The 238,509-nt window shown below is 38.2% G+C and overlaps 7 protein-coding genes and 2 long non-coding RNA genes across 28 annotated transcripts; 4 read left to right on the forward strand and 5 right to left on the reverse strand.

Moving 5' to 3' along the window:
- The first annotated feature begins 7,420 nt into the window (after positions 1-7,420).
- On the forward strand, positions 7,421-8,359 carry LOC103542068 (olfactory receptor 2T27-like). Its single transcript, XM_008508976.1, has one exon. It carries the CDS (start codon positions 7,421-7,423, stop codon positions 8,357-8,359), a length of 939 nt encoding a protein of 312 aa, XP_008507198.1.
- A 22,635-nt stretch (positions 8,360-30,994) lies between these two features.
- On the reverse strand, positions 30,995-88,299 carry TRIM58 (tripartite motif containing 58). Its single transcript, XM_070586836.1, has 10 exons — positions 87,021-88,299; positions 50,524-50,578; positions 46,865-47,016; positions 45,355-45,592; positions 42,729-43,352; positions 40,251-40,346; positions 37,270-37,500; positions 34,787-34,809; positions 34,590-34,690; positions 30,995-32,163 (listed from the first exon to the last, which is right to left on the reverse strand). Exons 5-10 carry the CDS (start codon positions 43,149-43,151, stop codon positions 31,574-31,576), a joined length of 1,464 nt encoding a protein of 487 aa, XP_070442937.1. The 5' UTR covers positions 43,152-43,352; positions 45,355-45,592; positions 46,865-47,016; positions 50,524-50,578; positions 87,021-88,299; the 3' UTR covers positions 30,995-31,573.
- GARIN6 (golgi associated RAB2 interactor family member 6) lies at positions 88,293-131,912 on the reverse strand. 12 transcript variants are annotated; one of them, XR_011530300.1, is made up of 8 exons: positions 97,744-98,097; positions 96,853-97,019; positions 94,720-94,922; positions 93,935-94,196; positions 92,826-93,167; positions 92,582-92,715; positions 90,967-91,157; positions 89,418-89,784 (listed from the first exon to the last, which is right to left on the reverse strand). XR_011530300.1 is itself a non-coding variant. In XM_070586834.1 (6 exons), exons 1-6 carry the CDS (start codon positions 97,982-97,984, stop codon positions 91,119-91,121), a joined length of 780 nt encoding a protein of 259 aa, XP_070442935.1. In that variant the 5' UTR covers positions 97,985-98,163; the 3' UTR covers positions 88,293-91,118. The 12 variants fall into 12 exon arrangements, 6 of the variants coding, with proteins under 6 accessions (XP_070442935.1, XP_070442932.1, XP_008508373.2 ...); XR_011530299.1 differs by having other exon boundaries at positions 89,418-91,157; XR_011530302.1 differs by having other exon boundaries at positions 89,418-91,157; positions 97,912-98,095.
- Positions 129,796-156,186, forward strand: CCDC125 (coiled-coil domain containing 125). 8 transcript variants are annotated; one of them, XM_008509031.2, is made up of 13 exons: positions 130,975-131,244; positions 131,530-131,627; positions 135,625-135,974; positions 138,659-138,717; positions 139,940-140,026; positions 140,858-140,935; positions 141,699-141,784; positions 146,000-146,082; positions 147,577-147,692; positions 148,480-148,587; positions 149,656-149,830; positions 153,455-153,585; positions 154,415-156,186. In XM_008509031.2, exons 2-13 carry the CDS (start codon positions 131,587-131,589, stop codon positions 154,736-154,738), a joined length of 1,638 nt encoding a protein of 545 aa, XP_008507253.1. In that variant the 5' UTR covers positions 130,975-131,244; positions 131,530-131,586; the 3' UTR covers positions 154,739-156,186. The 8 variants fall into 8 exon arrangements, with proteins under 8 accessions (XP_070442927.1, XP_008507253.1, XP_070442928.1 ...); XM_070586826.1 differs by lacking the exon at positions 131,530-131,627 and having other exon boundaries at positions 129,796-131,244; XM_070586827.1 differs by lacking the exon at positions 148,480-148,587.
- Positions 156,187-158,738: 2,552 nt separating this feature from the next.
- On the reverse strand, positions 158,739-198,286 carry CDK7 (cyclin dependent kinase 7). 2 transcript variants are annotated; one of them, XM_070586838.1, is made up of 12 exons: positions 197,956-198,286; positions 197,541-197,600; positions 189,929-189,962; positions 188,717-188,784; positions 187,877-187,945; positions 185,767-185,877; positions 184,581-184,699; positions 173,496-173,595; positions 165,419-165,505; positions 162,126-162,275; positions 159,356-159,503; positions 158,739-158,935 (listed from the first exon to the last, which is right to left on the reverse strand). In XM_070586838.1, exons 1-12 carry the CDS (start codon positions 198,019-198,021, stop codon positions 158,907-158,909), a joined length of 1,041 nt encoding a protein of 346 aa, XP_070442939.1. In that variant the 5' UTR covers positions 198,022-198,286; the 3' UTR covers positions 158,739-158,906. The 2 variants fall into 2 exon arrangements, with proteins under 2 accessions (XP_070442939.1, XP_070442940.1); XM_070586839.1 differs by lacking the exons at positions 197,541-197,600; positions 197,956-198,286 and having other exon boundaries at positions 188,719-188,784; positions 189,929-189,944.
- A 3,146-nt stretch (positions 198,287-201,432) lies between these two features.
- Positions 201,433-212,681, reverse strand: KGD4 (alpha-ketoglutarate dehydrogenase subunit 4). The gene is made up of 4 exons (XM_008543813.2): positions 212,407-212,681; positions 204,589-204,652; positions 203,204-203,391; positions 201,433-202,411 (listed from the first exon to the last, which is right to left on the reverse strand). Exons 1-4 carry the CDS (start codon positions 212,446-212,448, stop codon positions 202,394-202,396), a joined length of 312 nt encoding a protein of 103 aa, XP_008542035.1. The 5' UTR covers positions 212,449-212,681; the 3' UTR covers positions 201,433-202,393.
- Positions 203,386-207,082, forward strand: LOC139077792 (uncharacterized). Its single transcript, XR_011530305.1, has 3 exons — positions 203,386-203,512; positions 204,814-204,989; positions 206,948-207,082. It is a non-coding gene; the product is annotated as an uncharacterized lncRNA (long non-coding RNA).
- LOC139077791 (uncharacterized) lies at positions 212,547-226,849 on the forward strand. Its single transcript, XR_011530304.1, has 3 exons — positions 212,547-212,747; positions 216,459-216,573; positions 226,649-226,849. It is a non-coding gene; the product is annotated as an uncharacterized lncRNA (long non-coding RNA).
- CENPH (centromere protein H) lies at positions 217,948-233,913 on the reverse strand. The gene is made up of 9 exons (XM_008543812.2): positions 233,622-233,913; positions 231,594-231,649; positions 226,335-226,383; positions 225,866-225,940; positions 224,598-224,654; positions 222,530-222,593; positions 222,132-222,183; positions 220,686-220,849; positions 217,948-218,475 (listed from the first exon to the last, which is right to left on the reverse strand). Exons 1-9 carry the CDS (start codon positions 233,753-233,755, stop codon positions 218,383-218,385), a joined length of 744 nt encoding a protein of 247 aa, XP_008542034.1. The 5' UTR covers positions 233,756-233,913; the 3' UTR covers positions 217,948-218,382.
- Between the last annotated feature and the right edge of the window lie 4,596 nt (positions 233,914-238,509).

Here is a 238,509-nt window from a genome sequence, read left to right on the forward strand (position 1 = left end):
TGGTGGATACTTTAGGGTTTTCTTCATAGTATCATGTCATCTGTAAATAGTGACAGTTTTACTTCATCCTTTTAAATTTGGATGCTTTTTATCTCTTTTTCTTGTCTGATTGCTGTGGCTAGGACTTCCAATACCATGTTGAATAAAAATGGTAAGAGTGAGCATCCTTGTCTTGTTCCTGAACTTAGGGGCTATGCTTTCAGCTTTTCACCATTGAGTATGACGTTAGCTGTGGGTTTGTCATACAGAGCCTTTATTATGTTGAGGTATGTTTCCTCTATACCCATTTTGTTGAGAGTTTTTTTAAATAAATGGATGTTGAATTTTGTCAAATGCTTTTGCTTCATCTATTGAGATAATCGCATGATTTTTATCCTTTATTTTGTTAATGTGGTGTATCATATTGATCGATTTGTAGGTATTAAACCATCCTTTCATCCTTGGGATAAATCCTACTTGATCATTATTCTTGTAATGTATTGTTGAATTCAGTTTGCTAATATTTTATTGAGGATTTTTGCATCTATGTTCATCAGATATGTTGACCTGTAATTGTCTTTTCTTGCACTGTCCTTTTCTGGTTTTGGTATCAGGGTAATGCTGGCCTCATAAAATAAGTTTTTGAAATGCTCCCTCCTTTTCTGTTTTTTGGAAGAGTTTGAGAAGAATTGATATTAATTCTTCTTTGAATGTTTGGTAGGATTCACCATTGTAGCTGTCTGTCACTGAACTTTTTTATTTAGGAGGTTTTTGATTACTAATTCAATCTCCTTACTAGGAATCTGTCTATTCTGGTTTTCTGTTTCTTCATAATTCTATCTTGGAAGGTTGTATGTTTCTAGGAATTTATCCATTTCTTCTAGATTGTCTAATTTTTTGGTGTATAATTATTCATAGTAGTCATTTATGATTCTTTGTATTTCTGTGATATGAGTTGTAATGTCTTCTCTTTCATTTCTGATTTTATTTATTTAAGACTTCTCTCTTTTTCTTGGTGAGTCTAGCAAAAGGTTTGTCATTTTTTTTTATCCTTTAAAGAATGAGCTATTAGTTTCATTTATCTTTTCTGTTGTCTTTTTAGCATCTGTATCATTTATTTCTGCTCTGATCTTTGTTATTTACTTCCTTCTACAAACTTTGAGCTTCATTTATTCTTCTTTATCTAGTTCCTTGAGGTGTGAAGTTAGGTTTTTTATTTCTCCTGTTTTTTGAGGTAGGCATTTATAGCTGTGAACTTCCATCTTAAAACTGCTTTTGCTGCATCTATAAATTTTGGTATGTTGTATTGCCATTTTCATTTGTATCAAAGTGTTTTTTGGTTTCCCTATTGATTTCTTCATTGTTCCACTGGTTTTTCAGTAGTATGCTGTGTACTCTCCACATATTTGTGAATTTTTCATTTTTTTCTTGCTACTGTTTCATACATTGTCAAAAAATATGCTTGATATGATTTCAATCTTCTTAAATTTATTAATACTTATTGTGGCCCAACATATGATCTTTCCTGGAGAATGTTCCGTGTGTACTTAATAAAATGTGTATTTTGCTGCTTTTGGATGGAATGTTCTGTTTATAGCTGTTAAGTTCATCTGGTCTAATGTGTTGTTTAAAGCTGATGTTTCTTTATTTTCTTTCTGGGTGATCTATCCAGTGATGTAAGTCAGGTGTTAAATCTCCTACTATTATTGTATTACTATCTAATTTTTCCTTTAGGTCTGTTAATATTTACTTTATACATCAGGTGATCATATGTTAACAACATAAATATTTACAATTGTCATCTCTTTTTGTTGGATTGACCCCTTTATCATTATGTAACACCCTTTTTTTGTCTCTTATCACAGTCTTTGTTTTAACATGTATTTTTTTCTGATATAACTGTAGCTACCCCAGCTTTCTTTTGGTTTCCATTTGCATGGAATGTCTTTTTCTAGCACTTCACTCTCATTCTGTGTGTGTCCTTATATTTAAAGTGAGTCTCTTGTAGGCAGTACATATATCGGTCTTTTTTTTTTAACATCTATTCAGCCACTTTATGTCTTTTGATTGGAGGAGTTAGTTCACTTACATTTAGAATAATTATTGATAGGTATGTACTTACTGTTATTTTATTTGTTTTCTGGCTTTTTTGTAGTTCCTCTCTGTTCCTTTCTCCTTTTTCTCTCTTCCTTTGTGGTTTGATGATTTCCTTTATTGGTGTGCTTAAATTCCTTTCTCATTATCTTTTGTGTATCTATTACAGGTTTTTGCTTTGTCATTTCCATGTGGCTTGCATATAACCATATTTATAATAATCTATTTTAAGTTTATAACAACTACATTAGAATGCATTGAAAAGCTCTACAATTTTACTCTCCTTCCCTCCACATTTTATGTTTTTGATGTTACATTTTACATCTTTTTATTTCATGTATCCCTTAACTAATTATTATTGTTTTAGTTATTTTACCACTTTTGCCTTTTAGCCTTATAATAGCTTTAGAAGTGATTAATCCAATATCTTTACTATATATTTACTTTTACCTGTGAAATTTATATTGCATATATTTTCTTGTTACTAATTAGCCTCCTTTATTCTCAGCTTAAAGAAGTCCACTTAATATTTCTCATAAGGTTGGTTAAGTGGTGATGAACTCCTATAGCATTTACTTGTCTGAAAAACTCTTTATCTCTCCTTCAGTTCTAAATAACTTTGCCAAGTAGAGTAGTCTTGGTTGGAAGTTTTTTATTTCATCACTTTGAATATATCATGCCAGTCTCTTCTGGCTTACACAATTTCTGCTGAGAAAAATGCTGATAATCTTATGGAGATTGTATGCATGTAACAAATTGTTTTTCACTTGCTGCTTTTAAGATTCTCTCTTTGTCTTTAACTTTTGACATTTTAATTATAAGGCATCTTGGTGTTTGTCTCCTTGGGTTTTTCTTATTTCGATCTCTCTTTGCTTCCTAAATCTGGATGTCTATTTTCTTCCTCAGGTTAGGGAAGTTTTCAGCAATTATTTCTTCAAGTACGTTTCTGCACTTTGGTCTCTCACTCCTCCCTGTGGACCTCTATAATGTGAATGTTAGTCTGCGTGATATTGTCTCATAAATTCCTTAGGCTATCTTCACTTTTTAATTTTTTTTTTTTTTTTTTTTTGCTGTTCTGATTAGTTAGTTTACTGCCTTGTTTTTGAGTTCATTGATCCTTTCTTCTGCTTCATTTCTTCTACTGTTGAACCTCTCTGGGGTGTTTTTTAGTTCAGTTATTGTATTCTTTGGCTCTGTGACTTCTATTTGGTACTTTCTTGCATTTTCTGTCTCTCTGTTGAAATTATTACTGTGTTCATCCATACTTCATCTCAGTTTGGTGAGCATCTTTATAACCTTTTCTTTGATCTCTTTATCAGGTGGATTACTTATATCCATTTCACAAAGGTTTTTTTCTGAAGTTTTCTTTTGTTTGAAACTTATTCCTCTGTTTCCTCATTTTGCTTGACTCTGTGTTTGTTTCTGTGTATTAGGTAAAATAGCTACCTCTCCTAGTTTTTAAGGAGTGACCTCATGTAGGAGATAAGCTTTATATTTCAACCTTGTCCTAGTTCTTGATTGTCTCTCAAACCATTGTGATTGTCCACACAGGCTATTTTATTTTAATAGTTCCCAGCTGTTGAGGGTGTGATAAGACCTGTCAATGTCTCAAAGCAGGGATCTCAGTCAGAACCTGGATTCTGGCTGATTGGAAGCCAGACCCTCAAGCATCAGCTTTTAAAGTATGTAAATATATACAGTCCTGTAGGACCACAAGCATAAGTCCTGCTGGCCACCAGACTAGCAATCTGGAAGTGTCCCCTGGTGGCATTTGAAAAAATTGGGGCTCCAGAATAGCATCTAAGCTACTTTCTGTGAGATACTCATGAGCTGTAGTGAGGCTGAGGGAGAGCATCAAGATGGCATCTCCCAGACTATATTCCCTAAGACTGCCTCCATAGGCCTCTAGATATGTGTTAAACCTGAATATTGCTCCTCAGCCCAAAGCTCCAGGATAAGCAAATAATCCTCTTTCACAGAAAGACTATGGGTATGTTTCATTCTGCTGTCTGTGCAGTGCCCTGGGCATGATGGCCTGCCAAGAATTGTCTCTCTGATTGTTATAATCCCATGGAACCCAGGAAAACAAGCCCCCCCCCCCAGCCACCAGAGCTAGGCAATCAAAGGGTATCTCCTGGGCAAGAGCCACTGCAAAAGTTGGGGCACCAGACACGTTTAAGAGTTTCCCTCTGAGATATGCTGGTGCTCTGGAGTATGAGAGAGAGAGATTGTGAAGATAGTACCTACCTTCCAAAGTCCCTGGAAAGGTTTATAGTCCGTCTTTAGATGTGCATTTAAGTAGAATCCTCCTCCCATGCTACAGCTATGATGATAAGCTTATACTCCTCTTTCATGGAAAGACTGAGCTCCTGGGTCTGTTGTCTTTTGCTGTGCTCTGAGGATGGTAGCTGTTTAATTTTTTTTTCTCCATTGGTTATAGTCCTATGGAACTCGCTAGTGTAAGCCCACTGGCCACCAGAGCCAGGCAATGTAGAGCTACCCCCTGGCAGCAGCTGTAAAAATTGAGGTGCTAGAAAAGGATATAAACTCCTTTCTGGGAGATACCAGTGAGCTGTAGCAAGGCAGAGGTTAAGTGCAAAGATTGTATCCACTGGCTTTCATTCCCTGAGAGCACCTCTCTCTATATGTGTGTTCTTCATATCCAAAATTTCTGGGGTTTTCTTTATAGTTTCAATCTCTTTGATGAAGTATTCCTTCTGCTCATTAATTTTATTCCTGAGCTCATTGAATTGTCTTTCTGAGTTTTCTTGTAACTCATTGAGTTTCTTTATGACTGCTGTTTTGAATTCCATGTCATTTAGACTTTAAATTTATGTGACATCAGGGTTGGTTCCTGGAGACTTGTCATTTTACTTCTGCTTTGAATTGTTTCTGAAGTGTTTCAAGGTGTTTGATGAACTAATCATTTGCTGGCACATTTGTGGTAGTATCAGATCTTAGATTCCACCTGTTACTGCTGGGGCAAACAGAATGTGTATTTATGATACCATTCCATCTGCTGGAAGTTGTGTGAGTATGGTGGACCCCCCACAGGGTGGGAAAGTGTTCACATGTATGTTCATGGCTGCTGCCACCTCTTCTTACAGTCACACCAAGTTGTGTTCCCTCTAGTGGGGCTGCAGTGGCATGATGGGTGCTCCCACAGTTCAGGGAAGTGTTCGCATGTACACACAGGGCTTCTGCTGCCTCTTCTTAAGTCATGTCGAGGTGCATTCCCTCTGGTGGGGCCACAATGGCAGGGTGTGCACTCTCATGTTCCAGGATAGCATTCTCCCACCATCTGGACTGTCCCTGCCTCCTCTTAGAATACCGCCAGCTACTGTGAGAGGACCCACAGCCTGGTTTGCTGCTGTCAAGAAGGGATAGGGGAGTGTTCATCTATCTCCTATTTCCTGGGGACCCAGTCCATCTGCCTTTGGATGTATAGGTGAGGGTCTCTCAGCTGTCCTATTGTGCTGTGGAGGTATCCTCCTTTGGTCAGTGAATGTCTGTTTAGTTGTACTTTAGAGGGGAAGAGACAAAGGAAACAGTTTACTCTGCCATGTTGCTGATGTCCCCAACACTTTTTAACACAGTCACCTATTTTATGATTCACTTTATAAAATTGTATTCATGGGGTACTACATACAGATTATAAAATACATTTATCAAAGTTGCTTCTTGATTACAAGTGTTGCAGTTCAAGAGGAACCAAACATTTAGAAGAGAAGGTAAAATCTGTTGTGTGCAACTGGTAGAAAAGGGTAACATACGCTGTCAGAATTTAGAGGAAAAAGAGATAACTTTTTGATATCACAGGGAATGGAGAGAATTTTGAGAAGGGTTCAGAAAGATGCTGACATATGATCAGGAAGTTAAATGGTGGGAAGGATTTCATATAGGTTGTATTGGAGGAAGTTTGGCTTAAATGGAAGAAAAACTGCGTAAGTAAATGCATGGAGGTGGAACAGCATGATGAACTCTCTGAAGTCTGTGGTTTGTTATAAGAAAAAAGTTTATTATAATGCAAAAAATCAGCCAGTTAAATTAGTGATGAACTTGTTGAGTACAAAATCCCATTATAAGCAGTCGAGATTTATTAGGTAATTTAGAAAGGACACTTCAAATGTTGCCATGGTGAGTGACTTGATCATAATTATGTTTTAAGATGATTGTGGTTTGAAGGAGAAGGAGACAGAACAGTTAGAAGAAGGGGCATTGGAGACACAGAATTGAGTGAAATAATATGTTTGGAAAGGAAGGACATGTCTGAGAGATACTGATAGTTTAATATGGCTGGGCCAAATAACTAATTAAATATAAAAGAAAAAAAATTAAAGGTGGCCTCCAGGTTATAAGCCTAGATGTTTGTGGTAATGGAGTGGTGATGGTAGAAATAATCAAACAGTAAGAGATGGGAATTGAGTTCAGTTTTGGCATGATGGATTGGAAGTGTTGGCAGGATATCTGATAAGGGAATTTAAGAAGCTGTTGGGAATACAGAAATCATCTCAGAGGAGGCCAGACAGATCAATATGTTGTTTTGAAAGCTTGAACCCATAAGATGAGGACCAGTTCCATTCATGCAGTCATATAGGATTCTGTGTTCAGAAAAGCCCAAGCTTGGTTAAATGATCTGATGTTGCTATCTTGAAATTATTACTGATTTTAAACAAAGGGCCCTATATTTTAATTTTTCCATGCAAAATATATAGTTGGTCCAGCAGGGGCTATACAAGATTGACAAAGGAGATAATATAGACAGAGGAGAATAGGGTCTGCATGAGACACCTGGGGCGATGGTTCCATTGACGAGTCAAACACCAAAATGAAACCAAATAATCTGGAGACTCATGGTCCCAGGAAATTCCAAATAATAGGTTTTAAATTCTTGGGTGAATACTATAATTGTGTAGACATGAAGCCGTTTTTAAATAGTGGAATAAAATGGTCAGTACACAGTATTTATCAAATAATAAGTTTAAGACTTGAAAACCTTAAGATGTATTTTTTTACTGCATTATTTGTTTATTATAAAAAGATATGATAAAGGATATAGATGAACATTCAGGTGGAAGGGATATGTAAGGCAAGGTATGTGGGAAGGGGTATGGAGCTTCCATGCCCTCTCTGAATGAAGCCTTCTCCCCAAATCTCCATGTGTTCATTAACCTGGAAGCTCCACAAGATGTTTTAAATGCCATTTGTGTTGTCTAAGATGTAGACAGAAGAATGGATAGGAGAAAAGCAAGTCTAAAATAAAAGGCTCATAACTGGGCATAAGATTTAACAGACGGCCTATGTTTTCTTCCCACCACACATCAGCTGCCACAGATGAGGCTGAGATATGGCAAAAAGAAATGGCACAGCCACTACAGATTTCATTCTTTTAGGCCTCTTCCCTGAGTTTCAATATGCCAGCTTCCTGGTCTACCTCATCCTTCTGGTCTACCTCATTGCGCTCATAGGGAACTCCATCCTCATCTTCCTGATCTGGATGAACTCCTACCTCCACACCCCCATGTACTTCTTGCTCAGCCAGCTCTCCCTCATTGACTTGTTCTACATCTCCAGCTCAGTTCCTAATATGGTCATCAACCATTTCTTAGGAAAGCACAGTATTTCTCGCATTGGCTGTGGTGTCCAGATGTTCTTCTGCCTGACTCTAGGTGGTGCCGAGTGTCTACTCCTAACCCTTATGTCTTATGACCGATTTGTGGCTGTTTGTAACCCCCTGCACTACGCAATCATCGTGAACCCTAAGGTTTGCTTGCTAATGACCGTGGCATCATGGACTGGAGGTGCTCTGAATTCACTCATTCAAACCATCTACACCATGCATTTCCCTGTCTGTGGTCTGAAGGAGATAAATCACTTCTTCTGTGAGATGCCTGCCATCCTGAAGCTATCCTGTGAGGACACATCAGATTATGAGATGGTAGTGTTTGTGGTAAGTATAGTATTTATTCTTATCCCCTTTACCCTCATAATGGCCTCCTACATTCACATCTTCCTCACTGTTCTCAGAATGAACTCTCCTGAGGGGAGAAACAAAGCCCTGGCCACATGCTCTGCTCACCTGACTGTGGTGAGTTTCTACTTGGGGCCAGGCATAGTGGTGTATATGACACCTGGCTCCTCCCACACCACAACACTGGATCAAGGTCTCTCCATGTTCTATACCATCCTCACCCCAACGCTGAACCCCCTCATCTATAGCCTGAGGAACAAGGAGGTGGTGCGGGCTCTGAAGAAGGTCCTGAGGAAAAATCTCATATCAAAATAGTCTGGGAAATATCACTGCAAAAACTTTACATCTAAAACTAATTGCAGTGTGGAAGTCAAGTCTCTGGCTTGTATCTTTCTTTAGCTATACAGAATTCCTTTTTGGGCACATAGATTATTTTAGGAATGGGTCATTGAATCTCCAATCACCTTATTGTCTTTGAGACAAAATGACTTGGTTCGGTAAAGAGTTGCTTTCATTGAGACATTTGGGGAAAAGTCTTTGGTAGCAAATAGGTGAAAGCAAATATACTCTTTTTCTGAATCCACCCACAAGAGTGGATGAGGACTCCTGTCATTCTTTTTTTATCATCATAGAGACAGATAGAGCTGTGACTGCTTATTCTGATTTTTGACTGAGTGTCAGCCTAGTCCCAGAGTAGAACGGAGGAAGAGACAGGGTCATTCATTTTCTCCAGGAAAGACTGTTTCCTCCAGGTTGATGATGTTTCTTTTGATTGAGTGGGACATAAACTGAAGTTCAAAACACATTTATTTCTTTGACAAATATTAAGAGGCAAATTATCTATTGACTTTATTTTATATTTTTGTTCAATCTAATAAAAATTTGTTCTGACCTCGTAGTTACGCTGGAATTTTTCACTGATTTGTTAGCATCCCATCTACAGTTTGGCTCCTCTGTTAGTCCTATGGCTCATCTCCCATCATTCTTCTTCCCTTCACTCCGTTCCAGCCACAGTGAGCACAGGATGTGTTAAGTATATAACACCAATCCATTTCTTCCTTCATTTTTCCTATAGCCTAGAATCACTTCCCTTCTCTTCCTTTGGGTCTTTATTAAAAAGTCCGGGCCGACATATCTAAAATTTTAATCTTTTAATACTTTATATCTCTCTTCCTTGACATTTTTTTCATCTAATTGATTATGTCTCTTTATTTATTATGTTCATCTGTCTCTCCTGAACAAAGTAAGTTACTTGAGGGCAGGGATTTTCCCTTTTTTGTTCACTGCTGTATCCTCAATGCTAGCAGAGTTTGACACATGGTATGCAGTGTATAAATATTTATCAAATGAATAAATAAGTATCTATTATAGATTCAACTGCTTCCAGATATACTGAAACTTGGCTTTAAAAGGTTGGATTGTTTTCTTCTTCAGTGTTAAGTTGATACTATATCAGACAAGAGATTCATATGACAATTTTCAAACTGAACATGAACTGAAGAAAGCTCTTCTTCTTTCTGAGTAGACTGTACACATTTCTCTTCCCACATTGGTACAGCACAGCATGATGGATGCATAAATTGTCCAAAAACATGCAAGTAATCCTGAGGCAAAGGATAAACATAGCCAAGATATTTTTGAGAAAGAAGTTCTGAGGAGAGATGGATTATGCGTCCCACCCCACTTCCTGTGACGAAAGATGGTGAAGGTGAAGGAAAGCTAGGAGACAGATGAGGAGAGTATAGTGTTTTGTTAGTAGATTCTACCTCAATACCATAGTAGTATCTTGTGAAGGTGACAATATTTTGGCAAACAAATGAACTATGTCTTGCTTTGCAGGGTAAAAATTCCCATTATTCTTTGAAGACCTCAGAAAGAATTAGTATTAGTAAAAGTATTGCTAGCTGATGTAACAGATACCACTCCCAAATCTCAGTGTCTTAATACAATAAAAGTTTGTATTTTTTCATAGAAGTCCAATCTGTATGGATGTGGTGGGGTGCATGGTTCTATTCCTTGCAGGTACTCAGTGATCCAGGCTGACAGAGGCTCTGCCATCTTTAACATGTGACTACTGAGCTTAACTGGGCCTTGATGTACATCTAGCAAAAGAGAGTGAAGGACTGTGCGAGAGGTTCTTATGAGCCAAGTGTGAAAGTGGTGAACATCACATCCAGCCATAACCCATTTATCAGCACCTAGTCCAATGCCATATCTTACTGAAAAAGAGGCCAAGAAATATCTAGCTGCATCGACAAAGGGAGAGAAAATGGATTTGGTGAACACTTAGCCAAATGGTTTGTAGTGTGTCTTGTCACATGGAACCAGTGACACAGTCACTGGCCCCAGCAGAACAGTAAAGCAACAGAATAGAAGGCACACTCTTGAGTATTGAATAGCAGCAGCTCCTAAAAGGACCATGTCCACAGGAACAAGGTACAATGAGAGGGTAATTACATAAATTACTAAAAATAGTGTTTCATATCCAGCCAGCAACCAGATTGAGTGTCAACCAATTTATTCATTTTCCATGGGAAAAAAATTAAAGCTTTTTTCTTACTGTTTGCTACTCCTCAATTCTGTTATTGTATCATAAAAATAGTTTAAAAAATTATTTTGTGTTGACAGCATCCCAGTAATACTTTGTCATATCCATGATGTATTTATTAGCTGCAAAAGTTGCAAACCTGTTCTAATTAGAACCCAAATAACATTTATTATGTGGTTCTCTAGAATAGTTACTCTTTAGCACATCCTAACTATGTTAAATACCAGCCTTAAATAAAGACAATGAGAGCTAAGATATATTTATATTCCAGTCATTGTGTCACAGCACCATGTAGCAACCTTTGATTCAATACGTAGATCACATCCTAGAGGACTACACCCCACCCTGTTGTCCTTGAGCTAGTATCTCAGATGAAACTTCAATGGACATTTCATTGTTCTATCAGGTAGACAGATTCCAGGTGAAATCTCATATGATGGGATGAGTGAATCACATGGTCATGCGTGTATTACCGCATGTCCATCACTATAAAATAGATACCTTTGCCTAAGGCAATGTTAATGCAGGATTCACTGTTTCTAAATCAAGTATTTTGCAAACTTTCGAAGGCTGGCAGTGGAAGAGGTGCCACAGAAAGGAAAAAAGCCACAACCATATATGCCAATTCCATAAAAGAGACATCATTGTCCTCTCTGAGGCAGTATGATCTGATGTATCAGTTTACCACAAAGTGGCTGATTGGTCATGTTGAGGATTCAGCACTGCTTTTTACTGCTGACAGCATAAATAGTCAGCAGTAGATCAGTTTTGATTCAAGGGAATGCACGCTTTTGGGCCCACACATAGCCTATTTCTTTGCATTCATAATCATTCCATTCGTGGTCCCATTACACAAGCACTGGGTTGGCCACTGACGAAGTCTACCTGACCTCTACTGGATTAGTCATCCTATTCATATTTTTGTTCAGTGTCCATTCAATGGTATGTGATCTATGGTGACGATGATATGCAATATATGAATATGCCCACTTTATTCTCATCCTATGGGTCAGTCTATCCATGCCTCATGCCCCTTCCATAGACTTCCTTGGTTCTGATCTTCCAATTATGCTTCTCCAGGCCACTAAACAACTAGCCGCGCCATTAATCACTGCTCGTGAGTCCATGCATGTCCTTACCTCAGTCCTCTTCTCCCAATATACAGAATAAATAATCAAATCTCTGCCCTCAGGAAAAATTTTCCATACCGCTTTCCTTCAGAGTCTCCTAAGAATGGGGTCATAGTTTAGAAACAGTCCCATTTTGGGGGCTTAAATCAACATATTGAACCAACCCGTCAATGAAGTATGTTCACACGTTTGCGTCTTTCATAATTTAATCTTAGATGAGGGACAGGTTTGAGCTTAGGAAGAGGCATTTGTTCAACAAACGTAGATGTCTTTGAAGACTTACTGGGCTGCTGTTTATGGACATTACTTATGATCTCTGAATCTGCTTAAGTCAATTTCCAAATCTATCATTTCCATTATATGTTGGATTGCTTCTGCACCTGGTTGACCTCATGATTTGATAAATCTGAAAAAAACAGCTCATGACAGGCAGCTCCTGTTGCAAAATCACTTGATGTTCCATAGGCAACTTCTCAGGTTTTACCAGGGGCTGTTTTTCAAATGATAAGCCATTCTCTGCTGTCGAAGACCTGGACCACTTAAAAATCCTAGGGGTCTGAATTGTGAGTCTCCTTTAGGTTTGTCTGAGAGTACACACAGCATTCTTATTTACTTCTGTGAAAATGAATGCACATAACATAAATGAGGGCAGCAAAGCATATTTATTCAGAGCTTATATAGTAAGAGAGTCAGCTACCATCACCTGTGTTTGGCAGAGACAAAGGCAGGCAGAGAAGTGGGAAAGCTTTACAGTGGAAAAAGAAAAGGCTTCAGGTGTGCTCTGATTGGCGGTTGTTGACTTAGGGAAGCTGTAGGTGGGATAACTAGAAAAATGTCATCCTATGTGATTGCTTAGGGGAGGATATTTGGCTTTCTCCAGTTGATCCAAAGATGGACATGAGGACAAAAACTAAGGAAACTGACAATTATTAATCAAGCATTGACCGGTTTGGGCCAAGTTTAGCATACTGACATAATAGAAATAAAATTAACTTTGAGCCAATTGATATAGGGTAATTGTTTGATTTCCTGGACTGGTTACCAGAGAGAGTAGGCTGGCTTTCTGGGTTGGCTGCTGCAGGTTGTGGGTAAAAGTTCTAATTTTATACATTTTCTGGTTCTTATTCATTTGTATATTTATCTCTCACCTCTAGCACCATTTGAATATCTGGTGGGTTATAACATTGGCCTACAACAAGGCTGTGAATACGTACTTCTATGTACATCCCACATAATAGTTGAACAGTTTTTGATTCTATTTATTGATGGGGATTAAAAAGAACACTTTTACCAGCTTAATGGCCACATACCAATACTAGAGGTTGTGGTTCTTTCTTTCACCAAAATATATCACATTTGGAACAAGGACATGCCAGGCAATATCACTACCCACTTATCCCTTCATCCCTGAGAGGACAAAATTAAATACAATGTTGCCTTATCTTTCATATTCAGAAAACAGTTATTTAAAACTTATGAAGTGCAAATTAATGAAGACTAGAAGTTGTCAAACTTTTTTAAAGGGCCAGATATTAAATATTTTAGGCTTTGTGGCTCATAATCAACTCTGTCACAACTAATCAACTCTGTAGGTATAGAAGCAGCTGTAGCTAATGTGTAAATTAACGAACATGGCTGTTTTCTAATAAACCTTATTTATGGACACTGAAATTTGAATTTCACATAATTTTCTTAGCTCATAGGCCATAGAAATATAGGCAGCAGGCCAGATTTGGTGGTAGTTTTCTCACTCCAAAAGTATATGATATACTGATAAATTAGTATTCTCTTTGTCCTCAAGAAGCTGCATTCTAACTTGAAACATAAGCACATATACAAGTAAGTAATACAATGTAACAAAGCAGAGATTTTGCTCAAAACTCCAGTAAACAGTATGTGGTATGTTTGTTCACAAAGGTTGTACAAATTAAACACTTGTTGATTTATACATCTATATACAAACAGTTGATATTGCCTAAATGCTGCATATTGCTTTCTTACTGCATTTTTATTAATAAACCAAAAATTCTGCTATTACTTACAACTCTTTTCAGAATCTCACGTGTTATGAAAGAACTGGAAAATGTTTAGAACAAGCTTACTTTTTTACTAAGGTACTTTATTTCTCCAAATTTTTTCTAAAATATATTTGTCTACTTTTTGATTTACCTTGATAATTCTCTGTTGTTTTTTTTAAGAAATTCAACTGAAAATTTTTATTTTCAAAATAATTGTTTTCATGCTAATTATTTTACAAAATGGTTTTTATGTGTCCATGAGCAAATATTCAGTCATGGTCATCAGGTTGCTTTTAAAGAAAGAAAATGTTGGTTCTTCAGATGCTGTGTGTTGGTCTAAAGGTATACAAAAGAAAAACTACCCTTAGAACCAGGTAATAATTAACCAAACAGTACATCATGCTGACTTGCTGAGCAGCAAAAAAGACAAAGGACTCCATGCTTTTTTAAATTCAAATTTATCATATAAAGCACAACCTAGTGAGACAGATATTACTATGCCCACACTAACAGACAACATCAATGAAACTGAGATTTAAGTTACTTGAATAAAATTGTAATTGGCAAGTTGGAGAGCTTAGATTTTGGTTTAGGTATGTCAGAGCTCAATGTTTATTTTATTTATATTATGTCAGTATGCTAAAATAAAGGTATATAATTATCAAGCTGCTACAAAAGGAAATCTTTTATAAGACATATTTGCAAAAAAGAATCATACACAAATTGGGGCAAGTACTTTTGGGGGGAGTTAAATATGGAGATACTGCATACTGACCATCCTTCTACTTTTGAAGTTCAGCACAGGGAAGGTTGCATGTCCCTGATGGCATTTGGTCATTTACCCTATGGTTTGTCATCTGAAAACATTTGAATATTTTCCATGGTGAGGAATATTTGTTTCACACAATTTTACCTAATTTCTAAGATTCGCTTATGTTCTGAGATCAAAGTTAATTAAAGCCTGGGCACTGTGTTCCCCTAGGACATTCACTACAAAGGTCTCTAGACCCTTGATGACAAATTACTAAGCAGTCTACCAAGTTAGATCTTGGCTGATATGCCAACCAGTACTCAATATACATAGTATTGCAGAATCACAGTCACTGGGCTCATGCCCAACATGTATGATTCTCTATCAACATCAAGCCAATTACATTCATTTTTCAACGCAAGAAAATGCCTAAGCCTGCATAGTGGGAAGGTACATCTGGTCACTGACAATCTAGAAGTTGCCAGCAATTCCAAGAGGCAGAGGTGACTGGAGATAAATAGAATTTAAGGTAGATACCACACTGGTTGAAAAAAGTATCTTGAACCTTGACTGGTAATAGAAATTCTGTAGAGAATCTGTATGCTTATTGTTGTCTCACAGATGACAGACTTTGGTGATTGTACTTGTAAAAGAAAAAAAAAATCTGTGACAGTCTTAGATGTGTATTTTGTAGACTTCCCAGGATTCAGGTCTAGGGCGAAGCTTCTGTTCTGTCAGAGGATCATTACTATGGGGGTTCCTGAGTGTAAAAACCCCTGAGAACTGTTTAGTGGTTCCTAGAGGGGAGGGGGTTTGGGAGGTGGGCACAAGGGATGAAGGGGCACATTTATATGATGAATGACAAAAATTAATGTACAACTGAAATTTCTCAATGTTGTAAACTATTATGACCTCAATAAAATAAAAAAAAATCACTTATAAAGCGGCATACTCTACAAATTGTAAAAAAAAAAAAAAAAGCAGTTCAATTCTATTGCTGTGGTCTTCCTTCTCTTTTTATATGAATAGTTACAATTCTCTACATTCATATTGTATTCCTCTCCTTTCATTTTAGACCAGATCCTATCTAGCGTCTTCTTTTTTTGAGCTCCTATTACCTATTTATTCCTAGACTGTAAAAGAGTGAGTTTAACATAGAAGTAGAACATTGTAGAACAAAGAGATAGCCTGCTTTGCTGTGGGGTATGCCAGTATTGAGGTATCAAATAAACGAACATGCCTGGACCCATGTAGAGACTCACCGCCATTAGGTGGGTAGAGCCAGTGACCAGGGCTTTGTTCTTCACTGAAGAAGATGAGGAAACAAGAGGCCATGATACAACCAAAAAGGAGGAGAAGAAATACAATTACTGCTACTAAAGTAACCAGTTCATAGTCTATAGTGTTTTCACAGGGGAAATATCCAAAATAATAATTGTATGAAGCAATAAAATGACTTGTTTTTCTCCATTACTGTTACCCAAGAATTGCAGTTTATATTATACATTATTGTTTGTAACAAGCTTCCTAAGCACCTTCTTCATCAAAAATACACACACACACAGGGGCCAGCCCCATGGCCGAGTGGTTAAAATTCCACAAATCCCGCTTCAGCAGCCCTGGGTTCGTGGGTTCAGATCCTGGGTTTGGACATAATCCGTTCATCCGATGTGCTGTGGAGGCATCCCACATACAAAGTAGAGGAATATCGGCACAGATGTTAGCTCAGGGCTAATCTTCTTCAAGCAAAAAGAGAGAAGGGTTGGCAACAGATGTTAGCTCAGGGCAAATCTTCCTCACACACACACACACAAATAACACACACACACGCATCTGACATATATTTGTAAACACAAATATATACACATATGTGTGTACCTATATTATGAATATACATTTTACCTGTGTGTGTGGAGCATGTATGCAGAGTCACAGATCAAATAAATATGTAGTATGTACAAATTTTTTAGATAGAGAAGATTTAAAGTAATTCTATGGAAAATATTCCTTGTGAGATTAATTGAGGTTGAGTATAACATTGGAGAGTCTTCCTATGGCTTGGATAGGGGTACAATCAGTGAAAACTTTCAGTGAGAATGATGCACACACTCATGCATGGGAAAGAAAGTGAGACAAACATCAGAGGTGACAAAAATTTTCATAAAGCTTTATCTGCCTAGCAGACACAGATTTTCTGCCAGAACTTATATAATTAGTAAAATCACCCCAAAGGGGCAAAAATTGTTCTAGAAGTTGAGAAATATCTCAGCTATTGCAATAGTGTTTGGCCCTCCAAAGGGCTATAGTACATTGACAGAGACAGGATATTATATCTGTGGCCTTAAAATTTCAGGGGGGGTAGTGTGCTCAGAACAAAAATATTTAAAAAATATTTTTGAGGACAGTGATAATTAAAAATAGTTGAGAAATACTAATTAGACAATGGAGCAACAAAGGAAAGTATAAAATATTGTACATGGCAAAGTTTTATTCATTCCCACTGATGGATTTCGGGATGCGCTACCCCAAAATATGGCCCCTTGGCATATTGAACATCTTAAGTTGAAGAAGTTTGAAAGAACAGCAGAAATAGGAAGGTCACTCTGACCTCCCACCCACCCCCCCCATCTTGCCTTTTTTCCCTGAAATCAGGAACTAAATCTCCCATATGAAGGAAACTTCCCTGTCCCGGGAGGAAGGGAGACATAGACATTCTTATAATCTGTTAAAAACAAGATGACAGACCCAAAATGGAGTCTCTTATACTAAGCTCCAAGTCACCAAACCAAGAATTAACTTAATTACGGTTTCAGCTCTCCCGGAAATGGAATCTTAAACTCGTCAATCAGGAATTGCGTGACCAGCGCTAGATAGATAATCCGCATGACAGACCCCTACCATCCCCTGAAGAAAAGTAGCGTTGCAGTAACTCACCCACTTTTTTGCCAGTATAATTTCCTTGTTCCTGCTTCCTTCTGCCTTTAAGTCCTTTCATTTTGTACAGCTCTGTGGAGCTCCTTTCTGTTTGCTAGATTGGATGCTGCCCAATGTGAATTGGTTTTTGCTTAAATAAACTCTTAAAATTTTTAATATGCCTCAGTTTATCTTTTAACATGCCAGAGACAGGGAATTTAAGGTTGAGAAGCCTGTATAAACAAATCTTGCTGCTTCTTTACCATTTCACCACCCCTACCTGAAACCCCTTTGACTTGTCAATTCTTCACAAATTTATTATTTCTTTGTCTAAAATATATAAAAAGCTTCCTTCTCTAGTCACTTCTTTGGGTTTTCATTCTCTTGTGAAGGCTCCTGTATACATGGAAAAATTCAATAAAATTGACATGTTTTCCTCCTGTTAATCTGTCTTTGTCAGTTTAATTTTCATACCCAGTAAGGGACTCAGAGAAAGTCAACAAAAACTTTTTTCTCCCCTACGCCACAAATTTCCATATATTGAGAAATATTTAGAGGATTCAGTAGAGAGTATTGAAGGTGGGAGGAGGGAACATTATTCTGGTTAAAAACGAAACTACTACCTTCCTAGGTGAGGAAACACTACAGTTCTTTCATATTCTGGACCCTGCAGAAGTTACTAGGACTTGGCCTTGTAGGAGAGGAAAAAGTTTTCCTGGACCCTCTTAGAGTCCCTAGCTGGGTCTGGTAATGAAACTGACAAAGACAGATTAACAGGAAAAAGGCACACAAATTTATTTCAATTTTACACAAAGACCTAAAGAAACAGACCTGTGTATTTTTACGCTAGGTTTGAAGAAGGTTGGAAAGTCATGAGGAATAGGATAGGTTAAGGAGTATAGAGTAATTGTGGTAAACTAGGGAAAACTTAGTAGGTCCTGTTTGTTAGGATTCTTCTTCGTGTCCCTTTGTCTTTGGAGGTAAGGATGCTCCTTTCCTCCAGATATGGGGAGGGCACCTCTCACATGGGGGCTTTGTCACCTGACCTTCCTGCTTCTGCCATTCTCTCAAACACCTTCAGCTTAAAATATTAAATATGCCAGTGCCATATTGTGGGGTAGCATTTCCTGAACCCAATCAGCCTGCTCAGGGCTTCATATAAGTAGGATAGCCAAGTGGCTACACTAATGCATTCCCACTCTCCCGCTGATGAATAAACGAAAAGCAATAAGAAAAGCTGATATATTGAGGTACATGAGGAAGCCATTTGGTTTAAAACTAATTCGGCCTGACCTTGTTTTTCAGAATGGCCTGACGTGGCCTGTCCAGCATGTATAGGACATCTGCCTTAAACATTTACAATATCCCAAAGTTAAGAATGATACCTTTAAAGATAGGGATGTCTACCTCCCACCCATATCAGCATTTCTTTAAAGATAAGCATTTCTCCCCAGAAACTAAGAGTCAAACTGACCCAGTGTGTACATCATGTGACCGCTAACCTACTGTGCTCGTCTTGTGAATACTGACCCGCTGTGCTGGCAAAGCATCTTGTGACTATGGTAAAAAGAGACATTTCTATCATATCTGATGTATGTTCCTTGTTCCTGAACAGTACATAACCATGCTGTACACCTCGCTTCTTTGGAGCACTTCCTTCCTTGGTGAAGATCATTCTCCCAGGCTACATAGTCCTCAGAGTGGCGCATACAATAAACTCATCCTAATTTTGATTTATAGATTGATGATTGATTATTGATTATTTGTGTTGACACCAGAAACTGGATCTTAAAATCTCTGAGCCTTAACTTTCTCACTTGTAAAATGGGTATAATATTTCCCACCTTGCTATCCTTCTTGAGGATTCTGTGAGTAAATACAGGTAAAACCCTAAGAGAGGCAGCCACATACCAAGCACCCCAAAAGTGCTATTACTAGTAATGTAAAATAAAAAGTTGTGTTTCAATGGAAAACTATGCATTATTGATGGCACACCCTTCTGGCTATTAGATTCTAGCCCCCTTTCCTTGGGTTTGAGCTATTTTGCAATTTTTGTGAGTTGTAGACTATTAATAGGTATGCAAATCATGCCGTGTCTAGTAGAGATTTAATTGGCTTTCTTTCTCCCTTGGAAAAACCAGTTTTGCTTCATTTACAATTCAGCTCAATATTCCTCCTTTATTCAGTAAATTTATACCGGCTTGACTTGTCCATTGAGCTGGTTATAGCACCTGCCTGATTGCCTCAGATCCTATGAGTTAAAACAAATTCTTGAACATGAGTTCATATTTATATTGTATGAGTCACGATTTTACTTTTTTTTGAAAATTATCTGTTAATGGCATACATGTAGAACTGGTCTTAGCAGAAGAGGAAGCCATGGCTGTAAAAAAAGAAATAGAGTTGAGTAGGCAGTAATATCAAGAGGGATTTAAAAAAAAGTAGAGAAAAGAGAGATGAGGCAAAAAATAAAACTCAGTGGCTATTCAAGGAAGAGGAACACAGAGGATTAAGAGAGGAACAGAGCACCTGAAGAAAGAGCAGTAGTCATCAAGCAATGATTGGAACAGAAAATCACTTACCTAAAGGAGAGGACAATTCTCTTCCTTCTGTTCTGCCTCAGATTTTGACACAGTTTTAATCTTAATGTTTTAACATGGCGTAGGAAAAAGTAGTGTGACACAAAATGCACTGGACAACTAAGGAGATGACTTTACCTGGGCTATCACAGTAGAGAGAACATTCCTTAATGAGTGTCAAAAGACAAAAGTAAAACAATTTGGTAATGAGTTTAATGCCCTTTACTCAAGAGCAAACAATGCATGGATTGGGGGAGTACAGTGCCTCACAAGCAGTGGAGCGTTCTTCCCGGGTCTTTTGGACAAGAGCAAGTTTTATAGAGCATTAGATGTTGCAAGGTGGAAACAGGGCATGATTGGCTGGGGTTGCATATCTGACCTTATCTAGAAAGATCAAGGAACAAGGAAATAAGTATAGAGCCCAAAGCTGGGCTGACGTTTGGGGATTGGCTGACTGGATAAACTGCATTTCTGGTCAAGCAGAAGAATTTACAGGAACACGAAAGTTCGGTTTACCGATGTGGCATGCCAGGCAAAAGCGGCTCCTTCTTGGGCCTAGAAATGTATTTCAATATGAGAAATATCTCTAGAAAAGGAAGGGGCCTGGGGACTTACAGAGCAACTAAACAAGGGAGTCGTGAGTCTGAGGAAGTGGAGAGAAGGGACTTATTTGAGCCATGTGAGGAAGAGCCATTCTTCAAAGTTAGCTCTTTCCTGGGGCACAAGAGCAGGAGGAGAGTCTTTACCTGCTGCTGTTTTCTTGGAGCATAGCGCTCAGTTAAAATCAACTTTGCTCTGGCTTAGACCCATTAAGTTGAGTCTCTTACACAATTCCACAGTGACTATCTTTATTGGTGACCCCGTGGCATAAGATGATCAGAAGTGTTAAAGACAAGACAACAGGCCCAAAATGAAGTCACTTATGCTAAGTCCTAGGTCACCAAATCAAGACTCAATGTAGTCACAATTTCAACTTGCCCAGAAACGGAATCTCCTACCAGCTAACCAGGAATCACCTAATTAGCATTAGCAAGGTAATCTGCCTGAGAAACCCTGACATCTCCTGCAGTGAAAGCAACCTTGCAATAACTAATGCACTTTTGCCTAGTATGACTTCCCTGTTCCTGCTCCCTTCTGCTTATAAGTCTTTCATTTTGTACACCTCCTGGGAGCTCCTTTCAATCTGCTAAATCAGATGTTGCCCAATTCATGAATTTCTGAATAAAGCCAATACAATCTTTAAAATTTATTCTTTTGAATTTTGTTCTTTAGCGGAGTAAACACAACAAAAATCACTCACCATTGTGCACATCAACCACTTTCATTTCTTAGAGATATGTAAACCTTCTCTGCTCTCTCTGGGGCATTTTTCCAGAGGTAGGAACACCAGCAACTTCAGAGCCCATGAGGCTGCTCTGCCAATGCACTCAGGGTGTCCAGCAAGTTCTTTCCAAGAAGAAGATAAATTCAGAGAAGCCCTAACTTACAGAAAAAAATTAGGCAGATGTGTATTAAGCAAATTATCGTATTCTAGAAAGATGATTTAGAGCTGATTCTGAACCCAGGATATGAGGATTAGAGTGTTTATCCTTCACTGCTAGTACTGCCTTTAATTCCAATGACAGGGAAGATAAATCCTGCCACAGCCCATTTATTCTTCTTGAGACACAAGCTCCTAAACTCCTGCTAAACCCTCAGAGGCCCAAAATGGAGGCACAGAATAATCGATTAATAGTATTTAGGAAATAGCCATTATATGCAAAATAATTTATCTACTCTTTATCTCAAAGATACATCTCATTCTTCTATTTTTTTTTAAAGATTGGCACCTGAACTAACAACTGTTGTCAATCTTTTTTTTTTTTTTCCTGCTTTATGTCACCAAATCCCCCTGGCACATAGCTGTATATCTTAGTTGTGGGCCCTTCTAGTTGTGGCATGTGGGACGCCGCCTCAACGTGGCTTGATGAGCGGTGCCATGTCCGGGCCCAGGATCCCAACCCGCGAAACCCTGGGCCCCCAGAGCGGAGCGCATGAACTTAATCACTCGGCCACTGGGCCCACTGCACATCTCATTATTCTTAAAGCACTTGTAAAGTACCTAAGAAGATAAATAATATACGAGACAATAGAATATTACTAAAGCAGCATACGCAGAAAGTTAATCACTCTCTCTCTCTCTATTGGGTCTGGTATTGAAGAAATAGAGTATCTTTTTTCTTCTGAGGTACTATATACTTCTCAAGGAAAAAAAATCATAAAATTTTGTAACAGATAATACTTTAATGCAGTAATTCACATATATATGCAGAAACGGCTAGCAAATTGCAATTCCAAGAATGCATTACATTCAAAGCAAAGTATGTTTGAGGCTATAAACCATACGTCTTACAGACTGATATAGAGGAATAGATTTAAAATACCTTGGGCTACAGCCCCAAGCTCCCCTGTTACAATCCCTTAGCCACCAAGGTACCGCTATGGGATCTTGGAAAGCTCATTTACATTTTCATAGTTTTCTCATCTAAAATGGTAATAATCAAACTACGTTATTTATTTTACAGATATGTTTTGAGATCTTTATAATATGAAAGACAATTGGTAAATATGAAAGTTTATATGTATGTTACATAAAGCTTACGTGTCATAAACAGGGAATGGGAAAACAAGCCCATGAGACTAGGCAGGGAAATTTGAAGGACAAAAAAAATATCTAATGAGGAGAAACTATACTTAACATATATGCAAACATACTTTAAAATATAATAATTAAAACATAATCATTGACAAGGTGTTTGGGGCAGGGAGAGTGTGGGCCCCTAATTCACTCTTCTCACCCAAACTAATTACAAATTGAATATTTAAACATTAAAAAATACAACTACTGTAAGAAAGTATGATAGCTGTTCTCACTCTCTTTTTTTTTTTTTTCCTGATCATCTTGGAGTTAGGTAGATCTCACTAAGCAAGTGGAATTCTTAAAAGCTATGAAGCAAAATACAAATAATTTTGATTGCATATTTTAAAAAAATTCTATACTATAAGAAATACTACTAAAAAAGTCTAAAGAATAATGTAAATACTAGAGAAATTCAACCTGACAATTGAAAGGCTATCTTGTTTAATGATTTTTTCGAGAAATTGGCAAGAAAATATGTAACAAAAATAGGTAATGACTTGAAGAAGCAATTCACAGGTAAGCAAATGATTTACAAAAACATGACTTACAAACATTAAAGTGTCTCCGCTGATGATTAAGGATATAAATTTAGAATATAGATAATAAAGATATTTGCTTTTTAGAAAGGTCAGTATTTAAAAATGTGGTATATACAGAACTGGGAAAAATGTGGGGAAATGAGCCCATTAACTCTTGACAGGAATTTAAATTGGAATAGTATCTTTCGAAGAATGTTTAAAAAGGTCGTTCACTAAAAATACACATATATCTTGACATTGTGCATGTTATTTTAACAAAAGGAACATCTGTCTTGCATAAAATTTAAAATTACATGGGTTTTTTGATCTATTAATTCTGCACCTAGGAATCTGTATTGCGTTTATTAACCCAAATCATGTATATATACAACCTCAAGAATCTTCATTAAAGCATTGATTGAAATGGATAATACTCAGAAACAATGTATATGTTTAAAGTTATTGAAATGATAATAAATAACGACAACTTTATGAACTGGAAACAAACTACCACTAAATGGAAATAAGTATACATTTGGGTTCACTTGGAATTTTTCCCAAAAATTATATTAATTTCAAACAAGTGGAAAGTAAAATATAATGTATAGTGAGATTATATGTAGTGTGAACCCATTTTTTTGTTACAAACCCTCTCTATATATGTATATTTATATTAAAATAGAAACTATCTGGAAGTATACACTGAATTGTTAAAAAGATTCACTTCTAGAGAGTGAGATGGGATTTAAGGAAGATTTTCATTTTTACGTGATCCCTTCCTTATTTAATAATAATTAATATTCTGAATTATGAAATTTTACAAATACATACATATCTATGTATATAGCATTATATAATATTTAGGAGATTTCCCTATGAACAATTTTGTTTTTTCTGAATCTGTTGCTAGATCCTTTTAACTTTGTCACTCCTCTTTTACAGAGATAATTACCACATCCTCGTTAATAAATCTTTTTTTTAAATTAACAAACTAAAAAAGGAATAAAAGTAGGAAAAAAGGAAGTCAGGAAGGAAACAAGACTGAAACAAATTTTTAATCACCATAATAAAGTCAGTGTTTTACAACAAACTGCACATGGTCCTAATTTTGTGGACCAAATTTCATGGTCCTAAAATTGTGAACCCTGTGAAATAAGAGAAAAGTGTGAACGAGTTGCTGAAAATAAGTCAAATGAGGTAAAAGGACTTGAGTTTGGTTTTCAAGATAACTTGAGTTCCAACTTCCATCTGAATTGGTTTTCTCAACTTTGATGTGGAGGTAACAACAGTTTCTTCATTGGAAAATTTGCAACTATTAAATGTTCTTGTTATTACCTCATATCCTGCCAGCTCTTAACCAAGATGCTGCCTGCCTCTTTTCTCCTCTTAGAACAAGGTAAGAGCGCTTGTCTTGCCACTGGGGCTCTGAGAGGGCGTGTCCACAAGCCCAGCTACTAGTACACGCCTCTCTCTATGGAAGAAAGGGGTCTCTCAGATGTAATACACATTACCTTCACTTTCTGAATGGTTCAGGGAAGGGACAAATATTTTCTCCCCTTAAATTCAAATTTTGTCATTAATATAATCAGGTTTTTTTCCTCTGTGTAGAGGTCTTTCTCAGCATACAGGTCCAGTATTAACAGCCTCTCCATCCTCACCATCTTCCCACCAGCAGTTTAGAAGTATCTTCGACAGCCGCTGTGAATATCTTCATATTTAACCTAATTGTCCACCTGTTCTTGCACATAGCAAATTTTACCGTATGTCATGTAAGTTTGTCACCACTTTCCTGGTAAGGGGAGATACTGGGCAATATCCATCCTTTTATCTCTTATACATGGACACAGTATAGGAGCTCAAGGAATGAGCAATTAATTGCTTAATGTGGCAGTTCAAGTCTCCCCTACTTTGAGGAAGAATTTCCTCTTCATTACCCAAAGCAGAAAAACTAAAGGCAGCATCAAGCACTAAACTGGAGAGATCTGAGCTCTGCCTACACAAATGTGTGGTGACACATGGGAAGGTCAGGAAATGAACCCAATGACTAACAACTCATGGTTTTTCAGGCAGGATTGTGCATGGAGTTGAAGCTAGCAGAGCAGCTCACCTGCACAAAGGGGACTAATGCTTTGTCAAACGTTTGTTCAACCTGTGTGTTTGGGAGTGTGTGTGCTGAAAATGCACCACAAGATAAAATATAATTCTTCCTGTAGGTGCTGGTCAAACAGTGTGAACACTATTGTCCCTAAGTGCACCTGCCACCTCAGAAATCCCCACGCTCAAGTCAAAGTGTACCTTTTCCAGTTCCTGGAGGGCAGGCGGTCATATGATTAAAGATTTTAGTTTATCTTCAAAGTATTTCTAATCTTAAAGATTAAAGAATTTTAAATTCATAAAAAGTGTGGCTACAATGACAGATGATAGGAAATGGGATCGATGTTTTCAGAGCAGGGGGCAGGCCCGGATTGTCCCAGTCATGAGCTGATGTTTTCCCTTCTTCCCCCATGAGGCTGATAATATCCTTTTCAATGATATTTTTTTTCAAAAATGAAACTCATATCTCAGACCTCCTTTTCTTATTTCTGCTTTACAAATTTCCCGGTTTTTCTTAGCAAATTCCAGTCTCAACATAAAAAAAACACTTTTGTTTCCTCATATTTTGTCTCCTTAGCACTTTTATATTTCATCCTTAAACATCATTTTGCTTTGGTAAATTTATTGTTTTGCTATGATTAAATAACATGAGTTGTGACGTATTCATTTGTGTATAGATTTGTGTCTTGATGTGTCTGTCATCATCCACAAACTTTTCAAGATCGAGGAGGAATTTCCTTATTTTCTGTTTTTCTATTCCTTTGAGGAACTCCCTATGGCTTTTTGTATTTAAAAAACCAACAGAAAAAAATGAAGACTTCTGAGTTGAGCTCCTAAATCCAGAAGTCTACTCATCATTTTTACTTGTATGCTGCCAGGGGCCATTAAAGGACAGAAGACAGAAGACGCAGATCTAGCTGGAAGACCTTGATGGGAACATGCAATGTTTCTCTCCTCCTGGGTCACACAGACGCTCCAGCCAGGTACAATTCCAGATGCGGGAGGAAATGAGCCCCTGGGCTTGGCCCATCCCTCTATAAATGCAATGGATCATAATATTTGTACAGCGGTGTTTATGGCAATAACAGTATGATGCAGCTCTCCTGAGGAAAGACAGGAGAGGGACTCTGAGGGTGATCTGGGTTCATCAAGAGCCCCAAGTTCTGTGGACCCACAAGGACCATGAATACACACACTGAGGTGTGCTGTAGGCATGAATCACGTCACACTCTCCACACTCCTGTAAGGGCCAGACAGAAAATGAGGACCGTGAGAATTTGTTCCTTGATATAAAAAGGATTTATTGCCTCATATTAGCAAAAATTGGGGACTCAATCCATTGTTGTTCTAAAAACATAAATACTGATGGCCATGTGCCCCCTTCTCCTGTTTCCGAGAATTATTTTGTCTAAGAAACAACTGAAGCATAATCAGTCCCACTCTACCAAGATAGGATCCTGCTTTGTTTTTCTGCCTTAGATCCATTGAAAATAGGGCAAAAAGTATTTTGACACATTCTTTTTGCTAAGAATTTTATGTATGAAAAAGAAACCCGTTGTTCTAGATAGTGGAAGAATTTCATAGGTGCATAAATTAATAGAAAGTGTATTATTATCTTAAGGAGCTAACAGCGCGAACTATTTTGTTTCGTTTGTTTTTATTTTTTGATTTGGAAGGATGATGTCAGCGTACACGGATTTATATTTTAGTTTCAAAAGCCAAACAGAGGGAAATTGAGCAAGCATCATGAACCACTGATTTATTAGCTTGTGTATATATGACCCCATTTCTAATGCTCTGGTAGAGGCAAAAATGACACCAAAAGACTGAAAATTTTAAAAATAATAATCAAACAAATAAATAAATAGCAATTGAGTCCCTGCAATCAGCCAGGCAATATCAGAGAAAAATCAGACTATTTTGAGTCAATCGAATAAGGAATTTGTCAAAATGATTATCTGGGTACTTTTGAGTAGACATAGTTACAGAATCAGGGAGTAAAGAGAATATTCCATACAGGTGAATGTGCAGAACTTGCAGATTTGTAGACTATGTATTCTATTCATATGCAGACCACCCCCATCCTTCCCTCTTTCCTGTATAATGAAAGAGCAGATCCACAGCGGGCCCCAGAAGCACGCAGAAAACGTGCACGAAGGGGGCAGTGCTTGGAGAGCAGATGGGCTTAACAAATCCCAGTGTTCCCAATATCTCTGCCCTTTGGGACATCAAGAATTGAAATCATCAATCTAAATTTGCTTAGCTCCTTCTGCCTGCTAACAAAACTCTTTTACTTCCTGCTCGCTCACAGGCCCATCTATCACCCTCTTCCCAGCTTCCTTCATTCAGGCCTTCCCAACATGCTAGAATAATTAGCTTCTTTACTTAGTTTACTTGACAAACTGGTCACCTGATTGGGAGGGTGGTGAGCAAAATGATTAAATTAGTTATTTGAATAAATCATCCAGTATTCTGCTAAACTGTAGAAATAGCCCTGGAGAGTTACAGCTTCAGAAAAACTAGAATCTAATGTTGAGGGCTGATTTTTTAATCATTCTTTATTATTTTAGTTACTACAATTATTTGGCCTAGAAAAAAGTCCAATGTATAGTAACACAAGGATGCATGGTAATAAGGAAGTGATGGGGAAGAGAGAAGACCCAAGACCCCAGGGAGAAAAAGCGGCTCTACTGTGCAGCTCAGATGCAGAGGAGCACATAAGGCAGGAAAGTCAATTTTTTAAAAAAAGCTTTTAGTCCATATAATTTTGTATAACATTCCCTATATTCCTGGCGAGCATAACATTTTGAGAGGTGGTATATGGAATGCATATGAGGCAACACGTGATTCAAAGATGTTATTGTGATGTCACAGGGAAGCTACAGAAGGATCAATGAGACTACACCTGGGCACAAGAAGTCATCGTGTCACTGGAATCCATCACCTCTACAAACTTAACCTTCTATTCAAATTTTCTCTATATCTAAAAATTGATGTTATTCTTTTAGCACTTGATGTTAACTTTATTGGTCAGTGATTGTCTATTTATAAATAATGATAACACCACGACTGTAATATATTATATTTCACAAAACACTTTCACATCCATCATTTAATTCTTCCCCCAGAAAGTCAGTCATTTATTCATTCAACAAATATGGACTGAGTGATAACCATGTACAAACCAGTGTTTGAGGTGCTTGGTATATGTCAAACATATTGTTATCGATAGACAAAGATCCCTCCCAACAGAGTGTTTACATTATTCCAAGAAAAGGCAAAAGCAAACCAACAAAATAAATAATAAATAACAATGTAACACATTATATTTCTTATTAACTAATACATTATAGTTGATAAATACTATATTGGAAAAAAAGAGCCACCACTGGCCTTGTGAAGGGGACTGGGAGGGTGGGTTCTGAGTGGAATCTGGGATAGGTAGGGCTGTACAGTCCTCACTGAGAAGCTGGATTTGAACAGGCTTAAAGGTGGAAAGAGAATGAGGAAAGGTGACATCTAGGGAAGAATTGCAGGCAGAGGGCAGAGCTGAAAGGACAGATGGAGTGAAGGACCCAGCTGGGAGCCCAGTGTAGAGGGAGAAAGATGAAAAGGCAAGTAAAAAAAGGGAGATGGAAGCAGAGAAGGAATTGGTGTTCACACCCTCTGGAGTCTGAGGGTTAATTGTAAAGATTTTGGCTTCAACCTTAGGTCGAATGAGAGGTCATTGCAATGGTATTACCATCTTGGGCACTAAAAGGATCGGTCCAGCTGCTGCATTGAGAATGAACATGGGAGGGGCTGGAGTACAGTGAAGATTATTATACTCCATAATTCTCCTCCAAATGCAAAGTCTAGAAAGAAAAATGTTTAAAAATCTAGAAAGAAAGCTCCACCGGTAATATTATTCAAAAGTAAGTGAAAGATTTCAGTCAAAGAAATCTCCCTGGAAGAGAAAAACACCTTAAAATTAAGGTAGAGTTAAAGAGGAGGATCAAAAGTTTGGCAGATTATTAGCAGCATAATGTTAACTAAATTTGCAATTAATTAATAGTTGGTTAGCATTTAAAAGTTTTAGCATTTGGTTAGCAATTATTTATTACACACAGATACGGAGAAAGACAGCAGTGAAGTTAGCTTTCAATGACAAGAATTTTGTTGGGAAGGTACAGAATATACTTTAAAAATAAGCCAAATATTATTATGTTTCATCATCATCATATTTAAGTAGCAAAGTTGAATTTAAACCAATAATATCAATCATGACCTTAAACATTTACCATCACATTTACAACATTTGTGAGGTCAATATCATTGTTCCGTGTACAGGAACCATATTAAGTAGCTGAGACTGACACAGAGAGAGTTGTTTGTTTGAAGTCTTACAACCAGTAAGTGGCTAGGTCAAAGAACTAGTTGAACCAGAATTCTGAGAAATTTCTACTCTAAAAATTATATCCAAAGATAAAGGAAAAGTTGCAATCCCAGAGGGGTATGGTGTAGAAATCAATGATATTACATTCAGGGGAATGAACCTCATAATCCTCAAAAATCGGTCCCAGAATAAAAAGGGTTTAAAAAGTAATTGAATATAGTCATAGGAATTGGGAATATATACAGGAATGATTCTGAATACAGTCTCACATCACTTAGCGATGAGGATATGTTCTAAGAAATGCGTTGTTAGGCAATTTCATTATTGTGTAAATATCATAGAGTGCACCTACACAAATCTAGATGGTATAGCCTACTACACATCCAGGCTATATAGAACTAATCTTATGGGATAACCATTGTATATGCAGTCCGCCATTGACCGAAACATCATTATGTGATGCATGACTGTATATTAATCTAGAAGAAAATAGAAGGTTACAATAAAAGGTATAAAGCAAAAAAAAAAAAAGTAAGGATCAATAAAGAGAGAAAGGGAGAAACAAACAGAAACAAAGCAAAAGACACAGAGGCAGAGAGAGAGAGAGAATGAGAGAGAAGGAAAATGAGGAGGAGAAACAGAATTATGGATCTGATGCTGGAATGATATCGGACTCTTCTGAACCAATTTAAGAATTGCCATTTCGAATTCTTAATATATGGAAGACTTGCCATGAAAGGATATTAAAAGGAGTGAAAAATTATAATGAATGTATAAAAGTCTTTGTTTAATATAAAGTCTATTCATTTGAAGAAAGACTCATCAAGAAAGCGTATGGAGAGGTTATCTGGTGAAGTGTGTGCCCTGCAGGGGAAAGTGCCAGTGCAAAGGCCCTGAGGAAGGTGCTTGTTTCAGCTATGCAAGGCTCAAAATGTAGCCAGTGTGGTGAAAGGAAGGAGATAGAGGGAGTATAATGAGAGACAGTGTCAGAGACTATTAATAAAAGAGGTGGCCCCCCTGCTACAGCTGAAACTTTAAGACACAGGGAATCCCTCATTCACATGTTGTTCCTTGCACTTTACTAATTTTCATTTCAAGGAGCCCTGTGAATAGAAATGAATCTCCTCCTTATTTCCATGTGTTGGTTAACATTCTGGCATCTGTCTTGTAAAGGTCACATTTTAGGATATATGAGCTCAGGTACCTCTGCTCTGAGAACTGCTCATTCTCCAAAACAAACACACACACACACGGTACACTTTGGCCTCCTGAGGCCATGTTACTACTAGATTCTTCTCACTCTCAGCCACAATAATTAGGAAAGAAATGATGCAAATCAAGCCATCAACATCAAATTATCTTTACTCTACAGAATAAAGAAATGGTATCCAAATTCCAGCTGGTAAGCTGCCCGTGTACATGTGAAACTTGGTGCTCCATTTTAATACGATCAGTTTCTGTCCTGTGTTCAAAGAAGTCTAATAAAAGACTCAGTTCAAAAAATAGAGATGGGGGAAAGAAATGGACATGGGAGATTTAATGATCTCAGGTGGTCCCTGAGAGACTGTGATGGAGAGAAAGCGTCCTTGGTTTTGGTGGCATTCCAACCTCAGTTCTATCCCCTTGATGCCCAGAATAACTAATAAAGCAGCAAAAAACAATAATAATAAAAAAAAGAATGTATGGAGCCATTTGGAAAAAGAGTGATGAGAGTGCCCCATTTCTAAAATTATTATGTTCTACAACGCTCCTCCAAATGCAAATATTTCATATTTTCTGTTTTGTCCCTATGGGAAAATTTCCACAGCAATAAAGATTACAGTCATGATCTAAATGGGGGTATTTGTTGAAGCTTAGCATATTTGTATCCCCCACTCCACTCCAGGAAACTTTGCTAGGCTTAAAATTGTCAAGAACAGAATTTTAGGAATGATCGTCTCTAACACTAGAGGCAGAGTCAAGAAGACACCTGGATGCCCAGTCTCCTGACTCCGCTTCTGTTATAGGTGGCAAGATAAGAGGCGTCGTGTCACAGATGAAAAAATAAGGTCTGAGGAGACCAGAGAACAGTTGGCTGAATGAGTAGATGTAAGACCCATTTGTGACATTGTAAAAGGAGATTTCGCCTGCTTCGTAGTCCAAGAAAATCCCAATTCGGCGAGGCCGTTCCAGGTGGAGGAGAGGCACTGACGGTGAGGCAAGGACCATATATTCATTCCCTTTCAGCAGCCACATGGCCCAGACCCCGTTCTCCGGAGACGGTGTGGCCTCCCCTTTTCTTGGCATGGTGTCTTGACAGACACCTAAACCCCACTCTGCTCTTTCTCCCACGACAACTTCCCAGTAATGCCTCCCTGATGAGAAGTTCTGCAAACCTAGGATACAAGGCCATGTGTCAAATCGCTCGGGGTTGTTGGGGACAACCTTCCACAGTTCTCCTTCCTGCACACTGCGCAGGTCAGCAGTCAAGAGGAGACTAGGGTGGGCCGTGGCAGGGTCCAGCTTTACATCGACTGCGGAAAGAATTTTGTGGGACATGTGAAAGGACAGAAAAGACTGGTAAAAACTTAGAAAGCCATGATATTGAGAATAGTCACACTCTTCCTCACTTTCCTCTCTCTAATAATTCCTGGAGAAAACAAAATAAGTATTTCACCTTGCAGGTCACTAAGGATATTCTTCATTACCTTCGGGTGTATTCCACTGCTGCCTCTTCTTAATTCAGGGCTCCTTATTGCTCCAGTAAAAACATAATGTTGATAATATGACAAACCAAGTGCATGATCATTTAGAACCCTTTCATCTACATCCAGAGCACTTGGGTACTCTTGGGAAGATCTTCCGCATTTAAAAATAAAATTTGCAGGGGCTGGCCCAGGGCAAGTGGTTAAAGACACCTCATATCTAATCCAACAGCAAGTTTTGCCAGCTCTACCTTCAAAATACACCAAGATTCTGTCCATTTCTCAGCACCTCCAGCACTACTACCATCATCTGATTGAATTATTGCAAAGGCTCCTAACTTCACACTTCAAACCTTGCCCATCTGTACATTGTTTTCAATAAAGCATGCAGAGTGATCCCCACAGAACATTAATCCACTCGTGCTATTCCTCTGTATACAACTTTTCATTACTTTCCTATTTGACTCAGAGGTAAAGCATCCTGTTCGCAGTGGCCTGCCTGGAGGGTCCTGCACTGTTGACTCTCCTCTCACTCTGCTGCAGCTGCACAGCCTCCTCATAGCTCCCGGAACACATCTTCCACACTTCCATCTCAGGCCTTGACACTCCTTCTTCCTGCTACTGGAATGCTCTCCTCCAGACAAGCTGTTTGCTAAGTTATCCTTTACTGGATGAGGTCTTCCTTGATCACCAAATTCAAAATTAGATGCTTTATCCCCAGAATTTCTGGTCACCCTTACCATATTTTGTTTTTTCAATATTCTGTATCATCTGACATTCTGTGTATTTTGAATAATTTAAATAACCATTTGTAACATGAAGCTGCAGATTTGTAGGATTTTTGTCGCCGTTGTTCAAAGATATATTCGAATGACTAGAAAAGTGGCTGGCATAAAATAGACAATTTTGTTGAATTGATTAATTACTCAATTCAGTAAAAAGAAACAGGAAAATGAGGACACAGATTCTGAGAGTGTAATGACCTGCAACGATTCATGCAGTTAGTGTACATTCATCTGCCCATCAGAATGTGGATTAAATCACTGAATAGGACTGCTAATGTGGGTTTTCTCACTATGGGACGAGGTTGGTTCCCTGTAAGTAGTGAAACCACTATTTAGCCACTATTAGCCACTGTTTTCATTACTTGGTATAACTGGATTAAAAAAAGAAATTTTAATAATATTGAATATATACTGTTTTAAAGAATAACATAATCAAACCAAACAAATTAATTTATGACATTACAGTAATTCCTATATAAAAATAATTGATTGAATATTTTTGGCTTTATTGACTCTCTAATTTAAGCAACTTATCAAATTAGATAATAAAATAAATCGAACTTCTTATTTGATACCCCACAATGTTTTCTTATTGATGATTTTTTACCCTTTTTTAAATATGTTTCATTTAGTCCTCCAAACAATAATTTTTTTCACATTTTATAAACAAGAAAATGGAGATTTATTGGAACTAATCTTACTCATATCACAGCTAATAAGAGATGAACTACACTTTCAAGCCCATTGTTCTAACCAAATGCAGCTTATGTGGATGTCAGTGACTCAGATATTCTTTAGGACTGATCACAAATATCCCAGTCCTCTTTCTTTTGGGCACAGAGCTCTCTCTTATGTCCCTTTATAGTTATTTTTTTGTTTTTTTTGAGGAAGATCAGCCCTGAGCTAACATCCATTGCCAATCCTCTACTTTTTTCCTGAGGAAGATTGGCCCTGAGCTAACATCTGTGCCCATCTTCCGCTACTTTACATGTGGGGTGCCTGCCACAGCATGGCTTGATAAGCAGAGTATAGGTCTGCGCCTGGCATCCGAACCGGTGAACCATGGGCCGCCAAAGCAGAGTGCACAAACTCAACCACTACACCATCAGGCCGGCCCCTACCCTTATAGTTTTTTATGGCCGTGCAACTCACTTCTATCAATAAAATCTTGAGGGAAGCCACATGGGCCACTTCAGTGTGGATGCCTTTAGGAGCAGTGCGTGATTCACCGTAACCTTCCCTTTCCTATGGCTACCAGCAACAGGAAGGATGTGGATCTCTATCTGCACAGGTCCCACAGTGAGACACAATCCAATAATGAACCAATAACATGATCTCAGAATAAACCTTTGCTGATTTTAGCCCCTAAACTTTGGGTTCTGTTTGTTGATCTAGCCTGTAAGGTAACAAACTGCAATAACAGCCAATTTCCAGGCACTATAGTTCCCCAAGCTCTACGATGCAACCTACCTTGGAACTTCCTCAACATTTCCCTCATGCCAGGGATACGACACATTGTCTTCAGCTCCATGGGGATGGTCTCTGGTTCCAGCCTTGTAACACTCTCACTTCTGAGAAGAGCACAGAATCAATAGTTCTCAGTGAGGTAATCCACCAACCTCCTTGGACTATCCCAACCCCCTCTGTGATTCTGAAAGCGAACGTACCGGTTCAAGGCTCCTCTCACACCCTGAAAGCGAAAGAAAAACACAAGCAGGTGTGAGTTAAGTTCTCTAAACTGCTTTTGACACATTGGGGACAAACCACGACCATCTGTTGAGGAATTAGTAGAAATTGTTAACTATTAAGATAAAACTATAGGAGACGTGAATCTCTCTTAAGAAAAGCCAAAAATAGGCTGTCGTTGAATTTTCCTGTGAATTTAAAATGCTAGAATCAGTTTTCCTCTATTAGAATCGAATCAGATTACACAAGGTTTAGGTTAGTTCCTAGGATATCTACCAATTTAACTATTTTCTGAATTGATAATTCTGACATTTGGATATATTAACAAAGAGTTACCTTCTGCACCAAATAGATGCACCAGGTAGATGGAATTAGGGTAAAAACAGATCCTAAACATCTGCATAATTTGAGAAACAGTGAAAGGTATAGACACAAAACATTACTCTCAATGTCTCTGTAAGAAAACCCCAAATTCCTCATTCTCTGAACCAACACACCATAGCTGTGGACTCATATGTGAGTGTTACTTAAGTGGATAAAATTAGAAGTCATCAATATCTGGCAGCAGTTTATCTCAAAGTAGATTATTAAATAAATCACCTGCATTATATTTCCCCTCTCCCTCTAAAAATAACCACTTGTCAGATTAATTTTTAAAAACAAGGAAATGATTAGTTTTACTTTTTATGGGAATGGCAGGCCTTGGTCTTGGCCACTGGGGGTAAAGTGTAGCTCATGATACTGGGGAAGAAAGGAAAAGGTAGGTATAAAAATGGAAGTAAATTATTTAAGAATATATTCTCCCTAAGATTTGCATTATAAATCATTTTAACATTTATTTGGTGCTAATAAATGCTCGTTTTAAATGTTGTGTTTTGAGATACAGTAAGATAAGATAATGAATGTTATTATTGAAAATGCTGAAGTTCCTCTGTGTATTTACTGTCTGGAATTTGGAAAATTAATTCCTTTCTGACTCTTAGTTTGCTCACAAGGAAACTGGCATAACAATAACAATAATAATGATAATAATAATTTTTTACTTATATATAGCTATATTGAAGATAAAATTGGACAAATGAAATACAAATGCTTTGTAAATTCCTTCATTTAATGACCCTCACTATGTGCCCAGTGCTGATTAGTCACTGTACTTGTATGAGGATATGAATTGTTTTTTTTAAAGATAATCTAATTTTTTATTTATTTATTTATTTTTTAAAGATTTTATTTTTTTCCTTTTTCTCCCCAAAGCCCCCCGGTACATAGTTGTATATTCTTTGTTGTGGGTCCTTCTAGTTGTGGCATGTGGGACACTGCCTCAGCGTGGTTTGATGAGCAGTGCCATGTTCGCGCCCAGGATTCGAACCAACGAAACACTGGGCCACCTGCAGCGGAGAGCGCGAACTTAACCACTCTGGCCATGGGGCCAGCCCTGAATTTTTTTTTTTTTTTTGAGGAAGGTTAGCCCTGAGCTAACATCTGCTGCCAATCCTCCTCTTTTTGCTGAGGAAGACAGGCTTTGAGCTAACATCCATGACCATCTTCCTCTACTTTATATGTGGGACGCCTACCACAGCATGGCTTTTGCCAAGAGGTGCCATGTCCACACCTGGGATCCGAACTAGCGAACCCCTGGCCACCAAGAAGTGGAATGTGCGAATTTAACCGCTGCGCCAGTAGGCCAACCCTGAGGATATGAATTATTTAGTTCAGAAACCCCTGAATAGGTGATTGAGGATGAGATAGAATGAAGTGTGCCCAGAAAATTTTTATTGTAGTGGGTTCTATCATGATAACATACATCCATCAATGACAACTCTTCCAATTCACTTGGGATCTTAATGCCTTAATGGAGAATTAAAAACAAATATTTCCTTTTCCCTGTTATTTGTCTGCTCTAGAATCTCAAACAGATTGTGAGCAAGCTGCATGGAGCCCATGTAATTCCTTCCCATTGTGCCTGGAATAGGCATGCAATAGGGGCAAGGAAATTAGCATGTACCTTAAAATTTAACATTAAAATTTCAAGCTAGACAATTTAAAACATTATTCATATGCTTGGCTATTGACTGAAACAGGTTACCAAAGACTTTTTGGATTGGCCGTCACTGAATATAGCACTCGAGTTATTTACAGATTGACTGTGAGGTTTTAAGAAGTGTTTTTCAGCCAACATAGTGCATGTTGTCCTTTTCCTCTTTAGTCTTACGTAAATCATCAAATTAATTTTAATTTTTAAAAATATTTAGGTTTTTGTCTTCAATACGAACTATTTTATATGATTCTCCAGGGTTCCTTCTGATTCTGATGGTAGGATTTAGAATTAAGATGCCTTCCAAGAAAGTTCTAGGATGCCCTTTTCCTAAAGAGCATAAATGCCTAAACGGTTTTTCTCTGAAAGGTGCTGTCTGCCCCATTGGTCTCACATCCACCCTCGCTTCCCCCAGGCACCCAGCCTCACCTCCAGCAGACCCAGGGCTGGGCGCTGGCACCTCTCCTCCAGCTCCTCAGCCAGCTCCTTCAGGGCCCTGCTCTGCTGGACTAGCCGGCTCTTGCTCTCCCGCAGCTTCTGCAGAGTGGCTCGCTCCTCCTCCTCCAGCCGCCTCAGTTGCAGTAGCTCCTCCTGGGCCAGGAAGCCTCGATACTTCTCAAACTCCAACCTGAAGCGCTGCCTCCGCATTTCCACTTTCTCCTGGAGTGACACAGTGGATCAAATCATCAGTGACGGGGGCACAGCGTCTGGCTTCCACCTTTGTGTATGGAAGGGTGAAGCTGGGGAAGGCAATGTCCCGAGTGATCTCAGCTCCATAACTCTGCAAACTGACTGGGTGCCTTTTAACAACATGCAGAAACCAGAGGCCACTCATATGAGAAGCAGCCTGGTAGAGTTCTCAAACTCAGAACTTGAGAAAGACTGTTGGGTTTGGGTTCCCATTTTGCCATGGACTTGGGGGCAAGGCACTTTTATATTCAAGTTTCAGTACCATACATAAAATGTGAGAAAGAAGAGCATGGGAATTAGAATTAAATGTCTATTAAACTCTTGAGCAAAGTGAGCAGCATAGAGTACTTGTACAATAGCAATTAAAATTTACTATTAGAATAGTCATTGAAATGAGCATTGTGTAGGTACAATTGAATTACGAAAAAAGATTAGAGAGACGTGGATTTAGAAATGTGAATAAGAAAAGGCTTCGAGATTAGAAAATGTGAACATTCCTTAGTAATACAGTAATCTTAAAACCATAAGGCTAATCTTTTCTGCAGAGCCAAGAAAGAACTAAGTGATCCTCAGGCCACTTACTGCAGAGTTAACTTCAGGGAATTAATTCTGATTTCTACCCAAATCTCACATCTACAATTTTTGGATAGGCCTAAGGAAGATATTTTGCTACAGCGTTATTATATATAAATTTTATCCTCTTGAGACTGGTATCCAGAAAACTAGCTTTCAACTGAGTATAAGAGGCAAATTATTCTCTCACAGTCTCTCTACATTTTGGATTCCCTGGTCCATTATTAAACATTATAACATCTTGGTTTGATTAAACAGCATAAGCTACCACCTTAAAAAAATTTTAAGGGGCTGGTCTGGTGGTGTAGTGGTTAAGTTTGCACACTCTGCTTCAGCAGCCCAGGGTTCACAGGTTCAGATCCCAGGCATAGACCTACACGCTGCTCATCAAGCTATGCTGTGGTGGTGTCCACATACAAAATACAGGAAGACTGATGCATATTTTAGCTCAGGGCCAGTCTTCCTCACCAAAAAAAAAAAAAAAAAAAAATTAATGATGGTTTATGAATCCCAAGAGATTCATCTCCTTCCTCCAATTACCTGCCTCTACCTCTTTCTACCACTTTCTAAACCACTAGATTCATAGAATTCTGACTTCGTTAAAAACAAACAGCTCTGAATTCCATATTCAGATCTGAAAGGTACAACTCATGTAGTTTCTCCCCCATGTTGGAGGCTGGGCTATTGAGGAGTGAGGCCAATAACTCAGTCATTGAAAAAGAGTGCAGTTATCTTTGGGGCATGACGGATAGTGTGGTAAGAAGGGGTTTGGGTGCACTTCTTCTTTCTCTTACATCATCCTTTTGAGTACTACAATTATATCTGCAGATAGAGAAAGGAGAAGGGATTTTGTAGAATTTAGAGTTCATTTTATTAAACCCATGCCTATCGCATATGGCTCACACGAATACATTCTCAATGGTAAAGATCACGCAAGTTTATTTGGCTTAGCACAGGAATTTAGCATCATCTCTACTTTAGAGTAATCAGTGGAAGTTTTAAAAAAATGCGAGAACCAAGACCTTGGACATGGAGTTTCTGATTTTGTAAATCAAGTAAGAATTAAAAACAATTGACTTGGATTATTAGCCTAAAAAGAACAAAAATTATCAATAAATGTTTAGCTTTACATATAAATATATAGCTGTGGCAAAAGATAAGACTTATGTCAGAAGACAAATGTAGCAAAAATGGTCCCTATGGAAATAACTGTCTGAGGATAGAGTGTAAGACAAAATTTTCAAGGAAAAAATTAGGAAAGAATTAGGAAAATGTAAAAAATTATCAGAGAAGAAGGGTTGTTTGGAGCAGAATAAAGAATAGAAATATTTTATAAAATAAATTCTCTCTCTTATATAAGTATAGTATGTTTTACATATAATTTCTATATATAGTTTCTCAGTCTAGACCCTACTGATATTGGCCAGGTTATTCTTTGTTGTGAGTTTTGGGGGGCTGTCCTGTGCACTGTAGGGTATTAGCAGCATTCCTTGCCTCGCTGTACCCATTAGATGCCAGTAGCACGCCCACCCACCTCCAGTTGTGACAACTAAAAATATCGACAGATATTGCAAAATGTCCCTTCGAAGGCAAAACCTCCCAGACTGAGAACCATACTGTGTGTGTGTGTGTGTGTGTGTGTGTGTGTGTCTGTGTAAATGGGTAAGAGAAAAAAGGGGCTGATGAAGTATAGAAGAGAGATTATATACATGGATGGCTGAAAATGCCGATTATCCTCCTCTATGTAAGATGACCACTATTAGCTGTATTTCATCAACATCAATGCTATGAAATATTTCTTATTTCATTCACCCAACATACATATTTTTGAAACTCATATTGGCAGTAGGAGACTTTGCTCGAGGTACCAGGAATGCAACAGTGAGTTTCAGTGAGATCAAGATTAGCAAAGCTATTAATAATTTGGGTCGGGGTAGTGCTGGTAGTGTTAGAGATAAAAAGAACACAGATCCACAATTTAATTTGAGGGGATGGGCTATCCAGGATGACACTGAGAAGTTTTCCTTGAGCGCCTACGTAGATAGAACAAAAGTTTGGAGCAGGCAAGATGGCTGAAGAATGATTTAATGACTCAAATTTTTATTCTTCAGACAGGCAAGCCTCCTGAAGCCCCAATATGCTCTTACCTTCCAAATTACAGTTTTCTTCCCCACATTGGCCTCCTGAGTCAAGGCCTCCTCCATCTCTTCCTTCACATGTTCCAGGGCCATCTGGAGCTTTACCTGTTTGGGAAGATATGCTGAAACACTATGGATGCCTCATCCAGTACCGAACCAACCAGGTGTGTCAGGAAATATAAGGATCAACTAAAACAGGCCCCAGCAAGCACATAAAAACATTCAACTTTATTCATAACTAAATTAAGCATAAATATATTTTTAAATGTCAATAGTAGATACAATCAAAGATTTATTTAAAATTATGTTCATTGCAGAATTAAAATAGTAAAACTATAAACTAACCAAAATGGTAAAAATAGGTAAGAAAAATTTATTTTATATTAACAGGATGGAATTAAAATAAAGTATTGCAGAATACTTAACAAGAAATGCTCACAATTATAAAGTCAATTAAAATAAGTACATTTTATGTAATGTGACCCAAATTTTGAAAAAAAAGTGCTTGTAATGAATATAAAAAAACTAGGCACAGATCAACGAAAATGTTCAGTAGATGAAACCTCATCTACCAATGCTTGGTTGAAAAGTGATGTTATCCCTTGTATCTATGTATTTCAACTTTCTAAAATTATTTATTACTTTATAATCGGAAAAGTGTTTATTATTACTTGGCCAGAAGAAACCTTGTTAGTATTTATTAAATGAAAAAGAAATATAGAACATTGTAAATCTCACAAGGAGTAAAAAAAATAATTTAATGGAAATTAAATCTCCTTTCAACCCTATGACCCCTGCTAGAGGTAAACACATATATTTTATTTACAAAGAACACATGCAAAGATAGACACATACACACATTTTTAAACTCTAGTCAAAGTCATTCAATAAGTCTCAGAAAGAGTAGAAAAAAAACCCAAAAACTGTTATCAAAATCATTCAATAAGTCCTACATACCAATTATTTTTAAAAAGAGATATTGTAATGTAATGCATATAAAAAGCAGTATAATTCATGGGAGCATTTAACACGACAAGGGAAGTGGTATTTGCTTTAGCATTTGCAAGGAATAAAACACGTTGACATTTATAGATGGAGAAAAACTCCCTCAGAGAAAAGAAACTGTGAGCAAAGGGAGGAGGTGAGAGCAGTGTGTCCTGTTTGGGGACAACAGTGATTAGGCTACTTTTACTTGGTCTCATGGTTGGTTAAGACAAGAGCTGTGGAATCAGAACATAGGGCCTCAGAAAATCTTGACTGACAGGCTAAGGAGTTTGGAAGATACTTCTTTGGTATTTAATTGAAGGGCTACTGAAATACAGAGAAATTCTCTAAAAATATTACACTAGCCATGCTAGTGTATCTATATGGTACTTCCTGGATAAAAAGAAGGCAGGAGCATACTGCAAAAGTCTAGCTAGAATATCGCTAGCAGCTGAGTTTTGTAGATGACAACCAAAACCACGAAGTAAAACTAAAAGAGATATTTTCAGGTAGATCCAGAGGGAAGTTGAGGGGGAGAAATATCCCAAACCTTGATTTAAAACAATCAAAGTTAAAAAATAAAAATAAAAATTTTAAGAAAGTTAATATGTATTTGCAATTAATTTCACTGTGATAGCACTTTAAACATGTCAGTAGCTTAAACATGACTTTGGCCTTCTTTGTGTTACCAGCGGTTCCAGGTGTTGGGAATCTAAACGTGTTCAGAACATGCCCCAAACTTTTGAAGACCACAAGTAGGGAGAATTCTATTTACAGAGTTTCACCAACGTTACTTTTGGGGGCCAAATACTCCAGGATGAGGCACCTCTTCATTGAATATGCTCACATTATAAGTTCCCAGATATTCGTTGAATATAGAACTGGCCTGTGCACTTAGCTGCTGGATTCCCACTTCAGGGTACACACGCACTGAAAGGCTTTAAATGTGAACATAGCCGTGTGCCCACTCAGAAGCTATTCTTAACAAATGCTCAAACCCAGAGTTATTTTGGTAACAATTTTAACGTAAGATGAACACCATGAAAAAGCAAGCTATTATACAAATGATAGTTATTAGTTTACTGTAAAAAATGTACACCTGAACCAAGAACCAATTGGACAACACAGCCCTCCATACCAGAGCTCCAGCCGTAGCATCCAGACCATCAGCATCAGGATAAATGAGACCAGCATAAAATTAAGGACCAGGGAAGGCTTCGTGGGAGAGGGGGCCAGTCTAAAACAATGAGTGAGTCTGGGCTTCTGAACAGGAGTTCTAAAAAGGGGGTTACCGCGGAGCAAAGTCAAGCAGACCTCAACTTGAATGTGAGCTGAGGGAGGCGGGCGCAGAGCTATTCAGATCAGGTGACATCATTTGGTTCTGTCTCTGGGCAAGGCACTTAACACCTCTGGCTCAGCTGCTCCTCTGTTAAAGTAGCATTTCCGGACCCCGAATCAGGGACCTCCACCCCTGCCCTGCGGAGCGCTCGCAGCGGCTCTCACCTGGTAGCACCTGGCGGCCTCCTGCAGCGGCTTGGTGTGGTGGCTCCTGTGCTCAGGGGTGGTGTCACAGATCCAGCACAGCGCCACCTGGTCCTCCTCGCAGAAGCAGCTCAGCTCCTCGCCATGCCGGGGGCAATGGCGCACCCCGGCGAGCCCGGCGCCCAGCCCCAGCTGCCGCACGCTGTCCACCAAGCTGGCCAGTTGCCTGTTGGGCCTGAAGCTGTCCATCCCAAAGGGACCCCGGCATTGCGGACAGGCATACAGGCCACCCTGCGTGCTGTCCGACTTCTCGCAGAACTCGGAGATGCACCTGAGACAGAAGCTGTGGCCACAGTCCACGCTGACCGGGTCCTGCAGGAAATCCAGGCACACAGGGCACCTGGCCTCCTCGCGCAGCCGCTCGCCGGGCGCCTCCGAGGCCATGGCCAGCAGGGCCTCGCCTGGCCCAGCCGATAGCTGCTCTGCCTTCCCCAGCTACCCACGCTATCTCTCCTCGTGGTCTGGCACAGAAGGGAGGAACCCCAGAGCCTCAGGAGAAGCAGGCACAGGACGGGTTTTATCCTCTGGCTCGGCTTCAAGAGTCCAAATGAGCCACTCCCGGTGAAAAGTTACAACTCAGACACCCTAAACCACAAGGATAAAATTAACATTCTCGGAACCCTGGCCTCCCAGGAAACAACATTTCTAACGAAATCTTTCATAGTGCACCTTAACGGAGCCTCTACTCTCTTATTTTCACTGTTACTAAATTTGGAGAATTGCTGAGCTCCTTCCCTCCATAATTTTCTGAATTCCCCTCCCCCCCAGCCCGTGGCCTTCTCCTCCTCATACAGCATGATGATTTCTTAAGATCTTTTTCCAAACTTCAGTTTTTCTACCTCCTGTTAATTAGCTCATGACAAAGAAATGAGTAGATGAGTTGATAAGGAGCTGCCTGAATAGATGAGTGCATAATAATGATAAGTCTGTAGGCAAGCAACAATTCAGAACATTTAAATAAACATCTGGCCCTGTTCCGTGAGGGCCTTAGAATGACTGCATACGTGTTATGATTGTTGTAGAGCGTATCTGGCAGCTGACAAAGCTGTAAGCTAAAACACTTGTTAGATGGAATAATTCAAGCATAGCCCATCAGTGCAGCTGCGCCTTTTGAAATGGGAGAGGCTGAGAGAGACATAGGAGGGAGCAAGGTGATTTGACAGAGAGGATGTGATTCCTTCTCAGGATGAGTATGATGAGGTCACTAGGTCCTCCGGAAGGTAGACAAGTGCCGGGAGAATCTGTCATCAAGCAAAATGTAATTTCCATTTTGCTGAATTTGAGGTGGTGATGGGCATGCCTGTGGCAAAGCGTTCAGTCTGTCCCTTGGCACGTTTGTTAGTAGCTGGAGTCTCAGACACAAGAGTGAGCAAGAGACATAGGACCCAGCTCTCAAGGAGCCTTAAGATCCATCAGGAGAACTCATACAATTACAAACTAACTGGGAGAAAGGGCACTCACCCATGCTGCAAGATTGTAATAGAGGACTCTGAACTAGCCCATGGGGTCAGGGTTGGGCCCTTGGAGGTCTCCCAGCTAACAACTGAAAGGTGAGTACAAGCTGCAAGCAGGAAGATGACATCTAGCAGGTGGGACAGCCAGAGGGCACAGAGAACACAAAATGAATTGTGGCAAGAGGGAGCAGGATGTGCCTCAATGAGTGAGGCTGGCCAGGCAAGCTGGTGTACGGGGCCAGATGAGGACGAGTGGCAGCAGATAAGAAAGGCGAGGACAGATGACTCAGATCCTGGTGGCTCATGTGAGGTTTGTGGGTCCTTATTCTAAGGACAAGGGTTTGGCCTGGAGCTTTGTAGGAAGGCAGGGTCTAAAGGGTTTTGAGGCCATCTGATGAAAGGTTAGGTGGATAATTAAGATGGATTCTTTGAGACGAAACAGAGACAGGTATGAGCAAAACATCAAAGACGTGAAGCTAGAAAAGCAAGCAAAAGGGCAGAGGGCTCCTCAACAGAAAAGGAGACCCTGGCCTCAGGCTGAAGACTGTGCCACTTGCTAGCTAAGGGGCTTTAGATGAGTCTGTGTCACCTTTCTGTGCCAAATTTCCTCTAAAACACAGAGATCTTGTTAGTGCCACTCAAACAGGGCCATTCGGAGGATTACATGAGCTAACAGATATCACATATTTGATACAGGTCCAGGTATGTAGTGAGTGTATTTAATTGAAGAAAAAGAGAAGAAATAGCAAAATGAATGGAAGAATAGTGAGACAGAATGTAAGCTACATTAGGACAAGAAGACTTTCTTTCTATTTTGTTCAATGCTGTATGCCCAGTACCTTGAAGAGTGACTGGCGCATATGGGCATGCAATAAATACTACTTGAATAAATAAGTGAATAAATAAACAGAATCAGTATAGTTTATCCTAGAAGCTAGAAAGGAAAGAATTTCAAAGATGACCATATTATGTCAAATGTGAAATTAATATTTTTCTACATTTTACATATATAATTTTGCTTGTTTATATCACTGCGACTCTCAAAGAAGCTAGAACACATTTTTGTTTTATTTGGAGACACAATAAAGCAATATATTTGCTCAAATGTATGGACAAATTGATAGACAGCTCACCTGAATGTGGATTTCCTAGTATCTAGGAGGTTAAGAGGAGGTTACTGGCTTCTGGTGTAGGGGTCACAGTGTTTTCAGGAAAGTGAGTTGAAGTGGGTGAGCTGACATCAGATGACACTTCTTCCCCGACTGGTTCTGGGATCACTGAGCTTAAGCTCTGTTTTGTCTCCAGCGTTGGTAGGCTAGGAATGAGGTCGGTGCCACCGTTCTTAGAAAACAGATTTTCCTTACAGCCCATCTGTGCAAGTAAGTAGTGGCCTGGGTTATAACTGGATGTTGTTCTATTTACAAAAACTTTGTGAAGTGGCTCCCGGGGCAATTTCTTGTTTAACAGGGGTGGTCTAACTTAAATTTGTATTTTCTCATGATCTTTATTTTGAGGTGAATAAAACACCTCTGTGTTTGTGCTGATAAACCACTTTTTGACGTACCTCCTCCTGATCTTACCCCGACTCCATCGTCTGACTCATTTGCAGGTTGCAAAGTTGCAGATCTTTTAGCTAATCCCCTCGTCCCCCACGACCCTCCTCCTCTAATATTCGTCTCCATGTGTGTCTTGTCTTCCCTGACAATATGGGATTCTCCATCCTCTGACCATTCCTCCCCGCTCACCTTCCCTAACTTCTTTGGCATCGTGGCTTTGGGCTCTTGAAGCTGTTTCTTCACGGCATCTATACTTCCTTTCCTAGCCTGAGCCCTTTTTACCAAGGCTCTAGCTCTCTACAGCCACATCCTTTGCCTCAGCTTTGGGGATTCACCATCTCCCATCCCCCAGCTCAGCACACTCCACAATGAAAATAAAAACAGCCAGCACAAAACTCAAAAGCAACAACCACTGACGCAGCACTTTCCTTCCTATCTGTGGTTTTTAAAAGGCTCTCTGTTGGTTCTCATATCAGCAGTTGAACCCTGCATTTTTATTTTTTCTTTTTCCCCAGAGACTATATTGGTGGTTCATTGAGCAAAGGCTGTCTCAAGTTCTCTGTGGGCACAGTCTCAGCTTTCCCTGGCTGGATATGGGGCGCCCACACAGCAGCAAACCTCTGTGCTTCCGTGGAAAGGGTTCAGAGAGAAAGCTTGAAGCAGGGAGGACCCGTTGTGACTGTGAGGGAGAACCAACGGTCTCCAAGAGACTGATTGGTCCAGTGGGACCAATGCTGGCCTTTGGCTTCCTTTCCACGCACAAGAGCATGTGCATGTTAACAAAGGTAGATTTATGTAGCAATGTTACATTTTGGGTGATTTACATTAAAGTTTTCCTTTAAGTAATTTGAAAGATTCAAGAACAAGAATGCATCCTGTTCATATTTTTATTCCAAAGTCCCTTCACTCTGGGCCTGCACAGAGTAAGGACGCAGTATAACTTCTAGAATAAATTAAGAAATACAATTTCCCAAGTGAAATTTGCAATCACTCTCTGAAGGAGGAGTTATAAGCCCCATTCGTATATCAGACAAGAGACATTCAAGAGTTGACCAAATGCAGTGAGCAAAAATGAACTTTGCCTTACATTTCAAGGTGTAGTGTTCCATGATGCTCCTGGTGTGATCTGCAGACCAGCACAGGAATCTAATTCTTCCTTCAATAGACCATTTTAGGAGTCAGGCACCAGACGTCAGACTCAAAATGCAGAGCTAATTAAGAGCCAAGAGCTCACTCCAGCTGCAGGGAAGAACTGGCATGTGGACAAAATAATGGCACAGAGGAAGCACATATTACTGGGTACGCTCACAAGGATGGACAATGGGGACAACCAGAATGAAGATATCGTGTGAGAATGTGCAGAAGAAGGGGTCTGAGAAGGTTCTCAAAAGAACTGCTATTGGAATACAGTGTCCAGGGAGGCCTGGAATTGCCAGTTTGCTTCCGGAGTTCTAGCAGAATTCAGTCAAAGCAGATAGCACGTGCAAAATCCAGCAGGGGACAAAAGAATGCTGTGTCTTGGAACCTCCCGAAGTTTGGTATGGCTCCTGCTCAGATTGTAAGTGGGGAAAGACTAGATAATTATCAATTTTACATGCTATGCAAAAATGTTTAGATTTTTAGTGGCAGGTAATGGGTACCAATGACAGATTTTCAATGATCTTCACTGGATGTGATTTCCAGGCCCTGCTGTTGTCTTTCCCGGTGGTTTGGGTATTGAAGCCCTATGGGTCACTGGTAGTAGAGGCTTTGGCCATCCTTAGGGATGCTGTAATCTGACTGGGGGAATGGGAGGAAATGGAACAGCAAAGTTGTGGGGTTTTCTGCCAACTTCTAAAGGCAGCCCAAACTTAACTGCTTTTGCATAGATCCCATTGTTCTCTCTGATAAATAGAAAAAGAAAACATTCTAGGCCTCTCTGGCCACTCGTCCAAGCAAAGCCTATGAAGGGTTCTCCAATGAGTTTGCGGTGATATCTCAACTTCCTGTTCTGTCTCTATTGTATGTATAATACATGGGAGAAAGGCACAGAGGCATTTCTCCATGTATATAGACTTTCACGCATCCACAATGAATGGTCTAGTATGGAATCCAGTGTTTCATATCGTGCTATTGTTATAAATCAGTTTGATAGGAAATATGGATTGGCACTCAGTGCTAATATGCATACCCATGCTAAGAATGTCTGTGAATTCAAGGGTCTCCTACAAACACACCACTACAGCATGAGGTAAAAAACATGTCATAAGAGAGGATTTTTTTCTGCCTTCTATAAGACTTACAGGATGGGCAGGCACATATTTATTATACTGATTGGTGGCAGGGTAGGAGGGAAATCAGTAACAATTCATGATGATATTTGAAGAGGGTTTCCTCGGAGAGCAAACAGCAGGAGGCAAAGCACTCCATAAAAAAATTTACAAAGGTTAGTCTTATTTTCTTTGTAGAAATGAATGCATTTTTAAAGTTTTAAGTAAAGAAGGTATATGATAAGAACTTGGCCCTCTGTAAGTAAAATTTCAAAAAAATTTTTTAAAAAGGTAAGGTAAAACTCGTTTGAAAAGAGATCTCCCTACATGAACAGGGTGGTATCAGTCTCAGCTGCTACACCCAACACTCTCCCCAGCCTTGCTGAGCTGGGCCCTCCTTGCCCGCATCATCACTTCTGTGGGGGGAATTCTCTTCAGGGCAGGTGTTAGATCTCTTCCTCGTTTGTCTCTCTTGCTAGCTGCTGAATCACCAGCAGGATCAGAAACCTGACATCACTCATAAAAACATTTGCTCATTGCTTTTGATGCCCCTTTGAGCTTGATTCCACTACCATAGCAACTGCAATTCCCAGAATTGCCCTGAAGACAGTGCACTATGGTGGAAGACAAATGGATTTGAAGCAGAAATCAAACACCTGTTTGAACTTCATTCAAACACCAGTTTGATATGAAATATGGCGACTTCCTCTCCATTAAGTCTTATAGAAAGCAGAAAAAAATCCTCTTTTATGACTTTCTTTTTTCTCATGCTGTAGTGGTGTGTTGGTAGAAGAGCCTTGAATTCACAGACACTCTTAGCATGGGAATCCATATTAGCACTGAGTGCCAATGCATATTTCCTATCAAACTGATAGGTTATTTATACCATATATACTCCTTATGTGACCTTGGTGAATTTTGTAAGCCTCTCTGCCTATGTTCTCATGGGTAAAATGGATCCTTTTATAAGGCTTATATAGGATATTGTGCATGGAGAGTCTGGCAACTAATTTGTATTCAACAAATGCTTGCCCAAACCCCTCACTCCTCAATCACATAATGCCCCTGAGAGAAAGGGTGTCAATCTTTGTTCAGTTGTGTGCAGGGGCTAATTGTTCTGAAGTTTCCTTATCTCCATTGTGTACTCCACATACAGATGTTCAGAAATGAAGATTTTCTTCCTAATTATATATCAGGATGCTTATTAAGGTAATAACAAATTATCTGCTAATTTCAAGATGCAGGTGTTTTGAAAAAATAATCAGTGATTCCTGGATTGGTTATTTATTTTCTGTGGCTGGTTGTTTCAGTTACTTCACAAGCTTTAGTCAGTTACTTGATTGTAGACAGCAGTTTTAAATTATAAAGAACCATCTTGCTCAAGTTTGCCCTTGGATATTAAGGAATTCTAAAATTACAATATCATCAATCACTCATGCCTTATACTCATAATGGCCCCACCACATCATATAAATACATAGAAAATGCAGCAAGCAATGGGATGTAATGTTTAAATAGTCCTCATTCTTACTTTATAAGAAAATTAAAATAAAGATAAAATATTTGAAAATTACCAGAAATCAGTTAGATTGCTGAAATTAGAATTCTGCCTCTATGCATCGTATATCAAGTCTCCACCAGTGATAAGCAATGATAAGGCATTAGAATGGGTTTTGAGAGAGATGATGACTCGTCTTTGAAAATAAAACCCTATGATTAATGCATCCTGGAAAATCCCCTTCTCGCTGTCCCTCTACAGAAGTAATATCTATGCTGACAGAGTTGAATTTAGATTTTGTCAAAAAACTATGCCCCTAAGTTAATTCAAAGTAACTTCTGTCTATGAAATCATAGACTTAAATTTTTTAAAATACTTGGATGTCTATCCTATCTATTGAATAATTATTTCCTTATTTAATACCTAACAAAGTGATCATTTTCCTTGTGTTTGAACAACATAAAAAATGAGTTTTAGAATTTCCTTCTTTTCATTGAACCAAAATATCTTCTCCTAAAAACGCTGCCTATTAATGGCATTTCTACTTTTACGGTGAAATAGAGCAATTTTAATTTCTCTTGTGAAATTATTTAATACCTCCTGTATAATCGTCCATATTTATCTTCTCCAAATCCAGTGAAATACCTCCACTTCTTTTTCATTACTTTTCTCTTGGCATGATTCTAAAACCTCACAACATTCTCCACTGAGCATGCGCCACGTTATCTAGGAGCTTCTCAAGCACAGCCCTCAAAAGCAAAGGCAGTATGCTGTAGGAAGGCTGCAGATAAAGTAGTCTGTTCCCATACTTACTGTGTGAGACTTCTATCAGTTTAAATACACTTCCTTCCCCTTCATTATTTTGTAAACAAGTATATTTGGTAAGGCAGTGCTCTACCACTCTCTGCCTAGAGAAGCAAGAAAAAGCTGTGTATACAAAGATGGCCTCTATGGTGTCACAGTTACCTTGAGCTGGGTGAACTTGAGTGAATCACTTACTTTCTAGGCTTCGATTTTCACTTTTGTAGATTGACACTCAACATGTAGAGCTATTCTGAAGGTGAAATAAAGGAATTCATGTAAAACACAAAGCATGTGATTCCAACTAAATAAATGTTCAAGAATTCAGGGCTATATTATTATAATAAAACCACCATTACTTTGCACTTACAATGAAGTTAAATTGTTATTACAATGAAATACTATCACTTCTCTTTAATTGAAATGACTTTTAGTAATATTTTGTTAGACTTAAAGTTACTGGTAAACATCTGGATTTTTCAAATAACCGATAAAATCACAATGATAAATAATAAAGGAACTTAGAATTTCTCTGTGCACCGGTAAATGAATTAATCATATGCCTCTGAAAAAAACTTAAAAGCCAACTCTACTGGGAAATACAAAAGAGAAATTTAAAAATATTATTTCTAGATGAAAATTTGAATATTTAAAAATATCTGTAAATTTGGTTTGATATGATACACATAAATGGATGTTTATTTTTTATGCATCAGCATAATTCTTAATTAATATGCAATAAACTATACTAAAAATAAGTTTATAATGCTTGAAATGAAAAATCAATAACAGGATTCTTGCTGAACTATAAAATAAAATACTCAGCAAATGCCCTAACTGAACATTCCTTAGGATATATTGTATATTGCATTATTAGAAGCCAGGGTGCTCGTGGGAAATAAAGGCTACTGGAAAAAATACCCAAGTGAAGGTATCCATTTGTAGGTTTCTAAGAGTCTGTATTATTAATACTGTTTGAAACTTACAAATGTATACCATGGCTTGTAATTTACATATTTGATGATATATGTTTTTAATCATCATTAGGCACCTCACTCTTAGAGGCAATATTTATCCACCTTTCCTATAATATCTTCTTGCCACAGAGAAGAGACACCCATCCCTGTCACCACATGAATGAGTATTAGAGGAATGCTTCCTGGCGCGCCCTAGTGACCATAGCTTGCTCTTGCTGGGTTGCTTAGCTGACTTGTGAAGCTTGATGCTTTCTGGTTGTGGCTATGTATATTGTTCATGCTCCCTGTGCTCTCTTGCTGGCTCTTCCTCATGTGTAGGCAGTGATGGTCTTGGTAGCCTGGGCACCCTCTCATCTCTATGTATCCAGCTGTGGCTGATGTGTACAGATTTTCCGTTATTTCTGAAGCCGTCAGAGAATGTGGATGCATAATCTGCTTTGCAGGCCTTATCATGCCTCTTGTTTTCTTTCTGAAAACAAGCAGGAATTACAAGATCTAGATTTCAGATCAAAGATGAAGAGCCCACTCCAAACTATGGACTATTACACAGTCCATAAACAGTGTTTAATTATTTTTTTCAAAATTTAATAGGATGAGAAAAGATCTATGATGGAATTAGCTGTAAAAATAACTGCTAAAAAAAGCTAAGATTCAGGCTATGTAAAATGAGCTGCAAAAAAAAAAAAGGAGTTATAGGCTATCCAGTATTAATCCAATTACACTACCCCATACGTGGGACACACAAAAAAAGTTTGTAAGGCAAGATATCAGGTGTCAAACTCTGAGAGACAGTACTGTAGTTCCCACCCCCAAGTAACTTGGATATCCTTTTTTCAGTTTCTTTTTGCTGAGGAAGATTTGCCTTGAACTAACATCTGTTGCTAATCTTCCTCTATTTTGTTTGTGGGTCACTGCCACAGCATGGCCGCCAACAAGCGGTATAGGTCTGCCCTGGGAACGAACCCAGGCCACTGAATCAGAGCACACTGAACTTAACCACTAGGCCAATGGGTTGGCCCCTCTATAGCCACTTATTTTCTATAAGCACTATGGCTTCTGATAGTACAAAATGCAATGTACCCCAAGGAACACTCAATTATGGCTATTTACTGTGTATATTATGTCATAGTGGTTTCTCACTTAAAACACTACAAACTAATTTTTGACTATACTTTATTGCATGTTAATTAAGAATTACATTGGTGAATTAAAAGTAAACATCCGGAGTGACGTTGGTGACATGGTGGGGTGAGCTCACCCGGGACTCTCTCCCCTCCAGAGTACAACCAAGAGGAACAACTGAATTCCAACCAAAAATTCCTAGTGGCACAGAGATCGTCGGAGACCCACAGCAGCCAGATGATGGAGGGCGGAGAGGCTGGAGCCGCCCTCGGAGGAGCTGGAAGGGGATAAGAGAGAGCTTCGCTCCCTCCCCTAGAGACTGGGATCGCTGCCATGGTTGAGGGAAGGTGTGGGTGAGGGGCCGCATGTCCACAGGATCGTCCAGGACTCCCACCACCTGTGCAGTGGAAACCCTCTAATGGGGGAAAGCTTTCACGTGGGGGGACCCCATCAAGCCAGGGCCCTGGGAAACCAGAGAGCGAGTGCTGAACAGAATCTGGGTCTGCGCACGAGAGAAAGTGTCCCTCCTTCCCCAACCTGCTCTGCATGCCGCCATAGCAACTGAAGGCCACGGGCTCAGAAAACGAAGCTCTCAACCCCCATCTAGTGGAGACAGGCTGTACCTGCAATTGAATAATAGCATCATGTGCAAAAACCACTCCTCTACCATCCAGCAATTTATAAAAGCTCCAGACCAAAAGGAAAACAATAAAAACACAGAATTATGTCCTGAGGACTTGGAAATAGGTAAACTAAGTGAAAATGAATTCAGAATAGCTATCATCAAAAAACTCAATGAGGTAAAGGGAAATATAGAGAAACAAGTCATTGAGTTCTGGAGTTACTTCACAAAAGAGATTGAAAATATAAAGAAGAATCAATCAGAAATACTAGAGATGAAAAATACAATGGATCAGATAAAACAGAATACGGATTCCCTGAATGCCTGTGTAGACACCATAGAGGAGCAAATTAGCATAATCGAAGATAGACAGGCTGAATGGCTCCAGACAGAGGAAGAAAGAGAACTAAGAATTAAAAAAACTGAAGAAAATTTCAGAGAACAGCTGACTCAATGAGAAAATGCAACTTAAGAATCATCAGAATTCCTGAGGGCGTGGGAAAGGAAAATGGACCAGAAAGTGTGCTCAACGAAATAATAGAAGAGAACTTCCAAAATCTAGGGATTGAGGGAGAAATGTGTGTGGAGGAAGCTTTCAGATCTCCTAGATTTGTCAAGGTAAAAAGACCTACTGCAAAGCATATAGTAGTAAAAATGGCAAAAATGAATGACAAAGAAAGAATACTCAGGGCAGCAAGGCAGAAGAAAACAACCTACAAAGGAACCCCTATCAGACTCAGCAGATTTCTCTACAGAAACCTTACAAGGTAGTAGAGAATGGAATGACATATTAAAAACTTTAAAGGATAAAAATATTCAGCCTAGAATACTCTATCCAGCAAAAATATCCTTCAGATATGAGGGAGAAATTAAATCTTTTCCAGACAAACAAAAGCTACGGGACTTTGCAGCCAAAAGACCTCCACTACAAGAAATCCTCAAGAAGGCTCTCATACCTGAAAAAGAAGAAACAAAGCCCTAAATCAGCTTAAAGAAGGAAATAATAAAAATCAGAGCAGAAATAAATGACATAGAGTCTAAAAAGACAATAGAAAGAAATCAATGAAATCAAGAGCTGGTTCTTTGAAAAGATAAACAAAATTGGCAAATGTTAGGTACACTCACCAGGAAAAAAGGAGATAAAGCTTATAAAATCAGAAATGAAAGAGGAAAAATGACAACAGGCACTTCAGAAATACAAAGGACTATAAGAGAATACTATGAAAAGCTATACACAAAGAAATTGGATAATCTAGAAGAAATGGATAAATTCTTAGAATCATACAATCTTCCAAAATTGAATCAAGAAGAAATAGAGATTTTGAATAAATCAATCACCACTAAGGAGATTGAAACAGTAATCAAAAACCTCCAAAAAATAAAAGTCCAGGATCACATGGCTTCCCTGGTAAATTCTACCAAATATTCAAGGAAAACATAATGCATATCCTTCTCAAACTCTTCCAAAGATTGAAGAGGAGGGAAGCTTCCTAGATCAAGCTAGGAAGCCCCAACATTACTCTGAGACCGAAACAAGAGAAAGAAAAAAGAAAGTTGCAGGCCAATTTCATTGATGGAAATTACTGTGAAAATCCTCAACAAAATACTAGCAAATCTAATACAAAAATATATTAAAAAGATCATACACCATGATCATGTGGGATTTATTCCAGGGATGCAGGGATGGTTCAACATTCACAAATGAATCAATGTGATACACCACATTAACAAAATGAAGAATAAAAATCACATGATCTTTTCAATCAATGCAGAGCAAGCATTTGGCAAAATACAGCATATATTTATGATAAAAACTGAATAAAATGGGTATAAAAGGAAAGTACCTCAACATCATAAAGGCCATATATGACAAACCTACAGCTAATATCATACTCAATGGAGAAAAACTGAAAGCTATCTCTTTAAGAATAGGAAGAATACAAGCATGCCCACTTTCACCACTCCTAATTAACATAGCATTGGAAGTGCTAGCCTGAACAATCAGGCAAGAAAAAGAAATTAAAGGGATGAAAATTGGAAAAGAAATGAAACTGTCACTATTTGTAGATGACATGATTTTATATAAAGAAAATCCTAAAATATCCACCAAAAAAACTTTAGAAATAATAAATGAATACACTAAAGTTGCAAGATAAAAAATTAATGTACAAAAATCAGTTGCATTTCTACACACTAACAACAAAGTAGCATAAAGAGAAATTAAGAACACCATCCCATTTACAATTGCAACAGAAAGAATAAAATACATAGGAATAAGCTTAACCAAAGAAGTGAAAGATCTGTACACCAAAAACTATAAAACATTGTTGAAAGAAATTGAGGAAGACACAAAGAAATGGGAAGATATTCTGCGCTCTTGGATTGGAAGAATTAACATAGTTAAAATGACATTTCTCCAAAGAATAATATACAGGTGGCCAAGGGGTACATGAAAAAATATTCAACATCATTAACTATCAGGAAAACGCAAATCAAAACTACAATGACCAACAACGAAAAAACCAATAATCCAATTAAAAAATGGGTAAAAGTTCTGAACAGAGGTCTCACCAAAGAAGATATATGGATGGCCAACAGGCATACGAAAAGGTGCTCAATATCACTAGCTATCAGGGAAATGCAAATCAAAACTACAATGAAATATCACCTCACTCTGGTCAGAATGGCTATAATTAACAAGACAGGAAACAAAAAGTGTTGGAGAGGATGTGGAGAGAAGGGAACCCTGGTACACTGCTGGTGGGAGTGCAAACTGGTGCAGCCACTATGGAAAGCAGTAGGGAGAATCCTCAGAAAGTTAAGAATAGATCCACCATATGATCCAGCTAGTCCACTGCTGAATATTTATCCAAAGAACTTAAAAACACAAATGCATAAAGATACATGCACCCCTATGTTCATTGCAGCATTATTGACAATAGCCAAGACTTGGAAGCAACCTAGGTGGCCACCAAAGGACGAATGGATAAAGAAGATGTGGTATATATACACAATGGAATACTACTCAGCCGTAAGAAATGATGAAATCCAGCCACTTGTGATAACATGGATGGACCTTGAAGGTATTATGCTGAGTGAAATAAGTCAGAGGGAGAAAGTCAAATACCATATGATTTCACTCCTAAGTAGAAGATAAAAACAATGACAAACAAACACATAGCAAAGGAGATTGCATTGGTGGTTACCATAGGGGAAGGGGGTAGGGGAGAGGGCAAAAGGGGTGATTAGCCTCACATGTGAGGTGATGGACTATAATTAGTTTTTGGGTGGTGAACATGATGTAATCTACACAGAATTAGAAATATACTATGATGTACATCTGGGGAAAAAAAACTACCATAAGATATTACCTCAATCCCGTCAGAATAGCTATAATTAACAAGACAGGAAACAAGTGTTGGAGAGGATGTGGAGAGAAGGGAAATCTCATACACTGTTTATGGGAGTACAAAGTGATGAAGCCACTATAGAAAACAGTATGGAGATTCCTCAAGAAATTAAGAATAGAACTACCACATGATCCAGCTCTTCCACTGTGTGGTATTTATCCAAAGAACATGAAAACATGAATTCATAAAGATATATGCATCCCTATGTTCACTGCAGCATTATTGACAATAGCCAAGACTTGGAAGCAACCTAGATGCCCAACAAAGGATGAATGAATAAAGAAGATGTGGTGTATATACACAATGGAATACTATTCAGCCATAAAAAATGATGAAATCTGGCCATTTGTGACACCATGGATGGACCTTGAGTGTATTATGCTAAGTGAAATAAGTCAGAGGGAGAAAGTCAAATATAGTATGATCTCCCTCATAAATAGAAGACAACAACAACAACAAACAAAGACATTGAGACAAATATTGGTTTGTTGATTACCAGAGGGGAAGTGGGGCAGGAGGTGGGTGAAAAGGGTTGACCAGGCACATGTGTATGGTGATGGCTTGTAATTAGTTTGGGTGGTGAACATGATGTAACCTACACAGAAATCAAAATATAATGATGTACACCTGAAATTTACATAATGTTATAAACCAATTTTTCTGCAATAAAAAAAGTAGCAAGGCACCAGCAATCTCAGAGTTGCAAGCAAGACAAGGAGGGCACTGATGATGCCTCTGGCAAAAGCAGTTGTGTGAAAAGCTCAGGCTCTCAGATGCAACCAGAAGCAGCTCAGAACCAAAGTGAACAATTCCTTACCCAAATAAGAAATGTGTTTTTTACTACAAATGTGCCATCAAAGGAACAATTCATCAAGCACCATGAAGAACTGCAGTAACACAGCAGCACAGAAAGGAAATGACAACTTTCCAGAAACCAAGCTTAAAGTTATGGAAGACTGTGATCTGACAGAATAATTGAAAATAGCTGTCATAAAGAAACTCAGTGAATTACTAGAAAACTCAGAAAGACAGTTCAATGAGCTCCAGAATTAAATTAATGACAAGAAGGAATACTTCAACAAAGAGATTGATGCTCTAAAACAAACACCAAACTGATATTCTGGAACTGAAGAGCACAATTAATAAGAGTGAAAAACAAGTAGAAAGTATTGGAAAAAGAACAGACCCTATGGAAGAGAGAATTAGTGAGCTCAAAGATGGAAATCTAGAAATGATTCAAGTGGAAGAAGGGAAAGAACTACGATTTTTCAAAAATGGAGAAATTCTATAAGAAATATCTGACTCAACTAGGAAAGCAACATAAGGATAAAATGTACCCCAAAAGGAGAAGAGAGGGAGAAAGGAGCAGAGAATTTATTCAAAGAAATAATAGTTGAGAACTTCCCAATTCTGGGAAAGAAAAGGATATACAAGCACATGAAGTTAATATAACACCTAAGTATCTCAACACAAAAGACCTTATCCAAGGCATATTAAATTAAAACTGTCAAAAGTCAATGACAAAGAAAGAACATTAACAGTGGCAAGAGAGAAGAAAATACAAAGGAACCCCTACTAAGCTATCAGCAGATTTCTCAGCAGAAATTCTACAGGCTAGGAGACAGTGAAATGATATATTCAAAATATGGAAAGATAATAGCTACCAGTCAAGAATACTCTATCCCAAAAAAGTTACCCTTCAGATACAAAGGAGTAATAAAGCCTTTCTCAGACAAATAAAAGCTGGCGGAGTTTGTCGTCACTTGACTTATCTTCCAAGAAATGATGAAAGGAGACCTCTTACCTGAAACAAAACAGCAAAGGTATACAAAGCTTTGAGCAAGTAGATAAATAGACGGGCAGAATCAGAAAACTGCAACTCCATATCAGAATAGGTTAGAGAAACTTAATTATAAGGTTTAAAGGGAGATAAAGCATCAAAAATAACTATAACCACTTCAATTTGATAACAAACTAACAATTAAAAAAGGACAATTTACAATGATAAAAACATAGAAGAGAAACCTACATAGGCTAATGGAGTAAAGACACTTCAGCAGGAAAAGGACTCTCTCATCTATGAGATCTTTTATACAAACCTAATGGTAACCACAAAACAAAAATTCAGAGTAGAGTCACAAAACATTAAAAAAAGAGAAAACTGAGAAAAACTTCACAGAAAACCACCAAACTGAAATGCCAGACAGAGATACAAGGAAAAGGAAACAATGGAAATATAGAACCAGTAAAAAAAGAGAAATGGCAGTATTCAGCTCTCATATATCAATAATCATTCTATATATAAATGAATTGAATTCATCAATCAAAAGACACAGTGTGACTGGATGGATTAAAAAGATTCAAGAATTTGCTCCCTCCTGGAGACCCACTCAGCTCTAAAGATAAACACAGGCCCAAAGTGAAGGATTGAAGATGATGCTTCAAGCAAACGGCAATCAAAAGAAAGTGGGTGTATCTATATTTACATCAGAGAAAATTGTCTTAAAGCCAAAAAATATAGTAAGAGACAAAGAAGGACATTATATAATGAAAAAAGGGACTTTCCACCAAGAAGACATAACACTTATTAATATATGTGCACCCAACATAGGAGCACCAAAGTATATAAAGCAACTATTAACAGACCTAAAGGGGGAAATTGACAGCAATACAATAATAGTATGGGATTTTAACACCCCACTTACTTTAAGGGATATGTCATCCAGACAGAAAGTCAACAAGGAAACATTGGCCTTACAAGAAACACTAGGCCAGATGGACTTTATATATATATAAAACATTTCATCCAAAAGCAGTGGAATACACATTCTACTCAAAGTGCACATTCTACTCAAGTGGAACATTCTCAAACATAGACTATATGTTGGGAAAGAAAATAAGCCTTAAAAAATTTAAGAAGGTTGAAATTATATCAAGCATCTTTTTAACAACAATGGTATGAAACTAGAAATCAACTACAAGAAGAAAGCTGGAAATCAAAAATATGTGGAGACTAAACAAGCTACTAAACAACTATTAGATCAATGAAAAAAATCAAAGGAGAAATAAAAAAATAGCTGGAGATAAGTGAAAATGAAAACACAACATACAAAACATTAAGGCAGTACTAAGATGAGAGTATAGCAATGCAGGCCTACCTCAAGAAAAAAACAGCCCAACAACAAAAAAAACAACAATCCAATAAGAAAATGGGCAAAGAATCTGAACAGAGATTTCTTCAAAGAAGATATTCAGATCGCCAACAGGCATATGAAAAGATGCTCAACATCATTAGCTATCAGGGAAATGCAAATCAAAACTACAATGACGTATCACCTCACTCTGGTCAGAATGGCTATAATTAACAAGACAGGAAACAACAAATGTTGGAGAGGGTGTGGAGAGAAGGGAACCCTTGTTCACTGCTGGTGGCAGTGCAAACTGGTGCAGCCACTATGGAAAGCAGTTTGGAGTATCCTCAGAAAATTAAGGATAGATCTACCATATGATCCAGCTATTCCACTGCTGGGTATTTATCCAAAGAACTTGAAAACACAAAGGCATAAAGATACTTGCACCCCTATGTTCATTGCGGCATTATACACAATAGCCAAGACTTGGAAGCAACCTAGGTGCCCATCAAGGGACGAATGGATAAAGAAGATGTGGTATTTATACACGACGGACTACTACTCAGCCATAAGAAATGATGAAATCCAGCCATTTGTGACAACATGGATGGACCTTGAAGGTATTATGCTGAGTGAAATAAGTCAGAGGGAGAAAGTCAAATACCATATGATCTCACTCATAAGTAGAAGATAAAAAAACAACAACAACAACAACAAAACACATAGCATTGGAGATTGGACTGGTGGTTACCATTGGGGAAGGGGGGATGGGGGAGGGCAAAAAGGGGTGATTAGGGTCACATGTGAGGGGATGCACTACAATTAGTGTTCGGGTGGTGAACATGATGTAATGTATACAGAATTTGAAATATGATGTACATCCGAAAAAAATAAAAATTAAAAAAAAAGAAAAGAGAAAAACACTCTCAACTAAACAATCAAACACTATACCTAAAAGAACTAAAAATGAAGAAAAAAAATGCAAAGTCAGTAGAAGTAAGGAAATAATAAAACACAGAGCAGAAATAAAAGAAATAGAGACTAACAAGACAATAGAAAGGATCAGTGAAACTAAGAGCTGATTCTTTGAAAAGATAAATAAAATTGACAAACCCTTACCTAGACTTACTAAGAAAAAAGAAAGAAGGTTCAAATAAGTAAAATCAGAAATGAAAGAAGATAAATTAAAACAGATGCCACAGAAATATAAAGGATTAGAGAATATTATGAAAATCTACACACCAACAAATTGGATAGCTTAGAAGAAATGGATACATTCTTAGAACCACACGACCTTCCAAAACTGAATCAAGAAAAAAATAGAGAATCTGAATAGACCAACCACAAGTAAAGAGATTGAAATAGTGATCAAAAACCTCCCATAAAACAAAAGTCCTGGACAAGGCAGCTTCTCTAGTGAATTCTCTGAATAATCAAAGAAGATTTAATACCTATTCTTCTCAAACTCTTCCAAAAAATTGAAGAGGACAAGATGCTTTGTAACTGATTTTATGGGCCAACATCACATTGATAGCAAAACCAGACAAGGACAACACAAAGAAGGAAAATTACAGGCCTACATGGCTGATGAACATCAATGCAAAACTCCTCAACAAAATATTAACAAATCAAATACAACAATACATTAAAAGGATCATACAACATGATCAAGTGGGGTTTATTCCAGGGATGCAGGGATGATTCAACATCCACAAATCAATCAATGTGATACATCGCATTAACAAAATGAAGAATAACAAATACATAATCATCTCAATAGATGCATAAAAAGCACTTGACAAGATACAGTATCCATTTACGATAAAAACTCTGAATAGGAGAGTATGAAGGAATGTACCTCAACATAATAAAGGCTATATACGACAAACCTTCAGCCAACATCAGACTCAATGATGAAAAACTGAAAGCTATTCCTCTAAAAACAGGAACAAGACAAGAATGCCCAATCTCACCACTCTTATTCAACATAGTATTGGAAGTCCTAGCCAGAGTAAGTTGGCAAGAAAAAGAAATAAAGTTATCCAAGTTGGAAAAGAAGAAGCAAAACTGTCACTATTTGTAAATTACATGATTCTATATGTAGAAAACCCTAAAGAATCCACCAAAAAAAACTATTAGAAATAATTAACAAATTCAAAAAGTTACCTTTCAGAAAGCATACAAAATCAACACACAAAAGTCAGTTGCTTGGGGCTGGCCTGGTGGTGCAGTGGTTAGGTGAGCACATTCTGCTTCAGCAGCCCAGGGTTCACTGGTTCGGATCCTGGGTGTGGACATGGCACCGCTTGGGACGCCATGCTGTGGTAAGCATCCCACATATAAAGTAGACGAAGATGGGCACAGATGTTAGCTCAGGGCCAGTCTTCCTCAGAAAAAAGAGGAGGATTGGCAGTAGTTAGATAAAGGCTAATCGTCCTCAAAAAAAAAAAAAGGTCAGTTGCCTTTCTATACACCAAGAACAGAACAGCAGAAAGAGAAATCAGGAATACAATCCCATTTACAATTGTAACAAAAAGAATAGAATACCTAGAAATAAATTTAACCAAGGAGGTGAAAGACTTGTACACTGAAAACTACAAGACACTGTTGAAAGAAATCAAAGAAGCATAAAGAAATGGAAAGATATTTTATGCTCATAAGTTAAAAGAATTACTATAGTTAAAATGTCCATTTTACCTAAAGCAAGCTACAGATTCAATGCAATCCAAATCAAAATCCCTATGACATTTTTTACAGAAATAAAATAAAGAATCCTAAAATTTATATGGAACAACAAAAGAACTTGAATAGCCAAAACAATCCTGAGAAAAAAGAACAGAGCTGGAGGTATTACCCTCCCTGATTTCAAAATATACTACAAAGCTGTAGTAACCAAAACAGCATGGTACTGGCACAAAAACAGACACAAAGATCAATGGAACAGATTGAGAGCCCAGACATAAAAGCATATATTGATGGACAGCCAATTTTTGACAAAGGAGCCAAGAATATATAATAGAGAAAGGAAAGTCTCTTCAATAAATGGTGTTGGGAAAACTGGGAAGCCACATGCAAAAGAATAAAAGTAGACCATTATCTTATACCATGCACAAAAATTAACTCAAAGTGGATCAAAGACTTGAATGTAAGACCTTAACAGGTAAAACTTGTAGAATAAAACATAGGCAGTAAGCTCTTTGACATCTGCCTTGGCACTATGTTTTTGAATACCATGTCTCCTCAGGCAAGTGAGACAAAAGAAAAAATAAACAAATGGGACTACATCAAACTAAAAAGCTCCTGCACAGCAAAGGAAATTATCAACAAAACAAAAAGACAACCCACCAACTGGGAGAAAATACTTGCAAATCAAATATCTAATAAGAGATTAATATCCAAAATATATAAAGAACTCATTCAACTCAACAACCAAAAAATGAACAACTCAAACAAAAACTGGGCTGAGGATATGAACAGACATTTTTTCCAAAGAAGATACATAGATGGCCAACAGTCACGTGAAATGATGGTCAACATCACTAATTATTAGGGAAGTACAAATCACCTCACACCCATTGGAATGGTGATTATTAAAAACACAAGAAATAACAAGTGTTGGAGTGGATGTGGAGAAAAAGGAACACTAGTACCCTGCTGGTGGGAATGTAAATTGGTGCAGCCAATATGGAAAACCATATGGAGACGTCTTAAGAAATTAAAAATAGAAATGCCATATGATCCAGCTATTTCACTATTAGGTGTTTATCCAAAGAATCCAAAAACACTATTTTGAAAAGATAATATGCACCCTTATGTCGTTGGAGAATTATTCACAATAGCCAAGACTTGGAAGCAACCTAAATACCCAGCCATGGATGGATAAAGAAGATGTGAGATATATAATATACATGTATACATAATGGAATACTACTTGGCCATGAAAAAGACAAAATTTTGCCATTTTTTACAACATGGATGGACCTTGAGGGTATTATGCCAAGCAAAATAAGTCAGACTAAGAAAAAGAATAAGTCAGATGGAGAACAACAATAATCATATGACTTCACACATATATGGAAGATAAACAAACAAGCAAACACAGAGAACAGATAGGTGGTTACCAGAGGGGAGGTGGGCGTGGGGCAAGCAAAAGGGGTAAATGGGCTTATGTGTATAGTTATGGATGGCAACTAGTCTTTTGGTGGTGAATATGATGTGGTCTATACAGAAGTCAAAATATAATGATGTACACCTGAAATTTATATAATGTTCTACACCAATGTGACCTCAACAAAAACAAATGGATCATGGACTGCAATATAAAATATGACTATAAACCATTTGAAAAAAAAATAGAAATCTTCAGGACCTAAGGCTAGGCAGAGTTCTTAAACAAGACACCAAAAGGGAAAATGTATAAATTGGATCTAATCAAAAGTAAAAATGTTTTTAAGTAAAATACCCTATGATGAGAATAAAATGACAAAGTATAGCTTGGGGAAAATATTTGCAAACAATGTATCTGACAAACAACCATACAACTAGAAAATAGGCAAAAATGAACAGACATTCCAAAGGAGTCATGATGGCCACAGTGGCTAGGTGGTAGTGGTGGCAGCAGCACCAGCAGTGGCAGTGGCAGTGACAGCAGCAGTGGCACTGGTGATAACTAGAAGAAAAGATGGAAAGTTCAAGTGGTGAGTGAAAGTCTGCCCAGCTGCATGAGCTGCAGCTGCAGGGTCCCTTTGCTCTTCAGTAACACCTGGATTTCTAAGAAGAGACCTCTGTAAAAAGGGGAAGGGAAAGAAAAGGAAAGAAGGTGGACAAAGAGAACTAAAGGGGCACATTTCCTGCCGTCTGCTGCAGAATTTCAGCAAGAGGTCTGCCCATGGACTTCTGGAATTCCTCCACTCAAGGATCCCACTACAGGGCTCTTGGCACATCCAAAACCCCAAGTGCTAAGCACACACCTCCCCCAAGTCTGCCACCATGATGTTTTTAAGGGCGAGTCAGTTTCAGTAAGAGAAATAAAAAAAAACTTGTGCTTATTGTCACCTTCTGTAAAATAAAAGGCCTCTAATTTCCAATCTGTTGAACTGTTAGATTCAAAGTAAACAAAGCTTTAACTAAATAAGAAAGGTGTTCACTACTCCAAATGTGACAGCAGAGGCACATTTCATCCAACACTATGAAAAATCATGGTAATATGGTATCAGAAAAGGAAAATGACAATTCTCCAGAAACTGAACTCAAAGATACAGAATATTGCAATCTAACTAATAAAGAGTTCAAAATAGCTGTTATGAAGAAATTCAATGAGCTACAAGGAAACTGAAACAGACAATTCAATAAACTCAGGAGTAAATTTAATGAACAGAAGTACTTTACCAGAGAGATTGAAATTCTAAAGAGAACACAACAGAAATTCTGGAGCTGAAGAACTCAGTATATTAGATTTTTAAAAAGCATTAGAAAGCATTGGAAATAGAGTAGATCAGATAGAAGAGAACATAAGTGATCTGGAAACAGAAATTTAGAAATGATTCAGGTAGAAGAGGAGAAAGAAGTAAAATTTTTAAAAACTGAAGAAATCCTACAAGAGTTATCAGACTCATAGAAAAGCCAATATAAAAATAATGGGTATCCAAGAAGAAGAGAGAGAGAAGAGGGAGAGTTTATTTAAAGAAATAATAGCTGACAACTTCCCAAATCTGGGGAAAGAATTGGATATTTAAATCCATAAAACTAATAGAACACTTTATTATTTCAATGCCAAAAGACCTTTTCCAAAACACATTATATTAAAACTGTCAAAAGTCAATGATAAAGAAAGAATTTCAAAGGCAGCAAGGGAAAGAGGAAATTAAGCTACAGAGTCTGGGAAGATGGCAGTGTGGGAGGATTCTGAACTCACCTCTTCCCACAGATACAAGAAATCTACAACTACACATGGAAAAATTACCTCTCAGAGAGATCTGGAAACTGGGAAAAAAGAACCCCCACAACATGGGACAACAGTGACAGGGGTGGAAGAGGCAGAAATAACCTCTGCTGAGGAAAAAAACACATCCTAGCAGTTCCACTTCAATTTTCAAGGTTCAAAGCTTTTCCCCAAGGCGTTGGGGGATGTGAGTTGGGGATCTATGCCACAATCGACATCCCAGCCTTTGGATTCAACACAATTAAGACAAGATCCTGTAATACCTGGCTTGGCTGGCTTTAAAATCCAACAGCAAACATCCCCAGAAAAACTATCAAACTTTACAGAAAGAAAAGCCTGCTCTTAAAGGGCCCACATACAGATTCACCTGTTCCAGGAACCAACACAAACATACCAGAAAATAAAGGTGTATAGTCCATTGGTAAAAGAGACTAACTTAAGCTCTGAATGCATTTAAGAGAGGCAGCAGGCAACTGGGCCAAGCTCCCCAAGGACTGAGACACTGGCAACAGCCATTTTTGTGACCTAGCAGTCTTGCTCTCATGGATGCTGGCAGATGCCATTGTATTTCTTCTTCTGGCCTATCAGTGCAGGGGTTTGTCCTGTCCTCTAGAGCACTGATTTAATTCAGTGAAGCTAGGGCAGGCAGCCCACCCCAGGGACTGGCCCTGCCAAGCAGCAAGCCCACAGCAAAATTGTGGGCCCATGTTGCCAAGGAGTGTGGGATATCTTCAGTGGGGCAAGTGAGTCTGCCTCAGCAAGGCAGGCCTGTGTTGGAAGGGTGTGTGGTTCTGTGGGCAAAGGGGAGTGTCAGTTGCAGCAGACTCATGCCCCTAGCTATCCCAGGCAGACACACAGGGGATCTGCCCCACCTCCCAACACCTGAAATGACTGCGTACTCCTACATCTAGGGTCAGTAGTCCATTTGCACTCCTGAAAGAGCCAAAAAAAGCTATGTACTGCAGAAAGCCACACCAGAGGCCTGAGAAACTGTGAACCCCTGAGCATAGCAACAAACCACACTGGGGGCTTGAATTCCTTAACAGCAAAACATCAGTCCTGTGATATTAGACCTCCCAGCAAGCCATGTAGGGGCTTTCCCTGCCCAATAAAGCAACCATAGCGGCCACACAAGACTGAGACTTTTAACCAGCCAGCCCTGGGACCAGCCTAGCTTATCTGTGTGCCCATAGCAAGAGTAACCCTGCCAAAACAGAAGTGTTCACATAATCCACACAGGGGACACTCCCGGAATATTTTGGATCAGGTGATGAGAGGGAAGCACAATGTCGGGCCCCATAAGGCATCTCCTACATAAGACCACATTTCCAAGATTGGGAGATATAGCTGATCTAAATAATACATAGATATAAACACAGCAAAGTAAGTAAAATGAAGAGACAAAGGAATATGTTCCAAATAAGAGAACAGCACAAATCCTCAGAAAAATAACTAAATAAAACAGAAATAAACACTCTACCTGATAAAGGGTACAAACTAATTATCATAAAGATGCTTAGTGACGTTGGGAGAAGAATAGATGAACACAGTGAGAACTTCAACAAAGAACTTGAAAATATGAAAAAGAATCAATCAGAAATGAAGAATACAATAATGGAAAAGAAAAATTCACCAGAGGGAATCAACAGCAGAGTAGATAACACAGTAGAATGGTTCACTTATTTGGAAGAAAAAGTAGGGGAAATCTCCAAAGTTGAACACAAAAAACAAAAAAGAATTTCAAGTATCGAGGACAGTCTAAAGGACCTCTTGGAGCATATCAAGCAACCTAACATCCATATTCTAAGTGTCCCATAAAAAGAGAGAGACAAAAGGACAGAGACACATTTGAAGAAATAGTAGCTGAAAACTTCCCTGACCTAAGGAAGGAAAAAAACATGCAAGTACAGGAAGCACAGAGAAAACAAACAAGATGAAACAAAAGACGCCCACACCAAGACACACTATAATTTAACTGTCAAGAATTAAAGATAAAGAGAGAATCCTAAAACCTGCAAGAGAAAGGCAAAAAGTTACATACAAAGAAAATCCCATAAGACTATCAGCTGACTTTTCAGCAGAAACCTTACAGACTATAAGGCAGTGGCATGATATTTTCAAAGTGTCAAAAGGAAAAAAATTACACCCAAGAATGATCTAGCCAACAAGATTATCATTTAGAATGGAAAGACTGATAAAAGAGTTTTCCAGACAAGCAAAAACTACAGGAGTTTATCATCACTAAATCAGGCTTACAAGAAATGTTAAAGGGACTTATTTAAGTGGAAAAGAATAGATGACAAATCAGATTAACAAAATTATCAAAGGAAAAAAATCACTGGTAAAGGCAAATATACAGTAAAGGGAGTGGATCGATCACCTATAAAGCTAGTATGAAAGTCAAAAGACAAAAGTACTAAAAATATCTATCTACATGATAAGAGGTTAAAGGATACACAAAAATAAAAGGTAAAATATGGGAGGAGGAAATGTATAGGATTTATAGTAAGAGGTAAACTTAAGCGACCTTACTTATATAGATTCCTATTTACACAGGTTATTATATATGAACCTTGTGGTAATCACACGCCAGAAACCTATCATAAATACACAAAAAATAAAGAGGAAAGAATCCAAACAGAATAATAAAGAAAGCCATAAAGTCACAAAGAAGGAGAGCAAGAGAAGAAGAAAGGAACATAGAAAAACTACTAAAACAACCAGAAAAAAAGTAACAAAATGGAAATAAGTACATTCTTATCAATAGCTACTCTAAGTGTCAATGGATGAAACGCTCCAATTAGAAGACATAGTGTGGCTTATTGGAAGAAAAACAAGACCCATACGGATGCTGCATACAAGAGAAACACTTCAGACCTAAAGACACTCACAAACTGAAAGTGAAGGGGATGGAAACAGATAACTTATGAAAATGGAAACAAAAAGAAAATGGGGTAGCGATATTTACCTCAGACAAAATAGACTTTAAAACAAAAACTGTAATAAGAGACAAAGAAGGGCACTACATAACGCTAACAGGAACAATACGACAGGAGGACATAACAATTATAAATATCTATGCACTCACGTAGGAGCACCTAAATATATAAAGCAATTATTAATAAACATAAAAGGAGAAATAGACAGTAACACAATAATAGTAGGGGACTTTTACACTCCACTTACACCAGTGGATAGATTATCCAAACAGAAGATCAATAAGGAAACATTGGCCTTAAATGACACATTAAACCAGATGGACTTAGAAGATATAGACAGAACATTCCATCCAAAACCACAGAATACAGATACTTTGCAAATTCACATGGAAAATACTCCAGGATAGATTACCCATTAGGCCACAAAACAAGTCTCGATAAATTTAAGAAGATTGAAACAATACAAAGCATCTTTTCTGAGCACATTGGTATGAAACTAGAAATCAACTACAAGAAGAAAATTGGAAAAGCCACAAACATGTGGCGATTAAACAAAATGCTACTGAACAACGATTGGATCAAAGGAAAAATTTAAAAATGCCTGGAGACAAATGAAAATAAAAAATATGACAAACCAAAATTTATGGGATACAGAAAAAGTGGTTCTAAAAGGGAAGTTCATAGTAATACAGGCTACCTCAACAGAGAAGAAAAATCTCAAATAAACAGTCTAACAGTGCATCTACAGGAACAGGAAAAGGAAGAGTAAACAAGGCCCAAAATCAGCACAAGGAAGAAAATAATAAAAATCAGAGCACAAAGAAATGAAATAGAGACTAAAAAAAAATAGCAAAAATCAATGAAACAGTTGATTTTTTCAAAACATAAACAAACGTTTAGATAGACTTACCAAGAAAAAAAGTGAGAATAATCAAGTAAATAAAATCATAAACTTAAGAGGAGAAATTACAATGGACACCACAGAAATATGAATTTTTATAAGAGAATACTAAGAAAAGCTGTACAAGAAATTGGATAATCTAGAAGAAATGGATAAATTCTTAGAATCATACACCTTCCAAAACCGAATCTAGAAGAAATAGAATATTACTAGGCCAATTACTAGTAAGGAGATCAAAACAGTAATCAAAATCCTCCCAAAAAACAAAAGTCCAGGACAAGACAGCTTCCCTGGGGAATTCCACCTAACAGTCAAGAAGATATCACATCTATCCTTCTCAAACTCTTCCAAAGACTCGAAGAGGAAGGGAGGCTTCCTGACTCATTCTATGAGGTCAATATTATGCTGATACCAAAACAAGGACAACATAAAAGAAAATTCCAGGCCAATATAATTGATTAACATAGATGGAAAAATCCTCAATGAAATACTAGCAAATGAAATATAACAATACATTAAAAGGATCATACACCATGATCAAATGGGATTTATTCCAGGGTTGCGGGTATGGTTCAACATATGCAAATCAATTAATGTGATACACTGCATTAACAAAATGAAGAATAAAAATCACATGATCATCTCAACAGATGTATAGAAAGCATTTGACAAGATATAGCATCCATTTATGATAAAAACGTTCAATAAAATGGGTATAGAAGGAAAGGACCTCAACATAATAAAGGCCATATATGACAAGCCCACAGCTAACATCATACTAAATGGTGAAAAACTGAAAGCTATCCCTTTAAAAAATAGGAAGAAGACAAGAACGTCCATTTTTGTCACTCTTTTTTTTCATTTCAGTAACACTGGTTTATACCATTATATAAATTTCAGGTGTACATCACCATACATTCCAAATTCTGTGTAGATTACATCATGTTCACCACTCAAAGACTAACTACAATCCATCACCACACATATGTGCCTAATCACTCCTTCTCCCTCTGACTTATATCGTTTAGCATAACACCCTGAAGGTCCGTCCATGTTGTCACAATTGGCCAGATTTCATCATTTCTTATGGCTGAGTAGTATTCCATTGTGTACATATACCACATCTGCATCCATCCATCCCTAGTTGGGAACCTAGGTTGCTTCCAAGTCTTGACTATTGTGAATAATGCTGCGACAATAATAAATGCAACTTGGTTATTGTGAATAATGCAACTTAGGGGTACATGTATCTTTATGTATTTGCATTTTCAAGTTCTTTGGATAAATACCCAGCAGTGGAATAGATCAATCGTACAGTAGATCTATTCTTAATTTTCTGAGGAAACTCCATACTATTTTCCATAGTGCCTTCACCAGTTTGCACTCCCACCAGCAGTGTACGAGGGTTGCCTACTCTCCACATCCTCTCCAACACTCATTATTTCCTGTCTTGTTAATTACAGCCATTCTGATGGGTGTGAGGTGATACCTCATTGTAATTTTGATTTGTATTTCCCTGATAGATAATGATGTTGAACATCTTTTCATGTGCCTGTCAGCCATCTGTATATCTTCTTTGGAGAAATGTCTGTTCAGGTCTTTTGCCGATGTTTTAATTGGGTTAGGTTTTTTTGTTGTTAAGCTGTATGAGTTCTTTGTATATTAACCCCTTATCAGATAGATGGTTTGCAAATATCTTCTCCCAATTGCTAGGTTGTCTTTCTGGGGTTTTTTGATGGTTTCCTTTGCTGTGCAGAAGTTTTTAGTTTGATGTAGTCCTGTTTGTTTATTTTTTCTATTGTTTCAATTGACCGGCCAGACGTGGTATTTGAAAAAAATGCTGCTAAGATTGACGTCGAAAAGCATCCTGCATATATTTTCTTCTAGATGTTTCATGGTCCCAGGTCTTACATTCAAGTCTTTCATCCATTTTGTGTTAATTTTTGTGCATGGTGTAAGATATTGGTCCGCTTTCATTCTTTTGCATCTGGCTGTCCAGTTTTCCCAACACCATTTATTGAAGAGAGTTTCCTTTCTCTATTGTATGTTCTTGGCTCCCTTGTCAAAAATTAATTGTCCATATGTGTGTGGGTTTATATCTGGGTTCTCAATTCTGTTCCAATGATCTCTGTGTCTGTTTTGTGTCAGTACCATGCTGTTTTGGTTGCTATAGCTTTGTAGTAGATTTTGAAATTAGGGATTGTGATACATCCAGGTTTGTTCTTTTTTCTGAGGACTCCTTTGTCTATTCGGGGTCTTTTGTTGTTCCATGTAAATCATAGGATTCTTTGTTCAATTTCTGTGAAAACAATCATTGGAACTTTGATAGGAATTTCAATGAATCTAAATTGCTTTAGGAAGTATGGACACATTAATTGTTCCAATCCAAGAGCACAGAATATCTTTCCATTTCTTTGTGTCTTCTTGAATTTCTTTCAACAATGTTTTATGTTTTCAGTGTTACAGCTCTTTCACCTCTTTGGTCATGTTTATTCCTAGGTATTTCATTGTTTTTGTTGCAATTATGAATGGGATTGTATTCTTAAATTCTCTTTCTCCTACTTTGTTGTTACTGTATAGAAATGCAACTGATTTTTGTATGTTGACTTTGTATCCTGCAACTTGACCCTATTCATTTATTATTTCTAAAAGTTTTTTGGTGGATTCTTTAGGATTTTCTAAACATGAAATCATGTCATCTGCAAAGAGCGAAAGTTTCACTTCTTCCTTTCCAATTTGGATCCCTTTTATTTATTTTCCTTGCCGTATTGCTCTAGCTACAACTTCCAATACTACGTTAGATAAGAGTGGTGAAAGTGGACATCCTTGTCTGGTTCCTGTTCTTAGAGAGATAGCTTTCAGTTTTTTTCCATTGAGAATGAATATTAGATGTGTGTTTTTCATATATGTCCTTTGTGACGTTGAGGTGCTTTCCTTCTGTACCCATTTTAATCAAAGTTTTTTTTATCATAAATGGATGCTGTATCATGTCAAATGCTCTCTCTGTACCTATTCAGATGTTCACGTGACTGTTATTCTTCATTTTGTCAATGTGGTGTATTATGTTGATTTGTGGATGTTGAACCATCCCTGCATCCTTGGACTAAATCTCACTTGAGCATGGTATATGATTTTTAAAAATATATTGTGTTTGAATTGCTAGTATTTTGTTGAGGATATTTGCATCAATATTCATCAGTGATATTACCTGTAATTTTCATTTTTTCTGTTGTCCTTGTCTGCTTTTGGTATCAGGGTAATATTGGTTTTGTAGAATGGGTTAGGAAGCTTCCCCTCCTCTTCAATTTTTTGGAAGAGTTTGAGAAGGATAGGTGTTAAATCTTTGAATGTTTGGTAGAATTCACCAGGGAAGCTGTCTGCTCCTGGCCTCTTGTTTTTTGGGAGGTTTTTGATTACTATTTCAATCTCCTTACTGGTGATTTTTCGACTCAAATTGCTTCAGTTTTAGAAGGTTGTATGATTCTAAGAATTTATCCATTTCTTCTAAATTATCCAACTTGTTGGTGTATAGCTTTTCATAGTATTTTCTTATAGTCTTTTTATTTCTGAGGTGTCCATTGTAATTTCTCCTCTTTCACTCCTATTTATTTGAGCCTTCTCTCTTTTTTCTTGCTGAGTCTAGCTAAAGCTTTGTCAATTTTTTTTATCTTTTCAAAGAACCAGCTCTTGGTTTCATTGATTTTTTTTTCTGTTTTCTTAGTCTCTATTTCATTTATTTCTGCTCTGATTTTTATTATTTCGTTCCTTCTGCTGATTTTGGGCTTTGTTCTTTTTCCAGTTCCTTTAGATGCACTGTTAGATTGTTTATTTGAGATTTTTTCTTCTTTGTTGAGGTAGGCCTATATTGCTGTGAACTTCTCTCTTATAACCACTTTTGCTGTTCCCATAAATTTTGGCATGTCATATTTTCATTTTCATTTGACTCCAGGTATTTTTTAATTTCTCCTTTGATTTCTTAATTGACTCAATCATTGTTCAATAGGATTTTCTTCAATCTCAACATATTTGTGGCTTTTCCAATTTTCTTCCCATAGTTGATTTCTAGTTTCATACCTTTATGGTCAGAAAAAAATGCTTTGTACTATTTCAATCTTTTTAAATTTATTGAGACTTATTTTGTAGCCTAATATGTGATCAATCCTGGACGATGTTCCATGTGCACTTGAAAAGAATGCTCAGTCTGCCGATTTTGGATGGAATGCTCTGTAAATATCTAAGTCCATCTGGTGTAATGTGCCATTTAAGGCCAACACTTCCTAATTGATCTTCTGTTTGGATGATCCATCCATTGGTGTAAGAGGAGTGTAGAAGTCCCCTATTATTATTGTGTTACTGTCTATTTCACGTTTTTTGTCTGTTTATAATTGCTTCATATATTTAGGTGCTCCTATGTTGGGTGCATAGATGTTTACAACTGCTATATCCTCTTGTTGGATTGTTCCCTTTATCATTATGTAGTGCCCTTGTCTCTTGTCACAGTTTTTGTTCTAAAGTCTATTTTATCTGATATAAGTATTGCTACCCCAGCTTTCTTTTCTTTTCCACTTGCATGGAGTATCTTTTTCCATCCCTTCACTTTCAGTTTGTGAGTGTCTCTAGGTCTGAAATGTGTCTCTTTTATGAAACATACATATGGGTCTTTATTTTTATCCAATCAGCCACCCTATGCCTTTTGGTTGGAGCATTTGGTCAGCTGAAATTTAAACAGGCTATTAATAATTAATAGCTTATTGCCATTTTGTTCCTTGTTTTGGTTGTTTTAGTAGTTCTCTGTTCCTTTCGTCTCTAGCTCTCTTCTCTTGTGTTTTGATGGCTTTCTTTAGTATTATCTTTGGGCTCCTTTCTCTTATTTTTTGTGTATTTATTATAGGTTTCTGGTTTGTGGTTACCATGAAGTTATTATATAACAACCTACAAATAGCAATCTATATTAAGTTGATGGTCTCTTTAGTTTGACCACTTGCTAAAAGTTCTACTCTTTTACTCCCCTCCTCTCACATTTTATGTCTTTGACATCATATCTAACCTCTTTCTTTCTGTGTGTGTATCCGTTACCCTCTTATCATTGAAATAGGTAATTTCAGTACTTTTCTCTCTTGATCTTCCTATTATCTTCATATGCGGTTGATCTGCTATGTTTACTGTACTTTGACTTTACCAGTAATTTTATTGCCTCTTTTAAAATAATTCTCTTATTCTTATTGTGGTTTTCTCCTACCCACTTAAATAAGTCCTTTTAGAATTTCTTGTAAAACTGGTTTCTTGGTGATAAACTCCTTTAACTTTTACTTCTTTGGCAAACTCTTTATCTCTCCTTCCATTCTGATATCCTTTCTGGGAAGAGTATTCCTGGCTGAAGGTTTCTTCCTTTCAGCAATTTAAATATATCATGCCACTCTCTCCTAGCCTGTAAGGTTTCTGCTTAGAAGTCAGCTGAAAGGCTTATGGGGTTTCCTTTGTATATTACCTGTTGCCTTTTAAGGGCTTTTATGATTCTCTCTTTATCTTTAATTTTTGACATTTAAATTATAATGTGCCTTGGTGTGGGCCTCTTTGGGTTTATCTTGTTTGGTGCTCTCTGTGCTTCCTGTACTTGGATGTCTGTTTCCTTCCTTAGGTTAGGAAATTTTTCAGCTATTACTTCTTCAAACATATTTTCTGCCATTTAGCTCTCTCTTCTCCTTCTGGGACATTTATAATGCAAATTTTAGTGTGTTTCCTGTCCCAGAGGTCACTTAGACTTCTCATTCTTTTTAATTTTTGTCTATTCAGCTTGGGTGATTACCTTTAATCTTTCAATTGTCTCATTGATCCATACTTCTGTATCATCTACTCTGCTATTGAGTCACTCTAGTGAGTTTTTCATTTCCATAGAGTATTCTTCATTTGGTTGGTTCTTTTTTATAGTTTCCAATTCTTTATTGATGTTCTCACTGAGTTCATCTATTCTTCTCCCAAGATCTGTAAGCCTCCTTATGACTTTTTGTTTGAACTCTTTGTCAGGTAGATTGTTTATTTCTGTTTCATTAGTTCTTTTTCTGGGGTTTCGGCCTGTTCCCTTACTTAGAACATATTCCTTTGCCTCCTCAATTTGCTTCTTTCTTTGTGCTTATATCTATGTATTTGATGAGTCAGCTATATGTGACCTTGGAGAGGTGGCCTTATCTAAGACATGCCTTATGAGTCCCAGCAGTGTGCTTCCCTCTTGTCACCAGTTCCCAATGTTCCAGGAGTAACCCTTGTGTGGGCTACTCGTGTCATCCTGTTGTGGCAGAGTTGCTCTTGCTGCAGGTGCCCCAGGAGGCTAGGCTGTACCCCTGCCCAGCTGCTTGTAATTCTCAGCTGTATTTGGTGGCTATTGACACTTCCATCACTTTTTTTGGGCCTGGGGAGCCCCAGCATAGTTGGCTGCAAGGTCTAATAGCACATTCCTGTTGCAGTTTTTGTAAGTGAGTAAGCCCCCAGCATGGCTAGTTGCTAGGCTCAGGGGCTTACAATTGCTATAGGCCTTTAGCCTGCAAGCCTGTCAGCTCTCTCAGGATTGTGGCTGAGTGGGGCTGGCCCCAGGATGGGATTACTGGATTGTTTCAGGCTTTAGAAGGTGGGATCAATCCCCTATGTGGCTGTTTGAGAAGTACAAGTCTTCAGCAGCTGAGAAGTCCCACCACCCACAGGGACACACACACACTGTCAACACAGTCCTGCCCCATATGCATGTCCCTACCCACTGAAGTGAACTTAGTCACTCCATTGCAGGGGCCTCACACCACCAATGCCCCACATACTCCACTCACTCCTCATGCACAACCTGCCCCACAGATTTGGATCTACTCAGTTGCAAAGCATCCAAGAACCCACCTGATGCAGGCCCACAAGTTTCTCTACGGCTTGCTGTTGCATAGGGCCAGTCCCTATGGTGGGCTGCCTGCCCTGGCTGAGCTGGATTAAATCAGTGCTCTAGTGGGTGGGGCAGATCCTGGGCTAACAGACCAGGGGAAGAACTCCAATGGCATCTGCCAGCATCTGTGTCAGCATGCCTGTACTGGGTCACAATAATGGTTGCTGTCAATGTCTCAGTTCCTGGAGAGGTCTCACCTCTCACCAAGATGCACCCAGAGCCTATGAGGTGAGTTTCTTTTCACCAAAGGACTGTACACCTTTACTTCTGGTGATTTTACATTGCTTTCCAAAATGGGTGAATTTGTGCATGGGCACTTTAAGAGCCAGCTTCGTTTTGCCCCTTATGTCTGATGGCTTTTCTGGGGGGTTTCCCTGTTGTTGTTAGTAGGCAGGAAAGCCAGATATTAGGAGACTCATCTCACTTGTGCTAAGTTCAAAGGATGCTAATAGTGGTAACACTCCCTGGCTCAGCTCCCCCACTTCTCCAGGGAAGGCTGCATACCTTAGGATTGCTCTTGGCTGGCTGTGAAGTTCTGCAGCTCATGAAGGTGGCTTTTTTCTTTCCAGAAAGGAATTTCTGCCTCTCCCACTTCATCAAGACTGTCCCTTGTTGTGGGAGTTCTTTTTATCCAGTTTTCATTTCTCTCTCAGGAGTAATTTTTCCCAGTGTAGTTGTATATTGGTCGTGTCTGTGGTAAGAGGTGAGTTCAGAGTCCACCTACACTGCCATCTTGACACCACGTCTCACAATTTCTTTTAATGTCTCCTTAATGTTTATCAATTTTTTCAAACATTTGATGAAAAGTCTATTTCTTTCCATGCTTTTTTTCATAAATTGTTATAGCACCCTGCCTCTTTTGGTAGGGGAGAATTTTCTTCCCTGAGGTAAGCCATGTGACCTACTTGGGCCATAGTAAGTTAGTGGAAAATATGCAGAGGATTGGAAAGCAGTTGTGCAAGGAACCTTGCTTGTTTTTGTGCCTCTATCATTGTTTTCAACTACCTCAGGTAAGCCTGCTTGACTCAGGAATATAACTAGAAAATGAAAAACAAAGCTTCCCCAGGTAAGCTGCTTCAGCCCAGCCCAGAGTATATCAGAGTCTAAAGTCAACCCACAGATGCATAACAAAGTCATGTGGTGGTAGCACATGACTTAGCCTAACCTAAACTGGAAGAGTCACTCATTCAAACCTAATGTAGATCAGCTACCACAGACCCATATCAGGTTATCAAGGAGACTCACAGCTTGTGGCACTTGCTGGCTTCATCTGCCTGCACCATTGGTGCTGGTAGAGCTTGTGGTGCTAACTTGTACTCTGCCCTAAATCTGCTGATAGAAACGGACCCAATTTGCACACAGCAGTAATAAAAGCAGAGCCCAGTCTGGCTGACCTAATCACCAACCCACATCAAGAGACAAGTGGGCCCCTCCTCTTGCACATGTCCCCTCTCCTGGTGCTTGATCTGGTATCTCCTGATCCTATATCCAGTGGCAAAAAGCAACCAGGCACCAGGGTCTTTGGCCCTCCACTCAAAGGCAGAAAGCCATATAAACCCAGACACACCTTTCCACCTAGCAACAGAATATGATCCAGGCAAGGGATCTCATAGCCTTCCATTCAGCATCAGCAGGAAACCAGGACTGGAGTCTCCCAACTCTCCATCCAGACCCTGTGGTTCCTGCCCTCTATCAATATCAGAAAGGGACACAGGTCAGAACTTTCCTCCAGTGACACCAGCAGAGATAGACTGAGAAGCCCACAAGTACAGGGTAGTTGGAAATCAGGGAGTAGAAACATCTCCCATCTTGCAAGTCCATCATCCCTCAAACATCATGTAGAGTCACCTGGTAACAACAATGACAGGAATCCAAAAGTAAGTCAGAATCTACATGTTAAACAGGGTAAATGTCAGCTAAAATATAAAAATCAAATAGGATCAAGAATGTTCTAACCTAATATCCAAAAAGCCCAGTATACAATTGAAAATCACTCATCACACCAAGAACCAGGAAAATCAAACAAATGAGAAGTATCACTCAACCAATTTCAATATTAAAATGAATCAGATGTTGGAACTATCTGAAAAAGATTTTAAAGTAAGTGTCACAAAAACATGTCAATAAATTATAAATAATCTTAAACATGAAAAAATAGCAAACTTCAGCAAAGAAATAGAAGGTATAAAAAATAACCAAATAGGAATTATGGAAGTAAACAATAACTGGAATAAAAATATACTTCGATAGTCTCAATAGTAGAACAATGATGACTGAAGTTAAGATTAGAGAACATTATAGTAGATTAATATAATTTACTCAATCTAAACAACAGACATAAAACAGAACAAAAAATATAAGGAACAGAGTTCAGGGATCGTGCCACAAAAGTAAAGTACATAAATTTGGTCTTATTGGGGTGCCAGAAGAAGAGGAGATAGAATGTGAGACTGAAAGAATATTTAAAGAAATAATTGCTAAAAGAAAATTCCCAAGTTGAGAGAAGGACATAAACATAGATTCAAGAAGGCAAGTGAACTTCAAATAGGAATAACCCAAAGAAATTTATGCCAAGATATATCATCATAAAAGTTCTAGAAGCCAAAAATAAATAAATATTAAAAGCAACCAGAGAGAAATGACAGGTCTTGTAAGAGAAAACAAATTTGAATGAAAGTGGATTCTACTTCAGAAACCATGGAGACCAGAAGGAAGTAGCACATTTTTCAAGTGCTGAAAGAAAACACACCAACCAGGAATTCTACATTCAGTAAAATCATCCTTCAGGAATCAAGAGAGAGAGTAAAGCTAAGAAGATTTGTCACTAACAGCCCTACACTTAAAAAATGGCTGGTGTAAGAGTCCCCCCTCTTTAACAACTAAGTAGGCATTCATCCTACTCAGTGCCTCCGTGGGAGGTGTGGGATCCAGGGCCATATAAATAAGACACCCAGAAGGAGTCTCACCCACTGTGCATATGGAACAGACCTCACTACAGGCTACAGGACCAATAGGAGGCAGCATGCCTGCCCCCAAAATTCTTGGCTGTAGTTGAGGAAAGCCTAGAGGGTATTGACTTAGGCAGACAACCTCAGATGAGAGAGACTTTGTAAAAGTCCAGCCTTCTCAAGGAGAGAATACAGCACGCCGATGGAGCAAATTAGAAATGCAAGTTTGGACGCATTGGACATTGTAAGAGAAACTTTACCAGCACTGCCCCTTCCACAAACAACATAGGACTGAACTAGACACAGGAAACCTCTTTCATGGGGGAAAAGGAGAGTGGTGAGTGAGTCCTGGCTATCCAACTGTGTGGAACAGTGTTGGAGAAACTTGGTTCTCTCCAGCAGCACCCAGAGTACTGAGGCGGACCTTCATTACTAGGTTGAGGGAGGAAATCAGAAAAGAGGCAGATAAGAATATCAAAGGGATATGTTTCCTATTGACTGGGCACAGTACCTCAACAGGAAGCCTGCATATGAACCTCTGAGGGAACTTCACGTGAAGATCCCATCACCAGGCTTGCAAGAGCCCCCAATACCCTGGGTGCTACCCTCACACCTCCTTCCACTCTGTGGCTGGCTCCTTGTATGCACTACTGAGTGCGGTGGCAAGAGAAAGCTCCAGTGAATGGACTACACTCAGAAAATCAGACCAAGACCACTTGACCATGGGCAAGTGAGAAACCTCAAACTTGAGCTGTTGCACCGCATTCTGGAAAACTAAAGAGGTTTCCAGCGACCCATCTGGTAAGTTTTAAGAACCAGAAAAAAACATAAAAGCTTAAGAATTCTGCCACAAAAGGGAGCAAGAAGTGTGCAGTCGGTATTTACATAAAATTTGAGAAAGCCCCAGATATAACAGAACCAATGAACAGTGTATCCCATCTTTAGGCAACCAGTAAAGATTTCAGAAGGTGCCTGCTACTTCAAATGTAAAAATAGAAACACAAAACTCTAATGAACATAAAGAACTAAACAAACATGTCATCACCAAAAGATGACAATAATCCTCAAATAATTAAACTCAAAGACACATAGTTTTGCTATCTAGCTGATAAAGAATTCAAAATAGCTATTTTGAGGAAACTCAACAAGCTACAAAAAAAGCCAGGAAAAGACAATTCAATGAAGTCATAAAAATAATACATGAACAAAATGAGATTTTAACAAAGAGAAAGAATTCATAAAGGAGAACCAAACAAAACTTCTGCAGCTGAAGATTTCAATAAATGAGATGAAAAACACAATAGTAAGTATCTAAAACAGAGTATACCAAATTGAACATGGAATTAGTGAACCAAAGAATAGGAACTTTGGGAATAACCCAAACAGAGAAGAAAAATGAAAAGTAGGAAAGAAAGTCTATAGATCTATGGGTTGTTGACAAACATACAAATAGAATCATTGGCATTCCAGGAAAAGAGACGGAGAAAGGGTCAGAAAGTTTATTTAAAGAAATAATGTCTGAGAACTTAACCAAACCTGGGGAAAGAATTGGACATCCAGGTTTACAAAGCTAATAGAGTACCCCATTATCTCAATTCAAAACAACTTTCTCCAAGACATCATAATAAAACTGTCAAATATCAAAGACAAGAGAATCCTAAAAGCAGCGTGAGAAAAAAATATTGTAACCTACAAAGTACACCCCATGAGGCTATCATCAGATTACTCAGAAGAAACCCTAAGACCAGGAGAGAGTCAAATGAAATATTCAAAGTGTTGAAAGAAAATAATTACCAGCAAAAAATGCTCTATCTGGAAAGCTATTTTTCAGATATGAAGGAGAAATACAGACTTTCGCAGAAAAATAAAAGCTGAGGGAGTTCATCACCACTAGACCTGCCTTGCAAGAAATGGTGAAGTAGTTCTTCAAGCAAAAATGAAAGGATGCTTATCAGCAACATGACAATATAGAACACACAGGTAAAGGTAGATATACAGTCAAATTTAGAAAACTAATTCTGTAACAGAATAGCATGTTATCAACTTAACTATAGTATAAAGGTTAAAATAAAAGAGTTTTAAAAATAACTATAACTATTATAATTTGCAGACAAATATACAATATAAAAAGAGAAACTATTGTGAAAAATATAAAGGGTCAAGCTTTTGTATGTGATCAAATTAAGTTACTATCAGGTTAACATAGACTGTTTTATCTACAAGATATTTTATGTAAGCATCATGGTAAATGAAGAGCAAAAACTTAGAGTAGAATACAAAAGATAAAGAAAGGGGAAGGAGAACATACCACTACAGAAGATCATCAATTCAAAAAGGTATGCAGAAAGAGAAGAAGAAATAATTGACACAAAAAATAGCCAGAAAGCAATTAAGAAAAATCAAATTAGTAAGCCTTACATATCAAAAATTACTTTAAATGTAAATGAAATAACTAGTCAAAAGGCATAGAGAAGGTGGATAGATTAAAAAACAAGACCCAACTACATGCTGCCTATAAGAGACTCACTTTAGATTTAAGGACACATATAGGACTGAAAGGATGGAAAAAGATATGCTATGCAAGTGGAAACCAAAAGAAAGTGGAAACAGGCAAACTTATGGCAGACAAAATAGACTTCAAGCCAAAAACAGTAACAAGAGACAGAGAAGGTGATTATACAATGATAAAAGGGTCAAATTGTCAAGAAGATATAACAATTGTAAATATATACACACCCAACAATGGAGCATGTAAATATGTCAAACAAATGTGATAAATCTAGAGGGAGAAATTGACAACATTACAATAAAAGCAGGGATCTTCAATACTCCACTTTTAACAATGGATATATCATTCAAACAGAAAATCACTAAAGAAACATTGAGATTGAACCATACTTCAGTCCAAACAGACATAACAGACACATAAAGAGCATTCCATCCAATGCAGCAGAACACACATTCTTCTCAAATGCACACAGAAAATTCTCCAGAACAGCTCATATGATAGGTTACAAAGCAATTTTTAGCAAATATAAGAAGATTAAATTATACCAAGTATCTTTTTGAACCACAACTGTATGAAACTAGAAATCATTAACAGGAGAAAGGCTGGAAAATTCACAACTTTGTGGAGATTAAACAAATACTCCTGAACAACCAATGGGGGTCAAAGAAGAAATCAAAAAGGAAATTTAAAAAATCTTCAAACAAACAAAAATGGAAGCAAAATACATCAAAACCTATTGGAAGCTGCAAAAGCAGTACTAAGAGTGAAGTCTAAAGTGATAAATTCCTACCTTAAGAAACAATACAGATCTCAAAAAAATCTCACTTTATAGCTCAAGGAACTAGAAAAAGAAGAACAAATTGAGGCCAAAGTTCACAGAAGGAAAGAAATAACAGAGACAAGAGCAGAAATAAATGACATATGGACCAGAGGAAAAAAAATAGAAAAAGTCAATAAAACTAAGAGGTGGTTCTTTGAAAAGAAACAAAATTGACAAACTTTTAGCTAGACTAAATCAGAAAAAAATACAGTAGATCCAAAACCAAAATGAAACAGGAGACATTATAACTGATACCACAGAAATACAAAGAATTATGAGAGACTACTATGAACAATTATATACCAACAATTAGAATAACCTAGAAGAAATAGATAAATTCCTAAAACTATATAACCTACCAAGACTGAATCATGAAGAAATAGAAAATCTGCACAGACCAATAATGATAAAAGAGATTGAATCAGTAATCAAAACCTCCCAACACAGAAATGCCCAGGACCAGATGTTTTCACTGGTGAATTCCACAAAACATTTAAAGAATTAATGCCAATCCTCTCAAATTCTTCCAAAAACATTGAAGAAGAGAGAACACTCAAAGTCATTTTATGAAGCTAGCATTACCTTGATAACAAAGCCAGATAAGGACATTGCAAGAAAAGAAATTACAGACCAATATGCCTGATGAATAGAGATGTAAAAATTCTCAACAAAATATTAGCAGACCAAGTTCAACAGCACAGTAAAAAAGATCATTCACCATGATCAAGTGGGATTTACCCCTGGAATTTAAGGATGGTTCAACATATGCAAATCAATAAATGTGATATACCACATTAATAGAATGAAAGATAAAAATCATATGATCATCTCAACAGACACAGAAAAAGCATTTGACAAAATACGATATCCTTTCATGTTTTTAAAAAAAGCTCAACAAAATGGCTATAGATGGAATGTTCCTTAACATAAAGGACGTACACAACTAGCCCATAGCTACCCTCACACTCAACAGTAAAAACTTAAAATCAATTCCTTTAAGATAAGGAACAGCACAGAAACTATCACCATTCTATTCAAAATACTGTTACAAGTCCTAGCCATAGCAATTAGGCAAGAAAAAGAAATAAAAAGTCTATATTAAAAACAAAGAAGTAAAGTTATCTCTGTCTGCAGATGACATGATCTTATATATAGAAAACCCTAAAGACTCCACTAAAAAAGTTAGAACTAATAAATAAATTTGATAAAATTGCAAGATTCAAAACCAACATACAGAAATCAGTTGCATTTCTATACACTAACAACAAACTATAAAGGATAAATTAAGAAAGCAATCCTAATTATGACAGCATCAAAAACAATAAAATATTTAGGAATAAATTTATGCAAGGAAGTGAAAAATCTGTAGAATGAAAACTGCAAGACTTTGCTGAAAGAAATCAAAGAAGACACAAACGAATGGAAAGACAACCCATGTCCATAGATCAGAAGTTTTAATATTGTTTAAATGTCCATACTAACCAAAGCAATCTACAGATTCACAGCAGTCTCAATAAAAATTCCAATGGCATCTTTCACAGATATAGAAAAAAATCTTAAAATTTTTTGGAACCACAAAAGACTCAACATAGCCAAAGCAATCTTGAGAAAGAACAAAGGTGAAGGCATCCCACTATGTGATTCTCAGCTATACTACAAAGCTATAATAATCAAAACAGTATGGTACTGCAATACAACCAGGCACAAATACCAGTGGAACAGAATAGAGAGCCCAGATATAAACCCACATATATATAGTCAACTGATTTTTAACAAGGGTGCCAAGGACAACGGGGGAAAGGACAGTCTTTTCAGTAAATGATGCTGAGAAAACTGGATATCCACATGCAGAAGAATGAAACTGGACCCCTATCTTACACCATTCACAAAAATTAACTCAAAGTGGATTAAAGACTAAAATATAAGACCTGAAACTATAAAACTTCTAGAGAAAAAGATCCTTGACATTGCACGGTATTGACAATGATATCTTGGATGAGACACCAAAAGCAAAGGGCACAAAAAATAATATAAACAAGTAGGACTATATTAAACTAAAGAGCTTCTATACAGCAAAGGAAACAATAAATTGAAAAGGCAACCTACATAATGGGAGAAAATATTTGCAAACCATATATCTGATAAGGAGTTAATATCCAAAATATGTAAAGAACTTATACAACTCAATAGCAAAAAAGCAAATAATCCAATTTAAAAATGAGCAAAGGACCTGAAGAGACATTTTTCTAAAGAAGACATGCAAATGGTCAATAGGTGTATGAAAAGATGCTCAACTTCACTAATCATCAAGAAAATGCAAATCAAAACCACAATGCAAATCAAAACCACAATGAGATACCACTTCACGCCTGTTAGGATGGGTTTTATCAAAAAGACAAGAGGTAACAAACGTTGCTGAGGATGTGGAGAACAGAGAATCCTTATATACTGTTAGTGGGAAGGTACAATGGTACAGCCACTATGAAAAACTGTATGGTGGTTCCTCAAAAAATAAAAAATTGAACTACCATTTGATTCAGCAATCCCACTTCTAGGTATATAGGCAAAGAAACTGAAATCAGCCTCTTGAAGAGATAGCTGAATACCCATGTTCATTGAAGCATTATTCACAACAGCGAACATGGAAGCAGCTTAAGTGTCAGTCAATGAATGAATGGATAAAGAAGATGTGGTGTGATACACACACACACACACACACACACACACACACACAGCGGAACATTATTCAGCCATGAAAAAGAAGGAAATTCTGACATTTGCAACAATATAGATGGATCTTGATGACATTATGCTGTGTGAGATAAGTCAGAGAAAGACAAATATAGTATGATTGCACTTGTATGTGGAATCTAAAAAAGCCAAACTCACAAAAACAGAGTAGAATGATGGTTACCAGGTGCTGGAGAGCGACTGAACTGGGGAAATGTTGTTTAAGGGTACAAACTTGAAACTGGTAAATAAATAAACTCTGGAAATTTAATGTACAACATATTGATTATAGTTAACAATACTGTATTATAAATCATATAACTATATATTTATATTCTATAAACAACCAATTATAAAGTTTCTAAGAGACTAGATCTTAATTATTCTTACTACAAAGAAGAAATGCTAATAATGGGACATGATACAGCTGTTAGCTGATGCTTCAGTGGTACCCATATTGTAATATAAAAATGTATCAAACCACACATCGAACACTTTAAACTTACACAATGTTGCATGTCAAATATAACTCAATAAAGCTGGAAAAAAATAAAATTAAAATAAAGAAGAGGAAAAGAAGATGCACTACGTAGAGAGCGAAAAAGAGGAATTACAGCAGACTGGGCAATGGAAACAGTGCAAGCCAGAAAATAGCAATTTCTTTAAAGTACTAAAAATAATTTTTAAAAAGTAAACATGAAACTCTTGATCCAGCAAAAATATATGCAAAAACAGATATGATTTAGAGATTTATTCAGACATACAAATGTTGAAAGAGTTCATCACACCCGAAACACAAGAAATTTTAAAAGATATACAATAATCACAAGGAAACTATAGCAGATAGAGATTTGGATCAACACAAGAAGTGAAAAGAACAGAAAATGACAGAAAGGCAGATAACTATATCTTTTTAATTTTACCTGGATTACCATAATATTAGTTGAAATTAGACTATGATAAGTTAAATGCGTACACTAAAAATGTTTTAGTTAAGAACCCATCAAGGAATAAAATGTAATCACACAAAAAATACTTAATCAAAAACAAGGCCAAAATAATAGAAAAAGAAAATAAAGAATAGATGGACCAAATAGAAAATAAAAAGAAATGTGGTAGATTTAAATGCAAATATATCATCAGTAACATTAAATATAAATGGTCCAAGCGACTCAATGAAAAGACCAAGATTGTCAAATTAGATAAAAATAAACATGACCCAACAATATAGAACCTACTGAAAATATTATGAGACAATGAGGAAACTCAAATAATTACTGAAATATTAAGGAATGATTAATATTTCTGGTAATAGTATTGTAGCTGTGGTTTTATAAATCCATATAGAAATACATTATCTTTTAGAGATATCTAATGAAATACTTGTGGGTGAAATGGTACAATGTCTCACATTTTCTTTAAACTAGTTTAGTTTGTGGCTAGGTGAGTCACAGAGATGAAACCTTTTTAGATCTATCTAGTTGAAGATGGCTGAGTTCACGATACTTGTCTATTTTCATGTTTTGATTTTTTCATAACAAAGTGTTTTTAAAACTTAAGGTCAGGCTTCACTTTCAGTTAAGATATCGTGTGAACGATCCTACTCTCTCTCTCCCAGTGAATGCACTTAAAAATCACAGAAACAATGTACGGATTTGAGGACTCTAAAAAGTAAACAGTAGCAGGTGGGTTGGGGAAGGAAAATATATATTGAAATACCACTTACCGAGCACATTTGTCCTCTTTTCTCTTCTTGTTTCTCCTAGCCTAGATTCAAAAGAAGCTGGAAACCCAGAACTTCACATTGACGTCTAACAGAAAGAGCTCCAGGAGAAGGCGTCCATTTCTGTACTGAGGAGTGGAATTGGGGACCCTTCAGCTCAGAATGAGTGGGGAAAATTCTTTTTTTTCTCTTCTGCCCTGGCCCCTAAGTAATCCTACAGCACCACAGTGACAACAACGGCCAGGCAGGCACCTAAAATGTGATTAAAGAAGAACACTTCTGACTACAGAAGCTGTGATTCTGTAGGGTGTGGGAAGCGGGAACTCCTGCTGGTCTTTTGCTCTATATCGTCTCATTACCTGGAAGAGAAGCAGCCAGAGTCATGAAGAGTGCACACCAGAGTAAAGTAATGAAAGTCACAATTTCTAGCAAGAAGACCAGGAAAAGATCCCTAGGAACAGGAGAAAGTTTGGGAGGTAGCTGAGACAGAGGAGCTCAAGAAAGCAATCCTACGAATTTGTGTATAAACTCCTAGGCTCATCTCCAGGCTGCAGATGCTTGAATCTGAATATAAACAGCATATCCCTATCTTTGAGAACAAAAGTATGCAGTAGACCACCATACAGACTGCAAACCATCCATCACTGGTGCACATGTGGGATAGATACCAACAGCACTGAAAACACTTTAAAATTGAACTGATAGGGGAAGCAAAGCCCATAGATGGCAGATAGGAACTGTGGCTGAACCTAACTAGGTCAGATACAACTCAAAGATCATCATTTTCCATAGGATGTATTCAAAAGCTAGAGTCCCATAGCATTCAGTTGATCAGAATACAATTCTAAATTGTCTGACATAAAAGAAAGAAGAAAACCTTAACATCTCACGAGAGAAAAGACAATTAATAGACTTTGTCAAAAAAAGATTTTTAAGAAATGATGAAGAATAAAGAGGATCACTCTAAACAAACAGGATCACTTACCAATAATGTCAATAAACCGTACTTTCTTCTCTAATCACCCCCAGGTTGTAAGAAGACAACGCTATGGGGGCCCTGTTTCCAATAAAATTAAGGTTATGGTAAGAAAAGCAAGAATGGACATTGGGTCGTCAACTAGCAGTCTCTGCCACAATCCGTCATATTCCCCAATTGAGCAGTCCTAAATTATAGGTATTTGCAGCTTTTCTGTTCCCTGTACAAGATGGAAGTATGAGGACAGACAGTAGATTATTATAAAATATACACGCAAAACAGCACATGTACCATAGATGTATGGGTTAAAGAAAAAAACCAGCATTTTATTTGAACTAAGATGCTATCAGTTCAAGATATACCATTATTTTGTACACCATAAAAAAGAAAATGCTGTCAACTAAACTGATACAATGATTTGTCACTGCAAATTTGTATTTCATACTTATTAAAAAGTTGTCCTTCAGACTTTGATTTTTGACACACATACTCTTGTGAATACATGAAAAATAAAGTGACTAAAACAAATTGGTTATTTCTACGACAATGATAACTACATCTCTCAGGGACCATCCTTCCAGAAATGTTAAAATGTGAAAATTAAATACCTATATACTCAACACCTTATGAAATAGGACAATTCCCAACACTACTTAATCTCTTGTGTATACTTTCCAGATGACATCTCTTTTCCACCTTAGAGATATTAGCTTTTCTCAAAACAAACTATTAAATACGTAATCATGTCTTGTTTAGCCTTGTTTTCTAACTGTTCTATAAATGGAACTATATTTCTTCTTCAACTTGCTTCTTCTATTCAGCAGCAGGTGAGATTCACCCACGGCAATATGTCTAACTGCCAATGTTGTATAGTATCCCACTGTATACATACATCATAATTTTTCAATTCTTCAACTGATGGACACTGGAGATATTTCCTGTGCTTTACTCCAAAATTCTCATGGTCTTTTCCTGGAATACATGTATGAGTTTCCTCAGGGTATCGATCTAGATGTGGAATCGTTAAGTGTAGATGATAGCCTTTTTTATTCTGATCACAGAGAAATGCTGCTGTGCTCTTCCTCCCCTCTCCTGAATATCCTGAGTAGACACAAATCCTGTTCTTTCTTAATCTATGGACTGGAATTAACATCTATGTTCATGGACCTTCAGACAGAAGAGGGAGAAGGACATAGAGGCTTCTGAGCCCACAGAACGTGACTTTCAGTCATAGCCTGGGGAACCAAAGGCAGGCAGTGGTTAAAGCAAGAAGCAGCACTCCTCTTGGTTCTGCTGAGCAAACGTATGAGGTGGGGCTGTGCTAGGCAGGAGCCTGGGGTCTCAGGCTTCACTTTAGCTGATGTCACAGAAACTTCCAAGGTCATTACTATGCTGTGGGACATGTAAACTAAAAAAGACAAGTGTTTCATTGCAAAAAGGAAAGTATTATTTATTCGATGTAAAAGGCAAGCAGAGTGGAAACAGCTTGCCCCCCAAGACCTTGTGCCTCTTGTGATGGGCTTCCAAGGTTACTGCCTTCTTGGCTGCACTTGTCACAGTACCAGTGACCTCTAGCTCCTTACCACAATCTGAAGACTGCATGATATGGCCTCCAGGCTGCTCTCCTCCACACTGTCTCCCCTATCTACAGCAGGTTATTATTTCTTAGTAAAGAGCCTATCCCATTGGATCTTTCACTTTCAGAACCTTGCTCTACTGTCTGTGTAGTAAGGAGGGTTTTGAAGGTCTGAAGAAAGAGCCAGTTTTTTCTGGGGCTCTTATTTGAAGACCCTGGAAAAAGAGTCAGGATGATAATCAATAAAGGTACCCCAAGGAAAATGAGAAAGAGGTTTTTATCTTAATTTACTCATGGATTCTGATTCAAAAGTCTACTAATGATCATATCATTTCTTGGCTTAAAAAAAAAAAAAGCCCACAATCAACTGCAAACTTCTAAGTATGTCATTTGAGGCCTGTGACAGTCTGGACCCACTTGTCCTAACCATCTTATCTCCAACTGCTCCCCCATGGGCACACGGTACTTCAGCCAAACTTGACTAGTGACTGCCTCAAACACATTTTCTCTTATCCTCTAGCATGTGGTACTGTGAAGGCATTGCTCAAATTCTGTCTCACGGTGTAGCTTTATATCCTTAATATGTCTTATCTCCCTACAGAGACTGTGAGCTCCCTAAGGGCTTTATTCCTAAGGGCTGCATAGCTCACCCTGCTCTGTCCAAAGCAGAGAATCTGGCATACTGTAGGCACACATCAAAGTCTACTTAAAAAGTACTGAGTCACCATATCTTGTCCTATTAAACTGGAACATCTTCAAATACAAAGATCAAGTCAGATCTGTCCAACTGAGCTCATTAATGCCGTATTTGCTCATCTTCTTCTACTTTCCCACCTCTGTGAACAGCACTGCCATCCACCCAGACCCTCAGGAAGGAAACCTGGGGGTCACTTCATATTCTCCCCATCACTCACTCCCTCATCTAATCACTCACCACATTCTATGGGGTCTATGTCCGTGACTCATCTATGTGTCCATTGTTCAGGCCTTTTATCATCTCTTCCTGCATGGCCATCATCCTAACTGGCCTCTCTGATTTCAGTCTCCCTGCACTCACCCGAGCAGGGAGCACTCTAAGCACAGTTGTGGTCAAGTCACTCCTTTGCCCCACATACCTCGGTAGGTTCTGTCCCATGACCTGCATGAGCACATCTTTCCTACTGCATTTCCTGCTGCTCCAACTACACAGAGCTGTGAGTATCCTAAACACACCCAGCTGCCCTTTTATGCCTTTGAGCCTCTATGGAAGCTGTACCCCGTATCTCAGCATATACTCCCCACTCTGCCTGATTTGTCTTTATACATACCAGTTGTTAGCACAGGGCAAGGCATGCAGTGGGCATTTAATTGTTTCAAGAGATGAATGAATTGACCTACTTCAGGCAAGTTATGTTTACCCATGTTTGATAGATCGTGGTGACATTTGAGATCCAGTCTAGTTGATATCCTCAAGTTTCATGAATGTCTAAAATATGTTCCCTCCTAGACTAGGAAGAGCTGCAAAAGAAGGGAAGGGAACCAATCTCTGGATTACGGCGTCCCATCTGACCTAGTCATGGATCGGCTCCTCCTCAATTTTTGAGAAAACCTGAAAAACAAAACAGAACAAGTTTAGTCAAAACAAATACCACATAATGTCAAGATTTTGATATATAAACACCATTTCCCAATAAAAAGAGCCCGGACTCCTTGAAGAAGTGGTTAATTGCAGGGCTAGGACATGGAAAATGTGAGTTTGGAACATCTTGTAGAAAATGCCAAGAAAGACAGACGCTTGTTGCAGGAACATAGGAGACAAACTGAAAGAGTTACTAAAGGTCTTAGAATAATTTAAGCAAAATAATAATAATAACAGTGGGGGATTATAACCCATAGAATAAATATCCATGTCATAAATAATAATAATAATAAATAAATAAATAAATAAATAATTGAATAAAAACAAATGAGGGAGAAAGGATAATTCTTCCTAATAGTAGAATTCCAATTATTACATGTAAAGGGAATCAGGGAAACATAAAATCTCCACTAGGCAAACACCACAGGAATAATTGCTGCAGACAAAACCCACTGATGAATGCTAAAAGCAGTGAGCAAACACTTGGGGAAAAACAGGTTTTTGAAAAGAAATAACCAGTAAATGCAGTTTGGGATCCTGGAACCAAAACACCAATGAAATTCAAATGTTTAGCTGAGTTAATAAGATTGTACTAATGTTAATCTGGTTCTGATGATTGTATTATGGTTATGTAGGGTGTTACTATCAGAGACAGCCAGGAGAAGAATTTAGGGAAACCCTACTATTTTTTTGCAACTTTTCCGTAAGTCTGAAGTAAGTTTTTCTTTGGGTTTTTTTTTTTAATGCACTTGTTTTTGCCTTTTAAATTAGCAATTAAATGAAATAATTCCTAAGTTCTGCAAAGAGCATAGGTTAGTAACTAGAAAGACATAGGTTGAAATCCTCACTGTATTACTCATCAGTGTGTGTGTCTTTGTCCAAGATACCGACATCTTCTGAACCTCCATTTCCTTCATTTGTAAAACTGAGATGAATAGAACTTTATCACTGCTGGCTGTGTGAATAAGACACATGCACAAAATGCCAGGTACAGTGCGGCACAGAGCAGGCAAGAAACAAGACTTCCAGTTTTCTTCCCAGAGGAGCCATCTACTCACTGCATGATGGAGTCAACCTCCATGCATGTCCCTATCCTCACAGAGTTTACAGCTCAGAGTGGGAAACAGCCAGACCATATCAGGTTTACACTGCCCCTTTCTTTATATAATGCTTGTTTGCCTGTGCTAGCTATGATTTAGCACCAGTGATTCTCTGAAGCAAGTGACAAAGATGAGAAAAGGAGAAAAGTTTGTAATGCCTTCCACTGGACTGCAAGCTGCTTGAGGGTTAGTGTTTCACTTATCCTAATTTACGGCATACATCTGAGCACAAAATATTTGAATATGAAATAACAAATCCAATAGAAAAGAAGGGAGGGAAATCTGGCCACTCACCTAGACCTCTTTTGGGTGGAGCTGAGGCTGGAGAAGGAGCCATGTTCTCAGCCCCTGGGCTTCTCTGGTCCTTCTCCTTTTTATCTCTCTGAATGATTCCATGGGATTTTAGTATTGACTTATGTTCTCCCATCCTACCAGGAAGGGAAGGCCTTTGAGTGGGAGTTCTCCCCTTTTCCTTTCTCTTCCTCAGGCCCTCAGCCTGGGGTTGGGAGACTCTCTGGCCTCCACCCTGTTCACTCACGTTCTCTTTACTCTGCGAGGCTGAGACAAAGGGTCCCTCTCCTCGACCTTCAGCGGCCTCTGTAACAGGTCTGCTGGTCATCTCCCCTCCTGCAACCACACTCATGCTATCCTCAGGTGTTGCTGCTGCTGCCCCTGGTGCTTCCCCTTGGTCAGGCCCTGGAGATGCCGTAATTACGAAAGAGAGTGGGTTCCTAAGCTCACAGTATGTGTGGGAAGCACGTTGTTGGATTTCTTCCCCACCAGCATAAGCAAGAGAGGTGGCCCCAGACACCTCAGCAACCATGGGAAGGCTCCTGATGCTGACCTGATCTTCGTCTCCTTCTCCATGGAGCTCCACAGTCTGTGCCGGGAAGAAAAACAGGAAAGTAGAAAAGAAAATAAGTGAAACTAGAAACGGCTATCCCCTGTCTTCTTTAAGCTGAACAACACAAGAGCTTATAATTAGATCTTTGAGGTCATCTAGTCATCTCCCAGTGGATGCAGGAATCCCCTCTACAGTACCCCCGCAATGGTCACTCTAGTTTTGCTTCGACAGTCCCAGGCCCCGGGAGAGCACTACTGCAATTCACCAGGGAGCATCCTCACACTTTTATTTTATACACTTATCTTAGCATTTCTGCAAAATAGATTTCTAAAAGTGAGACTACTGGTCAAGAGCTATGCCCATCTGACATTCTGACACCTATTAACAAATTGTGTACATGTGCACAAATCATGCTGCAATGCACAGATGTATAGAAAAATTCGTGCATGACTCAAATAAAGGAAAGACTTTCTCATAGTTAAAAATGTCCCGCAACAGATCAGACTGCCTGGGTTGCAGCAGCAAGTGTTCCAGAATAGATTGGACAGTCAGGATGCTGTTGAGGGCATTAAAACATTGGGTATAAGATTAGAGGAGCTGACATCTAAGGGACCTTGAATACGCAAAAGCACTCGGAAGCTCGCCAATGTGACAAGGCCTATATATGGTGGCTCATTTGGCCTGAGCTCTTCCAAATGCAATGTGTTTACCCAGTGACCCTGGGAGAGCAGGCTGGGAGAGCCTCAGCTGCTCTCTCCCAAAGCACCCTGGCCCTATCTCTGAGAGACTCTGCAAAGGCTTACTGCTGGGCTCTTCTCGTCCTCTGCCTCCAACACAGGTATGTCCATTGTGTCACCAGCTGGTTCAGCCTGGGTACCACTGTAAACCTCCACTGGCGGTCTCAGGAGATACACCAGGTCTTCCCAGCGTGCAAACAGATCTTCCTTTGCATCTGAAGACGGGCACAGTTGTAGGTAAAAAGAGCGGCCAGTGGCAAGCTTCAAGTGGATCTGTTTTTTTACATAATTGTAGACGGATAACTTTACAAACTTCAAAGGAAGCAGCCTATAGGGAGCAAAGGAGTGGGAGATTAGGTGTGGATAAACAGGAAGGAAAAGGCTGTGAGCCTCTTGGCCCGGCCAGTCCACTCTCTCCATTAAGATTTACCAAATCCTGCCCTCTTGACCTCAGCTCTCACATTCACCTCCTCAGCCCTGACATGTGCAGCCCTGATTTGGAGTACACACTAATCCCATCATGCCTCATTTCAACACCTTTATGGCTTCCGACCATGTACCAAAAATGGTAGGTGTTAACCCCTAATGACTCTGCCATGCAAAGCCCTCCCACTGGATGTCCCCAAATCCCTTCCTGGTCTTATTCCCACAACCTTCCTTACATAATCAATGGCCACTTTCCCCACAAAGCCTTGGTGAACTGCTGTGGCTGACTCTGATCTCTGCTGCTCTGAAACCACAGTTGCTAGTCATGCTGTAGAAGCTCCTCTTGCTTTGGGTTCTACCTTATGGCGAATTATGTGCCTCACTGTCTTGTCCCTTCTGTATACTCCTCACAGGGAGGGACTCACCTGGTCAACTCCAAGCTCTTTGTCGACTTGAAGCCCCTCCCTGAGGTATCTCGATCATGTCTGGCATTGACTGCACAGCTCACAGCTGGTCGTGCCAGCAGCATGACATCAGGTATTGTGAGGTTGGGGCTGGTGTATGTGATGCCCACAGTCACCATTTGCACACTGTTGTGCACATCGATCACTTCTCCTCTTTTGCTGATCTGTTGTTGGAAGAAAGAGGAAAGCAGCACTCTCTTACATTCTCTTCTATCTGTCCTCCTCCGCTCCACTCGTAAATAAAGTATGTAGCACAGTTCCTGGTGTGCAGCAATAGCTCAAAGGGATGCTAGTTTCCCACACACACACACAGTTCAAGCCCTGTACCACAGCAACAGCTCTGACTCATTTCCTTTCCCATCTGACCTCTCTTTGGGGCCAAACTCTACTTGCTCAGCATACCTGTGATCACGCATTTCCCTGCTCATAAGTGCCCGTGATCAGTATCAAAATAACAAATGCATGTTCAGCCCGAGATCCAGCAATTCCACTTCTGAAAATTTATTCTACATTTACCTGCACACACGCAAATTATGTACAAAGTTGTTCATTACCACGATTTCTGATAGCAAGAGATTGGACACAACCCAAGTCACTCACAGTAAGGGGCTAGGTAAACCATTTTAGAATTTCACAAAACAGACATTTTATTAAAAATAAAAACATCTTTTTCACCTTAAAAATGCCAATGCAAAACACAATCAAATGTGAACAGGTCATTCCAGACTAAAGGAGTAAAGAGTTGTGACAACTAAATGTAATACATGGTCCTAGACTGGCAAAAACATCTACTAAGAACACTATTGGGACAACTGAGAAAATCTGAACATGTACTATATATTTCATAATAGTATTCCATTGACATCAAATTTACTGAAATTGCGCTGGTACATAAGCAAATGTCCAAGTTCCTAGAAAGATACATGAAAAACTTAAGGGTAAAGGGACATGATACTAGCCACTTCACCTAACTTTTAACGGATTCAGAAAGGATAATAGTCTGTGTCTTGTGTCTGTGTGTGCTGATTCTCAATCCTGCCTACACATTACAGTAAACTGGAAGCTCTGAAACATCCTGCTGCCCAGACTGTTCCAAGTCAGTACACTAGAATCTTGGGGGGTGGTGGGGGTCCCAGGCATAAGTGTTTTCTAAACTTTCCAGATAATTCCAAGGAGCAGCCAAGGTTGAGAATCAGTGACAGATCTAAAGTCATGGAGCTCCCTGGTTGATTCTCACACGTCTATTCTTCTCTACTTTTCTCTCTCACACTTAAAAGGCATGTGGTTATTTACACCCAAAGTCTGGTTCATACTGCTAGGATAGGACCCACACCATCATCCAGAAAGCAGCGTAGAGTAGAAACTCCCTGAGCTGGATGTCAGAAAGCCTTGGCCTCAGCCACTTTTTGGTCTGGGAAAGTCACTTCACTCTCTGGAACTCAGTTTGCTCCCGAGTAGAATGAGGACATTCATTTTGCCTACATAGTGAGGTTGTGGTGAGGCTCACAGGAAATGGACACCAAAGTGCTTTCGATACTGGACAGCACCATATAAATACAATGGATATACAGAGCCTAAAGTTCCTAAAAAACACACCAAGTGAGAAAAAGCAAGCTGAGCAAGGTACACCCAGTATAATATCACGTCTAAAGTCCACACATATAAAACAAGACTACACTGGATCTACAAGAGTCAGAAAATGTTTAACAAGTGCTCACATATAAAACGACAAAAACCTGCATGGGAATGCTAATGAACATATTCAGAACAGTGGTAAATGGAGAGAAAGGGAAATGCAATCAGGAAAGGGCATCCAGGGAGATTAAATTATATCCTTTTTTTTCTTTAAAAAATATTAATCTGAAGCAAATATGGCAAAGGGTAACCACCTGATAAAATTGGGTGTATAAAGCAGTAAGTGAAAAAAAAATGTCTGTTTCCTCTACCTGGTTGAGGTGTCTGAAGACATCTTTGCATACTCAGCACCTAACAGGTCTTCCATAAATTCTTGTGGAAGGAGAAGAATGAAAAGGAAAGAACAGGAGATTGCAAGAAAGAATCAGGGAGAGGAGGTGGAAGGACCAGATCATTCACCTGGATGAAGTCGCTCTCAAACATGGGTACGTCCTTGAATACAGAATAGTCGCCATTGTACAGTTGCCGCTGCAGTTTCCCCATGGAGTTGTTGTTGAACACGTGTAATACATAGCACCTTTGGGTGCTGTGATATGATAACGTCCTGTTGCTACCCATGGCTATCTCTGGTTAAGACAATTGAAAAGAGGAGGCACCTTAACTCTGGCCCATGATCTAGCAGCACAGCACAGCCCCCGGGACAAGGAGTTAACCCACACATTACGCCATGTTGTGATTTAGACAAAGGGGTCCTCTGAGCAGACAGGGCCCCCGTGGGAATTAAAGGAAGGCATCTTTGCTTATTTCAGGTGCGCCAGCACAAGGATGACTGCACAGCTTGGTGAACGCCGGGCAAGCCAGAGTGAGACCTTACCCTCACCCCTCAGCCAGCTGCCCCTGTGCAGTGAATAACTTGCACAACTTGGTGGGGTGGCCCTACTGGCCCTTGACTATGTCACAGACCTCAAACTTTCACTTTCCCGCCCTCCCTTGGCTCAGGCCTACAACAGTTCACTACTTTCAGTGAGGGTTCACTGCATCCAGGAAAAGTGGCCATCACGTCTATTCAAGCAAAGACAAGTCATTCTGCCTCACAGCTTTTCACTTATTCTCCCTCTGCCTGGCTCTTCCCTTTAGACTAGCGTCCCCTCCCTCCCTGTTCAGGGCCAGGGTCACCTTTACTCCCACCTCGGTCAATGTCCTTCCTCTGGTCTAGATCAAGATCCGTGCCCTCTCTTGGTCAGGGTCCCTCCCTGTCACGTTCTCTGCCCCTCACTGTCCTGTGTCCTCCCCCTCGGGGCTCCCCACCTCGCCCAGGTCAGCGTCCCGGCTCCGCCACACTGATCTCACCACATTGCGCAGCGCGCCCCCTCCCCGGGGCCCCGCAGAGGGGACTGAAGACCGACCGCTCGGCCTTTGTGCAGGCACGGGCAGGCCTGGAACAGACCCGCGCTCCGAGAGCAGAGGTGAAGCCCCTGCCCCGAGTCGCCCCCGCGTCCCCGTGAGCACGATGCGCACCCGCACGTCCCCTCGGGAACTGCCGCCTCCGCCGGACCCCTCCGCGGGCCGCCTTTAAACTTTTCCTGACCATTGTGACCTGTAGCTGTCACATAACACTGTATCCTCATCCCCGCAGGAGCCCGGCAGGAAGACACCGTTCTCCGGCACACACAGTGAACCCACAGAGTCCCGACAGTAGAGGGCGCGCATGCACAGTCGCCTCCTTCACAGAGAACGCCTCTCGGAAAACCGGGGTGGGCGGGAGAGAGCGCGCATGCGCAGACACCACCTGCACAGGGCCTTGGCGCTCACGGCGGGGGGGCGGAGAGCGCATGCGCAAACAGCGCCGGCACAGGACCTGGACGCCCCTCTAAGGGCGGGCCAGGGGGAGCGTGTTGCAGAAGCGCTGCGTGGCTAGAGGGTGGACTCCTGTCTGCTGGCGGACTGGGCGGGACGGCATGCGCAATCATAGACACCGCAAGAAGTGGACCCCATTTTGGGGGAGGAGAGGGAGCGCTCAGGTATAGTCGCCCTCCCTGGCTTCACCGAAATGAAGGGAACAAGTATGATGACGGAAAGGACTCCTGTGCCTGTCATTGTCTCCTGCCACCTTCCATCTGATCCTAGGATCCATCTACCTACGCACGATCTGATCTATAGGACTGCAACCCCATAGTGTAGTCCCACACAAATCCTCCATACATGAAGGTGATGAAATCTTAGGGGAAATAAGCAAAGTAAATCCAAGGGGCCATTGGCTTTTCCTATCCCCAAAGAATGGAGAACATAAAAGCAGAAACAGCCCAGGTTCAGGCTACGTCGCTGAAGAGGTAAAGCCCCTTATCTACTCTTCTTCAGGCCCTTTAGAGCTGAGGCTACCCTTTGGTGAGGAGTGAAGGTGTCTCCGTTGTGCTATCCTCTGGACCCTACTTGGTCAACCTCACAGGCACACCTAGCTCCGGTAGAGGGTAGAGCAAGGTGACATCTTAGGAGCTAGGCCCCAGGGTATTCACTTCTCTTTTGGTTTCCTTGATTTTCTCTATTCTCCATTCTCCATTTATCTTGGTTCTCCCTCAACCCCCATTTTCATTTAATTTATTTAATTTTTAGGTTGTTAAATAGTTTCATACATATAGTTTATTGAGGTAACGTTGGTTTATAATATATAAATTTCAGGTATACATCATTATATTTTGCCTCTCTATAGACTACATCATGTTCACCACCAAAAGTCTAGTTGCCATCTGTCACCATATATATGTACCCCTTTGCCTCTTTTGCCCTCCCCTCAACCCCCCTACCCCTCTGGTAGCCACCAATCTATTCTCTGTATCTATGTGCTTATTTATTTATCTTCAACGTATAAGTGAAGTCATATGGTATTTGTCTTTCTCCATCCGACTTATTTCACTTAGCATAAACCCCTCAAGGTCCATCCGTGTTGTCACAAATGGCAAGATTTCATCTTTTTCTATGGATTAGTATTCCATTGTATATATATACCACATCTTAGTTCATCTGTTGATGGCACTTGGGTTGTTTCCAAGTCTTGGCTGTTGTGATTAATGCTGCAGTAAACATAGGCGCATATATATTTTCAAATTAGCATTTTCCTGTTTTGGAATACATACCCAGGAGTAGAATAGCTGGATCATATAATATTTCTATCTTTAATTTTTTGAGGACTCTCCATACTGCTTTCCGTAGTGGCTGTACCAATTTACATTCCCACCAACACGTATGAGGGTTCTCCTTTCTCCACATCCTTTCCAACACTTGTTATTTCTTGTCTTTTTAATAATAGCCATTCTGATGAGTATGAGGTGATATCTCATTGTGGTTTTGATTTGCATTTCCTTGATGAGTAGTGTTGTTGAGCAGCTTTTCATGTACCTGTTGACCTTTAAATGTCTTTTTTGAACAGTGTCTATTTAGTTCCTCTGCCCCATTTTATTTTCAGATTGTTTTTACTTTTTGTTATTGAGTTATGAGAGCTCTTTATACATTTTGGATATTAACCCCTCATCCAATATATGGCTTGCAAATATTTTCTCCCACTCCCTAGGTTAACTTTTCATTTTGTTGATTATTTCTTTTGCTGTGCAGAAGTTTTTTTAATTTGTTGCAGTCCCACTTTTTGATTTTTGCTTTTGTTACTTGTGCTTTAGGTGTCATATCCAAAAAAATCATTGCCAAGACCAGTGTCAAGTAGCTTCTTCCCTGTGTTTTCTTCTAAGAGTTTTAGGATATCAGGTCTTATGTTAAGTCAACTTATTTTAAGTTCATTTTTGTGACTGATGTAAAATAGAGGTCCAATTTTATTTTTCTATATGTGGTAATCCAGTTTTTCCAACCCCATTTGTTGAAGAAACTAATTTTTCCTCATTGAGTCTTCTTGGCTCCCTTGTCAAATGTTGGTTGATCATATGTGCTCGGGTTTATTTCTGGGCTCTCAATTCTGTTCCATTGCTCTATACATCTGTTTTTATGCCAGTACCATACTACTTTAATCACTGTAGTTTGAAATCAGGAAATGTGATGCCTCAAGCTTTATTCTTCCTTCTCAGGATTTCTTTGGATATTTGGGGTGGTTTGTGGTTTGATAACAAATTTTAGGACTTTTTTTTTATATCTGTGAAAAATGACATTGGAATTTTGATAGAGATTTCATTGAATCTATAAATGGCTTTGGGTAGTATGGACATTTTAACTATTTACTCTTCAGATCCACTAACATGAGATATCTTTCCATTTATTTGTGTCATCTTAAATTTTTCATCAAAGTCATGTAGTTTTCATAGTAGTTTTATTTCATCTTTTGCTTACTTGGTTAAATTTATCTCTAAGTATTTTATTGTTTTTGATGCTATTGTGAATAGGAGAGTTTTATTTATTTCATTTTCAGGTGTTTTATTTCTAGTATATAGAAACAGAACTGATTCTTTTATGTTGATTTTATATCCTGTAAACTTACTCACTTCCTTCTTCAGTTCCAAGAGTTTTTTGGTTGAGTGTGTAGGATTTTCTACAGATAAGATCATATCATCTGCAAATAAGAATAATTTTAATTCCTCCTTTCCAATATGAATGCCTTTTATTTCTTTATTTTTCCTAGTTACTCTAGCTAAGACTTCCAGTACTATGTTGAATAAGAGTGGTGAGAGTGGGCAACTTTGTCATGTTCCTGATCTTGGAGGAAAAGCTTTCAATCTTTTACCATTGAATATGATGTTAGCTGTGGGTTGGTCATATATGGCCTTTATTATGTTGAAGTATGTTCCTTCTATACCCAATTTGTTGAGGCTTTTTATCATGAAAGGATGTTGTATTTTGCCAAGTGCTTTTTCTACATCTATTGAGATGATTATATGATTTTTATCTTTCATTCTACTAATGTGATGTATCACATTTATTGATTCTCATGAGTTTAACCATCCTTGCATCTCAGGGATGAATCCCACTTGGTCACGGTGTAATTTGTTTTAATGTGTTGTTGAATTTGGTTTGCTAATGTTTTCTTGAGAATTTTTGCATATGTATTCTTCAGGGATGTTAGTCTATAGTTTTCTTTTCTTGTAGTATTCTTTTCTGGCTTTGGTATCAGGGTAATGCTGCATCAACAGCATGCTGGAATCTCACCTCAGCAAGAGTGGACTGCTACAAAATCTCTCTTGTCCGTAGGTGTCTTCCCAAGTCAGCACTTTCCAGGCTTTTTCCAACCATAGCCAAGAAGAGTTGGGGAAATTTTGCCTACTCCTGCTGTTTTCAGAGCCCGTTCCTTGGTCTGTCTGCTTATTACTGGATGCATGGGTGGGTGAGACTCCCCCTAGGTGCCTTGGTGTTTGGTACTTGGGGAAACAACTCCCACAGAGGTACTTTTGTTCATGGATGAAGGTCTAATTAGTTGTCAAGAAAAAGAGGAGAAAAGGGCAGACATCTTATACTACCATGATGCTGACTTCCCATTAACATAGATTTAGAATTACTTTAATGAGTTTGAATTTTAAGTGGTGTAGAAAATAGGAAGAGTTACAAACCAAAATTATAATAATACTGGGTGTTATATTTTTCTTTACTAGAGATCTTTATACCTTCATATGACTTAGAGTTACTGTCTATCATCCTTTCATTTCAGGCAGAACTACCTTTAGCATTTGTTGTGGGTCATCTCTAGTGGTAATGTGCTCCCTCAGTTTCTGTTTATCAAGAGTGTCTTAATTGCTCCCTATTTTTGAAGACAATTTTCCCAAATATAGAATTCTTGGTTGATAAGTGTTTCTTTTTAGCACTTCAAATATATCATCCCACTGCCTTCTGCCCTCCAAGGTTTCCACTGAGAAATTGACAACTAATCTTATAAAGGATCCATTGTATTTTACAGGCTACTTCTCTATTGCTACTTTTAAGATTCTCTTTGTCTTTGGATTTCAACATTTGACAATGAGTCTGTGTGAGTCTTTTTAGTTTTATCCTGCTTGCACTTCATTGGGCTTCTTGGATGTGTAGATTCATGTCTTTCATCAAACTTGGGAAGTTTGGAGCCATTATTTTTTCAAATAGTATATTTGCCCCTTTCACTCTTTCTTCTCCTTCTGGGACTCTAATAATGTGTATATAGGTCAGATAGGTGGTGTTCCATAAATCTCTTAGACTGTGTTCAAAATTTCTTTGTTCTTATCTTTTGCTTCTCACATTCAATAAATGTTTTATCTTAATATTCACAGATTCTTTTCTACGCCTGCTCAAGTTTGCCCTTGAATTCCTCTAGTGATTTTAAAATTCAGTTGTTGTAATGTGCATCTCCAGAATTTCATTTTCCCATTCCTTGCTCCTGATCCCATATTGCTCTCGGGTTTCCTGGTGATGCAATGATATAGAAAAAGCCAAAGGAGACCTTTAATATATGCTTCAATCTGGAACAGGATTGAAATATGTAATTAATTATCAAATGAGTAATTATTTATTTCTATTTATGATGACTAATGTGAGAAAATAAAGTGCAAACTAGTATGAACAGAGAATACTGAGGTCTGACTTATACAGGTCTGATTTATAAAGAGAAGCTCTCTGTTTTTTAGCATACATGTCAAGAATGAGGAAAATAAGGATGGGAAGAGTGGTCCAGGCAGAGAGAGTGGTGGGAATGGCAGAAGAAAAAGCCTGAGGTACAGTGGGGTAAAGAAATGAGATAAGTCAGAAGAGACAGGCAAAAGTTTGTCCATGTAGGTCCTTAATAACTGTGAAGGGTTTTTGGAATATAACAGAAATGATTGATTATCTAAGGATATTAATTAGGGAATTAAATGGTGTATTTTGCATTTGCAAGTCTTGTTGCTGTTTGGAGAAAAGGACTGCAAGTGAGCAATAGTTCTGAAGCCATTGGAGTAGTTCACATGTGAGAGGAGATTGGCTTGATTTTAGGTTTGATAATCAGTCCACATGGGAGAGGCAATAAGCTTGATTTTTAGGCTTGATAATGAATCCCTCATAGGAAGAGACTCAATGATGAATCCATCATCAGAAGAGCCTCACAATAAGGAATGGATGCTTGGTCTCACACCCTTAGTCCTATGAAGTGGCAACAATTTGTATTTTCTTCACAGGCTTGCAACATGTTTCATGTCTACTCCTGAGATTCAGGTGTAAGTGCACTCATGTAATTTCCCTGTGTAATTTTCTCTCACCACATTTTCTTGGTTTCTCTTAATCACTTTCTTCTAAACTTTATGTTTCCTCTTCCTCCTGGACTTGACTTTTGAGGACTGTTGTTAGTCCTTATCAGATCTGTCTGGTTCAAATCTTGGATAGAAAGAAAGTAATGCATTGGAATCTGAGATAGGATGGGAATTGGGTGATATAGGGAAGGAGGCATCATTGGTCTGGGCTTTAGGGATTAATGTACGTTTAAAAGTCTAATATCTCACCTTGGAAAAGTTAATCACTAATTAATATATTAATTGTGTTTTATGTTTAACCAGGCAAATTATATTATCTAAAGCTTCCTTCTAGAGGGTTAACATTGAAAGTACTTGGCTCTGCATACTGAGAGAAAAAGATTATTGATCCACATATGAGAGACTTCAAAAAATTATGCCAAATGGGTATTTGTATGCATAGCTCTGGAGCTTAGAGTTGTGGCCTGGTCTAGAGTTAAAAATTTACAAGTTTTCAACATATAGATGAGATTTGAAAATGAGGGAATAAATAAAAGTTCTCAAAGAGTATAAACAACAACAAAAATAAGACAATAAAGGACACAGCACAGAGGAATTTGGAAACATAAATTTTAAGTGAAGGAAGAGAAACCAAAAAAGAAAGGAATAAGAAAGAAGAACCATAGAGGTAGGAGGGCATTCATGAGGTAGTTAAACAGACTCTTTGAAGGGATGAGAGTGTTCTCAGAAGGAAGAGACAGTGAGTAGGGGAAAGTGAAGATTAAAAATTTTTCATCAAAATTCTCAACACACAAGTTATTGTTGTTCCTGGGAAGGGCAGTGTCTTTCAACTTGGGAGAGTGCACACCAGAATAGTGACGGTGAGGGAGGTAATAGTCTATAAAGAAATGGAAGTGATATTCAAAGAAAGAATAGCTGAGAACTTCCGAAACCTGGGGAAAGAACTGGACATGCAAGCACATGAAACTAGTAAAACTTCTAACTACCTCAGTCCAAAAATACCTTCTCTAAGGCATATACTATTAAAACTGTCAAAAGACAGTGACAAAGAAAAAATATTAAGGGCAGCAAGACAGAAGAAAATAACCTACAAGGGAAACCCCATCAGGCTTTCAGTGGATTTCTCAGCAGAAACCCTACAGGCTAGGAGAGAGTGGAATGATATATTCAAAATACTGAAAGACAAAAACTATCACCCAAGAATACTCTACCCAGCAAAATTATCCTTCAGTTTGATGGAGAAATATAGGCTTTCCCAGACAAACAAAAGCTGAGAGAGTTCATCACCACTAGACCTGCCTTACAAGAAAAATTGAAAGGAGCCCCCCATCAGAAACAAAAGGCAAAGGTTTACAAAACCTTGAGCAAGGAAATAAACAGGGAAAATCAGAGAATTGCAGCTCTATATCAGAATAGGTTAGTAAACACTTAATTATACATAAAAGATAAAGGGAAAGAAAGCATAAAAAATAACTGTAACCACCACAATTTGGTCACAAACACACAACAGAAAAAAATAATTATTTGTGATAAGAAAAACGCAGAAGGGGAAGAGGCTGGGGATGAAACCTGCATAGGTTAATGGAGATAACAGGTTATCAGAAAAAAAGGACTATCTCATCTATGAGATCTTTTATATAAACCTCATGGTAGCCACAAAACAAACAGAGCAGAGTCACAAAGCATAAATAAAGAGAAAACCACCAAACTGAAATTGCAGACACAAATACAAGGAAAAAGAAATAAGGGAAATATAGAATGACCAGAAAACAAAAGATAAAAAGACAGTATTAAGCCCTCATATATCAATAATCTCTCTAAATGCAAGTGTATTGAATTCACCAATCAAAAGACACAGAGTGGCTGGGTGGGTTGAAAAACAAGACCCAACATTATGCTTCTCCAGGAAACACATCTCAGCTCTAAAGACAAACATAGGCTCAGAGTGAAGGGATGGAAGATGATACTCCATTCAAATAGCAACAACAACAAATAGATGTAACTATACTTAGACAAAATAGACCACAAGATAAAAAAGATAACAAGAGACAACAATGGGCATTATATAATGATAAAAGGGACATTCCACAAAGAAGACATAACACATTAATATATGTGCACTTAACACAGGAGGACCAAAGTATATAAAGCAACTATTAACAGACCTAAAGGGAGAAATTGACAGCAACAAAATAATAGTAGGGGACCGTAACACCGCAGTTACATCACTGGATAGATCATCCAGACAGAAAGTCAACAAGGAAAAAGTGGACTTCAATAAACCAGTTGAGCTTAATAACTATATATACAACATTCTATCCAGAAACAACAGAAGACACATTCTTCTCAAGTGGACATGGGATATTTTCAAAGATAGACCATATGTTGGAATAGTATAAAACTAGAAATCAACTACAATAAAAAAAAAATTGGAAAGTCACAAATACATGGAGACTAGACAACGTGCTACTGGATCAATGAAGAAATCAAAGGAGAAATCAAAATATACCTGGAGACAAATGAAAATGAAAGCACAACATACCAACTCTTATGGGATGCAGCAAAAGTGGTACTAAAAGTGAAATTTATAGCAATACAGGACCAAAACAAACAAGAAAAATTCAAGTAAGCAATCTTACACTATACCTAAAAGAAATAGAAAAAAGAATAAACAAAACCCAAAGTCAGTAGAAAGAAGGAAATAATAAAAATCAGAGCAAATTCTTAGAATTATACAATCTCCCAAAACTGAATCAAAAAGGAATAGAGAATATGAATAGACCAATCACAAGTAAAGAGACTGAAATGGTAATCAAAAACCTCCCAAGAAAAGTCTAGGACCAGATGGCTTCCCTGGAGACTTCTACAAAACACTCAAGATTCAATATCTATCCTTCACAAACTATTCCAAAATATTGAAAAGGATGGGATGATTCCTAACTCATTCTACAAGGCCAACATTACCCAGATAAGAAAAACAGACAAGGACAACATAAAAAAGGAAAATTGCGGGGCCTATATTGCTGGTGAACCTAGATGCAAATATCCTCAATAACATATTACCAAATTGAATACAACAATACATTAAAATGATCATATATACGATCAAGTGGGATTTATTCCAGAGATTCTGGGATGGTTCAGCATCTGCAAGTCACTCAAGGTGATACACCACATTAACAAAATAAAGAAAAAAATCATATGATAATCTCAATAGATGCAGAGAAAGCATTTGACAAGATCCAACATCAATTTATGATAAAAACTCTCAATAAAATGGATATAGAAGGAAAGTATCTCAACATAATAAAGGCCATATATGACAAACCAACAGCCAACATCATACTCAACAGTGAAAAACTGAAAGCAGTCCTCTGAGAACAGGAACAAAGCAAGGATGCCCACTTTTACCACTCTTATTCAACATAGTAGTGGAGAAATTAGGCCAGAAACTAGGAATAGCCAGAACAGCCAGTGAACTTAGGCAAGAAAAAAAAAAAAAAAAGGGATCCAGATAGGAAGGGAAGAAGTAAAATTGTCACTATTTGTGGATGACGTGATTCTATATACATAGAAAATCTTAAAGAATCCACCAAAAAAGCTATGAGAAATAATCAATGAATACAGTAAAGTTGCAGGGTACAAAATAAACATAGAAAAATTAGTTGCATATCTATAACTAACAACAACTATCAGAAAAATAAATTAAGAATACAATCCCATTTACAGTAGCAAAAAAGAAAAAAGAATAAAATACCTAGGAATGAATTTAACCAAGTAGATGAAAGACCTATACACTGAAAACTATAAGACATTATTGAAAGACATTAAATTGACATAAAGAAATGGAAACATATTCCATGTCCATGGACTGGAAGAATAAACATAGTTAAAATGTCCGTACTACATAAAGTAATCCCAGTCAGAATCCCAATGATATTCTTCATGGAAATAGAACAAAGAATCCTAAAATTTATATGGAGCAACAAAAGATCCCAAACAGCCAAAGCAATTCTTAGAAAAAAAGAATAAAGCTGGAGGTATCACAGTCCCTGAATTCAAAATATACTACAAAGCTATAGTAATCAAAACAGCGTGGTACTGGCACAAAAACAGACACACAGATCAATGGAACAGAATTGAAAAACCAGAAATAAAACCACTCAACTATAGATGGCTAGTCTTCAATAAAGGGGCCAAGAACATACAATGGATAAAGGAAAGAAGGGATAAAGGGTGAAAGAGGTAAAGGGGCGCATATGTATGGGGATGGATAAAAACTGGACTGTTGATGGTGGACATGATGCAGTCTATTCAGAAATAGAGTGATGTACACCTGAAGTTTACACAATGTTGTAAGCCAATATGATCTCAATAAAATAATTTTTTAAAAAAGAAATGAAAGCAATTGTGCACATAAACAGTTACCCTGAGGAATGCATTGTGAAGATGTGAGAAAAATGCTGATGTATTTCTGTTAAATAGACGATTTTATTGTCTGAGTAAGTTTGAACACTTGTGGTAAGGGTCCTTTAGTGAGGAAAACTCTGGACGAAATATGCAGGGTAATAACTGATAGCCTGAGATTGAAAAGGATGTGGACAAGTGTGGTGATGTCAACATTCAATAGGAAAAATATTTAATTTACTGTAGGAAGGAAAGAGAGATGATAATTGCGATCTGATGAGGGTCTAAAGAAATGGAGACTAGTTAATGAGCAAGACCTCACCTGGGAACTTACGTGGATTATGTTTCATCTTTCAATTCTGAGACAATGTTAGCTCCTTTTTACCAAAGAGAAGTGAGGATGGGGTTTGAAGGAAATGGTGAAGATATGTCATAATTCATTTGTAAGTTGGAATTGACAGCTGGCTAAAGACATAAAGGTGTATTTGGGAGCAAAATTAAGTGTTGAATTGGAGTAGGATATCATCGATTTGTTGTGATACTGTCTTACCTGTTTGTGTACTTTGGTTTAAGATCATTCAGCTGTTGTTTGGACTCAGATACATATGTTGAAAGGCAGGGTTCATTTGGGGTTGAGGCTTAGCTCTGTCAGTATAATTGGAAATAGTGGCAAAGGAGTGATGGGTGTTAGAGTCTCAGATTATAAAGAGCAAACATTGAGATAGAAGTCAAAAATTTTTTAAATGCAGTTGTATCAATTATTTGAGCTATAAGGATTGATAGGATGTGACACTTGGAAGTTTCGTTGCTTAAATTAGGAATTTAAGCCATCACTCCATTATGGTGACATCACAGCCCAAAATATGGCTAGGAGCAAATGAGATAAACAGGACATTACAGGAAAGAGTCAAAGACCTGAGAATGAGGTGCCAAAAGGCTGAGGGCAAGATTTAGCTTATGAAAAAAGGTCATTATCCTGTTGTCATCTATAATTGAGAAAATGTGGCCAGTAGTAAAGTGAACAGGTCCAATGAGGGATGAATGGGATGTATACTTCCTTAGCATGACACTTAAAAGATGTTTGAAAAATTGAATGGGGGAACAATATTCTAGGCAGCATTAAAGAGCAAGGAGTATATCATGTCCACAAACTGACCCTGAAGTAGAGTGGAAGAGAGATGTTAAGCAGTTCCACTTGAGTTAGTCCCAAGTTTTTGATTAGGAAAGAAGGTCATAATGTGTGCTTCTGATTACTGATGGATTCTTCTGATAGCAGGAATGCAGACATAGAGGCAGGCCACCATTTTTGTAACCACCATTGGCTTAAGTTGCTTCCAGGGGATTTAAAAAGAAGTATCTGTTTTTATATCTTCATTTCTTTTCCTTTTTTCCCCTTTTTAGAGTCAGCTATTTAAGGATTAGGACATCAAAAGCAACCATATATATGGTAAAATTTAAAAAGTCATTTGCACACCTAGGGAAAGATGCAGGCTCATAAAAGACCCGAGAAGACCTGAAGTTTACATCTCAGGGTGGTTCTCAGCACAGAGCACTTACAAACAAAACAAAACAAACAAAAAAGCAACCTGAAATATTAGGAGATTCTAATTCCCAGATTTATATTATGAACTTCAAATGTCCAGATTTTTTTTAAAAAATTACATTATACAAAGAAATAGGATATGGCCCATTCAAAGGAAATAAGTTTACAAAAATCATCACTAAGGAAGTCCAGATGATGAACTTACTAGACAAAGACCTTAAAACAACTTTTTTTATTAGACAAAGACTTTAGACAACAATTGTCTAAAGATGCTCAAGGAACTAAAAGCAGTTGACAAGGTCAGGAAAATGATGTATGAACAAACTAAATATCAATAAAGATATAAAAATGGAATAAAAAATTCTAGAGCTAGAAAGTACAAGTCAAATTTAAAAATTAGCTCGAGAGATTCAGAAACAGATTTGAGCAAGTCAAAGAAATAATAAACTTCAAGACACAATTGAAGTTATTGAGTCTGAACAACAGAAAGAAAAAAAGATGGAATGAAAGTCAACAAAGTCTGAGGGATCTGTGTGACACCACCAAAGAGACACCTTATGGCAGTCCCAGAAGGAGAGGAGAGAGAGAAAGGAGTAGAAATATTATTTAAAGAAATAATGGCTAAGGACTTCCCAAATTAGATGCAAGCTATGAATCTACAAATCCAAGAAGCTCAATAACTTCAAATAGGGTAAACTCAAAGATACCTACGTGGAGACACATTATATTCAAACTGTTGAATTCCAAAGACAAAGAGAATCTTGAAAGCAACGATAGAGAAGTGAGTAGTCACATACAAGGGATCCTCAATAAGAATATCAGCAGATATCTCATCTGAAACCTTGGAGACCCGAAGGCAGTGGGTTGACATATTTGTGTAGATGGAAAAAAACAAACCATCAACTGAGAACGCAAAACTGTCCTTAAAAACATGAGGGTGAACTTAAGATACTTTAGATAAACAAAACTTAAGGGAGTTTGTTACCACTACTTGTATGCTTAAAGAAATACTAAAGAGAGTACGTTAGATTGAAACAAAAGAATAGTAAATAGTAACTCAAAGTGATATGAAATAATGACCTCTGGTAAAAGTAAATTCATGGATAATTATAAGAGCTGGTATAATTATAATTTTAGTTTGTAACTCCAGTTTTTACTTTCTACAAACTTAAAAGACAAATGCATTTAAAAAATTTGTCTATGGTTTGGGGCACAAGTCAAGGAGAGAGGCCTCAGAAGAAACTAGACTTACTGAAACCTTGTTCTTAGACTGCTAGCCTCCAGAATTATGAGAAAATAAATTTCTGTTGTTTAAGCACCCAGTCTGTATTATTTTTGTTATGGTAACCCTAGCAAACTAATACAATAACTACAAAGAAGATATCTATAGAATATACACAAAGAGAAATAAAAAAGGAATAACAATTTTTTACTACAGAAAATCAACTGAACACAAAAGAAGACAGTAATGCACAAAATGAGGGGGTAAAGCTATAATGTATATGAAAAACAAATAGCAAAATGACAAAAGTAAGCCCCTCCTTATCAGCAATAACTTTAAATATAAATGGATAAACTCTCCAATCAAAAGACAAAGATAGAATGGATTTTTTTTTAAAGTTGATATAGCTATATGCTTTCTACAAGAGACTAACTTTAATTCCAAAGATACAAATAGGTTGAAAGTAATGGAAAAAAATTCATACAAATAGTAACCAACAGACCGCTGGAGTAGCTATACTAAAATAAAACAAGATAGACTTTAAATCAAAGAAGATTACAAGAGACAAAGATATGATATATTTATGAAAAATTTAATACAGCCAGAATATGTAACAATTATAAAGATTTCTGCATCTGATAACAAATGCTCAAAATATACAAATATGGACAAGAATTAAGAGAGAAGTAATGAGTTCTAAAATGATAATTGGAGATTTCAACACTATACTTTAAATAATAGACAAAACAAGCAGACTGAAGAGCAATAAGGAAATAGATCACTTGAACAACTCAACAAACCAACTAGATCTAATACACGTGTGCAGAATCCTCTAAAATAATCTTGTTCATAATTGTAACCACATAACAAAAATAATTGTCTATGTTAGTGGATACAGAGCATGTAAACATGGAATTTGTGACATCAATAACATAAATTGTGAGAGCAAAGCTATAAAGAAGTAGAACTTTTGTATGTGATTGAACTTAAATTGATACCAAATCAAAACAGGGTGCTATAAATTTAGTATAGTATATGTAACCCCCATGTAACCACTAAGAAAATATCTATTGAATACACACAAAAGAAAACGAGAAGAGAATTGAAACATGTCCCAAGAAAAAATCAACTAAATACAAAGGAAGGCAGTATAGACAGGATATGAGAAACAAAAAAGGATTTTTGTTTTGAACTTGAAAGTGTTTAGTTTTATTGAATTCAAATAAAGTGGCAAAAATCCTTCCCTATTAGTAATTGTTTTAAATGTAAATAGACTAAACCCCCCCAAAAAAAGATTGATAGAATGGAAAAAAATAAGGCCCCAGCTATGTGCTGTCTAAAAGAAACTAACTATAAACCTAAGGACACGTGTATAATGAAAGTAAAATGAATTAAAAAGATAATTTAATTAGGCACATGTGTGTTGATGGACTATAATTAATTTTGGGGTGGTGAACATGATGTAATCTACACGAAATTTGAAATATATTACGATGTACATCTGAAAGCTATATAATGTTATAATCCAATGTTACTGCAGTAAAAAATGCAAAAAAGATAATTTATAAAGATATACACTTTACACATGTATATATAATAACGTATATTATATTTATTATATTAAGATACATTATCATTTTGATGTTTGGCATATACTTATTTGGTGTATATATATACATACCAAACATCAAAACTTCAAAACATATGGGGGCCGACCCTGTGGCTGAGTGGTTAAGTTTGTGCACTCTGCTTGAGCAGCCCAGGGTTTCAGCAGTTTGGATCCTGGGTGTGGACATGTCAACACTCATTAGGCCACACTGAGGCAAGGTCCCACATAGCACAACGAGAGGCACTCACAGCTAGAATATACAACTATGTATTAGGGGGCTTCAGGGAGAAGAAGAAAAGAAACACTTTGAAATATATGAAGGACAAATTAAAAGACTGAAGGGAGAAATAGCTCTACAATAACACTAGGTGATTTCAATACCCCACTTTAAGTAATGGATAAAACAACCAGAAAGCAGATTGATAGGAAAAAGATTTGAATAACTCAATGAACCAATTAGATTTAACAGACATATGCACAACACTGCTCAACAACTACAAAACACACATTTTTGTCAAGTGCTTATGTTACATTTTCTACCATAGGTCATAGTTTAGGCCACTGAAAAGGTCTCAATAGATTTAAAAATATTGATATTATACAAAATATCTTCTCTGACTACAACCAGAGGTAGTGAAAAATTCTTAACAAGAGAAAAACTGTAAAATTCACATATTTGAGAAATTTAACAAAATGCTTGGAAACAAAGGGACAAAGAAGAAATAAAACAAATTACAAAATATATAGTGATGAATGTAAACAAAAACACAACATAGCAAACTTTATGGGATACAATGAAAACAGTGCTTAAAGGAAAATGTATAGCTGTAAACATTTACATTAAAAAAGAGCGATTTAAAATCAACAAACTAACTTTATAACTTAAGGAGCTAGAATAAGAAGAACAAATCAAACCCAAAGCTACCAGGTGGAAGGAAAGAAGAAATATTAGAGCAGAAATTATCAAAACTGAGAAAATCAATAAAGAAAATCATCAACACCAAATTAGTTCTTTGAAAATATTTAAAAAAATTTTTTAAAAAGCTTTAGCTAGATTTACTAAGACAAAATGAGAGAAGATTCAAGTAACAAAAATCAGGGGACATTATGACCTATGAAAGAGAAATTAAAAGGAATATAAAATGGTATTGTGAACAATTGTACATCAACAAATTGGAAAATTATAAGAAATGGAAAAATTTCTAGAAACAAAACCTAGCATAGAGAATTATGAAGAAATAGACTATAAGAGAATAGTAAGAAAAGCTATATGCCAGTAAATTGTATAATCTGGAAGAAATGAATAAATACTTAGAATCATACAACCTTCCAAAACTGAATCAAGAAGAAATAGAGAGTTTGAATAGACCAATCACCAGAAGGGAGATTGAAACAGAAATCAAAAAACTCCCAAATAATAAAAGTCCAGGACCAGATAGCTTCCCTGGTGAATTCTACCAAACATTGAAAGAAAACTTAACACCTATCCTTCTCAATCTCTTCCAAAATCTTGAAGAGGACCAGAAGCTTACCAACTCATTCTACAAAGCCAACGTTATCCTAATATAAAACCAGACAAGGCCAACACATAAAAAAGAAAGTTACAGTCCAATATTACTGATAAACATTGATGGAAAAATCCTCAAAAAAATAGTAGCAGATCAAATACAACAACACATTAAAAAGATAATCCACCATAATCAAGTGGCATTTATGCCAGGGACGTAGGGATGGATCAACATGATAAACTACATTAACAAAATGAAGAATAAAAATCACATGACCATCTGAATAGATGCAGAGAGAGCATTTGATGAGACATAGGATCCATGCATGATGAAAACTCTGAATAAAATGGGTATAGAAGGAAAGTACCTCAACATCATAAAAGCCATATATAACAAATCCACAGCTAATATAATTCTCAATGGAGAAAAACTGAAGGCTATCCCTCGAAGAACAGGAACCAGACAAGTATGCCCACTTTCACCGCTCTTGTTTAACATAACATTGGAAGTCTTAGCCCGAGCAATCAGGTAAGAAAAATAAATAAAAGGGATACAAATTAGAAGGGAAGAAGTGAAACTGTCACTATTTGCAGATGACCTGATTTCATATAAAGAAAACCTTAAAGAACCCACCAAAAAACTTTTAGAGATAATAAATGAATGTGGTAAAGTTGCAGGATACAAAATCAACATACAAAAATCAGTTGTGTTTCTATACAATAATAATGAAGTAGCAGAAAGAGAAATTAAGAATACAATCCCATTCACAATTGCAACAAAAAGAATAAAATACCTAGGAGTAAACTTAACCAAAAAGGTGAAAGATCTTTACACTGAAAACTATAAAATATTGTTGAAAGAAATTGAAGATGACACAAGAAATGGAAAGATATTCTGTGATCTTGGACTAGAATAATTGACATAGTTAAAATGTCTATACTTCCTGAAGCAATCTGCAGATTCAATGCAATCTCTATCAAAGTTCCAACAACAGTTTTCACAGAAATACAACAAAGAATCCTAAAATTTATATGGAACAACAAAAGACTCTGAATAGCTAAAGGAATCCTGAGAAAAAAGAACAAAGCTGAAAACATCACACTCCCTGATTTCAAAATATACTACAAAGCTATAGTGACCAAAACACATGGTAATGGCACAAAAACAGATGCACAGCTCAATGGAGTAGGATTGATAGCCCAGAAATAAACCCACACATCTATGGACAGCTAATTTTCAACAAGGGAGCCAAGAGCATACTATAGAGAAAGGAGAGTCCCCTCAATAAATGGTATTGGGAAAACTGGACAGCCACATGCAAAAGAATGAAAGTAGACCATTATTGTACACCATACACAAAAATTAACTCAAATTGGATTAAAAACTTGAAGATAAGACCTGGAACCATGAAACTTCTAGATGAAAACATAGGCAGTATACTCTTTGACATCAGTCTTAGCAGCATGTTTTCAAGTACCATGTCTGACCAGGCAAGGGAAACAATAGAAAAAGCAAATAAATGGGACTACATCAAACTAAAAAGCTTCTGCACAGCAAGGGAAACCATCAAGAAAATGAAAAAACAACCTAAAAATTGGGAGAAGATATTTTCAAACCATATATCTGACGAAGGGTTAATACCCAAAATATGTAAAGAACTCATACAGCTCAACAACAGAAAAACTAACAACCCAATTAAAAACTGGGCAGAGGATCTGAACAGACTTTTCCCCAAAGAAGATATACAGATCGCCGACAGGCACATGAAACGATGTTCAACATCATTAGCTATCAGGAAAATGCAAATCCAAACTACAATGTGATATCACCTCACTCCCATCAGCATGGCTATAATTAACAAGACAGGAAACAAGTGTTGGAGAGGATGTGGAGAGAATGGAACCCTTGTACACTGCTGATGGGAGTGAAAACTGCTGCAGCCACTATGGAAAACAGTATGGAGATCCCTCAAAAAATTAAGAATAGAAATACCATATGATCCAGCTATTCCACTGCCGGGTATTTAGCCAAAGAGCATGAAAACATGAATGCATAAAGCTATATGCACTCCTATGTTCACTGTGACATTATTGGCAATAACCAAGACTTGGAAGCAACCTAGGTGCCCATCAAGAGACAAATGGATAAAGAAGATGTGGTATATATACACAATAGAATACTACTCAGGCATAAGAAACAATGAAATCTGGCCCTTTGTGATAACATGGGTGGAACTTGAGGGTGTTATTCTAACTGAAATAAGTCAGAGGGAGAAAGTCAAATACCTTATGATCTCACTTACAGATAGAAGGTAAAAACAACAACAATCACATAGAGACAGAGATTGGATTGGTGGTTACCAGAGGGGAAGGGAGGACGGAGGAGGGCAGAAGGGATGATTAGGCACATGTATGTGGTGATGGATTGTAATTAGTCTCTTGGTGGTAAGCATGGTGTAATCTACACAGGAATCGCACTATAATGATATACACCTGAAATTTATATAATGTTATATACCAATGTTACCACAAAAAATATATTTTTTAAAGATGACAAAAAATAAAATAAAATTCCACGTATAAGTGAGAATATACAGTATTTCTGTGTCTGACTTATTTCACTTAGCAAAGTGCCCTAAAATCCATCCATGCTGTCACAAAATGGCAGGATTTCTTTTCATAGCTGAATAATAACAACAATGATCAATGGTTTCTTTATCCATTCATCCATCAATAGCCACTTGCATTGTTTCCAAGTCTGGCTGTTGTAAATAATGCTGCGATGAATGTGGAAGTACAGATAACTCTTCAATACAGCTATTTTATTTCCTTTGGATATATACCCAGAAGTGAGATTGCTAGATCCTATAGTAATCTTTTTTTTTTTTAGGAAACTCCATACTGTTTTTCATAGTGTCTGTACCAATTTACATTTACACCAACAATGCACGAGGATTCCCTTTTCTCCACAGCCTCCCCAACACCTGTTGTCTCTTCTCTTTTTGATAGTAGCCATTCTAACAGCTGTGAAGTGAAATCTCATTGTGGTTTTGATTTGCATTCCATGATGATTAGTCATGTTGAGGTTATTTTCATGTACCTGCTGCCTATCTGTATGTCTTCTTTGAAATAATGTCTATTAAAGTATATTGTACATTTCTTAAATGGATTGTTTTGGGGGTTTGCTATTTATTTGTATGAGTTTCTTATATATTTTAGATATTAACCCCTATTAAATAGATGATTTGCAAATGTCATCTCCCATTCCATAGTTTGCCTTTTTGTTTTGATGAATTTTCCTTTTCTATGCAGAAACCTTTTAGTTTGATGTAGACTCACTTATATGTTTACTTCTGTTGCTTGCCCCTTTGCTGCTATATCCAAAAAATTACTGGCAAGACAAATGCCAAGGAGTTTTTCCCTATGTCTTTTTCTAGTAATTTTACAATTTTGTGTCTTACATGTATCTTCAATCCATTTTGAGTTAATTTTTGTGTATTCTGTAAGATATAGGTCCAATTCTACTCTCCTACATGTGGTTATCCAAGTTCTTCAGCATCATTTGTTGAAGCAATTATCCTTTCCCCATTGGCTCTTCATGGCTCCCTTTTCAAATATTACTTAATTGTATATATGTTTGCTTATTTCTGTGCTCTCAATTCTGTTCCACCTGTCTATATATCTGTTTTATGCCACTATAATACTGTTTTGATTGCTATATCTTTGGATATTTTGAAATGAGAAATTGTGAAGCCTCCAGCTTTGCTCTTCTTTCTCAATATTGCTTTGGCTATTCAGGGTCTTTTGTGGTTCTCTGCAAATTGTAGGATTATTTTTTCTATATCTGTGAATAATGCCATTGGAACTTTGATAGGAATTGCTTTGAATCTATTGATGGCTTTGGGTAGTATGGACATTTGGCCCATGAACACAGGCTTTCTTCCCATTTATTTATGTCAATTTCTTTTATTAGTGTCTTATAATTTTCAGTATACAGATCCTTTACCACCCTGGTTAAATTTATTCCTAAGTATTTTAACTTTGATGCTATCATAAATGTGATTGTTTTCATTATTTATATTTCAGATAGTCCATAGTTAATGTACAGAAACACAACTGATTTTTGTATGCTTATTTTTTGATCCTGAAACTTTACTGAAATTTTTGTCTAGTTCTAACAGATTGTTGCTGGAATCTTTAGGATTTTCACTATGTAAGATTACATCATCTGCAAGCAGAGACCATGTTACTTCTTCCTTTCCAATTTGGATGACTTTTATTCTTTTCCTTGCCAAATTATTTTGTCTTCTTTTATATAAGAGTAATTAGAGTGGGCATCCTTGTCTTGTTCCTGATTATAGCAGGAAAGCTTTCAACCTTTCATAGTTGACTATGATGTTAGTTGATGGTTGGTCATATGGCCTTTTTTATTTTGAAGTACTTTCCTTCTATATACAGTTTGTTTCATGTTTATCTTATAAAATGATTTTGAATATTGTCAAATAATTTTATGGATCTGTTGGTTGATCATATGATTTTTATCTTTCATTTTATTAATGTGGTATATCACATATATTGATGTGCATATGTTGAGCCATTGGTGCATCCCAGAGATAAATTCCACTAGATCATGGTGTATAATTCTTTTAATGTGCTATTGAATTCAATTTACTAATATTTTATTGACAATTTTTTCATCTATATTCATCAGGGATATTGGCCTGTAGTTTTCTCTTCTTGTGATGTCCTTGTCTGACTTTGGTGTCAGGTAATTCTGACTTCGTATGATGATTTGGGGAATGTTCCCTCTTATTCAGTTTTTTGGAAGAGATGAATTTATTTTAGTTGTTCTTTAAATGTTTGGTAGAATTCTCCATTGAAACCATCTGTTTCTAGGCTTTACTTGTTGGGCAATTTTTACCTGCTGTTTCTTTCTCTTGACTCATTATCTATCTGTTCAACTTTTCTATTTCTTGAAGATTCAGTGTTGTGGGTTGTATGTTTCTAGGAATTTATTACTTTTTTCTATGTTATCCAATTTTTTGGTGTATAATTGTCCATACACTCATGTGTCACTTAACAGTAGGGATCCATTCTGAGAAATGCATTGTTAGGTGATTTTGTCATTATGCAAACATTAGAGTATATTTATGCAAACCTGGATGGTATAGCCTACTACGCACCAAGGCTATCTCTTTTAATTTCCTTTTTTATCCCTTTTACTGTTTAGAAGAGTGTTGTTTAGTTTCCATGTATTTTTGAATTTTCAAGTTTTCCTCCTGTTATTGATTTCTACTTTCATACCATTGTTATTGAAAAAGATATTCAGTATGATTTCAAACTTCTTACATTTGCTAAGGCTTTTATTACCTAACATGTTCTATCCTAGAGAATGTTTCATGTGCTCTTGAGAAGGATGTTTAGTCTGCTGCTATTGGTGAAATATTCTGTATATGTATGTTTGGTCCACTTGGCATGACATATACTTCAGGTCCAAGATATTCATTTTGATTTTCTATCTGGATGATCTACTTATATCTGAAAGTGGGGTACTGAATTCCCCTACTATTGTGTTGTTTTATTATATTTTCCCCTTTAGAAATGTTAGTGTTTGCTGAATACATTCAAGTGCTCATTGGAGAACTTAATGGTGGGTGCATATAAACTTAAAATTGTTATATGGTCTTCTTTCTTTTTGAAGAAGGTTAGCACTGAGCTAACATCTGCTGCCAATCCTTCTCTCTTTGCTGAGGAAGATTGACCCTGAGATAACATCTATGCCCAATCTTCATCTACTTTATTTGTGGGACACCTGCCACAGCATGGCTTGATGAGTGGTGCTAGGTCCATGCCTGGGATCTGAACCAGCAAACCCTGGGCCGCCAAAGCAGAATGCATGAACTTAACTGCTACACCACTGGGCCAGTCCCAAAAATTGTTATATTGTCTTGATGACATCACTTATTTTTATATAACAACCTTCTTTGTCTCTCATTATAGTTTTAAAGTCTATTTCGTCAACATAAGTATAATTAACCTGCTCTCTTTTTTCCATACCTTCACATTGAGCCTACATATTTTCTTAAAGCTGAACTTAGTCTCTTTAGGCAGCATATAATCAGATATTGCTTTTATCCGTTCAGCTACTCTATGCTTATTGTTTGGAGAATTTAATCCATTTACATTTAAAGTAATTATGATAAATTAGGATTTACTAATGATATCTTATTACTTTTTTCTGCCTCTTTTGTAATTCCCTTGTTCCTTTCTTTTTCTTTGCTTGCTTTCTTTGTGGATTGATAATCTTCCATAGTGATATGCTTTAATTCCTTTCTCGCCTTTTGTGTATCTTCTGTAGGCTTTTCTGTTTGTGTGGAATTATCATGAGGCTTACATAAAACATCTTACATATTAACAGTCTATTTTAAGCCAATAACAACTTAATTTGGATAACATTCAAAAACTTTGTCTTTTTACCACACACACACTTAATTTATATTTTTGATATCAAATTTTCTCTTTTTATATTGTTTACCAATTAATAAATTAATGTAGTTATTGTTATTTTAATACATTTGTCCTTTAACATTTCTACTAAAGTTAAATATTAACACCCCCATATTACAGTATTAGAGTTCTGAATTTGACTATACAATTACCTTTGCCAGTGTGTTTTATATTTTCTTACATTTTCATGTTACTAATTATGGTATTCTTTCATCTCAGCTCAACTTCTCCTTTCAGCATTTCTTTTAAGGTAAGTCTCATGGTGATGAACTCCCTCAGGTTTTGTTCACCCAGGAAATTCTCTTTCACTTGTGAAGGAAAAGTTTGTCAGGTGAAATATTCTTGGTTGGAGTTCTTTTTTCTTTCAGAACTTTGCGTACATCATCCCACTCTCTCCTGGCCTTCAGTGTTTCTGCTGAGAAATCTGCTGATACCTTATGGTGTTTTGTTATATGTGAGAATTTTTTTTTTCTTGCTGCTTTTAAAATTCTCTCTGTCTTTGATTTTAGACAGTTTTATTTTAATATGTATTGAAGAAGATACTTTTGGGTTGAAATCTTGGGTGAGCTAATAGCTTCATGGGCTTGAATGTCTAAATCTCTTCCCAGACTTTGGAAGTTCTCAGCCATTATTTCTCTAAATAAGCTTCCTGCTCCTTTCTCCTTTTTCTCCTTCTGGGACTCCAATGATACATAGTTTTTTGTGTGTGTGAGGAAGATTGACCCTGAGCTAACATCTGTTGCCAATCTTCCTCTTTTTTTGCTTGAGGAAGATTGTCCCTGAGCTAACATCTGTGCCAGTCTTCCTCTATTTTGCATGTGGATGCCACTACAAGCCTTGATGAGCAGTGTATAGGTCTGCATCCAGGATCCAAACCCACAAACCCAGGACTGCCAAAGTGGAGGGTGTGAACTTAACCACCACGTCACCAGGCCAGCCGCCGTACTTCTTTTGATGTCCCATCATTCATGTAGACTTTCTTCACTTTTTTCATTCTTTTTGTGTTTGACTTTTATAACCAGATAATTTCAAATTGCCTGACTTCTATTTCATGCATTCTTTCTTCTGCTTGGTTGAATCTGCTGCTGAAGCTCTCTATTGAATTTTCAGTGCAGTTGTTGTATTCTTCAACTCTAGGTTTTCTATTTGATCCTTTTTAATGGTTTCTATTTCATTCTTGAACTTCTAATTTTGTTCATGCATTATTTTCCTAATTTTATTAGCTGTTCTTCTATGTTTTCTTGTAATTCAATGAATTTTTTAAGAGGATGTTTTGAATTCTTTTTCAGACTGTTTATAGATGTCCATTTATTTAGTGTTGGCCATTGGTGTTGTATTAGTTTCCTTTGGTGGCGTCATGTTTCCTTGATTATTCATAATCTTTGTGGCCTTGCATTGGTCTCTGAACATTTGAGGAAGTATGCTCCTCTTCCAGTCTTTACAGACTGACTTTGACAGGCACAGCTCTTTGCAAGTCACTACATCCAGAAATCTGGTTGAGCCATCTGCTGCTGTCCAGGGGTGGGCCTGCTGCTAGAGTCCTTAGGTGGCCTGGTTCTGGGGTGAGCAGGGAGCCTTGGACCACCTTAGCTGCCTAAGGATGTGGATGTGAGTCTGCACTGTGGTGGATTGGTAGTCTTGGTTTGCAGGAGCCCTCTAAGAGCCTGGAGCCAAGAAAGCTGCCCGGAACTATGGGTACTTCATATATCTGCTGATCTGCCTGGGGTCACTGCTACTGACTTATGTCCAAGTCAGCTTGGGGCCTGTACTCACAGCAGCCTTCTGGGAGGCTGGAGTTGAGGAAGGCACCTGGATTTGTTGGGGCTTCCTGGAGCTTCTGGAGCCAGCAGATTCTAGGGTGAGACTACATCTTGGATTTACTGGATCCTGCTGGGAGCCTGCTACCGTGGGAGCTTCCTAGGGCTGCAAGATCTGCCTGGGGCTGCTGGAGATGGTTGGTGCTGGGTGAGCTGGGGGCCTCAGTTTGTGAGAACCTACTGGGAGCCTGGTGCCAGTGAACATGCTTGGGGCTGTGGGAGCTATCTGGGGATGCTAGAATCTGAAGATGCTGGGGTGAGCCAAAGGTCTGATTTTGTAGGAGCCTGCCAGAAGCCTGCTAACATGGGATCCACTTGGGGCTACTGGAGCCATAAGTATCAGAGTGATCTGGGGGCCTGGGTTTATGGGAGCCAAGTGGGAACCCTGCTGTAGAAGCTGTCTGGGCCATGGGAGATGCCTGAGGCTCCTGGAGTAGGAAGACACTGGGGTAAGCCAGTATCTAGGTTCATGCAAGCCCAGTGCCACAGATGCCACTTGGGGCTACTGGAGTCAGCAGGTGCTGGGGTAGGCCTGGGTCCTGGGTTTGCAGGAGCATTCAGGAGCCACCTAGGGACATGAGTTGGCCTGGTGCTGGGGTTGGCCAACTCTCAGGTCTGTGGTGAAGTTGGATGCTCACTTTACTCTCCTCCTGTGAGGAAGGTGTCTCTCTCTGAGCTGGGCTGCCTGGGCTTGGTGGAGGGATAATGGGGTTATGTGAATCTATTTTTCCTACCCTTCTCAATGCATCTTTTCTTATTTCTACACTTTATTCGGTTGCTATAATTCCTCCTGGAATCCTTGGCTCTTGTGAAGGTATTTTCATGCACAGAGAGTGGTTCAAATCGATGTTTTGCTGAAATCACTTCTATATCTGCACATTGGAAGAAGCAGCCACCTCTTTCAAACCTTTAGAACTGATTCTGGTAAGGAAAGGTATGTGTCTGTGGGTGGGTCACACTAGAGCGTGCTGTGATTCCAGGTAAAGCAAAGTGGGACACCAAGTGCAGGGGCATGTGGTAGCTACAATTCCAGGTGGGCTTGATGTCTTGTTGTCTCAGACAGCTAGTGTCCACAGCATTGACAACAACTTGATCCTTCTTGAGGGCTGAAGGGGGTTCATAGTGGCTGCAAAGGCTGTTGGGGTCCTCAGCAGCATTCCAGGTTCAGCAAATAAGGGCCAAGATAGGATGCAATGAGGGCTGGAGCCAGTGGTGTGCACAAGGTTGGCTTCAGGGATGAGCTACAGGTACCTGTATGGTGACAGGGACCTAATGCAGTCACATGCACAGTGGTGAGGGCCAGAGCCAGCAGCAGGGGCCAGTGCCAAATGCTGGTATATGAGCAACTGCAGGGGCCCAGACTATCACTGTCTACTCACATGACTGCAGGGGCTAGACATAGTCATGTGCTTGGCACTGGTGGCCATTGACAGGTGGTTGGAGCAGTGACATGCAGGTGCATGTCTGTAGGGGCTAGCAGCAGGCACATGCTGCTATATAGGCCAATAATAGAAACTGGGGCTAGCTCCAGGCACCCAAGAGCTGCAGACACCTGGGCTGTTGATGTACTCATGCAGCTTTAGGAGCTAGTTGTGAGAATAAATTTGACAGTGGAGGAGAGTGAAGAGAGTAAGACCAGTGGCATGCAGGTGTCTAGCTGCAGGGGCTAGTTGCAGGTGCTCACAGTGGTACTGGCCAGTGACAGGAGATAGGGCTGGAACGAAGCCCTCAAGAAGCCGTGTAGTCTTGGCTCTCTGTGTGCAGTTACGTGACTGCAGGGACTTTCCACAGGTGCATGTTGGGGGTGGTGGGAGTCAGCCAGCGGGGCCTAGTCTGGCTTCTTGCAAGCACACAGCTGCAGAGGCTGTGGCAGTCTGTCGGTAAGGATCCCGGCTCTGGCAGGAAAAGGAGGGAAAGGAGTAGAGAGGGACTCAGGCAGCTGGTGTCTGCAAACATGAATACCTGTGGGGCAAAACCTCAGCAGCAAAATCTATAGGGGGTCTGTGGTGGCTCTACTGGCTGTTGCTTTCCTCAGGAGCGAAAGCTGTTGGGATCTTCTGGGGTCAGTGAGGAGGATCTCAATGATGAAAGCTTAGGAAGAGGGTGTGCAGCATCTTCAAAGGCTTCTGGGGTCCTCTCCAGAGCAGGCCCCTGGAAACCATGGTCACTCCTGTCACATGGCTGATACTGGTAGCCCTGGCTCTTCTTCCATGTTCTTAGCCATCTCTAGATATTTCCACTGTGCCAGTCTCTTGGTGGAGTCCATGCAGTATGCCCAAAAGGCTATAAAAGGTGCTCACTCACCCCCTCTCTTTTTCCTGGTAAAGGGAACTCTCAGGCCCGGGAGTTCCCTCTTGGCACTGAGCTGTGCTGGCCTGGGGGATAGGGTGATGTGGGAAAAATAAAACTATTCTTCCCACCATTTCTTGGCAGTTATTCTCAGGGTGGTGTTTTTTTTTTTTTTTTTTTTGCTCTATTTTGTTGCTGAAGCTTCTTAAGTGGACCCCTGAGCTCTCCCGGAGCTGTTTTTATTTATAGATAGCTGTATAATTGTTTATCTTTCTGAGGGGATGGAGACTGGGATCTCCTACTCTGCCATCTTTGTGATGTCACTCCCAGAAGTAATGGTTTAATTAGTGAAACACAGTTCTTATAATTTCAAACTTTCTGCCTCTACTCACAATTACACTCAGCATAACCAAGTGAAAACAAAACAGAAGAAATAAAAATTTTTTTTTTACTTTTCTCTCAATGTTTTCTAGTTATTGAATCCTGTTAAAATTAAAATGTTTAAAAAGTAACATACAGGGGCTGGCCCAGTGGCGCAGCAGTTAAGTTCACACGTTCTGCTTCGGCGGCCCGGGGTTCGCCGGTTCGCATCTGGGGCATGGACATGACGCCGCTTGGCAAGCCATGCTGTAGTAGGTGTCCCACATAAAATAGAGGAAGATGGGCACACATGTTGGCTCAGGGCCAGTCTTCCTCAGCAAGAAGGGGAGGTTTGGTGGATGTTAGCTCAGGGCTCATCTTCCTCAAAAAAAAAAAAAAGTAAAATACAGTAAGCTGTTTAATTTATTGTTGAAGAAAGAAAAATATTTTTATACATTTAGTGTAGCCTAAGTGTACAGTATTTATAAATACTACAGAAGTGTGTAGTAATGTCCTAGGCCTTTCAACACTCACTCACTGACTCATTCAGAGCAACTTCCAGTCCTGAAAGCTCCATTCATGGTAAGTGCCCTATACAACTGTACCATCTTTTATCTTTTATATCATATTTTTACCATACCTTTTCTATGTTTAAATTTGTTTAGATACACAAATACTTACCATTGTGTTACAATTGCCTACAGTATACAGTACAGCACCATGCTGTGGTCTAGGAGCAAAAGGCTATATCATATAGCCTACCTATGTAGTAGGCTATATCGTCTAGGTGAGTGTAAGTACACTATGATGTTCATACAATGACAAAATCACCTAACGATGCATTTCTTAGGATGTATCTCTGTCATTAAGTGATGCATGAATGTGTTCTTTGTTTATATTCTCATTTTCTTCGTGCATTGTTTACCTGAGCTCACTGAGCATCTTTATGATGGCTATTTTGAATTCTTTGTCAGTTAATTCATATACTTCCATTTCTTCAGAGTTTTTTTCCTGGAGATTTATCTTATTCTTTTCATTGAACCATGTGTCTCTGTTCCTTCCTATGCCTTGTAGCTTTGTGTTGGTATATGTATGATGGTTCTTTTCATGTGTCAAACTAACATGAGGTGCCTAGCTATCAGGTCGAACATTTTCTGGTTGTGCCTATGAGGATATTTTTGGATGAAGGTAACATTTAAATTGATAGACTAAGTAAAGCAGATTGCCGTCTCTAATGTTAGTATCTGTCATGCAATCAGTTGAAGGTCTTAATAGAACAAAAAGGCTGACTCTCCTTTGATTAGGAGAGAACTTCTCTTGCCTTACTACTTTTGAACTGGAACTTCAGTCTTTTCCTGCCTTTCCACTCCAAGTGAAACATCGGCTCTTCTTGGGTCTGGAGCCAGCCACTTTTTAGACTAGAACTTACATCTTCTCCTGTCCTGGTGTTCAAGATTTTGAACTGAACCAGAACTATACATGAGTTCTGGGTCTCTAGCTTGCCAACTATAGAGCTTGGGACTTCTAAACCTCCTTAATCATGTGAGCCAATTTCTTATAATAAATCTATCTATCAACTACCATTTATCTGTCTATCTATATATCTTATTGTTTCTGTTTCTGTAGAGAATCCTTAAAATTACAACCCATGTTTTTTAACAAACAGTCACTTCTCCAAGTCTTCAAAACCTGGCTTCACTCTGGGAAAGCTCTTCACGTTAACGTCTGGCTAGAACTTCTGTGGGCCTCTCAAAACTACAGATGCATCTACTTTCAACCCCCTTGTGCAAATACCAAATTAAAGAAATTGTCAGACTTCTTTTTCAAGAGCTCTTAGTCTCATACTTATGGCATCTGTCCATGGCATTGCCATTTCTCTGGAGCTATTTTCAGTGGCTTTTAGGCTTTTAGAGTATGAGGGACCCATCAGTACTCTGAATATGTCAAGACAGATACGTGTACTTTATGCACCACTCTGAAATGCCAGAACATTGTACACATACTCCAACTCTTTCCCTCTCTAGAGAGAATTCTAGAGTTGTAAGTTTTCTTCTGCTTGTTCTGCACTAAGCAAGGGGAAGAGTAATGCTCCATCTTGTTACCTTTGTTCTCAGTGGCCTACAATCTGGCACACTTTCCTGTCAGTGTTTAGAATCAGACAAGACAGAAACAATTTCCTCCTGCAGCCTCTCAAAAGGTCAGAACATTGGTTGTGTATTTCAGTCATCTCTTTCTGTCCCCAGGGAGATACTAGGAGCTGGGAGTTTCCTCCTGATCACACCATGCCATCTTGGGGGAAGGGATATGGTGAGTGTGTGTCTCTTTTATCCAGCATACAGTTGGATCTTGTCTTTTCTCCCGTTCAGCTATGCTATATGTTTTGATCAAAGAGTTTAATAAGTTTGTATTTGAAATATTTACTGATAGAGGACTTATTGCCATTCAGTTAATTTTTTTCTGTATGTCTTCTTTAAAATGTGTCCCTCTTTTCCTCTCTGCTGCCTTCCTTTGGGTTTCATTGATTTTTTTTTTTTTTTTTTTTTGTAGTGACATTCTTTGATTCCTTTCTCATTTTCTTCTGTACATTTTTGTAGGTATTTTCTTTCTGATTACCATAGAAATTACATAAAATATGTTGTAGCCATAACAATCTATTTAAACTGATAACAACTTAACTTCAATCCCAGTGAAAGCAGTGCTAATAGGTAAGTTTATAGGTATAAATGAGTACATTACAAAAGATAAATCTCATTATCAACAACGTAACTTTATACCATTAGAAACTAGAAAAAGAACAAACAAAGCCCAATGCTAGCAGATGGAAGGAAATAATAAAAAATTAGAGCAGAGGTAAATTAAATAGAAAATAGAAAATCAATTAAAAAATTTAATGAAAGTATGAGTTGGTTTTTGAAAAGATGAATAAAATTGATAAAGCCTTAGGTAAAATAACTAAAAAAAAAAGAGGAGAGTCTCAAATAACTAAACTCAGAAATGAAAGAGGGAACATTAAACTGATGCCACAGGTAGAAAAAAAGATTATAAGAGACTACTATGACAAGTATATGACAACTAATTGGATAACTTAGATGAAATGCATACATTTCTAGAAACACATCTTACCAAGACTAAATAATTAAGAAACAGAAAATCCAAACAAAGTAGTAATGAGTCAGGAGAATGAATTAGTAATCAAAATCCTCCCAACAGAGAAAAGCCCAGGGCCAGAAGGCTTCACTGGAGAATTCTAACAAACATTTAAAGAAGAATTAACACCATTCCTCCTGACACTCTTTAAAAAAATTGAGAATTACAAGCTCATCCTGTGAAGCCAGCATTAGTGTGATACCAAAATCAGAAGAAAAAAACAACTACAAGAAAAGAAAAATACAGACAAAATTCCTAATGTATTGCAAATTTCTTCAACAAAATATTAGTAAACCAACTCAAACAATACATTAAAAGAATTATACACCCTTACCAAGAGGGGGTTATTCCTGGAATGCAAGAATGGTTCAACATACAAAAATCAATCAATGCAAGCACCACATTACAGGATGAAGGACAATAAAACACTTGATCATCTCAATAGATGCTGAAAAGGCAACTGATATATCTTTTCATAATAAAGATGGTCAAAAAACTAGGAATTAAAGGAAACTACCTCAACATAATTAAAACAACTTATGAAAGCCCAAAGCTAGCATCATACTCAATAGAGAAAGACTGAAAGCTTTTCCTCTAAAATCTGGGACAAGGCAAGGATGCCCACTGTCACCACTTTTACTCAAGAAAGTATGGGAGTCCTAGCCAGAGCGATTAGGCAAGAAAATTAAAAGGCATCCAAATTGGAAAAGAAGAAGTAAAAATATCTCTTCATAGCTAACATGATTTTATATGTAGAAAACCCTAAAGATTCCACAAAAAACCTGTGAGAATTAATAAACCAATTCAGCACAGTTAAGGACAAAAAATCAACATACAAGAATTAGGTGCATTTCTATACAATAATATTGAGAAACCAAAAGTGTATTAAGAAAACAATTTGGTTTAAAACAGTATAAAAAAAAGAATAAAATACTTAGGAATAAACCTAACCAAGAAGGTGAAAGATTTATACAATGAAACTACAAAACACTGATGAAAGAAATATAAAAAGACACAAATAAATGGAAAAACATCCTGTGTTCATGAATAGGAACACTTAATATTCTTAAGATGTTCATACTATCCGAAGCAATCTACAGATTCAATCAATTTCTATCAAAATACCAATGGCATTTGTTGCAAAAATAGAAAAAAAATCATTGTAAAATTCATATGGAATCTCAAGCTATCCAATATAGCCAAAACAACTTTAAAAAAGAACAACTTTGGAAGACTCACAAGTCCTGGTTTCAAAATGTATTACAAAGGTACAGTAATAAAAAAAATGCGGCACTGGCATGAAAACAGACGAATAGATGAATGGAATATAATAGTTCAGAAATGCATCCTTGTAAATGTGGTTAAATCATTTTTGACAAGTGTACCAGGACTACTGAAAAGGGAAAGAATATTCTCCTTCTCAACCTTCAAAAACAGAAACCAGTTTAAGAGGCAAAGCATTCATCTGGGATCAAACAATTGCAACTCCTGGAGCACAGATTCAAGTAGAAACCCAAATAGTGTCCCAATTACAGGGTGAAAGACGAGGGTTTCTATGGGGAAAGGAAAGGGGCAATTGTATGAAAAGAAGAGGGAAAAAAATCTTCTATAGGTATTAAACTAGGTTATTCTTTATATATGGCTGGTTACAGAGTCTATCTTCAGAAAGAGAGTCCATAATCATCAGCTTTTGTGGTCAGGATGTCTGCGTTCCTGTTAGCTTTACAAACACAAGTTTGGAAAACAGTATTGGTTTTGGCTAAGGCCAAAGATCTGGCCCAGTTCAAACGGTCCAAAGGTTCAAGGAGTCAGACGTGCCGGCAGGTCCTCTGAAACTGCTGCCCTGCCTTTATGCAAAAATGGCTCCACTTATTTTAACTTTTCTCATCTTCAACAACGGTGTTGGAAAACTCAGATATCCACATGAAAAAGAATGAAGTTGGACCCTTAACTTACACTATATATAGAAATTAACTCAAAATGGATTAAAAACATAAATGTAAGACCTGAAAATATAAAACTCCCAAAAGGAAACATAGAGGAAATATCTTCATGGCATTGGACTTGCCCATAATTTCCTGGATATGACATCAAAACACAGGCAATAAAAGCAAAAATAAACAAATTGGATTTTGTCAAACTTTTTGTTTATCAGGGACAAAATCAACACAAAGGAGTGCAAAGGCAACCTAAGAATGAAAGGAAATATTTGCAAATTATCTATCTGAATAGTGATTAATATCCGGGATATATAAAGAACAAGTACAACTGAACAATACAAAAAACAACCCAATTTGAAAATGAGAGGGAGAGAGGGTTTAAGAAGGCAGCGTGGGAAGATCCTGAAATCACCTCCTCCGACGGACACAACAAATCTACAACTATATATGGAATAAATCCCTATGAGAGGGACCTGAAAACTGGATGAACAGAGCCTCCACACAAAGAATAAAAGGATAAAATCAAGAGCCACAGCAGAGGCAGAGAAATGGTCTAGCTGAGCAAAAAACACACCCCAACCACAGCCATCCCCAAGCAGGAGGGATCGCAACTCTTCCCTGAGAAGCACCGGATTCCGAGCTCCACATCAGGCAACCCAACCCTTAGATCTACACGGGAGAGACAGCCCCCAAAACACCTGACTTTAAAAACCAAAGCGGGGTGGCCCAGCAGTTAAGTTCCCGGTCCGCTTCAGCAGCCCGAACTCCGCTGGTTCGGATCCCCGCGTGGACATGGCGCCACTCATCGGGCCAGGCTGTGGCGGTGTCCCACACAGACAACCAGAATGACCTGAAACTGAGATATACAACTATGTACTGGTGCTTTCGGGAGAAAAAAGAAAGAGGACGATTGCCAACAGATGTTAGCTCAGGGCCATCTTCCTCACCAAAAAATACCCCACAAAAAAACAACAAAACCTCAAAGGGGATTAGATCCAGGAAACTATAAACTGAGGAACTGTAGGGAACGGAAATCCCGCTGTTTAAAGGGCTCGTGTACACTCATTGGACCCAGAAGCCAGCGCAAAAACACCAGCTGGAATAAGCGCTAAGAACATAAGTAAAAGAGACCCACTGCTAACGTTAAAGATTCTGCCAGAGAGGCAGGAGTCAGCTGGGATTCTCCCTCCACCCAGACGCGGGCACAGGCCACTTTCGCAGCCCCATTACTGCCCGCTGACTCGGCGGCCGCCACCCGGCCATTCTGCCTGTCACCCCTGGGCGCCCCGCCCACCCCTGCGCCTCCGCGGAGCCTCCAGCCAGGCACGGTAAGAACCCCGCCCACCAGCGCGCCCCCGCGCCCGCAGTCCGCCCCCCCCGCCTCCCGCCCCGGAGCAGCCGCGCCCCCCTACACCCCCCGCCGCCGCCCCTGACCAGCCGCGTCCCCCCAGGCCCCCAGCTCCGGAGTAGCCGTGCTCCGGGTCGACCCCGCCCCAGGCGTTCGCAGCGGTCGCGGGCTGCAGCGCCGGGGTGCCTTGCAGCGGGTCCGGGGTCCAGCCCTGCCCGTCCGCCTGCCCGTCCAAACAGAAAGAGAAACCTGTTTTCTCTTTCAGCTCTGTGCACCAGATATCTTGGAACGCCTGTTGTGCACAAGGAAATGAGACACACATATGCCCTGCACTAGGGGTGTGTGCAACCAAAACCTTATCAGGTAGGAAGTTTGTCGTTAGTGCCATCCAGCGACCCTGGGTACAGCAGAGCGGAACCCAGCCGGACCTTTTTCCGGTCTTTTTTTTTTTTTTTTTTGCCTTCGTCTCACCTTCCGGCGCTGTATCACATAATGCTCCCCTGCTGTTCCTACGGTTTCATGGCCAATTTTTTGGAAGTAGGTGGCCAGGTCCTTCGTAGTCTGTGTTAGACTGGAAGCTCTGATGAAACCTGGCCACCGTGGGTGACCCTGCTGGCATTTGAAATTCCCGTGGTGTACTTTCGGCATCACAGCAACACGCAGCCGCCACAGTACAGGAGACGTGCTGTGGTTCCGCGACCAGGAAATGAACCCAGTGGCGGTGGTGAGAGAGCTGAATCTTAACTGCTACGCCTGAAAGGTAGGAAGTAAGGATTATTAAGAAAGTACAATACAGAGCTAAGAGGGCTCAGAGGCAGCAGAAATCACTTTTGGCCGAAGGGAGTGAGGAAGGCTGCTGGAGGAAGTGGCTTATGAACTGAGGGGGCCTGAGAGGAGAAAGCATTCTTCCTGTGGAGAATGGTACCAGCAGAGGCTTCAAGGTCACCAAGCTGAGGGCACCTGGGCACAGGTGCAGTCCCTCCTACATGGAAGCACCTATCACGCCCAAGGAGTACTGACAAATGAAACAGGGAATGAAAGCTGGAGTCTCATTGTAGAAAACAGGGTGACACTTACTTTCATTATATATGCCATGGGAGCCATGGGATGTTGTAGCGCCAGAGAGGGGCATCACTGGAGCTGTGCTTGGGGATGATTGACTTGGCAGCAGTGTGTGTGTAGGATGGCTTGGGAGTAGGCCAGATAGGGGACTATTGCTTTAGCCCGGAAGAGCAAATAAGAAATTCAGCCAGAGCTGTGAAGTTAATGTGCAAAGCAGCACATGGTTTTAGGAGATTTTGTGGACCTAGAGGACTTGGCAACTGAAGGGACCAAAGAGAATATAGAGGAAAAACAAATTCCAGAGTTTTGTGCCTGGGTATTTTGGAGCATGGGTGATGCATTTGCAAAAATAGAAGACTCAGGAGTATACAGGGATGAGGTTGGGGAGGATAATAAATTTGGTTTTGAACAAGCTGTATTTGAATTGCCGGCAGTATATCCAGTTGGAGATGCCTGTTTCGGAGTGTTTAAGAGTGGAAGCCAAACTTACACCACCGGGACAGGAAAGGGAAAGGAGCCCGAGCGGGCAGATGTGGCGCAGTCGGGGTTCCTGGGGTTGAGGAGCCAGGGTGGCCAGGCCTGGCTGTGCTGAGTCGGTGGGGCCCCAGCGTCTGCGGAGGAGGAGGAGGCTGAGGAAGGAGATTAGGTCTTGGATTTAGCAATTAGGAAGACACCAGTCACTTTTCAAAGAGTTGTTTTAGTGGAAAAGGAGGAAGATTATCCACAGTCTGCAATCTGTTCATCCTGTGGCCTTTCGCAACTGGCCAGAGCGCCGGGCCAGGAGCCAGAGAGAATGGTTTCTAGTTCTGGCTCTGCCACTGCCTGTGTGGTGTGGGGCAAGTCATGCATGCCTAGACTGGCCTAGGAACACACGTCCCTTAATGACACCAAAAGAACCGTTTATTCCTAGCAACAGCTAATCGTTCATACAACTAGTTCCATGGGACGTATTTCGGAAAATGCTGATATAGAGCCAGAATTTTAGATCCCTAAAGAACCCAAGAATCTTCTCCAGTTTTCTCATTTGACAAGTGAAGAAACTAATACTCAAATGCTAATTCAATAAACATTGATTTCCAATATATTATATCGATGGTGCCCAAAACAACCATACATAGTTATGCTTAACTCATTTTGGAGACTTGAAAATAGGCTCTGAGAAGTTAAACGACGTGCCCGGGACCACAGAGCAGCAAGTGGTGGAGTGAGATCTGAACCCACACCTCCTGAGTCGGCGCCTTCTCTGTCACACATTCTGCTGCGGCCCCGGTTGTCAGCACTGAATGCATTTAAAACTGGTTGAATGGAATATTAGCAACTTCAAATATTTTCCCTTTCTTAGAAGAAATGTATTCCAAAAGTTTAATTTGTGCTGCATTACATATTCATATTACTATTAGTTTATAAAAAGGGGGAGAGTACACGGCCAACAGTTCCTGAAGTTACATTTTAAAAACCAGTAGAGCACTGGACTATGTGAAAGCTCATTATGTTCCACTCTGAACAGCAGGAAGAAGTAACCATGATGCCTGAATGTACGTGGCACATTAAAAAATATTTTTAGCTAATCCTTCGATTGCTTACTCTTTCCTCTTACGGCTTGTTTCCTTTGTGTTGACCAATTCCATTTTCTTCACTGCGGGCTGCCTAACCCTGACCACAGCCTCCTTAACAGAAGTGTAAGGTTGCATTTATAAGGAGTTATTCTTTGATTTGATAAATAATTTCCTGTCTATCTTGACAAATAAAAATAGACAAACTTACTATTTTAGGAAATAACCTCGTAAAAGAACCAAGATGATTTTGCAAAAATTTGAGGAAAACAAGGAGTCCAATAGACTGTGTTGAATGTTGCTAAAACTAGCTATTTTAGACTTACTTTCAGTTCTATTTGATGTCATAAATAATAGAAACTTGGTTTACTCTATGTTCATCTCATTGAAATTCTCCAAGTGATAGAAGCAGTGGCTCAGAGTGTAGTGGTGGCTCTGACATCAGGGGTCTGGATTCAGAATGTGGCTCTTCCTCTCGTTAGCTGTGTTAACCTCTCTGTACTTCAGTTTAACTGTCTTCACTTAAACAATAATAGTATAGTAGTCCCCCCTTATCTGCGCTTTCGCTTTCCACAGTTTCAGTTGCCTGTGGTCTGAAAATATTACATAGAAAATTCCAGAAATAAACAATTCATAAGTTTCAAATTGTGCACCATTCTGAGTAGCATGATGAAATCTGGCCATCACCCTCCATCCTGCCCAGGTTGTGAATCCCACTTTGTCAGTGTCTCCATGCTGCGTCCACTACGTGCGTGTTAGTCACTTAGCTGTCTTGATTATCAGGTTGACTGTTGTGGTATCACAGAGCTCGTGATCAAGTAACCCTTATTTTACTTAATAATGGCCTCGAAGCGCAAGAGTAGTAATGCTGGCACTTCGGATATGCCAAAGAGAAGCCGTAAAGTCGTTTCTTTAAGTGAAAAGGTGAAAGTTCTCAACTAAATGGAAGGGAAAAAAATCATATGCCACTGTCTGGGGGAAGAGCATGGAAAGCAGAGGGAACATAAAGCTCTGGGCGGGAATGCCTGGCATGGTGGAAAACAGCGGGGAGGCCAAGGCCGAAGCCTAGAATGCGGGCAGGGCAGAGATGTGCGATGAAAGGGCCTTGGCTTGTACTCTGATTGCATGGCGAATAGTGCAGGGTTCTGAACATGGGCGTGGCCTGATTTGAGAGAGAGGGAGGTGTGCCTTCTTCTCTCCCACCTAACACTGTCCCAAACACAAAACCTCTGCTCATTGTGTCTGCTCAGAAATAGCGGATGAACCAAGTAGGAAACACTGTAGGAGCCCAATGCTCCTAAGTGGATAAAGGGCCATGAAGGCACAGAGGCAGGATAGTCTTAGTCACTGGAAGTCTGGTTTTTCACAGACTATTCTGAATTTCATACAGCTCTTAGGTTTGTGAAAATCGAGCCTTTTCCTTTATAAGCCTGTATATCAAGAGTGTTCTGTTTCCTTGGCAAAGGCTGATCTGCTTCCATGTGATGAGTAGATTATTGGAATCAATGAAAGCCTTTCCTGCTGCCTTACAGTTCACTGCAATCTTGGAAATAAGAAGTTGGATTTTTTTCTTGCCTAAAAAGTCCTGAAATGTTAAATACCTTGAATTGGATTGCAAGGGGCAGCTGTGTGCTGGTGCATTGCTGGGAGAGTCATGCCTGCATAATGCAGAATCTTTTCTTCCCTGGAAAACCCAACTTTTGTTAGAATGACAGCTTTCTAACTACTGTTTTTCTTAACTACAGATCACCTGTTATTCCTTATGGTAAAGACGGCGTCTGGCTGATGAACAGCGTGGTGAGGCCGCCGAGGGAGGCGGAGGTGCAGACCTGGGAGACGGAAGAGGATGACATGGCGGAAGGCGATTTAGGGTATGGCCTCGGAAGAAGGCCCGGTGGCATTTATGAAGTGCAAGTTTCACGTTTATTTACATCTAGGAAAAGATCAGATGGAAAGGACTTTAGCCCTCCCCCGTTTGCAAGAAATGAGGAAGAAAAATGTGGTGCCATTTTTCAGTATCCCAAGCATAAGAGCTTGCGAGACACATCTCCTGAAGGGTCCAGAATTTCCCATTACAGACGACAAAGTAGCGCCGGTAAGAAGGCCTAGTCCTCTCCTTTCTCCTCCCCTGTGAATTTTATCAGTGCTGTCACCCTGACAACACATGGAAACGGATCACTGTAGTGGATTTTAGAAATTTATCTTTATTCACTTCTTGGGATTAGTGATAGTACAAAAGTAATCGATGTTTCTGTTTCCAAGTCTTGTCCACATTGCAAAGTACAGTAGTCACATTCTGCCTTGATACCTATTTGTTAGTGCTGTCAGTAGGTGATTGCCTACCTAGCTTTTTTTGTGGTGTAGTGGTATGCTTCGTTTATCCTTTTTTTTTTCTTATTCCACAAATGTTTATTGGGTGTCCATTACGTGTCCAGGACAGCTGTAGGCTCGGAGAATATCATCAGTGAACAAAGTAGTCAAAGGCCTTAATGTCATGGAGTTCACGTTCTAGTAGAAGAGACAGAAGATAAACCTACAAGTCAACAGCTGTATAGTATCAGGCAGTGGTCAGTGAAGGGACAGTGAGTGACTGGAGGGCTGGGGTGCTGCTGTTTCAGGCGAGGGTCAGGGGAGGCTTCTCTAAGGACATGAGTTTGAGCACCGGAATGAATCAGTGCCCAAGCCAGGTGTTCATCTGAGGAAAGAGTGTTCCAGGTAGAATACGTATGCTTCCATTTATTTTAGGGATATCATGAAATTCTCAAAAATTATCGAAACAAAATTAATCTTAATTTATTATATCCAAAAAATAAATTATGTCTTAACTTAAGGAAAGAGTAAAATTCAGAATCATATTGTGATAGAATGTTACAGCTCCAAAATGATTGGGAACCAAGCACAGCTCTTTTTTTTTTTTAAAGATTTTATTTTTTCCTTTTTCTCCCCAAAGCCCCCTGGTACATAGTTGTGTATTCTTCGTTGTGGGTTCTTCTAGTTGTGGCACGTGGGACGCTGCCTCAGCGTGGTCTGATGAGCAGTGCCATGTCCGCGTCCAGGATTCGAACTAACGAAACACCGGGCCGCCTGCAGCAGAGTGCGCGAACTTAACCACTCGGCCACGGGGCCAGCCCCCCAAGCACAGCTCTTTTGTGGCCCAGTCTTTTGTAATCCATGTTGTAAAACTTCTCCCTCCAAAGTGGAACGAACACATATTAGAACAACACAAAAGTAATTTAAGAAACATGGTTTCAGATTTACAAAAAACATGTTGCAGCTGGAGATCTATCCCCATCTTTCAAAATCCTTCGTGAAATTAGGATGGGATTATTTATGTATTTTTCTTCCAGTTCCTTATCATGCATAGGTGATGGATCCTGTTTTGCAAGCAAGATGTTGAAAACTGGACATGATGCTGAGATGTCTTTATAAAAACATGAGGAAACCCCTGGGATATAAACAAGATGTAATAGTGATAGTATGAGCTCCTATTTTGTTGGGTTATGAACTTTTGTCTTTTTATCAAAATTGACCTGATCCTAAGTAAGAATATTATCTTAGTTTCCTATTACTAGTAGGTAATTTCCAAATTACCAGAAATTTAATGGTTTAAAACAACACAGATTTATCATCCTACAGTTCTGTAGGTCAAAAGTCCAAAAACAGGTTTCCCTGGGCTAAAATCAGGATGTAGGCAGGGGTGCATTCCTTCTGGAGGCTGTAGAGGAGAACCCACTGCCTTGCCTTTTCCAGCTCCTAGAGGCCACCTGTGTTCCCTGGCCTGTGGTCCCTTTCCTCCATCTTCAAAGCCAGCCATGGCTGATTGAGTCTTTCTCAAGCTGCATCACCCTGACACTGACGCTCCTGCTTCCCTCCTTCGTTTGTAAAGACCCTTGGGAGTCCGTTGGACCCATCTGAGTCATCCAGGACAATCTCCTATCTCCAAGTACTTAATTCCATCACACCTGCTGAATCCCTTTGGCCATGTATTCACAGGTCCTGGGGATTAGGATGTGGACATCTTGGGGGGCCATTATTCTGCTCACCACAGGTGTTAACAGAACAGAACCTGTCATTGCCAACCCACTGTCAGTTTTGTCTCTCCTCGGAACCCTGGATCGTCAGAGCAAAAACATGATTTAGATTTTGTCTTGGATGCTGTCATGTTGCTGAAAGTTCAGAATAGCAAAGAAAAAAATTTTGAGAAATTTTTAATGTCCTTCAAAGATATTCTTTCTAAATTGTTTTTTCTTCCTTTTATTTCATCTTATCTTTTTGTCGTAGTTTACCACTTTAATGTTTTTATATTCCCAGTGAGACTGCAAGGAAAATGACGCTCGTGGGAAGCTCAGTTTCATGTCTCAATTGATCACATTAAGGGGAGGATAACTGAAGTAAAGGAGACTTGTAGTCACTCTCTTTGGAAAGAAATTAAATTCAGGTTATTTCTTAGATATCCATTTCACTATATTGATCAAACTTAAGTCAAACGCCAAAATTTATTTATTTCACTCACCAACATTCATGTTTTTTATATTGTGTTTGGATGTAGTAATTAATTTATTAACAACAGTTTTAATTTAGGGCCCTTTTTTTAGAGTCTTTTTATTCAAAAGTATGTGTCTTTTCATTTGTGAAACATTTTAAGCTACTTATTTTATCATTATTTGGTTTATTACAATTCTTTTCTCTTTGCAATTTAGGAGAAATCTGTATTTGATATTTTGTAAGCAAATTTACTGTATTTAAGTAGTTAAAATATTCAACTTTTTGTCCTAATAGATTCTAGTTCAGAATTGTCAAATGTCGAATTGAAGCGACGTCTTCAGGAAACTTTAGAGGTGGGTACTCTAATGGAAAAATTCTCATGTGAATAAAGTCCACCAATAGATATTTTGTGTAAGTAATACTAAAATTGTCTGAAAGGCAATTCTTGATGAACCACAGTGTAAAGTTCATACCTTTCAACTGGCCTCCTCTGTTTCTTATCCTCCTCATCTCTCAAAAAGGCTATTTATGTGTCCTTTTGCCCCTAATCCTCTACTCCTCTAATCTCCTCCTGGAGAAGACACTTATCACTTCCTTCCATCTGTCTTCCCTGGATGTATGGCTTGAAATAACCTGGCGTAATTTCACCCCTTTGAACTTAGAAGACTAGAATGTGTCCCAGGCCGTCTGAGGAGCAGTCCAGCCTGCTGGGAGGAGGGTCTGTACGGGGCGCCTAACCTTCAGGAAGCAGGAAGCCTTGTTAGTGTGTGTGTGAGATTCTTCTGGTGAAAGCTACTTTATCGGTTTCCTAGGGCTGCCTCAACAAAGTACCACAAACTGGTGACTTAGAACAACAAAGATTTTTCTTTCTTTCTCATTTCTGGAGGCTAGAAGTCCAAAATCAAGGTGATGGTGGGCCGTGTTCCCTCTGAAGGGTCTGGAGGAGAACCCTTCTTTGTCCCTTCCTAGCTTCTGGTGGTTGCTCCCGGCAATCCTTGACATTCCTAGGCTTGTAGCTGCATCGCTGTAGTCTCCACCTCAGTCGTCATTGGACCGTCTCTCCTGTGTGGCTATGTCCAAATTTACCTCATCTTTAAGGACACCAGTCTTTGGAATGGGGCCCACCTTAATCCGTATGACCTCATCTTTACTTAATTACATCCGCAAACACCCTATTTCCTAATAAGGTCACGTGCACAGTAACAGGGGTTAGGACTGAAACATTTCTTTTGGGGGGACATAATTCAAACTACAACAGCTGCTCTAGCTGTGTGAATAAGTGTGTGCTTATTTTATGTGGTCCAAAGATTTTTTTCAAATTATTAGCTGTGTGGCTTAGATGGGTAAGAGCAAAAGATTTTGGCTTTCAGTCGCAACTGGCACCTGATAGTGAGGCTCTCAAATTTAGCCTTTCTGGTCCACTTATAAAGCCTAGAGGAATTTCCAGCCTCATTCGTAAGGTCAGAGTGCTTTGAATGAAAGTGCTTGTTGAGCTTAAATGTACACCGTGCAAACTGACCATTTTGGGTTGCGTATCTTGCGGATAGGAAGGCTAATTTTTATTTCTGTCCTCAGGAGGTAGAAATTTTAAAAACTGAACTTGAGGCATCTCAAAGACAACTTGAAGGTAAAGAGGAAGCAATGAAAATTCTTCAAAGCATGGTGAGAAGTTATTTTTAAACTTTTATCACTCATACATTTCAATAATAAGTGATATGGTTTTAGCTTTTAAAACAAAAGCAGCAGTGCTTAATATAATTGATTTTCTTTTTTGAGGTATAGATTTTTTTAAAGCTTTGCTGAGGTAGAACTTACATGCCATGAATTTCACTCATTTTAAGCATACAATACAATTCATTTTTACTAAGCTTAGAGTTGTGCAACCATCACCACAAAGTTTAGAACATTTCTAACACCCCAAAAAAGGAAGCTCGTACACATTAGAAGTCGCTCCCCATCCGCATCCTCAACCCCAGACAAACACTAATGTACTTTCTGTCTTAGAGATTTGCCTTTTCTATTTCATATATATATAGAATCATACAGTATGTGTCTGGATTCTTTTGCATCTGGCTCCTTTCAGTTAGCATGTTTTCAAGGTTTACGCATGGTGTAGCATGTGTCAGTAATTTCTCCCTTTTTATTGCCAAATAATCTTCCTTTGTCTGGATACTGTACAGCACATTTTGTTTATCTGTTCACCCCTTCATGGGCCTTTGGGCTTCCACTTTTTGGCTATTATGAATAACACTGCTATGAACATTTATGTGCAAGTCTTTGTGTGGGAAATTCGTTTATTATTCTCACATTCACTGAGAAAGAGCTAAATAAAAATCTTCTGACTTTTGAACTATCAAACTCTAAAAAACGTGGTCCCTGTGGCAATTCTCAAGTTAATTTCCTCTTGTCTTAAAATAAAAATATGAACGTCACCATGCCTATGGGAGTGATTCGAAATTTAATTTATACTGATGCAATTTTTGTTTTTCTTAGGCAATATTTGGCAAAGCTACAAGTCATACCCAGGCAGTGCTTCAAAAGACTATGGAACAAAAGAGATCCTTGGAGAAGGTATTTGTCACTTTGAGCATGGACTTGTTCCATCCCAAAAGCTTTCAAATAGCACTTGTTTAAAATCATCGTACTAATGGCTGTGTCGTGTGTGCATCCCCTCTGCTAGTTGTGCTTTAGTTTCATATGGCCGCTTCCCTTTTGGTCACTTCACGTTTCAAGTGGTCCTTTTCCTTGGTCACTTACAATCCAAAATAGATTGTCACATGGGCAAAGAATTAAGGTTTATTTCCCCATTTTAAGGTATTAGGAGACCTGCCAAACTGGCATTTCCTATTTTCTTCTTCTTTTCCTTTTTTTTGTCCTCCACTTGCCTGGCAAAGCCTGCCTCTTTCTGACCATCTCCTCATCACTGGAAAGGCAGTGAGGAGTCACCTTAGATGGTCACATGCCTGTGCCTGTCGTACCCTCCCTTGCTGGGACTGTCCTGGGCTCAGACCCCAGGAGTGTGTTTTGCTCATGGGGTCTGCATGGGTTGGGGGCGGGGGCGATGAGAAATCTCACTAGGTTTGAGCCAGCAAATTTTGAAGCTAAACAATCTGAAATTTTCCCTCTAGTAAGCAAGCTTTGGCAAAGGTTTTTTTGAGTGCTAAAGAGGCCTGTTATATGTGTTTACAAATGTCATAGGCTCTTTGAACGATAATTTTTTTCTTTTTAACCTATTTCTGTGAAATGATTAAATGACTTATTTCGGCTATTGACATTGTCTTGCAATGATTTATTTCTAATAATTTTCCATGAAAGTGCTGTTTTCTTTCTATAGGAAATAAATGCCTTGCAGTGGGAAATAGAATTTGATCAGAATAGATTTAAAAATATAGAGGAATCTTGGACCCAAAAATATGACAGGTTTGTATATTATTATTCCATAGTTTTTCTTTGGAAATCTTTAAAGTGTGTGTAATTCAAATACAGCTTAGGCTTTCTTCTTCTTTGAGCTAAGTGTAAATATTATAAAATTCTAATGGGTTATTCACTTACCAGTTCCATATTTTTCTGTTAGTGTTAATTAAAAAAAAAATGTATGGTAGAAACTTAAAGTACAGTCTGAGAGTCATGTTTCCCAAGTTATTTTAGCATTGGCACTGTTTTTTCAAATGCAGTCTTTTGAGCAAGACTTTTATTAGTGGGAATTTATTTAATAACTTTAAATTATAACATACATTTATTATAAAGTCAGTCGTTGAGAAATTGATTTGATATCTGGGATTATAGATGGCTTTAATACCTAATTTTTTAATTAATTTCTTTTTTTTATTGAGTTCGTAATAGTTTACATCATTGTGAAATTTCAGTTGTGCATTATTTCTTGACTGTCACCACATAAGTGCTCCCCTTCACCCCCTGTGCCCATCCCCCACCCCTCTTCCCCTGGTAACCACTGAACTGTTCTCTTTGTCCATGTGTTTGTTTATCTTCCACATATGAGTGAAATCATCTGGTGTTTGTCTTTCTCAGTCTGGCTTATTTCGCTTAGTATAATTCCCTCCAGGTCCAACCACCTTGTTGCAAATGGGATGATTTTGTCTTTTTTTCTGGCTGAGTAGTATTCTGTTGTATGTATGTACGCCACATCTTCTTTATCCAGTCATCAGTGATGGGCACTTGGGTTGCTTCCATGTCTTGGCTATTGTGACTAGTGCTGCAGTGAACATAGGGGTGCATATGTTACTTCGGGTTGTTGATTTCAAGTTTTTCGGGTAGATACCCAGTAGTGGGATAGCTGGGTCATATGGTATTTCTCTCTTTAGTTTTTTGAGGAATTTGCATACTGTTTTCCATAGTGGCTGCACCAATTTGCATTCCTACCAGCAGTGTGTGAGGATTCCCTTTTCTCCACACCCTCTCCAACATTTGTCATTTTTAGTTTTGGTAATTATAGCCACTTTAACAGGTGTAAGGTGTTATCTTAATGTAGTTTTGATTTGCATTTCCCTGATGATTAGTGATGTTGAACATCTTTTCATGTGCTTATTGGCCATCTGTATATCTGCTTTGGAAAAATGTCTGTTCATATCCTCCGCCCATTTTTTGATCGGGCTGTTTGGTTTTTTTTGTTGTTGAGTTGTGTGAGTTCTTTATATATTATGGAGATTAACCCCTTGTTGGATGTATAATTTGCAAATATTTTATCCCAATTAGTGGGTTGTCTTTTTGTTCTGATCCTAGTTTCTTTTGCCTTGCAGAAGCTCTTTAGTCTCATGAAGTCCCACTTGTTTATTTTTTCTTTTGTTTCCCTTGTCTGAGAAGACATGGTATTCGAAAAGATCCTTTTAAGTTTGATGTCACAGAGTGTATTACCTACATTTTCTTCCAGAAGTTTTATGGTTTCAGGACTTCAAGTCTTTGATCCATTTTGAGTTTATTTTTGTGTATGGCATGAGATAATCATCTACCTTCATTCTTTTGCATGTGGCTGTCCAGTTTTCCCAACACCATTTATTGAAGAGATTATCTTTTCTCCATTGTATGTTCTTGGCACCTTTGTTGAAGATTAGCTGTCCACAGATGTGTGGTTTTATTTCTGGGCTTTCAGTTCTGTTCCATTGATCTGTGTGTCTGTTTTTGTATCAGTAGCATGCCATTTTGATCACTATGGCTTTGTAGTACGTTTTGAAGTTAGGGATGGTGATGCCTCCAGCTTTGTTCTTTTTTCTCAGGATTGCCTTAGCAATTCTGGATCTTTGATTGCCCATATGAATTTTAGGATTCTTTGTTCTGTTTCCATGAAGAATGTCATTGGGATTCTGATTGACTGCATTAAATCTGTAGATTTCTTTAGGTAGTATGCACATTTTAACTATGTTTATTCTTCCAACCCATGTGCTTGGAGAATTTATTATTTCTTAACTTTTAATTTGAGATAATTGAAGACTAACAGAAAAGTTGCAAGAACAGTACAAAAAATTCCTATATATCTTTCTCCAAGATTCTCCAGATTTTAACTCTTTACATTTGCTTTATCGTTCTTTCTTTCCTTCTTTCTCTCTTTGTAGTTAAGTATATAGATATAGATAGAATTTTTTTTCTAACCATTTAAGAGTAAGTTGCATATATAAGCCCTGTTGCTCTAAATCGTTTAGTTTGTATTTTTTTAAAAATGGACAGTCTCTTTTATAACCATAGTGTAATTATCAAAATCAAGGCCTTAACCTAATACTATTATTTAATCTACAGACCTTATTTATATTTGCTGATTATCCTAATTATGCCCTTATAGCAAAAGAGAAAAACACTTCCCCTGCTCCAGGATCCAATCCAGAATCACACATTGCATTCAGCTGCCATGTCTACGTTTTAGTCTCTGTTAATCTGAAACAATTATTCAGTGTTTCTTTGCCCTTGACATTTTTTTGAGGACAGGCCAGTTACTTTATAGAATATTCCACAATGGGGATGTCTGCTGTTTCTGGATTCAATCTGGGTTATGTGTTTTGGGCAATATGACCATGGGAACAGTGTTCTATTCTTAGTGCATCGTACCAGGAGACCTGCGACGTTGTTCTGTCCCGTTCCTAGGGTGTGATTCTTGATCACTTGGTTGGGGTGTGCTGTCTGCCCTCATTCTCCACTGTAAAGTCACTGTATTTCCCCTTGTAATTAATAAGCGTCCTGTGGGGAGACACTTTGAGAGTATGTAAATATACTGTGACTTAGACTTTCACCCACTAGTTTTTACATCTACTGATTATTCTGCCTGAAGCAATTATTGCTACGATGTGCCAATGGTAATTTTCTAATTCCATTATTCCTTCTACATTTATTTGTTTGCATTTTACTGTAAGAAAGAGCTTTTTCTTCTCCCTCTTTGTTTGTTTATACCAATATGGATTCATGGATTCTGGCATTATTCAATGGATTAAAAACCATTACTATCATAATTTCCTTTGATGCTTAAAATTTTCCAACGTCCGTCAATGGGAACCCCTTCAAGTTGGCTCCTCTGGCTTTTGATGCCTTCCTATTATTCTTTGAGCACTTTCTTGCTTACACTTTTTCAGAATTCTGTTTGAAAATCACAGACCTGCACTCTTAGGAAGAGGTTGTGCTAACAAAGGTGCTTTATTCTTCAAGGTCTAAAGACCTTGCTTGAGAAACCTATTTCACCATTTTAATTAGTTTGTTAAGTAATTCATGGAAGAAGAATGCCTTAGGTTTACATTTCACTTTTAACTGAGAAGATTTAACATCATGACCACCATTTTAATGATCTGAGGCCAATTCTGAGCAGAGCACATAACATTCCCCACAAACATGATCACAAAATATTTTGATGGGTATTTTATTAAAAGTTGTAAATTGACCAGATGATTTGGCTTCTGTTTTTAATTAGAAAAACAATTTTTTTAAGCCTCTGATCCTAGGCAATTTAGGAACTCTTATAAGTAATTCCAATTTTTATTCAATAAATAAAGTTCCCTATGTATCTTTTTATTTTTTTGCTTTTTTTAAAATTGAGATATAATGGACATATAACATTGTATTAGTGTCAGGGGTAACATAATGATTTGATATTTTTATATATTGCAAAATGATCACCATAATAAGTCTAGTTAACATCTATGACCATACATAGGTATAAATTTTTTTCTTGTGATAACTTTTAAGATCCACTCTCTTAGCAACTTTCAAATATACAATACAGTATTATTAACTACAGTCACCATGCAGTACATTCCATCCCCGGGACTTATGTATTGTACAGTTGGAAGTTTGTACCTACTCTGTATCTTTTTATGCAAGTTTTGAAGGTGGCGTAAGCATATAGTTGGTGTTCAAATGGTTATTAAGTTGATTAAAACTTTAGTAAAGAGAATGAGTATTCAGAATGGATGCCTTAGAGGTATTTCTGATTCTGATTCTCTCTCCACTAGGTATACAGAAGGGTTACCACAAAATCTTACCACACTCCTTTGAATACTCCTTGAATACATTCAAGACTGTTTTGAAGTAGGAAAAATTATATTTGGGTTTTTGTGTTTTAGTTATGGGATAAAAATATTCTCATTCAACTCTGAAGTGTTAATGTTTTAGTTATTTATTTGGAGGGTACTTTTTTCCTAGGCTAAACTGTGAAAATGAAGTCCTCAAGGAAACTCTGAAACTGAAAACAGAAGAAATTAAAATGCTCAAGTCTGAAAATGCAAGTAAGCGTGGCATTTTGATGATTCTGTAAAAATATGCTACCAGATCAGTTTTATATAGAATGCCCTGTGTTGAGAACACATATCAGTAGACAAAGTGCCAGTATTTCGAAGCAGTTTATTTAAAGGACAAGAGAGAGGAGAAATGCATCAATTAGGTTTTTTTAAGTTAAAAAAATTTTGAGGTGAAATTCACATAAAATTAACCATTTAAAAGTGGACAATTCATAACATTCATAATATTGTGCAACCGTGTAGTTCTAGAACATTTCCATCACTCCAAATAAAACCTCATACTCATTGAGCAGTTTCTCCCCATTTTCCTTTACCCTTTAGTTTTTATGCTCATGTCAAACAAAACGGTGGAGCACCTGATGTTGGAGGAACCTGAGTAGGGTGTGTTTCATTGGGACACTAGTAGGAAAAGTTTATAATTGTTTAGTTATTCAACATTATTTTCTCTCAGAAAATGTCCAATGACTTTATTACTAATACAAATATTCTTAATTTTTCAAGATATTTGACTCATTAAGAACTTGAAATTTTTTATGTATATATGTGTGTACACACACATGCACACACACACACACACACGTGTGTCTCTCATATAATGAGCCACCTTATGACAAAAGTTAATGAAAGAATATTAAGGGGTTTTAAGAATATTAAAGTGGTACCAACTTTTTATAGAATTTTAAGAGGAGATGTTGATTCTCTCTTCTTGGCAGAAGCAGAAACTTCTTTAAAATAGAAGAAACTGGTTTAAAGTGGTGGCTTGAAGGGGTCAAAATAAGCTCTGAATCAGGTCACGGGCCCGAGAGAGGCACTTTCTGCAGTGCAGAGACTGTGGCAGCGCCCCTGGGTGGGAGCTGCACACACAGATGGTGCTTCTCAACGCCAGTGAGTTGAGCTGACAGAGATTTCTCCTGTGTTAGCTTAGTTCTCAGCACAGAAGCTGCTCATGGCCACAACCCCTCCCCCTTCCTCTCTACCACTCCATCCTGACGCAAGAGGGGAAAAGTTACTGTTTTCTGCTCTCCAGGAGATAGCAGGACCTCTCTTATTCTCAAATGATTTATTTTTCTCATAATAGAAAAATCTGATAGTTTGGATAGCTGGTACATTTGACATAATACATGAGATCTTACCTGGTCGTCTCACTAACCACGAAGTCTCTGAATAATTTGCCTTTGTCTAAGTTTTCTCTTTGACAATCCTACAAATTTTCCCAGAGTAAATGAAGATCAGGCTTCGGTTGCAAAGTTAAGATACTTCCACATTAAAAATAACATTTTATCTAGAGTTATATATGTATTATCTCACTTGATACCCACTATTCTATCAGATGGATTTTCTGGATGGAGCTAGATTTTGTGGGAAGCATCAACTGTATATGCATTGATTGTAAGAAATGAGGATATGATGTTGGTGTAACTAGATTAGGTGAGGCCGGAGTCAGACCTCATAACTAACACTTTCTTATATGGCCCTTCCTAGTTTTGAATCAACAGTATTTGGAGGCCCTCGCCATGCTTGGTATCAAACAGCAGAAGATGGCTCAGGAAAACATGTGTCATGATGAAAGTGGCTTCTCAGAAGTTTCAGGTCTTGAGGTAGGTAAGCAGGTCTGAAAGTTTATCAGAAAGGAAATTTTCTACTTTTTTTTCTTTCCACCATTGCCGTCTGCTACGTGTTCTAGGGTAGCACCATGTCTAGCAATTTGAGGCTGAGTGAGAGAGGCCCATGGGTTTGCCCAGGTCAGTTCTTCAGCCTTTCTGGTATCACACCCTTCATGCATGACATTCTTAGACATTAGTGGACGGGGATGTGCTAGCCGCTTTCTGCCCCTTTTATTTCTTATTTTTACAGTTTTAGCAGCAGCTCTGTTAGAAGTGTCTCACATTACAAGATCAGAGAGTAGTATTTTTGGAGTGGAGGGATGACTGTTTTCCTCATTGCCATGAAAATTCACTCGTCATTTCTGAGTATGCAACTCCCCCTGGCAGGGGCTGGCGGTAATGAATGCTGGGCCACAGGGCCAAGCCCACATGGATGTTAATATTTGTTAGGTCAAGTTCCTGCCAGTACTCAGAACTATAGGAAACTGGTGCCAGGTTAAAGGTTTTGGAGAGTGAAAAGAAGGAAAGTAGAATTCCTTTATGTTTTTGATCTAAGTAATAACATTCTTTGCTCATTTGTAGTTAATTTCCATTTGGAAATCCATCCCCAAATCCTGGTCTCAGCTTTCTTCTTTTTGCTTTCCTCTCTAGTTTCTTTGACTCAGATGCTTGAATAGAAATGTGCATCTGTGTGTGTGTGTGTGTGCGCGCGCCCCTGTGTGTGTGTGTGTAGCTAGGCAGTGTGACACTTAGTCACGGGATAATGCTTTTGGATTTGAAGCTTGAGGTCCTCGGAGCCTGCCTCTGTCATGGTCCCAGAGGGAGCCCCTGTTCCTGTGCCAAAATGGCAGCGTCCGCTCAGAAAACGTTTCTGCAGCTCAAACAAGAGGTATCAAATTACCAAACAGTAAAAGCTTTGCTTTTGTTTCTCTGTTAATAGTAGAATAAACGGAAGTATCTGCAATAATCAGCTTTATTTTAGTAGTCATTGGCTATAGAACTTATAATTTTATATGATAGCATTAACATATAAACTGGATTTTGTTTACATGCTTCCAAAATACAAATAGTACTTTGCACAATATCATTGCCATGTAAAGTTGTTTGCTTAAGTTTGTAGTTAATATTTCCAAAATTCTGTTTGTCTATACATAGCCCTAAAATTACTGTATATTAGAGGAAAAGGTGCACTTACGCTTAAAGTCACTAGGATCCAGAACACTGATTAATGGGGAGATAAACATGAAGTTTATTAGCAAAGCAGCAAGGTACAGTGGGAGGAACCTTTATACCAGACAGGCCTAAGTTTGAATCTCAGCTCCATCATTTTCTAGCTGTGTGGCTTTGGACACAGAAGTTAAATAGCGGGTATTAACGAGTGTGGAGGGTTGTGAGAAACAGAGGAAGTAGACATATTTTTAGCACAGCACCACGCACATGCTAGCTTCTAAACAAATGTTAGCTGCCACTATAATTAAGGCTTTAATAACAAATATAGTACATGGACCATAATTTTAAAAATATTTGACCGTTACTGAAGGTATGGAATTTAAAGTATTCAGAGTATATGGGAAAGCTAACAGCTAAACATTAACAATTCATTAGGAAAAGTATAAGATTACATAGATTAGAGTCGAGGTCATCTATCGGGGGTATCTGAAAGCTGATTTTCATTATTTTCAGTGGTATTGTCTGGACTGGCCCAAGGCAGAATTGAAATGCAGCCTTTGGCATCCTCCCTTTTTCCTCGTTGGGCAGGACACACACAGGGCCTGTCTAGGGTGATCTAGTTCAGAGTGGGTAGCTACTGCAGAAGAGAATCAGCAAGAACTAATTACTTTAGGCAGATGAAATAGATCAAAGACAGGAGACTGCATTTGCTAACCTGATCCAGTATCGAGGTGAGAATTGTTCTGGTTTTGCCTCTTACACCTCTCAAACTTTCTTTCAAAACCAGTTGGAACTTTTGCAGAAGAGTAAAGAAGAAGCTTACATAATGGCAGATGCATTCAGAATTGCATTTGAACAACAGTTAATGAGGAAAAATGACCAGGCATTAAGATTGACACAAATGGATAAAATGTGTAAAACATCAACAAAATGGATAAAATGGAAGCACCTTAAAGAGCATGGTAAATATGAATTATAAGGGCAATAATCAGGCATAATTTCAGTTGTTTTTGGTTATAATCAAAGTTGATTAAGCACAGTTAATACGATGGAGAATATAATTGAAATTTTGTATATCACTGTGATTTATTTAAAAATTTAGAAACCATGGGAAAAAGGGGGTCATTGGATGTTACATATGCAGATGAGCAATTGGGATCAACAAAACCATAAAATAACAGGAGAATCTCTTTTTTAGTACTCTTCTATTTCATTGAAACAAGACCATGTTTAGTGGAAAAAATTTATAATTAGAGCCCTTGATGATTAAAGGGCAATTGCCAAGAAGGAAGTAATATTGAAAATGACAGTGAAATCCAACATTAAATGTATCTATCTAATTACATTCTATTGAAATGTGTGATCCTGAAGAGACATGAGGGTTAGAGAAAAAAATCTTAAGTTGGACAAATTAATAAAATATTCTTATAAAAAATGAAACAGAAGTTAAGGTTTAGGTTTTGGTTCACAAGCCTATCAGAAGTCCATGGCCAGGAGGGCCGTCCCTGTGGCATAGTGGTTAAGTTGGACGCACGCTGCTTTGACAGCCCTGGTTTGTGTGTTTGGATCCCAGGCGCAGACCTACACTACTCATCAGCCATGCTGTGGCAGCAACCCACATATAAAGTGGAGGAAGACTGGCACAGATGTTAGCTCAGGGCTAATCTTCCTCAAGCAAAAAAAGAGGAAGATTGGCAACAGATGATAGTTCAGAGCTGATCTTCCTCAGGAAGAAAAAAAGGTCCGTGGCTATTTTTGAGTATCATTGTACTAGTGTAAACCAAGTAGATAAAAATGGCCTGAGAGAATAAAATTACAACTGACGTAGGTCCTCCAGTATAAACAAAGTAGCTATTATTTTCTAGAAATTTTGGTTTCCCTAAATGGTCAATATCAGTTTTCATTTATCAGTATTATGCATAAAATTCATATAGCTTCCATTTAAAATTCCAATTAAATTCCAGTTTGAAACCACTATGAGTAAAGATTAAAGTGAAGTTTATAAGACGTTTAAATGTTTTAATATTAAAATTCTGAGATGACTATATTTCTAAATATTTTCTACTATGTCAAATCTCTAATCCCAATTCCAATGTCTTATTTTCAGATGAACTTCAAAACTAATAAAAATCTTACATTAAAAACAAAACTTTTAATAGCAGATACCTATTCTGTTTGAAATATTTCAAATAGTATATATTAGTAATAGTATATGGGTCAAGTGTTGTGAATTTTAGCTTTACTTTACCCATCTCTTTGCTGAAATGGTTAAGAAGTAGCTTACAGGGATAATAAAATAGAAGTAGTAAACAAAAACTATGAAAGTAGATAAAAGCTGATCCTAAAGGCTATATGTTTAGAGTATTCATCAGGTGGAAGTCAGGGCAAAAAGGGAAAATACATTTCTCAACTCTCATTCTGAAAGAGGCATTTCATGTTGCCTGAAATTAACTCCTAAAAGCATTTTCTGACATGAGACTTACAGATGCCATTGAGCAAATATAATGGCTAAGTCCTCAACAGTCACTTACAATAAATATAAAATCATTATTTATATGGCTGTTTTCTTTAATAATCCCTTGATAAAAGCTGAAGGTATAACCTTCATGTCAAACTCAAGGTAGGTGATTTGCAAGGGAATTAAGCTAACAGTTCGTGTATTTAGCCTTTTAGGAATCAGTGGCAAACATTAAGAATTCTAGTTCTGTCATAGACAACAGATGTGCAGGTGATCTTCCTTAGGCACCCCTTTCCTCAGCGAGGCCCTTGCTGGGAGCTGGACTGCAGAATATTTACAGGGATACTCTGAGGACAGCCTTGGTGTGACTGAAGGCAAATCCCTTGGGAAATCTGATCTTAGTTGTTTTGTTGGTAGGTAGGGAGTGATGGGAGAAAGAAAAGGAGGGGAAAGGTGTGGTTAATCTTATGAAAGCCTATCACATTCTGTCACCCACATAGAAGGCCCCCAACTGTGCATGGAGGTTGGCTATAAGGATAGTGCTATGTAGACAAAGCTGGGTTTTTCTTAGGTAGATTCATATTCATTTCAGCACTTGAGTATGTACTTATTTTATATTCCAGAATTCCTGCCTTTCTTAGCCATTGACAAACCTCAGGAACTTTTCCATAAAAAATATTATTTGAAAGGTATAGCTCCCAATCTTTCTTTTCCATTAAGGTACTGAGAGAGACTAGAAGAAGAATTTAAAATAATTAATTTCTCTCTGAAAAGCCGTTACAAGTCCATGTAAGTTTCATTAGCTCTTTGTGAGTTTCTTAGTGACAAGTCTTTGATTCATTTTATTAGTATAGCTCAATAATCAAGAGGCACAGGATGAGTGTTACAGGTCATCTTCTTTTGTTTGGTTCAAGTCTAAACTTTTCTTCTTGATGTGGCAGCTTAGACAAGTTCTGAGAGGTAGGTAATTAGCATGTTTCTTTTTTTAGACTGAAACTAGAGCACATATGAATCCACTCATCAGAGCTGGTGAGCACGTCAACTTGTCTGGCTGTGCCCTTCGCCGCAGTTGCTTGCAGAAGAGGTCAGGCGTGAGCCCGAGTCACTGTGGTTTATCAGAATTGAAAGGGGATTGTCCCTTATCGCCTCTCAGTTTCCTATTAGGCCATCCAGAGCATTCCAAAGACATTCTTGAAATTTTCTTTGTATAAACCTGTAAATGTTGTACCTTCTGCTACAAACTGCATCCTTTCTGTGGATGAAGGACATCGGTGTACATATTTCAGGGCGTGGACTCTTACACATTATGTCAATACCTGGGCTACATGCTTTCAAAACTATGTATGTTTTTTTATTATGGTAAAATCTACATAAAATTTACCATTTTAACCATTTTTAAGTGACATGAAGGACATTCTCTTCATTATGTAACCATCACCGCCTTCCACCTCCAGAACCTTTTCATTTTCCCAGCAACTCTCTTCCCGTGAACACTGTGCTCTATAATTTAATGGCACAGCAACCCTGAGGCACAGGTACTATTATTCTCATTTCAGAGGCGAGGAAATGAAGCTCAGAGAACTTGTCCAAGGTCATGCAGTTAGTATGTGGCTAACTGAGGGTTCACGTCCAGGACTTTCTAGCTCTGGAGCAGAGTTTGCGTAATTCAGAGGCCACCTGCGGCCTGCAGACACATTTGTTGGATCTGCATAAGTGTTCTTAAATAATGTGGATAAGTGACTGACACTTAAAACTGGGATATTTCACATACAAATCTGGATCGCTGGCTCCTCTGGAAGACTGAAATGATCTGTAGCTTGGGCTGCGTTCTCTCCCGAGGGGCAGTGGTTGTTGGGGCTGAGCGACTGTGTGATGAGACAGCAGCAGGCAGGGCGTTGCTCTGGGTTTTCAGTGGCCCTGTCACCTACGTTTGCCATCCTGGCTCTAAAGTCTGGGCTCTTCCCACTACATTGTGCTGCCTGACGCACTCGTGCAAGAGGTCTCCTGAAGAGGGCAGCTTCCTGACTGATCGAGGAGTGAATGAGCCCGGGTTCGTACTTACCTCTTTTCCTAGAACATCTGAGAGTGTCTTTTTATGTCTTAAGTGGATTTTCATGTTTAATTTTAGGATTACCATCACAAAGTAGTAAGAAGACCTTAGGGCAGAAACTATTGGGTATGCTCCCTTCAGAAAACACTTCTAAGAGGACTGAAGAGCAGGATAATCCTCAGGAAGTCTTGAAGATGCTAATAGATTTGGTTAGTATCTTTGCTTTCTTTTTGTTGCAGGTTGTGGTTAAGCTATTTTTTTTTTTGCTTCCTATTAATTCAACTCTTTATCACCCCATATTCGCCTTTTAAGCCCTTTTCCCAGCTGAGGTACCATCCTCCAGAGTCATGATCTCATTTCCTTAAACTCCCTGCATGCTCTTCCCACTTCTCCCATCCATGTTCTTCTTGTGCAAATTTAAAGCTCCACTTGTGAAAAAGGGGGCTCCCCGTCATTAACTCCAGATATCTCTGTCATCTGCACTTAGACATACAGTTCATGACAAGACATCCTTTTTATTCAGGAATTTTTAAAGTGTTCAAGGCACTTCCTCTCAATGATTATATCCTTTAATCATTACCATAAGCCTGAAGTCAGTCCCATTATCCCCATGTCAAAGATAACTAAGAGACTCATGTTATATGAACATACTTACCTAGAGAAGCCTGTTAAAGTTATCTGCATATAAATATATAAAAGTTTTATATAACTTCAACATTCTTTTAGAGAAAATAAGCACATGTTGATATTATGTATACATACATACACACACCATGTATATATTTGTCCCCCCTCTCTTCAGATGACTTACAAAATTTTCAACAGAAGGAATGCTGTTTTCTGTTCTTGCTTTAAAAAAAAAATCCTCAATAACATGCAGCATGCTGCTTGGGAGTTAGTGGACACCTAATTAATTTATTCACATTAATTGATGTGACAGATTGATGATTGAACATTTTGATGAAATATTTCTGACGCTAGTTCTATATTCTGTGATTTATTTACTAACTGGCACATTTTTAATTTCTGCGCATGCAGCTGAATGATAAAGAAGAAGCTTTGGCTCATCAAAGGAAAGTTAGTTATATGCTTGCTCGGGCATTGGAAAACAAAGACACTGCCTCAAAAGAGAATAAAGAAATAAGTCCTATGAAAGACAATTTTCCATTAAGAGACCCTTGGCAGAAAACTTCAGAATTCTCTGTTTTGCATGATCCTGTACATTCAAGTGCTCAAATTTTTAATTCTCTGGGCTGCATTCGTTCAGTCCAGAGCCTTCATACAGATCAAAACTACACAGGAACTCTGAAAAGATCCCATTCTTTGCCACCAAATATCGTGTTTGGAAGACAAACCAGTTGAAATTAGAACTGAGAGCTGTTTACATCAGGAGCCTTTGGAAAAGGATTGTGTACATGTTGCTACATCTCCAGAAGTTATACGTTTTCTGGGTATTTCTAAATTTTAGGAGTAAGCTTAAGTACTGAAAACATTTTCTACAAGAAATTTATTAGTATTCTGTGTTGACATATTTTATTTATATATTACATTACTATACTTTAGGAAATTTTTAGTATTTGCCAACGTCAAAAATAAAGAAACTCACTTTTAAGAAATACAAAAAAGTAGTTATTTATATTGACTATTGGGATCTGTGACTGGCTGGCTTAAGCAACAATATAATAGTAAATTAATGTTCTAAGAAATAATGCCTAGGAGTGACTGATGTTAACTTTTGAAATACATTTATCTTGTTTTATTTTTGTTTTTCAGGACTTTTCATTTGCCATATAAAGTTATAAAATAATTTGCTTAATTTTACTTCAATGAAAAAGTTATTATGGTGGGACTTTGGCAGAAGTCTATTCAAAGGCATTGCTAGTTACCTTCATATCTTCTGTTTTTGTTGGAATGGTGACATTTGGTAGCCAGAGCTCACAGAATTCTGGCACTCAGACCATTCACACTTAACTTCCTGGTTTTGACACTGAATTTTAGGCCATTTAATTTTACTTCTCTTTCAATAAATATTACATAGTAATAATCTTTAATACCTTTTAAGAATATTCCTATATTAATAGCATACAACTATGTCAAAAGAAGTACATTACATTGTCAATAGTTACAATAAAACTTTTGTCTAATTATCATCTCTAGAGAAAACAGAAGATATGGCTATACTTAAATAGATGAGATAATAACAGGGTAATAAGGTAACAACATAAACCATTTATAAAGTGTTAAAGGAACAGCATTCAGTTGGCATTAATAAATAATAATAAAAGCTGAAAACTTGGCAAATAAATTTTGAAAAATGGAGGAATGATAAGGAACTACTGTTACCAGATATTAAAATGTATTGTCCTGATAGTAATATCAAGCTACCTTATTTAAAGCAGTGTGGTACCAGCAGGTCAATGGAATACGATAAAGACCATACACAGATCTAGTATATATAATTTAACATAAAATAAAAGGTAAAGAAAGATTTGGGATGATTTAACAATACCAAAATTGGAAGTGTAAAAAAAAAAAAAATCAAATTACAAAAACTAGAAAGCTTCTTTCTTACTATGTGTGTATATGCATGTAATACATGTGTATACAGTCGTGGGCCACACAATGTTTCAGTCAACAGTGGTCCCACAAGATCAGTATCAGATAGCCAAGGGGTGCAGTAGGCTATACCATCTAGGTTTGAGTAAGTGCACTCTATGATGTTCACACAATGACGAAATTGCCTAATGATACATTTCTCAGAATGTATCTCCTTACTGCAATTAAATAAATAAAATTTTTAAAAGAATGTATCTCCATTGTTAAGTGATGCATGTCTGTAGTATATACATAAAACAATATATAAATTGATAAAATTTGTAATGCTCCAGTTGACAGATGGACAATCTGAATCAACGGGTCACAAAAGAGGGATTGTACATGGTTAGCAAACATGAAGAAATATTCAAGCACAGTAGAAATCAAAGAAATGTAAATTAGGAGGAGATATCAAATTAGCAAAGATCACAAAAATTACGTGAGTGCTAGAGATGATAAGGTCAAACAGATACTTCAGCGTTGATGAATATATATATTTGAGATCCTGCATTCAGTTTTTGGGGGTATACACTCAGAAGTGAAATTGCTGGGTCATACGGTGATTCCATTTTTAATTGTTTGAGGAAATGCCACAGTCTCCCTTTGCAGCTGCAACATTTTGCATTCCCACCAACAGTGTACAAGCGTCCTGATTTCTGTACACCCTCAACAACACTTGTTATTTTCTGGAGTTTTTTTGATAGTAGCCATCCTAATAGGTATGAGGTGATATCTCGTGGTTTTGGCTTGCATTTCCCTAATAATTAGTGATGTTGAGCACCTTTTCATATGCTTATTGGCCATTTCTATATCATCTTTGGTGAAATGTCTATTCAAGTCCTTTGCCCTTTTTTAAGTCAGATTTTTTTTTTATTGTTGAGCTCTAAGAGTTCTGTATATATTCTGCATATTGACTCCTTGATATGATTTCAAATATTGTTTTCCATTCCATAGGTTGTCTTTTCTTCATTCTGTTGATTATGTCCTTTGATGCAGTGAAGTTTTAAATTTTGATGTAACCCAGTTTGTCTGTTTTTTACTTTTGTTGCCTGTGCTTTTGGGGCCATATCCAGGAAGTCCTTACCAAATCTAACGTCCTGAAGCATTTCCCCTGTGTTTTCTTCTAAGAGTTTTTATAGTTTTAGGTCTTAGGTTTAGGTCTTTGAGTTAATTTTTGTATATGGTGTAAGGTAAGGGGCTTCTTCATTTTTAAGAACTACTGAACTGGGAGTGTGAATTGATACAACTACTTTGGAGATAACGGCAATATCAATACTAATTGAAAATGCATACTTTATGACCTTACAATTACAATTCTAAATATGTACATTAGAGAAATGCTTGCATATGTATATAAACATTCCATTTCTTTTAATGTAAAACTGAAAATAACCTAAATGTCCATGTGGCAGAATTCTAAAGACAGCCCTCTCAAAAATTCCATCCTGATTATTTAACCACTAATCTAGGTACTGCTATGAAGGAATTTTTAAGATGTAATTAAAATCCCAAGTGAGTTGACTTTTAATATACAGATAGCCCAATCAAGTGAGCCTTTTTCTTAAAAAAAGCAGGGGCTAGCCCAGCGGTGCAATGGTTAGGTGCACACATTCTGCTTCAGCGGCCCAGGGTTCGCCAGTTCGGATCCCGGGTGCTGACATGGCACCGCTTGGCATGCCATGCTGTGGCAGGCGTCCCACATAAAGTAGAGGAAGATGGGCATGGATGCTGGCTCAGGGCCAGTCTTCCTCAGTGAAAAGAGGAAGATTGGCAGCAGTTAGCTCAGGGCTAATCTTCCTCAAAAAAATAAAAAAGGCAGTTTTCTCTCTTGGTAGCAGATGAGGCAGCCAGACAGATTCAAAGCACATGGGTGATTTGACAAACTATAGCTGGCTTGTAGAGGTAGAGTGCCATGTGACAAGGCATGTGGACTGCCCTAAGAAAATGAGAGGGGCCCCTGCTGACAGTTGGCAAGGACAGGAGGCATGTGCATTAAACCGCATGACCTGGATGAGCTTGGAAGCGGATTCTTCCCTAGAGCCTCCGACACGAGCCTAGTCTGCCTGCCAGCGTGCTTTTGGCCCATGCAGAAAACATTTTGAGCCATGCCAGGTATCTGACTGACAGAAATGTGGGCTAACAAATTTGTGTTACTTTATGCTGCTATATTTATGGTAATTTTTATGCAGCAAAGGAGCATAACACAGTCCATAAATAGAGCATGGGTAAGTAATGTTGTGTACATAAGGTATTATATGACAGTTAAATACACTAAATTTATATGTATTAACATGGAAGGAATTAAGTATTGAGTACAAAAAAAACTTGCATTATGAGATGAGACCCCAAACAATGCTGTACATTACTGCATGCATTCTTACAAAATAGCAGTATAAAATCATGGAAGGACACACTCATTTCCTGAGAGTCATTCAATCCCCTCTGGGGAGGGAGAAAAGGAAGAAATAGGATAGAATGATGTATTAAAGGGACGTCAGTTTTATCTGGAATGCTTTTTTCTGCTTTTCCTATTTAGTATATTAACATTTGTTAAGTCTCGGTAGTAGATATTTGCTACCTTACTACTACTGTTTTTCTATTTTTTAAATACTACCCCCACTACTACAAATTTGTGATGCTATATGGGCCAGATCATCAGAATAACTGATAATTATTTTTATTAAGGTCTCCTTAACACATTTTCAATTCTACATTTCAGAGAACTAAACTTATCTTTTGCACTGTAATCAGAAAAATCAGAATTAAGTTTGTTTTAAAATACATTTAATAAAAATAACCCAGTTTACATATTTTACATGTGTAGAATATTTACAAATTCCTTCTACAGCATTTACTTAATGTTTACTATTTTTCCAATATTTGCCTTTTTGACTATTTCCTTCAGTAGTAAGATACTGTCCAGTGTTCTCTGTAACTAAAAAATTAGTTTCTTGGGTAATCCTCCTAGGTGAAGAAAAAAAAAAAAATGAGGTGGTTTACATTCGATCTTATGGCAAGCTTGACCAGTCATTGCATTCCAACTACATTTATTTCACCTGCTTTGATTTTCCAGTAGCACTTGTTAAACATTAAGCATTCAGTGTACCAGTAGGAATTTATAAAGAGACTAGGTACACACTGATAGTTTTCCTAACTCTGAGGTATACTCAAAAGTGCCCATGTCCTTTTAAAGAGCATGATCTAAGTATTCTCAATGGAAGCAAATATAGCTAAAATACCACATTCTATCTACTTTATATAATCTAAATTTACAAACAGTAAATAGCTCAAAATCTCCATTTCTTAGCTGCCCCTCAGTCACTAGCTATGCATTAGCTATTTGGAGTTTTCTGAATTCATTTCTTACGAAAATGAGAGTTTTACCTTGTTCCAAGGCTTCTGTTCTCTTCCGTTTTGTTGCCACAGCTGGATTTGGCTGCTCCTTTAAAGTTTCCACTGGACAGTTTGGTCTTGGCAGCTGACATCCAGGTGTTGGCCCTGGCCGATTACTGAAATACTTAGTTTTCAAGGCCTTTTAAAAGAGAAGATACCAAAGAAAGGAAAGAGTATCTGAACTGTGTTTAAGAAAATCTAACCTCCAAAATTGTTGGCAGCATTAAAACTACTATGTGACTACCACTCTCCCAAAACAAAATTAATTTCAAATATTTGGATATGCAAATTACTACAAATAAACATCTAGCAGCCTAAGATTGGCTGATAATTCCATTTCCATAAGAAAAAGAAAAAGACACTTTTTAATTTTTCCACAATAAAATAGACTGTACTAAATATGAAATATCCTTAGTAAGGTATTATATATTCAGCTCTCTACACATTATGGGCTCTATAGTTCAAAACACAAAGAGAGAAAGTTGCTTAAAAAGAACTTCCAAGATTATGTGTCACAACCTCTATATGTATTCAAATTCCAAATCATGTAAATATAAATTCTTAAAAATAAAGCTTTTAAAAAGATGCAATAAGTTGGAAACAATGGATTTCAATTCAACAATCCAGTACAAATCAATAGAAATTTTACATAGAAGGACTTGCCCAAGGTTATTTCTATTTACTATCAGTCCAATGTTCCTAATACCATATTTTCTTCTGTCCAAAATTCCAACAAAAATAATTTTATTCTAAATGACAAATTTGTCAAGTTCATACTTTATTGGCATCATAGTACTATTTAATAGCCACGATAATTTAAGAAATGTCCTTTCAGATAATCCTCTTAGGAACAAAAAGAAGTCCATATAAACTTTTCAAGCAGTTCCCCCCTAACATCGTATTATTTGCAGTAATGATTTAAAGATTCCTTACTTCAAAAGAAGTGCATTTCTAACGTATTACTTCCAAATCAAAGCAGTTCCATAAGTAAATTAAGCTAATTCTAAGCTATACAGAGATCTAAGAAAGGAAGAAGATCTCATTTCAATTTTGAGATAGCCATGAGCCAATCCCATTTTTAAAAATTCATTATATCAAATACAACACAAATAAGTTTCACAACTGGAATTTTTTTTGCATGTTTTGAGTTTTACTATTAATGAAAATTTTCTAGATAATTTGATTTGGTCTCAAGTTTCTTATGATGGAGATAATGTGTGTATACGTATAGGTGAAAAGGTAACAATGAGTTACTTGTTTGAAATTAGAAGAGTAACTCTAATGGTAAAATATCTAGATGTAGGTATTAATGTAGCATGTACTGCTAAAAAGAGAAAGTTTATAGTAGAAAATGCATTAAACAATGATTTGGTAGTCTGTAATAAACTTAAGTGAAAAAGAATCCATTTTGTATCCTTGATGTATTGTGCATTAACGTGTTTTGTTAGATATGAAGACTTGGTGACATTTCATTTCAATCAGTCTCTTCCTGTATGAAGCCAAATTATTGTACTGTATTGTACTCTGCATTTCTCTGCCTCAATTTTAAGCGTTTGTGACTCTACCCTTTTTTGTTTGTGTGTTTTAAAATTTTTTATATTTTTATTTTTTTGGTGAGGAAGATTGGCCCTGAGCTAACATTTGTTGCCAATCTTCCTCTTTTTGCTTGAGGAAGACTGTCACTGAGCTAACAACTGTGCCAGTCTTCCTCTATTTTGTATATGGGTCACCACCACAGCATGGCTTTTGAGTGGTGTGTAAGGTCTGCACCTGGGATCCGAACCCACGAACCCCAGGCCGCCAAAGTGAAGTGCACGAACTTAACCACTACACCACCGGGCTGGCCTGTGGGCTTGTTTTTAAAACAAAGAAATTTTTTTTTTTCCAAATCTATGGGTCTTGGGGCTGGCCCAGTGGTGTAATGGTTAAGTTCACACGTTCCGCTTCGGTCGCCCAGGGTTCACAGGTTCAGATCCCCGGCACAGATACAGCACCACTCATCAAGCCACACTGTGGTGGCAGACCACATAAAATAGAGGAGGACTAGCACAGATGTTAGCTCAGGGCCAATCTTCCCTACCAAAAAAAAAAAGAAATCTGTGGGTTTTATATTTTTGTGTAAGATAACCTTTCCCCTTTCTTTTATAAGAGCAGATATTCTGGGTCTTCTAAATTTTTCTTGAGTTTGATTCTTACTTCGCTTAAACAACTGTCGGTTTCAGTGTTTGTTCTATTTAGAATAGCTTTCAATCTCTTATAAACACACAATTGTATTGGACTATAACATTTTCTCCCCACTATCACTTTTTGACTGTAACAATGACCAGCAGGCATATCTGGATTGCATTTTATGGCGGAAAAAAACAAAACGCTTTTGGCATTAAGCTTGGCACAAGATTTAAATTAATACATAAGAGTTTAATTGAAATATACCAGTATCTTAACAAATACAAAAACCTTATTTTTTCCTAAGTAAACTACTTGAAAACCAATTACAAAATAGATATATATTTATATGTTCCTAAGCAAGAATAAACTCTCCTGTAGTTGTGTGTGCATGATGCAATTTAATACCAGTCTGAACAGTGCTTATAGCTTAGAAAAATATAAAATTTGTTATTCCTTAAAACAAAACAAAAACACATCTTCCCAGTGTTTCAAGAATGTTACAAAATCTTATGAAATTCTATTTTTATTTTTATCAATGCTACAGTTAAGATTGTCCTCATATTTCCTAATATAAAAAGATACGCTGCAATACCTGTGTGGCTGTAATTCGAGTACACGGATTAAATAAGAATAAGCCTTGTATGAGGTCTAGCAAGTCGTCTCCTGCTGCAATGAAGATGTGCTGCAGTGGGATTCTAGGGAAACTCTTGAATGTCACGAAATCTGGAAGACTACACATGTCCTGTAAAAAATAGTTTTATAATTCAAACTTAAGTAAAGGATTGAAAGGGATCTAGATCTCAAATAAAGAAATAAAACTGTCATATGGCTGACATGATGATCTACATAGAAAATCCCAAGAAATCTACTTAAAAATTCCTAGAACTAGTGAGTAGAAAAAATCAATTGCAGTTCTATATACTATCAATGAACATGTGGACACTGAAATTAAAAATAATGCCATGTGGAATCACTCAAAAAGAAGAACGAAATAGTTGAAAATCTAACAAAAACATTTGTAGGATGCATATACTGAAAGCTACACAACACCAGTGAAATAAATCAATGCTCTAAATAAATGGCGAGACTTATCACGTTCACGGATTGAAAGATGCAATGTCATAAGATGTCAATTCTACTCAAATTGATATACAGGTTTAATGCAATTCTTACCAAAATTCTGGCAAAATTATTATATAGATACATTATTCTAAACTTTATATGAAAAGGCAAAGGAGCTAAAATAACTTTGAAAAAGTAGAAAAGGGGAAGGAATCAGCCTATCTGATTTCAAAACTTAATATGTAGCTACTTGAATTAAGACTGTGGTATTGGTGGAGGGACAGATACAGATTAATGGGACACAAGAGAGAACCTAGAAATAGACCCACACAAATATGCCCAACTGATTTTTGACAAAGGTACAAAGCAATTCAATGGAAAGAGAGTCTTTTCAACAAGTGGTGCTGGAGTAACTGGACATATACAGGCAAAAAAAATCACCCTTGACCTAAGTCTCACACCTCAAACAAAAATTAACTCAAAAAGGATCACAGACTTAAACGTAAAACTATGAAATTTCTAGGGAAAAAAACACAAGAAAATCATCAAGAAAATCTTTGGGTTAGGGAAAGAATTCTTTGACACCGAAAGCATGACTTATAAAAGGAAAAAGTTGATAAAACAGACTTGATCAAAATTAAAAACTTTAATTCTGGGAAGACTCTGTGAAGAGGATGAAAGGATAAACTACAGTGTGACAGAAAGTATTTGCAAACCGCACAGTAGCATACAACAAAGAACTAGTATCTACAATACATGAAGTGCTCTCAACACTCAGCCAAAAACCAAACAATCCAATTAAGAAATGGGGAAAATACACGAAAAGACATTTCATTAAAGATATAGAGATGGCAAATGAGCACATGAAAAGATCAACAGCATCAGTCATTAGGGAAGTAAAAATTAAAATCACAACGAGCTACTGCTAAACACCCATTGGAACGTCTAAAATAAAAAGGTGACATCACCAAATGCTGGAGCAGAGAAAATGGATTACTCATATACTGCTGGTGAGAATGTAAAATGGTACAGCCGCTCTAGGAAACAGTTTAGCAGTTCCTAAAACTAAACATGCAACTACCATATGACAAATAAAGACTTAATCTTACACAAAATCCTGTAGATGAAAGTTTACATAAGTTTTATTTGTAACAGCTGCAAACTGGAAACAACGCAGATGTCCTTCAATCAGTGAATGGTTAAACAAACTGTGGTCCATTCATTTCAGTCAGCAACAAAAAGGAATGAATTATTGATACATACAACAACCTAGATGAATCTCCAGAGAATGATGCTGAAGGTGAAAAAAGTCAATCCTGAAAGGTTACATATTATATGATTCCACTTATAAGGTTCTTGAAATGACAAAGTTATAGAAGCGGAGAACAGATTAGTGACTGCAAGGGGTTAGGGAGGAAGTGGGAGTGGAAAGAAAGTGGGTATGGCTAGAAAAGGGCAACATGAGGGATCTTTGTGGTGATGTCCTGTATGTTCACCGTGTCAATGTCAACACCCTGATTATGATATTGTACTAATTTTGCAAGATGTTACCACTGCGGGAAGCTGGGCAAAGGGTACAAGGGATACCTCTATTACTTATTGCGATTGCAGATAAATCTACAATAATCTCACAATAAGAAGTCTGATTTTAAAAAATTCAAAGGAAACATCAGTAAACAACTAATATTTAGAAAATCTTGTCAAAGAGAAAATTACAGAATAAATATCAGAAACATTGTTCTGAAGTCAGACAGACCCATACTGCAGTCCTAGCTCTGACACTGGGTGGCCTTGGGTAAATTAACCTCACTGAGCCTCAGTCATCTCATCTGCAAAATGCGAATCATCATACCTACTTAATAGGATTGTTGGGAGAATTACATATAATGTAATTTATTAAGCCTATCATTAATGGCATATAGTAAGTGTTTAACAAATGACAGCTATTAGGGCATGTTTTACATTTAGAACGTACAGCAAACTTTCAATGAGAAAGTTGAGGAAACAAGAGCACAAAAGAAACTCCTTAGACTTAATTTCAGCTTCAGATAATTTCATTACAGTTTTAACCAGAAGGTAGAATCTGATTAAAATTTCTCTTTTCTAGTATTTATTTATTACCCAGGAGATGGGGTTAAAATAAGAAGCAAAATCAAAAAGTCTACAATTTTAATTTAAGAATGAACAAGTGAGAATATTTTACTGAACTGTAATATATAAAATTTAGCAACTTAAATTGTAAATTTTACCACAGACTTAATATTTCTTTTTTGTAGACAATGTCATGGGTTAAAAATAATCATAATACATCTTAACTGTGTAACATTAACATGAAACATCTTAATTGTGTTAGTGAAAATTCTATAAATATACCTAAATCCATAAAGAAGATGTTGATAAGCAAGAAATAGCCATAAAATGACCTATTATGCAGCTGTTGAAAAGGTCAGTAACAAATATTAAGTAAAAAGAGCAAGTTGGTTGCAAAAAGAACTATATGGTGTGATCCCATTTTTGTTAAAGAACAAAGGACAGAAAATGCAACTCTGTATGTATGTGTTTGTGTATCTTCACAGCAACACCTTACACCAAATACACAGTGATTAAGCCTGGGATGGGAATCACTGGGACAGGGGAAAGGCTAATGTATATAGGAGGCTGGATGGTGTATCACAAGTTTAACTTTTTACCTTGTATATATTTTGCAATGAGTATACATTACTAGTAAATTAAGACAATGAACACATTTCTTTAAGTAATATTCATGTGACAGCACGATAAAGAATCCTAACTGAATTTTAAAGAAAATCTATGAAGGCTTACAGGCCACTGTTCCTCAGTTGGTGTGCCCAAAGTTTCAAATATTCTTGTTAGTTGATCAAGGTCTGAATCTCCTGGCAAAAAAGGAACCTGAAAAAAAGCAAGAGGCAGATATTTCAAGGTGGCTTGTGATAGCTATTAAATAAATAATACTATAAACTTAATAAGAAAAACTAAACTGTAACAAAAATTAAAATGCAGTCTGAGGTATGCTGGATGTGGCATTAGATCCTGGCATTGCTAACCAAATCAACAGCACCACACGGCCCATTTCATTCACTCCAAAACAGGTACCATGTAACAGGCACTGTGCTAAAACCTCGGCATTTACATGAGGGAACAAAACAGTCCCGTCTCCCCTGGGGTAGATGTGGCGAACAATGGTGATACAGGTAAAGGGGCATTTACAATGATATGTTCAGCGAGAGCATGGGATCCTAGCCCACATAGGAACAGCACCTAACCCGCACTAGGCAGGTCAGGGAAGGCTTCCTAGAGGAAGTGGCAGCGAAAGTCGATGGGTGAAGAAGAGTTGGTTAGAGGAAAAGTCTAAGATGGAACAAGAAAACTATTCTAGCAAAAGGGCAGGTGTAAAGGCTAGAAGGCAAGAGATCACATCTATATTCCAATCTTACTTAATTTCTTGGCAAATTCTTTCTCTGAAGAGGTATACTGGCAAACTTTAAAAGAGGATAAATAATTACAAGTTAAAAATTAGTAAGCTGATAAGAAATTATCAAAATCCTTGCTATACATAGACATTATTTTCCAATTCATTCTCAGACACCTACATAAATACATAAAAAATAAAAACAGTTTACTCTGTGAATAACAGAGGTATTCGGCACTGTTAAAGGCCCTGAAAAGGTTTACAGGCTTGCTGGGAAGACATGAGATTAAGTACCAGGTCTCCAACATTTTTATTACTGTGAACCTCTACCAGCAAAAAAAGCATCAAACTCTGCCAGGTATCAATTTATTCCAAATTCACCCTTTTTGCTGCTTCTGTGAAAATGGATCCTTTCAAAAACTCTTCCTTTGCCAACTGAAGCTTTATCAGTAGGGGATGCTGGAGAGACATTACAGCAAGAAGAGTTTTGCTTTCCGCTTCCAGTTTGCTTGCCCAAGCAGCCTCTCGCAGTACGCAGCTTCCCTGACACCAGCTTGCTGCCGAGTGGGCAGTTTCTCCAGTGTCCAGCTCCAGCTGTGCACAGAGGCCAGCAGCTTCCCTCTAGAACCCCCTCAAGACTCTACAAAGCAGAGTGCCTCCAAAGAAACGCTTCCCCCGAACAACTTTCCTCAGCACCCAAGAGGACAGATTTCCAATACGTTCCAGAGAGATTTCCAGCAAGTTCCACTAGCACAGTTCCACAGCAACTTCTCTGCCACCCAGTGAGCCACACTGTACCCTCTTCAACAAGATCCAGATCTCAGGCCTGGGGGTCATCTTCCTTGGGTTCTGTGTCTCAGTCCTAGAGGAAAAGGGTGGCTGCTCCTCACATCTGCTATTCCTACATTCTTTAGAGTTCTCTTTACTTTTTATTAGTCAAACCCTCACTATTCCAATCTCCTGTCATAGTAAATAATCTTTATATTAAACTTCCCACTTCAAATTAATGTGTGGTTTCTATTTTCTGATTGGATCTAGACAATATAACCCTTACATAAATCATATATTTATAACACTGTGCTATTATGTATATTAAATGTGCACCAAAAAATAGAAACTAGAAGGGATATTAACTAGCATTTCACAAATATTTTTAGACATGCTCACATTTTCTCCTTATACCTCAACGGATTATCTCCTCCTTTGCAGACCACCAATGTAAACTGTACTAGGAGGTCTGAAAAGAGGGACACTCACCATTATAACTTTAGCCTTGCAGGCAAGCTTGCAAATTTAATCAGATTTTAAGGATGAGTGTTTTGGTCTGATGTAAAAAATTTATATTAAAATGTGTTGCCTAATGTGTGAACTATGGATCCCAATTTGAATAAACCAACAATAAAAGATATTTATGAGAAAAATTGGGGAAATCTGAAAACAGACTGGGTATTTAACATTATAAAGGATTTACTCTTCATTTTTTTCAGATGATAATGGTACTGCAGTTATGATAAAAAGAAAAAAAATCCTAGGGGCTGGCCTTGTGGCCTAGTGGTTAAGTTCAGCACATTTCACTTTGGCAGCCCAGGTTTGCAGGTTCAGATCCCAGGCATGGACCTATACCACTCATGAGCCATGCTGTGGCAGCAACCCACATATAAAGTGGAGGAAGACTGGCAAAGATGTTAGTTCAGGGCTAATCTTCCTCAAGCAAAACAAGAGGAAGATTGGCCACAGATGTTAGCTGAGGGCTAGTCTTCCTCAGCAAAATAAAAATAAATAAATAAGTAAAAATCCTTATGTTTTAAAGAAATAGCAACATATGAATAAAATTCTATCTGAGATTTGTGGCAAAATAACATGGTGTGGGAAAATATTGATAAAGTAAGGTTGGCCAGGTGTTAAAAACTGTTGAAGCTGGTTGGTGGGTACACAGAGGCTGAGTTTATTACTCTCTCTGCTTTTGCATGTTTGAAAATACTAAATACTAAAAACATTTTTTTCCCCTAAAGGAAGACCTACTTTGGAACTAGAACTTAAGCTTTTAAAAAGTGTTTTATTTGTATGAAATTAATAAACACACTGATCACTGAATAGACTCATGATAAAAATTGGTCCTTTGACCCATCACCCCTCTCTCATTTATAACTATGTAATTTTTGTTCAGTGCAGATCTGATATTAAGTTTCCCTTCTTTTGCAGTAATTTGCTTTTCCTAGAGGGAATGATTTCCTAGCCCTCCTCCCTCAGCTCCTCCTACTGGCCCCCTTTGGTAACTTAGTTTCTACCTAAGGCTAAGATTCCACTCATTCAATATCATTTTCTACATGATCAAATCTATCAAAACCCATCAGTTTCATTGTTTTCCTAGAGACCTCGCCTGCTGGAGTCCTCACCCCACCTGCTACAATCTGAACTAGCTGCTCTCTAGCCCTGACATATACCTGTTTTCTCAGAACATTCCTTCACTATTTTTTTTTTTTTAAAGATTGGCACCTGAGCTAACAACTGTTGCCAATCTTCTTTCCCCCCTCCCACTCCTTCTTCTTCTCCCCAAACCCCCCAGTACACAGTTGTATATTCTAGTTGTGAGTGCCTCTGGTTGTGCTATGCGGGACGCCACCTCAGCATGGCCTGATGAGCAGTGCCATGTCTGCGCCCAGGATCCGAACCCTCGAAACTCTGGGCTGCCAAAGCAGAGTGCATGAACTTAAGCACTTGGCCATGGGGCCGGCCCCTCCTTCACTATTAAATGTGAATTCTGTTAGCCTCTTTTCTATGTTGAATTTCATGTTCCCTGGATCCCACGTCTCTCTTTTAATTTACTCTCATGTTACAGTAGAGTTCATCTTCCAATAACTTCCTAAGAAAGGAATTGGATGTAAAATTTTGGGGTAATAAATTGTATTTATTCTCACAGCTAATTGAAAATATGAATGGGCACAGAATTCTAGGTTGAAAATCATTTCCCCTCACAATGCGTTCTATTGTTTTCTAGGTTCAATGTTGCTGTTGAGAAGTGTGATGCCATTCTTTTCCCTAATTCTTTATTTTGGAATCTATGTGAGGTTTCTATGTTTTTCCTCTCTGAGGAAATAAAATCTTTTTCTTATCCCCTGAAATTACTCTGAAATTTCACAATGTGCCTTGGCATGAGTCTTCTTTCATTCACTGTATCGGATTTTCTGGCACTTTGAATCTATTCACATCCATCAACATCAGGATATTTTCTTGAGAATTTCCTACTCTATTTTCTTTATTCTCTTTTTGCTGTATTCTAGGATTAATCTGCTAATTTTCTTTTCTTTTCTCTACCACAGTCCATCTCTTTATGTTTTGATTCTATTTAACGAAAGAGGTCTTTAGCTTACTTTTCCAACCCTTCCACTGTTTTTGCTTGCTTTTAAGTTATCCTATTTGAAAACTTTCAAGTATCCCTGTTTCTTTGATTGTTCCTTTAGTAAAAGAGCATTGTGTTCTTGTTTCACAGATGCAGGATATTCTCTTAGTTCTCTGAAGACTCGGGGAGGGGGTGGATTTTCTTCTGCTACCTCATAGTTTCTATTTTTTCCAAGTGTCTTTTTCAGTTTGTTTCAGTCTGTCTTTCATATTGGACATTTTCATCAAATATATGATTGACGATGCCTGTCAATTCTCTGGTGATCCTTACATGTTGGAAGCATTCATTAAATATCTGAAGATCCTTGATAACTGTCTGCAGATCATTGGCTAACCATTCCTATTTCAGGGAAAGGTATTTAAAAAGCTGATTAAAACCATTATATCTATGAAGAGAGCTTGTCAACTCATGGGCTTTACTCTGGAAAGTTTGGGCAGGGAGTTTAATGCCAGTTATCTGTGGGTCTGTTCTCTGGGAAAATTCAGTCCTTCCAGTGAAGGCTACTCTAATCTTTCACCTGGGTTAAAATGAGCTATTACACTGGCTACCAAGGTTCTGGGAGCTGAGCAGGAAAATAAGTTGAAGATTTTACTGTTCAGTGTGCAGACTTTTATGTAATCAGCACGTTTTCACTCTGGCACTCACCCCCACCCTCCATTGTATCTAAGGATGGCCATTTCTGGAGATTCCTGCTTGAACTTCTTTGGAGAATACACCTTTCTCTGGTGGAGGGATAAGCTAGAGAGAAGCATGGTTGGGGGAAGGAAGTGATGTGGCTGTGTGTGGAACCTTGGTATTAATTGCTCCATATACAGATTTTTCAACCAACCCTTCTGTTTTTAGTCCTCCACCTCATTATCGTCATCAATGATCACAGGTACTTCTCATTACTAAACAACTCCAGGACTCTGTGTGCCAAACCACATTTGCCTCTAGTTGGCATCCTTTCCTGCAGGCTTTTAGCCATCTTCATTTCTGGCTTCCTATCTTCCGGCATAGTATTCTAGGCATCTCCTAGTTTCAAAGATGGCACTTGTGTTTGTTTCTTTTAGAGATGATTTCTGAGGGGGCAGATTTTTTTCCCTGCCATCTTTAAAATCCTTGAGATATAATTATCGCTTTATTTGAAATGTCTTCTTTGTATTAAGCATCAATACAATATTGACTAAGAAATCCAGTCATGTATGAACAGGTACTGGGTTCAGCATGTAACCCAAGACAGACAATTGTTTTTTTTTCTAGGGATTGATAACTATTTCTAATTTTCACTTAGTAATGTGAACGGCTAAAGTTAGGAATATGTATAAGCTCATATGGCAGGCAGCTCTTCTACACTCTCATTCTTAACAGCCAATGGTCTTACAGATTTTCATTTGTTAAATACAGAATATGGGTTAGTGGGCCATCCGTATTTAGTTAACACAACTGTACAAGACTTAAGTAAGATCCAGATATTATTGCAAACACAAACCTTACCAGAGGAAGAGCTTGTGCTTCTCATTATTTTCTTTTTCTTGCTCTGTAATAACTTCTTGGAGGATATTGGAATTTCACCAATACACTATTGTGACTAAGCATATGAATGAAAACTTTTTAGTTTTAGGAAAAAGAATCCAAATAATCCTAAACGGAAGAGAGGTACTGAGTTCAACAGTACTAAAATAAAGGAACCCAAGAGGGACTTCTCTCTGGTTCTTTTCACTAGGGCTCCACTCATGAAATCTCTTTTTAAATTGTGTTGAGATTCATCTTTAAAAAAAAATTGATATTGTAGAAATTTATTTTTCCTTTCTCATGTCTTTACAGGGAGGCAGGGATCACAAACCAAATATCAGAAAATCAGCAGATATTTCTTATGCAATTAGCATAATCAACAATATACTTCTTGAATAACTGGAACACTCTAGCCTCTAGCACTCCTGCGCATCCAAAAGTCTATGCAAAAACAACTGATGGAAGCTCTGTTCTGAGCTGATAGAGCCAAACTTAAGTATTGGAATGACAGAGAGCTGAAGTTCAGTCATATGCCAAGCCATTAGCTCTGGATCAGCTGAATGCAGTACGAGGAAGGCAGGCAGGTGCTGGTTAATCAAACCTTTGCATCTCCGCATCATCTCTAGAGAAGGCTCCGATGCAGGTCTGAAGGATGTCCAGTCACCTTACTGCAAGGCATAAAATGTCTTCCCAAACTATGGACTTCTTGTTTACAGACTAAAAGGTTATCTTTGAAACTGTCTAAACCAGATAAAGGCAGTTGCTCAGTAGGTAATATACAAGTTTAGATAGTCTATTAATCACTATCTGCCTCAAATCATGACTAAGAAACAAGAACATAAACAGATCATAAATTAAAAAGTACATTCGTGCTATTTAATGACATAGTACTGAACCTAAGTACTCATTAGTATAAATATTCTAGATTCCTTTTCATTTAACAATAACAGTGGATGTTCAGAAGGCAGATCAATTTGCTTTAAAAGTGATTTTAAAAATATTGATTACTTTGGTTCCATATAGGCTTACTTATTGTTGCACCTCTGTTTTCTAGTTTAAGTAGTTTTTAAACCTACTTTTATACAATTTACATAAAAGAAAAACAACACTTTTAAAAAGGTTGAATGCTTATACTAGCAAATTTTCTGACCTAGCCTGCTTTCGATCATTATCTGTTTGGACTGCAAGATCTCACCACAGATTCAGAACTGTGTGGACAGCATTTCCATGCATCATCTTTTCAAATAAGCACAGGGACAGTTTAAAACAGGAAATATTTTTCTTCAATTGTGCAGGACAAAAAATATGGCAAAACGGTAACAAGTCTTCACCCGTTAGGGCTGCCTGTCAATTTCTTCATAACCTTAATAATATTCCAGCAAGAATGCCAGTGGCTAACAAGACTCTAAGATTTCAACCAGGTCCACGATTTCTAACCCATCTTTTCTCACCTGCTCTCTCTCTCCACTCACCTTCTCAATGGAGTGATCAGTCATAACATTAGGGGATTTGGGATTTTGGGTTCTTTTCTTGGTCATGAATGGACTGTGCTTTTGGGAGTTGATAGATTCTCAAATGTAAACTTCTGGTAAACTTTGTGTTCTTCTGAGTAGCAGAGTTGTCATGCCAGCTGATTCACAGGGACCATTACTAGCACAGGGATTATTATATCATTTTCAAGCCAAATTGTTAGGGTTTCTTCTGCAAGCGCCTGGAGGGATAAGCTTCTCAAAATGATGTACAGAACTTACACTGAACTAAAAAAGACATTTAAGAAGGTAATTTTCTCTCTGGTGTACAGAAGCTATGTTCTGTGTTCAAGGAAATAAATAGCTGTATTTTTGTGTCTTGGGTTCACATTTCTTTAAACACATAGGCTTGAGGAGAGGGAGAGTAGGAGCTAGAATCTGGAACGTTGGGAGAAAAACTCCGATTCAGAAAATTTCCCCAATATTCCTTTGCCTTCATTGTTCAGAAGGGCTAAAATAAACTTCATAGCTAAAGAAAAGTTTCCAAGTCAGCAACTTTCTCTCCAGTGAGGGCAGAGAGAGGATGTTTTACTGAAGACAGTCTTAGAGAAATGCTATAGGACCACCATATCTGCCCTGCTTGAAGGGAACTAAAAAGATCCTCTCACTCGAGGTTTAAAGTTATAGAGAGTTGCAGTTGCAGTGGTTGGTATTACAACATCTCTTAAAGTGTACTTTTAAACAGTCCCAAACAAAAAAGTCCCAGGAATACAGAAGTTCATCCTAACATCTTTAGTTATTGTAGAGATATTACCATATTACAACCCAATGAAGACTTTATTATAGTTATATTTCAGGACATAGCAATGATCTACAATAAAACATTTACTGTCCTAAATGGGAGGTTTTCTCATCTCACATTAGCATTAATAAAAAGGTTGCATTGGGGGAAATGTTTTGTTTGTTTAACTGGGCTGTTTCTTGGCTTTTTGTTGTAAGGATGGTGCTCCTCTCTGGGAATTCTCTCTGGGAAGATGATTCTTACACAAATTTTAAGAACAAAGACCTGTAACAATATTGAAGTGTGTACAGCAATTCAAGACTTACCCTTAGAAGCAACTCTGCTAATATACAGCCAACAGCCCACATGTCCACACCTACACCATACATTCTAGCTCCAAATAATAACTCAGGGGCCCGATACCACCTGAAGAACAAAAACAAACATTGTCACTTTAGAATGGAATTATGAAAGTATTTCTTAGAGAAAACCACTCAGCAAAACATGACCCTACTGATGAAATTCACTTTTATAGATACATTAACTCAAGAAAAATTGGCTATAACCCCAAGTAGTTCCACATTGCTGCCAGAAACTTACAGACATCCTTGGGCCAATCACTCTCCCGCGCTTTTAGATGATTAACATCTTCTTTCAACTGAAACCCTCAACACCACCCCCTCTTCTCAGCTCATGACCTTGCTCCCTATTTCACCTTTAGAAAAAATGCAAGTAATGAAAAGAAATTTCTACAGACTCTCCTACAGTCATTTGTACTCACACAACCTGCCTTCCCATCTGCAACACAGGTGAACTACCCTTGACTGTTCTTAAAGCCAATCCCTCAACTTGGGCACTAGATACCATGCTTCCTTCCCTATTTCGAAGGATACTGCTCCTCTATTTCTCTCTTCTTTCTCCTACATCAACTTTTTAGTCTTTACTAGACTTTCACTATCAATGTACAAACATATCATTATTTCTCTGGCCTCAAAAAATAACCTGAAAAACAAAGAAATGAACAACAAAAACTTCTTTGGACCATACTTCCCCTAACAGCTACCTCCTCATTCTCTGGTTAGGCTCTTTACGTTCTTACTGTCTCCAATTCCTCTCCTCTCATCCTCTTCAACCCTCTTCAATCATACTTTCATCCCACCATTCCATCAAAACTCCTCTTCTCTCAAGGTTATGAATGATGTCCACATGACTAACCTAATTGTCAATTCTCAGTCCTCATTTTAATTCAACCTTTTAGTAACATTTGATTTGCAAGAAGAGAAAATATGAGAAATTGGTAGATGAAAACCACTGGTACACAACACTCTTGTATGTGGGTCCCTATTTTCCTGAGTTCCAAGAGTTCCTGAATAACGGGCTTAATCTTTCCAGCAATTACATAAATAACTACTTATGTCGCTTACTTCTACTCAGGGCTCAGGTGATTGATACTCAATGAGATCTACAGGCATACCTCATTTTATTGTGCACAGATATTGCCATTTTACACAAATTGAAGGTTTGTGGCAACCCTCCATGGAGCAAGCCTATCAGCGCCATTTACCCAACAGCATTTGCTCACTTCATGTCTCTGTGTCGCGTTTTGGTAATTTCACTATATTTCAAACTTTTTCATTATTATTTGTTATGGTGATCTGTCATGAGTCATCATTGATATTACTATTGTAATTGTTTTGGGGCACCATGAACCATGCCCAAAAAGACAATAAACTAAATTGATAATGTTGTGAGTGTTCTGACTGCTCCACCGACAAGTCCCTCCCCCATCTTCCTTCCTCCCCCTCCTCAGGCCACTCTATTCCCCGAGACATGATAATATTGAAATTAGGCCAATTAATAACCCTAACATGGCTTCTAAGTGTTCAAGTGAAAGGAAGAGTCACACGTCTCTCACTTTAAATCAAAAGCTGGAAATGATTAAGCTTAGTAAGGAAGGTATGTCAACAGCCATTACAGGACAAAAGCTAGGCCTCTTCCATCAGTTAACCCAGTTGTGATGGCAAAGGAAAAGTTCTTGGAGGGAATCAAAAGTGCTATTCCAGTGGCCACATCAATTATTTAAGAAAGTGAAACAGCCTTACTGCTGACATGGAGAAAGTTTTAGTGGTCTGGATAGAAGATCAAACCAGCCACAACATTCCCTTAAACCAAAGCCTAATCCACAGCAAGGCCCTAACTCTCTTCAATTCTGTGAAGGCTGAGACAGGTAAAAAAGCTACAGAAGAAAAGTTAAAAGCTAACAGAAGTTGGTTCATGAGGTTTAAGGAAACCAGCTGTCTCAATAACATAAGAGTGCAAGGTGTTGGGGCTGGTCCTGTGGCCGAGTGAAGTTTGCACGGTCCACTTCGGCAGCCCAGGGTTTCGCTGGTTTGGATCCTGGGTGGGGACATGGCACCGCTCATCAGGCCACGTTGAGGCAGCGTCCCACATGCCACAACTAGAAGGACCCACAACTAAAATATACAACTATGTACTGGGTGGACTTGGGGAGAAAAAGCAGGAAAAAAAAAAAGAAGATTGGCAACAGTTGTTAGCTCAGGTGCCAATCTTTAAAAAAAAAAAAAAGGAGTGCAAGGTGAAGCAGCAAGTGCTGCTGTAGAAGCTGCAGCAAGTTATCCAGAAGATCCAGCTAAGGTAATTACTGGAGGTAGCTACACTAAATAATAGATTTTTAACGTAGACAAAACAGCCTTCTATTGGAAGAAGATGCCAACAGAAGACTTTCCCAGCTACAGAGAAGTCAGTGTCTAGCTTCAAACCTTCAAAGCTTCAAAGGACAGGCTGATTCCCCTCTTAGGGGCTAATGCAGCAGGTGACTTTAAGTTGAAGCCAATGCTCATTTACCATTCTGAAAATCCTAGGACCCTAAAGAATTATGCTAAACCTACTCTGCCTATGTTCAATAAATGGAGCAACAGAGCCTAAATGAAGGCACATCTGATTACAACACAGTTTACTGAATACTTCACGTCTACTGTTGAGACCTACTGCTCAGAAAAAAAAGATTCCTTTCAAAATATTACTGCTTATTAACACTGCACTTGATCACCCAGGAGCTCTGGTGGAGATGTACAATGTGATTACTGTTGTTTACATGCCCCCCCAAAACATCCATTCTATAGCCTATGGATCAAGAAGTAATTTTGAATTTCAAGTCTTATTGCTTACAAAATACATTTCATAAGGCTATAGCTTCCACAGATACTCATTCTTCTGAAAGATCTGCACAAAGTAAATTGAAAACCTTCTGGAAAGGATTCACCATTCTAGATGCCATTAAAAACACTCATGGTGGAAGACAGCCCCATGGCCTAGTGGTTAAGTTCAGGGCATTCCACTTCAGTGGCCTGAGTTTGGTTCCCAGGCACAGACCTACACCACATGGCAGTGGCCATACTGTGGTGGCGACTCACATACACAACAGAGGCAGACTGGCACAGATATTAGCTCAGGACAAATCTTCCTCAGCAAAAAAAAGAAAAACAAAACCACTCGTGATTCATGACTCTCAAGAGGTCAAAATATCAACATTAGAGGAGTGACAACAACATCATGGAGGAGTGAGTTGTTCCCTTGGTCTCTCCCCTTTAAGTTACAACTAAATGGACATTCATTAACCAGCAGAGGATTCCCTGCACAGCACAACAGGACTCCTGTGAGATCCATGCAGCTATACATCTTAAGGTGGGCGGACTGGATCCCAAGGAGGCAGTGGAACTAACTAAGTAGACGGACGCTGCCCCCTCCCAGGCAGCAGCTAACCACTTCATGCTTCCTCACATAGCAGCCATGCATCACTGTAAGAGGAGGTGGGGACAGCCCATCCTGCCCAAATGCTTTCAGGGTTGCAGCCCAGCCCATAGGAGCACCCAATGTGCTGCAGCAGCCCTATCCAAAGGAACACTATGCACTGAGTGGCAGTGGCTCAGCCACTACATGGGCACCCCTCCCTGCTAGTGCAGCACAGACAAGGTACCCCGCCCACTCAGACAATGCCTGACATGCGGACACAGCAGCTTAAGGGATCCACAGACTGATGGCTCAGCCTCTGCGAGGGTGTCCCCCACCCTTACTGCAGCACAGGAAAGAAGGTGCCCCACCCACTAAGGCGCACCCAGATGCGGAACACAGCAGCCCAAAGGATCGACCAAGTGGTTAGCTCAGCCCCGACGTAGGTGCACCTCCTGCATAGGGTGCAGCAGTCCAGCTGGGCCCCTGTCAAATACAGAGGCTCCGCCTACAGTACCTGGCCTGCTCACCCAAAGCAGAGGTCCTGCCCACCTGAGGACAACTTGCAGAGTAACTGAGGGCAACCTGCAGAGTGGCTGCAGCCAGCAAGGGCAAATTTCGAGTAGCCCTACAAGCACAACTCCAAGCAGACAGGGCCAGATCAGAAAACACAGCTCCTGCCTGCCCTCTAGCAGTGGAAGGTGGAACCTGAGACCTGATACTACCACAAATGCAGCAGCAAAGGATTACTTCATGAAACACCATAAAGAAATACATTAACACTTCAGAGCAGAAGGAAAATGACAACCTTCCAGAAACCAATCCTGAACACACAATATTTACAATTAGATAATATTTACAATTAGATATTTACAATCTAAATGACAGAGAATTCAAAATAGTTATCATAAAGAAACTCAACAGATTACAAGAAAACTCAGAAAGACAGTTCAATGAGCTCAGGAATAAAATTAATGAGCAGAAGGAATACTTCACCAAAGAGGTTGAAGCTATCAAAAAAACCCAAACAGAAATTCTGGATATGAAGAACACAATCAATGAGACAAAAAAATAATCTAGAAACCATAAAAAATAAACCTGATGTTATAGAGGACAGAATTAGTGATTCAGACAATAGAAATAAGAAATGCTTCAGGTGGAGGAGGACAAACAACTAAGATTTTTAAAAAATGAAGAAGTTCTTTGAGAAATATCCAACTCAATTAGGAAAAGCAACACAAGAATTATTGGTATTGCAGTGGGAGAAGAGAGGGAGAAAGGAGCAGAGAGCTTATTCGAAGAAATAATAGCTGAGAACTTCCCAAACCTGGGGAAGCAACTGGACTTACAAGTACATGAAAATAGAACTCCTAATTACATCAATGCAAAAGACCTCCAAGGCATATACTATCAAAACTGGCAAAAGTCAATGAGAAAGAAAAAATATTAAGGGCAGCAAGGCAGAAGAAAATAACCCACAAAGGAACCCCTCAGGACTACAGCGGATTTCTCTGCAGAAACCTTACAGGCCAGGAGAGACTGGAATGATATATTCAAAATACTGAAAGACAACAACTTTCAGCCAAGAATACTCTATCCAACAGAACTATCCTTCAGATATGATGGATAAATAAAAGCTTTCCCAGATAAACAAAAGCTGAGGGACTTCATCCCACCAGACCTACTTTTACAGGAAATGATGAAGGAAACCCTCCTACTGGTAAAAAAAAAAAAAAAAAAGGCAAAGGCTTACATAATCTTAAGCAAGGAAATAGATACATAGAGAGAGCAGAAAATCACAGCTCTATATCAGAACAGGTCAGTCATAGACCACTATAACATAAAAGACAAAGGGAAGAAAAATATCAAAAATAATTATAAACTCTTCAATTTAGTCACAACACAGAAAAGAACAATTTGTGAGAAAAATAACTCAGAAAGAGAAGATGAAAGGAATGGAACCTCCTTAGGCTAATGGAGATAAGAGGCTTCCAGAAAATGGACTATCTCGTTTATGAGATCTTTTATGCAAATCTCATGGTGAACAGAAAACAAAGAATCAGAGCGGGGCCAGCCCAGTGGTGTAGTGGTTAAGTTCATGCACCTCGCTTCACTGGCCCAGGGTTCACTAGTTTGGATCCTGGGCATGGACCTAGGACCACTCGTCAAGCCATGATGAGGCAGCGTCCTACATAGAAGAACCAGAAGGACCTACAACTAGGATATACAACTATGAACCGGGGCACTTGGGAAAAAAATTTTAAAAAGAAAAAGAGGAAGATTGGCAATACATGTTAACTGAGGGCCAATCTTCCTCATTGAAAAAAAAAAAAAGCATAAAAATTTGGAGTAGACACACAAATCATAACTAAAGAGAAAACCACCAAACTGAAATCACAGTCAGAAATACAAGGGAAGGGAAATAACGGAAATACAGAACTGGAAAACAATACATAAAAAGTCAGTATTAATCCCTCATATAACAGTAATTGCTGTAAATGTAAATGGATTGAATTCTCCAATCAAAAGACTACAAAGTGGCTGGATGGATAAAAACAAGGATGCAACAATACGCTGCTTCCAAGAAACACATCTCAGATCTAAAGACATACAAAGGCTCAAAGTGAAGGGATGGAAGATGATACTCCAACCTAACAGCAAGCAAAAGAAAGTAAGTGTTGCCATACTTATATCAGACAAAGCAGACTTCAAGATAAAAAAAAGTCAGTGAGAGACAAAAAGGGGCAGTATATAATGATAAAAGGGACATTCCTCCAAGAGGACATAACCCTTATAAATATATATGCACCTAACAGAGGAACACCAAAGTACACAAAGCAACTACTAACAGACCTAAAAGGAGAAATTAACAGCAACATATTAACAGTAGAAGCCCTCAACACCCTACTTACATCAATGGATAGATCAGTGAGACAGAAAGTCAACAAGGAAATACTGGATTTACATGAAACATGCGAGGAGATGGACTTAATACATATATATAGACTATCCTATCCAAAAATAGCCAAATACACATTCTTCCCAAGTGCACATGAAACCTTCTCAAAGACAGATCATATGTTGGGAACAAGGCAAGCCTCAAGAAATTTAAGAAGACTGAAACGATATCAAGCATCTTTTCTGAGCATAATACTATGACACTACATATCAACTACAAGAAAAAGGCTAGGAAAGTTGCAAATATGTGGAGACTAAACAAGATGTTACTGAACAATCACTGGATCGATGAGGAAATCAAAGGAGAAATCAAAAAATACCCTGGAGACAAATGAAAATGAAAACACAACATATCAACTCTTACAGGATGCAGCAAAAGCGGTTCTAGGAGGGAAATTCATAGCAATACAGGCCTACATCAATAAAAAAGAAAAATCTCAAATAAGTAATTTTTTTTAAAGATTTTATATTTTTCCTTTTTCTCCCCAAAGCCCCCCGGTACATAGTTGTATATTCTTCCTTGTGGGTCCTTCTAGTTGTGGCACATGGGATGCTGCCTCAGCGTGGTTTGATGAGCAGTGCCATGTCCGCGCCCAGGATTCGAACCAACGAAACACTGGGCCGCCTGCAGCATAGCACGTGAACTTAACCGCTTGGACACGGGGCCAGCCCCTCAAATAAGTAATCTTAATCAACATCCAACAGGACAAGACAAAGAAGAATACACAAAGCCCAAAGTCAGCAGAAGGAGGGAAATAATAAACATCAGAGCAGAAATAAATGAAGTAGAGACTAAAAAAACAATAGAAAGATCACTAAAACTTAGGGATAGTTCTTAGAGAAGATAAATAAATTGACAAACCCTTAGCCAGACTCACTAAGAAAAAAAGAGAAAAGGCTCAAATAAATAAAATTAGAACTGCAAGAGGAGACACTACAATGGATACCACAGAAATACAAAGGATTATAACAGAATACTATGAAAAACTATATGTCAACAAATTGGATAACATAGAAGAAATGGAGAAATTCTTAGACTCATAAAACCACCCAAAACTGAATCAGGAAGAAATAGAGAATCAGAAAAGAACAATCACAAGTAAAGAGATTGAAACAATAATCAAAAACCTTCAAAAAACAAAGTCTAGGACCAGATAGCTTCCCTGGAGAATTCTACCAAACATTCAAAGACGATTTAATAACTATTCTTCTCAAACTATTCCAAAAAGTTGAAGAAGATAGAATGCTTCCTAACTCATTCTATGAGACTAATATTACCCTGGTACCAAAACCAGATAAGGACAAAACAAAGAAGGAAAATTACAGGCCAGTATTGCTGATGAACATAGATGCAAAAATCCTCAACAAAATATTGGCAAATCAAATACAACAATATGTTAAAAAGATCAAACACCACGATCAAGTGGGATGCGATCCAGGGACACAGGAATGGTTCAACATCTGCAAATCAATCAAGGTGATATACCACATTAACAAAATGAGGAATAAAAACCACACGATCATCTCAATAGATGCAGAGAAAGCATGCGACAAGATCCAAAAGCCATTTATGATAAAAACTCTCAATAAGGTGGCTATAGAAGGAAAGCACCTCAACATAATAGAGGCCATATATGACAAACCCACAGGCAACATCATACTCAATGAGGAAAAACTGAAAGCCATACCTCTGAGAAGAGGAACAAGACAAGGGTGCCCACTCTCACCACTCCTGTTCAACATAGTACTGGAGGTTTTGGCCAGACCAACTAGGCAAGAAAAAGAAATAAAAGGTATCCAAATAGGCTAGGAAGAAGTGAAAAACTCGCTGTTTGCAGATGACATGATTTTTATATACAGAAAACCCTAAAGAATCCATTAGTAAACTATTAGAAGTAATCAACAACTACAGCAAAGTTGCAGGGTACAAAATCAACTTACAAAAATCAGTTGCATTTCTATACTCTAATAATGAACTACCAGAAAGAGAACTCAAGAGTACAATCCCATTTACAATCGCAACAAAAAGAATAAAATATCTAGGAATAAACTTAACCACAGAGGTGAAACACCTATACAATGAAAACTATAAGACATTATTGAAAGGAATCGATGATGCCATAAAGAAAGGGAAATAGTCCATGCACATGTATTGGAAGAATAAACATAGTTAAAATGTCCATACTACCTAAAGCAATCTACAGATTCAATGCAATCCCAATCAGAATCCCAATGACATTCTTCACAGAATAGAACAAAGAATACTAAATCTTACATGGAGCAACAAATGACCTCAAATAGCTAAAGCAATCCTGAGAAAAAAGAACAAAACAAAGCTGGAGGCACCACAATCCCTGACGCAAAATATACCACAAAGTGATAGTAATCAAAACAACATGATAGTGGTACAGAAACAGGCACATGGATCAATGGAACAGAACTGAAAGCCCAGAAATAAAAACCACACATCTACAGACAGCCAATCTTTGACAAAGGAGCTAAGAAAATACAGTGGAGAAAGGAAGGTCTCTTCCATACATGGTGCTGGGAAAACGGACAGCCACACGCAAAAGAGTGAAAGTAGACCATCATCTTACACCAAAGAGAAAAATTAACTCGAAATGGATCAAAGACTTGAATATAAGACCTGAAAACCATAAAAGCCCTAGAAGAACATACAGGCAGTACACTCTTTGACACTGGTCATAGAAGGATCTTTTCAAATACCATGTCTACTCGAACAAGGGAAACAAATGAAAAAATAAACAAGTAGTGGGTCTTCATCAGATGAAAGAGCTTCTGCAAGGCAACGGAAACCAAGAACAAAACAAAAAGACAACCCACTAGAGGCCATCCCGTGATGCAGTGGTTAAGTTCGCATGCTCTGCTTTGGAGCCTGGGGTTCGTGGGTTCAGATCTCAGGTATGAACCGACACACCTACGCACTCATCAAGCCATGCTGAGGTGGTGTCCCATATACATAGTGGGGGAAGACTGGCACAGATGTTAGCTAAGGGCCAGTATTCCTCACCAAAAAAATACAACCCAACAACTGGGAGAAAATATTTGCAAATCATATATCCGACAAGGTGTTAATCTCCAAAATATATAAAGAACTCACACAACTGAACAACAAAAAAAACAACCTGATCAAAAAATGGGCAGAGGATATCAACAGATATTTTTCCAAAGAAGATATACAGATGGCCAATAGGCACATGAAAAGAACTTCAATATCACTAATCATCAGGGAAATGCAAATTAAAACTACACTAAGGTATCCCCTACACCTGTTACAATGGCTATAATCACCAAGACAAAAAATAACAAATGTTGGAGAGGTTGTAGAGAAAAGGGACCTCATATACTGCTAGAGCGAATGCAAACTGGTGCAGCCACTATGGAAAACAGTATGGAGATTTCTCAACAAAAAAATAGAAATACCATACAACCCATTTATCCCATTACTGGGTATCTATCCAAAGAACTTGAAATCAACAATTCAGAGAGACTTATGCACCCCTACATTCATCGCGGCATTATTCACTATAGCCAAGAAGTGAAAGTAACCCAAGTGCCCATCAACTGATGATTGGATAAAGAAAATGTGGTATATATATATACAATGGAATACTACTCAGACATAAAAAAAGACAAAATCATCCCATTCACAACATGGATAGACCTTGAGGGTATTGTGTTAAGCGAAATAAGCCAGACAAAGACAAACACCATATGATTTCACTCACATGTGGAGGATAAACTAACACACGGACAAAAAGCACAGTTGAGTGGTTACCAGAGGCGAAAGGGGTTAGGAGGTGGGCACAGAGGGTGAAAGGGCTCATTTACACAATGACAGAGAAAAAATAACATACAACTGAAATTTTACAATGTTAAAAACTATTATGACCTCAATTTAAAAAGAAGTGTCTTGGAAATTAACAAATGCCATCTTGACAAGAATTATAAAGTGTACTGTCCCTATCTATTTAATGTGGTTTTTAGTTTTCATACATAAAACCTATAAAGAGAACGGGGCAGGCCTGGTGACACAGTGATTAAGTTCATGCGGTCTGCTTTGGCGGACCGGGGTACACCGGTTCTGATCCCAGATGCAGACCTACGCACTGCTCATCAAGCCATGGTGTGGCAGACATCCCACATATAAAGTAGAGAAAGATGGGCACAGATGTTAGCTCAGGGCCAGTCTTCCTCAGAAAAAGGGGAGGATTGGCGGTGGATGTTAGCTCAGGGCTAATCTTCCTCAAAATAAATGAATAAATAAATAAACAGAAAATACAAGTACTAACAATATGAAAAATCCAAATATCAATGCACTGCTTTGTTTAGAGAATTTTCATTCACACTGAATGATATACAGGCCACCAAAATCAGGTTATGTAAAAGATCAGCCATAAAGTTCCAACCTACCTACCTAAAATGTAAAAGAAGTATAAATTAGTCCCAAAAGTTACTAGGTAAACGCCTGAGGACTGAATTAATTCAACTCCGTTTGAAAAAATGGCTGGTTTTTTTTCATTGTGGTAAGATATACATCACATAAAGAGGGCTGTATTTTTAACAAAACACCAACCATGATTCCTGAACTCTGCCAAGATATTTCAGAGAAACCAAATGATGCTCAGCTGTGATTAATATCCTGCACAACATAAGCTTCCAGTTATTTAAGAGATTCTTACCTGGTCACAACCTGATGTGTATAAGCTCTATTGGGGCTCCCAAATGATTTGGCCAGGCCAAAATCTGCCAGTTTTAGAACGCCATTTTCATCTAGCAACAAGTTGTTTGGTTTTAGGTCCTATATCACAGAGGTTTTAAACAAACAAGTAAGCAGGGTGCGGAATATCATAATGATACATTTAGTTGGCTTTAAACTTAGCAAAAACAGGATGACACCTCAATTTTAAACAATAATATTTTTTTTCACTGATGTGAAATCCTATCAAAACAAACTAAGATTGGTCATAATACTCAGTGAGACCTTGGGTCAAGGTACCGAATTTCACTGAGCCTCAACTTACCTACTTCACAGAGTTGCTGTGAGGATTACATTTAATATTTCCTGTAAAGAGCCTAGTGTGATGACTGGCTCAATAAACAGTTGTTGCTATTAACTTAATAACAATAAAATATTTGAACTTTAGTAAATAAAAACATTATGCATTTAGAAAGGATGAGGAACATATTCTTCAAAATCCACGCCAAAATGATATTAGCAATAACCTAAAAGGGATTCCAAGTTTAAGGTATGAGAATTACTAACTATAATTACATATTCTTAGCTTTCTATCTAAACAGGGTGCCTAAAAACATCTATCTAAATTATCAGCTTGTTCCAATAGCTGAATGTTCCTAACAACGACTCAACCATTTCAGAAATTTTATTTCATTACTTCACAGAATTTTAGAGCTACTAGAAATACTATTTTTCCAAAGGTATTTCAGCATTGCATAATTTAAGCCACACTCTCACTGCATCTTTTTCCCCTAACAACAGTATAGCACAAAGAACACTGGACTTACAGCCAAAAGATCTAGGTTCTATTACTCTGTCAGTTATCAGCTACTGACCTTGAAAAAATATATAACCTTGGTCTGGTAACTTAGCAACTTAGCTCCTCATCTATGAAGAAAATGAAGGACTGGGTCTCTTTCATTTCTAAATTTCACATAGAAATTTAGAGTCCTCACAGAACCACTTGGTGGAACAACTGAAGGGAACATGCAGAGGAAGAAGATGGGATAAAATGGTCTAGTTTTACCTTTATTTTAACAATTTACATATTCAGACCGTTTACATATAAATTGGCTACATAAAACCTGACTACAACATAAAAAGTAATCGTACTTGGTTAAAACCCTTACCCTATGTAGAATCCAATGTTGATGTAAATATTCTAACCCTTGAAGAGTCATCAACATGTAGGCTTTGATGTGTGATGGTGTCAGCACAAGACTATTATCCTTTATTATAACCTGTAAATCAGGTATACAATATACAGGTAAACTTTATTAGCCCAAATAAACTCCACCGTATAAAATCATTTATAGACATAAAATGAATATACTCATACAGGAGAATCTCAAGAGATGCTGCCTAACTCTGACTGCTGTGTAGGAAGCATTGTCAGAACATCCAGTTATGTGTTAAGGAAAGTATCTTCGGTTTGGAAAGAAAGCAGTGCTTTGTCTCCTACTTTGATTTTAGGCATCCGTGTAGCGAACATCTGTTGTTTTCACTTGCCCCACAATGTACAGCCTTTTCTGATAATAGCATTATTCTGATAATAGCATATTCCTTTGGGACACCACCTGTTGCCAGCTCAGTCCACATGGACTGACCATCACCTGTGGCCTCTAGAGGTAGATACACGACCCAGGCATAGCCAATCACTATACTGCAGCCTGCTGTCCAGGAGATTGGTGATCCAAGCCAAGCCAATCAACCAGGCCAAGTGCCCATGCCAGAATCAAAGGGAACAAAGCACTTTCTTTCTTAGGGATTATTAAACTCTAAGGATATAAGCCTGGAAGTGTCTGAGCCACTACATCAAGAAACTATGCCCATGAATGAAAGCAACAGAAAACAAAACAGAACTGAGTTAAAGTGCAAGACTGACTTCTGATGGCATTATTTGTGAGCTGTGCCTAAAGCCAATTTATTCCTAGACTTGCCAGTTATTATGAGCTAGAAATCCGCATTTTCTTTTTTTAAAAATCAGATTTAGGTAAAACGTACCCTTTTGACTGCACAGTTCCATGAGTTTTAACAAACACACAGAGCTGTGTGACCACCATCACAATCAAGCTCGAGTTCTACAATCCCTCACAATTCCCTCAGGTCCTCTGTGCTCTATCCTGCCCTCCACTCCCAAACCCAGCAATCTCTGATCTGATTTCTCTTCCTTCAGTTTTACCTTTTCCAAAATACCATATAAATGGAATCAGACAATACATAGCCTTTTGAGCCTGGCTTCTTCCAATTAGCAATAATGCATTTGAGATTCGTCTATACTGTTGTATATATTAGTAGTTCATTTCTTTTTATTCCCAGATAGTATTCCATCGTATGGAGGTACCACAATTTGTTAATACATTCACTAGATAAAAGATATCTGGGTTGTTCAGTTTGGGGAATTATGAATAAAGCTAAACATCTGTGCACCAACTGCTTTCTGAGCAGACATGTTTTTGTTTCTCTTGGATAAATACCTATCAGTGCTATTGCTAGATCACACTTTAAGTATGTATTTAACTGGACAAGAAATTGCCAAACTGTTTTCCAAAGTTCTGTACCACTTTGCATTCTCACCAGCAGTGTATGAGAATTCCAGTTGTTCCACACCCTTGAATTGTCAGTTTTTGAGATTCGATTAATATTAATGAAAAGTATAAGATCTTATTTTTCTCAAAAAGAAACTCAGCTTTTAAAACGATGATATTCTGTGATAATAGGAAAAATAAGCTCTAAATTTTCAAAGGCCTAACACTCATTCCTCTAAAAATAATGTTGTTAAGATTGAGGCTGGCCCCGTGGCCGAGTGGTTAAGTTTGCACGCTCTGCTGCAGGCGGCCCAGTGTTTCGTTGGTTCGAATCCTGGGCGCGGACCTGGCATTGCTCATCAAACCACGCTGAGGCAGCGTCCCACATGCCACAACTAGAAGGACCCACAACGAAGAATATACAACTATGTACCGGGGGGCTTTGGGGAGAAAAAGGAAAAAAAAAATAATAATAAAAATAATGTTGTTAAGATTCAAGGAACTTGGTAAATAGAAATGCTAATGAAATTCAAATCTCTGTATTTGGCACCAGGAATATGAACAAATGATTCAGAAGGGCCTTAAGAGTACACCCAGATTTCAACAAAATTAAGCATTCTTTTTGACTACCAGTATCTTCATAAGTAGAAAATAAACATTTAGCTTCTCTTTTGACAGAGAAAAATACTTCCTCTAGGAATCTTAATCTTACCTCTAAATCAGTTTCCATAAAATCAAAGACAAGGCTAATATTAGATTTATGCCCAAAAGCATCAAGGAGCTGCAAAGCAAAATTAAAAAAAAAAATCAAAATGTGATTGTCTATTAAACACCTGACAGTATTACACCAACTGAAGTAATTTAAAAAAATTTAAACAAGTATTTGGACTGTTGATAATTCCTTGTTAAGCTTAAATAGTTTTATTAAATTTGATATTTATCCTTCTTTTGCTAAGAATTAGTACTTTGAGGCACAAAAATATTAAACTTTACTATTTTTTATAAATCATTAAATATTCAACCTTGCCCATAAAATTTTGGGAGTTACAATTAAGAAGTGAACTAATGAAAATCTCACTTCAGTCTCCAATTCAGAAAAATTCCCAAGCTCGGTGCCAAGAAAGTATTATAAATAGCAGTAGCAGCCATCATTCATTGAATGAGTGCATTCTGCAGGCCAGGCACTATGCCAGGACCTTTACATGTATTCAATTAGCTAGCCTCACAACAACCCTATGAGGTAGGGACTATGGCAGAGAACTGTGAGGGAATTTGCTCAAGGTCGTACACATGTTACAGCTCTCTAGGCTGCATAATGATTTCTAACAAAATAAGCCTGTATGTCAATATTTAATTTATTTCATCAGTTGTATAGTTTTAAAGACATTGTCAACAGGAATAATTAGGATAGAAAATACATTTCAGCCTGATAAACTTTTAAACTTTTTGCAAGGCTCATCTAGAAGAACTCATCTTGCTGAGCCTTGAATCAAGAGATTCAGAAAAGGCAGGGAGGGTCCCAAATCCCAGAAACAACTTAGATCATACTCACACCAATTATATTTGGATGACTTAGCTCCTGTAACAATTTGATCTCTCTTAAGGCTGTCCTATTTATACCTACAGAAAAAGGCAAAGCAAAAAGTGAAAAATAATCTGAAACCTCAAAGCTTCTTAAACTTATCTTTTGGGAAAGGTTAAGTCTCTCAGTCGATGGCAATAAACATTCTACAGAAAAAGAAGGGATATTTTGACAATTTTTATGACACATCTGTTTTTCTTTCATATTGTTTTATTTTCAAAATAGCTTAACACAGACTATGATAAATGGTGAAAACAGTATTCACTTTATCTGTAACATATCAGATCTGAAGGCTGCTGGAGAAACAACATGTATAAGTATGTCGCATATAGGCAATAAGTCAACAGCTCCCCTTCCCTTGCCCTATGAATATCAACAGTAGATTTTTTATGCTAATAGGAAACTTATGATGCTAACAGCAAACTAGTGATAAGATAGTATCTTTCCCAATGCAAAGCACAGAAAGCAAAATTAAAAATAAGATCCAGTGGGACTGGCCCCATGGCCCAGTAGTTAAGTTTGGCATGCTCTGCTTCAGCAGCCCGAGTCCATGGGTTCGGATCCTGGGTGCAGACCTACACCATTTGTCAGCCATGCTGTAGCAGGAACCTATACATAAAAAGTAGAGGAAGATTGGCACAGATGTTAGCTCAGGGCTAATCTTCCTCAGCAAAAAAAGATAAAAATAATAAGATCTGGTACTACTTGTTACATAGATGATGTACCCTTTTATAGAAACTATTTCTTGATGACTAAATAGAACTTAGCACTCTAGCAAACAAGGTTTTGGAAGAAAGGATTAAGAAATCTTTTCCTCCATACACCTAATTCCATAGCAAGCCTTGTGTACTTCCATAAAGGCATAGCTTGAATTTTCAAAGTAATTAGAAGCTCAGAAAAAGAAGAAACAACAGCCTGTAACAATACCTAAAACAGTAGTGAAGACAGCAAGACAAGCCACTAACCTTGCTGCCTTTCATTGACTTGGGTGACTTGAATGTTCCTCTGAACGCTCAAATGGTAGAAATCACAGATATCCTGTCTCTATCCTGAGTCTATCTTTACTATTCTGGGACCCTGCAATAACTCTATCCAGAACCACTGTTAACTCTAATACTTTGCTCATTTCCTCAATGAGGATAAAAACCTTTCTTGTTCTGTGAGATCACAAGAAATACATACCATCTTTAGCTTCTGATCTATGTCCAAGTTTGATCTGAGAGAGGAAAAAAAAAACCAAATACATTAAATATGTATTAAAAAATTGAGACTTAATGCATAATATATAAATTCTTCAGAAAGTTAGCCACAGGGGCCAGCCCCGCGGCTGAGTGGTTAAATTCATGCACTCCACTTCAGCGGCCCAGGGTTTCACCAGTTCAAATCCTGGGCGTGGACATGGCACCATTCATCAGGCCATGCTGTGGCAGCATCCCACATGCCACAACCAGAAGGACCCACAACTAGAAATACACAACTATGTACCGGGGGCGATGGGGAGAAAAAAGAAAAATAAAATCTTAAAAAAAAAAAAAGTTAGCCACAGCAAAAACATGTAGTAACTCACATGGTGCTGGAATTAGAAGGCAAGAGGGGAGTGGGAATCATGAATCAGAAAGGCAAAATTATCAATATAAGACAGCATTAAGTACCTACCATTCCTTGTTCCTTAAGTTTCTAAACTGCACATTCAAGTAATGGAATTAAGAAAACAAGTATCTCCTTTATCTTTGCAAGCTTAAATGTGGAAAAAAATAACTGAGGGAAAATTGGCTAATAAACAAAAACATAACTTCAAGTTAGCCTATCTGGAAGGAAATATGTAACATAAACATAAATCGACATGTTTTTTGTTTTGGTGAGGAAGACAGGTCCTGAGCTAAGATCTGCGCCAATCTCCCTCTATTTTGAATTTGGGATGCAGCCACAGCATTGCTTGATGAGCTGATGAGCAGTGTGTAGGTCCACACCCGGGATGGAAACCCGCACACCCGGGGCTGCCAAAGCAGAGGGTGCAAACTTAACCACTACATCACAGGGCCGGCCCCTAAAGTGATACATTTAATATGCCCAACAGTATGCTCTCAGGAGCCAATTTTCCAAAAAGCAAAATTACAAATTGTGATAAAACAGTTAAACTGTTGTTACTGTGAAAAAGCATAACAAATTGCATTAACAGGTTCAGTCTTACACAAAACAGATTACTAAGTTAAAGAACATTCTCTTACTCACTACTTTATACAATGATTAAATGTAATCAAGAATTTAAAAAAAAAAAGATTACTTCTGGAAAAAACACAGCTATTCTACCTTTAAAAATATCTCCTACCTACATACTACAAACAGAACTTTTTATTTAAAGGTAGGCTATTTATTATAGCACCAAAAAATGTGAGGCACTTAGGAATAAATTTAACGAGAGATGTACAAAGCTTTCCAAGAAGAAAATTTAAAAACACTATTAAAACATGCTTAAAAGTGAGACCAAAATAAACAAATATCATGTTCACAGATAGGAAGACTCAGTATCATATATGTGTCAATTCTCTTCAAATTCAACACAACTAAATCTAAAGCTCAACAGCATTTTTCAGACACTGAGAAATCAATTGTAAATTTTATGTGGAAAAGTAAGGAGCTAAGAATAGACAATTGAAAAAAATATTACTCAGAACAGACAATTTAAAAAATGATTACATTTTCTAAAAATAATAAAAAAGTAGATTACTTTCACGAAGCCATCTACTTCATCACCCAGATTCAACAATTATCAATATTTTGCCACACTTATTTCATTCATTCATCCTCTCCTTTTTGATAGCGAAAATATTTTAAAACAAATACCAGACTTTGTGTTATTTCATCCCTATACAATACTTAAGTAAGCATCTCTAAAACATGGACATTTTCTTATGTAACCATAATGCCATTTTCATACCTAACAGAATTAATAATAATGCCATAATGGCATGCAATACCTAGTCCATATTTATATTCTCCTGCTCTTTTCAAATTCCCAATTAGCTGATAGAGTAGCCAAGACAATTTTGAAGAAGAAAAACAGGTATGTAGCACTTATCAGATTTCAAGGCTTTTTATAAGGCAACAGTAATTAAAGATATTGTAGTATTTGAGTAGGGATTGAAAAAATCAACCAATGTTAAAGAATAGCGTGCCAGAGAATGCCCACCATGTGCCAAGTGCAGTGCTGAGCTCTGAGAACACGGTGATGACCAAAAACAGGTTCCTTAGAGTGATGTCAGCATAATGGCGGAGTGAACTTCCCCAGTAATCACTCCCCTCCAACACACAACAAAAAGGACATTCGTGCTCCAACAGAGAACATCCAAACATACAAAAAACGTTGGAGAAACCCACACAGCCATACGACAGCGGGCAGAGAGGCTGGAGTCCCCCTCAGAGGAGGTGGAACAGGGTAAGAGAAAACTTCACTCCCTCCGCTAAAGACTGCGATCCAGGACCATGAGATGCCTCCGAGAGGGAAGGAACAGGGGAGGGGACGTTCATTCTCGGGAACATCAAGGATCCCCGCTGGGCCCTTACAGCCTAGAGGGAAGCCCTTTACTGGCATGAAAGCTTTCACAGGGGGGTGACCTTATCAAGCCAATACCCCAGGAGAGCAGACAGCGAGAGCAGAGCAAAAAAAACCCAAGGGCATGCAGGAGAAAGCGCCACTCCCCCAACCAGCCCAGAGAAGCTCCAGTGGCTCTAGTGCCTGGGATCTTGGCTGAAGGCAGAGGGCTCAGAATGCAAGGCTCTTTACCCCACCCAGTGGCAATAGGCAGTAACTGCAAGCAAATAACACCAGGATGTGAAAACTCAGAGCCACTCCCTCTAGCAATAGCAAACATTATATTAGAGCTCCAAATCAGAGAGAAAATGACAAGTACCCAGAAATCAGTCCTGAGAACACAGAAATATGTAATCTAAATGACAGAGAATTCAAAATAGCTATCATCAAAAAACTCAACGAGTTAAAAGAGAATGTAGAGAAACAATTCAAGGAGTTGAGGAGCTACTTCACAAAACAGATTGAAACTATAAAGAAGAATCAATCAGTACTACTAGAGATGAAACATACAATTGAAGAAATAAAACAAAATAAGGATTCCCTGAATGCTCAAGTGGACATCATAGAGGAGCATATCAGCATAATCAAAGATAGACATGTTGAAATGCTCCAGATAGAGGAGGAGAGAGGACTAAGACTAAAAGGAAATGAAGAAAGTCTCTGAGAAATAATCCAACTCAAATAGGAAATGCAACATAAGAATTATAGGTATTGAAGAAGGAGAATGGAGCAGAAGGCTTGTTCAAAGAAATAATAGCAGAGAACTTCCCAAACCTAGGGAAGGAGATGGAAATCTATGCACAAGAGGCTGCCAGATCGCCTAAATATGTCAATGTAAAAAGACCTACTGCAAGGCATATAGCAGTGAAACTGACAAAAGTGAATGACAAGAAAGATACTAAGCACAACAAGGCAGAACAAGATAACCTACACAGGAACTCACATCAGGCTTTCAGCAGATTTCTCTGCAGAAACTTTACAGGCTGGAGAGACTGGAACGACATACTCAATTGTTCAAGGACAAAAACTTTCAGCCAAGAATACTCTATCCAGCGAAAATATCCTTCAGATATGATGGAGAAATAAGAACTTTCCCAGATAAACATAAGCTAAGGGAATATGTAGCCACAAGACACCCCCCCACACACACAAGAAATCCTCAAGAAGGCCCTCATACCTGAAAAAAAGAAAGGGAAAAGGGGTTACAAAACACGGAGTAAGGAGATAAATAGGTAGACAGAACTAGAGCAGGACAGCAAATACTCAACTATGTCATTAAAGACAAAGGGAAGGAAAACACCAAAAATAAAGATAATCTTGTCATTTTAATCACAAAATCATAACACAAGAAGGAATAACATGTGGGAAAAACAACTTAGGTGGGGAAGAGGAAAGGCACTGAAAAGTTTAGTCTAAGGTACTAAGAGGCCATCAGAAAAGAGACTGTCTTATCTACAAGATTTTGAATACAAACCTCATGGCAACCACTAAACAAAAAAGCAGAACATGGACACAAATAATAAATAAGGAGAAAACACAGAAACACAACATAAGAAACTACATAACTCAACTGGTAGACCAAAATACACAGGACAAGAAACAAACGAAATGCAGGAGGACGGGAAAATGAGTGATAAAATGGCAGCATTAAGCCCTCATATATCGATAATCACCCTAAATGTAAATGGACTGAATTCTCCAAGAAAAAGACACAGAGTGGCAAGATGGATTAAAGAACAAGACCAAACAATATGCTGCCTCCATGAAACACATCTCAGCTCCAATGACAAACAGGCTCACAGTGAAGAGATGGAAGATGATACTTCAAGCTAATGGCAAACAAAAGAAAGCAAGTGTTGCCATACTTATTTCAGAGAAAGCAAACTTCAAGATAAGACCGGTAAAGACAGACAAAGAGGGGCAGTTTATAATGATCAAAGGCACATTCCATCAAGAAGAAATAACATTTATAAATATCTATGCACACAACACAGGAGCACCAAAGTACAAAAAGAAACTATTAACAAACCTAAAAGAAGATATTAATAATAACACAACAATAGTAGGAGATCTCAACAATCTACTCACATCAATGGATAGATCATCCAGACAGAAAATCAACAAGGAAACAGTGGAATTAAATGAAAAGCTAGACGAGCTGGACTTAATAGTTATATATTGAACACTCCATCCAAAAACAGCAGAATACACATTCTTCTCAAGTGTGCATGGAACATTCTCAAGGGTAGACCATATGTTGGGAAACAAGGAAATCCTCAATAAACTTAAGACTGAAATAAGAACAAGCATGTTTTCTGACCTCAATGCTATAAAGCTAGAAATTAATTACAAGAAAAAAGCTGAGAAACGGACAAAGATGTGGAGACTAAACAACATGCTATTGACCAACCAATGGATCATTGAAGAAATTAAAGGAAAAATAAAAAAATATCTGGAGACAAATGAAAATTAAAACATACCATACCAACTCATATGGGATGCAGCAAAATTTCAGATGGAATAAAGACTTTAATGTGAAAAGTGATACTTTTAAATTTTTAGAAGAAAATATAGTAGAATTCTTTATAACCTGGAGGTAGGGAAGCACAGAAAAAGGAAACTCATAAAGGGAAAAAACAGATAAACTCAACCAGGTTAAAATTAAAAATTTCTGTGCCTCAAAAGATACCATAAATGAACTAAAAGCTGGGGTCAGCCCGGTGGCTCAGCAGTTAAGTGCGCATGTTCTGCTTGGGCAGCCCAGGGTTCGCTGGTTTGGATCCCGGGTGCAGACATGGCACTGTTTGGCAAGCCATGCTGTGGTAGGCGTCCCACATATAAAGTAGAGGAAGATGGGCACAGATGTTAGCTCAGGGCCAGTCTTCCTCAGCAAAAAGAGGAGGATTGGCAGCAGATGTTAGCTCAGGGCTAATCTTCCTCAAAAAATAAATAAATAAATAAAATAAAAGCCTAGTGAAAGACTGGGAGATGATATCTTCAATGCATATTTCTAACAAAGGCTCAATACCCAGAATATATAAAGAATTACATGAAATCCTTAGGAAAAAAAATTTATAAGCAACCTAACAGAAAAATAGGTAGGAGAAAGTCTAAAAAGCCAATAAATCTAAGAAAAGATGACCAATCCCACTGGTAATAGAGAAGTATTAACTGAAACAACCACCACAGACTGTAAAACAATCTACTTGACAAATGTTGTAAAGTCTGACAATACCAGGATGGTGAGGATGTGGCAAGAGATTAGATGGGTCCAACCATTTGGGAGAGCAATCTGGCACTATCTGGTGAGGCCGATGCTGTGTATTCTCTATGTAGCAATAATTCATATTTGGTCTCAACTACAGATACACTTTTTCTAAAGAAACTCATATGTGTATAGGAATGTCTGTAGAAGGACTATATTGGGGGAAACATGGGGAAAAAACCAGCCTAAGTGTTTACCAACAAGAGTTTGGTTAGACAAATTTTAGTGCAGTCATATAATGGAATCTAATTATCAGTGAGCATGAATAAATTAGATCTACATGTATCAATGTGGAAGATTTCAGAAATGATGTTGATTCAAAAAAACAAGTTGCATAAAAATGTTTTATATACATATACCTGAAGTTTAAAAGTATGCAATACTATATATTGTTGAGATACATATATTTGAGACAAATACTGAAAAATGAGAAACGCTCCAAAAGGCCACCAATAAGAATTGGTTAAATAAACTGGAAAACATAAATTCAGTATGATCTCTTTAAAAGGATGAGGTAGATCAATGATATTTTAAAAGTCCAAGACACAAGAGGTGAAAGAATACAGAATAGTTTGTTATTCCTTTTTGGTAAAATTAAACATAAATGTTAATAAATGAACAGGAGCAGAAATTAGGTGAGTTGGGAGGGGAAGGTGCACAAGTACCAAATCCTCAATGTTTATAGTGGGAAACACAGATAGTGTCTAAAACTGCGGGGGGGGGGGGGGGGGTGGGTAGTGGGGACCACTCAAGAAATAATGATATAAGCATATTACTCAACGAAATGGAGGTAAATACCAGAGGAAAGAGTTTTACAGGAGTTGAAAGTGATTGTTCCAAGGAGTGAAAAGCAGGGGTAGAAGAGTCAGGCATGTTAAAAAGCCTTGGCCTCTTGACTTTTAAAACCACAAAGACGTATTATTTGAAATAAAAATTAAATGTAAAAGAAGATTCCACCATGAGTGACCTTAAAGTGTCAAAGTCTATCACAGAGAAACCGGATGGATTCTAAATCATAATTAATATTAAAAGCAAGCAAACAAGAAACTCACGAGGACTTTCAGACAACTACAGAGCTCAACAGGCCAACAGCTTGAAGAGATCCTATCAGTCAGTCGCGTCAATAAATTATGAATGAGTGTCTACAAAGGTACTAGCCACAGTCCTAAGTAAACAGACAATAAACTCATAGATAAGAAGATTCCAGATTTTGATAAATGCTATGAAGATAATAAAGAAATATGGCACAGAACCCTAGGGAGGGAGGGAGGCACACCTGTTTTAGTTAGAGTGACCAGCGAAGGCCTCTCTGTGGAGGAGACAATTGCGTGAGATCTAAATGATAAAGGAGTCAACCACCCCAACTTTTAGAGGAACTATATACTACCGAGAAAGCAAAGCAAATGCAGTGATCCTAGGACTGGAATGAATTTAATGAGCTCAAGGGACAGAAAGATTAGCGTGGCTAGAATACAGTGAACCAGGGGTAGAATCAAAAAAACTTAGATAAAGGGTCAGGAGTTGTAAAACCCTTAACCAAGGGAGTAGCTGGATTATAGAACATAAAGGAAAACAAGGCCACGAGAGAAGTCAGAAAAAGTAAGAAAGCTGACAATGGCAGGACTAACTGTGGAGAGAAAAAGAGGCAGCCAGGTTAAGCGATTAGGGAGATAGGCTTCAAAGGAGGTAGGGATTTCGAAGGAGAGACAGATTCAAAGCAGCAACAGGAACAACAGAAAGGTGGAGGTTACCTACCCCACCAAAAGGCCCGGAGGAGTGAGAAAAACAGCCTCTTTTTGAGAGGGTTAGTGATGTCAGCAGTCTGGGGAAACAGCACTCAAGCTGGCAGCAGGACCCCTGGACTAAATCCTAGCTTCAGCTCACACATACAGACATCTTCAAAAAGCCTCCAGGAAAAACAACAAACTGCAACTCACTTTCTTGATGGCGACGATTTGGTTGGTGTTCTTGTCTCTGGCCTTGTAAACCGTGGCAAACTAGAGAAAAACACAGGAATAACGTTAGGTCTGTGGTAGTTTTTGTGTTTGTGTTTGCCTTTTTACCCTTTTAGATTTGGGGGAAGCAAAGACCCGGGGTTCTGGGGGCCGACTCGCGGCGGCCTGAAGCGGGGGGTTGGGGGGGGTGCAATCCACGTCCCGCTGCAGTCTGTTCCTCAGAACCGGAGGGCCGCTCAGGGGCTCACCGTCGGGCTAGCAGGAGGCCTCGGCGGCCTCGCCCAGAGACAGCGAGCACCAAGGCCAGTCCTGTGGCTTCCACGAGAAACCTGCCAGGGCGTCAGGCGGCAAGGCACTCTCTGCTCAGGTCCCTCCGATCCGCGCCCGAGAGCCCTACCTGTCCTTCCCCGAGGAAGTCTAGTTTTTCGTAACGCTTTGCTCGCGACTTCACGTCCACAGCCATCGGTCACGCGAACCCCGACTCTAGCTGAAAGGGGTGAGCTCCGAAGACGACAGGAATTTAAAGGAGCCTTAAAGCCCTCTACAGCCACTTCCGTTCACCGGGCTCCGACGCTTTATTAGCTCCGCCCCCACTTCCGGGATGGGCGTGGGTGATAGTCCGTCGGTCCCGCCCCAGCCCGCCCCACGGAAGCTGTGCGAGGCCGGGCTCCCTGGTTCGCTGCTCTACTCCCCGCCCTGTCACGTGGCCGCCTGTGGCTGCCGGAAGCAGCTTATTTATTACGTGGTGACTGTCTGTGACACTGTGTTACTGCTTTAATTTGGACAGTTTCTTCACTACCGGGGACAGGTCAGCATTTTAATACGATGTTCTGAGTTCGGGATTTAATAGGTCTGTATGAGTGCGCAAGGCTTGGCCTTGTCCCTGATCTCGCTTTCTGGTTCTTGCTCAAGGGCGTCCTGTCGCCACGGTTCCTATGAACGCCTAGCCCCACAATCTCAGATTACTTAGACGAGTGCCCAGTTCTTAAGGGCTGGTCAAGGGGCATTCTTAGCGCAATCCCTTTGTGAAGAAGCACGTCCTGGGAAACAAAATCCAAGTCAACTGAAGAATTTTGTGCTGTGAAACGGACTTCTGGTCATCACTTTTCTACTCTGTAAAATGGAAATAATAATAGACTACATCATAGGTGGTTGTGAGGATTAAATGAGACATGCAGAAAGTTTAGACAAAGTGCCCAATTAAGTGTTAAATGTGATCAGTACCAAACTTTGATTCTCATAAATTTTCATACAAAGCAAAAATTAAAGACTGATTTTTTCGGCAAATATATATTGTTTACTGTGTGCCAGGCTGTGTCGTACGTAGACTCTGAGAAATCAGCAGAGAAAAAGACAAACATCCCTGCCTTCCAATGGGAGGAGAAAACAAGTAAAAGATATCTTGATACATAGAGATAAGTGCTATAGAGATAATAAAGCGGGGAAAGGGTATAGAGATAGTAGGGTTTGCACTTTTGAATAGTGTGGTACAAGAAAGACATCACTGAAAAGCCACTGCAGTTTTGAGCAGACAAGTGATACGATCTGACTTAATGTTTTAAAAGGTTCACTCTGGCTGTAGTGAGAGACTAAACTATACACTTAGAGGGGCAAGGAGAAACAAGAAGCCCTGTTAGAGAATTATTGCAATAATCCAGATGGCTAGATTAGGTGGTACTAGTTTGGCTTCTAGCCAATAGGATTTGCTGACAGTCTGGCTATGGGTTATGGGGGAAAAACAGGATAATTCCAAGGTTTTAACCTCTACAGCATTTGATTTTTCTAAGAATTGAGAATCCTGATTTTCAGAGGTTATGTTGAAGGCAGCAGAATACCAAGACTCATAATTTGATAAAAGTAAAAAAGGTTGAGTGCTTGCTCTGGATCTAGATGCCTGCATTTGAATACTAGCCCCACAAATATTCACTCACAAATGTCTAACTTGGGCAAATTATTTAACCTTTCTGTTCCTAGTTTCCTTGTCTGTAATAGGCCCGACTCATAGTGTTGCTGCAAGGCTTAAATAACTTCACACTTCAAAAACCCTTAAAATAGTATCAGTGCTCATTTTATGTTAGCCATTACATAACTATTTGATCACCTTCCAGCTCTTTGTCACTACTTGGGTCTTTATTGAGCTCTGATGTGTTCCTGGGCAAAATTCTCATACGCTGCAGAAAACACACCATTTTTACCACTTATATCTCTTAATTGTGGCAAGTCATACCCAAGGATACATGGTGTCACATGATTTAGGTCAAAATTCCTCTGAAAGACATCACTGTAACAAGTAATCTAACCTTACTTGTAGTAGAAATAAGCTAAACAGTGAGCTCAACTTGATGGTACACCTGTGAGGCTTGAGGTTCCTAAGTGTGTCATGGCATATGAACTGATAATCACTCCATTACGCCATGCTGCCAACAAGTAAATTCCTATTTGGGGACATTTTATATAGGGTAACAAAGGCAGTATTTAGGTGATATTCTGGGTTCATTAGGTCACTGTAAATATAAAATACCATTCAGCATCTGTATAGAATTTTACAGTTTACAAAGCACTTTCACACATTGGTAGTAGCCAGCTTCCGAGATGGCCCCAATGATTCTTGCCTTCTAGTATTAATGCACTTGTGTAGTCTCCTCCCACAATGAAACAGGCTGTTATGTGTGACCAATCAAATATGCAAGAAGTGAGTGTGTGCAACTTGAGTTTAGACCATAAATGGCATTGCTGCTTCCACCTTGCATGCTTATATCATTTGCTCTGGGGGGAAGTCAGCCATCGTGTCATGAATTAACTCAGGCAGCCCTATGGAGAGGAAGTGAGGCCTCCTGCCAACAGCCAGCATCGACTTGCCAGCCATGTGAGCAAGCCACCTCGGAAGTAGATTGTCCAGACCCCATCAAGCCTTCGGATAACTGCAGCTCCAGGTGGCACCTGATTGTAACCTCATGTGAGACACTGAGCAGAACTGCCTGGCCAAGCTGCTCCAAATTCCTGACCCAGAGAAACCATGAGCTACTAAGTGATTATTGATGTTTGTAGTCACTAAGTTTTGGAGTGATTCATTACCCAGTAATGGACAATACACTAATTTGGTCCTGCCTATCACACTGTAGAGTACTGGAGAGGAAATCCGAAACTTGGACAAATGAAGCAATTTGCTGTTGGTTACATGCATTTAAGTGCTTAACTTCTAAATGAAAATACAGGTTATTTACTCTAAGCCTAGCCAGAATTCTTTCTATGACACAATCCTCCTTGGGGGCTCATCCTATGACAGCAATTCCCAGTGACATGCCTTTTTGCCATAGCTGTACTCAGAGATTCTGTAACAGTGATATATTTTTTCCTTGTGACTTTCATGGCAGCAGCTGTAATAAGGTGGCCTACAAGCAGTTCCAGTACTGGGGTTTCTACCTGCTGGCCCACCGTCTTACTCAAGCCAGTCTTAATTACTTGAACCCACTCTGTTTCTGAAAGCCAAAAAAATGCCCTGGGCCTCCTTTTACTGAAATGAGAATGCTAAGGAGAAAAAAGGGAATAGTGCCAGTCTTTAAGAAAATTTCTCAAATAAATTTCTTAAAAAATTTTTTAAAAATCATAAATCATGTATTTTTCATGAGTCACCAGAACAGCTTATTGCTAGCACCAAACCTCTACCTCATATTTGAGTTGGCCAACATTTATACTAGGCCACAACACAGAATCTAGAAGAGAAGCAGATCAACTCTAAATAGTAAAAACAAGTAAAGATTAACCCACAGGCAATTGGGCAAATATAAAAATGTACTCAACAACAGTTCTACTCTATTGCTCATGAGCTACTTATTATTAGGGATGACTTCTTTAAAGCATATTTTAGAAATCATTAAAGGTGTGGAAGAGAATTTATTTAGCTTTGTGAGGCTTTACTTTCACAATAATACATACCCTTGGCACAGGAAGACTCTATTAAATTGCTCTATTCATAAATTGCCTTAATAAGGTAAATATTTAGGTTGATTTTATGAGGCTTTCAGATAGTAAGTTTGAGAAAATTAACGGTTATCAGGATTTGCATACATGATCACAATCAAAAAGTAAAGTAAACCAAAGAACAAGACTTTCTTAACACTCTTCAAAACATAATAAATTGCACTTTCTACTCCATTTATTCCTATGTTATATTCACTTGATCTCTTAATTTATTTTCCATTTCATACTGACATTTTTTTCTGAATATAGGTTACAAATAACTTTTTAACTCCCCAGTCTTAATAACACAAAGTCACTTGTTTTACTTTGCCTATATTTTTATCATTTAGAGTAGGATATGCTTATTAAGCCAGTTAGACTCCATAACTTGGTGAATGAAAAACATTAAGAGAATTAACAGCAAATAATGGAGTCATTATTTCACTGATCCTCATCCAATTTCAGGAAAAGCAGTTACTGAAAGCAGGAATTTTGCCTGAAAAATTCTTTCTGTGTCTTAACAGAAACTGAAAAGAAAGTGAAATTATGGGAAACCTGATAGTTTACTAGACATTGTGTGCTTTTAATCGTTCAACACTGGTAATACTTGATAATCAAGAGTAAATTAATAGGCTAACATTTAAAAATATATACTTTAATAAGTATATAAACAATTAGGTAAGCTTGTGGAGAAGCTTACCAAGATACATAAATTAGGAGATACAGGCGTCCATCTAAATTTTCGATATTTCATCTTTTTACAGAATATTTATTAAAGTTGTTTAATGTACAATTTCTCATTTGTCATTTTGGAAGTCCTTCACTGTAAAGACTTCTTTTGTCTGACGACAAACTAGCAGCCACGTCGTCAGTGATTATTCTGGACCTCCACGCTGAAAAGCAAAAAATAAAGCAATAAGATTAGGTGTTAAATTTACAGAAGAAATGTTTTCATGACCACTATACAAATTTACACCATTTTAAGTAAATGATCTTTAGTTTTTTTTAAACAATTTCAGGTTTTTCATTGTTTATAGGCACTCATCTCGGTGTTAGAAACAATTTCAGATCTGGAAGGGACTCAAGGTTGACCTAGATCAGTGGTCCTCAAATTTCTTAGTCTCAGAAGCCCTTTACAGTCTGAAAAATTATTGAGGACCCTAAAGAGCTTTTGTTCACTTGGTTATCTCTATTACTATTTACCATATTACACTTCTACACACATATTCCCCTTCATGCACATTTACTGAGGGCTCAGACACGGTTTATTTCTCATAGTCCTGGCCTACCTGACCGTGTCTGTCTGAGCTATGGACACATCTTGACAAGACAATGGGAAGAGCATGTAAATCCACATATGAAATTCCAAAAGCCAAAAAATGTTAAGGTGGTTTTTTTTTGGGTTTTTTTTGAGGAATATTAGCCCTGAGCTAACTACTGCCAGTCCTCCTATTTTTTTGCTGAGGAAGCCTGGCCCTGAGCTACCATCCACGCCCATCTTCCTCTACTTTATACATGGGATGCCTACCACAGCATGGCTTGCCAAGGGGTGCCATGTCCACATCCGGGATCCAAACTGGCCAACCCCGGGCCACCAAGAAGCGCAACATGTGCACTTAACTGCTGCGCCACAGGGCAGGCCCGTTAAGGTGTTTTCACAGTACTGTGATAGAGCAACAACATACCTGGATAAATTCCATTTCTTCTTGTGACATGAGTTTCCTTCTATATTTCTGAGGTAATGTTTTTATTATTTCTGCAGTGTCTGGTGGACCCTGATACATCAGCCAATCTGGTGATTTACTTCCCTTAGAATGCTGTGAAACTGACGAAGAGTGAGACGGTAGTCCTGCTGATCTCAAAACTTCTGATACTGAAATTGAAAAAAGGGGTCATTAGAGAAACTGTTCAGGTGTCTTAAGATACTATTTTGAGTGATCTATTAGTGAATAATCAAGTCAATCTTGAAATGATAAGTACTTTAATTCTCAAAGGTAAGGATTGTAGAGTAACTTAGCTGAGGAGCTATATATGATTTCATAAAATTCTTTTTAAAATAAATAAGTAGTGAGTGAATTACTAAATTGAACGAGTTTGTAAAATAATGAAATTTCTAGGTAGTAGAGTCAAACCCATAAGGATAACCTACATTATTTAAGTTTTGTCATATGGTGGAGTTTACAGGTAATGTCTTACAACGGGGAATAAGAAAGTTGGTAAATTTAGATGAGATTAGTTTTCTCAATACCTTACTACTTGTTTATCACATATATCTTAATTATTCAAGAGTTACAATAAGGTTAAAATATCCATATAAAATTTATTAAAATTCCCCCTGAATTAAAGATCAGGTATCTTTTTTTTTTTTTTTTTTAAAGATTTTATTTTTTCCTTTTTCTCCCCAAAGCCCCCCGGTACATAGTTGTATATTCTTCGATGTGGGTCCTTCTAGTTGTGGCATGTGGGACGCCGCCTCAGCATGGTCTGACGAGCAGTGTCATGTCCGTGCCCAGGATTCGAACCAACGAAACACTGGGCCGCCTGCAGCGGAGCGCGCGAACCTAACTGCTCGGCCACGGGGCCAGCCCCAAAGATCAAGTATCTTATAACAAACACAGGGATAGAGGATCTGGTAAAAAGGAAGGGTCACAGAAAAACAGGAGTTTTTCAGAATCTTCGATTACTTTATAGGCAATGAATGCTAAGATCTAAGGCAATCTAAGAAACATTCACTGATTAAATGAATAGATAAATGAGTGAATGCAAGAAAAAAAGGTTAGCTGGGAGAGAAATATAGGAATGGTTATTATTCCTCACAGTCCGCAAATGTAAGCATAGGAGATTCTTCTATAGGATAGAAGAAAAGAAAGGCAGAACAAAATCACACTATATAAACTCAGTATCATTAAAAATTCAGAGACATCTACTGTTGAGTCACTACCTTTTTAAATGGAGGTAACAAAAACTTAACTTCTACTTGCATGCAACCTAAGGCACCATTTTGATCTAAACTACAATAATCCGGATTTTAAAATGAGAAATATTGCCTGTAATGGAATATTCAACTTACCATTGGGTTTAGGATTGTCTCTTCTGTCAGGGAACCTTATTAATGGAGTATGTGGCTTGACTACCTAAAGGAAACATAAAATGCATGAGAAAAAAAGATAAAGCACTAAAATAACCTCATTAACTATAAAAGAAACAATCTACTGAACTTCAGAAATAGATACTGTCCTTAAAATAACTTAGTATTTGACAGCAACTTTAAATTTTACTATTTTACTCTTCCCAGCCAGGAAAGCTGGTCTGTGAACTATTAACTCGTTTATCTTATCTGCAATTCATAATAACTTCGTACTTCATACATCACAAGACATTTCACCATACTACCAACTGACTTCAAAACAACCCCAGGAAGAAGATGGCAGAGATTTTATGTTGATGACTTATCTATCGCCCTGCTGATTGGTAAGAACTGGAAGTTTCCTGACTTCTCATCTAATGTTGTTTCCCTGCTATGTTAATACCCAGAAGTTTAGAATGGGACAAAAAGAATACTGAAAATTAGGTAACTAAAAAATACTTTCTCTGACTGCAAAAGTAACATATGTTCTGTGTAAAAAATTGGGAAAAAACACAGAAAAGCACAAAGAAAAAAACACTATCTATAATCCCAAAACCCATATAAAACAGATGTAGACATCTGATAGCCCTTTTAGTCTTTTTCCTATACCTACAGAAATACATCTTTTTAGAATACTGTTTTTATAACAGATATTTGAAGAGTAATTAATGTTTTATCCCTAAAATTCCAAATAATGCCATAGAGGACCTTAAATGGAACTTTCAGTATGAAATCTTCTGAATATAGAATGCTAAGACTCTAATGAACAGAGTACTATTTCAACTACAGTTATCTATAAGTTGCTGTGTATCTAGTGAGACTGAAGTGTTTGTCTGCAACATACTTGTATATATGCACTAAATATTATACATTTTATATGAGTACAGAAGCAAATAGGCTTGTTGGGACTGGCCAGAAAACTCACCACTTTAACTCTGCTGCCTTGAGAAAATGCTGGAATATAGTTGTCTCTGTCAGCATAAAAGCACACTCAAGTCTTTCATGTTAAAAAACAAAACTTCTCTCTCCCTCTAGCAACTGTTTCTTCCTTTTCATAGCCAAAGTTCTTGAAAGAATGTTCTATCCATCCTATTGTCAATAGCCCATTTAAAAGTTGTAAAAACGTTCAACAGCTTTCAGGATAAACTTCAAACTCGTATTTGGCACTCACAAGGCCCATCATGAACTAGCCTCTCCTACCTCTCCAGCCTCATTCCCAACCACTGTCTTTTACTCCAGGTATTCCAAAGTACTTTTTATTTCCCTAATTTATCAGGCCGTTTCCATCCTCATTCGACCTAGAGCTTGCATCCTTTGCCAGGAAATCGCCCCAGTCTCACCCCACTTCCATGCCTCCGCTTACACCTGACTGCTTATCTTTTAAAACAGTTCAAATATCACTCCTCTCTAAGCTTCCCCTGATTCCAAAATCTGATTTAAATCTCCTCTTTTGTGATTTCATGGTATCCTGAACCTCTTAAAAATATTGTGCAGAGGACAGATAAATGAGCCAATGATTACAGGAGAGGTAAGCTCCTGGAAAGGCAGAGAAAAGCACTTTTGTAATGCCTGGTACATAGTAAATGCTCAGGAAATTTTGCCAAGTGAATGAACAGACCATTGTAAGTTAGAACTAACTATACAGGCATGTGAATACGTACGCACACACTTACACAATGGTAAATACACTGAGGAGAAAGACTCTATTTCAACATTGCTTTTGTACCCTTAAAAATATGATGTAATATCCCCTTATAGATTAAATCCCAGACTTTTTGGTGTCCCCTTTTTAACAGAAATTTAAAAAATAAATAAAAGTAGAGAGAGTATAATAGATTCTGATAAACACGTTATACAATTTCGAGAGTAATACAGTCAACCTTATTTCACCACCCCCTCCATTAAACAAATCCCAATCATCTCGTCTGTTAATGCTTTCCACGTGTATCACTAACAGAAAAGGATTTTTGTTAAACCATAATCCCAATACTTTTACAAGACTTAACAAATTAAAAATAGTTCTTTATCATCTAATACTTAGCTTATGCTCAAATCTTCTGTCTCAAAGTTGTCTTTTTAAATTTTAAATGTAAATACAAAGAGAAACAAATAACTAACTGTATATTAGTTGGATAATATAACTAAGGGAAAAATAAAGGAGCTAATCCAAGTAACTTTCATAGTGCTTGAACTATATACCATCAGTCTAAAAGCAAAGAAATCTTGAACTTTTTCCCTAGTAGGTTGGTGTTGGTAGTTGTATAGCTATAGCTATGCTGAAACCATTCTGTATACACTTTAGGACTGAGCAAATGAATACATACGTAGATTGATGTTTGGGGGACCCAGGGATTTCCCTTTGAGAGAAAGAAAACACAAATATGGAATGGAGGAGGGCAAGGAAGAACGCTGCAGTGTGAAGACTGGAATCAGAGGGGTCAGTATGAACTCATGATAATGCCATGAGTTTATTCACCCAGTCCCGTTAATGGATATTTGGGCTATTTGCAGTCTTTCATCTATTACCATAATGCATAAAGTCAATATCCTTGTACTAATCTTATCTTTGCCAGTATATCAGTGGGAGAGATTCCTAGAAAAGGGATTGCTGGGTCAAAAAATAAAACATAATTTGGGGCTGGCCCCGTGGCCGAGTGGTTAAGTTCGTGCGCTCCGCTGCAGGCGGCCCAGTGTTTCATTGGTTCGAATCCTGGGCGCGGACATGGCACTGTTCATCAGACCACGCTGAGGCAGCGTCCCACATACCACAACTAGAAGGACCCACAACGAAATATACAACTATGTACCGGGGAGCTTTGGGGAGAAAAAGAAGAAAAGTAAAAAAAATTTAAAAAAAAAAGGGATCTAAAGACAAGATTTATTTAAAAAAATAAAATAAAATAAAACATAATTTTCAAAGCTATTGCCAGATTTTCCCTTCATAGTGGTTTATTTTGCATTCCTATAGCAACAAATGAGTGCCTGCTTCCTCACAGCCTTCTCAACGGACTTACATTATCTAACTTGTACATTTTTTTTTTTAAAGATTTTATTTTTTTCCTTTTTCTCCCCAAAGCCCCCCGGTACATAGTTGTATATTCTTCGATGTGGGTCCTTCTAGTTGTGGCATGTGGGACGCTGCCTCAGCGTGGTCTGATGAGCAGTGCCATGTCCGCGCCCAGGATTCGAACCAACGAAACACTGGGCCGCCTGCAGCAGAGTGCGTGAACCTAACCACTCAGGCACGGGGCCAGCCCCTAACTTGTACATTTTTAATAAAATCTAATTGATGAAAAATGTTATCTCCATGTAGTTTCTTTTTCTTTCTTTCTGTTTTTTTTCGTTTTTTTTTTTGAGGAGGATCAGCCCTGAGCTAACATCCATGCCCATCTTCCTCTACTTTATATGTGGGACGCCTATCACGGCATGGCTTGCCAAGCAGTGCCATGTCCGCACCCGGGATCCGAACGGGTGAACCCTGGGCCACCGAAGCAGAATGTGCGAACTTAACCACCGCACCACCAGGCCAGCCCCTGCAGTAAATTTTTAAATTAACTTTGGGAGAATTGACATCTTCATGACGATAAATATTCCTATTCAAGAACATGGTATGTCCGTTTGTTGAAGCCTTCTTTTATGATTCTCAGGAGATAGTTTTTCCTCATATAGGTTGTAAACATTTTTAAGTTTATGCCTGGATTTATTTGTTTATTAATTATAAGTAGAGTTTCTCTTCCATTACATCATGTGATTGTTTTCACACATGAAGATATAATTTCTGTAAGTTCATTTTATATCCTTCTACTTTCCTAAAGTCTCTTGTTTACGTGCATATAGAAATTGTTTTCCTTCTTCATTTTTTTTTTTTGAGGACGATTAGCCCTGAGCTAACATCTGCTGCCAATCCTCCTCTCTTTGCTGAGGAAGACTGGCCCTGAGCTAACATCTGTGCCCATTTTCCTCTACTTTATATGTGGGACGCCTGCCAGAGCATGGCTTGACAGGTGGTGCCATGTCCGCACCTGGGATCTGAACCAGCATACCCCAGGCTGCCAAAGCGGAACATGCGCACTTAACCACTGTGCCACCAGGCCAGCGCCCCAAATGTTATGCTTTTAATAGTTTTCTCTTGTTCAGTTGCATTTGCTAACACTTCCAATACAATGTTAAACAAACTGGGCATCCTTATATTGTTCTTGATTTTTAGTAGCAGGGCCACGTTAAAGAACTTTCTATCAATTTCTTTTTGATTGTTTTTTTTTGTTTTTTGGGGTTTTTTTGCTGAGGAAGATTTGCCCTGAACTAACATCTGTGGCCAATCTTCCTCTTTTTTTCTCCCCCCTCTCCGAAGCCCCAGTACATAGTTGCATATTCTTAGTACATAGTTGTAAGTCCTTCTAGTTCTTCTATGTGAGCTGCTACCACAGCATGGCTACCCACAGACAAGCCGTGCAGTTCCACACCAGGAAACCGAACCCTGGCTGCAGAAGCAGTGCACACCGAGCTTTAACAGCTAGGCCATCAGGGCTGGATCTTATTCCTCCATTTTTAAAGTTATATTACATCTATACAGTTGGAACAAATAATATTACCATCAAGTCTTTCACCCTAATTTCCATTATTTAGTCTTAGTTCTACAATTAAATACACTCAATGCTCATACCCAGGTCCTATATCAAAACAACTCTAAGTACAACTAAGTATTTCTTAGTTGTCTGAAACTCCTTCTCTGGGAGATCTGGTTGAAAGGGCTCCAGGGAACAACATTCCCTCAGGTATTCAAGGTTTAGAAGAGTTTGTGGCCTTTATACTTGAAGGCCAGTGTAGCTAGCTAAATCTTGGATTCACATTTTCTCTCCTTTGCTACCTTGCATATGTTATCCACATGTCCTCCTTTATGAAGTATTATTGTTGACAATCTGATAACTTTCATTTTAAGTGCTTGGTCTTGTTGCCTGGATCACCAAAGAGTTTTTTCTTTTTTTCTTTAAAATCTAATGATTAGACTAACCCATCAGTCAACCATCCCGGGCTAATTCCCTCAAGTACAAGGTATACGTTTAAGTCTTCTTTTAGATCAGGAAGTTTTATTAAATCACAGATTTTGAGATTTATTCTATTCTATTTGCTTTTACTTTGTCAGAGACTTACTATACAAAAGTTGCATCTCCTTGTCTTTACCTACTTCTATTCCTTTCCCTGAATCCTTTTAATCTCTTCCTTCTTTATTCTGTGATGTCTTTTAATTTTCATCCACTATTTCCTTTAGCAAAACTTCTGAGTTGCCTACTTACCTTTCCATTCTTTCTAGTTTAGTGTTACTTCTGAAAAATTCTTTTCGTTTATTCTTAATTCTTGACTGAGTTCAGAGCTGTACCATTCCTAAAATCTTAACCTAAAATCTAACTGCAACTACAACCTTTTAACCAATAACTCTCTTCTCTGTTACTCCCACTAGTAGTTGCATCAAGTCCTTCACTTCCTTGATCATTCCCTTTTCTCCCAGTCAACTGGTTCCATCCCGACTTGACTTCCTTTCATATCTAGCCTAGAAGGCACTGTCCATTCAACATTCTCTTACCAATGCTCTCAGCCTGCTTGCTGGAGGCTTATTTTCACCGCACCTGTAAATCTCAAACCCTGAACTAATCCAACCACCCATCTTCTTCCCGTGTCTCATGCAGCCAAATGTTTTCCAAAATGATAAACTATTACCTTTCTGCTTTTACATCAGCCCAAACATACCAAATGTATACTACTTGGCATTCAGCAGGCATTTAATTAATACCTATAACTTACTCTTCTAAAATTATTTCTAAATACCCCATATCAGGTCAAATTTCTCTACTTAATGCTGACACCATGCTTTGTGGATTCTCATCAGTTTGTGCCTGTCAGTCTGTTGAAATACTCCTCTTTCTTCAATAGGGATCAACAGCAAAATTCTGAGCTATATAGAGGCACCATGTCTGTCTTCTTGGCACTGTAGGCCCAGCACTGAGTAGAGGCCTGGCACAGAGGTACTCAATAAATTTTGTTCATGTAATTATTACATAATATTAGCACACGTTGTTTTGTATTATGAATATCTGAATACAAGTCTTTGCAGCTCTGTCAGAAGACAAACCATTCCTGATTGTATCTCTCTCAGTATTTTTTTCACATAAGAGTATTTAGTTCTTTATTATTGCTGCATACTATTCCATTTTAACAAATCTACCACAGTTGGTTTATCCTGCTAATGGATATTTGGATTGTTTCTGGTTTCAGGGTTATTATGAATAAAGCGGCTATGAACATTTTTAAATAAGTCTTTTAATAAGTATATACACTCATTTCTCTTGGGTATAAACCTATGAGTAGAATTGCTGGGTCATAGGGCAGGTATGTTTAACCATTAGAGACTGAAAAAACTTTTCCACAAGTGGCTGTACCATTTTATACACCTATCTGCAATGTATGAGGATTTCTGGTGTTTCATATTCTCATCATCACTTGGTATTCTCAGCCTTTTCGATTTTAATCATTTTGGTGGGTGGAGTAGTACTTCCTGGTTTTAATTTGTATTTTCCTATCAAGTAATGATGTTGAGCATCTTTTCACAGGCTTATTGCTCATTTGGATAGCTTCTTTTGCGTAGTATCAAGTTTTTTACCCATTTTTAAGTTGAACTATATATTATGGGTATATATGGTTACGTACGTATTATGAATACCAGTCCTTTGTCAGATGTTCTCCTTGTCCTCACAGAATCTTTAGTTAATGCTCACTGATGACCCACTCAATGAATAAGGGATGATCATTTGCTGCAACAGGACCAAAGGCTGGTATCTAGGATTATCTTTCAGACTGAAACAACCTTAAGACAAGGTCTTTTAACAGATGCACTTGTTAAAGGGAAATGCACTTCTCATATCAAAGATAAAAGTTATTCATACAATAAAACATTTTCAGAGCTTAAAAAGATCGTGCAAACCAACCACAAAAGTGGAGGCTGTGTCCCTTTCTATATTGTTACCTCTGCTATTTAAGCTAGACACCACAGGTGGAGAAGCAAATACAAAAGCTATCAAGAGTTAGTAACTGATGTGTGAATTAACAATCAAGTTCCTCTAGCTGCTAATCTAAACTCAGAAAACAAAAAGCTTAGGGAACCAACACTAACACATGTATTACAGATAAACTTAAGTAATATCCTTTTTTCTTCTATTCTCCCCATCCGGCCTGTAACCAGACGCTTGCATTGGCGGGGGAGAAGCGGCAGGGCGAGGAGGCAGCCCGCGGGGCCAGTTCTCCGGACATCCCCAAGACCTTGAAGGGACACTGGGTCAGAGGCAAGGTTCGCTTCCTTTCACCCGCTGCTACCGCCTGCCCTCCGATTGGCTCCTCCGGGACACACGAACAATACTAGACGCCGATTGGCCCGGCTCCTGCCCGGGCAGCCGAGCCCGCAGACTCCGAAGGGGACTGACAAGGGCCTGGTGGAGGGCAGTCCAGGGACCGAGGCAGGTACGGCCTACCTGCTGAGATGCGGCACTCCCGCGGCCTGACTCCAATCCTCAGCTCCGGTCCTCGGCTCAAAGCCCGACCCAAGGGGCTCAAGGTTCAATTCTCACACACACCCCCGGGCGCCGCCGCTGGCCCTGCTCAGGGCCCGGCCACCGCGCAGTCTCCGCCACCGCCTTTCCTCCCCAGCGCTGCTGCTATAGTCAGCACCATCCCTGCCGCCCACCGTGCCGAAAGGCGACCGAATCTCTTTACCTGAACGACCCTGCTGGCAGACGCCATCTTGCTGCCCATCATGACCCCCGAGAAGGGACAGCTTCCGGGGCGCTGAGGAGCTGCTGCGATAACAGCAGCCCGGGGGCGACGGGGGGCGGGCCCTGCCTATGACGTCACGGGGGAGGGGCGAGCGGGTGCTGCGGCGGAGCCCTCCTCGGCTGGGAGCTGGCCGCGCCCCCGGGAGCCCGAGCCCGCCGCCCCTCGTCCCGTCTAGGAACTGACCGACTTGTTTGTCGGTGTTTCCTTTTCTGGGCGAAAGTTTGTGACGTTGGGTTTATTTGCTCATCAGCCTATGAGGGATCTAGGACTTTCCTTTCCAGGTAGCCGGTTTCTAATACTCCGAAATTTAATCTGAAGCCAAATAAGTAAGACAAACTCTTGTGGCTTCCTAAAATGAACAATCTTATTAAAACTTGGGAGTTAGCAGCAAACTCAGAAAAAGTGATTAATTCCAGGTCTGTACAAGGCCGCCTCATATTCCTTTGCTTATTGGCATTGATGGATTTGGTCTTCTGTTTCTGTTTTCTCTGCCAGTTAGTACTGACGTGAAACTGCTGCCTGCTTCAAGTTTGAGAGAACTCAAAAGCTCAGTTTTTTCTTTTTGAAACATAAGCATCCCATATCATTCTCCCAAAGTTATATTAAGTTCTATGGGTAAATACTAATGTTTATATTGTTACAATTTTTAATGCACAATAATGTGGCCATTTAGCATACCTTTATAGGTAATGTAGCCTTAAGCTATTGTAAAATATTTAGAGTGACAATTTTTTTCTTGTCTAGGTTAGTGGTTTCTAAATCTGGAAAGTTTTTAGGAATATAAACTACCAAACCCAAATATGGGCCCTTCTGATTCAGTATGTCTGTGGAAGAGATCAAAAATCTATTTTTTAAAAAGCTTTCAAAGCTTATTTTAGCAGCACATATTCTAAAATCAGATTGATAAAGTGATTAGATGGGCAAAGGACATGGACAGGCAGTTCACATAAAAAAAATACAAATGGCCCTTAAAAATATTAAAAGAATTCAACTTCACTCATCCTACGAAAACTTTAAACTACAGAGAAAAACCACTTTAATCCATCAAGTTGGCCAACATGCATAATTTGGACAACACCCTCTGGGGCAGCTGTAGGAAAAGAGGCTGTGTACATCACTGGTGGGAGTAAAAGATGGTACTTGAAAAAGCTACTTATGGGGCCGGCTCTGTGGCGGAGTGGTTAACTTCACGCGCTCCGCTGCGGCAGCCCAGGGTTCGGATCCTGGGTGCGGATATGGCACCGCTCGTCAGGCCATGTTGAGGCGGCATCCCACATCCCACAACTAGAAGGACCTGCAATTAAGATATACAACTGTGTACAGGGGGCGTTTGGGGAGATAAAGCAGAAAAAGGAAAAAAAAGAAAGATTGGCAACAGTTGTTAGCCCAGGTGCCAATCTTAAAAAAAAGAAAAAGAAAAAGCTGCTTACTGACTGACTCCAACTGTGTGACATTCTGGAAAAGGCAAAACTATGGACACAGTGAAAAGATCTGTGATTGCGATTGCAAAGGGTTGGGGGAGGGAGTGATAATAGGTATAGGTCAGGGGATTTTTAGAACAGTGAAACTATTCTGTATGCTAGTGTAACGGCGGATATCTGTCATTTTACATTTGTCGAAACCCACAGATTGTACAACCTTTGGATGATGATGACATGTTAATGTAGGTTCGATTGCAACAAATGTTCCACTCTAATGAAGGATGGTGATAGTGGGGGAAGTTGTGCATGTGTAGGGGCCGAGGGTATATGGGAACTCTCTGTGCTGTATGCTCAATTTTGCTCTGTAGCCAAAACTGCTCTAAAAACTAAAGTCTATTTAAAGTATAATTTTAGGTCAACGTTGCTGAAATCAGATAGACTAATGTGTTCTTAAAGCTCAAAAGTTGCAACTATAGTAGATAACACTGTATTGTATGATTGAAATTTACTAAGAGGGTAGAACTTAAATATTCTCTCAAAAAAAAAAAATGGTAAATATGTGAGGTGATGGATGTGTTAACTTGCTTGTGGGAATTCTCGTACAATGTATACCTATATCAAAACATTATTTTGGGCCGGCCCCGTGGCCGAGTGGTTAATTTCGCGTGCTCCACCCTGGGCAGCCCAGGGTTTCACCCCTTCGGATCTTGGGCACGGACACAGCACCAGCTCATCAGGCCACGTTGAGGCGGCGTCCCACATGCCACAACTAGGAGGACCCACAACTAAAGATATACAACTATGTGCTGAGAGGATTGGGGGAGAAAAAGCAGGGGGGAAAAAAAAAGATTGGCAACAGTTGTTAGCTCAGGTGCCAATCTTTAAAAAAAAATCATTCTTTTGTACACTTTAAATATCTTACGATTTTATTTGTCAATGATCTCAAAAAAATTGGGGGGATAAAAGCCCAAAAGCAGCAGCAGCTTAGATTCCGAGTACACAGACTTTTTATTTACATACAGGGAAACAGCAAGCTTCTATGTGAAAATCTATATTAGATTCTCATCCTGAAGTCATTTAAAAGAAACAGACAGACTTTCTTGGCTACTTCTCTAAATAAAATAAACATTTTTCATTTTTCTTTATGACTCTATTTGAGAAAGAGATGAAGAAAATGGGCAAAGAAGTCCCATGATTTAAAGTTTTTATTAAAAGATAAATCCTCTAATACCGAGAAGTCTCCTGGGAATACCTGGTGATACATTCAGAAAATGTCAAATGCAGTGCAAATTACTGGTCATATTGGTATGGATTTTGTTCGGGGGAGTCTGCTAGGAAAATGCTGTCTTTTCTCTGCTTGTGGGTTTATACCTAAGTATTGGCCTTCATACTCCTTCACAGAATTCTTATCCAGGCCCCTCGTGGATTAGTTCTCTCTAGGATGAAGATAATAACAGTAGGTGAAGCTGGGGCAGTGAACTGCCTCGGTCCCCAAATCATGTTGCTCAGTTTCAATCAGCCTCTTGACTGTCATCAAATCATCTGATTACTCACCTAACTCAGGTCCCATGATTTTTGTATATCCTCAATGCTATTATTTGGCTATTTTTGTGGACCCTGAGCACACCATCTGATTCTGCCTCTTGTGTTGTGTCTTCTTAATGTCCCTATCTCACCAGGCCTGTAACTCCTTTCTTGTTCCATGTACCCTGTTCCTGACATCGGCTGTAGATCCGTTAGGCAGAACTCAGCATGCATGACGGCCTCCTGATGTGATACAATGTAAAGTACCCAGCACAATCTGTGAATTTTCCTCATGCAAAAATTTGAAACTGCATTTAATAAAGCAGTTAGATCTAACTTCTAGTTTACAGGAATACAGAGGTGAAACAAGCTACATAAACTACGAGGAAGCAATCAGACAAATCAGAATAGAGAACTTTCTACAGGGTAGCTGGTTTCTTCAAGTGGATGACTGTCAGAAAAATGGGGTGGAGGGGACATATAATCTCTGTTGCAGCTACTCAGTTCCATTCAGCTATGCTATTGTTGAGGGAATGCAGCCACAGATAATGTGTAAAGTATGGGCGTGGCTTTGTTCCAAAAAAATTTAATTTACAAAAACAGGCAGCTGGTAAGCTATAGTTTGCTGACCCCTGATCTAGATGAACCAACCAACCAAAACAACCATCACCAAGGCCAACAACAAAATTTTTGAGAAAAATATATTAACAAAAGCACCACTAACCTAGGGGATTTTAAGACTGACTGAGATGTAAAAAGTTCTTTGGGTCCCCCATTAAGGAAGCTGCTCAGAAAGGCATGCTCTCTAATGCCCTCTGCACATATGGCCAAGGTTAGTAATAGAAACAGAGAACCTCCCAAAGGGCAGAGTGATGAACCACAGATGAAGAACCCCTTTCAGAGAGCAGCAGAAGAGCCTAATCGAAAGGTGTTCCCTATCCCCCAGGGAGGGGCACCTCCTATCATTTACCAAGAAATAGTTCAGAATTGCTACATTGTCCACTATTGTTTGCTGGCTGTGTGAAGCAATACAACTTGTCTTTTCAGTTTATAGGTCTCCAGATCAAGAAGAGACGCATCTGGACCTGATGTGAAGACTATGGTGAGATCCTGAACTTTGAAACTGTTATGATTGGATGACATCCTTAACTTATCCTCCGTGGTGAGCGGGTTTGTCTTTTACATGCAGAAGAGAAGTTAACATTTAAGACCAAGATAGCAGACTGTGGTAGACTGTATTCTTTTCAGCAAAATTCCATTTTTTTTCTCCTACCCTGAAACCCTGCCTTCCCCTGCTGTGGGAGAAGTGTATGTTCCTGTCCCGGGGATGCTGGGCTTGGTTAATGGAACCTGGGTGGAAATAATGTACACCTCTTCCAAGTAGAAACTTTAAATGTCCCTGTGTACTATGACTTGGCCTTGTAAGCCATGAGAACATGTTTCAGATAGTGGCTGTTCCGTTAGCCTGGATCTTAGAATAATCAACCAAACCATGGATCCAAGAGAGAAATAAATGTTTGTTATAAGCCACTGAGATTTGTGGTTGTTACTCAGCCTGATTTCAGGAAAGCTAGACAATTTTTCTCTCAGAGTTAGGCTTTAAGAGGGAACACAGAGGACAATTAAATCCCAGGAAAATGGAAAAAGTTTCTCAGATGACACTGATAACCCATTGAGTTGGCATTCACTGATAAAGTGTACATCTATGATTTATTTAATGCTGTATCTTTCGATCAGGAAGGTATTTTCCAGAATGTTTTTCTATCAGAAAAATTTGACTTGTTTTACAATTTATCTAGACAATTTCCAAGAATACACTGTGGTAAAAAGAATAAAACTACACATAAATTATGATTTATCAAAACAAATGAAGTAAAACTATTAATATTCCAAAAAGTGTTTAGAATTCAAATTTAGGCAAAGCTCTGTATTTCTGTTATTGATCTACAGCTCCAAATATGATCAAGAGCTCCAAATTAATAAAGAGCTCAAATTAGAGTTTTCCAAAAAATGGAATGGGATGCTATAAAAGGTTGCAAGTTTTATTTTTTTAATAGGACAGAGTTACATTTATTCATTTTTTTAATTTATAAAAGTAATGCATGATAAATATAGAAATACAAAAGAAAAAGTCACAATTCCTCTATGACGACCATAACTATTAACACTTTGGATATGTTTTTCTTTCTCAAGGTTGAGGTGCTTTATCTGAGTCTCTGTTTAAAGCTATGGATGAGGAGTGGGGGAACTGGGGAGATAGTAGTCAAAGGGTACAGACTTGCAGTTAGAAGATGAGTGTTGGAGATCTAACGCACAGCATGGTGATTACAGTTAACAATACTGTATTGTATACTTCAAAGTTGCTAAGACTAGATCTTAAATATTCTCACCACAAAAAGGAATTGATAATCATGTAACATGATGGAGATGTTAGCTAATGCTACAGTGGTCAATCAACAGGTTGTACATCTTAAACTGACACAATATTATATGTCAGTTATATCACAATAAAAAAGGCAAAAAAAAGAATCTGTAGTGAGATAAATCTAAAATGAGATTTATTTGAATAAAATACAACTGACAGTTGAAAGAAAAATAAAGATATGGATACGCTTTTCTAATTTTTCTAATATCTTACTGACAAACAAATAAATGCACAGAGGTATTACAAATGCAAGTTGGAACTGCCAGGAATGTTGTAGAAAAAATGTCCACATTCAGTGGAAAGCTGGACTAGATGTCTTTCAGGATCCTTTCAAGGCTAAGATTTTCAGATTCTTTTAGAGTATGCCAATCACTTTAATTATCATATTTCAAACAACAGATTCCATGTTGTAGTGTTAACTCAAGCGAAAAAAAGAAAGCAATATTAGAATAATTCCAAAAACAGTGAAAAAACATTTGACTTGAAATTTGCTATTTAAATGACACATCAAAGACAGAAACAAAAAATGCCAAAATAGAATTCTTATTAGATCATGGTGAGATTCTTCTCAAGCTGCAGAACAGTTTCTTTAAAGGCAGAATCCTCTGCCCAATTGGCTTTACTCCCCAAGATGAGGTTCTGTAATTAAAAAAAAAAATTTTTTTAAATTAAAGTTAGTACTTTTAAAACTTTAACAAGATTCTTTTTTCTTTCTTTTTTAATTTTTTTTGCTGGGAAAGATTTGCCCTGAGCTAACATCTGTTGCCAATCTTCCTCTCTTTTTTTCTTTCCTCCCTAAAGCCCCAGTACATAGTTGTATATTCTAATTTTAAGTCCTTCTAGTTCTGTGTGAGCTGCTACCACAGCATGGCTATAGACAGAAGACTGGTGTGGTTCCGTGACTGGGAACCAAACCCAGGCTGCTGAGGCAGAGTGTGCAGAACTTTAACCTCTAGGCCATCAGTGCTGGTTCACAGAAGATTTTAGAAATCCTCTTTCACTGATCTTATCAAATATTCACTGAACTAGGTGTGAACATTTACTCTGTGATCATGAGAAAAAATAGTAATACGTTCTTGTATTCTCATTTCCACTTTCAGTAAGGCTTTAGCCTTCATTCCCTAATGCTAGGGAATATTTACAATGTTTACAGTTGTTTACGCTTCATCCGTTTCTGTGGATAGTTTTTACCTAATTAAGGATCTGCACAGTGGATCCTAAATTAAAGGAAAAAGATTGCAGCTGTGGTTCAGAGTTCATTTTGCACTTCCATGGTGTAAAACAATTTCAGCATATGTAATATGCCGTATTTTAAAAAGAGGTAAAAGAAGAGCTTGGTTCTCAGCCCTTGCAAAGTTTCAAGACCCTGAAAAAGGTGAAGAATTTTTTTGTGGTAGAAAATGGAGGAATAATTATGGTCATAATTACTGAAAATTCTGGTCATTATTCTTTGAAAAACTATGGCTCAATATTACTGAGTTACTAATTGAAATACTGTTAAAACAGATGTTAGAGTATAAGTATTATATTGTTATATATAAAAATATTAAAAACTTAGGCCTATATAAGGCATATTCTTTTTTTGGGGCAGTAGTTTTTTTTTTTGAGTTCATAATAGTTTACATCATCGTGAAATTTCAGTAGTACATTATTTCTTGTCTGTCACCACATAAGTGCTCCCCTTCACCCCCTGTGCCCACTTCCCACCCCCCTTCCCCTGGTAACCACTAAGCTGTTTTATATAAGGCATATTCTCACTGTAAGTGAAGGAAAGAGCTAGTTTATGTAACTCCAGTCATATTTACAAAGGCAGATAGGAGCAAGCATTCAAACATGAGTGATCTCCTAAGGGCTGATCTTCCTTTAGGAACAAAGAGAGCTCCTAAGTTGACCAAAGCTATGCTCTGTTTAACAAAGCAGTGAGTTCATTAAATAAAAATTAACACTAATTTAGAGGATATGAATAAAATTAAGAAATGCAGAATAATAGAAGTCTCAAAGCAGTAGAAAGGAACATGTGCCAAAGAAAATGTAAATGATTCTGTACTTATGATGCAATCCTCCACTTGAGGTTAGCCCAGGGGATTTGGTTACTCCTAATCAAATCACCCACCCCTACTAAAAAGTAGGCATAAGACTTGGGGAAGAATTTCCTATGGTCAGATATAAGACCTCTTATTCTACAAGGATATGCTTTACACATAACAGGCATTTGTTTTACATATAATAGACTGTTTTAACTGTGTATCTTCAGAGTTGAAAACTGGTAATTTAAGTACTTCATCTCAACAGTTCCAGAGACAATTTATAATTCTAAATGTAATGAAAAAACTCCAGAATAAAGGAACACATAAAATTTAAAACTTGACATAGTAACTGCCAACATTTATTGAGAATTTACTTGGGCCAGACACTGTGCTAAAGAGATTAATATGAATTATCTTCTTTAGTTTTCACAACCACTCCTTCTAAACAAGGAAACTGATGCTTAGAAAAGTTAAATTATTTGTATATGGTCAGCAACTATTAAGTAGCAATCTAGACTCCCATCACTATATGTATGTTTTCCCACCTCCGAACTTGGAGTTTAATGCTCTCAACCATTACACCGTTCTGCCACCACAGAGCTGCTAAAATCATTCCATATAAATGCCTGAGGTTCAACCATAACAAAAAAATCAAAGCCTTAAATATTAAATATCCATGCATTCCAGATACTATCTGTAAACAGACCAATACTGAATTATTTTGTCAAGATCAAAGACTAACTGAAAGTAAGTCTGAAACTAATATAATCAATCATTTAAAAAAAGTTCTTTAGCTCCCTTCCTAATTTATGTAAATGTTACCTGGAACACATGTTGAATAACTGTAGTAATCTGTATCTCCATCTGTAGGTTTTGTTGTATGGTTTTTATCTTGTCTGAATTTTCCATACTGTCCAAATCATCTTTCTGTTTGTTCTTTTCAGTCTGTATTTCTAAAAGCTTACTTTCTGAAGCTTGTTTTAATTCTATGAGTAAAAATAAAACAATATACTATATATGACAAGTTCTACAAATAAGAATCTTGAAAATTTATGAAGCAGAAGAGTTCCTGGTTATTTCAGTCAAGAGAAAATTTTTAATAAGTAGCATTTTAAATTGCAGTTCCATTTTGATCTGAAAATGACTTCCCCAGTGCAAAATACCAATATTTTAATTTTATACTTAGTAATGCCCTCCGTGAAATGTTCAACGTGTATGTATGACAATGATAGCTGTCTACAAATGTCTGCAGTGGCATCATGTCAAAGAGGACTACTCTGGGTTGGCAAAAGAATAGGCAGGAGATATATGTAAGGAAATACTTTTTCCTCCTTTATTTACAAAAATGACATATCAATAAGGTAAATTTTCAATGAAAGTAAAAGTCCCTTCTCCAGGGATAAACATCATCAACTATTTTTTGTAATTCCCAAAATGTTCTAAGAATTAAACTGTTTAAAAACATAAATGGGTGTGTCTCAGGAGCTTGGTTCCTTGACACTGATGTATCAAAAGTAGGTTGGAAAGCAATGGAAAAAAATTAAATATCCAAAGGGTTATTTGATCAGATGACCAAAACTACTTGTGACCCTGAGATTACTTCCAAATAGGAAAATCTGTATAATATTTAAAGTAACAAATCATTCCTCTATTGTTAAATGAACAAAGCAGTATACAACAGAATAAAATGATGCCAATTTTACTTTATAAGAAATAAGCATTTAAGACTGATCATCTTTTGATGGTAAAATAAAAAATTTAACTTTTCTATGATCCTTTTCTGTTTCCAAATTTTCTATAGAGAATGTGTACTACTTTTGAAATAAACATTTTAATAATTTCAATGCAAAAAGCCATTTCGTGTTCATTAAGTTAAAAAGCTGTAGAACCATATGTATCAATTGATCATTTAAAAATTATGTATATATAAATATGTTTATATGGCTGTGGAAAAAGGCCCAGAATGAAATATACCTAACTGTAGTCACACAGGAAGGAGGCATCACTTTCACATTATACTTTTCTGAATAATTTGATTTTCTCCCCCCACTGAGAATGTATGAAATTTGTGATTTAAAGTTCTAAAACAACAAAAATAAATCAAGCAAAATACATTTTATATACTACTTTTTAAACTGTCATGTCCAAAATTTAAGAAAATTTGAACTTTAAGAAATTTCTCAGTGACTGAGAGATTTGGCCTTATCAATCTCCATAGTGAGTAAAAATGTGTGTACCAAAAAAACAAACAAAATCTGTTCTACATACGCAATCTCTTCTTCCTAACATCAAGCAATTTTTCCTCCAAATCCCAAGATTCCTGTTAATAGAAATAAAAAGATTAAGGCACATTACCTAAGAACAAATCTTTAATACCTAAGTCACTGAATTTTATCTATTAGTTCATATTTTTGAAAGCTCCAGTTTTCGATTCCTTTATTTCCACCAACAAAGAGAGGACAGTAGCTTAAATTACAAGTAGATAATTAGCAACACTGGACAGAAATAATGGAGTTATGAAAAGAGAGAGAAAACTTAAGGACAGTGAATTCTAACCATACCAGTCCCTTTGGGTAATCCTATTTAATCATAAAAAATACAGTTACCAGCAAGAAAGTGTTACTGAAAACATGAGAATGCATAAGCAGCGTAATGTGCAAAGTTACCTGCTGTGATTTCATTATTAATTTATTTAGCTTTAATACATGTTTCATGTGATCCATGAGCACACTGAAAAGGAACGAAAAATAGGATTTGTTAACCTTAGTTAAAAAATAATAAATCTCATTAATGAAGAAATCAACTAGTATATATTTACTTTCATTCAATTCACTGTATACTTCAATAGAAAGCCATCGCTTAACAACAGAAATCTGGAAAAGTTTGATATAAACTAAATTTCTGTTTAAAATTAAAGACGCATGTCCCTAGAAAACTTTTTGGTCACAGATGACAAAGAATATCAAATTTAAACATGTAGGAACATTTCTAAAAACCTCATATTTAGGGAGGAAAAACCCTAATAGCTTGCTTTTTTAAAAAATAGATTTTATTCTTTAGAGAAGTTTTAGGTTCACAGCAAAACTGAGTGGAAGGTAAGCCCACGTACCCTCTGCCCCTACACAGGCACATCCTCCCCGACTATCAACATCCCTCACCAGAGTAGCCCATTTATTACAAATGATGAACCTGCGCTGACACATCATTATCACCCAAAGTCCATAGTTTACATGAGGGGTCACTCTTGGTGTGACATGTATCCACCATACAGGACAGTTTCACTGAATAAGCTACTTTTTATCCTCATTTGTTCAACAAATATTTCCGAGTGCTTACTACATTCCAAGAACTGTGCCAGGCACCAGGAATGCAAACTAGACTAAAACACAATACCTGTTTTCAAAGAGGAAAGAATCTGTGGGAGAGAAAAATAAATCCACAACCATAGTGTGGTTTCATTACAACCAATAATCAAAATGAACCACTGTAACAGTTGTGTGCAGAGTAGAACAAGGGAAAGCCCTTGGATCTTAAAGGATGTGCAGTAATCACCTAGACCACCTAGATCAAGTAATTGGCTATGGCAGGAAGAAAAGGGTGTGAAATAAGACTGGACAAGAACAGTGGTTCTCATACTTCAAACTGCCACAAAGTTCCTTGGGAGGCTTATTAAATGTAGCTTGCCAGCTGTTCCCCCATTCCCCTAGCCGCTCCCCATCTTCAGAAATTCTGAGTCAGCAGATTTGGGATGGGACCAGCAATATGATCACTGGTATAATACTAATTATTCTGATAATCAGCCAGCACAAGAAATATTGTAGAATTTTATTGGGGAGGCTGAAAAAAAGGAATCTTTGCACAGACCTGGGAGAGCTGAACTCATTTCCTACTAGTTACAGCTGTACTTGGTTGTAAACTTTAAAACATGCTAAAGGCACTGCCTCGGCCTACTTGACCTTTCTATCGTCTTTGGAAGTCAGTATGTTGAATCTGTCCTGTACTCCTTTAACTCAAGAATGTTTTAAGCTCTCCTTCTACGGGGGAGCAATAGTGCGAGAGCCTAAATTCAGATTTTAGGATTTATGTAATCCTGGGATTAAATGGAATATGGTAGAATGTGTATCAGTCTGGACTAAGATGCCCAGATAGGGGAAGTGCCCAGATCCATCTTGGCACTCTTCTGGTGCTAAAGGCAGGGGATTTTTTATCACAAGATTTTGAGAGCTTTGGGAGATAAGATCACAGGTAAGGCCCCTGAAGTCAGACACTTAGGAGCAGTTTATAGAGGACCCTGACTACCAAAGTCTTTATTTTATATTCCTTGGCAAATTGTTTTAATGTATACAAGCTCATTTCTGCCAACAAAAAATGAGGAGTATACTTCCTATCTCATTGGGTTGTTATTGTCTCATTAAATGAGATAGCACTGTTCCCATTTTACAGTAAATACTGAACAAAGTTAACTTTCAATACCTCCCTTCAAAATTTTCAGACTATCTGGATAAAACTTCCATTGCTTCTTAGGGTTGTAATCTGAATAAGATGTCAACACGACTAGAAAAGTTGTTGTAATGCTGAGGGCCCACAAAAATTCCATCACTTTTCTTATTTCTGAGATACACGTAGAAGGCAGTGACAATTAATTTAAGAAAAAAAATTTCACAAAACTAAAGTCATTATGTAGCTCTCCCTTCTTATTCCCATCTTTACCAAATCCAGAAAAAAAAAAAGTACCTAGTCTTGGTGTCAGTTTTCTCCAGGTTTTTTTTCAGTGCAGTTGAAAGTTGCATCCTATGAGAGGAAAAATGCTTTCATTATAAAACAGGAATAACATTTGTGGTACATTGAAAAGAAAAATTTAAAAATGACAAGATTGATTTCTATTTATAACATAAAACATAAGTAGGCTTTAAAATCTACTTGTATGGGAAATACTTTGATAAACAAGTCACAGAAATATGAAATAACACAAAGATGGATGGGGCTGTTACATGTGGTTGTGTGTTACCAGGCTGCAGGGCCCAGTAGACCTGAAATCCAGACCAAGCTTTGCTCTCCAAGCTATCCACCTTGTTGCAGAGCCTGGAAGAAGCATTAAGCATTAAGGCACTACACAGATCAGCACCAGCCAGAAATGGAAAGAGGTCTGTAACTTTAAAATATGCCTGCATACACACAAGCTCCATAAATTACTTTTAAATTCAAATAGCTAATAAATAAGTAATAATAAAAAGGCAATCAACTCAGCAATATTAGAGTCATTTCTTCTCTTCTGTCACACACACAAAAATTTGATTCATTGAGAGGAGATATCTTAATAGCTCTCAAGTCATCTTAGTTAAAAAATATGTTGTATATAATGAGCCAGCATATGAGATGAGGAAAAGGAAAAAAAGTTCACTGCTAGAAGCAATTAAAGAAAGGGGTTTTAACTACTTTTCAATTAAATGTATGAAGAAAATCATCTGGTAAGGCCGGAGATACAAAGAAGTAATTTTAAGAGTCTTTCATTTAGTTGAGATTATTAATTCAGATCACAAGTCTACAAGAGACCATGTTTATCTTATTAACAGCTATATACCAGCACCTAGCACAAAGCTTAGGACATAGTAAGCACTCAAATATTTGTTGAATGAATTTTAAAATACAAATGCAAAACCTATATTTAAAAATATATTTAAACTCACTGACAATTCTTTAACTCGATCAACATTTAATGAAATAAATAAATCCAACTAATCCTTTCAAACACTGAATGGGATTTAACCTCACCCTCCTGTTGTCTTGACTGACAGTTCCTTATTGACCCTATCTTATGTAACTTCTTCAAATGAAGATATTAATGAATTATGTAGCTTTTCTCTCAGGGCTCAAAATTTGTGTGGCCATTATCTAATCATCATTTCACTTGATTAATTCACTTTGACTAATTAAAACATTCCTTCCACCTCCTGCTCTACTCATTTTACATTCAATACTTATACATAAAATGTAATAGTTACCTGTCTAATGCAAGCTTTTTCATTTCCACAGCAATTTTCACCTCTTCAATTTCAGCTTCCTGGTCTTCAATTTTACTATCAAAGAAGCATGAACAAAAGAATTTCAGCAATATCAGAAAAGTCACTATTGAAGTAAATGTATAAAGTAACCCTTGAAAAAAGTAAAATGCCTCTATCTTAATAAAAATATTCTACAGCTGACCACACCAATGCATTTACAAATTTGATAAACTGGTGCCTCCTGAGATGCTTTTCTAAGTATCTTCTTAAGGGGGATGCCAAAAGTGGCAATGTGACCACTCACATAAGCACATTTAAGTCTACACCCCATGACAACAACTTCTCAATACATGCATGACAAATTACTTGAAAAAATAAAGGAAAGGAAAAAGGAAGACAATATTCTAAGACAGAAAATATTACTAAGTCTTAGCAAAAACCTCAAATAAAATTTAAAAGTATGACATACGCTTCAATTTGCTTTTCTTGCATCATTTGTTCTGGAGTTTTTTCTTCATCTACAAATAAATAATTTTTTGAAGTTAGTAACATTTTAGAATAGCACTGTCCAACAGAAATATAATGTAAGCCACAAATGCAAACCAAATACGTAATTTTCAATTTCTAGTTTCCACATTACAAAAGTAATGAGTGAAAATAATTTGAATATAGCTTATTTAACCCTATAGATCAAAAACATTATCATTTTAACATGTAATCAGTTTTAGATTACTAATAAAATACTTCACAATCTTTTCTTCCATGCATATTTTCTGTTTACAGCCTTTCTCAACGAGGACAAACCACATTTAAGTGTTCAACAATCATGTGGAGCTAGTGGCTACCAAATCGTACAGAACAGTTTTAGAATGACAGAAAATAAAAGGGATTAAAAATGAACAAGATCAATGTCAAAAAAAATCAACTGTAAGTTTATATATTAGCAACAAACAATAAGAAATTAAAAATTTTAAATATCATGTACAATTGCATTCAAAAACATGAAATATTCGTCAGCATCATGATGGGGTGAGCTGTTAGTTTTTGCCCCCACTAAGGAACAACCAAACGGACATTCACTAACCAACAGAGGATTCCCTACAAAGCACAGTAGGACGTCCGAGAGATCCATGCAGCCATATATCTGAAGGTAGGGGTACTAGATCTGGGGAAACAGTGGAAGGAGGTGAGCGGATCCCCTCCTGATCCCCAGCAGCAGCAATCTACATCACAGGTCCTCACACAGCAGCTGGTGTGTGACTCTAAGAGGAGGCAGGGAGCAGGCAGGCCTGCACATGAACACTTTTGCGTTCAGAGTGGCAACCTGGTGCATAGGACTGCTCCATACTGGCACAGAACAGCTACTGCATGGCTGTCCCACCAAGTGTAGCAGCCGAGGTGAACCACCCATGAGTGCAGAGTGGGCCTGTGTGTGCATGAAAGAAAGTGTCCCTCCTGCACACCTGCCTACCGCACCACCTTGGCTGGTCCCAGCAAGGCTGTGAATCCTAACCAGAGTGTCTGTGCATACATGTGAGACCCAGCAAGCAAATGAAGATGAACCCTATCGGCACAACTTCCAGCAGATGCAGCTGGTTCAGAAAACACAGATCCTGCCCCATTCTCAGTGGTGGCAGGTCGAATCTGCAACCTGATACTACCACTATGCGCTGGCAAAGGATCACTTCATTAAACACCATGAAGAACTACATTAACACTCCATAGCAGAAGGAAAATGACTAGTCTCCAAAAATCAATCCTGAAGTCACAGAAATTTACTAGCTAAATGACAGAGAATTCAAAACAGCTGTCACAAAGAAACTCAACAAGCTACAATAAAATTCAGAAAGACATTTCAATGAACTCAGTAATAAAATTAATGAGCACAAGGAATTCTTCACAAAACAGATTGAAACTGTAAAAAAAAACATTCTGGAGATGAAGAACACAATGAATGAGATAAAATAATCTAGAAAGCTTAAAAAATAGAGCTGACATTATGGAGGACAGAATGAGTAATTTAGAGGAAGAAATAGAGAAATGCTTCAGGTGGAGGGGGAAAAAGAACAAAGACCAAAAAAATGAAGAAAGTTTTCGAGAAATATCTGACTCAATTAGGAAAAGCAACATAAGGATTATAGGTATTCCAGAGGGAGAAAGGAGCAGAGATTATTATTCAAAGAAATAATAGCTGAGAAGTTCCCAAACCTGGGGAAAGAAATGGAGTCACAAGTGTATGAAGCCTATAGAACTCCTAATTACATCAATGCTAAAAGACCTTCTCCAAGGCATATACCATTAGAACTGGCAAAAGTCAACGACAGAAAAAATATTAAGGACAGCAAGGCAGAAAAAAATAACCTAGAAAGGAACCCCTATCAGGCTTTCAGCAGATTTCTCAGTCGAAACCCAAAAGATAGGAGAGATTGGAATGATATATTCACAACTCTGAAAGACAAAACTTTTCAAGTTTATTGGAAGTATTTTTCCAAACTGCTAAGAATACTCTATCTAGCAAAACTATTTTTTTTTTTTTGAGGAAGATTAGCCCTGAGCTCACATCTGCTGCTAATACTCCTCTTTTTGCTGAGGAAGACTGGCCCTGAGCTAACATCCATGCCCATCTTCCTCTACTTTATATGTGGGACACCTACCACAGCATGATTTGCCAAACGGTTCCATGTCCGCACCTGGGATCCGAACTGGTGAACCCTGGGCTGCCAAAGCAGAACATGTGCACTTAACCACTGTGCCACTGGGCCGGCCCCTAGCAAAACTATTCTGAAGATACAATGGAGAAATAAAAACTTTCCCAGATAATCAAACACTTAGGGAGTTCATTGCCACTAGACCTCCCTTACAAGAAATGATCAAGAATGCCCTCATACCTGAAACAAAAGGCAAAAGATTACAAAGCCTTGAGCAAGGAGATACAAAGATAGACAAAATGAGAAAACTGCAGCTCTCCATTGGAGTAAGTTAGCAAACAATTAATTATGTCATAAAAGATAAAGGGAAAGCATCAAAAATAACTCTAAACACTCCATTTTAATCACAAACTCCCAACACAAAACAGAATATTTGTGACAACAATAACTTAGATGGGGAAGTAGAGAGGGATGGAACCTGCTTAGGCTAACAAAGATAAGACGCTATCAGAAAATGCACTATCTCATTTATGAGATCTTTTATACAAACCTCATGGTAACCAGTAAACAAAAAATCAGAGCAGAGACACAAATCATAAATAAAGAGAAAACTGAGAAAATCATCATGGAAAACCATCAGACTGAAATGGCAGTCCAAAATACAAAGGAAGAGAAACAAAGGAAATAGAGAACAACTGGAAAACAACAGATAAAATGGTAGTATTAAACCCTCATATATCAATAATCACTCTAAGTGTAAATTGACTGAATTCTACAATCACAGACACAGAATGGCTCAATGGATTAAAAGACAAGATCCAACAATATGCTGCCTCCAGGAAACATCTCAGCTCTAAAGACAAACATAGGCTCAGAGTGAAAGGATGGAAGACAATAATTCAAGTAAATGGCAAGCAAAAGAAAGCAGGTATTACCATACTTATATCAGACAAGGCAGATCTCAAGATAAAAAAGGCAATGAGAGACAAAGGGGGCACTATATCATGATAAAAGGGACATTCCACCAGGAGGACATAACAGTTATGAATATATATGCACCTAACACAAGAGCACTGAAGTATATAAAGCAACTATTAACAGACCTAGAGGGAGAAATTAACAGCAACACAATAGGAATACTACTCAGCCATAAAAAAGACAAAACCATCCTATTTGCAAAAACATGGATGGACCTTAAGGGTATTATGTTAAGTGAAATAAGTCAGACAGAGAAAGACAAACACTGTATGATTTCATTCATATGTGGAAGATAAACACATAAAGAGAACAGTTTAGTGGTTACCAAAGGGGTAGGGGGTTGGGATGAGTAAAAGGGGTAAAGGGGCACATATATATGGTGATGGATAAAAATTAGACGATTGGTGGTGAGCACAATGCAGTCTAAAGAGGCTACAACCTAACTTTTTGTGGCTTGCTTTAAATCTGTCCTTTCCTTTAGTTGTAGAAATTCTATAGTGTGGACTGTTAAATCTACTAAAGTTTTCAGATGTCACAATTCCTTAAAAATACAATAATCTATACAAGGAAAACAAGAAACATAAGAGAAGGATGACTCTTTCTTCTCACTTGGATTTTAGCTTTAATGAGAAGGATGACTCTTTCTTCTCACTTGGATTTTAGCTTTAATGTCTTCTCAGAGAAGCCATCTCTGATTACTTTATCTAAAGCAGCCCCACCCCTTATCATACCATTATCTCCTGCATCACATTTACCACATTTCATAATTATCTTGCATGTTTCTTTGCTTACCTATTTTGCTACACAGAATTTAAGCTCCAAGAGGGCAAAGTCTGTCTTGTGCAAGACCATATCTCCATGCCTAGCATGGTGGCAGGGACATATCACTTAAAAATGAGTTGAATGAAGGCAGGAATACCTATGGAGATAATTCCTCAATGGTCCAAATTTTGAATTGCTTTTCCCCTATACCTCGTCCTCTAAGAAGATAGATTATCCTTTTTTATTAGGAGGGTTCTCATGCCAGGAAAAGCATTGGCCATGTCCTACCTCTCATCTCTGAGGTAGGGCTCATCTCATGGGCTTTGGAAACAAGGAGACCATTAGCTCCTCCAGGGAAAGGACAGTGACCTACTGGTCATCCTTGAGCTAAGCATTATTGATATAGTAGAAGGGTCATGGCTTTGGAGGCAAGAAGGCCTGATTCATATCCCAGATCCATAATTTACTAGTTATAGTAAGCAGGAAAGAGGCTAGGGGACCCATTTTATTCATTTACTTATTTTTTTGCATAAAATTACTTTAGAAACCCAGAAGATTGTATGGAAAACACACCAGAACTGTCTTCAGATCTATGGACTTAAAAAAGAGCTTGAGCAGAGTCCAAAAGTTACCTAAATTCAAACACGGATTCAGGTGAAATGATGAAGACATCTATGATGTCCCTTGGTTTTTCCACAACTCTTGTATTATTTGCTTTTATTCTTTAAGCTACAGAGAAAGAAAGATTCAGCAACATCTATCCTTGTGACCCAAGGGCTTATCAATCAGGTGGCAATAAGTGGTTATTACTTTAAGAAGGCTAAACCCATCATTTCACTACTCTCTTGGTCCCTGAGACTTTTGAATTAATAATTTTAAAAGATAAATTTAAATTTTTTGTGTGTTTAAAACAGAAAATTGTCACTCATATCTTTAAGCTGATCTCCCTTCTGCCTCTCGTTCCTATAATCCAGTGTTCCTCAAAGTATAGGTCTCAGATTACTTGCTTAACAATCATCTGATCCACTAATTTAATCTTCAAGTTCTTAATAGTAGCAGGATCTATGATTCCTTCAGCCCACAGGGATTTCCCAATTCTCTGATCAACAGAACTTAACTGTCTTGCATTGTTAGTTGTCTTATGAATATTTCCTGAATCCCTAACTAGTTCCTAAGAGCTGGGGCAAGACTGCTTTTTGCCTTCTTATATGGTAGAGTACTTTTATGCTGCCCCTCCCATTCCCTAAATAAATAATTTTTTGGAAAGTTGATTTTATTTTCCCTAGTGTACTGTACACCATCAAACTCACAAAACCTTATGTGAAAATGAAAATACTTACTTGCATCAATCATTGATTTATATTCCAAGAGTTGTTGTTTCGTCTGTGCTCTCAGCCTAAAAACAGATAAGGAAAAGAGAAAGTCCTACACTTACTGTGGTTTTACTCATTACTGTATGATAAACCAACTCATCCTTTTCTGAAGCTGATGTAGCAAAATGAGTATAAGTAAATCAGCATTAAAGTCTTTCAGTTTGGCCTCATTTTATTTAAAATGGACATAAAGAACTGTAAGGCCTCAGAGGAAGACACAATGGAATACAGCAGGAAAACAGCATTTGTGAAGGAGAGTTAAAAATTTGATTTTTGAATTTATTCTTAATGGGCCACACTGAAAAGGGGCTTAATGAGAGCTGCTACACAAAGAAGAAATAAAATGGTAAATTACCAACAGACTGTAACAATGTCAGGAGATATAGAAAAATAACAAAGATACTAATCCTTGGATAGACAGGTAATCTATATAGTTTCTTAGTTGTCCTATGATTCTACTTACCTCAGAATCATAAATAAAATAAGTAGGAAAGCTATGGGTAAAATGGTAATTAGTTATTAAGTTGTATTTACAACATGTTTCACATTTAGGTGGTAGTTTCATAATTGAGAAACTGGCCGCTTTGTGACTTTGAGAACTGTTTAAGCAGCTAAGAAACATTAGACAAATTTCTAAAGCTCCATGGCATAAGTTCCTTATGTTTTGAAATTCCAAATGAAAAGAGCAATTTCTGGGGCCAGCCCACGGCCAAGTGGTTAAGTTCACGTGCTCTGCTTCCAGGGCAAAGAGTTTCACCACTTTGGATTCTGGGGATGGACACAGCACCACTCATCAAGCCCTGCTGAGGCGGCTTCCCACACAGCACAACCGGAAGGACCTAGAACTACAATATACAACTATGTACTGGGGGCTTCGGAGAGAAAAAGAAGAAGAAAAAAAAGACTGGCAACAAATGTTAGCTCAGGTGCCAATCAAAAAGAAAAAGAAAAGAGCAGTTTCTTAGGCTGGCATTTTATAAGACACACTGAAAGAATAGTTTCTTGTTAACTGAGATTAAAAAGGAGATCTTATACGTTTAATATTTTAGTATTTTATACTGTAAGTAGGAGGGAATTTTTAAAGTGAAGTTATGAGGTTTATTATTAGCCAAGGCCTTTCAAAGCAGTGGTAAAGCAAATAAAATAGAATGCTTATCAAAAAAGAAAAAAATCCCCTTATTATGATTTAGAACAGGTCTGCAAATTTTTTCTGTAAAAGACCAGAAAATAAATATTTTAGGCTTTGAGAGTCATAGGGTCTCTGTGGTAACTACTCAATTCGGTCCTTGCAGTAGTTGCGTTCCAATAATGCTTTACTTAAGGGCACTGAAATTTGAATCTCATATAATTTTCAACTGTTATTAAATATTCCTTTTGTGATTTTTTCCCCCAACTATTTAAAAACATAAAAAGTATTCTTAGCTTGAGGGGCCACACAGAAACAGGCAGGCAGTAGGGTCGATTTGGCACGGGCTTTAGTTGCCCACTGGTTTAGACGATTGATCTTCCTTCTTATCAAATCTTCCCCCAGCAACTGCTGAGTGGAAAAGTATAAAAATCGCCCTCTCGGTGGAAAATGTTAACAAAGCTTCTGGACTGGAAAGGGTCGTTAAGTATAAAAGAAAGGGGCGCGGCAACCTCTCCCCGGAGACTCAGGGCTCGGATGCACGCCACAAACCGCTTGCAAAGTGGGAGCCCAGGGCATGAGGGGGTAAGAAAAGGAGGGGGGATTTACCGCTCCCTGGGCCCCGAGGGCCCTATGCTAAACGTTTGTCCCAGGGCATCTCATTTAACCCCGATAGCAACTCTGCTGGAGGGGGTGTCATTTTTCTCCACCAAGATGAAGAAAGGGGCTTAAAATGCTTAAGTGAATGATGCAGTCACACAGCCACTAAGCGACTGACACTGAATTTGAACCCTGGACACTCTCCGCAAAGGGCGGAGCTCTTGCCACGACGCCCACTTGGCTCCGGCCTAGCGGCCAGGGGTAACAACCTGAGCAACAGGCTCACGCGGTCCTCGGGACGAGCGGCCTGGGCGCCGGCGACTTGCGGCGGCCCACCTTCCCCGCCTTCCTCTCCGGAGGACGCGGGCTCGGCGGCGGCGGGGTCCTCGGATTGCTTCTCCATACTGGCTCGGCCGAAGAGCCACCGCGGAGGACCAGCCAACGCCGCCTCAGAACCGGACCCGTTTCCCGCCTCTAAATTGATACCCGGAGGGGCGGGGGAGCCGTGGCAGCGCGCCCCACCCCTTCCGCCCCACGGCCCCACCCCTTCCGCCTCGTCTTCCGGTTGCGGTGGGTCCTGCTGTCTCTTCGTTTCTCCCAGCCGAAGTCATTGCAGACCGCTAGTACAAGGTTCTAAAGGGGCTGGCTTGGTGGCTTAGTGGTTAAGTTTGCGCGCCCTGACTTGGCGCTCGGGGTTCCCGGGTTTAGATCGCAGGCGTCAGATGCCGGCAGGGACATACAAACTGCTCACCAAACCACGCTGTGGTGGCGTCCCATAGGCAAAACAGAGGAAGATTGGCACGGTTGTTAGCTCAGGGACGATCTTCCTCACTCTCACGCACACAGGTCAGAGAACTTTGTCAGCTCTGTCGAGTGCTGTGTTACAACCGGTTGGGACGGCGGCAGCTGGGAGGGAAACCCCCGGCATAAATGGTCATTCAGCCTTGGCGCTGCGACAGGGGAGCTCGGGGACCGCGCCTTTTTGACCCGTCTTGGCACTCCCCTTCCATCCGTGGCCTTGGAAAATGAGTGTGAAAGAGAAACATTGGAGGGTTAAGCAGATTTTTGATCTGAGCTCGTAATGTCCAGACCCCTCGTTTGGCAGAGAAATGAGTGGGCTAAGTTCAGAGAATCTCACGGTCCCCTACGAGGCAGTGCAGACACTTGAACCCCAACCTTCCAGCATGAAGTTTAGCCGTCAGAAGATTCGCAGTCAACAGAGTAGGGTGCCTCCACGTGTCAGCTTGTTGATCCCGCAGATTACAGTTGAGGTTTCTTTGCTAGACAGTGCAGTGAGCGGGTAATGGAGAAAATGCAGGACGTACAAATGCACGAGTGATTTGTACTTTTTCATTAGGTGGTGTAAGGAACACTCTGTCCTTGAGGCACAAGCACAGCAGCTCCAACCTCTTTGAACAAGTGAGCCAAGCATTCCCTTCTATAGCTAGTTTCCCCTGAGTTGTACTTTTTTGTTGTTTTTGAGGAAGATTAGCCCTGGGCTAACATCTGCTGCCAATCCTCCTTTTTGCTGAGGAAGACTGACCCTGAGCTAACATCCGTGCCCATCGTCCTCTATTTTATATGTGGGATGCCCATCATTGCATGGCTTGCCAAGTGGTGCCATGTCCACACCCCGGTTCCGGGCCAGTGGACCCCAGGCGCAGAAGCAGAATGTGCACACTTAACCACTGTGCCATCGGGCTGGCCCCTCGTTGAGTTGTACTTGATCACACATTGCTCCCCTTTCTCCCTCTCCATCATCAAAGTAAAATAGCTCCTGGTAAAACTTAGATTCAAAAGGCATGGATGGTAAGACATAAAATAAGATGTTAGGTTCACCTCTCCTACTTCAAACTCCTGGAAGAACATTGTTTCATTTTCTGTTTTACACAAAAGTGGTCCTATTGTTTTTTTTCACTTTACCATTTTATCTGAGAAGTCTTCTAATATCTCACATCAATCTCATCCTTTTAAGCAGTTGCCTATCAGGTGTCCACCGGCGAAATTTGGGGCGTAGACTGTGCAGTAGTTGTCCAATCTGAGCATGCATCAGAATCATGGGGAGGGCTGGTTAAAACAGACTGCTAGGTGCCTCTCCAAATCACTGATGCCGACTTGCATTTCTAACAAGTTCCCAGGTGATGATGTTGCGGTTGGGGATGACGCTTTGAGAGCCACTACACTAATGGATCATAATAATGAATTAAACAAAAAAAACTGAGTAAAAAAGGGGCAGGTGTGGGTGGGGAGCTATTCTTTAGAGAATGTCCAAATAACATAGAAAGGGATGATAACTACCAGTGAGATAAATAATTCAAAGCCAAGGATCAGTAATGGATGCTAAAACTCAAAAGAGCACCTTTACAGCAGAGCTGTATTGGTAGTTACCACCTTGACCAGGTTATCAAACTTGGTATCGCCGGTAGTGTAACAATCTGATATGTGACTCTAATATGATGCATAAGTTGTACAAATCACCTGTATTCTTGCCAAAATGCATAACCTGAACTTAACTATGAAGAAACAAACAAGAAATCTAGAATGAGGGACATTCACAAGACAAATGGCCTGGACAATTCATGTCCATGCCTTGAAAAACAAAAAGCAAGGAAACTATTCTATATGGAAAAACAAATAAACTTAATTGGATCCTGAATTGGGAAAAAAGTTTGTAAGTCATTTTTGGAACCATTGAGGAAATTTGAATATGTGCTACATATTATTACATGTGGACTTGTTAATTTTCTTAGCGTGATAAAAAGATTGGGGTTATTTAGGAAGATGACCTTAATTCTTAGGAGCTGCATTTTAAGAGGACATTATCTTGACCCCTGAAATTTACTTTCAAATAGCTCTGGAAAAAAAAAACGGACTACATATACATGTGCTCACATGTGTGTATATATAATCCCCCTACACACTGTCTCTGTCCACCTGTAGTTTGTTTGCCTACATAAATCACTAGAACTTTGTCCCCTATAAGGAAATACAATCCTTTCTCATGTCCATGAAATATTAAAAGTCACTTACTTTATCCACAGAGAAAACACTAACAATTTCAAAAAGGCTTTGTACATATCTCCAATGAAATTAAGAATCACCAACATTAAGATGTCTGACAAAAAAATTAAAAACAGAACTGTCTACTTAGAAAATTAGTTAAATAATCTTCAGATCAAAAAGGACCACAAAAGAAATTGTAACTTAACCAGAAATTGAACAAAAGGAATACTTCAGAAACAAGCTATCTCATGGGGCTGGCCCAGTGGCCAAGTGGTTAAATTCCTGCACTCCACTTCAGCGGCCCAGGGTTTTGCTGGTTCGGATTCTGGGCGTGGACATGACACCGCTCATCAGGCCACGCTGAGGCAGCGTCCTACACGCCACAACTAGAAGGACCCACAACTAAAAATATGCAGCTATGTACTGGGGGACTTTGGGGAGAAAAAGGAAAAATAAAATCTTGAAAAAAGAAACAAGCTATCTCAGAAGAAAAGGTATAAAGGGTTTTATCACTAAAATACATTAAGTATTTAACTTAAACTAGAAAATAACCGAAAGAAAAATAGATGGTGAGAATTAACATAAAAGCTAAAATGACAAAATAAAGGTAGTAGAAATGATAACACCAAAACTGGTTCTTCCAAAACACCAATAAAAGAGCCCCTGGCCAAGCCTAATTAGAAAACAAAAGTATTCAGTATCAGGAATGAGAAAGAAGATATAACTATAATACAGAAGAGATTAATTATATATATCATGCACCTCTACAGCTATAATTTTTAAAATGTAGAATAAGGGTAGAATGCCCAGTGCCACAGCGGTTAAGTTCTCATGTTCTGCTTCAGTGGCCTGGGGTTCGCCGGTTCAGATCCCAGGTGCGGACATGACACCACTTGGCAAGCCATGCTGTGGTAGGAGTCCCACATATAAAACAGAGGAAGATGGGCACGGATGTTAGGTCAGGGCCAGTCTTCCTCAGCAAAAAGAGGAGGATTGGCAGCAGATGTTAGCTCAGGGCTAATCTTCCTCCCAAAAAAAAAAAAAAAAGTAGAATGGGTGATTTTCTGTTAACAGTGAGAGGAAAATCCCTAAAAGACCATGGAAAACTACCATTTTAAGCAGCTCCAGGCCAAATGACTTAACACTTTAATTTAGCTAGTTTTAAATCAAAAAGTAGGGATTTCAAATTATAAGACTTGAAAATGAAAACCTCTTTAATCCACTTTAAAGCTGGTAGAATAAGACAGAAAAACAGTAGCAACAACAAAAACCAAGCCAATTTCCCAAATGAGATGCAAAATTTCTAAATGAAATATTAGCAGATCAAATCTATATACCACGAGCAGGAATTCATTCCATTTTAGGAAACCTCTAATGTAGAACATTACAGCAAAGAGAAAAACCCTAATGACATAAGCTAAAAAAGTAAATGCAATTCCACAGCTTGCCTATTAACTCTAAACAGGAAGAGAAAAATATCTAAAATATAAAGCCCACTTAAAGACTAACAGCAAAAATATTAAATGGTAAAAGTAAAGAGATGTCCAATCCAGGAACAAGACAGGTATCTACTGATCATCAATGATTATTTTGGAGATTCTAATAAATACCATGAACATTGAAAAAAATAACATTTTTGGACTTAAGGCCTAGAAAACTCCAAAAAAAACAAATCAAGTAAGAAAACTGATGTGAACTGGATAAGAAAAATACAATTAGGAAATAGATCCTATTCACAAGTGACAAGAAACCATAAACCTGGTAATAAACTTGACAAGAAAAGTCCAGCAATTATATAATTAAATTCTACCTTTGTATTGAAGGGCATGCGGCAAGCCCTGGAGAAAAATGTTTCTGGATGGGACAATAAGGTCAGTCCATCTTGAACTAGTAGACAATGTACTATATATATACACACACATATATACAGACACACACATATATAATGCAAAGTCAAAATCTCAAAGGAGCTTATCACTAACTGGACATAACTTTTTTCTTTTTAAAGATTTTATTTTTCCTTTTTCTCCCCAAAGCCCCCTGGTACATAGTTGTATATTGTCAGTTGTAGGTCCTTCCAGTTGTGGCATGTGGGACGCTGCCTCAGCATGGCCTGATGAGTGGTGCCATGTCCGCACCCGGGATCCAAACCAG

Source organism: Equus przewalskii, chromosome 20, assembly GCF_037783145.1.
Source record: "Equus przewalskii isolate Varuska chromosome 20, EquPr2, whole genome shotgun sequence".
Taxonomy (NCBI): Eukaryota; Metazoa; Chordata; class Mammalia; order Perissodactyla; family Equidae; genus Equus; species Equus przewalskii.

What these genes read in the sequence shown, in the direction of transcription:
- CENPH (XM_008543812.2), bottom strand. Translation starts at nt 233,755, where the DNA reads ATGGAGAAGCAATCCGAGGACCCCGCCGCCGCCGAGCCCGCGTCCTCC. An exon ending in TAATAATGAAATCACAGCAG is followed by an intron (nt 222,184 to 222,529) that starts GTAACTTTGCAC and finishes TTCTATTAACAG; the next exon opens with GAATCTTGGGATTTGGAGGA. An exon ending in TGTTAGGAAGAAGAGATTGC is followed by an intron (nt 220,850 to 222,131) that starts GTATGTAGAACA and finishes TTTTACTCATAG; the next exon opens with AATTAAAACAAGCTTCAGAA.
- LOC103542068 (XM_008508976.1), top strand. Translation starts at nt 7,421, where the DNA reads ATGGCAAAAAGAAATGGCACAGCCACTACAGATTTCATTCTTTTAGGC.
- GARIN6 (XM_070586831.1), bottom strand. Translation starts at nt 97,984, where the DNA reads ATGGTCAGGAAAAGTTTAAAGGCGGCCCGCGGAGGGGTCCGGCGGAGG. An exon ending in TTGAGAGCGACTTCATCCAG is followed by an intron (nt 94,923 to 96,852) that starts GTGAATGATCTG and finishes TTCCAACAACAG; the next exon opens with ATCAGCAAAAGAGGAGAAGT. An exon ending in AGGACGAGAAGAGCCCAGCA is followed by an intron (nt 93,168 to 93,934) that starts GTAAGCCTTTGC and finishes TTCCCGGCACAG; the next exon opens with ACTGTGGAGCTCCATGGAGA.
- CCDC125 (XM_008509031.2), top strand. Translation starts at nt 131,587, where the DNA reads ATGCCCTGCACTAGGGGTGTGTGCAACCAAAACCTTATCAG. An exon ending in AAAAGAGATCCTTGGAGAAG is followed by an intron (nt 140,936 to 141,698) that starts GTATTTGTCACT and finishes TTCTTTCTATAG; the next exon opens with GAAATAAATGCCTTGCAGTG. An exon ending in GCTCAAGTCTGAAAATGCAA is followed by an intron (nt 146,083 to 147,576) that starts GTAAGCGTGGCA and finishes GGCCCTTCCTAG; the next exon opens with TTTTGAATCAACAGTATTTG.
- CDK7 (XM_070586838.1), bottom strand. Translation starts at nt 198,021, where the DNA reads ATGGCTGTGGACGTGAAGTCGCGAGCAAAGCGTTACGAAAAACTAGAC. An exon ending in CAACTGAGGAACAGTGGCCT is followed by an intron (nt 162,276 to 165,418) that starts GTAAGCCTTCAT and finishes TATTTTTTACAG; the next exon opens with GACATGTGTAGTCTTCCAGA. An exon ending in AACAGAAGCCTTGGAACAAG is followed by an intron (nt 158,936 to 159,355) that starts GTAAAACTCTCA and finishes TTCTTCACCTAG; the next exon opens with GAGGATTACCCAAGAAACTA.
- TRIM58 (XM_070586836.1), bottom strand. Translation starts at nt 43,151, where the DNA reads ATGGCCTCGGAGGCGCCCGGCGAGCGGCTGCGCGAGGAGGCCAGGTGC. An exon ending in GTGAGAGGAGCCTTGAACCG is followed by an intron (nt 34,691 to 34,786) that starts GTACGTTCGCTT and finishes TGCTCTTCTCAG; the next exon opens with AAGTGAGAGTGTTACAAGGC. An exon ending in AATGTTGAGGAAGTTCCAAG is followed by an intron (nt 32,164 to 34,589) that starts GTAGGTTGCATC and finishes TTCTTTCCGCAG; the next exon opens with TCGATGTAAAGCTGGACCCT.
- KGD4 (XM_008543813.2), bottom strand. Translation starts at nt 212,448, where the DNA reads ATGATGGGCAGCAAGATGGCGTCTGCCAGCAGGGTCGTTCAG. An exon ending in CTGCCAGCAGGGTCGTTCAG is followed by an intron (nt 204,653 to 212,406) that starts GTAAAGAGATTC and finishes TGTTTCCTTTAG; the next exon opens with GTAGTCAAGCCACATACTCC. An exon ending in AGACAATCCTAAACCCAATG is followed by an intron (nt 203,392 to 204,588) that starts GTAAGTTGAATA and finishes TTTCAATTTCAG; the next exon opens with TATCAGAAGTTTTGAGATCA.